Raw genomic sequence first — 232,122 nt, 5'->3', positions numbered from 1 at the left:
ATTTTAGATACCACTTTAGTAAAATATCAGATTGAGCTGCTAAATTTCTCCCACCCCTACGTCATTTTGTATTTTCTGAGCATCCTAGAGGATTGTGACTGTATGCACAGGAAAGAAACACCAAGACTCAAGGTACTCCTGCTAATTTCTGATGCAGGAGATTTTAAGGGCTAGATTAGCAGGATGGGAGTTTTTACCCTCTAAGTGAAATAAATCCCTCAATTGATTATCCCCATCCTAAAACAGATTTTTTTTTTTTGAGACAGAGTCTCGCTCTGTCGCCCTCGCTGGAATTCAGTGGTGGGATCACGGCTCCCTGTAATCTCTGCCTCCCGGGTCCAAGAGATTCTCCTGCTTCTGCCTCCTGAGTAGCTGGGATTACAGGCAAGCACCACCACACCCAGCTAATTTTTGTATTTTTAGTAGAGATGGGGTTTCACCATGTTGGCCAGGCTAGTCTTGAACCCTTGACCTCAGGTGATCCACTTGCCTTGGCCTCCCAAAGTGCTGGGATTACAGGTGTGAGCCACCGCACTCGACCGTAGAACAGATTCTTACTTGATTATTTCCAAGTTCCAAGGGGATATACAAAAGTCAGAGTTGAGTGAAAGTAAAAGTGGAGTAAGGATTCAGGAGGCTGTGGTGGGTGTTGGAGAAACACTGCTAGGGCATAAACTAGGAGTATAAAATCTGAGAAATCCCAGTGTTTATCTATAGGTGGAAATCATATTCCACATGTGGATGGAGTCAGGGATCCCTGTGTTTTAAAATCAGTGAGGGAATTGAATATCTGGACTTGTGCCAATTAACATACAAAACTCCGTGCTTTTGATGTTCTCATTCACAAGATATCTGTGTTCCTTCTTGGTTAGCAACCATAGTCATAGGCTCCCTAATTTTGACCACAGGAAAAGAGGAGAGGCCTCTGTGTGTTTGTGTCTGTTGGTTAGGCTGTGGTGCAGCTGGTGTCACACTTCAGTGAAAGTCTGGCTTTTCATCACAGGTTGATCTGAAAATTGTGCACAAGACTGGTGTCTCACATGTTCTTTCTCCAACCTCAGCTTTTCTTAGTGCCTAAAGTGTTTGCAAGTGGAAATCCAGAGGAAGACAGAGAGAAACTGAGTTCCTGACAATGCATTCACTAGTGAGTAGGGGATGCCTCTTTCTACTGAAATTATAACCATATTGCTGGCAAATGGGCAGTTTTCTCCAATTTGCATGGGTGTTTCAGTTTTATTATTTTTTTGTTTGTTTTTACTATGTAAAATCCACCCAGCCTGGGTGTTCCAAATGCAATCAGGAGGCTTTCAGGTATCTGGCCTCCAATTAAGTTTTCTCAGGACTCTAGGTTGGGTATCATGTGTCAAAGACTCCTAAATTATCAATATAATTTCTAACATTACACTACTTTATTCCAGCCCCTATTAAGGCTATTTACAAAAAAGATATGAGAGGTTTCATTTATATATTTCTTTTTCTTCTATCCATCCTATAATCTCATAGGGAAATAATTGACCCATTAACTGTACTGTTGGCTGAAATAGACTTAGGATTGTGATGAATGCAGGTGATAGAGATGAGTGAAGAGCAGAACATCACAGCCCAACAATGGGTCTGATGTTCTAGCAGCTGAGTTCAATAAATCCAGTGTGATAGGACTTGGGCAAGAGCTGTGCAGTGTTGAGGGAAAAGAAGAGTTTGATAAAATATATTTGAGCTTTTAAAAACGTTGTGAAAGGACAACTAAAGAAGTCATTATTATTCTTATCCCTATTCATTTTACCTTTTGGTAATTAACCTTTTTGCCTTCTGGTAACTGAAAGTAACATACAAGAAATATAATTATTTAATTATGGTTGCACATTCAGAAGAAGGAATATAGTAGATAAGAGTACAATTTAGGGTTCTGTGGAAATGCTTTATAAGGGCTAGTTAGAAAAAAAACAATGAAGAGGCTTTTTAAATCTTTGAACAAGTGAAGTGACAAGGTAAATTTAAAAGAGAAACAATGATAACTGATGTTTGGATTGCAGAGAGAAAGTTGAGAACAGGAGGCTTCATATCACAGGAATCATCAGACTAAGATTTCCTCAGTATAGCAGCCTCAGCGGTCTTGTCTTGTGCTGCTAGACTGTCTTTAAGCCTTGTCATGAACACCTGAATTATATAACATTAGGGAGACTATATGTATGAATTGAATCCTATATTCTGCATAAAGCTTGTTCAGTTCTGAAGAATGCTGGAGTCTGGGTCATTACTTTCTAACTTTTTAATGAATAAGGGACCAATGACTTATATTTAATAAATATTTGCTAGATAGGAAACATGTTTTCTATTAGTTCATTAGATTATTCAAAACACATCATAGGTCTTTTAAGCATTTGATTGGTGAGAAACCTGTGGTTCATCTAGAGAAATAATTTATTTCATCACAGTCATGCTTAAAAAGTAGTAAATCATGGTTATTTGCCTTGTGACAAATCTGTAATTTACTTGAAATTCATGGTAAGTTTCATTTTATTTATGAATGTTCAAGTGAAAATTCTATAATCAGTTATGTAGAGGTGATTAACACATTACTGAAAAATATCTGGGTTATATTATGCCACACCTCATGCGATATTTCTTTATAGTAAAGTTTAATGGATTCAGAGTGGGTATATCTCTGTGAGTGAATCTGAAATGCAGATACCAGCTTACTACTGAGAATGAACTGGCTGGAACTCAAAACACTGAGCATTCTGCATACCCAGCTTCTAGCTATGTCATCTCAGCCTTCCTCTTCCGGACATTGAAAGGGATTTCTCTGTCTAAACTAAAATGTCTGTGATGTTTTAGAAGAAAGTGACCTTTGAAGATGTAGCTATTGACTTCACCCAGGAAGAGTGGGCCATGATGGACACATCCAAGAGAAAGCTGTACAGAGATGTGATGCTGGAAAATATCAGTCACCTGCTGTCCCTCGGTGAGTCCCTCAACATTCACATACATATGTAGACACACATTCGCTCATTCATTCAATAAGTGTTAGAACAGCTTCCCCATATCTCACTCTAATCTCTTCTCTGCTTCTCTCACAGATCTCATCTGAAAAAAGTTTGAACTCTCTAAATCTATCTGAAATAAATATCTTTCTTTTTATTTTATTTTATTTAGTTTGTCACTCAATTAGAATGTAGTCTTGACAAGGATTTCATGGTTTCTTTGGTACTCAGTCTCTAATACTCATAACAGACCTGGGAACTTGATGAATATTTTCAATGTATTAAATTAAATATTTTCTAAATAACTCTTCTGCTTTAGTCTATGCTTAGGCTGAGACCAATTAGTGAAAACAATAGCAATATCTTTTCCATATAGAACACCAATTATTTTTGTAAATCAAATGATTTTTTTGTTGTGCATGAGAATAATAATAAACACACTGTGCAGAGATTTAATTACTCTCTTTCTGAAAAGATTGTGTATTATGCATTGTGTCTTGGAACTTAGGCATGGACTCAGCATTCATAGGTCCTGACTGTTTTGAATTTCCTTTTCCTGATGGACCTTTGGTTTGGATTTATTTTCTAGTCTCACGTTGGGTCAGAAAAATCCTGGGGAGTTTTCTGTGTTCTAGGTCTTGTGGCCTGAGCTGACCTTCACTGTTTTTATTCTTCCTTGATAGCCTGCCTTACACTTGGTGATAATGCACATTTATTGACAGTGAACTCAAAACACATGTATTCTTTCCACTAACAGGGTACCAGATAAGCAAATCCTATATAATTTTGCAGCTGGAGCAAGGAGAAGAGCTGTGGCGGGAAGGAAGAGAATTTCTTCAAGACCAGAATCCAGGTAAGCAACAGGGTCCTGTGCTCTAATAGGAGGAGGCGCTTTGTCAATGAATAATATCAGTTGAATATTAATTAGTGGTTTTATTAAATGAGTGATAATTTCTAAAATGTAGGTTAGGCTACTGGAGCAGAATTCCTTAGATGTTATTATCATTTTGTTCATGTGTCAGATGCTACTCTTGTGTCCTCTTTTTTTTCTTTTCTTTTAATTTTGGGAAAAGGATAATTCATGTACTTGGCTGGGGTTAAACTTTCATATGCTGACTCTTTTCCTGATACCCCTGTGAAGACTATCCCTCTATTTACCTGCCTGATATCTCATCTTCATTTTAACTCTTTTCACATTTTAATTTTAAAAATCTTTTCTAATTGCTGACACTGTACAATCTATTTCTTCTATTCAAGTAGTTTCTTCATTTGACACACTTGCTACATCTAAGTGTCAATTTTTGAAAAAAGTAAGTGGGCCTTGGGGCTTTTCAAACAATTTTATTACCATAATACCAATGTAACAATTTATTTTTCAATTATTTCAGACAGGGAAAGTGCCCTTAAGAAAACACACATGATATCCATGCATCCTATCACCAGAAAAGATGCATCCGCCAGTATGACAATGGTAAGTTTTATAGCTGTGTACACCACTCATCTAAGTTAAAGACATGGTAATGGGTTAAGTTAGTAATGAAGCACAATCACCTGAGTGTAATTAGGCTGGCATTAAGTGCTTTCTAAGCAAAAAAAAAAAAAATTGGATACTTTGAATTTAGTGAATACATTGACCTGTGTTCTAAACCATAACATGAGATCTCTAAAATAGAACAAGTGCATATACATTGCTCATGCCCAGACATTGAAAGATATTGATATCATCACAGTTATGCAATAACCCTGCAGTTGAGATGTTACAGAAGAGAACATATCTGTGTCTGCAGGAGATAATGTATATGCAAATGTCAATCGAGAAAAATGACAAGACAAGTCTCAATCATTTTAGGAGATTTATTTGCCAAAGTTAAGGACATGCACCCAGGGGACAGGTGTATGCCTTTCTCCAAAGATGATTTTGAAGGCTCTAAATTTAAAGGGGAAAGGGTGGGATATTGAGAAGTACACAATTTTCATGTAAAAGGTGGGTAGAATAAATAGTCATTCATGCATTTTTCTGGCTCAGTGAATCTGGATTTTTTTACATAAGATGACATAAACAAATGAGGCAGAGGAATAATGCAGGAAAGCTGCATTTTACATAAGACAACATAGGCAAAATGGGGCAGGGAAACAATCAGATATGCATTTGTGTCTGGTGAACTGGGGATGACTGCACCTGTAAAGACAAGTTATCAGTTTGCATTGCCATGGTGTAATTTTAACAGCTCATGAGGAATTTCCTCGTGGGCAAACTATGGGGGAGGCATGTAGCTTTTCATCTTGTAGCCATATTATTTAGGAACCAGAAGGGGGAGGCAGGTTTGTGTGACCCAGTTCCCAGCTTGATTTTTCCCTTTGGTTAAATGAGTTTGGGGTCCCAAAATTTAATTTCCTTTCACACAAGAAACATTGGAAAGATTTCAACTGGGGTCTACCACTGAATGTTTGGTCTAGGATTCAAAGGTAGTGAAATGAATATATAGATATATGTGGGTAAACCATTAAGAGCTTTTAATCTTTGTCCCAAAGGAGAACTCTCTCATTCTGGAGGATCCTTTTGAATGTAATGATTCGGGAGAAGATTGCACTCACAGTTCCACAATAATTCAGTGTTTGTTAACTCATAGTGGAAAGAAACCCTATGTCAGCAAACAGTGTGGAAAATCCCTTAGTAATCTTTTGTCCCCTAAACCACATAAACAAATTCATACTAAAGGTAAATCATATCAATGTAATCTATGTGAAAAGGCCTATACTAATTGCTTTCACCTTAGACGGCACAAGATGACTCACACTGGAGAGAGGCCATATGCATGTCATCTATGTAGAAAAGCCTTCACTCAGGGTTCTCACCTTAGAAGACATGAGAAAACTCACACGGGAGAGAGACCATATAAGTGTCATCAATGTGGGAAAGCCTTTATTCAATCCTTTAACCTTCGAAGACATGAGAGAACTCACCTTGGAGAAAAGTGTTATGAATGTGATAACAGTGGGAAAGCCTTTAGTCAAAGCTCTGGCTTTAGAGGAAACAAAATAATTCACACTGGAGAGAAACCACATGCTTGTCTTCTATGTGGGAAGGCCTTCAGTCTGTCTTCCGACCTTAGATGACATGAGAGAACACGCACTGGAGAAAAGCCATATGAATGCCATTTATGTGGGAAAGCCTTCAGTCAATGTACTAATCTTAAATAGCATCAGAAAATTCACCCTGGAGAGAAAATTATAAACTTCTTCAGAACATATTCTGACTTTAGATGACACGGTGTTAGGAATGACGAAGGTCAGGAATGTGGAAGAGACTTCAGCTGTAGTTGTAGCATCTGAACATGCCAAAGGACTAACATTTTGAAGAAATACTGTAATCAACATGGAAGATACTTCAGTTACCTTTATTCTTCAGTCCACGTCAATAAATTCATATGGAAGAGAAATTGTATGACATGTATGTACCAAAGACTTGTTAGTGATCTGAGCATAAATGACATGAGAGAGCTGAAACTGTCAACATAATCAACTAAAAGTCTTCAGCAACAGCTTTAACTTAAAACATGTGGGACTTTCAAGTAGAGAATCTCTAACTCTGCATTCAGTGTGAAAATGTTTTTCTTTGCAACTTATTGTCAAATAACATGAGAAAACTTTACTTGGATGAACCCTTTATTTGTATTTTCTGTGAATAAACATTCAGCCAAGCACCAGGCCTGATGTTCACAAGAAAACACAGTGATAAAATGCTGCTAAAATGGAAAATAAGAGAGGAAAGCCTTTATAAGCTAAATAAGAAGGGAAAGTCTTTCCAAGGGCAATGAATTCTCTTGGAATACCAAATACTTCTTACTGGAGAAGTTATGCAATGAAAAATCATGAGAAATCCTTTCTTCATAGAGCAACACTTGTGGCACATGTGAGATTTCTCACTGGACAAAACACGGTTAGCATCTTGAAAGGAGAAAATTCTTTAGTGGTAATTCATTTCTTAGTTGACATTAAGTTTCTCACATTGAGGAGCTATCAAACTTGAAAATCACTGTGGAGAAACCTGATAGATTTCTCATCAGAAAAGTGAGTCAAGAAGGTGGACCTCTAGAAAAAACTCTTAACACACACTTTAGCAAAATAATTCAGAAATTTGAGGAAATATCTATTCATAAAAATGTGGCATGTCAATGCATAATAGCAAAGTGATCAGGGAATAAATTGAATGCAGAATTATATAAGAAATCTCATTAAACTTTTCCAAAAGATCAATACTTACAAATATTGAAAGAATACAATCTGTTGTTGAAAAAAGTATGTTGGCAAAGTCCTTTTTTCATTTATGCAGTCCTAACAAATCGATTTGCATCTGCACTCCTTGGGTGAGATTCCTGGTTGAGATTCTACCCCAACTTCTGAGTCTCCCCAGTCTTCAACAGCTCTTTCCTCACAGCTCACCTCCCTTTACTTCAACGTCCACTAAAACCACTTGTTTCCATCCACCCCTCGAGTTGACACACTAGGGATCTTCAGCCCCACTTGCTAGATTTCTCAGTGTGTCATTGCATAGATTTAGCAGGGAAATGGAGGCTGTATCAAAGACACCTAGTATATATGCATTTGGGTGTCCCCAGCCCTTGCCTCTGTCTCTGAGCAGTTACCTGGGATCAGAGAATAAGGCAGCTCTTCTCTTCCATCCCTCAGAAGGCTCTTGAAATTTTGTCCCTGGAGCCTCTCTAATTGGAAGTAGCAGTTTATCTCATGACACCCCACATTTTATTCAGGTAAGTCCTGAGTTATTACATAGAGACAGACACAGCTGTGCTCCTTTTACTGCAGTCCAGAAGATAAAACACCAGCATGATAAAACAGCCGAACCTGTCAGCCACCTTGCAAGCCTTTTCTATATTTGATTCAATGTACTTTTCCCGAAGCAAAATGAAAGTTCTCACAGAGGGGCCCTCCTCTGCCTTGTCCTCAGAATTGGAAAATGTATTGTCCGTGAAGGAGCCTCAGTACTGAACCTAAAACTCAAGAGAAAATGTTTCCTGAATATCAAGTGGGATGACTTGAAATTTTGCCAAACAGGCACAATCTTAATACGGTAGGCCTTACTGAGGCTAAATGGCCTTATCCATGGTTGAAATTGACACATCATTATATTAAAAAATCTCCACAAGTGATTGATTTTACTCTGCAGCCAGGGTTTATGTCAAGTGTGAGGATAATGAGCAAGAAATTCAAGCCCTTGGCAAACTGGTTGGAGAGGCAAGGACTGTGTCCAGGCAGAGCTCATATCATTATTTATTGTTTAATCTATTTAATTAAATATGTAATTTACCCACAAACTGTGGCTGACATTATATGTACTCCTGAGCCACATTAAGATGTACTATTTGTGCTGTGAAATTCTATGGGATTTGACAAATGCATGGTGGCAGATCTCCAGCCATTATTAAAGCATAACACAGAATGCTTCTCTTATTCAAGCTCGTCTTCCCTCCACATAGAGGGAATCAATCGACTTTTGTATACTGATTTTTGAATTTTCTTCTTTATTTCCATCTTCTTTAATTAAAGCACAAGATATCGTACTCAATTTCCATTTGATCTTCCAAAAGAAAAGTACTGAATAATCCACACCTGAATTTCAGTGATTCAGACTCAGGTCCACCGCTAAGGCCAAACGTCCTGTGCTGCCACCTCATGGCCGGCAGAGGGCAATGAAACCCATCTTTCCGGCCATGCAGGGCGCATGCGCGGTCGGCCTCCCGCGGCGGGCCGGGTCTCCAGGGAGGACCTGAGTTTTCTTCACCCAAGGTCAGGGAGGCGCCATTGTCCTGGCTTTGGGGCTGGGGCCTCCGGGGAGGTTCCGGTAGGGGCGTTGGAGAGGCCGCTCTTTTTGCAAGGCCCGAGACAGCAGGCCCTGCGCAGGCCGCCCTATTCCGCGCCCTCAGGGCGTCAGTATCCGCCTGAGGCCGGATACCCCCTCTGGGCCCGGATGCCCCCGCTGGGCCCGGAGCATCCTCGGCGCTGCCTTCCCAGAGCCCCGCAGAGGCTGAGGTGGCGCGGAGGCGGACCCGGCTCCGCGAGAAGCGGTGGCAGCGAGGGCTGGAGGACGGGGGCTACGGGGCTCCGGGGCGTCTGGCCTGGGTGGGACTGAGTCCATCCAGGGACTGGGACTCCGGGGTTCTGGTGTAGGTGGATCCGGGCAGGCTCAGGACCAAGTCCCTCTCCTTCCACCAAGGAGCGTCCAGAGGCCGGCGGGAGCTCCAGGTTCACCTCCTCCTCCTCCAGGTGTTTACTTTTCCTTTATTTCTGTGAGGCCAGAAATTGTCGCCATCCTTCACATCGGTGAATCGGGACCCTAACACTCATTACCTCAGGTTTATTGTTATTGCCATTAACAGTGTTGGTGGCATTATCACTAAGATCATCATTGTTGTTATTATTGTCATTCATGATTATTAGCAGGTGTGTTCATCATTTTGTCTCACTATGCATTTTTTTTTTTGGGTGGGGGGATTGGTTTTGTATGACGTTGAATTGAGCTTCTTTAATCTTGACCAGTGTTGTCAGATTTCTGAAGAGCATTCCGGAGGACATCTCCTGCCTTTCAGCACAGCCACATAATTTCGTGGGCACAGGAGAGCACCTAGAATATTCCCCTTTCATTGCACAGCAGCTTTGGGAAACAGTGGCTGCCTGGCTCTGAGATGAGGTAGAAAAGACTGGATACTGGGGCAAGTGTTTGCACCTCCACTGGTGTTTTTATGAAGCTAAGCACACTGTCTCCCACGTAGACTTAGAATAAAATCTGATGGCTCTAAAGGGCCATGGCTGCCCTTCCTGGGACTTCCTGGGAACCTTTAAACCTTCTGTGGTTCCTGGAGTAGGTAGGTTGCCAAGTCTGTGCCTCATATGGTAGCACCAGTCTTTTCTGGGCCAACAAGGGCACTTAGAATGTTTCCAGAAGCTCAGGCATGCTGTCTCTGTTCCTCCCTTCTGGTCAATGGCAATTCACTGGGTCCCTGGCTGACATAGAACATCCTGCAGAAGGTTGGGCTTGGGTGACTTCCTGGCCAGCCTTCCCAGGCAGTCATCTTTGAAAACCTTGAAGAGACTCACAGAGGCCATTCACTGGTATTTCATGACTGCAAGTGGGGTTTCTGGATCCTTGAGTTTACTTAGAATATTTGAATGGCTCTGAATGGCCAAGAAACCCTCCCTGGTCTTAGAAGCTGCCAAAAGCTATTACTCGGCCTCTGAAGAGACTTTTAAATTTTTCCAAGTACATTTGGGCATAGGAAACTTTTCCAGGTCTAGCTGAGCCAGCTCAGGTCGAGTCCTGAAAAACTGGTGAGCATTGGGTGATCTCATCTTACAAAAGAGCAATTGGTGGCAAAGCTGGGTCTCCAGGAGAGCTGTGTGTGTATTTGTCTGTAGAACATGCCTTGTAGTCATCTTTGGTAACTGAACACCATTTGTGAATGGATAAACTATATTCATTGCTGTACAATAATGAAAAATCCATATTAACAATGGCAGTAATAAAAATATGGATATTAACAGGAATAATGATCATCATGATACTAGTACTAATGGTTTTAATACTGATAATAATACTAACCCTATGGACTTGGGACATATAAGGTTTCCATAAGTGGATAATAGGCATAAATATTTGGCTGTGTAGGGTTATTTCAAGTCCCAAAAAGCAAGGATGAACATCTAGAACGAGAAGAAAAACAATCTGGAGGTTAGTATGTGCACACCTGGGGACTCCTGTGTTAACTTCTGGTGTTTCAGCCTAAGAGAGAATGTTAATATAACCCTGGTCCTGGAACACCATGCTGACCAACACCTACCAGCTTTCAGGAGATAAGACAGCTGGCTGATGGGGCAGGGATCCAGAGAAGGCATGGGTCCACACCTGCACATGTTGCCCAGTGGCAGAGTTCATGACAAGCAATAAGCCCCAGGACAATGTCATTCCCAGCCACCTGGCTGTCATCTGCTCTTTCATGGCCCCTCTCTCCTGGTACCTCTAGGCACTGGCATGTCCTCCAGAGGCTGTAGGAGGGCATGATACTCAGTACTCTCCCACCTGCAGGAGGCAAGAAAGATGGAAACAGCTAAATACCATGGCTTCTGGATTTTTTTTGGTGGGCATGGCATATTTTGCATTTGCTTTAATAATGGTGGAACCCAGTCAGTGGCTTGCAATACAGATCTAGATGACTCTGGACACCTGTAGAGATTTTGACAATTTCCAGAAGGTCACAAGTTCTTGGAGGACTTTTTCATGAGTTCTTTGACTGAAAAGGTGGTTCAAAGAGCTTCTATACTGACTTAGAAAATGTTGCAGAGGCCAGGTGCGGTGGCTTATGCCTGTAATCCCAGCACTTTGGGAGGCCAAGGCAGGCGGATCATGAGGTCAGGAGTTTGAGACCAGTCTGACTAACATGGTGAAACCCCCTCTCTACTAAAAATACAAAAATTAGCCGGGCGTGGTGACACACACCTGTAATCCCAGCTACTCAGGAGGCTGAGGCAGGAGAATCGCTTGAACCTGGGAGTCAGAGGTTGCAGCGAGCCAAGATCGTGACACTGGACTCCAGCCTGAGCGACGGAGCGAGACTCTATCTCAAAAATAAAATAAAAATAAATAAATAAATAAATAAATAAAAAGGAAGACAAAAGAAAGTGTTGCAGACACTGGTGAACAGGTAGGCCCTCTCCTGCCACTCCAGGTAAAAGTTTCTTGGCCACAAACGTGATTTAGCAATATCCCTTCATCTTAGGTGGGTAACAGAAAGCTATTCATGACCTATCCAAGCATGGAGAGGAGATTTGACTTAGAAAACTGTTAGGTGGACTAGTTGCTGAAAGAAAGTGCATTCTAGGGCTCACAGGCCTACACATAGAGTTGCTATCACATAAAGCATATGTACGAATTCTTTCTGAGCCCATGGCAAGATGAGGGTGCACTTCATCAGTCTCCTATGCTGGTATGAATAGGTACTTGCCTGAAAAATAAAAGAATAATTCAGGAAGCCCATTCTTCTACAGGACACCAGGCAGTACAGTAGGAGTCCTGGGGTTGCTGTGGTATTTAGGTTTTAAGGTTGTCTTTTAATCATCTTCAGCAAATTCAACAGTCTTCAGGAACATAAAAAAATTATTCAACATTGCATAAAAATGACCACAAATGTATCCATGATAAAGAACTGTACCAATATAATAATAACATTAATAACAATCATAATGGTGATGATATAAATGTCAGTTTAATGAAGAGAGTAATAAAAAAGCAGATATTTAAGAACATATTCCTGTAAGCCTGTGACAATGTTCCCATACGAGCCCTCATGTTATTGATTAGATGGAGAAGCTTAGGGCTACATCTTGAAATATCTTCTGTGTTGGCAAAGAAGAGTGGCAGTAGGGAGAATAATTCTGAGCCACATGAGAGCATGGGCAAAAGTGGAGATATCTGTGCCATGTGGAAATACATTACAAATGGACTATGGCAAAGGGTCTGGCCAGAGTCTTGCCTGACACACGTCGTACAAAAGCCTTCAGTAGTTCACCTCAAGAAATAGCTGGTCCAGGCTGTAGATGAGAGGCACTGGGCAGACAGAACCACACCCACCTCCTGAGTCTCAGAAGTCTGGTGTGCATCGAACATTAAGCCCCTAGCCTACTGAGACTTCACCTCCCAGCTGGTCTTCTACCATCTGATTCTTGAGCCCCATCACGTTAGTGTCATCTCCATACTGGAATTGCCAATAATGTCTGACAGAGGGTTTTACCTTGGGTACTTGGTACCAGCAATGTATGAAATACCAGAAGGGAGGCTCTAGGGCTTCCATAGAAGACACATTCTAAAGTTACTCAGGTGATCAAATGGTCATCTCAGAGATTTTCAGTAGAACTGCAGCATTTTGTCGATACCTGAGTGAATGCAGAAAATATCCAGAGGCACGGGCATTCTAGGAAGCTCCCTGTGTAAATAAAATACAAGGAATATCTACTTCTGGGCTCAAAAGCTAACTCAGAGAAAAAAAAAGTGAGATGCTGGCAGAAGGCAAATAACTCCACTTCAGTTCCCAAGAGAAAAATGGTTCTGTAACCTCTGAGTTTATTTAGAAAAATTTTGGAGCCTCAGGAAGACCCAGTATATCATTCCTGATGTTTCCAGGACAGATTGGACTGCTTAGGCCTTTGGGAATATTCTAAGTCCTCTCAGGTTTCCATGGGAGACTGTAACTCTACTCCTAGAGCTCACACCACCCCCGAGCAAGCTCATTGTTTTCTAAATATTCCAAGAAAGCCCATCCAGGGTATGCCTGTATTGGTGAGTTTCACTTTGGACTGGCAGGAGAAGACTGAGAATGATACATCCTGAGTTCACTTGGTAAAGGTAAGGGAGCCAAGAAGTCCAGATCTGGAGAGCACCTGCAACACCAGATGGCAGAAGGACAGTAAGGAGGTAAAGTCAGCTATGGAGTTGGAGCTTCATGTTTACTGCATGTAGGATTCTGAGTTCCAGGACTGATGGGCTGGTGGGGATCAGAGACGTGTCTTCCTTGCAGGGAGCCAGGCCAAACCAGCCATCTGGTTGCATTACTGAAAGCTTTTGTGTGCCCAGTGGTGGGCAGGACACAAATCACAGTCCCTTCACCTCTGGCTGGTAGTTCTTGATGAGAGAGGTTTGCACACAAATGTTGATATTAGCCCATGGTCTCCTGCGGCTTGCTTTTCTTTCACCTGCTGTTTTTGATGTTTGCCATCATGGAACACATTTCATAGAGAAATTCTTTGACTCTGACTCCAAATTACACAAGGAGGACACAATTTGTGAAGTTTTCATATATTTAGGGGAAGCTCCACATTAATTTTTGTATCCTTATGTTTATATTGTCACCAGTATTAAAATTCATACTATTTAGGTCATTGAGTTCATTATCATGATTATTATTTTTCATTTATAATTTCTTTTTATTGATTAATTTTTGTGGCAGCTGTTATATAACAATCACTAGAGTTTCCCTATTCATGAAAGATATCCAAGTTAATGGAGGTAACTAGGAGTGTTACTTTACAGGTATGTAAATACAGATAATTGTGGCTGGACTGTGGCTATATTGTCTGGTGTCCCTTTGAGGGTGAAGCCTCTTGTATTATTCTAAGTGACCTCTGGAGAAAGCAACTGTCTCATAATTGCAGGGACGACTTGAGAAGGCATCCTGAGCCTATGCAGAAATGCAGAAACACTTCCATGATCTAAACAACCTATGTGAAGGCCTGAAAGCCAAAGCAAGATCCTCTTATTACAAAGCTGTCCAACAAAAAGTTTTCCAAGTAACACTGGAGGTCCATCAGTCACTCTTCCTGGTCTGGAAATGCCAGAAATGTCCTCCTTGGTCCTTCTGAGAGTCAAGATCTTTTCAAAATCACCTCAGGAGCCACAGAACCACTCCATCCTACCTGAAATTGCAGGATGACTCTTCTTTTGACCAGAATCTCAAAAATATATTCGTTGATAGTTTTGATTCCTGGGAGCCGCCATTGCTTGCAAAAGATGTGCCAGAGACTAGACATTTTCTGTCTCCTCACTTGTCTGGGGAAGACTGAAGTTTTACAGAAACACAGAGATGGGAATCTGACCCTCTGAGCAGCCTCAGGATTTTCTAAGTCTTCCAAGCAGAGTGGAAATACTGGTGAGGATCCATTGCACCCCCTAATGGTCTGGAATCACATAGGATGATGCTTTCAAACAACTGTAGGTGGAGATACATTTTCTGAGATATTCCAAGGAGGAGGGACACAATTGGACCAGATGTTAGAAGGACAGCTGAGCATTAAGTGCCTATGTAGTGTTTGCAGCTTAGTGTCCCATGCAGAAGGGGAATCTGGGCCCTGGTGTTAGAATTCAGTGTAATTCTGGGTTCCTGCTTTCCTTCCAGGAAATCCCACTTCCAACTGGATGTCTGGATGAACTACTGAAAGCTGCTGAGTGTCCTGCAGCAGGTGAGCTGTGGCCAGAGCCCAAGGATGAAGGGGGCTCCTTCACTCTGTGACTGTGAAGAGGGAGCCTGAGGTGTAGCAGGCCCAGGCCCCAGAAGTATGGAAAAAAATGAGGTAGGGAGGGAGGGGACCTCAGGAGAAGACTGAGGTCTACAGAATCCCAGGGTCAAGGGGATGGTGCAGTGTCCCGGCACTATCCTTGATGTTCCAAGAGGGGTGAGAATCCATCTCCTGAGTAAAAACTTCACATGGGATGAGGAGGGGAGAAGTGAACAGAGAGGAAGCAGGGAAGGCCAAGACAGCGACCAGCCTTACAGCAATTTTAACCAGAAAGGGACACAGACCCTGGACCCCATCACAGGAGTGCAGGCCTAGGACTGTCTCCAGGTGATGCATAGCTCCCTTGTCAGGTTAGTGGGTTCAGGGATTGTGACGTCTGCAGGGGTGTGGAAGGCTGGGCAACGGGAGCAGCTTACTGGGCTGGACCAGAAATACTGAACTTCTTTTCCATCAGTGAAATCCACTTCTGGGTCAGAAAAAACTGCAAGTTCTAGAGGGGCAGGGCCTAGGAGGAGGTCAGGTCCTGAGCCTTCCTGGTTTGACCCCCTCCCACCCCCTGTGTTTCTGGGTCTGTCCTCACTTCCACCCAGCGGATCCTGAGTCTCTTCCTTTGAGTCCCTGTGAGTGTGTTGTGTGCAGTGGGGCCGGGCTGCTTCATCCACTGCACATTAAATGTTTCCAATACATTCCGGCCAAAGCTTAGAGTTGTCAGACCACTGACTTTGAATGTTGACCTGGTTCCTTGTGGAACAGAGTAATAGCTATTGAAGTTTAAAGTCACTTTCCTGCGTGGATGGTGAAGAGGCAGCCTGTTCAGGCATAACTGCCCTCAGGCCTGGAGGGCTGTGGAGGTCACCGTTGGCGGTGGGTGGATCCGGAACCTCTGTGGCTCTAGACTTTCAACTATTTCATTTTTTCTTTTGTAGTTTTTGTTTGTTGCTTGCTTTTTTACAATGGGAACTAGAATGTAAGATGCCAAACTCAGCCTGTGGGGAACATGGATTTTCACAACAGCAACCACAGAACGTGGTTTCCATTTCTATTCCCTGTTCATGTGGGAGGCAGAGAAGGAAATCAGGTGCTCAGTTCCAGGGACATCGCAGGACTAGGACATGTGCAGTGAGGGTGGAAGGCAGAGGCATTGCTTTAGGAGAATAGAATTACTGCATGCACTCACATATGTATGTATATGGATGTATGTACACAAACATGCATATTTATAGATTCTGTTCTCCCTCTCTCTATATAATTTTCTTTATTTCACACTTGATATGATTTCTAAATTTAAATACCTTTGAGACAAACGTGAATTGTGAAGAGATTTAAAAATGTCAGTGAAAAATGGAATTAACAATAAAAATATAAATATAAACTTTATTTCTCAATATAAGCTCTACTGAGGTCCAGACACTCCATTAAGCGATGATCCCAGCCATTCATTCCATTGCTAAAGAACTGAGGTTAATGGGAATTTAACCGTGTCAATGCAGTCTTCTATTATTAACTAAAGAAAAATGGGTGCCCTTTACAGTTATTTTAAGATTAGGGAAAAAAGGTCAGAAGAAACCAAATCAGGACTGTAATGTTGATGCCTAATAGTTTCCCATGAAAACTCTTGCAAAATTACCCATGTTTGATGAGAGGAAGGAACAGAAGTGTTGTTGTGGTGCAGAGGGACTCTCTAGTGAAGCTTTACAGGGCGCTTTTCTGCAAAAGTATTTGCTGATTTTCTCTAAGAACTCTCCTAGTAAGCAGATGTTATGGTGCTTTGATCTTACAGAAAGTCAACCAGCAAAATGCCTTGAGCATCCCCAAAACCTCCATGGCTTTTGCTTTTGAGAAGTTTGCTTTTGCTTTGACTGGACCACTTCTACCTCTTGGTAGCCATTGCTTGAATTGTGCTTTGTCTTCAGGATCTTATTGATAAAGCCAGTTTCACTCCCTGTTATAATTCTTCAAAATAATGCTTCAGGATCTGATTCCGCTTGCTCAAAATAGTTACTAATAGCTCTGCTTTTGTCCACTGCTGATCTAGGCACAAGGGTATTTGGGACTCATCAAATGTAAAATTTCTCAACTTTCACGTTATAGTCAGTATTGTGTAAGCTGAACCAATTGAGATGCCTGTGGTGTTGGCTATAGTATCTCTTGTTAATTGTCAATCCTCCTCAATTAGGGCATAGAAACGATTTTTTTTCTCAAAAATTGGTATGGATGTCCCTCCTCTGTTGACTTCATCTTCAACATTGTATTATCTCTTCTTAGAATAAGGTATCCATTTGTAAATGACTGATTCTTCAGGTCATTTTTCCCATACACTTTTCATAAAGAATAATTTATTTCACCATTTTTTGTACCCCAGCTTCACCGTAAATTTGATGTTTGTTCTTGCTTCAGGTTTGACAGAATTCATGTTGCTGCCATAGAGGGGCTCTTTTCAAACTGATGTCTTAAATCTTGTTCAGATATGTTAAAACAGGGCCAGGCACGGTGGCTTATGCCTGTAATCCGTGCATTTTGGAAGTTTAGACAAAATCAAGTTGTTTAAAATTTTATTTTATTTCATTTTAAGTTCTGGGATACATGTGCAGGATGTGCAGGTTTGTTACATAGGTAAATGTGTGCCATGGTGGTTTGCTGTACCTATCAACCCATCACCTAGGTATTCAGCCCACATGCATTAGCTATTTATCCTGATGCATTCCCTCCCCACTCACACCCAGACAGGCTCCAGTGTGTGTTGTTCCCCTCCCTGTGTCTATGTTCTCTCATTTTTCATCTCTCACTTATTAAGTGAGAACATGTGTATTTGGTTTTCTGTTCCTGCATTAGTTTGCTGAGAATAATGACTTCCAGCTTCATCCATGTCCCTGCAAAAGACATGATCTAATTCCTTTTTATGGCTGCATAGTATTCCATGGTGTATATGTATCACAGTTTCTGTGCCCAGTCTATCATTGATGGGCATTTGGGTTGATTCTATGTCTTTGCTATTGTGAATAGTGCTGCAATGAACATACGCATGCATGTATCTTTATGATACAAGAATTTATATTCCTTTGAGTATATATCCAGTAATGGGATTGCTGGGTGAAATGGTATTTCTGATTCTAGGTCTTTGAAAAATCACTACAGTCTTCCACAGTGGTTGAACTAGCTTACATTCGCACCAACAGTGTAAAAGTGTTCCTATTTCCCCACAGTCTCACCAGCATCTGTTGCTTTTTGACTTTTTAATAATCACCATTCTGACCGGCATGAGATGGTATCTCACTGCGGTTTTGATTTGTATTTCTCTAATGATCAGTAATGTTGGGCTTTTTTTTCATGTTTGTTGGCTGCACAAATGTCTTCTTTTGAGAAGTGTCTGTTCATGTCCTTTGCCCACTTTTGAAATTTTTAAATTTTTATATTTTAAGACAGAGTCTTGCTCTGTCACTCAGGGTGGAGTTCAGTGGCACAATCTCGGGTCACTGCAACCTCTGCCTCCCAGATTCAGGCAATTCTTCTCTCTCAGGCTCTTGAGTAGTTAGGATTACAGGTCCGCACCACTACATCTGGCTAATTTATTGTATTTTCAGTAGAGACGTGGTTTCACCAGCTTGGCCAGGCTGATCTTGAATTCCTGGCCTCAAGTTATCTGCCCACTTCACCCTCCCAAACTGCTGGGATTACAGGCATGAGCCACTGTACCCAGCTTTTGCCCACTTTTATATGGGGTTGGATTTTTTACAGTTTTGGGTTTTACATTTAAGTCTTTAATCCATTTTCAGTTCATTTTTGTATAAGGTATAAGGAAGGGGTACAGCTTCAGTTTTCTGCATATGTCTAGCCAGTTTTTCAAGCACCATTTATTATTAAATAGGGAATCCTTTCCCCATTGCTTGTTTTCATCAAAAATAAAATGGTTGTAGATGTGCAGTCTTATTTCTGATATATCTATTCCATTCCATTGGTCTATGTGTCTGTTTTGTACCACTACCATGCTGTTGGGTTACTGTAGCCTTGTAATATAGTTTGAAGTTAGGTAGCATGATGCCTCTAACTTTGTTATTTTACCTTAGGATTGTCCTGGGTATATGGGCTCTTTTTTCATTCCATATGAATTTTGAAGTAGTTTTTTCTAATTTTGTAAAGAATGTCCATGGTAGTTTATGGGAATAGCATTGAATCTATGAATTACTTTGGGAAGTATGGCATTTTCATGATATTGATTCTTCTTACCCATGAGCATGGAATGTTTTTCCATTTGTTTGTGTCCTCTCTTATTTCCTTGAGTAGTGGTTTGTAGTTCTCCTTGAAGAGGTCCTTCACTTGCCTTGCTAGCTGTGTTCCTAGGTATTTTGTACTCCTTCCAGCAATTGTAAATGGGAACTCATTTGTGATTTGGCTCTCTTCTTGTCTATTGTTGGTGTATAAGAATGCTTGTGATTTTTGCACATTGATTTTGTATCTTGAGACTTTACTGAAGTGGCTTATAAGCTTAAGAATCTTTTGGGCTGAGATGATGGGATTTTATAGATGTAGGATCATGTCATCTGCAAACAAAGACAGTTCAACTTCCTCTTTTACTATTTGAATATGCTTTATTTCTTTCTCTTGCCTGATTGCCTTGGCCAGAACTTCCAGTACTATATTGAGTAGGAGTGGTGAGAGAGGGCATCCTTGCCTTGTGCCAAATTTCACACGGATTGCTTCCAGCTTTTGCCTATTCAATATGATATTGGCTGTGGGTTTGTCAAAAATGGCTCTTATTATTTTGAGATATGTTCCATCAATACCTACTTTCATGAGGTTTTTAACATAAAGGAATGTTGAATTTTATCAAAGATCTTTTCTGAGTCCACTGAAATAATCATGGGGTTTTTGTCTTTAGTTCGGTTTACATGGTGAATTACATTTATTGATTTGTGTATGTTGAACCAGCCTTGCACCAAAGGGATGAAGCTGACTTGATCTTGGTGGATAAGCTTTTCGATATGTTGCTGGATTTGGTTTGCCACTATTATATCGAGAATTTTTGCATCAAAGTTTATCAGAAATATTAAACTAAAGTCTAGTAAATACATTGAAAATAATAACAGACTGATTAAAAGACTAAATAATATGAATCATAAGTGTTCTCACAGCTGATTTATAGAGTAAATGCATTGTCAAACCAAATGAGCTTGGCCAGAAACTGTATAGAGTCTGAGATGTTGTCTGAACTTCCAGTTACTCATTGTGAGGTGGAACTGCAATAACTATATGTGGTGCAAAATTTCATGTTGATGGAAGCTGAGATGTCCTGCAGTCTCAGAGGGACAGAATTCTGATGTATCTCCCTTTGGCCTATGAGGAATGAAGATTTAGGCCCTGAGGGTTTTGTCAAAATTTATAAGATGTAAGAAATGGGGACGTCTTTAGGCCATGAGGCAAGGCCTAGAGGTGTAAAGAAAACAGCTTCTGACCCAGGGCTCATGAAGTCAGCATAGTGTCAGAGGCGATGGTGGAGTGAGCATAGTATGGTCTTTGGAACCATTCCTTCCCCATATTTCTTCATAGGCCAGGTATGCGCAACCAGGGGGCATCTCGGGCCTGATGAGCAGAGTCCTGAAGAGACAAAGGGGCAATCCTGAGGAAGAGACTTGACAGGGAGGAAGGAGCCACCATTTTCACTACTGAGAAAACTCCTCCTCCCTAGTAAACCATAGGATTTTCCTTGGTCTCAGTGAGAGTTTTCCCGAGTGAAGAGAAAAGAGAGAGAAAGGGACTGATGTGTTATCTGTTTCCACCACCTGAAGTGATTCTGAAACTTTGGGGGACAGGAGAATTATTTTCAGAATCATGAGCAATCCAGATGCCATGGTTACACATGAGAGACTGGAAGTTCTTATCTCTGGGGGGTAGGCACTAGGCATTGATATTCGTTAAAGCTCATTGACTGATTACAAAGTGAGACAAATAAATACTCTGCTGCAAGATTTATTCATGGCATTTTATTTCACACACAATTCACTTGTCTTCAGCACAAAGAGCTCTTGGTTCCCTGCCTATGGACACACTGTAACTGGGTGTTCCAAATTCATTCTTCTGGATGTAAAAGAGGACATAGGCCTGTTCACTCAAAGGAGAAGTGATACCAGAGGAGTGACCTTGGCATCATCCATTTTATACCACTGGCCTTCTTGAGTTTGACAGAGGAGAAGTAATGTCTGTTGTGACAACTCCACCCGGTGAAGACGAGAACAGCATACAGGACATAGACAAGAGGTCCTGTGTTCTGCTGAGACATGTATGGCTGCATGTCAAGGCACTCAGGATATTGCACATTCATGGCAAGTTTGTTGCCTGTGACATCAGAGAATCTCTTCAATACAAGGATGAGGACCTTGGCAGAAGTGTGTAAAGTTAACGTCTTGGAGGCAGGCGCCTTCTGGAGACAAAGACCACAATGATAGGCATTCTCTCCATTGAGTTCTTCGGGCTTCACCAACTGTTCCTAAGCTTGCTTGACACTCTGAGCTGCCTGGATATCCAGGGCGATATCCAGGTAAGGATCAAAGGTGTCTGAAATGCCATGGAAGTAGAGAAACTTGATTTGAGATCTCTAGTACCCTCCAAATATTTGGTGGATAAGGGTGGTGTCCTTGGAGTGATGATCTACCTGATTGTCCCCGGGAAGGCATGCCTTTCTCATGGCATCCACAGTGAACATGAGAAATTCATGGGCATCTTCCTGCTTGCCTCTATGGAAGCCAGCAGCCAATGCCTGTGAGGGCTGGATGACATGGCCAGGATGGTGGAGGTGCCCGTGTGATGTGAGCTTCCATAGTACAGAGCATGCAGCACTTGTGACGATGACACGTTTGAGAGAGCTCCCAGGACAGCATGTATTTGGCAAGGGGCAGTGTGTATGTCACGCACTGCAGGGAAGCATTCAAGTAGCAGGTATTTCCCATATTCTGGAGACCAGCTCCCACCGTAGAAGGTCTCCTGCTACTCAGAGGAATCTTCTCCCTGGGAGCAAGCTGTCTTGCCACAGGAGACAAATCGCCACAGAGGTCGACACGGGTCTCAGATGAGAGTGGTGACTTCTCAGGGAGAGAAGTCTGCTGGATTTCAGCAAAAGCTGCATCTGGCCGAGAAGATGTGAGTTTCGAAAAGTGGTTGCACTGCCACTCATCTCCCAAGTAGAGTGAGTCATCCTCCAAGTTGCCTGGAACAAGGATCACAAGGTTTTTCTGCTGGGACCGCAGGTTGCAGAAAGACACTACCTCTACCAAGAGAGTCTTCAAATAACGAGTTCTCTGGCCGAATCAGCCCTTACATAACTCACCCCCCACAACAGCGAACACCCCACCCACACATCAGGTGCACGATAAACCAACCAAATATCAGCACTCAAATAAGGAATGAGTCACACGGTGTGTCCCCTTGCATCGGTGGGAATTCAAAAGACACAACCCACATCATGACTTCTAGAACACCTGAATCAAATTACTCCTCAGGATGATAGGCACATATAATATGAGTGTAACCGGGTTGGGACAGTGGCCACACAGTTGCCTTATTTTAGGTAAAACAATGTCAGGGAAGATATCTTTACCTATGAAACCGTGTGAGTATGTGTGATTGTGTGCGTGTGTGTGTGTGTGTGTGTTTGTGCTGGGATGTACTTCCGAGTATGTGCTTTTGGCAGATACCATCATTCTTTCAGCAATGGAAGGAGAAGAAGTCGAAAGTGTACTTTCTGACCTGAGAATAGTCAATGAAGTATGGTAATTAGCACAGCGCATTTTTTCCCTCAATAAAAAAGGAGAGATCCTTGGAATCAAACAGACCTTCCAGCGATAACCTTTCCATGTTCAGCCTATTGATTCTATATCCAAGTGAAATTACCTTCCAGGGGAGAACAAGACAAGTCTTTGCATGAAATGCTCTTGTGGAAGCTAGATTGCCAAATAATAAAGCATCAAGTGGTAGAAACACGCACTGAAGTTTGAAGAGATACTCAGTGCACAAAGTAGAGTGTGAAAGACTTTGGGGAAATCATGCAATCACCGAGAGACTAATTGATGACATTCCGCAAATTTATGTTTGCCAGAAAAGAGAGATGGTCATGACATTGTATAGTGAGTGGTTTCAGACGTGCGACGGCAGTTTAAGAAAACATGAAACAAAAAACTTGAGAAATCAGAAGGTATCCCAACTATAACCTTTGGTTTATTAAAGAATTGATGAAAATAAAAACAACGTATCTCACAGCATGGGTGATAATATTTTCATACGTATGTGATAATGGATCAACATTTGATAGAGATGAAATGAAAAGTTCTAAATTTGAAAAAAGCAAACACCGAAAATTACACCGTAGAAAAGCCCGGGTGACGGGAGTGAGGCCCTATCTCAAGAAGAAAACATCGGAGAGATTTAAAAACAGGGAGTGAAACCGAGGATAGCATAACATTGTTATTACTGGCCCTTGTTTCAGTGGGAAAAGGCAAAAATAAGCCGTGTGTCTCCTGGATTCTCGCATCAATGGTTCAGGATCTGAGACGTTGCCTCCATTTCCAGTTACGCATTGTATGGTGGAATTGCAGTTAGCACATTTGGTGCAAAAATTTTAATGCTGACGAAAATGGACATGTTCCCTGAACTAAGAGGGACAGAATTTGGGTGTGTCTCCAGGCTCTCTGGCATACCAGGAATGAAGATCCTGGCTCCAGGGATTTTCCCAAAATGTCTTAGACAGTAAGCAACAGGGCAGAATTGAGGCCCGGCGCCAAGGCCTCGAGGTGTAAAGAAACAGCCGTGGCCTCAGGGCCCATGAAATTAGGATGATTTTAAGTAGGATGGTGGAATGAGAGGACTGTGACCTTTGGCCCCTTTCTTTCCCTTGTCTTTTCATGGGCCAGGTGTGCTCCATCAGAAGGCTTCCTGTGCCTGATGTAAAGTGTCCTGGGTGAAGAAAGGGCACTGCTTAGAAAGGTGCTCCACAGGGAGAAAGGAGCCACCATTTTCAGGAGAATGATCCCCAGAAGCATGAGCGATCCAGATGCCGAGGCTTCACAAAAGACGCTGGAGGGTCTTATTCCTGGAACCGGGACCTGGGCATAGGTGTCCTTTAATGCTCATAACTGATTTTGAGGGGAGCCCAATGGATAACCTGTCTGCGAGTCATGCTCATCACACTGTAGTTTTCACAGACGTCACACAGAGACCCTGTTCGTATGCACATTTGCGTGCTTGAGCAGGGTTGCGCCCAAGATTCTGTGGTTCTACGGAGCCCTGAGTTGTGCCCTGGACAGCTTTCCTCATGGGTTGGTCAACTTTGATCACTGCACCTAACAAGAAAGGGACCATGATATCTAATCAGCAAATACAGAAAAGGAAGGGGCCATTTCTCACAATAATTTCCACAGAAAAACCACGTCAGATAAATAAATCTGATTGCAGGACAGGGACTGTGCTTCAGAGATGTAGCTTTCGCAGCTGGACGAATGACCCGGAATCTTCCCGAATGCCATTTGTAAACACACCAAATGAGATTTATTTCAGGGCTTTCTGAATGTATTTTAGTTGAATACGCACACTCCAGTGTTTGATTTCCTTTATTATCAATACGACTTAGTTCCAAATGACTTACATGCCAGTGGGAAAATTTTCCCTTTCGACTCATCGGAAGTGGACACCGTGAAACAGGCAAGTCGGTCTGTCTGCTTCCGGCGTTATGTGGTTTCCAGCAAGAGCACAAGTCCCAGGGAGCCTGAGGTCCATTCAGAAACCAAATTAAAATGGGCGAGCCAGGGTAAGAAAGAAGAGCACCATTCCTATCTTCCAATTGCATTCCAGTTTCCACTATTCAAGGTGGCGAGAATGATCCACGGATGACCCACATGAGCAAAATTTCACCTTCTCTTGCCGACCAACAACTGACAAATGAAACACACCCAAGAGAAAATAGTAAACCCTGTCCCCTACAATAACCTCACACGCAAACCTACATGTCAATAGGTCATATTCAGAAATACACACTGAATGTCATCTACCATGAACACAAACACACAGACAGTCCCTCCAGAGGTTCGGAAGACTCACGACCCCAAAACTTGATGTTTCCCATGTGTTGGCTCATCCTGAGATGCAGCCATCACTATCCAGTTGTCCCTGTTGCACAGTCAGAAACTTGGGCTCCTCATTACTTTATGTAGGATTGACGGTGTTCGTGTTTTTGGGTGTGTGTGTGTTTGTGCTCTTGTGGGTGTATTTGTGTGTGTGTGTGTGCACCCCTACGTGTGGGTCGGCACTTCCACTGTGATCACTGGCACACAAGCACAGCCCTCTTGCAGTGTTTGTTCTTCCCTTTGGATCTCCTGGTCCTCCCTTGCAGAGAAGCGAGTGTGCCAGTGTTCATGGACTCCTGATGTGTCAGGTTCGTCGAAGAGAGGTTTAGCAGGGAGCTTTGCTGTTCAGGATGATAGTTTTTCATCCCACACTTGTATTTTGATTGATGAATCACAAGTACGTTGGGAGGCAGGGTACCTTCGACTTTTCTGACGTTGAACTCAGGCTTCGTTTTGCTTTGCTCTTGGAGGAATTTCCAGTGTTTTAAGGTGCATTCCTGAGTGGCTCTTTTGACCAAGTGCTCATCCAACTTGGGTACCTGGAGGCAGGGGTGGACTCTCTTGAGCTCTTCTTTCGTTGCTCGCCTGTCTGTGTCCTCAGCGCCAAGGGCTCTTTGTTTCCTGCCTCTTGACACACTCTCACTGTGTCTTTCCCATTCACTCTTCTGGATGTAAAAGAGGACATAGGCCTGTTGACTCAGGACAGAAGTGATGCCAGAGGCAGTGACGTCGGCCTCATCCATTTTATACCACTGGCCTTCTTGAGCTTTGACATAAGAGAAGTAATGTCCGTTGTGACAACTCCACCCAGCGTGGACCAGCACAGCATAGAGGACATAGACAAGAGGACATGTGCTCTGCTGAGACATGTATGGCTGCATGTAAAAGCACTCACGATATTGCACATTCCTGGCAAGTTTGTTGCATGTGACATTGGAGAATCTGTTCAATACAAGGATGAGAAACTTGGCAGAAGTGTGTAAAGTTAACGTCTTGGAGGCAGGCGCCTTCTGGAGACAAAGACCACAATGATAGGCATTCTCTCCATTGAGTTCTTCGGGCTTCACCAACTGTTCCAAAGCTTGCTTGACACTCTGAGCTGCCTGAATATCCAGGGTGATGTCCAGGTAAGGGTCAAAGGTGTCTGAAATGCCGTGGCAGTGGAGACACTTGATTTGAGATCTCCAGTACCCTCCAAATATTTGGTGGATGAGGGTGGTGTCCTTGGAGTGATGATCTACCTGCTTGTGCCCGGGAAGGCATGCGTTTTTCATGGCCTCCACAGTGAACATGAGAAATTCATGGGCATCTTCCTGCTTGCCTCTATGGAAGCCAGCAGCCAATGCCTGTGAGGGCTGGATGACATGGCCAGGACGGTAGAGGGCCCGTGTGATGTGAGCTTTCATAGTACAGAGCATGCAGCACTTGTGACGATGACACGTTTGAGAGTGCTCCCGGGACAGCATGTAGTTGGCAAGGGGCGGTGTGTATGTCAGGCACTGCAGGGAAGCGTTCACGTAGCAGGTATTTCCCATATTCTGGAGCCCAGCCCCCACCGCAGCAGGTCTCCTGCTACTCAGAGGAAGCTTCTCCTTGGGAGCAAGCTGTCTTGCAACAGGAGCCAAATCATCACAGAGGTCTACACTGGTCTCAGATGAGAGTGGTGACTTCTCAGGGAGAAAAGTCCACTGGATTTCAGCAAAAGCTGCATCTGGCCAAGAAGATGTGAGTTTTGAAAAGTGGTGGAACTGCCACTCACTTCCCAAGTAGAGTGAGTCCTCTTCCATGTCACGTGGAACAAGGATCACAAGGTTTTTCTGCTGGGACCGCAGGTTGCAGAAAGACTCTATCTCTTCCGAGAGAGTCTTCAAATGATGAGCTTTCTGGCCACATCAGCCCTTATATAACTCACCCCCACCAACAGCGAACACCCCACCCACCCATCAGGTGCGTGATAAACCAATCAATTATCAGCACTCAATTAAGGAATGAGTCACACGGTGTGTCCCCTTGCACCGGTGGGAATTCAACACACACAGCCCACATCATGACTTGTAGAACACCTGAATCAAATTACTCCTCAGGCTGATAGACACATGTAATATGTGTGTAACCTGGTTGGGACAGTGGCCACACAGTTGCCTTATTTTAGGTAAAACAATGTCAGGGAAGAAATCTTTACCTATGAAACCGTGTGTGTGTGTGTTTGTGTGTGTGTGTGTGCGCGCATGTGTGCATGTGTGTGTGTTTGTGCCAGGATGTACTTCCAAGTATGTGCTTTTGTCAGATACCATCATCCTGTCAGCGATGGAAGGACAAGAATTCGGAAGTGCGATTTCTGACCTGAGAATAGTCAATGAAGTATATTAATTACCACAGTGTATTTTTTTCCTTAGTAAGAAAAGAGAGATCCGTGGAATCAAACAGACCTTCCAGTGATAACCTTTCCACGTTCAGCTTATTGATTTTATATCCGAGTGAAATTACCTGCCAGTGGAGAACAAGACAAGTCTTTGCATGAAATGCTCTTGTGGAAGCTAGATTGCCAGATAATAAAGCATCAAGTGGTAGAAACACGCACTGAAGTTTGAAGAGATACTCAGTGCACAAAGTAGAGTGTGAAAGACTTTGGGGAAATCATGCAATCACCGAGAGACTAATTGATGACTTTCCGCAAATTTATGTTTGCCAGAAAAGAGAGATGGTCATGACATTGTATAGCGAGTGGTTTCAGACGTGCGACGGCAGTTTAAGAAAACATGAAACAAAAAACTTGAGAAATCAGAAGGTATCCCAACTATAACTTTTGGTTTATTAAAGAATTGATGAAAATAAAAACAACGTATCTCACAGCATGGGTGATAATATTTTCATACGTATGTGATAATGGATCAACATTTGATAGAGATGAAATGAAAAGTTCTAAATTTGAAAAAAGCAAACACCGAAAATTACACCGTAGAAAAGCCCGGGTGATGGGAATGAGGCCCTGTCTCAAGAAGAAAACATCGGAGAGATTTAAAAACAGGGAGTGAAACTGAGGATAGTATAACATTGTTAATACTGGCCCTTGTTTCAGTGGGAAAAGGCAAAAATAAGCCGTGTGTCTCCTGGATTCTCGCACCAGTGGTTCAGGATCTGAGACGTTGCCTCCATTTCCAGTTACGCATTGTATGGTGGAATTGCAGTTAGCACATTTGGTGCAAAAATTTTAATGCTGACGAAAATGGACATGTTCCCTGAACTAAGAGGGACAGAATTTGGGTGTGTCTCCAGGCTCTCTGGCTTACCAGAAATGAAGATCCTGGCTCCAGGGATTTTCCCAAAATGTCTTAGACAGTAAGCAACAGGGCAGAATTGAGGCCTGGCGCCAAGGCCTCGAGGTGTAAAGAAACAGCCGTGGCCTCAGGGCCCATGAAATTAGGATGATTTTAAGTAGGATGGTGGAATGAGAGGACTGTGACCTTTGGCCCCGTTTCTCTCCCTTGTCTTTTCAAGGTCCAGGTGTGCTCCATCAGAAGGCTTCCTGTGCCTGATGTAAAGTGTCCTGGGTGAAGAAAGGGCACTGCTTAGAAAGGTGCTCCACAGGGAGAAAGGAGCCACCATTTTCAGGAGAATGATCCCCAGAAGCATGAGCGATCCAGATGCCGAGGCTTCACAAAAGACGCTGGAGGGTCTTATTCCTGGAACCGGGACCTGGGCATAGGTGTCCTTTAATGCTCATAACTGATTTTGAGGGGAGCCCAATGGATAACCTGTCTGCGAGTCATGCTCATCACACTGTAGTTTTCACAGACGTCACACAGAGACCCTGTTCGTATGCACATTTGCGTGCTTGAGCAGGGTTGCGCCCAAGATTCTGTGGTTCTACGGAGCCCTGAGTTGTGCCCTGGACAGCTTTCCTCATGGGTTGGTCAACTTTGATCACTGCACCTAACAAGAAAGGGACCATGATATCTAATCAGCAAATACAGAAAAGGAAGGGGCCATTTCCCACAATAATTTCCACAGAAACACCACGTCGGATAAATAAGTCTGATTGCAGGACAGGGACTGTGCTTCAGAGATGCAGCTTTCGCAGCAGCACGAATGACCCGGAATCTCCCCAAATGCCATTTGTAAACACACCAAATGAGATTTATTCCAGGGCTTTCTGAATGTTTTTTAATTGAATACGCACACTCCAGTATTTGATTTCCTTTATTATCAATACGACTTAGTTCCAAATGACTTACATGCCAGTGGGAAAATTTTCCGTTTCAACTCATCGGAAGTGGACACCGTGAAACAGGCAAGTCGGTCTGTCTGCTTCTGGCGTTATGTGGTTTCCAGCAAGAGCACAAGTTCCAGGGCGCCTGAGGTCCATTCAGAAACCAAAGTAAAATGGGCGAGCCAGGGTAAGAAAGAAGAGCACTGTTGCTATCTTCCAATTGCATTCCAGTTTCCTCTATTCAAGGTGGCGAGAATGATCCACGGATGACCCACATGAGCAAAATTTCACCTTCTCTTGCCGACCAACAACTGACGAATGAAACACACCCCAAGAGAAAATAGTAAACCCTGTCCCCTGCAATAACCTCACACGCAAACCTACATGTCAATAGGTCATATTCAGAAATACACACTGAATGTCATCTACCATGAACACAAACACACAGACAGTCCTTCCAGAGGTTCGGAAGACTCACGACCCCAAAACTTGATGTTTCCCATGTGTGGGCTCATCCTGAGACGCAACCATCACTATCCAGTTGTCCCTGTTGCAGAGTCAGAAACTTGGGCTCCTCATTACTTTATGTAGCATTGACGGTGTTCGTGTTTGTGTGGGTGTGTGTGTGCTTCCGTGCGCGCTTGTGGGTGTATTTGTGTGTGTGTGTGTGTGTGTGTGCGCGCACCCCTACGTGTGGGTTGGCACTTCCACTGAGATCACTGGCACACAAGCAGAGCCCTCTTGCTGTGTTTGTTCTTCCCTTTGGATCTCCTGGTCCTCCCTTGCAGAGAAGCGAGTGTGCCAGTGTTCATGGCCGCCTGATCTGTCGGGTTTGTCGAAGAGAGGTTTAACAGGGAGCTTTGCTGTTCAGGATGATAGTTTTTCATCCCACACTTGTATTTTGATTGATGAATCACAAGTACGTTGGGAGGCAGGGTACCTTCGACTTTTCTGACGTTGAACTCAGGCTTCGTTTTGTTTTGCTCTTGGAGGAATTTCCAGTGTTTTAAGGTGCTTTCCTGAGTGGCTCTTTCCACCAAGTGCTCATCCAACTCGGGTACCTGGAGGCAGGGGTGGTCTCTCTTGAGCTCTCCTTGCGTTGCTCGCCTGTCTGTCTTCAGCGCCAAGGGCTCTTGGTTCCATGCCTCTTGACACACTCTCACTGTGTCTTTCCCATTCACTCTTCTGGATGTAAAAGAGGACATAGGCCTGTTGACTCAGGACAGAAGTGATGCCAGAGGCAGTGACGTCGGCCTCATCCATTTTATACCACTGGCCTTCTTGAGCTTTGACATAAGAGAAGTAATGTCCGTTGTGACAACTCCACCCAGCGTGGACCAGCACAGCATAGAGGACATAGACAAGAGGTCCTGTGTTCTGCTGAGACATGTATGGCTGCATGTCAAGGCACTCAGGATATTGCTCATTCTTGGCAAGTTTCTTGCCTGTGACATCAGAGAATGTCTTCAATACAAGGATGAGGACCTTGGCAGAAGTGTGTAAAGTTAACGTCTTGGAGGCAGGCGCCTTCTGGAGACAAAGACCACAATGATAGGCATTCTCTCCATTGAGTTCTTCGGGCTTCACCAACTGTTCCTAAGCTTGCTTGACACTCTGAGCTGCCTGGATATCCAGGGTGATGTCCAGGTAAGGGTCAAAGGTGTCTGAAATGCCGTGGCAGTGGAGACACTTGATTTGAGATCTCCAGTACCCTCCAAATATTTGGTGGATGAGGGTGGTGTCCTTGGAGTGATGATCTACCTGCTTGTGCCCGGGAAGGCATGCCTTTTTCATGGCCTCCACAGTGAACATGAGAAATTCATGGGCATCTTCCTGCTTGCCTCTATGGAAGCCAGCAGCCAATGCCTGTGAGGGCTGGATGACATGGCCAGGACGGTAGAGGGCCCGTGTGATGTGAGCTTTCATAGTACAGAGCATGCAGCACTTGTGACGATGACACGTTTGAGAGTGCTCCCGGGACAGCATGTAGTTGGCAAGGGGCGGTGTGTATGTCAGGCACTGCAGGGAAGCGTTCACGTAGCAGGTATTTCCCATATTCTGGAGCCCAGCCCCCACCGCAGCAGGTCTCCTGCTACTCAGAGGAAGCTTCTCCTTGGGAGCAAGCTGTCTTGCAACAGGAGCCAAATCATCACAGAGGTCTACACTGGTCTCAGATGAGAGTGGTGACTTCTCAGGGAGAAAAGTCCACTGGATTTCAGCAAAAGCTGCATCTGGCCAAGAAGATGTGAGTTTTGAAAAGTGGTGGAACTGCCACTCACTTCCCAAGTAGAGTGAGTCCTCTTCCATGTCACGTGGAACAAGGATCACAAGGTTTTTCTGCTGGGACCGCAGGTTGCAGAAAGACTCTATCTCTTCCGAGAGAGTCTTCAAATGATGAGCTTTCTGGCCACATCAGCCCTTATATAACTCACCCCCACCAACAGCGAACACCCCACCCACCCATCAGGTGCGTGATAAACCAATCAATTATCAGCACTCAATTAAGGAATGAGTCACACGGTGTGTCCCCTTGCACCGGTGGGAATTCAACACACACAGCCCACATCATGACTTGTAGAACACCTGAATCAAATTACTCCTCAGGCTGATAGACACATGTAATATGTGTGTAACCTGGTTGGGACAGTGGCCACACAGTTGCCTTATTTTAGGTAAAACAATGTCAGGGAAGAAATCTTTACCTATGAAACCGTGTGTGTGTGTGTTTGTGTGTGTGTGTGTGCGCGCATGTGTGCATGTGTGTGTGTTTGTGCCAGGATGTACTTCCAAGTATGTGCTTTTGTCAGATACCATCATCCTGTCAGCGATGGAAGGACAAGAATTCGGAAGTGCGATTTCTGACCTGAGAATAGTCAATGAAGTATATTAATTACCACAGTGTATTTTTTTCCTTAGTAAGAAAAGAGAGATCCGTGGAATCAAACAGACCTTCCAGTGATAACCTTTCCACGTTCAGCTTATTGATTTTATATCCGAGTGAAATTACCTGCCAGTGGAGAACAAGACAAGTCTTTGCATGAAATGCTCTTGTGGAAGCTAGATTGCCAGATAATAAAGCATCAAGTGGTAGAAACACGCACTGAAGTTTGAAGAGATACTCAGTGCACAAAGTAGAGTGTGAAAGACTTTGGGGAAATCATGCAATCACCGAGAGACTAATTGATGACTTTCCGCAAATTTATGTTTGCCAGAAAAGAGAGATGGTCATGACATTGTATAGCGAGTGGTTTCAGACGTGCGACGGCAGTTTAAGAAAACATGAAACAAAAAACTTGAGAAATCAGAAGGTATCCCAACTATAACTTTTGGTTTATTAAAGAATTGATGAAAATAAAAACAACGTATCTCACAGCATGGGTGATAATATTTTCATACGTATGTGATAATGGATCAACATTTGATAGAGATGAAATGAAAAGTTCTAAATTTGAAAAAAGCAAACACCGAAAATTACACCGTAGAAAAGCCCGGGTGATGGGAATGAGGCCCTGTCTCAAGAAGAAAACATCGGAGAGATTTAAAAACAGGGAGTGAAACTGAGGATAGTATAACATTGTTAATACTGGCCCTTGTTTCAGTGGGAAAAGGCAAAAATAAGCCGTGTGTCTCCTGGATTCTCGCACCAGTGGTTCAGGATCTGAGACGTTGCCTCCATTTCCAGTTACGCATTGTATGGTGGAATTGCAGTTAGCACATTTGGTGCAAAAATTTTAATGCTGACGAAAATGGACATGTTCCCTGAACTAAGAGGGACAGAATTTGGGTGTGTCTCCAGGCTCTCTGGCTTACCAGAAATGAAGATCCTGGCTCCAGGGATTTTCCCAAAATGTCTTAGACAGTAAGCAACAGGGCAGAATTGAGGCCTGGCGCCAAGGCCTCGAGGTGTAAAGAAACAGCCGTGGCCTCAGGGCCCATGAAATTAGGATGATTTTAAGTAGGATGGTGGAATGAGAGGACTGTGACCTTTGGCCCCGTTTCTCTCCCTTGTCTTTTCAAGGTCCAGGTGTGCTCCATCAGAAGGCTTCCTGTGCCTGATGTAAAGTGTCCTGGGTGAAGAAAGGGCACTGCTTAGAAAGGTGCTCCACAGGGAGAAAGGAGCCACCATTTTCAGGAGAATGATCCCCAGAAGCATGAGCGATCCAGATGCCGAGGCTTCACAAAAGACGCTGGAGGGTCTTATTCCTGGAACCGGGACCTGGGCATAGGTGTCCTTTAATGCTCATAACTGATTTTGAGGGGAGCCCAATGGATAACCTGTCTGCGAGTCATGCTCATCACACTGTAGTTTTCACAGACGTCACACAGAGACCCTGTTCGTATGCACATTTGCGTGCTTGAGCAGGGTTGCGCCCAAGATTCTGTGGTTCTACGGAGCCCTGAGTTGTGCCCTGGACAGCTTTCCTCATGGGTTGGTCAACTTTGATCACTGCACCTAACAAGAAAGGGACCATGATATCTAATCAGCAAATACAGAAAAGGAAGGGGCCATTTCCCACAATAATTTCCACAGAAACACCACGTCGGATAAATAAGTCTGATTGCAGGACAGGGACTGTGCTTCAGAGATGCAGCTTTCGCAGCAGCACGAATGACCCGGAATCTCCCCAAATGCCATTTGTAAACACACCAAATGAGATTTATTCCAGGGCTTTCTGAATGTTTTTTAATTGAATACGCACACTCCAGTATTTGATTTCCTTTATTATCAATACGACTTAGTTCCAAATGACTTACATGCCAGTGGGAAAATTTTCCGTTTCAACTCATCGGAAGTGGACACCGTGAAACAGGCAAGTCGGTCTGTCTGCTTCTGGCGTTATGTGGTTTCCAGCAAGAGCACAAGTTCCAGGGCGCCTGAGGTCCATTCAGAAACCAAAGTAAAATGGGCGAGCCAGGGTAAGAAAGAAGAGCACTGTTGCTATCTTCCAATTGCATTCCAGTTTCCTCTATTCAAGGTGGCGAGAATGATCCACGGATGACCCACATGAGCAAAATTTCACCTTCTCTTGCCGACCAACAACTGACGAATGAAACACACCCCAAGAGAAAATAGTAAACCCTGTCCCCTGCAATAACCTCACACGCAAACCTACATGTCAATAGGTCATATTCAGAAATACACACTGAATGTCATCTACCATGAACACAAACACACAGACAGTCCTTCCAGAGGTTCGGAAGACTCACGACCCCAAAACTTGATGTTTCCCATGTGTGGGCTCATCCTGAGACGCAACCATCACTATCCAGTTGTCCCTGTTGCAGAGTCAGAAACTTGGGCTCCTCATTACTTTATGTAGCATTGACGGTGTTCGTGTTTGTGTGGGTGTGTGTGTGCTTCCGTGCGCGCTTGTGGGTGTATTTGTGTGTGTGTGTGTGTGTGTGTGCGCGCACCCCTACGTGTGGGTTGGCACTTCCACTGAGATCACTGGCACACAAGCAGAGCCCTCTTGCTGTGTTTGTTCTTCCCTTTGGATCTCCTGGTCCTCCCTTGCAGAGAAGCGAGTGTGCCAGTGTTCATGGCCGCCTGATCTGTCGGGTTTGTCGAAGAGAGGTTTAACAGGGAGCTTTGCTGTTCAGGATGATAGTTTTTCATCCCACACTTGTATTTTGATTGATGAATCACAAGTACGTTGGGAGGCAGGGTACCTTCGACTTTTCTGACGTTGAACTCAGGCTTCGTTTTGTTTTGCTCTTGGAGGAATTTCCAGTGTTTTAAGGTGCTTTCCTGAGTGGCTCTTTCCACCAAGTGCTCATCCAACTCGGGTACCTGGAGGCAGGGGTGGTCTCTCTTGAGCTCTCCTTGCGTTGCTCGCCTGTCTGTCTTCAGCGCCAAGGGCTCTTGGTTCCATGCCTCTTGACACACTCTCACTGTGTCTTTCCCATTCACTCTTCTGGATGTAAAAGAGGACATAGGCCTGTTGACTCAGGACAGAAGTGATGCCAGAGGCAGTGACGTCGGCCTCATCCATTTTATACCACTGGCCTTCTTGAGCTTTGACATAAGAGAAGTAATGTCCGTTGTGACAACTCCACCCAGCGTGGACCAGCACAGCATAGAGGACATAGACAAGAGGTCCTGTGTTCTGCTGAGACATGTATGGCTGCATGTCAAGGCACTCAGGATATTGCTCATTCTTGGCAAGTTTCTTGCCTGTGACATCAGAGAATGTCTTCAATACAAGGATGAGGACCTTGGCAGAAGTGTGTAAAGTTAACGTCTTGGAGGCAGGCGCCTTCTGGAGACAAAGACCACAATGATAGGCATTCTCTCCATTGAGTTCTTCGGGCTTCACCAACTGTTCCTAAGCTTGCTTGACACTCTGAGCTGCCTGGATATCCAGGGTGATGTCCAGGTAAGGGTCAAAGGTGTCTGAAATGCCGTGGCAGTGGAGACACTTGATTTGAGATCTCCAGTACCCTCCAAATATTTGGTGGATGAGGGTGGTGTCCTTGGAGTGATGATCTACCTGCTTGTGCCCGGGAAGGCATGCCTTTTTCATGGCCTCCACAGTGAACATGAGAAATTCATGGGCATCTTCCTGCTTGCCTCTATGGAAGCCAGCAGCCAATGCCTGTGAGGGCTGGATGACATGGCCAGGACGGTAGAGGGCCCGTGTGATGTGAGCTTTCATAGTACAGAGCATGCAGCACTTGTGACGATGACACGTTTGAGAGTGCTCCCGGGACAGCATGTAGTTGGCAAGGGGCGGTGTGTATGTCAGGCACTGCAGGGAAGCGTTCACGTAGCAGGTATTTCCCATATTCTGGAGCCCAGCCCCCACCGCAGCAGGTCTCCTGCTACTCAGAGGAAGCTTCTCCTTGGGAGCAAGCTGTCTTGCAACAGGAGCCAAATCATCACAGAGGTCTACACTGGTCTCAGATGAGAGTGGTGACTTCTCAGGGAGAAAAGTCCACTGGATTTCAGCAAAAGCTGCATCTGGCCAAGAAGATGTGAGTTTTGAAAAGTGGTGGAACTGCCACTCACTTCCCAAGTAGAGTGAGTCCTCTTCCATGTCACGTGGAACAAGGATCACAAGGTTTTTCTGCTGGGACCGCAGGTTGCAGAAAGACTCTATCTCTTCCGAGAGAGTCTTCAAATGATGAGCTTTCTGGCCACATCAGCCCTTCTATAACTCACCTCCACCAACCTCGAACACCACACCCACCCATCAGGTGCGTGATAAACCAATCAATTATCAGCACTCAATTAAGGAATGAGTCACAGGGTGTGTCCCCTTGCATCGGTGGGAATTCAACACACACAGCCCACATCATGACTTCTAGAGCACCTGAATCAAATTACTCCTCAGGCTGATAGGCACATGTAATATGAGTGTAACCTGGTTGGGACAGTGGCCACACAGTTGCCTTATTTTAGGTAAAACAACGTCAGGGAAGAAATCTTTACCTATGAAACCCTGTGTCTGTGTGTGTGTGTGTGTGTGTGTGTGTGTGGGTTTGTGTGTGTGTTTGTGCCGGAATGTACTTCCAAGTATGTGCTTTTGGCAGATACCATCATCGTCTCAGCGATGGAAGGACAAGAAGTCGGAAGTGCGCTTTCTGACCTGAGAATAGTCAATGAAGTATGGTAATTAGCACAGTGTATTTTTTTCCTTAATAAGAAAGGAGAGATCCGTGGGATCAAACAGACCTTCTAGCGATAAGCTTTCCACGTTCAGCCTTTGATTCTATATCCGAGTGTAATTACATGCCAGTGGAGAGCAAGACAAGTCTTTGCATGAAATGCTCTTGTGGAAGATAGATTGCCAAATAATAAAGCATCAAGTGGTAGAAACATGCACTGAAGTTTGAAGAGATACTCAGTGCACAAAGTAGAGTGTGAAAGACTTTGGGGAAATCATGCACTCACCGAGAGACTGATGACATTCCGCAAATTTATGTTTGCCAGAAAAGAGAGATGGTCATGACATTGTATAGTGAGTGGTTTCGGACGTGCGATGGCAGTTTAAGAAAACCTGAAACAAAAGACTTGAGAAATCAGAAGGTATCCCAACTATAACCTTTGGTTTATTAAAGAATTGATGAAAATAAAAACAACGTATCTCACAGCATGGGTGATAATATTTTCATACGTATGTGATAATGGATCAACATTTGATAGAGATGAAATGAAAAGTTCTAAATTTGAAAAAAGCAAACACCGAAAATTACACCGTAGAGAAGCCCTGGTGACGGGAGTGAGGCCCTGTCTCAAGAAGAAAACATCGGAGAGATTTAAAAACAGGGAGTGAAACCGAGGATAGCATAACATTGTTAATACTGGCCCTTGTTTCAGTGGGAAAAGGCAAAAATAAGCCGTGTGTCTCCTGGATTCTCGCATCAGTGGTTCAGGATCTGAGACGTTGCCTCCATTTCCAGTTACGCATTGTATGGTGGAATTGCAGTTAGCACATTTGGTGCAAAAATTTTAATGCTGACGAAAATGGACATGTTCCCTGAACTAAGAGGGACAGAATTTGGGTGTGTCTCCAGGCTCTCTGGCTTACCAGGAATGAAGATCCTGGCTCCAGGGATTTTCCCAAAATGTCTTAGACAGTAAGCAACAGGGCAGAATTGAGGCCCGGCGCCAGGGCCTCGAGGTGTAAAGAAACAGCCGTGGCCTCAGGGCCCATGAAATTAGGATGATTTTAAGGAGGATGGTGGAATGAGAAGACTGTGACCTTTGGCCCTGTTTCTTTCCCTTGTCTTTTCATGGGCCAGGTGTGCTCCATCAGAAGGCTTCCTGTGCCTGATGTAAAGTGTCCTGGGGGAAGAAAGGAGCACTGCTTAGAAAGGTGCTCCACAGGGAGAAAGGAGCCACCATTTTCAGGAGAATGATCCCCTGAAGCATGAGCAATCCAGATGCCGTGGCTTCACACAGGGTGTTGGAGACACTTATCTCTTTAACCGGGACCTGGGCATTGGTGTCCTTTAATGCTCATAACTGCTTTTGAGGTGAGCCGAATTGATATCCTGCCTGCGTGTCATGTTCATTGCCCTGAGCAGTTCACTCACGTGTCACACAGAAACACTCTAAATAAGCACATTTTTGTTCTTTAGCAATGTTGCACCCAAGATTCTGTGATTCTACGGAGCCCTGAGTTCTGTCCTGGACATCTCTACTCTTGGGTAGGTCAACTTTGATCTCTGTATCTAATGAGAAATGGACTATGAAATCTAATCAGCAAATATACAAAAGTAAGGGGCCATTCTCCACAATTGTTTGTCTCCGGTAGGTCATCTTTGATAACTGTACCTAACAAGAAATGAATATGTGATGATTCCAAATCAAAGAGTCTCTTGGTTTTTCACCATTTTAATTAATTCTGTTAACGTTTAAATAGAGTTTAAAACCTGAGATTTGGCATGAAATCTAATCTTCAAATACACAAAAGTAAGGGGCCATTCTTCAAAATCTTTTCCACTGAAAGACCACCACTGATAAACAAGTATCGTTGCATTATAGGGATCCTGCTTCCAAGATGCAGCTTTCGCAGCTGGATGATTGACCCAGGATCTCCTCTAATGCCTTTTTTTACACCCAAAATGAGATTTATTTCAGGGCTTTCTGATTTTATTTTAGTTGAATACACCCACTCTTGTGTTTTAATTTGTTTCAAACACCTTTAAATAATTAAGTATCTTGCTGCATCAGCCCTTATATAACTACTGTCCACCCACCGAGACCATTACATTTATCCATCAATTACCCTATTTACTAATGAAATATCAGGATTCAATTAAGTTTTTTGTCTTAGGTTGTATCCTTTTGCATTCCTCAGAGAATTTAATGGACACAGCTTACATTGTGATTATGGAAGAGTTGAAGCAGATTTACTTGTCAGTATTATGGGCAAATATGATAGGAGTGGAACCGGGTTAGGATAGTGGCTAAACATTTGCCTTATATCATGTAAAACAATGCTAGTTAACAATTGTGTACATATTAAACAGTTTGTGTGTATGTGTGTATTTGTGTGTTTGTTTCTGGATGTGTGTGTATGCATTGAGAAGTACTTCCAAGCATGTGCATCTGTGAGATAAGATCATTCTTTCAGTGACTAAATGACAAGAAGTTATAACTACACTTTCTGACTTGAGAATTTGCAGCAATGTTTTGTAATTAACACAGCATATTCTTTGTCTTAATTAAGATGGAGAGATCAATGGAGTCAAATAGACATTCCAGAGATAACCTTCCCATTTTTGGCCAGTTGATTCCATATCATGTTGTAATGATCTGGCATTGGGGAGAAGACAAGTCTTTGCATGAAATGGTCTTGTGGAAGCAAGATATGCAAATAATAAAGCATCAAATGGGACTATTCCCTTCAATAGTGAGTGTAGAAACCTTCACTTAAGTTGGATGAAATTCTCAATGCTGAAAATAGATTGTGAATCACTTTCAAGAAAACATGCTATAACCCAGAGACTGATTGATGACATACACCGAAGTTATGACTGCAAGAAAAGAGAAATATTCATGGCATTTTTAATCCAAGGGTTTCTTGTATATGACAGCATTTTTAAAAAAGTCAAAATCAGAAAAGCTTCACAAATTGGAAGATATCTAAGCTAAAACCTTTTGTTTCTTAAAGGAACGATGAAAATAATTGCAATGTAACACACGGCATGTGAGATAATGTTTTAATACATATCTAAAAATGCCTTAAAATTCAATAGAAATAAAATAACAACTTCTAAAACTTGGCAAAAGGAAACAACAAAAATAACACACTGGAAAAGCCTGGCTGACTGGAGTGACATCCTGTCTCAAGAAGGAACAGACAAACACACAAACAAGCAAAGGATTCTAAAAGCAGGGAATCAAACAGATACTTGCACACCATTCTTCCTACTAGCACTCTTCATAGTAGGAAAAGGCAAAAGCAACCCAAATGTGTGGCGAATTACTTCATCAGTTTTTTAGGTTCTGAAATACTGCCTCAATTTTCAGTTACTCATTGTGGGGAGAACCCGCAGTTACCACATTTGTTCCAAAATTTTATGCTGATGAAGGTAAACCTGTCCCACATTCTCAGAGCGACAGAATTCTGGTGTTTCTCCAGGTTCCTTGGCTTACCAGGAATGAAGATCCAAGCTGTATAGACGTTTTTCAAAAGTATGTACATATGTATGTATGTATGTGTGCATGTATGTATGTATGTATTTCCTCTTTTTAAATTTAAAAAATACAGGATACATGTGCAGAACGAGCAGGTTTGTTATATAGGTATCCTTTGCTATGGTGGTTCGTTGCACCTATTGACTTATCCTGTAAGTTTCCTTCCCTCACCCCCAGCCCCCAAAGGGCGGTGTTGTGTGTTGTTCCTCTCACTGTGTCCTTGTTTCCTCAATGTTCAACTTTCACTTATTAGTGAGAACATGCGGTATTTGTTTTTTTGTTGTTGTTGTTCCTGTGTTAGTTTGCTCAGTATGATGGCTTCCAGCTTCATCCATGTGCCTGCAAAAGACATGATCTCATTCCTTTTTATGACTGCATAGTATTTTTTGGTGTATATGTACCACATTTTCTTTATCCAGTCTAGCACTGAAGGGCATTTGGGTTGGTTTCATGTCTTTCCTATTGTATATAGTGCTGCAATAAACATACGTGTGCATGTGTCTTTATAGTGGAATGATTTATATTCCTTTGGGTACATAGCCAGTAATGGGATTGCTGCGTCAAATGGTATTTCTGGTTCTAGATCCTTGAGGAATCGCCATACTGTCTTCCACAATGGTTGAACTAATTTACAGTTTCATCAACAGTGTAAAAGCGTTCCTCTTTCTTCTCAGCCTCACCAGCATCTATTGTTTCTTAATTTTTTAATAATCACCATTCTGATGGGTGTGAGATGGTATCTCACTGTAATTTTGATTTTCATTTCTCTGATGATCAGTGTTGTTGAGCTTTTTAAAAATATCTTTGTTGGTTGCATAAATGTCTTCTTTTGATAAGTTTCTGTTCATATCTTTTGCTCACTTTTGATGTGATTGTTTGTTTTTTTGCTTGTAAATATGTTTAAGTTCCTTGTCAACTTTGGTTATTAGACCTTTGTCAGATGGGCAGATTGCAACAATTTTCTCCCATTCTGTAGGTTGCTTTTTCATGCTGATGATAGTTTCTTTGCTGTGCAGAAGGTCTTTAGTTTAATTAGATCCAATTTGTCAATTTTCGCTTTTGTTGCAATTGCTTTTGGCATTTTTGTCATGAAGTCTTTGCCCATGCCTATGTCCTGAAAGGTATTGCTTAAGTTTTCTTCTAGGGTTTTTACGGTTTTGGATTTTACATTTAAGTCTTTAATCCATCTTGAGTTAATTTTTGTATAAGATGTAAGGAAGGGGTCCAGTTTTGGTTTTCTGCCTATGGCAAGCCAGTTTTCCCAGCAGCATTTACTGAATAGGAGATCCTTTCTCCCTTGCCTGTTTTTGTCAGGTTTGTCAAATATCAGATGGTCGTACATGTGTGGTGTTATTTCTGAGGTCTTTGTTCTGCTCCATTGGTCTATATGTCTGTTTTGGCAGCAGTAGCATGCTGTTTTGGTTACTGTAGCCTTCTAGTATGGTTTGAAGTTAGGTAGCGTAATGCCTCCAGCTTTGTTATTTTTGCTTACAATTGTCTTGGCTATACAGGGCATTCTTTGATTTCATATGAAATTTAAAATAGTTCTTTCTAATTCTGTGAAAAATGTCAATGGTAGCTTGATGGGTATAGCATTGAATCTATAAATTAGTTTGGGTAGTATGGCCATTTTCACAATATTGATTCTTCCTATTCATGAGGATGGAATGTTTTTCCATTCGTTTGTGTCCTCTCTTATTTCCTTGAGCAGTGGTTTGCAGTTGTCCTTGAAGAGGTCCTTCACATCCCTTGTACTCCTAGCTGTATCCCTAGGTATTTTATTCTCTTTGTAGCAATTGTGAATGGGAGTTCATTCTTGATTTGGCTCTCTGCTTGACTATTGTTGATGTAAAGGAATGCTTGTGATTTTTGCACAATGATTTAATATCTTGAGACCTTGGTGAAGTTGCTTATCAGTTCAAGAAGTTTTTGAATTGAGATGATGGGGTTTTCTAAATATAAAGTCATGTCATCTGCAAACAGAGACAACTTCACTTTCTCTCTTCCTATTTGAATACCTTTTATTTCTTTCTCTTGCCTGATAACCCTGGTGAGAACTTCCAATGCTATGTTGAATAGAAGTGGTTACAGAGGACATCCTTGTCTTGTACCAGTTTTCAAAGGGAATGCTTCCAGCTTTTGCCTATTCAATATGATGTTGGCTGTGGGTTTGTTATAAATAGCTCTTATTATTTTGCAATATGTTCCATCAGTACCTAGTTTATTGAGAGTTTTTAACATGAAGGGATGCTGAATTTTATCAAAGGCATTTTTGCATCTATTGAAATAATTGTCTGGTTTTTGTCTTTGGTTCTGTTTATGTGATCAATTACATTTATTCATTTGTGTATGTTGAACCAGCCTTTCATCCCAAAGATGCAGCCGACTTGATTGTGGTGGATAAGCTTTTTGATGTGCTGCTGGATTCTGTTTGTTAGTATTTTATTAAGAATTTTTGCATTCATGTTCATCAGGGATATTGGCCTGGATTGAGCAGGTATGTGTGTGTGTGTGTTTCTACCTTGGTTTTCCAGTAGGTTGATGTGTGAGTGTGTGTGACTTTGTGTGTGTGTGTGTGTGTGTGTGCGCACGTGCGATAGAGAGCCAAACTAGAGCAGAGGAGGTTCCCTGGCCTGCCATGACATTAAATGTTCTGAATTCAAGATACCAAGAGAGGCATGAGACCCACAGTTGAAACTTCATGATGTGGCCAGGTTTCAGGGGTTTCTGGGAGCTGCCAGTGGGCATGTCTCAGGCTTGCTCCCTCTGACAATCCATGTCTTCTCTCATCACAGTTTTCATTCCCATTGTAAATCTATAGACACAGGGGTCAGTTACCTGAAATATTAGCATAGCTAAAGTCCTCAGACCAAATTAGATGTCCTACCTTCTCATGTGGATCAGATCCTAAAAAAACAACTGCTTCCTGTGGTCATTATCTTTTATCACAGGCCATTTCCAATCCAGAGGAAGACCTTCTAGAAGAGGTGATGGGTGGGAGAGTGCTGACATACTATGTGAAGCTACTATTTGGAGTTGGACACGAGTGTATGTGACCTTGTGCCACAGCCGGAATGTGAGCTGGATGACAAATGGAGATTTGGACTTGTAATAATTGGCCTCTGTGTCATTGTGTGGAAGACTGACTGGTCCCTTTTTTCCTGTAGCTTGACTACCACACAGATGAATCCACTCAAATGTTGGCAAGTGGAGCAGAGTCCCAGGAAAGGTAAGGCACTTTCCCTGCTTGTCCTTAAGATCAATCCCCATGCCTAGAAATTAAAGTCACATCCCACACGATCATTAAAGTAGAGAGTGCATTCTGCAGGATGAGTGAAAAGGCATTTATGATTCTTGGGGGCAGATGTTCTACAGTTGCCTGTGCTAGTTCATGTCTTTCTGTAGATCACATTCTTAACCTCTAGAGAGTCTTGCAGGACCAGAGCCTTACATTTCCCAGTCTGCAATCTCTACAGGTACAGAAACACCCCCAGTTCAAGGATCTTCATACCTGGATTTAGGCCTACTCCTGCAACTACCCCAGGTAAGTTTCCTTGTTCTTCAGTGGCAAAGTTTGGACAATGCTGTTCAAACTCCAGGCAACAAGCAACATCTAGGGAATATGCTTCTAGGTAGGGTCAGCATAATATCCCACCCTGGGAGACATTTTTATTTTAAAGTTGTAGAGGGTGATGCTGCTGGTGGCTCCCTCCCAATCAGCACCATTTGCAGCCTCTTTTGAAGACAGAGAACTGAGGGCTGTCCTTCGAATGGAGCAGTGTGATTCCAAAAAGAGAGATGCTCCTTGTGGTCCTGGGACCAGGGGTATGACTCCAGCTGAGCCTGGTGGAAGAAGTCCTCGTCCTAGCCCAACAGAGAGCCATGCAGCTGAGCTTGGGTGATGTGGTCCACGTGGTTGTTTGAGTGTGTCCTGAAGTTGCTGGATGGCTTGCAGTTCCCTATGCAGATCCAATGCATCTTTTGCTTTTTTGCTTCTACAACCTGGAATTTATATGTTCAAGATGTAGCCATCTCAGCCATGACAACAGAGAATGTACCACTCTTATGTGAGGAAGAGTGGGTAGGCAGTGCTCCTGTATTACCAGCCCTTAATGAGACCCTGAGGAAACCACATCATGGAGATCAGCCCTTCTCTCCTGTAAGGAACTCATCCTATGAAAGAGCAATTGGTGGCTGCAAGAGCTGTCTCTGGGACAGCTGTTCATGTCTATATCTGCAGGGTAACCCTCATAGTCATATGCAGTCATATCCATAGTCATATCTGGAGTCAGACTCCAGTTTGACTGAGTGAATGGAGAAACTAAACATTTATTACTGAATAATATTAATAAACCATGTTAATGATAGTAATAATAAACATATTGATGAGTATTAACAGGAATGATGATGATTACTATGATACTAATATCCATAGTTAATAATTTCAATATTGATAATAATACTAACCCTGTGGACTTGGGACCTAAAGAGCAGTTTCCCCTGACAATTATCCCATATTTGGCCACAGGGGGTAATATTGAGTTCCAGAAGGCAAAGATTAACATTCAGAAAAATAGGAAAAACAACCTGCAGGTAGGCATGTGCACACAGGGGGACTCTATGGATAAATACTAAAGTGACTCTTGTTCTGGATCTCCATGCTAACAAACATGCACCAGATTTCAGGAGGTAGGACAGGTGGCTGATGGGGCAAGACTTCTTGAGGACATGGCAGGAGTCAGAAATCATACATGCTGCAGCAGCAGAGCTCATGACAAGCAGTAAACCCCAGCGAAAGGACCTGGCTGCCCTTCTGCCATCTGCTCTCCCATGGCCTCTCTTGACTGGTACATCTAGGCACTGGAATAACCTTCACTGGCTATAGGAGGGCATAATCCTCAGTATTCTCCCACCTGCAAGAAAGACATAAATTAACTGAATACCATGGCTTCTGGGTATCCTTAGTGGGCTTAGCGTATTTTGCATTTGCTTTAACAGGCCGGTTATCCAGGCAGTGACTTTCAGTGCAGCTACAGTCACCTCTGGACACCTGCGGAGACTTTAAAAATTTCCAGAAGGTCAGGAATTTTTGGAGACTTTTCTCATGGCTACGTTGCCTGCAAAGGTGAATCAATAAGCTTCTGAACTGACTTAGAAAATGTTGCAGAGGCTCTTGTGAACAGATAGACCCTCTCCTGCCACTCCAGATAGACGTATCTGGGTCACACACACCTGATTTAACAACATCTCATTATCTCAGGTGGGCAACAGACAGCAATTTAGGACCTTTCCCAGTGTGGAGGAAAGATATTGAGTTGGCTTAGAAAAATGTTAGATAGACTAGATGGGGCAAGAAAGCCCATTCTGGGGCTCAAAAGCCTGCACATAGAGTTGCTGGCACATAAAGGGTATGTATAAATTCTTTCTCAGCACATGAGATCAGGATGTACTTCATCAGAATACCATGCTGGTAAGAAGAGATTCTTGCCTCCAAAGGGACTCAGAATATTTCAGGGAACCTGTATTAGTCCATTTTTACACTGTTGTAAAGACACTACCCCACACTGGGTAATTTACAAAGGGAAGGTGTTTAATTAATTCACAGTTCTGCATCGCTGGGGAGGCCTCAGGAAACTTACAGTCATGGTGGAAGGCAAGACAGAAGCAGGCACTCTTTTCACAAGGTGGAAGGAGAGAGAAGTGAGTGCACAGAAAAAAAAACCTCCTACTTTTAAAACCATCAGATCTCCTAAGAATTCACTCACTATCATGAGGATAGCATGAAGTAAACTTCTTCGACACATGGCGATTACAGGTCCCTCTATCGATGTGTGGGGATAATAATTTGAGATGAGGTTTGGGTGGGGACACAGAGCCAAACCATATTATTCTGCTCCTGGCACCTCCCAAATCTCATGTCTTTTATATATATTTCAAAACCAATCATGCTTTCCCAACAGTCCCCCAAAGTTTTAACTGATTCCAACATAACTCAAAACTCCAAGTCCAAAGTCTTATTTGAGACAAGTCCCTTCTGCCTATCAGCCTATAAAATTTAAAAAAAAAAGTTAGTTACATCCACAATGGGGACCTCATGACCCTGATCAGTACCCTATCCCTACTGTGGCTCAACTGATATCCAAGATTCAAGACAAAGTCCTTTTTACTCTTTCCTCTAATCTCCTCTAGCAGAACGAAGCGGTCTTTTTTGGAGCTGCAAGCTGTGCTGCCTGGGGTTGGGGGAGTGGTAATGCAAGTACTCCTTTAGCTGTCCTGGCTGGTGTCTCAGTAGGTTTTATGGCCACTCACCTCAGTACACTGGCTCTGAGTACAGTACTATTGTGTCTGCCGTAGTGTATGAGATGGAAAATAAGTCTCCATTCTCCAAGACTCTTCTTGAGCATCAAGGCTGCCTGATTGTTGAGATATAGCTACAGACTTTCCTCGCTGAGCCTAGCATGCACATGTTCCTCTGCTGGAAAAAAAACAAAAACAAACCACCAAACAACTTCCCACAAGTGGAATGTTCTGGGACTCAAGGCCATCTAGATTATTTTGTCCCCAGGGTGCTCCCTTGATGTGGTGCGCTTCCTCTTTCCTCAGAGTAGGAGTCCCTGAAATTCAGATTACTGCATATGCTGCTGCTGCTTCTCTGGGTCTAGCTACCCAGTGGGGCTGCCGCACACGAGGCTGGTGCTCAAGAATGTCTGCAACGGATCCAGTGGTGTAATCTGTCCTCAAGTCTCACAGCAGTGTGTATCAGCAGCTGATCAGATGGGGATGGCAGGGGAGTGATGTAGACTCTGAAAGATTCCTTGGTTATAAATAGTCCTAGTGTGTTGTGTATTGGATTTCTCAAATGCCAGTTGTAGTAGTAATGAACTCATCACATGGACAGACTCAGGGCCTCCTGGTTAGCCAGAGTGATGCAAGCAATGGTAACAGTTGTGGTCACTCACAACTTTTCTCCTTCCTGCGTGCTATGTTATTCTACCTGCAGATGCTGTAAAAGACTGTCAGTAGGCCTTCAGCCAGGAGGTGGTGCTTCCAAAAACTGCCAGCTGTGGTGGTAGTGGTGAGATTTGGACTTGCCTTATGTTACCCAGGGGAGGCACTCTGGTGTCTCAGGAAATAGGTGGAGCCATAGAGCTTCTAAAAGTTTCTTCTGTTATTTGTGTTAATCTACCAGGGTAGGTGGTTGAGTAAAGCCAGGTGGGAACTAGGTCAGGTAAGGTGATGCTCTGGCTCTCTATGTGTGGGACAAGCAGTGGCTCCAATGGGAATTGGAAGGCAGTTCTTGGGCCACTGGAGTAATTTTCCAGAGAGAAGTGAAGCTGTCTCTGCCTCTGTACAAGGAGAGTCCATATGAAGAATGGGGAGTAGCAGCTTGGTAGTAAGCCCCATCCAGCTCCCACACACTTGGCAAGGCAGGTCTCACACCCACAGTGTTCCACTGGGAGTAGCTAGCTAAGTTTCAAGAAGTCTGAGCTCAGAACTCAAAACTGACCCATACCATAAGCCTCTCCTATGGAGACAGCAACTGCAACCTTCAGGCCACACCCTTCCTGATCCACCTGCAGAGCAGGGGCCCCCAGCTCCTGTGCTTGCTGCTGCAGCACACTTCCCACTCACCTCTCAGTTCTGGCCTGGGGAGTTTGTCCCCAGTCAAGATTATATCACACATTTCAGTTGGGAGGTTGTCTCAACCTGTGACCACCATCTGAGTTAGTTGGCAGACTTCCAGGAGGTCCTGTCTGAGGTAGAATCAGAAACGGCTTCCCTCCATTCTACCAGAAACTGGGAATGTGCTGGAGATTCAAAGCACATCCCAATGCCACTCATATACTCACCACTCTTCCTTAAATCAGCTCCAGCGCTGAGTAGGGTTAAGGCCTTCCCTCACGGCCTGGATTGATAGGTTTCCCAGTGGAAGTGTATATCTTAGAGTCAGTTTACCCTCCTGCCACACCCTGGAAACTTACAATTTTCTGCCTAGCTTATGATGTAAGCTGCATCCTGCCATTTCTTTCAAATGGTCTGTGGCTTATTTCAATTTTCCTGTTAAATTCCTGTGTTGCTTCTTGAAAGAAAGTTCACAATGTGAGTCTCTACACACCATTTTGTCTTTCCAAGTGCAAGAGGCAGACTAACAATGCCTTCAATCCACCATCTTGGAAAACGAAAGTAACAGTTTTCTTATTTTTAAAAGTTTTGTTAAGATCTGTTGACTCACAAAGAAATAGTACTTGGGTATATTTGAAATTAGTATTTATTCATTTATGTTGATAAGTGAAAATGCAAGATGGTTATCAAGATGGAAGTACTTAATATGTATATTTTAATATTCTTAGATGCAAATAACTTCACTTTCGATATATTTTTATTTTGTCTCAATTTCATTTCAAATTAGGTTTAAGGGGTTCTTGATAATCTGACATGATAAGTGGTGTTGGAATTGGCATTAAAATCCACCATGCTCTACAGCACTTCATCCTTCTTTGGCGGGCACCAGTTTGATCTACTACTTTGCAGACATCTGTTCTGCAAACACCAGACAAATTGAGACAATGACCTTCCACAGGACCCAAACCACCACTTACTGCAGGAAAGAAGATCCAGTGAGATAGTTAGTCCACAAATGGAATGTAAATCCATAAACACTCTTAAGTAACAGAATAAATTTAGTATGAGCATTTTTATGTGGGAGCTCTTGAAATGGTTGCTGCTCGTATGTCAGAGACACATGCAGTTTAAGAAAGGTAGCAGTTCCAATCCTGGTTTGGCCCAACAGCCACTGCATTTTTGGTGGGGAAAAGGGATGTGGGAGGAGATGGTACATCTTCATCTTTTTCTCTGGGTTTTCTGTCAGAAAGGGTTATTGCTTACTCCAGTGGCAAAAAATGCCAGTGTCTTCTGCCAGAGTGGGTTACTGAGGGCCATCGTGGTTCCACCTTGTGGCTGATACAGATAGTCCCTTTCTGCTTTTGTTTCTAGCCAAAAAAGTTGTTTCTGGCATCTCAGGTATGCTGATTTCAGCAGCTGTTTTTTCTATATGGCTATTTTTTTTTTCTTTCACTCTCTCTTTCTCTCTCTCTCTTTTTTTTTTTTTGGCTTCACTGTGTTGCCATAGTTCCTTAAATGGTCCCTTGAACCCTCCCAGGGCTATTTTGGTTTGTACATAACTATCTATATATTTTTTTCTTGGGGGGAGTGTATAGAGCTAAAGGCTGGTATATCTTGCTCCTGCTCCCCGAAAATGATGTTATTCCCCCAAGCTAATATTTCAGGCTTTCAATTTATTCATGCTTTCATCTGTTTAAACATAAGTAGAAATTACTTTTTCTCTCCACATTTAGATTTGATCTATCTACTTTAATTGCTAATAGTGTCTTAGTCATAGAATAGATTAGTTAGAAAAAAGTGTTTTTGACATTATAAATGATTATTTCAATTTGTGTCTAAAAGTGGAAAATACTAGAAAGCTTAACATTTATTATTGTATTCAGACCAGTATTTCCTCCAGATGACCTTTATTACAACACAGATAATTTAATGAAGATCTCTCTAACGGTAAAGTTGATGGCTTTGTGCTATTACAATATCCTTCAAATAAAGTGACGGTCTGGTGGAAAGAACAACTAAAGCAAGGATTAGGAAGAAAACAGTTAATACCTTCATTTTGGTCTCACTCTGCATTAAGAGATTTCATTGTGTTAAGGATTTATTATACATTAAGTAATTTAATGTTCATTTAATAATAAATGGATCCTATTAAATATGATTTTAAAAATTATAATCACATTACTTTTATTCACATCTGTCTACTGATGCCATTCCTAGATAAGAATGGTATAACATTATTTTATTTTTTTTCATTTTGTCACATCTTTACTTACTTAGGTTTATGCTGTATCAAACAATGTATGTGTGGGAGTAATGGATGATTCAGGAATGCATGAGGAGGAGGTTTAAGCTCTTTAACCTTGAACAATTAAAATTAGCAACATAATATTGAAATACATACATAACACTCTAGTGGCACTTTCAAAATAGTGTATATTTCCTCTGTTTATTTGTAGCTTTTAAACCCAGCTAGAAGCATTCTATTTCCTTTAGGCAACATAAGTCTGAAAGTCTGTAGTGAAAACTACAAGTAGTAAATGATGCTAATTCATGTGCTCCCACCTGTGGAAGAATTGAATGTCTTAGATAAAAAAAGATGGTGCAATTGGTGTACAAAGTATCTAGAATACAATTTGGTGGTGGTTTTTTCTGTTTCTATAGCAGAGTAACATATATAATATTCCCCTTTCATCAAGTTATTTAAATATGCCTTTGAACGGGGAGAATTGAAAATAATACTGTGAATCCTGGTAAACATTTAAAAATAATGAGAAGAATATTGCCTTTACAAAGTTAAATTTGTCTGAATACAACCCATATAGCAATTTCATAGCAAAACACTTCCTTCAATCCTATTAAAATCAGAAGGAAAAGAAGAATACCCACGGTCAATGTTGTATTAATATAGTTCTAAAAGTTTTGGACAATGAAATATGTTGTAAGAAGAGAAGTCAGGGGAGACTTGAGCCCATTGTTTTTCCTCTCCTTCTATACCTCCCAAAATACCATTGGAATGTTGTAACATTTTGAAGAATCTATAGCAGTGTCCCAAATCATAGAATAGTATGAATACATCTGAATCTGAGATATCTCCAAAAGATACAAAATAGGTGTGATTAGAATGAAAGAAAGATTTAGGCTTTTGGCCATGACTGCAAGTTAGCTGCTCTCAAATGACTGCTGCTATTGAACAAATACATTTTAGAGGATCTCTTTGAAACATTTCTATTCTTGAAAATGGTTAAGCAAGTTCTTAAAATATCTCCTCTTTCAAACACCAAGATAGTCTGTGAACTGGAGCTTGAGCACTGGGCACTTTGTATTGGCTAGCTGATGGAGGGGGGGTGAGGGTTTCCCAGATCTTCTGGGAAGATCTGCTATTATCAGCAATGCTAATGGTGGTACTACTGACTCTTGGGCCATCAGAAATTCCAGTTCGTTAATCCTGGAACTTCTATATTGAGATAAAGCATTGAGTCAGTTTCACAGAGGAAGTTTGGATAATAGCATTCTCATTTCAGACCATAGAATGATGGCAGATTAAGGAAGAGCAATGAGTTCAGTATTAAAAATGGTCAGGTAAGCAAGACACCATGAATAAAAGTTAATGAAATGAATAGCACATTTAAATCCTTGAAAACTAAATGTATTGAAATTGTCAGTGTGGAGAAATAATTAAGCAGCTGTGTATCGATTGTTTAAAGAAACAATCTACTATTACAAAGATGTAAAAACAGTAGTAAAACAATATAGATGATAGAAAAAATGGGCAGGTCTGGCTGGGCGTGGTGGCTTATGCCTGTAATCGCAGCAGTTTGGGAGGCCGAGGCGGGTGGATCATGAGGTCAGGAGTGCAAGAACAGCATGCCCAAGATGGTGAAAACTTGTCTCTACTAAAAAAAAAGTATATATATATAAATTAGCTGAACATGGTGGTGGGCACCTGTAGTCCCAGCTACTCAGGAGGCTGAGGCAGGAGAATCACTGGAACCCGGGAGGTGGAGGTTGCAGTGAGCCAAGATTGCACCACTGCATTCCAGCTTGGGCAACAGAGTGAGACTCTGTCTCCAAATAAACAAAACAAAACAAAAAGGCAGGTCTGAATAAAAAAAAATTTAAAAATAAATGCAAGTTATTAATGATATATTAGATATAGGTAACAGGGTAATTAGTAAAGAAAAAATGCTTAAATGATATACCCAGAATGTAGCATGGAAACACAAGGTCTAACATTTATTTAATTCAAATATGGGGGGAGAGAAGTGTAAGAGGATTCACCGTTTCAAAAGATTCTCAAAAAGAAATTAGGAAAAAGTATAAATCCATTGATTCAAAGAATGTATTTCTAACAGATGATATAAAAATAAATTCATGTTAGTTAAATTATAAATTATAAAACATTAAAAGCAAACACCAGACCATACAAACATTGAAAAAAGGACAATTTATAATGAAATAATGTTTATCTGATTATTATAGTAAAGCAAAAACTAAAAATGAGTAAACTAGTATCCATAAATGTTGAGAGAAAATAACTGTTAGTATAGAATTGGGTACTCAGTAATGCTGTTTTTCAAGAACAAAAATAACAATATGAAATTGACAGATAAAAACTAAAATTGTTCACTATCAAGAGATCTGCAGCAAATAAAATTTCAAAGGCTATATATCAGGAAGAAAGAATTTAACCCAAAAGCTGATCTCAGAGTCAACTTGGAATTCCATAAATATCACTAAACTGATGATAATAGTAATACTTTCTGACATGGGGGGATTCTGAAAAGAAGTGAAGTTTTACTTTTGTTTAGAATGTAGAAAGTTACAGAAAAATGCTCTTGCCCTGACAAAGAGAATAAGCTGGATAATCTATAGATCATAGATTTCATTTTAAAAGACAGAGCTGAGGTCTCAAAAAAAAGCTAATTAACTTAAATTCAGAGTAATAAAGCCCTACTGAAAAAAGAACGGATCCACAGATGATTTGTGTGTACCTGAGTTGCAGCAGCAGAAGCAGGGGGAAGCTGCCCTTGATGGAGATAAGAAGGAAACAAGTGAACCTCAAGCAAACGTTGAAAGGCTGAATGTGGGCTTGTGATAGTTTAGCATCAGTAGGGGCCCAAACACACTCACTCACTCACTAATGCTTTAATGCTTTTCTTTCTCTTTCTTTCTTTCTTTCTTTCTTTCTTTCTTTCTTTCTTTCTTTCTTTCTTTCTTTCTTTCTTCCCTCCTTTTTTTTTTTTTTTTTTGACGGAGTCTCACTCTGTCACCCAGGCTAGAGTGCAATGGCACGATCTCGGCTCACTGCAACCTCCGCTTCCAGGGTTCAAGCGATTGTCCTGCCTCAGCCTCCCGAGTAGCTGGAACTACAGGCGCGTGCAACCACACCCTGCTAATTTTTTGTATTAGTAGAGACAGGGTTTCACCGTGTTAGCCACTGACCTCGTGATCTCAAAGTGCTGGGATTACAGTGCCTCGGACTCCCAAAGTGCTGGGATTACAGGCGTGAGCCACTGCGCCCGGCCCCACTAATGGTTTTTTCATGACCTATCTTGTGTGCTCCTAGGTAAGATCAGATGGAGAGCAGGAGAACAACCTGAGACACTTTTGAGGGACAGGCATGTAGGAACTGCTGCAATTTGAGGTCAGAGAAAGGTAGAGGTCGCACTGTGAGAATCGGGGAAAATCCTCTGTTACTGGGGAGTGGGTTGGGGAGCTGAGAGAATCCCCCCTTCACTCTCTTTTCTCACAGGTGCATAAGAAGAGAGGCCTGATGAGGTCTGAAGGCAGGGGAGGGCAGGTAGCTGAGAGAAGTAGATTCTCTGGTCTTTCACTGAGTGTGAGGCAGCTACTGCCCGAAGTTGGGCAAGGGATGGGAGCCCTGAGAGATTCTTGAGGTGCAGAGATAGAGGCTTGCTGAGGATGAAAGTGGACAGGAAAGCTAAGAGAAGCTCCAATGCTGACCATGGCACTCTGCAAGAAGAGAAAATCTGTATGTAGAGGTTTCTGAGGGAAAATCGTGAGTTCAGTTTTGGATATATATTACTTTTGAAATCAAGTGTCCAAGTAGATATACCAGTTATGCAGTTGGATAATTTATTATAAGCCTGGAGTTCAAAAGGAGGTCCAAAAGGAGAATTTAAAGGGATGAGACTTGCTGAGCCCCTCCAAAGAGTGTGTGGTGAGGGAGAAGAGAAGAGGACCAGGAACAGAGCTCTGGAGCTCTCCAATAGGAGGTGTGATGCAAAAAGATGAGGAAGAAACAAAGGAAGCCGAAGTGGTAGCTCCAGTGAGACAGGCTGAGAATCAAGTGAATGTGCTGTCCTGGAAGCCAAGTGAAGAAAGTATACTGTGAAGAAGGAAGTGATTATTTGTGTCAAATGCTGCTAATAGGCCAATTAAAGTTGTAGTGAAAAATGATCATTGGATCTAGCAATGTGGAGATTATTCGTAACTTTGACAAAAGTGGTGTCAATATCATGATCGAAAAAGGGGGAGAGAGCCTGATTGGGATATATTTAAGAAACAATGAGAGGAGAGGAATTGAAGACAGAGAGTATGGACAACTATTTTAAGATGTTTTGCTGAAAAGTAGAGCAAAAAATGGGATGACAGCTGGCATCAGAAGAAAAGCAAGGACATTCTTTTTCTTAGATCAGAAAAACAACAGCATATTTGTTTGCTGATGATAATAATTTACTAGCATCAAAATTGATGACACAGTCATGATATAGTGAACTGCAATAGGAAAATCCCCAAGTACACAGTGAAGAGGGAATATAATACACAAATTTAAAAATTATTTGGATCTCTGAAACATCTGTTTTGATATTAACCTTTCATTCCTGCAATAGTTATTTTAAGCATGTTCTCATTTTCTCTTGTTCAGTGTTGCCAGGTTATTATAAAGCATATTAGACTTTTTGAAAAACATTTTTTAAAATACTAGTTTTTTCTCATTTGTTTCATTAATTTATATTTTGTATTTATAATTTTCTCTTTATCTTCTTTAGGGTTATTATGCTGTTTTTTTCCCAAAAGCCCCCAAAATGCATGCTTAGCCCATTAAATTTCAGCCATTTTTGTATCGAAAGTTATGTTACCCATTTCTGTATGGTTACCTGTAATATACCGTGAGCAGCACTTCTTGGTGTCTTTGCTCCTTATTAATTCACTTGTCTGAAGTTCCTTTAACTCTCCTTTCTACTCTTCAGTTTCACTTTGCAAATCATTTTTTATTCATAACCACATAAAACATAATTTATTTTGAAAAGTCATATAATTTTCACTTATTCTAGGATTATAATTTTTCTGTTTGTCTCTTCGAATAAAACCTTCAGATTTGTCAACACTCATTTAGCAGTAGCTCCTATTGATAGGATTCCATCCATCTCTTTTGACCTAGTAAGTGAATATAATAATAGATGCCACAGAAATTCAATCCTGTCAGATCTAACTGCCTGCATATAAATTTCCATGTCCCACAAAGGCATCTCATTGAGGTCACGTTCTGTTGTATCCTTACTTTGTATCTTGAGGTGCTTGGTGGAGCATGGAAATTTACATGTAGGCAGTTTCATCTGACAGGATTGGATTTCAGCAGCATCCATTATTATATCCACTCACTAGGTCAAAAGACATGGATGGAATCTTATCAACAGGAGCTACTGCTAAATGAGTCTCTTTTCTATTTTTCCCTATTATAATCCTAGTGAAGCTGTAAATATTAGGTTCTTGAACCCACAGAACTGATTCTAGGATCTTGTCTGGCCAGGGATATAACCTTCTCATCTGCAGAAACTTATAGTAATCAGCTACCAACTTACCTGGGGATAAGATAATTGAAAAAAGAAGGAGAATAAGGAGAAGCAAATGGAGTCTCATGGCTGAAGGGCCAGCCTCAATGTGGGTTGAGCCTGGAGTCTCTGGGCATCGTGGGTCTGGGCCTTTTTATGATGCTCTCTGAGTCTGTGATTTGTTCTTGGTCAGTAGAGCCTAACAAAAAGAGGATAACTAAATCTCCCACAGGAAACTTCCAGGGACACACAAGTACATAAATGTGTTGATATCTCAATGGATGAGAAAGCAGGTGAATGCTATTTATTTCCCAAAGATTCAGGATGTCTTTATTGTCACCTGCTTTCTTTATTATTTTCGACATGCACATGCAATAATCATTGATCTCACTTTATACATCTATTGTTTGCCAGGCAATATAGTAGGAACTGAAGTAAAATTGTTATACACAAACAGTACATAATTAATGGATATAGTTTGGCAAGTTTGCACATATATATTATCTTGTTACCACACCAATATCCAGGTAATCATATATCCATCACCTCCAAATGTTTCCTACGTCCCTTTGTTGTTGTTGTTGTTGTTGTCAGAACCCCTAAGATCAACCTTCTTAACAAATTGTTAAATACAAAATACCTCATTGTTAACTATAGGTACTGTGTTTTGGAGCTTATCTCTGTAATTGACTCATTTTGTATAGCTTTAACCCTTGAACAATAACTCCCCATATTGCTCTTTCCCCACTCAATAAAACACCAAACTCTTTTAAAGCACATTCTATATAATCCACTTTATGAAGCTTTTCCTAACACTCTTTTATCTGTTCCCCCCCAGTAAAGGGAACTACTAATATAACAATTACCTATTTTGGATTATTGTGTCTTTTACAAACATTCCTTCATGAACCCATTTAACACTTATCTCCCATTATCTTATTATGAAGTAAAATAAAACGACGTGATTTTAAAATGAAATCACAAAAGGGCTTTGTAAAATTACGATGTACTATTGCTTATTTGTAAGAATTCAAGTTACACTAGGGGTTTCTAAAAATCTTTTGTTTTTATTTGTTGCATATTGTAAGCACAGTGTCTTTTCCAGCTCTTTGCTTTGGGAAGAAAAGTTAGAGTTACAATGAACATCGTAGGCTATCTTGTCTAGTCACTTACATTACAGATGAGGAAATGAGCTGAGGGAAAGGAGGAAACTTGCCCAGGATCACCCAGTGATCTAGCGAGGAAGGCGATAGGGACAGCACTAAGGCTTGGTATTCTGAGCCTCATTCTATTTTCTCCTCTTGCCCCTTCTCTCTTTTCTCCTCTCTTCCCCAGCCTTCCAGAAAAACTTTACAGTTCTGCTGCAATGTCTACCGAAGGACATCCAGAGGAGACCTCACTTTTCATTAGACTGCTTTTTTAAGCACTGTCTTGCATTTTCTTCTTCAGTCTTGTTGTATCCCATTTTTGGCTATAAGTAGTGCCTCTGCTGTGCTGTTCTATCCAGTTAGTTTCTTCTATTTTCATTGAGAGAAAATTAAAACAAAAAAACCATTAGTTTATCTAAATTTGGAAGTTTTAAAACTTGATTAGAATTTCCTGGGATATGGATGTAAGACATATATTTTAAAATATTTTTCATTTTCAAAATTAAAAATCAAACCCATATATTTAGCCAGGATGACTACTTGATAACTACTAATCAGATGGGCCTTCAGCAATGCCACAAGGATAAAAATCTTGTAAATCAATTCCCTGGTGTTATGTGCTACTGAGTTAATACAATTTGATATGGTGTCACCTTTAACCAGGCATTATGGAGTCACACAAAGGAACAGCACAACAGAACCATAGGGTGGAATGGATAGGGAAAGCTGGGATGTAAAACCCAGCCTTGACTCTGACATTTACTCCACTGTTGGGAAAAGCACTTCAGTTCCCAGAGCCTTAATATTTTCCTCTATAAAACAGGAAAAATAGAGCCATATTTAAGGTTTTGTCAAATCTTGTTGCTGAGTGATTTTACAGTGTCTGCAGCTATCCTCTCTGCTAATCATAACAAGGCTAACGAACTGTTCTTTTGTTTAGTTAAATATATTTTTGCATTTGCTTACAAATTGTTATTCTTCCCTTCACAGAAAAGGAAACATTTTAAAGGTAATTTATAAAATGTTAAGAGTCTCTTACATATCAACTCTTCACAATGTGATAGAGTAGCTTAACCCCATCTCTAAGAGTATAGTTTCAGATCAGCCCCAAACATATGTGGAGTGTGGGATACAGAATATATTTCAAACACATGCAAAGGCACACACACGCACACACAAACACACACACACAGTATTACCTAAGGCAGAGGTGCAGATGACAATCTTGGATAGACAGCTCAAAACTCTTAGTACTAAAATAATCCTAATAATAATTTTCCTTCCAAAGTCACCACCAACAATCAGATCTCTTAAGGGTTGGTGCCTTAGGTTTTTGAGCCTTGTGTATCTTTTGGCTTTCTTTTTTGGTTGTGTGCTATTTATCTCATAGAAAGAAACCTCTTCTTCATCCTATGCCAGTGCTGTAATGTAGAGGCTTGTTGACGTCTTCCTGGTATGTAGCAATCCAGGTGACTGGCCTCTGGCTTCTTAGGAGCAAGGCCATCACATGCTTTTGTTCTTTGTCTGCTTGTTTCCTTGTAAGGGCCCCACATACAGTGGGCGCTTAACAAAAATTTGATCAACTGAACTCATTTTCCATCTCCGTTCTCTCCACTTCAGTCTTTCCCTTTTACTTCTTCCAGATTAGTTTTCCTACAGCAAAATGGGAATTGTCCAAAAACTGCCCTTCATCTTTATAACTTGAAGGATTCATTTACCATAAGCAGTCCTTTTAAGTTTACTATCACAGACTAGATAGAAAAGTCTGGGTTCACCAAGAATAGGCATGTGTGCCATCATATTTTCTGTTGAAAACTTTGGAAAGTGTCTTTTAGCAAACAATGTAAAGCATAGAATTTGACCATCCCTGACAATGTAAAAGGACCATCCACATTCTCACATGTCCATGGCTACTTTCCCACTCCTTCCCCAACCTTGAAATCCTGAATTCAAAAGAAAATATGAGAAGATAGTTAGCCTCATATAAGGTAACAGGTTGCTTAATCATTCTTGCCTATACACATTCAAGAGCTCCAGAAAATTTTCTGATCTACTTAGGATGTCTGATCATCTTCCTGGGTAAAAGCAGTAAGTCCTACACATAATCACCAAAACCATGTCTGTTCAAGGGGTCTTATACCTGTGATTCATGATTGCATGCTCAATGCAGAAGGGCATGCTCTGTTGCAGGGTCATATCTGCTCATTGTGTTTAAGTTCTAATTTAGAAGACTAGTTGCTGAGGAGGAAGAGGGAAGGATAATATTAGGAAATGGAATCAAACTTAAGGGGAAAAGTCAAGTACAGGGGACCAGCAGTACTGAGGGGCAATAGGTTGAAGATTTCTTAGATTATTGCAATATTTTCAAGGAGACCCCCACGAATCCTTCCTGGCTGACCCCACCAAAACTTTGGCATAGCCTTTATGCCAAATGTCTTAGACTAACTAACTTTTCCTAAAGAAAATAGAGGAGTTATGGAGACCAATATTTAGTAGAATAATGCCTGATTATTTTGCTTTAGAGGTCTAGTAACTGCTAGTAAACATGCCTAATTAATTCACATTTAGAAGTAGAGTAAAGAGGGTTTCAAGCACTTGAAACACCACTGACTTCATTTCATGTGAGAGTTGCTATGGAGAGCTAATGAACTATGAGGCTGCAGGTCTCTCAGCCAATAGGTCTTCTAGATTTCCTATGTGACTCCCTTTTCTGGTCCTAGGCAATTTTGCTTTTGCTTTGAGTATTATAGCACCATAAGGTGTCAGACACTCTACTCTTACCAAGTCTTACACAAAGTTTATCTTGTTATTTGGTGGAGCTTGGCTCATTAAAAAAAAAAAAAAAGAGAGAATGATAAAGAGGAGGACAGCAATCCTCACGGCTGAGGAAAGAAGAAAGCTTGACTTTATTTCCAGTAGGCAGAGAAAACTTCCATCTGTGGCTCTCTAGCACCAGAGGAATGTCTCTGTTTAGATAATAAGTGTCCTTCCATACCTCATTAGGCATATTCACAGAGATGTACTATGCACACAAAAAAACTTCCGTGGGACGACTGACAGTCCATGTTTTATTGGACACTAAATTCATTAGAATGATGTGGGTGCACAGTTTTGACCAGAAAACCTTGTTAAATGGGAACATAAGCTACAAATATTTTGGCAAAAGATTAAGGTTTATGAACAAACAACCATTTATATTAAGTTACAATTAATTAGGCCATGTTGAGAAACCATTTAGTTTAGTTAATGATTAGACATTTTGTTAGTGAACACTTCCCAGACTTTACTAGCCCTATTAATCCCCACTTTGCCCCTGGTCTGAACCCCTACAGTGCCTTGTTTATGGTACAGTGCCTACTGCCTTATATGTTAGATTAGTGAACGTATATTTGCCTCCTCTACTACTGCAGGAGCTTCTTGTTTGCCAGGACAGGGCTATATTCCTCAGAGCTGAGGAGGAGTTGAATCATGTAGTCATTTATTCTCAAATCCTCTTCATCAAGTGAAGCAAAACAGGACAGTGAAAGGTCACTGCACATGGAAGCAGGAGGTCTGGATTTCAGTTCTAAATCTCTAGATCTATTACTAATTGGAGGTATGGATAGAGTCAGGAAAATTTTCTTCCTTAAGTCTTGATAGCACCTATGTAGGCCCAGATCCGTTGGATCTAGATAAGGGGATTCTCAATAATTACTGTGCATAAAATCAACTGAAAGAGTTAGTTTGCAGTGCAGGTTCTTAGCCCCATTCTATGAAATTTTTACTGTTTTATAAATTGATAAATAATTTTTATTAGACGATGTAAATTTCCTTACTTGCGCCAGCATACAAAAATATTGAATAATATTAGCAGCAGAATCTTTCAACAAAATAACTATGTATAGCTATTAAACCACTTTGTTTCACTGCTTTTTATTTTCTTTTATTTATCACTATTGTCTTCATTATTATCATCATCACACATTATCGAACACCCATCATGGACCATATGGCGCAAACATTGTTTCTGCTCATAAGGAGTATGTATTCTCTACATAATGTATTTATAAAATTAATGCCTGAATAAATTTGCTTAAACAAGGCAGAAGTTGGTTTCTTTTTCACTTAAAATTAACCTGTAGTTATACCATTCAGGGCTAGTACAGATACTTTCTTATATCATTAGGAATGCAGGTCCCTTCCAGCTCTCTGCTCTGCCATACTTTAGAAAAGGTCCTAGTTTGGCTGCTAAATTCCCACCTATTATTTCTGAATTCTAGACAGCAGGGAGAAAAAAGGCATGAGAGAAGGGCAAAGGAATATCTACACTTCCTTTTTAAATTTTTTAACCAACCCCCCTTAAAAACACTTTGTTGAGACATGATTACATTCAAAAAGCTGTACCTATTTAATGTGTATATCTCAGTGAGTTTGAGAATAAGGATACATTGTGAAAGCATCACTGCCATCAAGATTACAAACATATTCATCACCTCCCAAAGTTCTCCCTCCCATTCTAATTATTATATTTATTGCTAAGAATAATTAACACAAAATTCACCCTCCTATTATATTTTAAGTATGCAATACAGTATTCATAGCTATAAGCACTATGCTGTAAATTAGACCTCCTGAACTTATTTATGTGGTATATCTAAAACTTTGTACTATAATCACACCTACACACTTACCTGCACCACAGCTCCTGGCCAGTCTACCCTCTGCTTCTGAGTTTGTTTTTTTGAGATTTCAAATACAAATGAAATCATACAGTATTTGTCATTCTGTGTTTGGTTTATTTCACATGACTTCATGCCCTTCAGATCCATCAATGTTGTCACAAATGACAGGGTTTCATTATTATACAATACTGAATAATATTCCATTATGCATATATATATAAAACATTAATTCAGCCGTCCATGAATGAATATGAAGAAACCTCTATGTCTTCTTCATAGATCTTGTCTATTGTGAACAGTGCTGAAAGGAACGTAGGAGCGCAGATATCTCTTTCACATACTGATTTCAATGACTTCATATATATATATATTATATATAAAATAAGTGGGATTGCTGGAACAAAATGGTATTTTTATTGTTAATTTTTTGAGAAACCTCCATACTATTTTCCAAGGTGGCCATACTAATTTACATTCCCACCACCAGTATACAAAGATTCCCTTTTCTCCACATCCTTACCAACACTTGTTATCATCCATCTTTTTGATAATAGCTATTCTAACAGGTGTGAGGTGATATTTCTTGGTAGTTTTCATTTGCATTCCCATGATGACTAGAGAGGGTAAGAATTGTTTATATATATGTTGTCCATTTGTATCTCCTTTTTCGAGAAATGCCTGCTCATATATCTTTGTTCATTTTTTACATTTTTAATTTTTATTTTAGACACAGAGGATACATGTGCAGGTTTGTTGCATGGATGTATTCTATGCTGCTGAGGTTTAGAGTATGAATGATCTCATCACACACGTAGTGAACATAATACCCAATAGGTAGTTTTTCAGGCCTTGCACCCAACCCTCCCTCCTCCCTCTAAGAATCTCCAGTGTCTGTTGTTTCCATATAAGTGAGAGCTAAACAGTGTATAACCCAATGTTTAGCTCTCACTTATACATGAGAATATGTAGTATTTGGTTTTTTGTTCCTGTGTACCACACCACACTGGGCTAATTTTTGTATTTTTGGTAAAGATGGGGTAGATTCAGCATGTTGGCCAGGCTGGTCTTGAACTCCTGAGTTCATGCGATCCACTCACCTCACAAAGTGCTGACATAACAGGCATGAGCCACTGCACCTGGCTTTTCTGAACTTTTTAAGCTTGTATTAGGTTTGTCTGTTCTAGAATTTTGTATACATTTATTTGTATTATAGAACACTTTTTAGCTTAGCTTTCCCCACTCGGTGTTAGAAAGATTATATTGATCCATGATCATGATGTGATTCATAGAGTTGATTATTCCCCTTTATTGCTAAATATTACTCTATAATATGCATATAATTTATCAGTTTCCTCTCAATAGACATTTGAGCTGTTCGCAGGCTTCAGCTATTGTTAATAGAACTCAAGGACACATTTTTAAAAGAAAAAATTTCAACCCAAAATGTCCTTTCCTTTTGGCTCTCCAATATTGTGTCAGGGTTATATTTTTGTTGTCTTGAAAATCCAATCACATTGAACAGGAGGTGTCTCTAGAATCAAGGTTCAGTATATGTGTGGTCTGGCTGTGTCCTGGAATGTAGCCCTTATTAGTTTTATTAAGCATTTTCCTATATAAATTGAAATCAAGTTGAAGACTCATTTTTCCACAGCAGGACAAATAGAACAGTTTGGGACTTTGGAGAGATAGCAACTTGCTGCTTGCCTGTGCAACCCACCTCAAAAGATACAACTCCTCCAACTTTTGATTTCTGGTGACTTGTCCAAACAATTAGATGTGAATTGACCTTATTCCCTTACATTACTACAAGTCGATCTTCTGCACCTGGCCAAATACAGTATAAAATTGATGAGCATACGTTTCTTTTGGTTTCATACTTTCTATTTAAAGCTATTCTCCTTGGCTGGGCACTATGGCTCATGCCTGTAATCCCAGCAGTTTGGAAGGCCAAGATAGGTGGATCACTTGAGGCCAGGGGTTTGAGACCTGCCTGGCCAACATGATGAAAGCTGTCTTTCCGAAAAATACAAAAATTTTCTGGGTGTGGTGGCACGTGCCTGTAATCCCAGCTACTCAGGAGGCTGAGGCAGGAGAATCACTTGAACCCAGGAGTCAGAAGGTGCAGTGAGCCAAGATCCCGCCTCTGCATTCCATCCTGGGTGACAGAATTAACCTCCATCTCAAAAAAATAAAAAGCTAATCTATACTTTTCTTTTGGTGCATTATTAGAACATAGAAGGCAATAAGGCAAAACTATTGTGGGTATATTAGTGCGTATCTGTAGCACCTAGCACAGTGCCTAGCCCATAACTTGTGTTGAAAATTAAGAGAACCTTCTTCATATCACTTTTCCCCACTCTAGTTCTGAATTTAAAGAAAGAAAAAGGTAGGTTAGCATATGTAGGTATCAGTTATTTCTATTGACAGATCATTTGGAGAACATGTTTTTGGGTGTGGGAGAAAAAAGATTCCTAACTCTCCACCCCAGAAATAATTTTGCTGATACAAAAATCAGCCAGACATGGTGGCACAGGCCTATAATCCCAGCTACTTAGGAGGATGAGTTTGAAGATAAGGATACATTGTGAAAAAGGTGGGAAAATCACTTGAACACAGGAGGCAGAGATTGCAGTGAGCCAAGAGTCCCCCACTGCACTCCAGCCTAGGCAACAGAGAAAGACTCTGTCTGAAAGAAAAAAAAAGTTGTGTTATATAGCACATAATTTTATTGTCATCTCATTTAAAATTGAATAGTACATTTGGGTTGAATTCTTATGCCTGCAGAGACATTTGCTTCTTGCTTAAAATCACTGGCTGTAGGAGGAAACTCCAGCAGAGGGCATCATAAGGATTTCATAGTGTCTATGGTCATCTTGGCAATTCCTCAGATAATTCCTGGCAATTCTGTTAGGTCTTGAACTTCACTTACTTCTTACATGTTTAATAAAAAGAAGTTCAAAACATTGCCATGGCTGTTGAATTCCCACAGGCTTGTCTTTCCTTTAAAATTTATCACATGGTTTGTGCTGTTTTGCAGATATAATACGTAAGTTTGGAGGTGGATGCTTTCAGCCATTAAGTTCAAAAGTACTGCCACAAGGGCCAGGCATGGTGGCTCACACCTGTAATCCCAACCCTTTGGGAGGCCAAAGCAGGCAGATCACGAGATCAGGAAACTGAGACCATCCTAGTCAACATGGTGAAATCCCATCTGTACTAAAAATACAAAAATTAGCTGAGTGTGGTAGTGTGTGCCTGTAGTCCCAGCTACTCGGGAGGCCAAGGCAGGAGGATTGCTTGAACCCGGGAGGCAGAGGTTGCAGTGAGCCGAGATTGCAGCATTGCAGCGCAGCCTGGTTACAGAGTGAGACTCCGTCTCCCCCCCACCAAAAAAAAAAAAAAAAAGTACTGCTACATGGACATCCATTGTCCCAGCATCTCTGCCATAATAGCTGAGGAATTATCGAGAATGTCTGTCAATTTCTTTAACTCCAAATTTGTGTTATATCCCTTGGTTTCCTGTCATACCATAAATTGCATTATTCATAAAATGCACACTTTGTCTATAGTTATTTCTTCTCAGTATGCTACATCCCTTTAGAATTTAAACATAGAGTGTCTCCCAACCTGAAATTTGAAGTTTTGAAAAACCAGAAAAATGTTTTCGGACACCTTTTATTTCCAGCTGTTTTTACATCCTCTCCTGTATCCAAGTTGAGGGTAAAGTCCATTCATCAGCATTTCTCCTCAACTCACAACAGCCTCATCCCACTCCAATATGATGTTTGTCCCCACAAATTGATACACATAATTCTTGCTGTCAGTGGTAATGTCCTAATAAAAAAATAATGAGATGGCATCAGACTTTACTTTATTTTCTAGCTCAGCAGAATTTGATTCCTGTCTGATAAGGAAACCCTATTTTCCCTAGAAACTTTTCACTTTTGTCACAGGTTTGGTTCCCAGGGAACTGGATATAGATGAAGTTTAGTGTGCAGGATGTTCATTAGGAAGTGATGTTCAGGATCCACATCTGTGGAAAGGATTGGAGGGAAGCCTTATGTGCAAAGGGACAAGTCTAATGGCAGTGCAGCCTGACATTGTCACCTGGCCACACGGACAGAGCTGTAGAGCTAAGAAGCCCTCCCTTATTTGTCCCAACTGAATCAAATGGCAAAGCCTATGTACCCCTTGCCTCCATTAATGATTGTGTGCTTGCCACTTGTGGAGGATGAGACTTCGAAGCAGGTGGCTTTCTGTGGCTGAAGAAAACCTTAAATGTGCTGACAAAGTTTTCCAAAGAGACAGAGAATGGCATCTGCCATGTATGTTGCCCCTTTCCAAAGAGGAAGCAACAAGGGTAATGGCCTCCAATGGCTCTGTATACAGATAGGTGGACAGTAATGTCTGTCCCTCCTGTGACCTAAGAAGAACAGATGGCAGACATGCAACCAGGCAGTTAGAGGTGACACAGTGTTAGGAGATAAACATCTGTCAGAAGCAGTGCTTCTTTGAATCAGGTGTGACACGAGCCTTGCATCCCTTGCATGAACCCCTTCCCCATTATCCTGCTGTCCTACCTCATGAAGGTGGGTGGGGGCTGGCTGGTGGGCAGTCCCAGTACCAGTTACACTTTGCCTGCAGTGTTTCCACATGAGTTCCAAGGTAGCCCATGTGGTCATCCATGAACTTTATGTTTTCCTTATGCTGCTTGTCCTTTGCCTTTGAGGAACACGTTTCATTGGACTCTGAGTCCAAACAACTCATGTGTCCCTATATCTGTACATTGTCCTTCACTTAGGGGAATCTCTAATCTCTAATGCCTTTGTTTTATTTTTACTATTAATATTATAATAATTAACATTGTCATTATTATCTTCATTGTTGATATTCAGTTATTTTCCTTAATAGAGTTACTATGAATTATTATATTGTGGCTACTTACACCAAGATGAAGATAATTTATTAGTTCAGGAAGAATCTGCATTCTGAAGGCAAATAGAAGTTCCAGCTACAGATGGGCAGATGCATGCTCTCTCAATTCCTGATGGACCTCCTAGTGCCTCCTGGACCTAAGGGGCCTCCCTCAATGTTTCAAGATCCACCAAGGCAGGGATCAGCTCGTGCATTCCTGAGAACATCCAGGATGAAGTGAGGCTCTGGAAAAATGCAAGAGTTTCCACATAATCCCAAAAAACCCTACAGGTGAACTGGATGCCACAGAAAGAGGAGTGGTCTTTGTCACAACAAAATCGACAAAATTATTTTGAAGTCAATTAGGAAACTAAGAAATCACTCTTGCTGCCATTAAGAGGAAGAACAGGAGCCTGTGAATGGCATCCCTGGCCTACCTGAGACTCCACAGATATTTCTATGTGGCTTCAGACACCAGAAATCTCTGTGATTTTCAGAAAGGCAGGGACAGCTCCTGCCAGCCCATCCCTCTGCAGAATGTGTCCCAGCAGATGAGTGGCATGGAACCATCATGGACAGCACAGAGGCTCAAGGGCAGCATCCCAGGCCGGCCTGTGACTCTAGATAAGTTCTGAGTCCCCATGGGGGCTCAGGAAAGGTTATTGATGACCTGGAAAGAAGGGACAGGCTGAAACCGCCCCTAAGCAATCTGCAGGATTCCAACTTCAGCAGGAAGCCAAGGACCAGCTTGTACCACACCTGTGCCCCCTGAAAACGCTGGATACAATCCCACTCTGCAGAAAGTTCCATATAGAAGTGGCTGGGAATTTTGCATTCTAGACTGCATTTTACAGTGCCTCTGGACATGTGATGAGAAATTTAACATTGGTGTATCTAACTCTGACATTTTTCACGAAGTGATTTTTTAAAATGTGGTAAAAAAGACAAAATATAATTCAAACATATGTATTATATGTCAAAGTATGCTTCGCTGGCATCAAGTAGACTCACCTTGAGATACAATCTTGGACAACCTCCATCTTCAGAATATCTACTTTTTCAAACCGAAACTCTCCAACCAAAAATCAATAACATCAAAAGTTTGCAACTACAAGCCAACGGAAAATAAATACATGAATTCTACCACAGTGAATTGGACCGCACTGGGAAACACAGATGAAGAAAGTCAACACCGCTTTGTCCTTCAGTGCCTGGCTCCCTTTTCAGCTCATCTTGAGACTCCAGGCATTATGCCTGAAAAGTCTCCCGGACGCCTGTGAGGCTCTAATTCCCTGGGTCCCATTGCCATTTTTCTGGATTTGCGAAGATCCACCGGACCTTCTGTGGAACCCTCATGTCGGTGAACTTTTGGGCCAAGTCCCCTAACTCTGCCCATGGTCATCTGCACCAGCACGAGTTAGGGTCCGTGTTCCTTGGACGGGAAGAGACAGGCAGGAGTAGGAATGATGAACCAGCACACTGGGGCGTTTTCTCACGTAGCCCAAGTGACCCCATGGTCTTCTTGAGCTTTGGAACCAGTCGCGTTCCCCTTGGCACTGCACCCGACTCCCAGTTTCTCAATCTTGTTGGCCCTCCGGCGATCTCCCGTTGGATGAATTGCACCTGCTGAAACTCCAGTCCCCTTTGATTTGCGCTTCATTAATTATTCATGATTCAGGTTGGAAGGCCTGCTGACGACCCCCTGTGGCCGTTCTCTGAGCATTCCGGTTACATCGTTTCCTTCCAGTCTCTTTGGTTCATTGTGGTCATGCTCCTTCTGCTGTCAGAGGAGCAGAGAGTTGATCTTATTGATTCTGGATAAGGATACTTTCTAGGTGATCTGGATAATCAAGATAACGACCCTCAACAGCGGCAGAAAGGGAGCAGCCATTTGGTGTGTCTCAGAAAATCCCGCTCAATTCCGAGGCCTCCTAGAGGTGGAATCCTGCTCAGAGTTGTTCCCAGGTCAGAGAATGGAGAGAGCCTGTGCATGATGGGATATCCCTGCCTAGATCTTTCAGTGAGTCTCTACCTAAGCTACTCTTAGGATCAGGGGGAGATCCATGGAAAGGCCCGGTGTCAGACATCCGGAAAGAAGACATGATGAATGTTTTACCTCTGAAGTACATCCCAAATCTGGGAGTTAACTTCAGCTTTGCTGGGGTCTATTTGGCCAGTGAAACTCTGCCTGGTTCATTCGCACATCCGGAAGCCACTTCACGGGAGGCCGTCGCAACCGGAACCACACACTTGGCATCAGCGGTTGAGCCAAATGGGGACTCGTGGTGCAAGCAACGCTCCCTACGTGTTAGTGTGCGTGAGATTCAGTTGGCGGAATTTTACTAGGTGAGTGTTGGTAGAGCGGGGCTGAGGTTTTCTTGCTCCTGTGGATGTATACAAAGTCAAAGTCCTGCCCAGCCCAGCGGTCCCCTCAGTCAAGTCTGTTTCGGAAACATAACGATTTGGATTGCTAACAAGTCAAGAAATTTTCAAGCCCTTGGATGTAGGGAAAAGAAAGAGAGATCAGACTGTCACTGTGTCTATGTAGAAAGGGAAGACAAAAGAGACTCCATTTTGAAAAAGACCTGTACTTTAAACAATTGCTTTGCTGAGATGTTGTTCATTTGTAGCTTTGCCCCAGCCACTTTGCCCCAGCCGCTTTGACCCAACTTGGAGCTCACAAAAACCTGTGTTGTATAAAATCAAGGTTTAAGGGATCTAGGGCTGTGCAGGACGTGCCTTGCTAACCAAATGTTTACAAGCAGTATACTTGGTAAAAGTCATTGCCATTCTCTAGTCTCAATAAACCAGGGGCACAATGCACCGTGGAAAGCCGCAGGGAACTCTGCCCTTGAAAGCAGGGTATTGTCCAAGGTTTCTCCCCATGCGATAGTCTGAAATATGGCCTCGTGGGATGAAAAAGACCTGACTGTCCCCTAGTCTGACACCCATAAAGCGTCTGTGCTGAGGTGGATTAGTAAAAGAGGAAAGCCTCTTGCAGTTGAGATGGAGGAAGGCCAGTGTCTCCTGCTCGCCCCTGGGAACTGAATGTCTCGGTGTAAAACCCGATCGTACATTTGTTCCACTCTGAGCTAGGAGAAAAGCTGCTCTGTGGTGGGAGGTAAGACATGTTGGCAGTAATGCTGCCTTGTTATTCTTTACTCCGCTGAGATGTTTGGGTGGAGAGAAACAGAAATCTGGCCTACGTGCACGTCCAGACATAGTACCTTCCCTTGAACTTAATTATGATATAGATTCTTTTGCTCACGTTTTTTTTGTTGACCTTCTCCTTATTATCACCCTGCTCTCCTACTACATTCCTTATTGCTGAAATAATGAAAATCATAATCAATTAAAACTGAGGGAACTCAGAGGCCGGTGCCGGTGTAGGTCCTTGGTGTGCTGAGTGCCGGTCCCCTGGACCCACTGTTGTTTCCCTATACTTTGTCTCTGTGTCTTATTTCTTTTCTCCATCTCTCATCCCACCCGACTAGAAACACCCACAGGTGTGGAGGGGCAGGCCACCCCTTCACTTGGAAAATCAGTTAAACACACACACGGAATGTGAGTCAAAAGACAATACGTCATCTTTTTGAGAATTTTATTCACTTCAAAACAAATTCAACACACCTATTTACAAAGGCATTCCAGAGCCCAGTTTTCGAGGCTGAGGACAGATCCCGAGAGCGCTTTGCACAGCACGCTTCCCAGCGTCCGAAACACTGCTCTCAGGGCGGGGCACAGCGGAAGGTCTGCACCTCTCAGGGTTCCCTAAGTTTTCCCTTATTCAGTCATCTAGAGAGAAAATACACAGTAATTCCCCCGTTTCCTATTGACATCCCAGTGGAAGTCTGACTCCTGCGCGTCACGCAGTTTCTGAGGCAACGAATCTCTGGCACGGAAACTTTTCCTGGCGCGTTTCCGGAGAACCATGCGAACTACAATGTCCCTCACCAGAATTCAATGAGGCAGAGTCCCTGCATCTGTTCCCTGCCTGGCTTGGGCTCCCACATCCACAGAAGCGCCACAGCCGGGGAGCTTCGTAGTCACCGCACAGAGTCTGCTCTCTGCTCTGCGCTCCTCAGTCCCACAGTCCCCTCCAAGTCACGGGAGCTGGAGGCCAAGGAGCCCCTGTCACCTGCCGTCTCACTCCACGTCAGAATCGCTGTCCTCTGAGGAGGAGGAAACCTGAAGGTCCTCATAGAGGACGCTCGGTGGGACACGAACACAGGGACCCTCAGACTTTTCTGACACATGAGGGCTCTGAGCGAGGAAGGCTCCCGGTTTCTCAGGAGAGTGAAATGAGGGGGCCGCCAGGAGGCTGGAGCTCCAGCGTCCGTTTTCCAGTCTCCAGAAGAGCACTCTGAGAGGCTGGGCCCCATCATGACTGGCCGCTGGGTGACGGGACATGGTGCAGGCCTGGGCGGTAGGCAGGCAAGGTCTGCTGTGTGGAGGCTGCCAATCGACGCTGGGCACCTGGGCGGGTGTCCTCCTGCCCATCTGGGGCGACGTACTTGGTCCAAGTTCGGTTGCGGCTGGCGGAGGTTGGAGATTCTCCGGGGCCCACAGCTCACCTCCCTGGATGGCACTTTCGGGGATCTGGAAGGGACCCAGTCTCGGTTTCTTGGGGAAGTTCAGGAAAGCCTGAATCGGAGCCTGGGCAGGTCTCTTGGCTCCTGGCTCGAAGCTGAGATTGGAGCCTAGGCCCAAGCTGTGTGTGGCGGCTGGTGGGCAGGGCTGTGAGGTCACCGCAGGACGTTTGTCTTGTGCCTGGGGGCTGACGGCCTGGAGCAGGCCGTGGGTTTTGGAGGCAGCCTGGGGAACTTCTTGGCAGCCACCCTCAGGGCTGCTGTGTGTCAGCTTCACCACGAGGAGAGGCTCGCGGCCCTGGTGCCTGACTGCAGGCTGAGGGATGTCGGCCGCAGCCCCTCTCTGTCTTTCCTTTGGTCCAAGACTTGAGGAGGAGCTCTGACTGGCTTTTCTGAGGGGAGACAGTGAAGCCAAGACGGAGCCCCTGTCAGACATTTCGGTAGCTGAGCGATCAGAGGGGACAGGGTCCACGCGCAGCCTCTTACTGGTTGTGTGGACCGGCATTGGCCCGCTTGCAACCTGAAAGAGAGGAAACAACACAGGTTAGAAGTTCCTCAGAATGGAGCCAACATGAAAATCAACCACATCCAAAGACAAGGTGCACACGCCATGAAATTCTTAGTACAGTATCGACAGGCGGTGCTTGGAAGTAGGGACAGACCCTCCACCTGAGTGCTGATCAGGACAAGACACATGAAAGATGCACTCTCGAGCTATGTGTAGCTGATCTAAGCACACCATTGTTCAAAAGATTGCGTCTTGGGCATTAACTGGATCAAAGCGCCTCCACTCAGCCTTCCATGAAGTGGAACGGATTAATGCCCTTCCGAAGGCAGGTTGGTGGCTCAAGGGTACTCAGGACGTCTTCTCTGAACACATGCGTGTTCCTGGGTTTAGCCTTCTCCATGTTTGGGGCCTCTGAGGGACTAATTTCCTCATGCCGCTAGAAACGTGTTGTTGGCAGGCTTGCCATAATTGGACAGAAAGAAAGCCACAGGAAATACGGCATCTTCAGATGCCTTCACCTGGAATCAAATTGACCTGGAAGGATCGTGGAGTCCCTGACCCCAAGAAGGCAAGAAAGAGGGGTTCCCCGATTCCCTCCCGCAGACGGGAAGCTGAAAGGAAATCAACCAGAGTGACCTAGAGGAGAAAAAGACCAGGGGCCCAGGGTGACACTCACCCTCAGATAATCAGAAGATTCCGTGGATCCTTTTCGATTTGGCAGCGGCTTCTCTGGAGGTTTCCCGGAAAATATGTGGAGGAGAGCCTTCCTCTGTGGGTCTTGTTGCCTGCAGAACAGAAAAAGGTCAGGCCGTGCCCCCTGGTTTTCCCCAGGAGACAGGGAGAACCCTGTCTGGGGCCCAGTCCCATTCCGTGTTTTGTGATACAGAAATGGACATCTGGTGCCCTTTCCGCCTCTGCACCTTCCCTCACGTGCCAACCTTCCCATCCTCCAGGTGGCCCTCTAGGCTTCCCAACTAAGGACTGTGATTTGGATTCCATCGCTTTTACCCCTGTCATGGGGAACCTGCATGAAGCGCCCCCGCCTCTCCCCGTCCCTGAATCTCCCAGAGCCAAAGGAGCTCCTGGGTGTGGAACGCCGGAGGACACGGAGCTCCGGTCTATTTCTCTGCAGCGTTCCTTCCCTGGCCGGAGACGGAAAGGCACACGGTGTGCAGGTGCAGAGACACCATGTCCTTAGGAGGCAGTACCCTAAGAGTGGTGAAAACCCCTCCCACTGCTCACCTTGGTCTCTCTTCCTTCACTCCCTTATCCTTGTTCAAGGGCCCCGGGTTCCCTTCAACCTGGGGCTTCCATGGTTTCAGGTTTTCCTTCCCTTCCTTTTTCCCCAAGGTCTGTGGAACCAGGGCTGCCTTCCAGCACTTCATGGGGCACCTGGTACTTCTGGCCGTGTGGCCAAAGGCCCCGCAGTTTTTGCACTTGAGCTGTGGGTGGAAAGGAAGTGATGTCAGTGAGTGAGCTGAAGCCACAGGCAGCGATCCCACGTCAACATTGAGACGGATTGTGAATTCAGAGCTGAATAAGGATTCCAAAGAGGGGACACCGGCATGGGGGCCGTTAAGTGCTGGGAGAGTTCGGATACGATGTTCCCTCCCAAAGCCCATGTGACGGAGGAACTCTAAAAGGAAGGACTCAAGGTTCTAAGGGGCACGATGGTGAACCCGATGTCAACAACACAGCCAAACATGGCTACGCAGGACTCTAAGTAGAAAGGGAGGTTGCCCCCAAGAGTCTCTCAAGGGGTCTATCCGGCCGGGGAGGAGGTCCCAAGCCACGCCCACCTTGGATGGGAAAAGCAACCTGGGTGGTGGTGACAGAACTCACTCACTGGGTTGGAATCCAACCCAGTCTCTGAGGACCGTGTGACACCGCCTCCCCCTGGCCCCACCCCCACCCCGATACCCAAGAAATCCAGGGCTAGACTTACCCTGGGATCTTCCTCATCGTGCGGGGGAGCCCTTGGCCCAACTGGGGCCCTCTGCTGCTTCTGGAGGGTCTGGGCTCTCACCAGTCTCTTTGCCCCAGGTTTGGGGTCACGACGTGCCATCATCTTTGTCTCCTGGGGGTTTTATGACCGCCTTTTTCAGGGGTTGATTGTTGGGTCACCTGAAACACACACAAACACACACGTCGATGGTTAAGCACATTGGATATTCACACACCCAAAGGAAGCCCCCCGCTAACTCCTTGCCGGTGTGGTCATGAGGAGAGCTCACCACCAGTCGGTCAAATCTGTGGAACACAATGTGCTGTGTGCATCCTCAGATATTGTGTGTTCCTGTGCCATGATTACCTAGTCTGAGAGTAAACCTCGCCTGCCACAGGGCCCGTGGCCTAGGTATGGGGAGTTGAGTTTTCAACCCCAAACAAACAACTGATTCTGGAGACCGGACTTAGGTCTATCACGATTCACTCCGGTAGAAGACACGATGATTCTGTCTCCCTTGACGGACAGAATGATCGAAGCCACAGGGCATGGCGTGTGTCACCCTTTGGCAGGTCTGTTTGAAATCAGGGATATGGGATGCTTCCTGTGACAACTTGAATTGCTACTCTTGCCATTTCATTAGGCAACTTCCAAACACAAATTCATAGAGAGAAGTTATCTTCCTCTCTACCACACTAGCAGGTGATGGTCTTTCCTGTTCTATCTTTTTGGCTTTAGCTCCAGCCCCTTTTTGTTTATTTTTCTGGTATTTTACACATGCCACATGAATTCATCTAAACAAACGGTGAACAAGTGCCATATCATATCGATGTCTTAAACAGCTGAAGGGCAAACTACCCTTTTTTCCAAAGTCCTTTTTCCATGTACCCACCAATTCAGCATGCTGCAGTACATTTCTTTTCGCATTCCCATCTTGGTCTTATCCCACACATGGAGACGGAAATGCTTTCTCATTTTCTGTTCCAGGAATTTCTAGTAACGAGAACACATCCTACCCCATCAGCAAGCCCCAGTATGATCGGTTTCTTTCGGCCTCCTTTGTCTCTTTCCCCCCACAACCCTCAGGGATTGTGTGAAACAAACAACTGTTCAGTGAAACTAACCTGAAATTATACGTCTACTTTCTTTCCCCGGCTGGCGCTGAGATGGGCAAGTGCTGGAGCAGCCCCGCTGGAAGCAATGCAGCATCCAGGAAGACGGAGGAAGGGGTGGAGAGGGACCTCTGCTTTCCAGGCTGCCTTTTATACTGCCTCTGGTCACCTGACGTGGAACGTACCCTAACCTAATCAGTTACATGTACGTTAATTACAATTAACTTAATCCAATTACATGACCTGGAAAGGTCTATCTGCACAGCCCACTCTAAGATCATGTCCACTGCTGACAGACATTCTAAAACCTACATGTACAGCTGTAAGCTTTGAAGAATAGATGTTCCCCGTCAGACATGTAACACTGGTGCCTGTACCCCTGTCTTCTTTTCCATCTTTTTTGTTTTTGTGTTTTGTTTTGTTTTTAAAAATGTGGTAAAATAGACACCTTTTAATTGGACCATATTTACTCTATCTCGACGTGGGCCTCAGCGTCATCAAGGAGATTCTCCTTGACATGCAGTCACGGCCATGATCCATCTTCAGAGCTTCTCTTTCTTCCCCACAGTAAGTCTGTCAGCAGAGATCCCTGACCACACCCTCATGTGTTTTCTCCTCCAGGAGGCGCTTGGAAACCACCGTGAATTGGACCGCACTGGAAACACAGATGAAGAAAGTCAACACCGCTTTGTCCTTCAGTGCCTGGCTCCTTTTTCAGCTTGTCTTGCGACTCCAGGCATTGGAGTCCAGGGAGGGGCACGCCGCCTTTACCCTGTGCTTCCCACGATCTTGTCTCCTTAATCCTCACTGCAGCTCTCTGCCATAGGGTCTTATACTGCTTTACATGTGGGTAACTGAGGCTCAGAGGGTTTCACAGCAGGGCAGGGAGCCCAGATGTGAATCTGTAGATACCAAGCTTTCTAATTTTTCAGTAGTTTCCAAGCATCTTTTTTTTTTCTTGTTTCGTCATTGGTGTCTTTTTTTTTTTTTTTGAGACAAAGTCTCTGTCGCCCAGGCTGCGGTGCAGTGGTGCGATCTCAGCTCACTGCAACCTCTGTGTCTCACATTCAAGCAATTCTCATGCCTCAGCCTCCCGAGTAGCTGGGACTACAGGTGCCCACCACACCCAGCTTATTTTTGTATTTTTAGTAGAAACAGGGTTTCACCATGTTGGCCAGGCTGGTCTTGAACTCCTGACCTCAAGTGATCCTCTCGCCTTGGCCTCCCTAAGTGCTGGGACTCCAGGCCTGACCCATCATGCCTGGCCCCAGCTAGTCTTTAGAAATGTTAAGCTATTTGGCTTTATTTTCACACTGACAGCTGGTTTGTGGTGGGTGTGATGTGGTTTATTATTATTATTATTATTATTATTTTGAGACAGAGTTTCGCTCTTGTAGCCCAGGCTGGAGTGCAATGGTGCGATCTTGGCTCACTGCATCCTCTGCCTTCCCGGGTTCAAGCGATTTTCCTGCCTCAGCCTCCTGAGTAGCTGGGATTACAGGCACCTGCCACGACGCTTCGCTAATTTTGTATTTTTTTTTAGTAGAGATGCGGTTTCACCATGTTGGCCAGGCTGGTCTTGAACTCCTGACCTCAGGTGATCCACCCGCCTTGGCCTCCCAAAATGCTGGGATTATAGGCAGGAGGTAAACCTCGGAGGTGGAGGTTGCAGGGAGCTGAGATTGTGCCACTGCACTCCAGCCTGGGTGACAGAGTGAGACTCTGTCTCAAAACAAAACAAAACAAAACAACAACAAAAAACAAATTGTGGTTATGTAGAAAAAGTGTCAACTTACATTTTCAGATGTCCCAGCCAGGCCGTGTGGCTGCTTGGCCAGCTTAAGCCACTTGTGCTTGGGGATGTCGGGGGCCTTATCCAATTTTCACTCCCCTTGGAGGATGTTGTCTCACTCTGCTGGGAGGATTTTTGTTCCCAGGGCAGAGACCAGCGCTCTAACCCACCCCTCTTGCCTAGCAGGGTCAGTGGACCTGGGTGTCTGTCTGGACACATCCTCCAGTGGCCTGGACCTGCCCATGAAGGTGGTGGACATGTTCAGGAGCTGTTTGCCTGCGTGTGCTGTGAACTTCAAGTGGTAGGAGCAGAACCCGAATCTTTCTGGGGATAGCTTCACAGATCCACCGCTGAGGGGGAAGCAGTGTAGAGTGAGCTGCCCACAGTGAGGCCTTGCCCCTCGGTCAGTCCAGCACACACTGGAGGCCATGAGGAGGAGCCCTGCGGTTACTGTGGCTGGGCTGAGCCTCACTGAAGTAGCTGCTTCCATTTAGAGCTCATGTTATATTTAGGTTGGTACAAAAGTAATCACGGTTTTTGCCATTAAAAATGGCAATAACTTTTGCACCAACCTAATGTGAAAAAAGAAAGCACCTTAAATACTAGAACTCCACTCAAGGCTTTTGCTCCTAGAGTAGAATTGGAGGGAATTGCCTGCAGGCTTACATGGTTTTCTTTGTTTTTCTCTCCCACCATGTCCCTTTTGGCCAAGCTCACATGGTGGGTTTGAATCAGTTAAATGAATGTCATGCTGTGGCCTCACTCCACCCAGCATAGACAGGTGTTTGGAAGGGTGGCGTTAGAGGAGATTCTAGAAGCAGTAGCCCCAGCACAAGTTGAGCCCTTGGCCCCTGCTCAGGAGCCGGCTCCTCGATGGGATTCAGGGGTGCGAGCCCCTCGTGTGAGCTGAGCTCAGGGAATGTCGGGATCAAATCTGGTGTCCTAGAAAAGTCATCTTTTATGTGCTGAGCCAGTCCCCAGGGGGTTGTGTTTACTTGTTCCATGGCCATGGAATTAAGAAAAACATGCAAAAATAATTCTTCAGTACTTGAAGAGCATCCAGCACAGAAGGTACAAACCTTCCTTAAGGCTCCCTCCTCAAATCGATTTGGCCATTTTGATGTGCACCCCCAGGCCTTTATACCCTTCAGATGCCAAATCTAAGAACCAGCTCCCAGAAACCACACATCCTGTTCCAACCCCCAGCCTGGCTTGAGCGTGGGTGGGTGGGAGCCAAGCTGGACACCCCAGGGGTCTGGTGTCTTCTCCAGGCAGCTCTCAGGCTCCCTTGGTTCTCTCTGCAGTTTACATGAGCTGGTGAAACATGAAGAAAATGGCCCGGTCTTTGAGGACTCAGAGGAACTGGCAGCTCAGCTGCAGGTAGCCATGTCTGCCACCACGCCAGGGTGGGCAGGGTTCTGGAGACTGGCACCGAGCCACAATCCCTGATCCCTGCTTCCCACAGCCAGGGTGGTACCATGGGGGGTCTGGTGGAAAAGCTAGTGAGGGAGCGGAAGTCACAGAGGCTGGCCTACTCTGCTGTCCCGTTTCAGTACAGTAGGCTCGGGAAAGTTAGGACACAACCCCACCTGCCCTCTGGATTTATGGAGCTGACACTCCACAAATGATGCTGGAGCCGGGTGGGCCAGGCTGCAGTTTAGGAAGTGATCAGGATCAGGTAGGTGTGTGGGCAAAGGGAACTTCTGGGACCAGCCTTGAAAGATGGGTGGAATTCTGCAAAGGTTACTTGTTTCTTATTGCAAAAAGTAATACATCATTCTTGTCAACAGAATGATTGGGAGGATTTTCAGTAAAGGTCCAGGTCAGAAGTCATTTAGACTGGGTCCCCCAGTCTCTGTCAGAACCATGGTACTCTGTTGTGGTGTGAAAGTAGCCACAGATCATCTGTAGATTAAGGGGTGTGGCTTTGTTCCAATAAAGATTTATTTAAAAACACAGGCTGTGGGCTGGATTTGGCCTGCAGGCTGTAGTTTGTGATCCTTGATTCAGACAGTTTAGCAAGGCTGAAAAGAACACCCATACCCCCTTGTTACCCACAGATGGGTGGGACTGTGTTGGCCAGAGGCCGAGAGGAGGGTGCTCACAGGGGAACGTACAGCATGTAGAGGCCGGAAGGTGCTCCAGCGCACCAAGTGTGGGAAAGTGGGACACACGGGGAAGTTTCCAGAAAGCATGATGTCAAGTTGGAGGCGGAGCGCTGCTGGGTTGTGAAGGGTCTCAAGTCCAAGTGAGGGAGTTAGGGACTTGGGAGGGGTTGTTGTTGGGTCGGGGACCTGGGGTCAGTCAGGTGGTGACCTGGGATGGGGTGGGGACAGGCAATGAAGAAAGCTCTGCTCTTTAGTATTTTGCAGATGCTTTTCTCAAACTTTCCTGATCCTGCAGGCAAGCTAAACCAGTTCTGGAAGAACCTGCGGGAGTCGCAGCAGCTCTGATGGGATGAGAGCTGGGTGCAGACTGTGCTCCCTTTGGTTATGGACACATAACTCCTGGGCCAGAGGCTAAAACCCCAGGGCCCCTGCTGTCCTTCCCGCAGCTTCTTCTTGGTGTCTCAGGGCAAACCCTTTCGAGCAGCGCCTCCCAGTGGCCGGAAGCTGAAATGAAGGCAGTGGTGCCACCTGGTGAATGACCCGGGAAGCTGTGGTTGGCCCCAATTTCTTCTTTGGAGTCTCTGAAACGCTTCCTGTCTTCTTCTGTTCTTCACGCCCCATGCCCCTGCTAGCGTATTACTGTTCTGTGACTTCCCTGTGACCTCTGCAGTACTCCTCATCCTGCACTTGGTCTCCAGGTGTCACCTTTCTGCCATGTTCCTAACACTTTGATTCCTGTCTTGAAAAAAGCACCTGCTGCATCATAAACCCAGGGATGTGGCAGCTGCAGCGGGCTTGGCTTTGTGAGGAACCAAGTGTGTCCAGGGATGTGGCAGCTGCAGCGGGCTTGGCTTTGTGAGGAAACGAGTGTGTCCAGGGATGTGGCAGCTGCAGCGGGCTTGGCTTTGTGAGGAAACGAGTGTGTCCAGGGATGTGGCAGCTGCAGCGGGCTTGGCTTTGTGAGGAACCAAGTGTGTCCACGTTGGGGGAATGTCATGCTTGATACACACGTTTTTATTTGCACAAAGAAAATGCTATTTTTGGAGCCAGAATTTTCATGTCTGATTTATGGTGATTTTCTTAAGAACCAGAACTGCTGGCAGAAAGGGGGAACCCACATGCTTAGATAGCCGATGTCTTATTAGAGGGCAGTTTGTGGTTCCTGATTTGGAATTTAACATTCTCCAAACATTCCAGTCCAATGAAAGTTTTATCCGCTTTCCCATATAAAAATTCTTCCCACGAGAGTGACTTAATTCTCACAATCCCGTTGGAGTCATGTGTGAGTCCTACAGTGTGAGGTTCAGCTTTGCCATCTCCAAGTGCTCTCTGTAGGGAAACAGTTTCTGGTCATGATGAGCTTCCACTTTCCATCTGATCCCAGTCCAGCCTGGAAACAGAGCACGTGTTTGAGGATGGCGGTGTTTGGGGACAGGACATGAGCGTATTGTGTGGGGCTGCTAGGACAGGCCTGGCGGGGTGGGGGGTGTCTAAGTCAGTATACTTTGTTCACAGGTTCCCAGGCCCACCCAGGTACCTAGAATTGGCCTCCAGGATGGGACCAGAAATCTGGTTTTGCATAGAAATGGCTAGCAGCAGGCACCATGCTGCTGTCCACTCTCTGCCTGTGTCTGCCCCAGCACTTGGCACAGCAGGACAGAAGCAGAGATCTGAACCCACATCTACCTGGCTGCTTAGTCAATCCACTCTTCACAAAGCTTAGAAAGTGGCCGGGCACAGTGGCTCATGCCTGTAATCCCAACACTTTGGGAGGCCAACGCCGGCGGATCACTTGAGGTCAGGTGTTCAAGACCAGCCTGGCCAACGTGGTGGAACTCCATCTCTACAAAAATACAAAAATTAGCCAGGCATGATGGCAGGTGCCTGTAATCCCAGCTACTTGGGAGGCTGAGGCAGGAGAATTGCTTGAACCCAGGAGGCGGAGGTTGCAGTGAGCTGAGATTCTGCCACTGCACTCCAGCCTGAGTGACAGAGTGAGACTCTATCTCAAAACACACACACACACACACACACACACACACACACACACACACACACACACACACACAGCTTAGAAGGGGCTGGTGTTCTCATAAGCACAGATGTCTGAAGAGCCATTATCCAGAATGATTCTTTTTTTTTTTTTTTTTTTGAGATACGATCTTGTTCTTTCACCCAGGCTGGAGTGCAGTGGCACAGTCATTGCTCACCACAGCCTCGACTCCTGGGCTCTAGCAATCCTCCCACTTCCTGAGTAGCTGGGATGACAGATGCATGCCACCATGCCAGTAATTTTTTTATTTTGTAGAGATGGGGTCCTGAACGCATGGCCTCAAGTGATGCTCCTGCCTTAGCCTCTTTTATTATTATTATTTAGATGGAGTTTTACTCTGTTCCCCAGCTGGAGTGCAGTGGCGCAATCTCAGCTCACTGCAACGCCTCCCAGGTTCAAGTGATTCTCCTGCCTCAGCCTCGCGAGTAGCTGGGATTATAGGCGTGCACCACCACGCCTGGCTAATTTTTGGGTTTTTAGTAGAGATGGGGTTTCACCGTGTTAGCCAGGCTGGTCTTGAACTCTTGACCTCAGGTGATCTGCTCACCTCAGCTTCCCAAAGCCTCAGCCTCTTACAGTGTTGGGATTACAGGCATGAGACACTGTGACCCGGGATGATTTTCAATCACGGTTTTTTGTTACGAGTGGAAAATGCGTATTTATAAAAATGAAGTAGTATACACATGAACGTGTAGCAATCTCTATAATCCTGCCATCCAAGGATGGCACCTGTTAACGTGTATATCAACGATGTCCAATCTTTTGGCCTACATGCGCCACATTGGAAGAAGAAGAATCGCCTTGGGCCACACATAAAATACACTAATGCTAGCAATAGCTGATGAGCTAAAAGAAAAAAAATCACAAAAAAATCTCATATTGTTTTAAGAAAGTTTACAGATTTGTGTAGGGCCACAGGTTGGACAAGCCTGCTATATATATGTTCTAGGTTTTCCCCTATAGGTATACTTATGTGAAAATGATTATTGTGATAATTTTTTTTGAGATGAAGTCTTGCTATGTTGCTCAAGGTGGCCACAAACTCCTGGGCTTAAGCCATCCTCCCACCTCAGCCTCCTGAGTAGTTGGAATATAGGTACTCATAACCACGTGTGGGTGATTATTATTAGTTTTTAAACAAAAATGGGGCTGGGCGCAGTAGCTCACGCCCGTATTCCTAACACTTTGGGAGGATGAGGCAGCAGATCACTTGAGGTCAGGAGTTCAAGGTCAGCCTGGCCAACATGGAGAAACCTCAACTCTAGAAACAATACAAAAATTAGCCAGGCGTGGTAGCACGCACCTGTAGTCCCAGCTACTCAGGAGGCTGAGATGAGAGAATAGCTTGAACCTGGGAGGTGGGAGGTTGCAGTGGGCCGAGATGGCACCACTGCACTCCAGCCTGGGCAATACAAGGCCAGACTCTGTCTCAAAAAAAAAAAAAAAAAGGTTGGTGGGGGCTTATACTATGTGTGCTGCTTGGCACTGTTTTTTTCACTTAAAAGATATTGCAGGTTTTTTTTCAAGTAAGTATCTGAAGAAAGACTTCCTTTTTTTTTTTTTTTTTTTTTTTTGGCTTTTTTGCTTTTTTGAGACAGGGTCTTGCTCTGTTGCCCACGCTGGAGTGCAGTGGTGAGATCAGGGCTCACTGCAGCCTCCACCTCGTGGGCTCAAGCCATCCTCCCACCTCAGCTTGCCGAGTAGCTGGGACTACAGGCGTGTGCAACCACATCTGGCTAGTTTCTGTAAGTTTTGTGAAGATGGGGTCCCACTATGTGGCCCAGGTTGGTCTTGAACACCTGGGGTCAAGTAGTCCTCCTACCTTAGCCACCTAAAGTGCTGGGATGACAGGCCTGAGCCCCGCGCCCAGCCAGCCTCCTGTGTGAGGTTGTGCGGGACTCTGTTGTGGAACCCAGTATGTCTTCGTGTCCTGGCTTGTTTGTTGGCTCTGTAGTTAACGGGCTGCCCCACGTGGACAGGCACTGGGTTGTCCGTGTCTCTGTGTGCAGGCAGAGGCTGCTGTGGGTGCATCTGTGCACATGGCTGCCAGGAGGGGCTGTGCTCAGGGGGAGCTGGGGCAAAGGCTGGTGGCAATGGGGGGCTTGGGAGTAGAGTGGAGGCACGAGAGCCAGGTGGCCGGGCTGCAGTCTATGGGAGCTCGGGGGTTACTTGTCCTCTGTGTGTCCTAGTGTCTTTGTCGGTGAGATGGGACAATGATATCACACTCTCACAGGTGCGGGGGCTGACAAATGTCAGGTCTGAGGACAGTGGCTGGCCCACTATGGGGCCAGTTCCCCTTCTCTATAGTCACCCTGCTCATCTTCCATCGACTGGGTGCTCAGGACAGTGGCGTGGTGGATCCGCCTGTACAGCCTGTGCTCCAGCGTCCTGCAGGCCACAGCTGTGTCCAGCCCTGACCCCGACTGCCCCTCCCGCCACCTCCATTTTATAGATGAGGAAACCGAGGCCCAAGGGCTTAGGGAACCCTGCTCTGAAGCACACAGTAGGGCTGCTGGGCTCAGATCCTCCCTCCCTGTGCTGAGCTGCCCTCCTCCTGCCACAAGCCCCCCACGCCCCGAGCCCACCCTGCTCACTGGCCTCTGCCCTAGTTCCCCGCATGGTGTGGGAGTGTGGGGCATCCTAGCTTTTCCCCGGCCCCCAGTTCTTTCACTTCCACTGGAGTCCCGCAGGGACAGCTTGGGGACCATGCAGGCCCGGGTGGGCGTGGGGGCTCACATAGCTCGGTGGTGAACAGCTGGCACGTCTCTGGGTTGCGGATGGTAAGGGCCATGTAGAATTGAGGAGCCCGCTGGTGCTCCCGGCAGGCAGCCAGCCTCTGCAGGACCCCGACCAGCGACAAGATGGCTTCTGGGCAATACAGCACGTCTACGGTGAAAGCTTCAGGTTACTGAAAGGGACCAGCGGACAGTTCCAGGTCATGCTGACCTCAGCAGAAGGGCGAGGCCAGAGAGGCAGCAGTCATATGAGACTAGTAGATGCCATTTGATCATTTGGGCCATTAGATGGAAAGGCAATTACTTGGGTGAAAAAGGAGAACCCTTAGTAGAGAAAGCTGCAAAAGACTGAAGCAAAAGAAAAAAATCTCCAGACTCACTGGTGTTCCTTAAAAAACGAGCTCTGGTTCTCGGCCTATCTAGAGGGCTGTGAATGACACAAAGCCTGACCCTGCGATGAACTTCGTGTTTCAGGTGTCTGCGGATTTGTCTGCTGGCTTGCAGGGGTGGGCCTGTGTCCCTGGCTACTGCTGGACCTGTGGTTTTGAGGGCAGGGACCCAGGACCACAGGGAGAGCTCTGTTCGACCAGAGAGGAGACTGAGTGTGCTGGCAGGGGTGAGGGGTTTTCCGTGGCCCAGCCAAACACCACCTTCTCTCAACGGCCCTGTCCTCATCCCAGAAGTGGTTGTTTTCCTCCTGTGGTCTCTGAAACACACAGGCATGGCTCTGGGACAGAGCCATGTGGTGATGACTGTAACGGGAGTATGCCTGTCTCCAACAAGAGGGCTGTGGCTTGAAGGTCAGCTTAAGAGGCACCCCTGTCCTTTGATGTCACCCTGGAGGCCCAGAGTAACTCTTCTGGAAGCCCCATCATGTCCATGCCCGACAGCGTCCATTGTTCCCTTTTCCCAGAGCCAAGAGCTGGTTAGAGCTGCAAGGACACCGCCTGCACAGGATGCCCGGGGCTGGGCATTACCTGCTGCAATGACAACATCTGGCTGGATGGCAGAGAGCTGACAGACCGTCGCGACCTCCCAGTCCAGCTGGGCCACTGTCACCCTGGGGCTGTCTAAGTTGGCAGTGATATCTGCCCCTAATGAGAGGCCATTGAGAAGGACATTCCCTCAGAGCTGCTGGAGGACCCGGCTGTGACAGTCGCTGAAGATGTATGCCCGGGGGCGGCACATCTTGCAGATGGCCAGGCCTGTGAGGCCGGCACCACTGCCAAGCTCTAGGACAGTCCTGGCGGGAGGAAAGGGGATCATGTCTGCGACTGCACCAGGGTAAGCCTGCCTCGGTGCCCTGCCCTGTGTCCTGAGGTCACCTATCAGTGAAGGCTGCTGGGTTCTTGATGGCCCATTCTGCAAGGTAGAGGGTGGCATCCCATGTGACCAGGACTGTGATGCCGTGGGAGATGATGGCTGTGCTCTTGGAGAGTGTGACTGAGCCTCCCGAGGGCAGCACCAAGAGAAGGCGAGAGAGTCAGTCCAGTGATCAGAAGGCAAGTGGCTTAGAAGACAAGCAGCCATCCACCACATGGCTGAATAAACCATGACAGGACCAATCGCCACTCAGCAATGAGAAGCAGCTAACTGTTGACATGCCAACAGCTTGCACAGGCCTCAAGGGTGTCACGTGGCATGAAAGACACTCATCTCAGGCCACACAGGATTCCATTCATTGAACATTCCTGAGACAATGGAATTCTGGCGATGGAGCACAGGTCATTTGTGGCCAGGGGCCGGGTGTGGCTATGAAGGGGTGGCTGCCTTGTGATGATTCAATATGCTATGTTTTTCCTTTGTGGTTTTCTGTATCTATGTTTTATCTTATTTTTTTTGAGCTCTGTTCCCCAGGCTGGAGTCAGTGGCACAATCTTGGCTCACTGCAACCTCTGCCTCCTGGGTTCAAGCAATTCTCCTGCCTTAGCTGCCCAAGTAGGTGTGACTACAGGCATGTGTCACCATGTCTGGCTAATTTTTCTACTTTTTTTTGAGACAGAGTTTCACTCTTGTTGCCCAGGTGGGAGTGCAATAGCGCGATCTTGGCTCACTACAACCTCCACCTCCCGGGTTCAAGAGATTCTCCTGCCTCATCCTCCCGAGTAGCTGGGATTATAGGCGCCCACTACCACACCAAGCTAATTTTTGTATTTTTAGTAAAGGCAGAGTTCCACCACGTTGGCCAGGCTGGTCTCAAACTCCTGATCTCAGGTGATCCACCTGCCTCAGCCTCCCAAAGTGCTGGGATTACAGGCATGAGCCACCACGCCCGGCCTAATTTTTGTATTTTTAGTAGAGACAGGGTTTCACCATATTGGCCAGGCTGGTCTTGAACTCCTGACCTCGGATCCACCCGCCTCAGCCTCCCAAAGTGCTGGGATTACAGGTGTGAGCCACCACACCCGGACCTGTCAACTATTCTTTGAGGACTGGGCACCAGGTCCTTGTGAAGCAGGTAGAGTGTGTCACCTATTGGACAAATGCCTCACAACCCTATAAGACATGCTGTTGTTGTTGAAGTGCTTGATTTACAGACAGGGAAACTGAGGCTAAAGAAGGTTGACGAACCTCATGTCTAAGACTGCAGAATGGGTGAGTCAGGATTTGAACCCACACCCACGTTTTCACTTTGTCTGTGCAGGAAGGGTATCTGGGCTGTGAGGGGGAGGAGGGTGCCCTTCTCATACCAGCAAATAGCTCCGGTGGCCCTGGGTGGACTCCTTGGCCATCAGGGTCTCCACCAGCGCCTCGTACAGCTCGTCCAAAGGCTCTGTGTGGACAGCCTCGTGCTGGGGGCAGAAAGAGTGAGAGCTTGTTTGCTTTCGTTCTAATCTGTAAAAATGGCCAGATGATTTTCACCAAGTTTGGAGGGGAGATATGGGATAGAATGGTGTAATACCGGCCAGCTGCCATATAAAATATTCACTTCGTTGGGTGTGGTGGTGTGTGCCGAATAGTCCCAGCTACTCTAGAGGATGACATGGGAGGACTGCTTGAGCCCAGAAGTTCGAGGACAGCCTGGGCAAGAGACCTTGTCTCTAAAAAAAAAATTCACTTGGTAGGGAAACCTGGATGGGAGGGCCTTCAAAGAGAGGTGTTGAAAGTGTAGGGTTGGGTGTAGTCTAGGGCAGGAGAAAAGGATTCCGTGAGAGCTGCCACATGACCATGACAAAGAGGAGGAAAACAAAAGGTGCTTTTAAGTGAGCCCAGGCAGAACTGTGAGGGCGGCCCATGCTGCAGGCTGTGGCTGTCAGCAGGCTGCTTCTCCATGGCTGGCCCCATCCTAAGATTCACAGGGCAGCAGCAGGGTACACTGGGTGACTGCTGCCCTCTCCTGGTGGCACAGGGCAGACCTACTGGTGACCACAGATGCACCCTTTTGGGGAGGACTAGGGAGAAAGAAGGTATTGGAGAAGCAGGGGATTGTTTATTTGCTAAAAGTGTGGCCCTTTCACTCAGCAGGTCTGCTTCTGCCTACTGAGGAACGGCCTCTCGACATCCTTATGTCAAACCCTGCATGTTCGGGCCCATCTTTAAAATCCATCCTAGGCCAGGTGCGGTGGCTCATGCCTGTAATCCCAGCCTATTGGGAGGCCGAGGCAGGCGGATCACCTGAGGTCAGGAGTTCGAGACCAGCCTGGCCAACATGGTGAAACTCTGTCTCTACTAAAAATACAAAAATTAGCCAGGCATGGTGGCGTGTGCCTGTAGTTCCAGCTTCTTAGGAGGCTAGGCACGAGACTTGCTGGGACCCATGAGGCAGGTTTCAGGGAGCCGAGACTGTGCCACGGTAATCCAGCCTGGGCAACACAGTGAGACTCTGTCTCAAAAAAATAAATAAGTAAAAAATAAAATCCATCCTGTATCAGTCAGGAAAGAGCTCATTCCAGCAGGATCAATGCAGAGAATTCACCAGCGGAACTAGTTCCAAAGGTATGGCAAGAGCTAAACCTTCCAACAGGGGCCCGTGGGGCAACCCAGAGATGGACAAGAGCAGGAAACTCCAAACCCTTCGGCGGGCAGGACAGAGGGTATGGGTGAGGGTTCCAGTGCTGTGGGCTGGGCCAGCCTGGTAGGAATGAGAATCCATATGCTAGGAGCTGGGGCCCCAGAGAAGCAGCTGCTGTGGAAACCCCAGGAGGCAGAGTGAGGGAGAGACGCTGGCCTTCCCTTCTTCCCGCCCTGCACTGTCTCCCATGGGTCACACGCGGCTGCAGCCAGTTGCCTGGGGAGGCCCCTGCCATGCTGGGGTTTGCAAAGCAGGCCCAGGGCCTGGGAAGGATGAGATCTGCAGCACGCAGGTGGCTATGCTGTCCGGCTACTGGGCGGACACTGCCCATAACTGACCTTTTTGATGAGTACTGAGAGAAAGCACCGTGCATACTTGACTGACGGCGTGTGCTTCACACACACAGGATGCTTCAGTCTACTGCAACGTTGGTTGCTCGAGAGCCCATCTTAAGTCACCTATGAGCTTCAAGCCAACACGGCGGAGGGCAAACTCCAGGCTACCGGATCCCTCAGCAAAGATGCAGATGGACACAGCGTTCTGGCCCCATGCATCTGAAGTTTGTCTTAAGCTATAAGCCGTTTCCTAAAAATGCTTCCACTGCAGTGGCACAGGCTATGGCAGCATTTCTAATGCCCATTCTGAGCAGGAACACAGGGCACGTGGGCCCAAACCACCTCCCTCCCAGGGGAGCCAGTGTGAACCAGGGTTTGCAGTAAAGACAATCGCCAACTGTCTGGCTCTATGGAAGAGGAGGGAAGGCCCACTCGGCAACTGCTCTCTTGGAGCGTGTGTACCTGGGGACAGGATGGAGGGGAGGGGACGCTCAGGGTGACACTCCAGCTAAAGCCGAGAGAAGTCAAGTGCAGGATGAGCAAGTTCCAGGCAGTGGCAACAGCTGGTGCAAGCTCTGAGGTGGCCACAGCCTGGCACTTGGAAAGGAGGGCAGAGGGACTGGTGCAGCAGGACAGGGGACGGTGGGAAAACAGGAGCCTGGAGGGAGAGGGAGGAGACAGTCTGCAGTGCCTGCTGGCTGGGAGGGATGCAGATTCTGCCCAAAGGCAGCAAAGTACCCCACGCAATACACAGGCTCTTCAGGCTGGTGCTGGTTTTTCATTTTTTCTGACAGAGTCTTGCTCTGTTGCCCAGGCTGGAGTGCAGTGGCCTGATCTTGGCTCACCGCAGCCTCTGCCTCCTGGGTTCAAGTGATTCTTCTGCCTCAGCCTCCTGAGTAGCTGGGACTATAGGCGTGCACCACCACGCCCAGCTAATTTTTGTTTTTTTAGTAGAGATGGGTTTTTGCCATGTTGGCCAGGCCGGTCTTGAACTCCTGACCTTAGGTGATCCATCCACCTCAGCTTCCCAAAGTCCTGGGATTACAGGTGTGAGCCAGTGCACCCAGCCTTGTGCTGGGTTTTAAAGCAGCTATCCCTACATTTCGTGCTTCACCACCTATGAGAGTGAGGCTCAGGGTGAAACTCAGAGCAGGGTGCGAGATAACTTCAGGTATCTCCATGCTCGAAGCCCTGACCTACTGTATTGCCCCAAAAGTCTTCCCTGCTGTGGCTGCATCTTTTCCACGTGGATAATCTTGGTTCACCTCTAGCACAGGAATTCTTCACTGGGGCTCCTAGGATGGGCTGGGTGGGTGGGGGTGGACGATGTCTGCCTCCAGAGTTTGTATGGAAAATGTATTCTTCTGGTGCACTTCTTTCTGGGAGGGAGTCTATTGCTTTGTCTTTTCAGAAGGGCTCATGGCCCTTCGAAGGTGAAGAACTAGGATGCAGGGTGATCTGCACTTGGCCCTTAAGGCCAAGGTCAGGCTGTGGCTGGGCCGGGTGGCGATCCTGCCTCTCACCTGCATGCAGACGCTCTTGAGTCCAAACCCCACCGTGGGCAAAGTAAGGGCCCATTTAGGTCTAGAAGAGACAGGAGTGGGCAGGACAGGCCTCAGGAATGCAAAAAAGAAAGTCTCTGAGCATCTACCAAATGCTAGAAGCTGTTTTGCACCTGTCATCTCTGTTTTTGCTGTGGGGGGTTTAAAAAACTTTCCCTAGATTCCCCCCTCTCATGCAGATTTTTGTATATTCTGATATCTTTGTCTAAGTCTTAGATAGAAAATGAAAGAGCTGGAGCTGTCGGAGGTGCTGACACCCACCTGCAGTGCTGACTCAATGGTTTTGTTCCTTGAACAGGGGTGTTTTTAAAGGGTACAAGCACACCTGTGGTTCTTCTCTCAGGTCTTCCGGAGAGATTCAGGAGGCAGGGTCATGAGTCCCAGGGACTCTGGGATTCTTACCTTCTGCAAAATATCCCACAGAAGCTCAGAATCTGATGAGTCTCTTAACTTTGCTTCTAAGCTCTGTGTGGACGGGAGAGAGAGAAATCTCAAGGGTGCATTCACAGGAACATTAAACACGCAATAGAATGTGTTGGCAAAGGGCTGTGTGATCTCTCCCTGGGGATGTGGAGCCAGTTGGAAGTGGAAGCCACAGCAGCTGAAAGCCTGACCTTCAGATGTCGCAGGGTGCACCTGGATGAGTCACAGGAAGAAGGCTAGAAGACTGACTCTTGGCCGCATTAGTCCTGGGTACTTAGCGGCCACCCGGGTCATGGGCCAGCTCCCTGGTTGCGCTGGTCAGCCAGGAATTACCAGGGCAGCCATGGCACCAAAGTTTGATGGGCTTGCCATCTGAGTTTAAGTGGAAATGCAGAATGTGCCCGTACCAGCCTGGGTTACATTGTCCTCTTACAGGGGCCTCAAGCCCAGCAGCGAACTTTGGCTCCAGAGTTAGCCAGACTGTCTCGGCTGGTATGTGACACAGGGCAAGGCACTTCATTGCTTCAGAGCTCCTTCCATGCCATAAAAGGCCCTACAAGACCTGGTCCTAATCCCTCTCTCTGGCCTGTTCTCCCTCGCCCCTGGCCCACCCTGCTCACTCCACTCCAGCCACACTGGCTGCCTTGCTGTTGTTCCTCAACCACAGCTGGCTTGTTTCCACCACAAGGCCTTTGCATATCCTGTTCCCCAGCCCTTCCCATGGCTGGCTGCTTCACCACTCAGGCCCCAGTTCAAATGCCACCTCTTTGGGGAAGGCTTCCCTGATTCCCCGACTTTGGTGACTCTTCTCCCCAGTTGCTCCATTCACCATTTCCCTGTTTTATTGGCTTTAAAGCCACTCTCATCTGGTCTTTTCTTGTTTATTCATTTATTTGTTAATTCTCTGGCTTTCCCATGCAAGCAGAGCCTCATCTGTCATGGGTACTGCTGATCCATGGTGGCTGGCTCACGGAAGGCATTTATTAAACATTTTGAGACTGAATAAAAACACTAGCTAACACCGACATGCATTTACCATGAGCCAGGCACTGATCCACAGGCTTTTGTACTCAACGCTGACAACAACCCTAAGAGGTAGGTATCATTATATCCCCCATTTTATTAATAAGAAAACAACAGCACAGAGAGATGCAGTCACTTGCCCAAGGTCACACAGGGCCAGGGCTTGGGCCAGGATTCGAAGCAGGCAGGCTGTCTCCTGGGTCTGAACTCTCAACTACTGCACCCTAATCAAACAATCCCTCTGGTTAAATGTGAGTGATAATAATAGTACCCACCTCGTGGGTGTTGAGGGTGAGCCCAAGTTAGCATGCAGCGTGGGCATGTGAACAATTATAGTCAATATTGAATGGAGACCTATGATGCTTTTATGAAGGTTTCTATTTTGGGTTAAAAACGCACAAATTTCTCCTGACCAGAAATGATCTCTGAGTGCTAAACATTTTATGTCAATGGAATAACGCAAATGATTAAGCAACACCCATAAAATGGGGCAGACCCAGGGAGAAATATATATCCAAACTGACTCATCCCAGTGAGCTCACTGCACATGAATTACAAATGCGGCCAGGTGCATTAAGCCCCTCTACTGGCAGAAGGGAGGCTGCTGCCTGCCATGCGCCTGTGCTGAGAATGGCAGGTCCCCAGGGAGAGGAGAGGCCACCCCCTTCTCTGTCTCTTCCAGCACAGGTGTGAAAGCCTCAGCGCATGAGCTAATTCTGTGCAGTGCTCGACATACAGATGAGAACACTGAGGCACGAGGGACAGCCTGTGACCTGGTCACCGCGCTCAGTAGGACGTGGTTACCCGCGGTCCTGAGGGCGCTGACTTTTTAGAATGAGCGAGGGCAGCTGTGTCCCAGTGACCAGAAGGATTACTGCCTTTAAAAAGTCGTGAAAATGATCGTGAACTGTACCCCACAACGAGTGCGCGTCTGCCTCCCAAGACGGTGGAGAGGCCCCCAGCTTACGCCGCCAGCCCGCGGGGCAAGAAGGGTGCGAGCGACTCTGGCCAGGCCCCAGGGACGGGGACCGGGTCGCGCGGACCTGACCGGCGACAGCCCAGGCACTCACGTGGCGGGAGCGCCGGGGGCTTCAGCACGGAGACCCATCCCGTCTGCCCCTGGACTCCCGCGAGCCCCGCGGACCTCTCCACTAGCCCCGCCGCCCACCTGCCAGGGGAAGGAGCGCAGGGCGCGCGCCGCCAGGAAGCGGCGCTTGAAACTCTGCAGCAAGAGTTCGCTCCCCGCGTTCTCCTCGGGCGCCATGACGGGGGCGGGGCCGCAGCGTTGCCGGGAGACTGGGCGGAAGCCGGGCCTGGACTGAAGAGGGGGCGGGCCCACGGCAGTGCGCCGGGGCAGAGAGGGGGCGGGGCCTGGGGGTAGGGTCAGGAGGAGAGTCGTGGGGGTGGCTCTAGGGCGGGGCCAGGATGAGAGTTATGAGGCCGGGGCCTGGGGTGGGGCCAGGATGAGCATCATGAGTACGAGGCCTGGGGTAGGGCCAGGATAAGCGTCGTTGGGGCAGGTCCTCGGGAGAGTTCAGGTTGGTGGGTCCTGGGGTGGGGCCAGGATAGGGCGATCCTGGAAGTGGGGCTTCGGAAGCGTCCAGGTTGGAGGCGCCCTGGAGGCGGGGCCTTGCGTGGGGGCAGGATAAGAGTCCCGGAGGCGGGCGTTAGGGTGGGGGTAAACGATGATTGGGTTCAGGAGGCGAGACTCGGAGCAGAGTCCAGGAGACAGGTCTTGGGGCGGGGCTAAGACCAGACCCGGAGAAGTGCTCAGGAGGCGGGGCCAGGGCCGGGCGTTGACTATGTCGTAGCACGTGGCCAGGCGCTGCTCGGACTCTGGGAGGCGGAGCTTAGGACGGGCTGACGTTGGGAGGGGCCCAGGGTCCGGGAGGCGGGGCCGAGTCCGGGCTGCGGGCTGCGCTCAGGAGGCGGGCCCTGGGAGGCGGAGCTTAGGGAGGGGCCGGTGTCGGGAGGGACCAAGAGACTGGGAGGCGGGTCAGGGCTGGGCTCAGGGGCCGAGAGGGAGCTGGGCTTGGGGCTGGGCCGAGACGGAGCGAGGGGTCCAAGGTGTGAGAAACGGGGAGGGGTTTGAGGAGGGGATTGGAGTGTGGCTCAAGTTCGGGAGGCGTTACCTGCGGAGGGTTTGAGGCAGGCCCAAGAGCGAGCCCACGGTCTGCCGACTCGGGGCCATGGTCGGGCCCCACGATCCGGAGCTTCGGGCGGGGCCGAATCCGGGTTTGGGGCCCAGGAGGCGGGGCCGTTAGGGCTAGGGTCCCGGGGATCGTCGGGTCAGGCCTTGGGCCAACGTAGGCACTCTCACAGTTCCTCCGCCTTCAGGAAGGTCTTTTTGGCAGGGGCCTTACGGGTGCGCGCTTCGGTCCTGGAGGCGTTATCCTCGCCTCCTCTCCATCAGCGCCACCCGTCTGGGGCCCGATAGGAGGGAGCTTTCCCTCTGTCCCCCAGCCTTTGGACTGTCACCAAACAAGCCATTCGTTCACCAAATACTTATTAAGCGCCTACCATGTGTCTGGCAAGGGATATGTAACAGTGAGAAAAACTAGGTGTGGTCCAGGCCCTCCAGGGGCTCAGGGGCTCGTGGAAGAAGTAGACATTGAAGTACTTATCACACAAATGAGTATAAAAGTACAATAGTGATATCTGCCACGAAGGCGAGCAGACAGAGCTAGCGGGGCTTCCAGGAGGAGTTTTGATCTTGCAGGGACAGGAAGGAGGAGTTAGCTCCTGGGGGGCGGGATTGGGGGTGGTGGTGATATAGACGTGGGGTCAGAGTGGAAAACAACAAAAATATAATTATTTTAGTTCAAAGTTATTGTGTCTTCAGTTGAAAGGCAGGGCAGTTAGCAACACAGTTCAGATTTCAGTACTGCCCCTGAAATCTGAACTGTGTTCAAAGTCTAAAAGGTTTACCTTAGCAAATCCCTCATAAAACTCCATTTGGAAGAGTCCGAGAGCTAATTTGTTAAGTATACTTGAAGAAGGTAGATGAGGAGACAGATTAAATCTTATTACCTCTTTCAGATGAGAGGCACTTGAGCCCTGCTCAGCTGTGAGAATAAGAGACGGGAATTAATTCTAATTGAATACACGTGTTCTCTAACAGCTGTTGTTCCCCACCAGAACCAAATGAGTGCAAGAGCTGACAAAGAAAAAAAAAAAGGTTCATCTTTTATTCCCCCAAACACTTTCATTTAAATCAAGAGGGTGGGATGTGGTTATTGCTGTGTTTTTAGACAGAATCAACAGTTTCTGGGTCTGAGATATTGCATACATCCTCTTGGTCCCTGTATCCTGAGATGGAGTCACCTGAGAATCCACAGCAAGTCCTAACCAGAGATGGGTCTGGGTGGTTGAGGAAGGTTGGCTTCAGAACTGGGCCAGAGGCACTGCTTTGCTTTTGCTGTTTTGATCAGCTCTCTGCCTGCAGGAGACAAGGAAAACCAACGGGAACAGGTTAGTTATGCTCATAAATCCTGGGCTTATTTTATTAACTCACATAATAGCTATTAATTGCCTTTCCTCCAAGGAGCAAAAGGACATATACGGTCAATGCTATAAAAAGTAACACTGTATTATGTTATACTAAAATATTAATAAATCTAGGTTGGTTGAGTGTTTCCTGATTCCATAGATTGGAAGCGGATTGAGGAAGGACCCTAGCGGACCACAGAGCTGAGCCATGCACACAGAAGAAATCTTTTCTTCTTTTGTATTTTTTTGAGACGGAGTTTCGTTCTCTTTTTGCCCAGGCTGGAGTGCAATGGCGCGATCTCGGCTCACTGCAACCTCCACCTCCTGGGTTCAAGCGATTCTCCTGCCTCAGCCTCCCGAGTAGCTGGGATTACAGGCGTGAGCCACCATGCAGGGACATTTTTGTATTTTTAGTGGAGACAGGGTTTGAACACGTTGGCCAGGCTGGTCTCAAATTCCTGACCTCAGGTGATCCGCCCGCCTCTGCCTCCCAAAGTGCTGGGATTACAGGCGTGAACCACCGCGCCCGGCCAGAAGAAATCTTTATCTTGGTGTGCGGGCTCCGATGAGGGACAAATGTCATCTATCTTGGATCTGAATCTGGAAGGATCAAGGCACTGAAGGGATTTTTTTGTTTCAGACAGTCTCCCTCTGTTGCCAGGCTGGAGTGCAGTGGCATGATCTCGGCTCCTGCAACTTGTGCCTCCCGGGCTCAAGCGATTCTCCTGCCTCAACCTCCCGAGTACATGTCACCACGCCCAGCTAATTTTTGTATTTTTAGTAGAGACAGGGTTTCACCATGTTGGCCAGGATGGTCTCGATCTCTTGACCTCATGATCCATCTGCCTTGGCCTCCCAAAGGTCTGGGATTACAGGCGTGAGCCACCATGCCCGGCCTCACTGAAGGGATTTTTTTAATGTTACGTGGCTCTCACAGGTGCGGTGTGTTCGAGTGCAAGTGAAGATTAGGACTGATGCTTAAAACCAAACGTAAAATTCCAGGTGATGTTGCTATGGGGAACAGCATTAGGACAATCTGAGTGGTTTCAGTTGCAAGAGTGTGCGTGTACGTGCAAGAACTACAGTCAAGGTTCAACTTCTGGCTTTGAGGGTCTCTTTAATAACAGTAATAACAACCTAAGGCAGTTTAACAGTATGGAATGGTTACCTTTTAGAAATTAAGCTATGGGCATGGAAGTTCAATCAGTACATTGAAGTTTTTCCTTTATCTCTCCTATGGTTAATGGTTTCTGCAGAAAGGACCAATTGATTTCTTTCTAAAACGTTGCTTCAGGGTGTAGAGACATTTATGGGTCATGTTCCAACTTACAGAAAATTTTATAGTTCAAATATAAATTACGTTCAATGTGGACTTTGTAATAGAATTTAAGGTTAAGTAAAATTTCCACTTTCCTTAGGCTGTTTGCAGTGCCCAGCAGGCCCCATGATATCGAGATGGAAGTTATGTTAAAGGAGGAGATTGGTCACGGATGGGCAGAATAAGGAATATGGGCAGCTCAGGCTAATGACACAATGATTGAGGTGTAGAAAGAGGGCCAGGCATGGGATAACGCCTGTAATCTCCGTGCTTTGGGAGGCCAAGGCAAGAGGATCACTTGAGGTCAGGAGAGCAGCCTGGTCAACAGAGTGAGACCTAATCTGTACCAAAAAAAAAAAAAAAAAAAAAAAAAAAAAATTAGTTGGGCATGGTGGTGTGCGCCTGTAGTCTCAGCCACTTGGAAGGCTGAGGTCAGGGGATCCCTTGAGCCCAGGAGTTTGAGGCTGCAGTGAGTTACAATCACATAACTGTACTCCAGCCTGGGTGATAGGGTGAGGCCCTGACTCAAAAAAAATCGAGTCAGGGAAAAAATTGGAAATCTTAATCCTCCATACCCAGGAATGTGACCTTATTTGGAAATAGGGTATTTGTAGATGTAATCAAGTAATGATGAGTCATACTGGATTGGGGGCTGCTGGTGAGGAGGCAGATGCAATGACTGGTGTCCTTATAAAAGGAGAGAATGAGGGCCAGGCATGGTGGCTCATGCCTGTAATCTCAGCACACTTTGGGAGGGTGAGGTGGGCGGATCACTTGAGGTCAGGAGTTCGAGACCAGCCTGGCCAACATGGTGAAACTCCATCTCTACTAACAACACAAAATTAGCACTGCGTGGTGGCGGGCACCTGTAATCCCAGCTACCCAGGAGTCTGAGGTGGAAGAATCACAGGAACCTAGGAGGCGGAGGTTGCAGTGAGCCAAGATTGTGCCACTGCACTTCAGCCTGGGTGACAGAGGGAAACTCCATCTCAAAAAAATAATAGAGGAGAATGTCAGGTGAAGACAGAGACACAGGGAGAAGGCAGCCATGTGATGAGGGAGGAGAGATTGGAGCGGTGCATCTACAAGGAACACCAAGCATTACCAGCGGCCACCGGAAGCCAGAAGAGGCAAGGAAGTTTCTCTCTTACATGTTTCAGAGGAAGCGAAGCCCGGCCGACACCTTGATTTTGGGCTTCTAGCATCCAGGCCTGCGAGACAATACATTTCTGTTGTTTTCAGCCACATGTGGGGCCCTCGTTGTTGTTGTGTTTTTTTTTTTTTTTTTTTTTGGAGATGGAGTTTCACTCCTGTGCCCCAGGCCAGAGTACAATGGCGCGACCTTGGCTCTCTGCAACCTCGTCCTCCCAGGTTCAAGCTATTCTCCTGCCTCAGCCTCCTGAGTAGCTGGGATTACAGGCATGCACCACCTTGTCCAGCTAATTTTTATATTTTTAGTAGAGATGGGGTTTCACCATGTTGGCTGGGCTGGTCTCAAAATCCTGACCTCAAGTGATCCGCCTGCCTAAACCCCACAAAGTGCTGGGATTACAGGCATGAGCCACCGTGCCCGGTCTTGTGGTTATTTTTTTAGACAAGATCCTGCTGTGTCATCCTGGCTGTAGTGCAGTGGTACAATCTCAGCTCCTGCAGCCTCGACCTCCCTGGGGTCAGGTAATTTTCCCATCTCAGCCTCCAAGTAGCTGGGACTACACGCTTGGCTAATTTTTGTATTTTCTGTAGAGATGGGGTCTCGCTATGTGACCCAGGCTGGTCTCAAACTCCTTGGGCTCAAGCCATCTGCCTGCCTTGGCCTCCCAAAGTGCTAGGATTACAGGCATGAGCCACTATCCCTGGCCACCCTTGTTAAAAAATAAAGAATTTCAAGATGGTGATGGCAGATCAGTAAACCACAGTGGGGACTCTTCTGTGTCCCTGTGGGACTGTTCAGGTTGCAAGCCCATGAAGCCGGCCCTGGCTGCTGGGTTCTTGGAGTGCTGGACCTCCCATGGCATGTGGCAAGGAGTTGTCATGGTTTATCACGACTTATGATGATCAACTACGGGAGACCCAAAGACCACTCAGTCCTTTTTCCAACGAATGGCTGTGTATGTCACACTAGCAACAAACAGAACCGCAAGAGCTCCAGTGACAATGCTGAGCCCGATCACTGTGCCTTGCAGAGCAGATGCCCTGTGTACCTCCGCTCCTGTTAAGAAACCAGAGGGTTTGTAATTGCCTGATTATTAAGAGGTTGTTCTGGCTGCTCCTGGTTCCCTAGGAAGTTTCCCATCTAGCCGCTAGTGAGTATTCATTATGGAAATTAAGTGTACATTTAACCCAAGAAAATGCTCACTCTAGAGAAATCTCATAGGGCAAGTCGTTGAAAGCCAATTTACTAAATGACCTCTTCGCCAAATGACCCATTTGCCTAATGACCACTTTGCCAAATGATCAATTTGCTGAAAGCCAATTCGCTGAAAATCTGTTTGTGGGATGTCCTGCTTATCAGTAACTGACAGTTAGACGCAGCTTATCCCAGGCTCCCAGTGGGATGTGGGACAGGGGAGGGGCTACAAAATAGTTGTAGCAAAACTCCAAAACATAAAAAGAAGAAAAATTCTCCATAATTTGGTGAATTGGTCATTCATTTAATTAGTTTTCTACAAAAGGGACTGCTTTCTGTATGTTCACAAGGAGATCATGGGCAGTGGCTTACAAGAAGAGAAAGGATGTATATCACCCCTGCCCTCCCCTCTTTTCCTTTTTTTTTTTTTTTAAAGGCAGGAATCAGAGTGCCGTAGTACAATCACAGCTCACTGCAGCCTCAAACTCCTGGGTTCCAGCAATCCTCCCGCCTCAGCCTCCCCAGTAGCTGGGACTACAGGCATGTGATGCTACATCCAGCTAATTTATTGTAGAGACAGTCTCACTATGTTGCCCAGGCTGGTCTCAAGCTCCTGGCCCCAAGTGATCCTCCTGCCTTGTCCTCCCAAAGTCTGAAGTATGAGCCACTGTGCCCAGCCCATTACTCCTTTTTGCATGTAATTGTTTTAAGTGCTCGTTAGATCACTGGACAGTATCCAAGTCTCTCCTGGCAAAAGGAAAGATAGCCAGTGTTTGTAAACAACCCACAAAAGAAGGCAACAGCAAATTCTGAGATGATTTTATTCTTCCTTTGTATGACCCAGATTGAAGGGGTTTGAAGTCTTGAGAATCTGCAGTCTCGTTTCAGACTCTCCCCTCTCCTTTTTTCAGCATCGAGGGAACAGCAGGGTTTTGCTCCTCCCCTATGAAGAGCTTTTTGTTCCTAGGGCTCCAAAGCTGCTGGGAAACAGGATTGTTCTGCTTGAATTCCCTCCTCCCCACCATGAGACCACTTTTTGATTCTTTTCTATCTCAGGACAGAGCAGACTCTGCTGACAGATTTCTGGCAGCTGCTTTTGTGTCTCACCTGGCTGCTAGTCATAAGAGTTCACGAGCATTTCCTGGGTGACTGCCAGGGAGCCGTTGTGGGTTTGGGGGTGACTCCCAGGAGCTTACAGAGGAATGGGTAGATGTGGATGCTGTTAAAAGGCGCGGCCAGGCGATTCCTCTTGAAATCTGGCCCGAAATCTCTGAATATGGTCTTCATATCCATGAGGACATTATCAAAGCCATGGCTGCCTTTGTTGAAACACATTATAATTCTCTGAAAAATAATAACAATAAAAAAGCCATTTTAGATTCCAATCCACTGAAAGAAAACTGTCCCTTAGTTAATGTCATGCTTATTGGATCCATGAAGTCTTTGAAAATTTAAACTACAAGGACACTGCTCTCTGTGGTGGTGGAGAGAATACCAAGGATTTAAAGGTCTTTAAGAAAGAGAATGTAGAAAGTGTACCCATTGGAAACAGCAAGATGATTATAATCGTACTGACAGTAATAATAAGCTCAAATATATAGAGCTTAATATGTATCATGAATTGTTCTGAATGCTTTATAAATATATGTTACCTCCTTTACCCTCATGGCAGCCCAGTAAAGGCGCCATTCCCCATTTTGAAACTGAGTTACAGAGCTTTTCTGCACTGAGTCATCAGGAGCAAATGCTAGATCAGGTAATTGAACCCAAGCAATCTGGTTCCAGAGCCAAATAGATGTATTTTTTATGACATAAAAACATATACATATATTTTTAGGGGAAGGGTGGGGGTAGGATGGGATGAGGATTCTGGATAATTGCTTGGTAAATGCCAAATACCTTTCTTGTCTGTCCCTCTTTTCAAATGATAAAGTAATGTCAATTGCAACACTTTTTTTTTTTTTTTGAGACAAGGTCTAGCTGGAGTACAGTGATGCAGTCATAACCCACTGAAGCCTCAAATTCCTGGGCTCAAGCGATCCACCCACATCAGCTTCCCAAGTAGTTGGGATTACAGGCCCACACTACTGTGCCCAGCTAATTATTTTAATTTTTGCAGAGGTGGTAGGTGGCGGTGGCGGAGTGTCTTGCTATGTTGCCCAGGCTGGTCTCGAACTTTTGACCTCAAGTGAACCTCCTGCCTCAGCCCCACAAAGCTCTGCAATTATAGGTTGAGCCACTGTGGCTGGCTACAATACTATTTATTTATATTTTAGACCAACAGATATTCTAGCATATAAGAAATGTGATGCTTTCTCTACATTGAAGAGTTGGTCTAATATTTGTCCTGGTGGATACAGAAATTGCCTGTCTGCTCCGCTCTGGTTGAAGAAACCAGTCCGACTGTCTCTGAGGCTATGGAGCAGTCCATCAAGAATGAAAGCCCTCGGCCAGGCACATTGGCTCACATCTGTAATACCAGGAATTTGGGAGGCCGAGGCAGGTGGATCACTTGAAGTCAGGAGTTCGACACCAGCATGGCCAACATGGTGAAACCCTGTTTCTACAAAAAATAGAAAAATTAGCTGGGCCTGGTGTAACGTGCCTGTAATCCCAGCTACTCAGGAGGCTGAGGCAGGAGAATCACTTGAACTTGGGAGGCAGAGGTTGCAGTGGGGAGCTGAGATCACACCACTGCATTCCAGCCTGGGCGACAGAGCGAGACTCTCTCAAGAAAAAAAAAAGAGAATGAATGTCCTCATGATGGCCTCAAGCACATTGGTCCCTGAAGAGAGTCAAGGAAGGCCCACTTTACTCTGCACTGCAAAGCAGGCAGGTGGACAGGATGAGAAGTGGATTCAGTGAGGGGCATTGACCCAAAGGATTTTCTGCCTAATGGTCGGTTCAGCAGAAGATTAAACTGAGCACAGCATCCTGTTCCCTCAAACTATCTGGTTGGTCAGTGGGGAATGTTCTTGTCTCGTTAAACGTCCTCATTCTACTGTCAAGATGTCCTGTTACAAAACGTCATAAACCAGGTTTACAAATAGGCGAGGTGACTGTGGAATTTCTCCTTGGCAAGGCCTTAGCTACGGGCGTGCGATTGGTGTGCAATAATCACAGTGTTCCGGGCCACTTGAGGGATAAAATATACCTTAGGTGATACACTGTTGTATTTTAATGTGAATATTTCCACCAACATTAAACAGTAACCCCATGAGTTTTCTCATACCTGTTACACTCTGGAGTTGCAACAAGCTGACATGAAGCAAGTTGCAAACAGAATTATTGCATTTGGCTCCTATTCACAGCAAGGGTTCTTCAAGCTCTACCTGGGGCAGTCTTCCCTCACATGAGGTTTATAGCATCATTTATTTAATTATTTATTTATTTTTTGAGACGGAGTTTCGCTCTGTCGTCCAGGCTGGAGTGCAATGGTGCGATCTTGGCTCACTGCAACCTCTGACCCCCCGGGGTTCAAGCGATTCTCCTGCCTCAGCCTCCCGAGTAGCTGGGATTATAGGCATCGGCCACCACGCCCGGCTAATTTTTGTATTTTTAGTAGAGACGGAGTTTCACCATGTTGACCGGGCTGGTCTCAAACTCCTGACTTCAGGTGATCCACCCGCCTCAGCCTCCCAAAGTGTTGGGATTACTGGTGTGAGCCACAGTGCCCAGCTATAGCATCATTTAAACTGTGTTTCTGCCATAAATTGTTAGTTGGTAGTTAACAAAAAATAGACCACCTCATTTATGTCTTACAGTTAGCATTGGTTTTCGTGTTTTCTTTAGGCTGTTTTTTAATTGTTTTTAAAATTGTGCAACAGGGTCTTGTTCTGTTGCTGAGGCCAGAGTGCAGTGACACAATTTTGGCTCACTGCAGCCTCAACCTCCTGGGCTCAAGCAATCCTCCCACTTTAGCCTCCTGAGTAGCTGGGACTGCAAACATGAGCCACCACGGCTGGCTAATTTTTAATTCTTAATTTTTTTTTTTTTGAAATGGAGTTTCGCTCTGTCGCCCAGCAGGTTGGAGTACAGTGGGGTAATCTCGGCTTACTGCAACCTCCACCTCTCGGGTTCAAACCATTCTGCCTCAGCCTCGGCACCCACCACCATGCCTGGCTAATTTTTAAAAAATACTTTTAGTAGCGACAGGGTTTCACCATGTTGGCCAGTCTGGTCTTGAACTCCTGACCTCAAGTGATCCACCTACCTCAGCCTCGCAAAGTGCTGGGATTACAGGCGTGAACCACCACGCCAAGCCTAATTTTTAAATTTTTTTAGAGACCAGGTTTTCCCATGTTGTCTAGGCTGGTCTTGAACTCCTGGGCTCAAGTGATCCTCCTGCCTTGGCCTCTCAAAATTCTGGGATTACAGACATGGCCCTTATGTCTGGCCCTTAAAGCTGCTTTTTAATAACAGCTTTATTGAAAGATAATTCACATACCATACAATTTGCCCATTTAAAGTGTATCATTTGGCAGGGCATGGTGGCTCGCACTTGTAATCCCAGCACTTTGGGAGGCTGAGTTGGGAGGATCGCTTGAACCCAAGAGTTTGAGACGAGCCCGAGCAACATGGCAAAACCCTGCCTCGACCAAAAATACAAAAAAATTAGCTGGGCATGGTGGTGTGTGTCTGTAGTCCCAGCTACTCAGGAGGCTGAAGTGGGAGGATGGTTTGAGCCTGGGAGGTGGAGAGTGCAGTGAGTTGAGATTGCACCACTGCACTCCAGCCTGGGCAACAGAGCCAGACCCTGTCTCTAAATAAAGTGCATAATTCAATGGTTTTTAATATATTCACAGAGTTGTGCAGCCATCATCACCATCAATTTTAGAAATTTTACCCCAGAAGAAACCCTGTATCCATTAGTAGTCACCCCTTATTTCCCCCTGACTGTCCCCACCCCTGGTTCCTGGCAACCATTAATCTACTTTCTGTTTCTTTGGCTTTTCATATTCTGGGCATATATATATATATTCAGAATCATCTAATATTTGTCTGGCTTCTTTCACTTAGCCTAATGGTTTCAAGGTGCATACCGGTTGTAACATGAATCAGCCCTTCATTCCATATTTTGGCTGATTAATGTTCCATCACATGGGTGGACTGTACTTGTTTGTCCATTCATCTGTTGTTGATAGGCATTTGCATTGTTGACACCTTTTGACAATTATGAATAATTTTGCTACGAACATCTGTGTGTGTCTTTGTATGAACAGGCTTGCATATTTTTTGATATGGGCAAATGAGAACCAGCGGCGGGGGGCCTCTGTGGTGGCGTTTTTGGTGATCTTCGTGTACTCTGTATAATGATCAGCCACTCAGGCTTGAGGGCAGCACTTAACCTTACATTTCTTTCTTTTTTTTAAGATAGGGTTTCTCTCTCTGCCACCCAGGCCAGAGTGCAGTTGATGCAGAGCAGGGGAGCCCCAAAGTGGAGCATAGTGTGTCCGGAACTGGTGGGTTCTTGGTCTCACTGACTTCAAGAATGAAGCCGCGGACCCTCGCGGTGAGCGTCACAGTTCTTAAAGGCGGCGTGTCCAGAGTTTTTTCCTTCTGATGCTCGGATGTGTTCAGAGTTTCTTCCTTCTGGTGGGTTTGTGGTCTCGCTGGCTTCAGGAGTGAAGCTGCAGACCTTCAAGGTGAGTGTTACAGCTCTTAAGGTGTCGCGTCTGGAGTTGTTTGTTCCTCCCAGTGGGTTCATAGTCTCGCTGGCTTCAGGAGTGAAGCTGCAGACCTTCGAGTTGAGTGTTACAGCTCATAAAGGTAGTGTGGGCCCAAAGAGTGAGCAGCAGCAAGATTTATTGCAAAGAGCAAAAGAACAAAGCTTCCACAGTGTGGAAACGGACCCCAGTGGGTTGCCACCGCTGGCTGGGGCAGGCTGCTTTTACTCCCCTATCTGGCCCCACCCAAATCCTGCTGATTTGTCCATTTTACAGAGAGCCAATTGGTCTGTTTTACAGAGAGCTGATTGGTCTGTTTTGACAGAGTGCTGATTGGTGCGTTTACAATCCCTGAGCTAGACACAAAAGTTCTCCAAGTCCCTACTAGATTAGCTAGACAGAGTGTCGATTGGTGCATTCACAAACCCAGAGCTAGACACAGGGTGCTGATTGGTGTGTTTACAAACCTTGAGCTAGATATAGAGTGCCAATTGGTGTATTTACAATCCCTTAGCTAGACATAAAGGTTCTCAAAGTCCCCACCAGACTCAGGAGCCCAGCTGGCTTCGCCAAGTGGATCCCACACGGGGGCCGCAGGTGGAGCTGCCTGCCAGTCCTGTGCCCTGTGCTGGCACTCCTCAGCCCTTGGGTGGTCGATGGGTCTGGGTGCCCTGGAGCAGGGGGCGGTGCTCATCGGGGAGGCTCAGGTCGCTCAGGAGCCCACGGCGGGTTGGAGGGAGGCTCAGGCATGGCAGGCTGCATGTCCCGAGCCCTGCCCTGCAGGGAAGCAGCTAAGGCCCAGTGAGAAATTGAGCAAAGCAGCTGCTGGCCCAGGTGCTAAGCCCCTCACTGCCCGGGTCCAGCGGGGCTGGCGGGCCACTCCGAGTGCGGGGCCCAGTGAGCCCATGCCCACCTGGAACTCGCACTGGCCCGCAAGCGCCATGCGCAGCCCCTGTTCCTGCCTGTTCCTCTCCCTCCACACCTCCCCGCAAGCTGAGGGAGCCGGCTCCAACCTTGGCCAGCCCAGGAAGGGGCTCCCACAGTGCAGCGGTGGGCTGAAGGGCTCCTCAAGTGCCACCAAAGTGGGAGCCCAGGCAGAGGAGGCGCCGAGAGTGAACTCGAGGGCTGCTAGCATGCTGTCACCTCTCAATAGCACGTGAGGGTTCTTGTCTTTACCCAGGAAAGAATTCAAGGGCAAGCTGGAGGTTTAGAAGAAAACAGCTTTATTGAAGAGGCAGCGTTACAGCCCTGTGACTGCTCCTGTAGGGCAGGGTTACCCTGGAGGCAGAGAGTAGCGGCAGAGAGTCTGCAATCACATTTATACTCACTTTTAATTGCATGCAGATTAAAGGGCAGTTTATGCAGGAATTTCTAGAAAATGGGTAGTAACTTTTGAGTCATTGGGTCATTGCCATGGAAAGGGGCAGTAACACCCTGGTGTTGCCTTGGCAATAGTAAACTCACATGGCACACTGGTGGGCATGTCTGATGGAAAGCTGCTTCTGCACCAGCCCTGTTTTAGCTAGTCCTCAATTAGGTCTGGTGTCCAAGCCCTGCCTGTGGAGTCAAGTCCTGCCTCCTATCTCACAGTGGCGTGATCATGGCTCACTGCAGACTCAACACCCCCGGGCTCAAGCAGTTCTCCCACCTCAGCCTCCTGAGTTGCTAGGACCACAGGCACATGCCACTATGCCCAGCTACATTTTTTGCATTTTTTGTAGAGATGGTGTTTCACCATGTTGCCTAGGCTTGTCTCAAACTCCTGGGCTCAAGCAATATACCTACGTTAGCCTTCTAAAGTGCTGGGATTACAGGTGTGAGTCACTGCACCCAGCCCAACCTTACATTTTTAATCTCAAGTCACTTCTCTCTAGGTTTTGATTTCTTCTTTAAAATGGCGGAACTAAGAGCATCTATTTTATAGGGTTGTTGGGAAGACAAAAATGAAAGAACTGCTATTCAATGTTTAGTGAAGCGCTGTGCACAATTTTGAATAATGAAGTTGGTGTTTTTTTTTTTATTATTTGTTCATTTATTTTTTAGAGACGGGGTCTTGCTCTGTTGCTCAAGCTGGAGTGCAGTAGTGCAATCACAGCTTAGTGCAGCCTTGACCTCCTGGGCTCAAGAAATCCTGCCACCTCAGCCTCTTGAGTAGCTGGGACTACAGGCATGCCTCGCCATGTCTGGCTATTTATTTACTTGTTTGTTTTTTGTAGAGATGGCGTCTCCCTATGTTGCCCGGGCTGGTCTTGAACTCCTGGCCTTAAGCAATGCTCCTGTCTTGGCCTCCCAAAACACTGAGATTACAGGTGTGAACCACCATGGCCAGCCTTATTTTTATTTTTAAATCAGCCTTGTCAAGTTGAATTGGTCATTAATCTTGTATAATGGTAATTTGGGGCAGCATTGGTTGGGCGGGGGTTGGGGAACATTTAGGACCCTGTGGGCTACAACTCGTAGTGTGTGCACTTATTTTATTTTATTTTGTTTTGTTATATTATATTATATTATATTATATCATATTATATATTTTTTTGAGACAGGGGTCTCACTCTGTTGCCCAGACTGGAGTGCAGTAGCATGATCTTGGCTCACTGCAACCTCTGCCTCCCAGCTTCAAGCGATTCTCCTGCCTCAGCCTCCAGAGTAGCTGGAACTACAGATGTGCGCCACCACGCGCGGCTAATTTTTGTATTTTTAGTAGAGCTCGGGTTTCACCATGTTGGCCAGGCTGGTCTCAAACTCCTGACCTCAGGTGATACACCTGCCTCAGCCTCCCAAAGTGCTGGGATTTTAGGCGTGAGCCACCGTGCCTGGCTGTGCACTTATGTTTGATTTTTGCAGAACCACCCTTCCCTAATGGTTGTCTCCTAGATCCAAGGTGACTTTATTCATTTTAGAATGAACTTACCCCATTGATACTGTAACCAGAGTTGGCATACATCACGATTGGCAGAACCCGGTCATGTTTAGCGAGATGGAAGTGTTCTGGAAACTCCTCCTTCTTGTAGACGTGGAGGTGAGGGTACGCATTTTTCAGTGCCTGGTAAAGGGTTTCCTCTTGCCCCAATTTGGGCAGGGGCATCCCAAAGCCACCGTAGCCCACAATATCAAACTTGACCAAGTTCCTGAACTTGATGTAGTTGGACAAGGGATCTTGTTGACATTGGGTCTCTTCTTCATGGTGGTCACCCCATGGTCTCATGTGATGATGACGCTGAGGTGCTCTGCAGGCTGTGCTTCTCAATGGCTCCCACCAGATACCCGATGGCCCTGTCGAGTTGCTGAATCATCAACTTCCTGTTCTCTGCCTCTGGCCCGAATCGATGTCCCACGTTATCTGGCTCTCTGTAGCACAGAGTCACAAAGTCAAAGTCTTCCTTGGTGTACCAGTTCATGACGGTATCGATGTTCTCCCTCCGCTCTGTCTCGCTGCTGTTTGGGTGAGTGTAGGACTCCACCAGGGACCGCTTGACAGCCTCACCCTCGTATTTAGCACCTCCCCTGGAATAGTGGAATGATGCCGCTTTGTTCCCCTGCAAGTACAAGAAGAAAATTCCATCAGGGCCATTTCTCATACCTTTCTCACAATCAGCAAAGCTCGAGTTGTCTACATCTGTGCCCCAGTCCAAAGGCATAGAAAATATGTGGTCTTTGAAGTCAGACAGGGTGGAGTTAGATTCTGGGATTCCCCAGGATCTCATAGCATCTACAACACTGTTAATTACAAGATGTGCTATTATTTTTTGGGCTACTAAGCAGAAAAATGCTGCCAGTGAGACCGTGACATTCCAGTGATTGTAAGGTGTATTCCAACTTCAGAGATGGCAAAATGAAAAATAATTCCTTAGAATAGAGGGAGACGGTAATTTCTGAGTTGGTGGTGGTGAATTTGTGCATGTGTGTTTTTTATATATATACACACACATATATATACACACACATATATACACATATACATGTATATATATGTGTATATATATACAGATATATATATATATATGTATATATAGTGGTGCAGTGGTACAATCATAGCTCATTGCACCCTTGAACTCCTGGGCTTAAGTGATCCTGCCATCTCAGCCTCTTGAGTAGCTGGGGCCACAGGCATGTGCCACCATACCTTTTTTTTTTTTTTTTGAGACACGGTCTCACTCTGTCACCTAGGTTGGAGTGCCATGGCACAATCTCAGCTCACTGCAACCTCTGACTCCTGGGTTCAAGCAATTCTCGTGCCTCAGCCTCCCAAGTAGCTGGGATTATAGACATGTGCCACTATACCCAGCTAAGTTGTATTTTTAGTTGAGATAGAGTCTTGTCGTGTTGGCCAGGCTGGTTTCGAATCCCTGGGCTGAAGTGATCCACTTGCCTTGGCCTCCCAAAGTGCTGGGATTACATGTGTGAGCCACCGTGCCTAGCCCTAATTTTTTAAAAAAAATATTTGTAGGCATGAGGTCTCACTAATTTGCCCAGTCTGGTCCTGAACTCCTGGGTTCAAGTAATTCTCCTGCCTCAGCCTCTCAAAGTGCTGGGATTACAGGCATGAGACACCGTGCCCGGCTGGTGGTGAGTTTTAAAATCTCCCAGTGTCTCAGTGTTTCTACCTGTAGAATGCAAAGAGTAGATGGCATCTTTGTGAGGATTAAGCAGGCTAGCTTTTTATTTTTTTTATTTTTATTTTTATTTTTGAGACAGAATTTCTCTCTTGTCACCCAGGCTGGAGTGCAATGTCATGATCTTGGCTCACTGCAACCTCCGCCTCCTGGATTCAAGTGGCTCTCCTGCCTCAGCCCCCCAAGTAGCTGGGATTACAAAGCCAGTTAGCTTTAAGATACAGTGTTGGGCATCACATTTTGGCACGGAGCAGGCACTCTTTTCTTTGCCTCCAGGTGGGACTAAGCCACCACAAGCCTTCCCTGGTGTGTGCAGTGGGTGATGAATGCTTGCCTGCTCAGCACCCACTTCCTGGTGGGCTTGGTCACATTACTCTGACTCCCCCTTGAGCTTCAGTCCGCACCTGGTTCAAGATGTATTGACTCAACTCGAGGATCCAGAGGTGGGATGTAGCTCTGGCCTGGCCAGAGGACCGAGGATGCTGCAGGCCATGATTACAGCAACTGGTTCAGCTTTGGGCTCATGTCCTAGTCAGAGCCAATGAGATGTAATCTTGGGATATCTGCTGGGCTGTTGGGAAGGGGACAGGCTGCCCTGCTCATCCCTATGCCTGATGCTGAGGGATCTGAGAAAATCACTTGTAAAATTTGGGGGTGTTTGGAAGAAGGGGAGACTGATGTCTCTTTCTCTCTACAGACATCTGATCAGCTACAGAGCTTGAGTAACCTACCCAGAGGCAGAATGATATGGTGGTTAAAAGTGTGCTCTGGGCCGAGATTTTGCCACTGTACTCCAGCCTGGGTGACAGAGTGAGACTCCATCTGAAAAAAAAAAAAAAAAAGTGTGCTTTGGGCTGAGTGCAGAGGCTTATGACTGTAATCCCAGCACTTTGGGAGGCTGAGGCAGGAGGATCGCTTGAAGTCAGGAGTTTGGGATCAGACCCCATATCTAGAAAAATGTTTTTTAAAAATTAGCTGTGTTGGTGTGAATGCCTCTAGTCCCAGCTACTCTGGAGGCTGAGGCGGGAAGATTGCTGGAGCTTGGGAGTTCAAGGCTGCAGTGAGCTATGATCAGGCCACTGCACTCCAGTTTGAGGGACAGAGAGAGACCCCATCTCTCTGAACAACAAAAATGTGTGCTCTGGTGCCGCACTGCCTGGTTAGATCCTTTGTCCACCACTTAGATGCATGTTATATAAATGCTCTTCTCAGTTTCCTCATCTGTAACTTGGGGATGGTAATGCTGCCCCAAGAAGTGGTTATGGGGACTAAATGCATGTGGCATATTGGTAAGTATTCAACAAGCTTGATTTTTCCTGGAGAGGGAGAAAGAGCTTGCAGTGAGGTGGCATGGTCAGGGGCATTGGGACAAGGATTATTTCCTCTGGCTTCTGCCTCCTGGGAGGTACTAAGGAGGGATCTGAAATGTGTCTGCAGGCCCCAGAGTTGGGGACTGCAGAGGGAAATTGAGATCAGGGACCCTAGTCTGGCAGAAATGAGTGCAGTATGGGGCATTGGGTTCTTTCATCAGAGGCATGGGGTGTGTTGCAGACAGTCATGAAATGTGGCTGAATCTTGCAAGGGACCCTCAGTCCTAGGGTTGCTGCTTGAGACAAAGACCCCTGTCAGTGGAACCTGGTGACCTTCACCCTTCTGTGTCAGGCTGCAGACAGCAAGAGATGGCAGCAGATTACACCCAACAGGAAAAGGGCCATTGCCATCCCACAGGTTGCCATAGGAGGAGATGACATCTCTCCCTCTCCTCCTCCAGCAGTGTCAGCTGGGGAAGAGGTGGGTGGGTTTGCACAAAAGAGTAGACCACAGACCATGCTCCTTCTCCTCCAGTCTGCTGGGGCCCCAAGAGAGTCTGCAGCCCTTGGCCAGGGACCAGCTGACACAGGAGAACAAAAGACCTTAGGCTGGGATAATATGGTAGTGCAGTTCATCCTCTGGAGCTCCCTGTGAGATCAGACTGGAGCTGGTGTCCAGCTGAGACCATATCTCACTCAGCTCCTTCCCTGCCATATCCTGTTTTCCTTGCTCCTATCTCCTGAGAGTTCTTCCTGAATGAATTACATGCACTCAATCCCTGCCTCAGGCTCTGCTTTTAGGGAACTTGACCTAAGACAGAAATCTTAGTACTAAATACTTTGCAAGGCCTCAGAAGCTCTGCTATCCACAAGCAAGTGAGATGTTACCTTCCCTACCACCTGGCAGTCATAGTCTATGATGCGAATCAGCTTTATGGAAGTGCTTCTCTAAAGAACTTCCCCAAATTTAAGATGATCTTAATTTGCTTACTTGTTTATTGTCCATTTAGCTGCTCTAAAATGTGAGCTCCAAATCGGGGGCCATGTCTGGTTGGTTACCCATTTCCTGGGACCTAGAACGGGCCTAGCTCAGAGCAGGTGCTCACTATTGATGGAATGCATGTTCAAAGAATGCATGAATCTCCTTTTGTGGGTGAAAAACTCATCCTATTCTCATCCTGACTAACTTTCTTTCTTTCTTTCTTTTTTTTCAAATTGGAGTCGTGATCTGTTACCCAGGCTGGGGTGCAATGGTGTGATCTCAGCTAGCTGCAACCTCTGCCTTCTGGATTAAAGCAATTCTCCTGCCTCAGCCTCTTATGTAGCTGGTATTACAGGTGTATACCACCACGCCCGGCTAATTTTTTGTATTTTTAATAGAGACAGGGTTTCACCATGTTGGCCAGGCTGGTCTCGAACTCCTGACCTCGTGATCCACCCGCTTTGGCCTCCCAGAGTCCTGGGATTACAGGCATGAGCCACTGTACCCAGCCACTCTTGATTAACTTAATGGAAATATTTACAGAGATTCTTTCTCTTCTGGGTTCTAGTGTCTTATCTGTAACCTCTGCAGGTAATACATTTTCCTTCCTGATGATAGCATTTCTATGGTTGCTTTCACTTGCAAATCCTCTAATACTTATTTATTCCATTTCTGATTGGCATTAGACATAATTCTCAATTTTTAGTGACAGCACTTCGTTTAACTTACATGTAAATCGACTTTGCCTTGAAATGTGACATTGACTAGAAGGATGAAACTTCTAACATGCTGTAGAACATAGTTTGACTGGCTAATTTATTATTTAGAAGAAACTAATATTGCCATTATGAGAGACTTAGGTGGCTCTGAAGAACCAGTTGTATTTCTAATGTTTGCAATGTTAAATCACAGATATTGCCAACGTGAAATAGTTTCCATATGCTGTGTTCTCAATACACAACTTTTCCAAAGATATCCCAAGCTGTAGTCTTAGGAAATTGTGATTTTTCTTATTTGGTCTCATAGGAATTTGGGGAGCTATGCGGGATCTCCATAAAATGAGCTCCAGAAAGACACATGTGTGCACACACACACACACACTCACACATGTACCACACCACACTTGACTCTGTTTATTTGGGACCCATGATTATCAGAAGTGCTATTTTCAACAAATACTTCTGAGAAATAATCTGAAGACTTAATTGGATGCAAAAGAGTGGCTATTTACTCTTCTACCCTTTAGTTAGCATAATCAGTGTTTCCAGCAGCAAAAGCAATTGGAAAATTGCTAGTTTTATTAGGTTCATTATTATCCCTTAGCGTAGTGTGACATCAGCATGGCTATTATTCTTAAAGTGCCTCTTTAAAACAAGAGCTGGTACTTCTTACAGGCAATTCCTAACTCTTGGGTTTTGTAGAGGGTCCAAAACTCTTTAGAACCTATAATTCAAGGAAAGGCTTCACTTTGGTTTTACATTTTGTCTGGTCTCTTTGGCTGACAGAATTTATCTCACAAGGTGCACATGTTTGGGGGAGGCTCATGGACAGCCCATCGTGCTTGGGAAGTACGTGCCATTAAGGGGAAGGAGTTAGTTACTGATTCTAGGGAACAACTGGGTAGAAAGAGATGGACTCCCTGTGTTTGAAATTCAGAACTCAAGCTTGGCTCTAAGTGTTTCCTTGCTTTGCTGTGCTCCAGGGGAGACACTGAGCAGAAGGAAGCGAGTTGCCTGAGATTCCTCAAAGCCCGCAGCCCTTTTGGAGGTTACATTGTTATTCTCAGAGCCTTTATGATGCATAATAAAGACCCAGCTTGGACCAATATTAGGATGAGTTATCTTGCTATTAACATTCTTTTAGGTAGAAGTTGCTGGTCCCATCTTGCTCACAATCCTCCAAAGTTTGAAAGTGATTTTCCAGAAGACTTGGCTTGCACTGAGAGCTGCCCTCCCACCCTCTCTCCAAATTTCCTCTTGGGGGTAGCCTAACAAGGTGCTGTCACAGACCCTTGCCGGCCACGATGACCCCACCCAGACCATCCCTCTGTTGTTTCACTCTTTGATACTCTCTGGAGCTCTCTGGGGAGGGGCGAGACCTGCCGTCTGGTTTATATGCTTTGCCCAGGTCTTACAGTCATGGCTGGCTGCCTCTCTCTGAGAACTGGGACTCCTGAACTTGGTGAAATACCTCAGCCATCGATCATGTTGAATTATCGGGGACACTCATTTAAAATCCGAGCCTGTTCCAGATAGACTCTCTCTCTTTCTGTCCTGACCGTGAGAGAAGCCCTGCTGGACGGTGGAGACACTCGTGGGCTGTAAGCAAGGGATGCAAAGGCTGCCAGGAATCCCATCTTTCCAGCATCATCTGCCAAGGCACATCAGTTCCTGGGTGTCTTGATGGATTCTGGCAGCATTACTGTCATTGAAGGAAAACATTTTAGCCATATTAAAGGTGAATGCAGCAATCTCCACACAGGCTGCCTGGAAGGGATGCAGGACAAGGGTAGGTTTTCCTTGTGATGGACAGGAGGCAGGCGGCCCTCCCACAGCCCTGCCTGGCAATGCAGATGTGTCCCCATAAGGCACTGGGGGCCAGCTGGAGTGCTGTACCGAGGCGGGCTGACCCGGGCCGTGGGTTCGCTCTGATTGCAGCGGTTTCCCGCCAGCTCCTTGGAGAGCTGGCAGATGACCCAGCCCCACAGCAGGAGCCGCGAATGGCAGAACGAGATACAACAATTTGATATCCACTTGCCAGACGAGCCTGGCTCTGTGCCCAACCTCTTTTTGCATAAACACTTATGAATTCAGCCAAGAGGAAAAGCACTCTGATTAAGAATTGAGCAGAAGGAAACAAAGTTCTGCAGATAAACACCAATGAGACAAAAAACCACGAATAAGAAAAATGGCAGAAAAGGAGAACCTTCCCAGAAGCCTCCTGCCAGTGAACGGCCACCAGATTGAGAGCATGGAGAGGCCCTGGGTTTTGAACTGTGAGATAAGGAAGATGATGAAAACCTCCCTAGCAGCCAGGCAAGCACAAGATTCCTGTGAAATCCAGGTCTAAGTGTTTTGACCACAGAAGTAATATTATGTCATAGGTGAGAGCTGTGAGTTGCTGAACCCAAAGTGAGTTCAAATCCGAGTTCTGCCTCCTGAAACCTGTGTGACTTTGAGAAGTTCCAGCACCACTTTGTGCCTCAGTTTTCTCATCTGTTAAACGGGCATAACCACAGCTCCTGCCTCAGAGTTGTTGTAAATTAATACATGTAAAGCACTGAAATCAGCCTGGTATACAGTAAGTGTTATGAACGTTATTTTCTTGGAAGGACAGAACTTATTTTCATGGTCTAAGCCTGAAAATCTAAAAAATGTGAGAGAAGAGGAAAGAATCTAGAGTGTCACCATGAGGGGGAAAAGTCAACTTGAAGCAGGACAGGGTCATTGACTATTTCCTGTGATTCTACAGCTGCCTTGTACACTATGGTAGCTCCTAGCCACTTGTTGTTTAGATTTCGTGATTTAGAAATGAATTAAGGCCAGGCGTGGTGGCTCATGCCTGTAATCCCAGCACTTTGGGAGGCCAAGGTGGGCAGATCACCTGAGGTCAGGAGTTCAAGATCAGCCTGGCCAACATGGTGAAATCCTGTCTCTACAAAAATACAAAAATTAGCCGGGCATGAAGGCACGTTCCTGTAATCCCAGGTACTCAGGAGGCTGAGGAAGGAGAATTGCTTGAACCTGGGAGATGGAGGTTGCAGTGAGACGAGATTGTGCCACTGCACTCCAGCCTGGGGAATAGAGTGAGACTCTGTCTCAAAAAAAAAAAAAAAAAGTTAAAATAAGAGAAAATTGAAAATTCAGCTCTTCATTCTCACCAGCCACATTTCAAGGGCTCAACGGCCCATGTGGGTGGCTAGCAGCTCCCATGTTGGACAGTGCAGAGTAGAGCAAGTCCACCATTGCAGAATGTTTGATTGGACCGTGACTGAATAGTCTATTGCAGTGGTCCCCAATTTTTTTTTAGCACCAGTGAGCAGTTTCCATGGATTTTTGGGGGGGAAGTTTTGGGATGATTCAAGTGCATTACATTTATTGTGTACTTTATTTCTATTGTTATGAACATTATAATATATAATGAAATCATTATACAACTCACCATAATGTAGAATCAGTGGGAGCCCTGAGCTTGTCTTCCTGCAACTAGATAATCCCATCTCAGGGTGGTGGGAGACAGTGACAGATCATCAGGCATTAGGTTCTCATAAGGAGCACACAACCTAGATCCCTTCCCCATGCAGTTCACAATAGGGTTGGTGCTCCTATGAGAATCTAATGCCACTGCTGATCTGACAGGAGACAGTGCTCAGCCAGGGGGATCAGCTGTAAATACAGATGAAGCTTCACTCGCTAGCCTGCTGCTCACCTCCTTCTGTGCAACCCAGTTCCTAACAGGCCACAGACCACTACTGGTCCATGGTCTGGGGGCTGGGGACCTCTGGTCTATTGGATAACACTGGCTTGGAGCATACTGATCAGCCAAAGAAGCACTGAGATGATTTGGCCTCCATTAGTAAGAATGATGGACTTTTTGGCTTTTTTTGAGACAGAGTTTCACTCTTGTTGCCCAGGCTGGAGTGCAGTGGCACCATCTCGGCTCACTGCAACCTCTGCCTCCCAGGTTCAAGTGATTCTCATGCCTCAGCCTCCCAAGTAGCTGGAATTACAGGTGCCTGCTACCATGCCTGGCTAATTTTTGTATTTTTAGTAGAATCGGGGTTTTGCCATGTTAACCAGGCTGGTCTTGAATTCCTGACCTCAAGTGATCCGCCTGCCTTGGTCTCCCGAAGTGCTGGGATTACAGGCGTGAGACACTGCACCTGGCCAGATGGACTTTTTTTGAGCATTTAGTTCCAAGCACCTTCCCTGCACTTTCTCAGTTAATCCTCCCAGTGACTCTTTGAAGCAGGGACTATGACAATCTTCATTTCCCAGATGGAGCAACTCAGGCACAGAGGGCAAGTCATTGGCCACGGTCGCCCAGCTGAGGAAGGATGGAGCCGGCTGAGATCGTGTTCTGGGGATCTAACTCTGCAGCCTGCATTCTGGGCTGTTGTGTTCTCCCATGTTGCTATCTGACGAGCACAGCATGGGCTCAGAGTACAGAGAGGAGGAACCAGGTAATAAGGATAGGTCTGGGAGAAGGCTGGTGCCTTGGGGAGGAAGAGAGAGGCCCCATTCTAAAGGGATGCCATTGGAAGCTCATAGTGATAAAGCAAAGCCAACAGGTTTTGGGGCTGGGAGTTAAACACACAGCTCTGGTTTCTGCCTTTTCACAGTGGTGATGAATGGGCACTGAGACCCTCTCAAGCTAAAGTTGTCATCACTGCTCTTCATAGTCTGAAGGTGCATGAAATGGTCAACTTTCTTCCAAAGGGCTTTTATGCCTAAGTCTGTGGTTAGTGTATAAACAGATATTTACTGAAGTCCTGCTGGGTGCAGACACTGTGGCCAGCCCTGAGGCTACAGTCGAGATGAAGCCAGTCTCTGTCCTCATGGAGACCTGTCTATTGATAAGAAAAGAGAAAGCTCACTGAGCATTGACCCTGTGCCCACTGCTTTTGATGCATCTCTCATTTAATCCTTCTATCAAATCTGTGAAATAAACACATCACCATCATCCCTATTTCACATTTAGGGAAACATATGCTTAGAGAGCGTAAGTAACTTGGTCAAGGTCGCACAGCTTCGAACTCTCATCCCACAGGCGCAGGAATGAGAGGCAGCAGCCGGGGAAGCCAGGGTCTCTGGAAGTCCTTGTCTCTGGGCGGTGATCCAGAGAGAGAGAGAACACGATTGTCTCAGCAATGGGTCTTCTTCTGCATCTTGAAGGAGCACTTCCAGAGCCTCTCGGTGTTAAACATCATGTTGTGAATGACTCCATGAGCTCTGACCCAGTGACCTTGGGGATAAAGGAGGGGAGTACGGATAAGCTCTTTGAATGGATGTTGCCGGGTTGTCAGTGTTCTTTGAGGGCACAGACTATGTGTCACCAAAGAAAGAGCCCAGTGCCTTTTCTCATTGCTCAAGAGATTGAAGGGGTAGGAAGAAAAGATGTTAAGTTATAAACGCGTTTCCGTTTTGGTACCAGTTGAAGCAATTTACGTTTTGAAGAGGAAAGAGTCTTGCCTACAAAGTCAGCCCCTGGGTTTTCATTCTGCTTATGGAATCCAGGCAATGGGCAAAGAGAAAAAGAAAACTAAGCAATCAGCCAGGTGCAGTGGCTCATGCTTGTAATCTTGGCACTTTGGGAAGCTGAGGCCGGTGGACTTCTTGAGTCCAGGAGTTCAAACCAGCCTGGCCAACATAGTGAGACCCCGTTTCTACAAAAAACACAAAAAGTTGCTGAGCATGGTGGCATGCACCTGTAGTCCCAGTTACTTGGGAGGCTGAGGTGGGAGAACTACTTCATCCAAGGAGGTTGAGGCTGCAGTGAGCCATGATCGTGCCACTATATTCCAGCTGGGTGGCAGAGTGAGGCCCTGTCTCAAAAGAAAACAAAAAGGATAAGAAAAAGAAAACTAGGGAATCTAGACAATAAGTTTATATATATAATAAAGAACTGAGATAGAACTGGGTCGACTGAGTAATTATTTGAATTGCTTTTGACTGAATTTTTCTTATTGGAGTCTACCATTGTTTTTGTGTGTGTGTGTGGTTTTTTTTTTTTTTTTTTGGTTTAGTTTTGTCTTTGTGTTTTTTTGAGACTGGGCCTTGTTCTGTTGCCTAGGCTGCTGGAGTGCGGTGGCGCGATCTCAGCTCTCTGCAACCTCTGCCTCCTGGGTTCCAGCAATTCTTCTGCGTCAGCCTCCCCAGTAGCTGGGACTACTGGGCACGTACCACCAAGCCCAGCTAATTTTTGTGTTTTTAGTAGAGATGGGGTTTCACCATGTTGGCCAGGCCTGGTCTTGAACTGCTGGGCTCAAGTGATCCACCTGCTTTGGCCTCCCAAAGTGCTGGGATTACAGATGTGAGTCCCTGCACCCAGCTAGAGTCTACCTTTCTTTGAATTCACTGCAGTGCAAAGACTGGGACATGTGGAACTCCAGGTGTGTATGGGTTACATAGAGATGCTAGGGGCTGATTAAGGAAGGAAAGATATGAGAAGCCTGCAGAGCATGCGTTCCCAGACTGTATGGGCCCTGGGAAAGGAGAAGTGGACAGAAAGGGAACACTGGATGCCCTGGAAGAGAAGATTCATCCAAGTCATCAGGGAAGTTACTAATGCAAGGGAAGAAATGCAGAGACAGGGCCAAACACGCTTCTTCCAAGTCCTTTCTGTCCGCTCAGTCACCTCTATGCTTATTTTTCTTCTTTCCTGTAAGTAGTGTCATGCGTTTTCTTCCCATTCCTAGTCACTCCTAGTCAACTAACTCCCCTCTACCATCTTTTCATCAGAACTTGAAATCTCTTCTCCTTCATGTATTAGTGATCATGTTTCTCCATAATACTGCTAGAACCAAGAATTGAAACCTGGAAAACCTGCATTTGAGTACCAGATCTGCCTCTACTAGCTATTTGAGAAGCTATTTTGTTCCATTCTTTTTGTTGTTGTTGAAACAGGGTGTCATTCTGTCGCCCAGGCTGGAGTGCAGTGGTTCAATCTTGGCTCACTGCAGCCTCAACCTCCTGGGCTCAAGCAGTCCTTCCACATCAGCCTCCTGAGTAGCTGGGACTACAGGTGTGTGCCACCACATCTGGCTAATTTTTAATGTTTATTTTTTTTTTTGGTTTACTTATTTGTTTTTGTAGAGATGCGGTCTTGCTATGTTGAGCAGGCTGGTCTCAAACTTGTGGGCTCAAGTGAACCTCCTGCCTTGGCCTCTCAGATAAAATGGGAAAAGTTCCCTTGTCCCCCTCGAAGGGCATGCGATGGGGGTGTGGTTCATTTCATCAGTGCCCCACTGCTCAAACCTCTAGGGGAGCATACAGACAGGCAGGGAGCCCCGTGGCAGTGTCTAGGGGTGAATGTTTATAGTTGAAGCCCCAGTGGGCGTGTGTTACAGGGTGCTCTTTTAGTTTAGCCGTCCGTAAGTAGCTTGTGTTAGTCAGCTCAATTAGACCCCCGCCCTATTGCAAAGACAGAGGGCTCTCTTTGTCCCGGGGTTCTTGCCTTGGTGTACCGGAAGTGGTGTGATCTCAGCTCACAGCAAGCTCCGCCTCCAGGGTTCACGCCATTCTCCTGCTTAGCCTCCTGAGTGGCTGGGACTACAGGTGCCCGCCACCACACCCAGCTAATTTGTTTGTATTTTTAGTAGAGATGGGGTTTCACCGTGTTAGCCAGGATGGTCTCAATCTCCTGACCTCGTGATCTGCCCGCCTTGGCCTCCCAAAGTGCTGGGATTACAGGCGTGAGAGTGCAAGGATTTATTGAGTGGAAGTAGCTCTCAGCAGATGGGGAGCCAGAAGGAAGATGGTTTTCCCCTGGAGTCAGGCGAGTGGCCCGACTCTTCTCTGACTGTCCCAGCCAAACTCTGCTTGTTGTGCCAGTAAGTGGCCTGCGGTGTGCCTGTGTCCATTGGTGCGTTCCTCTTGACCTGCAGCACCCATGTGTTCCTCCACTGATGTGCTCCTCTCGTAGTCCAGCTGCCTGTGTGTCTGCCTGCTAGGGTCTCAGGGTTTTTATAGGCACAGAATGGGGGTGTGGCAGCCAGGGTTGTCTTGGGAAATGCAACATTTGGGCAGGAAAACAAAAACCCCTGTCCTCACCTAGGTCCGTGATCACAGGCCCTGGGGTGGAGCACTAGACAGCGACCACACCCTCCTGTACCCTGTACTTCCCTTCCTTACTTCCATATCATTTAAAGGGACCACATTCTTCCCTTCCGAGCACTTCCCTTCTGTATCACAAAGTGCTGGGATTATAGGCATGAGCCACTGGTCCCAGCCAATTCCGTTCTTTTAATGCAAACTAGAAAATAGGTGTTCAGAAAGGCCTGCCCTATCCACCTCAGGGAGTTGCTATGAAGATCAAATTAGATCATGTGCAACAGAAGTTTAGAAAAGATTCCAAAAGCACTGCACAATAGGAATGTATTTTTAAACGCCACTGAGTGGACTTAAAACTATGTTTTTTTACTTTCTTTTTTTTGGTTGAGACAGAGTTTCACTCTTGTTGCCTAGGCTGGAGTGCAATGATGCCATCTTGGCTCACTGCAACCTCCGCCTCCCAGGTTCAAGTAATTCTCTGCCTCAGCCTCCCGAGTAGCTGGGATTACAGGCGCCCACCACCATGCCTGGTTAATTGCTTTCTTTCTTTTCTTTTTTGTCTTTTTAGTAGAGATGGGGCTTCACAGTGTTGGCCAGGCTGGTCTCGAACTCCTGACTTTAGGTGATCCACCCACCTTGGCCTCCCAGAGTGCTGGGATTAAGGCTTGAGCCACCGCACCCAACCTGTGTTTCTTTTTTAAGCAAGAAAACAAATGCCTCTCCCCAGCACTCACTAAACCAATCCCTCTTTTTTTTTTTCCATAGGATTCTTATCCTTCTTGCCCCAGTGCAGTCTATTTTCTTTTGGCCCTTCTGTCCATCTGTGAAAGGGTCAGTCTTTCTAGCTAACCCTTAATCAAATATTTTTGATGACCACAGTCAAGACAGTACTTATTATTTTTTTTGAGATGGAGTTTCACTCTTGTTGCCCAGGCTGGAGTGCAATGGCGCAATCTCAGCTCACTGCAACCTCTGCCTCCAGGGTTCAAGTGATTCTCTTGCCTCAGCCTTCCAAGTAGCTGGGATTACAGGTGTGCAACACCACGCCCAGCTAATTTTTCTATTTTTAGTAGAGATGGGGTCTCTCCATGTTGGTCAGGCTGATCTCGAGCTCCTGACCTCAGGTGATCTACCTACCTCAGCCTCCCAAAGTGCTGGGATTACAGGGGTGAGCCACCCTGCCTGGCCAAGACAGTGCTTATTAATGCCTGAAATGCATTCAGGAGTACATGAGCTGGCTGTGGCTGTTCTAAGTTCCCCAAATGGGTGGCTCAGGACAACAGAAAGTCATTCTCTCCAGTTCTGGAAGCTTGATGTCTGAAACGGGCAGGGCCGTGCTCCCTCTAAAGGCTCTAGGGATGAATCCTTCCTTGCCTCTTCTGGCTTCTGGTGGTTGCTGGCAATCCTTGGCTTGTGGCCACATCATTCCATTCTCTTCCTTCATTCTCATGTAGCCTTCTCTCCTGTGTGTCTCTGTCTCTTCTTCTCTTCCCATGAGGATGCCGTTATTACTCCATTTAAGGTCCATGCTATTCCAATATGACTTCTTTGTAATTAGATCTGCAGTGACCCTAATTTCTTTTCTTTTTTTGAGATGGAGTCTTGCTCTGTTGCCCAGGCTGGAGTTCAGTTGCACAATCTCAGCTTGCTGCAACTCTGCCTCCTGGTTCAAGTGATTCTTCAGCCTCAGCCTCCGAAGTAGCTAGGATTACAGGTGCATGCCACCATGCCTAGCTAATTTTTGTGTTTTTAGTAGAGACAGGGTTTTGCCATGCTAGCCAGGCTGGTCTCGAACTCCTGACCTCAAGTGATCCTTCTGCCTCAGCCTCCCAAAGTGCTAAGATTACAGGCATGAGCCACCATGCCCCGCCCCTATTTTCTAATAAGGTCACATTTTGGGATTCCTGGTGAATGTGAGTTTTTGGAGGACAGTATTCAGTCTAGCAAAAGGCAGGGCATCCTCATTTTCTTCCCTACTTCAGAAATATGGAAGTTAACTTCAACCCCTCGGAGAGAGAGAGGCTTCCTGAGCTTCCAACAATCAATTATCCAAATATTAGTCACAGAAGAGCACTAAGGGTTGTGCACAGCACGTGGCCAGCCCGTTCTCAGAGTCTGTTAAGTTTAAGGTGAACGCTAATCCTGAATGAGTTTTAAAATGTATTTGGAATTTCCTCATCATTGTAAAATGTTCTCACATCGTGATGGCTGGGGCTTCCCTCTCAGGTGTAATCTGCGAAGTCAGATGTGACACAGCCTGGGTGAGGTGGGCCAAGCTGGGAACTGGGTTAGGAGGGAAGCTGGGGAATGAGCGCCAAGGTCTCAGATCCCAAACTGGCTTTAGCCTGATTCACCCAGAGGGACCTGGTAAAAAATACACATTCCAGGGCCCACCCCAGACCTAATGAATCAGAATTACCTGGGAAGGAGCCTGGGGAGCTCTGTTTTCAGAAGCAGCCCAGCAGAATCCTACCGTCAGACGGGGCTAGGAGACGGAGCTCAGTCTAGGGCAGTAGTTCCCAAACTCGTCTGTGCTTCAAAAGATACAGATGCTGATGGCCAGGCAAGGTGGCTCACGCCTGTGATCCCAGCAATTTGGGAGGCTGAGGCGGGAGGATCACTAAAGCCCAGGAATTTGAGACCAGCCTGGAGAACATAGGGAGATACTGTCTCTATAAAAAATTAAAAAATTAGCCAGGCATAGTGGTGCCCGCCTGTGATCCCAGCTACCCTGGAGGTTGAAGTGGGAGGGTTGCTTGAGCCCAGGAGTTGGAGGCTGTAGTGAGCTATGATTGTGCCACTGCACTCCAGCCTGGGTAAGAGAGTGAGGCTCTGTCTCAAAAACCAAAGAAAACAAAAAACAAAAAACAGATGCTATGTCCCATTCCAGAGGTTGAGGTTTAATTATTCTGGGGTGGGGTGTGGCCTGGGTTTTGGAACACTTAAAAAATCCCAGGTGATCCTAAAGTGTAGATGAGTTTGGAAACCACACACTTAAGGCACACTTGAATGGGGGAGCAGTGAGGTGGTGTGGGCTAGCCGGCCAGAACCCAGGGGTGGGGCGGTAGGAACCAGCATTGCAGAGGCCATGAAGGCTGGGAAGCATAGTGTCTGGGGCCCATAACAATGCTTGGACATGAATGCTTTAGACCTAAGACAATTGGCTCCTAAATGTGAAAACTGCAAGGCTGAAATGAATGCATGTTTAATGCTTTGCAACATTGTCAAGTGGTCAGCTGCAGCTCCGTTCTGAGGGCATGATGCCTGAGAGATGCCTGTCATGGGGGTTGATTTTAATGAATTTAATATGGTGTGGAGTGGGGCCTTCAAAAGTAAAAACGTCAGTTCTAAGTTGGTTGCGGGGGTCTGGGCAAAGGCCTTAAAACCCCGTGTTAAACACCCCGATTTTAAAACAGGGCCTTTTTCCCAAGAGACTTTTTGAAAATAGCTCCTATTTTGAGGGGAGGAACCCTGGCGGGAGAGAGCCAGAGTTAAGCCCAGCTGAGAGGGGGTTAGCAGGTAGGGGTCTGCCTGGTCCTCACTGAAACTTGCTACTCAGGGTGAGCTTCCTAAACCAATGCAGATTTGCTGGCCCACTGAGCCTCCCAGCTGAGAACCTGCATTTCGACAAGGTCCTCAGTGCAGCAAAGTTTGAGATATACTGGGCTAGAACACCCAGGGGACCTAAAGGTTCCTTGAAAACTAAGGAAAATAGGCAGGGTGTGGTGGCTCATGCCTGTAATCCTTGTATTTTGGGAGGCCAAGGTGGGTGGATCACTTGAGGTCAGGAGTTCGAGACCAGTCTGTACAAACATGGTGAAACACCATCTCTACAAAAGATATAAAAATTAGCCAGGTGCAGTGGCAGGTACCTGTAGTCCCAGCTACATGGGGAGCTGAGACAGGAGAATCGATTGAACCTGGGAGGCGGAAGTTGAAGTGGCCCGAGATCGCACCACTGCACTCCAGTCTGGTGACAGAGTGAGACTCCATCTAAAAAAATAAAAAATGAAAAAATAAATATAAATACTGGGCTAGAAGACCCAGGAGACCCGAAGATTCTCTCAAAACTAAGGAAAATAATCTAGGTCACAAATATATTCTCTTTCTCCTTCTCCCCATTGCCCCCCTCCATCAGTAATCTTTATAGACTCAAATAGAGTTGATGTTCTATAATCAATTCTAGTCACTTTTATTTGTATTTATTTATTTTAGAAATGGGGTCTCACTATGTTGCTCAGGCTGGTCTCAAATTCCTGGGCTCAAGTGATCCACCTACCTCGGTCTCCCAAAGCGCTGGGATTAAAGGCATCAGCTACTGCACCTGGCTGTCACTTTTATTTTTGATGTTCAAATTATAAGCTAATGTCTGTGAGACCATAGATTCTTTTTATGCACTCAATACATTTTTGTGCTTACCTTACATTTTTATTATGGAAAAGATTCTGTTTCTTCCGCTTGTTTCTATTTGATAATGAAGCCCCCTGTGCCTATCACCAGCCTCAGCCGCCATCATCTCATTACCAAGCTGGGTTATTTGGAAGCAAATATCTTCAATATTTAGCCGGTGTTCAAATTTCCCCAACCATCCTAAATGAGTGTTTAGAATAGTTGTTTCATTGGAAACAAGGTCAAAACAAGTACATTTTACATTTTTAGGCCAGTCTTGAAAGTAAGTGTAAAACCATGTGTGAGGTAGGAGGTGGGACTAGCCTCTGAAGGCGGGGCCTGGATACCAGACCCAATTGAGGACTAGCTAAGACAGATTCCACAATGAATAACACCAGGAGGTGGGAATATTAAGGTCCATTGCAAAGGCTGGCTACCACAATTATTTGATCAACTAGTTATCAACCGTGACTGCAGCTGAGAGAGATTTGTTTTCTTTTTTTTTTTTTTAGAGACAGGGTCTTGCTATGTTGCCCAGGCTGGACTCAAACTCCTGAGCTCAAGTGATTCTTCTGCCTCAGTCTCCCGAGTAGCTGAGACTACAGGTGTGTGCCACTTTGCCCGGCAAGTTATTAAAAAATAAGTATGCCCGGACACCACTCTAAACCAACTAAATCAGAATCAGATATAGCGAAGTCATTAATCATTTTGCTCCTGGGTTTTTATGACAGTTTTGCTCCTGGGAAACTGCTGGGAATGTGGTAGAGAGAGAGAAAGAGATGGGAAAATAAGATTTTAAGAAGTGTTGCTATGCATTTTGAAAATAATTTTTCTTTGGTGTTTGTCTTGAGGGACGGCGGTAAACATTTCAATTGCCTTTAAGTATGCTTGCATGCTGGAATGATGGTTCTTTGAATGCAGCATTGAACTGGGATTGGGCCACATGGCAGCCAGCATGAGCCTTTATGCCACATTTACAAAACATGAATGTCATGAGCCCACTCTTAGGGACCTTACAATTTGGAGGGTTAGGTCGGATCCACAAATCTCCTCTATCTCATGGTAAAGGAAACCTGGCGTGTAGCAGGAGATGGTGTGATAACAATATCATATTGCATGATCAATATTTATATTCTTCTTAGCAATATTAAACTTTTGGACCCCCTCCATTGTGTCATCAATCTGTTTAATACAGTTTCTGCTTCAGCGTCTGTTTTTAAGCCTGGCATAAGCTATTTGAAACCCAGGCACGTACCCTGCCCATCATCTTTGGCCTAGTTAACACCTCCCCTCCCTGCGTGGTGGTTTGGAGAACCTGCTTGTTCCTCATCCCACTGATCCCAAAACCAGGACACCCTACAGCTGCTGACCATGATTAAACCTAACAGAGATTTAATGCCTTTCTTCTGATTCTCAGGGACTGACATTCATTCACTTAAATACTTGCAGAGTCAGCCAGGCGTGGTGGCTCATACCTGTAATCCCAGCACTTTGGGAGGCTGAGGTGGGTGGATCACGAGGTCAAGAGTTCGAGACCAGCCTGGCCAACATGGTGAAACCCCCATCTCTACTAAAAATACAAAAATTAACTGGTGTAGCAGTGCGTGCCTGTAATCCCAGCTACTCAGGAGGGTGAGGCAGGGGATTTGCTTGAACCTAGGAGGTGGAGGTTGCAGTGAGCCAAGATTATGCCATTGCACTCCAGCCTGGGCAGCAGAGCAAGACTCTCTCTCAAAAAACAAAAAACCCAAAAACTTGCAGAGTGAATTTAGGAAACCATGAAGTCCAGAGTTTGATCCAATCCCTTCCTTTTTCTCTTTCTCAAATATTTTGAGCCAGGTACTATTCTAGATTGTCTTGTGATATTTACAATCTAGGAGAAGGCAGGAGAGAGAACTAAGAACAGAGAGCATGTTCTGAGATGTCTGCTGTGTTTGCAGGTACCTTCCCTCAATTTCCCTACTCACTGGCCATGCTGGAAAGCAGGTCTTGGCGCTATATTTGTACCATGGTACTTCCCCTCCCTATACTCAATTGGTTGGCCAGAAGCCCAATTGTCATTCTCTCTCTCTCTCCCTCTCCCTCTCTCCCTCCCTGTCCAAGATATCCAGTAACTGACTGATCAGCTGGTGGTGGGCTCTGCTGGCTGCCATGATGGACCACGAGCAAAAAGGGAAAATTGGTTGTCAGTGAGAGAAGCAGAGATAAGAAAGTCCACAGGGCTGATAAGAAAGACCATGGGCTGCCGGGCGCGGTGGCTGACACCTGTAATCCCAGCACTTTGGGAGGCCAAGATGGGCGGATCACGAGGTCAGGAGATCGAGACTATCCTGGCTCACACGGTGAAACCCCATCTCTACTAAAAATACAAAAAATTAGCCAGGTGTGGTGGTGGGTGCCTGTAGTCCCTGCTAATTGGGAGGCTGAGGTGGGAGAATGGCGTGAACACCGGGAGGTGGAGCTTGCAGTGAGCTGAGATCGCACAACTGCACTCCAGCCTGGGCGACAGAGCAAGACTGCATCTCAAAAAAAAAAAAAAAAAAAAAAAGAGACCACGGGCTTCTGAGAGCCAGGAAGATGCATTTTGGTTTCTGTAACTGCAGTTTCCATTCTCTCATGGCCTCTCATTTTTTTCTCGTGCCCATGAGTTTGCCTGTTAGAGATAAGGTGTGCTCCTTTCCCTCCAGCTCATACAAATGGGTTTCTGTTTCTTACAATCATTGTTTCCAGATACGGATGGTGACTGATGCTCTATTAAATGCTGAAAAAATGCAGAGTGGAAGCACAGAAAAGCGGGTTTCTCTGAGGAGGTGACGTTGGAGCCCAGTTGGAAGGCAGGAGTAAATGTGCACCATGATTTTTTAGAATTAAAACCAAGTATCTCACTGCTTGGGCACACGTAGATAGAAGTGATTTAACCGTAAACTGTCCCAGTTGTACCCATTGTCAGTTACCTCACCACAGGGATTATGTAGCCCTGAGTTTGCTTTGTGCTTATTTATTTTAGGTTGTTGTTTATCCAAACCTCTTAAATGATATGCGTTTGGAACAAGTGACAGCATCGTTCATTGATGTTGTGGACAAACAACTATTTTATTACTCAAGACTGGGTAATTTATAAAGAAAAAGAGGTTTAATGGACTCACAGTTCCATGTGGCTGAAGAAGCCTCAAAATCATGGTGGAAGGCAAAAGGCACATCTTACATGGTGGCAGACAAGAGTGATGGGAGCTATTTTGGTCATTGTTCACTGGCCATAGAATATACTTCTATATTTTGAACTAAGACAAGAGCCAGGTACACAAGACGGTTACAGGTCTGTCTTTTGTTTTTGATGATGATGATGATGATGATGATGATGAAGATGATGAAATGGCTGACATGGTTCATGACTTGCTTTTTCTCATCATCTCAGACCTAGATTTTTGGCTGGACTATTGGCTTGGGATAGATGAAAATCATTCCTTGTATCCCCTGATCTTAAAGTCAAGACTGAACCAGTCTCCAGACGCAAGCTTTCATGGGGCTTCAGATACCATGAGGAATGGGCATCCCTGCAATATTGTCATGGCTGTCAAAAGTGTTATTGGAGCTGGGCAAGTGGGCACTCTCCTGCCATTCCATCCTGCTTAGATTTCCCATTCAACATCAATCTTATTTCCTTTTTTTTTTTTTTTGACAGAGTCTCACTCTGTCTCCTAGGCTGGAGTGCAGTGGAGGGATTTCAGCTCACTACATTTCGGCTCACACTCCCAGGTTTAAGTGATTCTTGTGCCTCAGCCTCCCAAGTAGCTGGGATTGTGGGTGCACAACATCAAGCCTGGCTCATTTTTTTTTTTTTTTGTATTTTTAGTAGAGACAGGGTTTCGCCATGTTGGCCAGGCTGGCCTTGAACTCCTGACCTCAAGTGATCCACCTACCTTGGCCTCCCAAAGTGCTAGGATTACAGGTGTGAGTCACTGTACCTGGCCCCATTTCCTCTTATACCATAAGTCATTGCCTGCAAATGTGTTTTCTCCATTAGTTTGCAAAAGCTTCCTGAGAGTAGGTCTGTGCCTCATTTATTCTGGAATCTTCCTGGCACAAAGCACAGGGCTTTATCCTCAGTAGGCATTCAACAAATGTTTAATTTCATTCAACAGCTCCTCTTACCACTGCCCCCACCTTATTTGCAGGTGGCTAAGTACAATCAGAACAAGTAGGTATCATAAGATTTAGTCCAGAGTCAATTTGGGAAGAAATTACTTCAGTGATATGAGAAGAAACCAAGCTATTTAGTCAGAATACTTCTGAGAGTATCCCTTGTCCAAGCATTTGCTGAATTTCGATCTACTAATTTTCAGGTGGAAGAGTATGGTTGCAGAGAGTCCATTTGGACATAGATACACTTTCATGCATTCATGTCTTTAACAATAATTTGTGGCCCTACTGTGTTTGTTCACTAACTCCTTCGAACCTACCATATAAGCTATATCTTTATTTTCCTTGTAATTTGGGAGGTCCAATGCTTCATTAAGCTCACATGCCTGAAACTAATGAATAAAATAGCTCGCTAACCAGCTAGTATAAAAGTAGCCACCAAAACAAGTCAATCACCTGCCTTAAATCAGCCCAGCACTCCCATCTTGAGCAGAGAAGCCCATTCTGAATCACAGTCAAGACACTGATGGAAAAACAGCTCTCTCTGGGTATCAAAACCACGCTCACCACAAATCCTCCTCCCCAGAGTTCTACTCATTGCTCACCCACTGAACCCAGAACAAACCAGAAGTGCTTGAAATGAGGACGGGTAGCTCCGTGTACCAATCGGAATTTAAAACTGTATCAATTCCTGTTATAGAAATGAGGCTTCTCCCCAGGACCAGCATTCCATGAAGGCAGCCCTTTTCTAGATGGAGAAAACAGAACCTGAAGGCACCCGTTTCCCTAAACTGCTCTTGCTCACGTGTAAGTACAAATGAAAAATGCTGATGTGCTTCTGTTGGCATTGCTTTATAATTACGGCCGTCAATAAATCATTTTATCCTTGAACAAGACTTGAGAATGGCCCGAAGGCAGAGGCACGATTCCTTAGGAATTAGGCCAACAGAGAATGGGCTATCTCTCTTCCCACCCCTTCTCTTACTCTGCTGTCAGAAACAGAAACGTTCTCTGTGAGTAGCTGGGAGCAGACGGCCGCACTTGAGTTCCATCTGGGGGTTCTGTTGACACAGTTTTACCCCAGCCTGCCTTGATGGCCACTGCCACACAAGCTGCATCTGTTCTTTCTTCTGCGCCTTTTGTTACTTCGTTGTTTTTCTTATTTCTAGTGTAGTGAGCTGAATGGTGGCTTTGCACAAGATATATCCAGATCCTTGTGCCTGGAATCTGTGGAGGTGGCATTATTTGGAAAAAGGGTCTTTGCAGATGTAACTAAGTTAAGGATCTTGAGATTCTCCTGGAGTATTTTAGGTAGGCTGTACATCTAAAGACAAGTGTCCTTATTAGAGGACACTTTTGTCCGGGCGCAGTGGCTCATGCCTGTAGTCCCAGCACTTTGTTAGGCCGAGGCGGGTGGATCACCTGAGGTCAGGACTTCGAGACCAGCCTGACCAACATGGAGAAACCCCATCTCTACTAAAAATACAAAATTAGCCGGGCATGGTGGCACGTGCCTGCAATCCCAGCTACTGGGGAGGCTGAGGCAGGAGAGTTGCTTGAACCCAGGAGGAAGAGGTGGCAGTGAGCTGAGGTCATGCCATTGCACTCCAGCCTGGGCAAAAAGAGTGAAACTCCATTTCAAAAAAAAAAAAAAAAAGAAGGACGCTCTTTTTCACGCGCATCCGTGTGAAGAGACCACCAAACAGGCTTTGTGTGAGCAATAAAGCTGTGTATTTCACCTGGGTGCAGGCACGCTGAGTCCAAAAAGAGAGTCAGTGAAAGGAGAGAGGGGTGGGGCTGTTTTATAGGATTTGGGTAGGTAAAGGAAAAAGGGGTTGTTCTCTGGCAGGCAGGAGTGGGGATCACAAGGTACTCTGTAGGGGAGCTTTTGAGCCAGGATGAGCCAGGAGAAGGAATTTCACAAGATAATGTCATCAGTTAAGGCAGAAACAGGCCATTTTCATTTATTTTGTGGTGGAATGTCATCAGTTAAGGCAGGAACCGGCCATCTGGATGTGTACTTGCAGGTCACAGGGGATATGATGGCTTAGCTTGGGCTCAGAGGCCTGACGTTCCTGTCTTCTTATATTAATAAGAAAAATAAAATGAAACAGTGGTAAAGTGTTGGGACGGCGAAAATTTTGGGGGATGGTATGGAGAGATAATGGGTGATGTTTCTCACGGCTGCTTCGAGCGGGATTAGGGGCAGCGTGGGAACCTAGAGTGGGAGAGATTAAGCTGAAGGAAGATTTTGTGGTAAGGGGTGATATTGTGGGGTTGTTAGAAGAAACATTTGTCATTTAGAATTATTGGTGATGACTTGGATACAGTTTTGTATGAATTGAAAAACTAAACAGAATAAGAGAAGGAGAAAAACAGGTATTAAAGGACTAAGAATTGGGAGGACCTAGGACATCTAATTAGAGAGTGCCTAAGGAGGTTCAGCATAGCCTTGCCAGCAAAGATTATTTATTTAAGAGTTAAGAGTGGCGGTTTGGGGATAGCACCAGGAGATATCAGCTGTGATGGCTTGGAGAAACAGTGTAAACCGGCAGTGTAAACAAGAGCAGGGCATTTATGAGTAGTTGAGAACGGTGAATAGGAGTATGACTAGAGAGAAGATAGTAGGGATGACAAGTTTTTTGGGGCACAGTCCAAGTTGGTCTGGTTCCTGGAATGAGACTGGGGCCTAATAAAAATGAGCATCTATACAGGAACTCAAATGGGCTGTACCTTGTAGCATTCCAAGGACAGGCCTGAATTCTGAGAAGGGAAAGTGGTAAAAGTATTGTCCAGTCCTTTTTAAGTTGGTGGCTGAGCTTGGTGAGGTGTGTTTTTAAAAGACCATTAGTCTGTTCTACCTTTCCTGAAGACTGAGGACTGTAAGGGATATAAAGGTTTCACTGAATACTAAGAGCCTGAAAAAATGCTTGGCTGATTTGACTAATAAAGGCCTGTCTACTATTGGGCTATATAGAGGTGGGAAGGCCAAACTGAGAAATTATGCTGACAGAAGGGAAGAAATGACCGTGTTGGCTTTCTTAGACCCTGTGGGAAAGGCCTCTACCTATCCAGTGAAAGTGTCTACCTAGACCAAGAGGTATTTTAGTTTCCTGACTCGGGGCACGTTGAGTAAAGCTAATTTGTCAGTCCTGGGTGGGGGCAAATCCCTGAGCTTGATGTGTAGGGAAGGGAGGGGGCCTGAATAATCCCTGAGGAGCAGTAGAATAGCAGATGGAACACTAAGAAGTCATTTCTATGAGGATAGATTTCCACGCTGGAAAGGAAATGAGAGGTTCTAAGGGGTGGGCTAGTGGCTTGTACTATAGGATAGCCTGCCTTTTCTGTTGTGTGGCGATTAGGCCTGGTGGAACTGCGATCAATAAACTAAGTGTGATCAGGGTGAGAAACAGGAAAGAAGGAAATGTGGGGAAATGGGGTGAACGTCAGGTGGATCAGAGAGATACAGTCATGAGGGTCAGGTGTGGTATCAGGAATAATGTGGGGGCCGGATTGAAGTCCGGGCCAGGAACAATGGTAATTGTGGGAGACTCAACAAAGAGTGAGTACAGCTGAAGGAGCCGGGGAACAGAAAGTATATGCATCAGGTGTGAGGAAGAAAATAGATTTTGGAAATTATGAGAGCTGTAGAGAGTGAGTTGAGCACAGTTTGTGATTTTAAGGGCCTCTAAAAGTATTAGGGCAGCAGCAGCCACTGCACAGAGATATAATGGCGAGCCTAAAACAGTGAGGTCAAGTTGTTTGGACAAAGAGGCTACAGGACACAATCCTGGTCCTTGGGTAAGAATTTCGACTGCAGAGCGCTGCACTTTGGCTGTGTGTAATGAAAAGGGCTGGGATGAGTCAGGGAGAGCCTGGGTGGTGGCAGTCTTTAAAGCTGTCTTCGAGGAACAGAAAGAGGAGTGGGAAAAGGATTTAGGATCTATGGGGTCAGCTAGGTTAACTTTTTTGAGTTTATATAATGGTTTTGTTAGGATGGCAAAACCAGGTATCTAAAGGCAAAAGTATCCAACCATGCCCAGGAAGGAAAGGAGTTGTTGTTTTGTAGCTGGGGTTGGGGTTTGAGAGATTAGTCAGACATGATCGACAGGGAGAGCACGTGTGTTTTTATGAGAATTATGCTGAGATAGGTAACAGACAAGAAATTTGGGCTTGACTGAAGTAATGGGGGCTGTCTGTGAAGCTTTGCAGCAGTACAGCCCAGGTAATTTTCTGAGCCTGATGGGTGTCAGGCTCAGTCCAAGTGAAAGTGAAGAGAGGCTGGGATGAAGGGTGCAAAGGAATAGTAAAGAAAGCATGTTTGAGATCCAGAACAGAATAATGGGTTATGGAGGGAGGAATTGAGGATAGGAGAGTATATGCGTTTGGCACCATGGGGTGGATAGGCAAAACAATTTCGTTGATAAGGCATAGATCCTGAACTAACTTGTAAGGCTTGTCTGGTTTTAGGACAGGTAAAATGGGGGAATTGTAAGGAGAGTTTATGGGCTTTAAAAGGCCATGCTGTAGCAGGCAAGTCATAACAGGCTTTAATCCTTTCAAAGCATGTGTTGGGATGGGATATTGGCATTGAGCGGGATAAGGGTGATTAGGTTTTACTGAGATGGTAAGGGGTGCATGATTGGTCACCAAGGAGGGAGTAGAGGTATCTCCTACTTGTGGGTTAAGGTGGGTGGCAATGAGATGTAGCTATAGTCCAGGAATAGTCAGGGAAGGAGACAATTTAGTTAAAATGTCTCGGCCTAATGAGGGAACTGGGCAGGTGGGGACAACTAAAAAGGAGTGCTTAAAAGAGTGTTGTCTAAGTTGACACCAGAGTTGGGGAGTTTTAAGAAGTTTAGAAGCCTAGCCGTCAATACCCACAACAGTTATGGAGGCAAGGGAAACAGGCTCTTGAAAAAAGGTAATGTGGAGTGGGTAGCCTCCGTATTGATTAAGAAGGGGACAGACTTACCCTCCACTGTGAGATTTACCTAGAGCATCTGTGACGGTCCTGTAGGCTTCCGAAGTGATTGATCAGGCAGTGTCAGTCTTCAGCTGCTAAGCCAAGAGGATCTGCGAAGGGGTCAGTCAGAGAGGCTTGGGCCAGAGTTCCAGGGGCTCTGGGAGTGGCTGCCAGGTGAGTTGAACAGTCCAATTTCTAGTGGGGTCCTGCACAGATGGGACATGGCTTAGGAGGAATCCCGAGCTGTGGGCATTCCTTGGCCTGGTGGACAGATTTATGGCACTCGTAGCAAGCTCCTGGGGGAGGTGGTTCTGGAGGAACACCTGGCCACTGCGCTTTAGGCGTTTCGAAGTTCTTGTGTGCTGGAGATGTGGCTGGGGTTTGTCTCACAGTGGAAGCAAGGAATTACAACTCAGAAATATGTTGCTACTTGGCTGCCTCTACTCTATTATTGTATACCTTGAAGGCGAGGTTAATTAAGTCCTGTTGTGGGGTTTGAGGGCCAGAATTTAATTTTCAGAGTTTTATTTAATGTCAGGAACAGATTGGGTAATTCAATGTATATTGAGAATAAGATGGCCTTTTGACCTTTTAGGGTTTAGGGCTGTAAAGCATCTCAGGGTTGCTGCCAAATGAGCCATGAACTGGGCTGGATTTTTATATTTGATGAAAAAGAGCCTAAACCCTATCTGATTTGGGATAAAGAAAAAGGAGCATTAACCTTGACTATGCCTTTAGCTCCAGCCACCTTTTTCAGAGGAAATTGCTGGGTAGGTCGGGGAGGGCTAGTCATGGAACGAAACTGTAAGCCGGACCCGGTGTGAGGAGGGGAGGTGATAAAAGGATTATAGGATGGAGGAGCAGAGGCTGAGGAAGAATTGGGGCCTAGCTCGGCCTGGCAAGGAGGGGAGAGGTCAGATGGGTCTGTAGAAAAGGAAGATTAGAAAGACTCAGTGATGCTTGCGGTTGGGACTGAGGGGACAGGTGGGAGGGAAAGAAGGAAGATTTGGGATGAGTTGCACTGGGAACAGACTAGGGAGGGACTGATGTGTAAAAGAGTGCCTGGATGTCAGTTGCCTCAGACCGTTTGCCTATTTTACGACAAGAATTATCTAGATCTTGTAGGATGGAAAAATTGAAAGTGCCATTTTCTGGCTATTTGGAACTACTGTCGAGTTTATATTCAGGTCAAGCAGCATTGTGGAAGAAAATAAGGCATTTAGGTTTTAGGTCAGGTGTGAGTTAAAGAGGTTTTAGGTTTTTAAGAACACAGGCTAAGGGAGAAGAAGGGGGAATGGAGGGCAGAATCTTGCCCATAGTGAAGGAGGCAAGCCTAGAGAAAAGAGAGAGTAGAGACACAGAGAGAAGGTATGGGGGGTTCTTGCCTTCCAGAAAAGCAGGAAAGGGGTAAGGGTGCAGAAATAAATGGTTGTGATGCAGAGATAAGAGGTCAGGGCACAGAAATAAGGGGTTGGGGTGCAGAGATAAGAGGTCAGGTCACAGAAATAAGGGATCAGGTGACAGAGATAAGAAGTTGGGGCATGGAAATAAGGGATCAGGGCACAGAGATAAGAGGTGGGGGCACGGAAATAAGGGATCGGGGCACAGAGATAAGAGGGGGTTCCTGCCCCCCCCAGAAAAGGGGGACTTGCTGCTAAGGGTGAAGGAGAAGGGGTTGAGGGGTTCTTGCCCCTTCCCCAGAAAAGCAGGACTTGACACTAAGGGTGAAGGACCAAGGCAGGCATTCCTGCGTGATCTGACACCTCTGAAACCTGTGTGAATAATCATAGAGGCATCCCTGCAATGATTAAACACCAAGGAAAGGCTGCCTTCCCTAGTCCGTGACAGGCACCAGAGTTTTGGGTCCATGGATAAAACACGTCTCCTTTGTCTCTACCAGAAAATGAAAGGAATTGAAATTAAGAGAAGGGAGAGATTGAAGTGTGGCACCAAGATTGAAAGGAGAAAGAGGTTGAGGGATAGTGAGGGAAGTTGGAGAAGAGAGTAAAAAGAGCCACTTACCGGATTTGAAATTGGTGAGATGTTTCTTGGGCTGGTCAGTCTGAGGACCTGAGGTCGTAAGTGGATCTTTCTCAGAGAGCAAAGAGCAGTAGGACAGGGGATTGATCTCCCAAGGGAGGTACCCCGATCCGAGTTATGGCACCACATTTCACATGGGTGTGTGGGAAGAGACCACCAAACAGGCTTTGTGTGAACAATAAAGCTGTTTATTTCACCGGGGTGCAGGTAGGCTGAGTCCAAAAAGAGTGAGTGAAGGGAGATAGGGGTGGGGGCATTTTATAGGATTTGGGTAGGTAAAGGAAAAAGGGGGTTTGCTCTCTGGCAAGCAGGAGTGGGGGTCACAAGGTGCTCAGTAGGGGAGCTTTTGAGCCAAGATGAGCAAGGAGAAGGAATTTCACAAGATAATGTCATCAGTTAAGGCAGGAACTGGCCATCTGGATGTGTACGTGCAGGTCACAGGGGACACGATGGCTTAGCTTGGGCTCAGAGGCCTGACACTCTTCCTCCAGAGGAGGAGACCCAGACAGAAGAGGAGAAGAGAAAGAGGCAAGGTGATCACAGGCAGAGATTGGATCATGCAGCCACAAGTTGAGGAATTCTAGTAGCCTCTACAAGCTGGAAGAGGCAAGGAATGGATTCTCCCCTAGAACCTCTGAAGGAGCATGGTCCTGCTGACATTTGATTGATTTTGGACTTCTGGCTTCCAGACTTTTTTTTTTTTTTTTTTTTTTTTTTAGACAGAGCCTTGCTCTATTGCCCAGTCTGGAGTGCAGTTGCACGATCTCGGTTCACTGCAACCTCCACCTCCTAGGCTCAAGCCATTCTCTTGCCTCGGCCTCCCAAGTAGCTGGGCTACAGGTGCCTCCCACCATGCATGGCTAATTTTTGTATTTTTAGTAGAGATGAGGTTTTGCCATATTGGCCAGGCTGGTCTCGAATTCCTGGCCTCAAGTGATCCACCCACCTCAGCCTCCCAAAGTGCTGAGATTATTTAGGTGTGAGCCACGGCACCAGGCTCAGACATTGTTTGAAGCCACCCATTTCATGGTTCTTTGCTGCAGTGGTTGTGGAATATGAATGCACTCGTGCTGTTGGTTGGACTTTGCTGACCTTGAGTCTGTTATTCCCTGGCAGTTCTACAGGGCCTGGAGCTGATACGACAAACCTCCCTTCTTTCCCAAATGGTCCCCAGCTTCCCCGTTCACTGAAGGCCCTGCAGTCGGGAACAGTCAGGACTTTGCACCCAGTTGTTGTGGGTGTTTGGCCGACCCTTCCTCTTGTGTGATTCATGGACCCGCAGCATTGCATCACCTGTGAGCTTTTGGAATTGAAGACTCTCAGGGCTCACCCGGGAGGACCTGCTGGGCCAGAATCTGCATTTTAACAAGATGCCTGGGTGATTTGCGCACACGTTCAGATCTGAGAAGCGCTGGTAGGAGAGGCCTTAAAAATCCTTACATCAAGAATGCACCCTGGTGTGTTATGGATGTGGGTGAAATGAAATATCTGGAACTTGCTTTAAAATATTGTAAAATAGCAAGAAGGAAAAGAAAAGCGGGAACTGGAATGAGATTGGCGAACTGTTGGCAAGTTTTTGCAGTGGGACGATGGGTGCATGGGGGTTCATGGTGCAATTCTCTCCCCGCTTTTTGTGCATATGGGAAATTTCCATAATGAAAAGTTAGAGGTTGGGCACGGTGGCTCATGCCTGTAATCTGAGCATTTTGGGAGGCTGAGGTGGGTAGATTGCTTGAACCTAGGAGTTCAAGACCATCCTGGACAACATGACGAAACCCTATCTCTACCAAAAATGCAAAAATTAGCCAGGCATGGTGGCAACATGCCTGTAGTCATGTTGAGGCATGAGGTTGAGGCATGAGAATCACTTGAACCCAGGAGGCGGAGGTTGCAGTGAGCCGAGATCGCACCATTACACTCCAGCCTGGGTGACACAGTGAGACCTGCTTTCAAAAATTTTTTTAATTTTCTTTTTTTTTTGAGATGGAGTCTTGCTCTTTTGCCCAGGCTGGAGTGCAGTGGCATGATCTTGGCTCACTGCAAGCCCCACCTCCCGAGTTCACTCCATTCTTCTGCCTCAGCCTCCAGAGTAGCTGGGTCTATAGGCACCCACCACCATGTCCGGATAATTGTTTGTATTTTTAGTAGAGATGGGGTTTCACTGTGTTAGTCAGGATGGTCTCGATCTCCTGACCTCGTGATCTGCCCACGTTGGCCTCCCAAAGTGCTGGCATTACAGGCATAAGCCATCGTGCCTGGCCTTAATTTTGTTCAATTTTTTTCTTTTTTGAGACAGGATCTCACTCTGTAGCCCAAGCTGGAGTGCAGTGGTGTGATCCCGGCTCACTGCAGCCTCTAACTCCTGGGTTCAAGCGATCCTCCCACCTCAGCTTCCAGAGTAGCTGAGACCACAGGCATGTATCACCACACCTGGCTAATTTTTTCCCTTTTTTTAGAGTCTATGTTGCCCAGGCTGGTCTTGAACTCCTGACCTCAGCAATCTTCCCGTCTCAGCCTGGGAGTAATCCCAAAGTGCTGGGATCACAGGTGTGAGTCACTCTATCCAGCCTCAACTGTTTTTCATGCCTCCACTTTTTCTCCTCTCTTGGAAATGAGTAGTCTTTGAGGGATGTCTTTTTTGTCTCAATCTCTGGTTTCTTTGCTCAGTGCACCTGTGTTTGGTACTTTGTTGATCTCCAGGCCTTTTTCAGCAGCGTTGTCCCTGGAGAGCAGGGTGGGAGCTGATGGCTTCTCAGCATCTTTTAACTCAGTTTAAAGATGACTATCAACAACATCTAGTCAGCATCTGTTGCTCTCGGCAGCTGGGACTTCATTTCCTTTCTCTTTCTCCACCTCTCCAACCTCTTTAAGACTCTGTCTTTGTCATGGGTACAGCATCACCTGTGTGGCCCTTAGGCTCTCTTACTTACATGTGATCTGCATATTATGTCTTTATTTCAGGGCTTCTCAACCAGGGGGCGATTTTGCCCCCCAGAGAACATGTGGCCATGTCTAAAGACAATTTTGGTTGTTGCAGCTGGAGGAGGGGGTGCTACTGGCATCTAATGGGTAGAGGCCAGGGATGCTGCTAAACATCCTCCAATGCCCCGGGCAAATCCCACTAAGACAAAATAATGATCCAGCCCCAAATGTCAATAGTGCTGAAAGTGAGAGACCCTGATTCCATCTTAGAGATCATCCAAGCACACTTGGCCAAATTGTTTTTGCTACTGTCCCATGAAGAAAAGGCAGACTCATGACTGATGGCAACATCGATGGGAATTTTGTTTACCTCTTCTTGGTGGACTTTGGGATACGATGACTTACCATTTCTGCAAGTTGTGCATTGCACACCTCCAGGGGGTGACACCCACATATTTATGAAAATGCCACCCCAGGAATTGCACAGTACATAGTCTACATGGCTATAAGCAGTTGCTCTGGCTTTGGTGTTGCCCTGAGGTGCTCTGGAACTGGGAGGAAGTTTATTTCTGGCCATTAGAGGCCCTCAGCATGACATTGAGTATCCTTTCAAGAAAGGAGAAATGTTGAACAGAGAGGACCTCATTTTTTAAAAATTGTATTGTTATTATACTTTAAGTTTTAGGGTACATGTGCACAACATGCAGGTTTGTTACATATGAATACATGTGCCATGTTGGTGTGCTGCACCCATTAACTGGTCATTTAGTATTAGGTATATCTCCTAATGCTATCCCTTCCCCCGGCCCCCACCCCACAACAGTCCCCGGTGTGTGCTGTTACCCTTCCTGTGAGAGGACCTCATTTTTATAACTCTTGACCATCGTCTAGTTACGGAGCCTCCACTTTTCACCCCGGGCCATATCCATTTGACAGATGTAAAATCATCAAATTATAATATCATGACTTACACTTTTGATAGCTTCTGCCCAGAACATGGTGGTAAGAGCTTCTCGTTTTCAATTGATTCATTGGGGGAGGAAATATACACGGCTGCCGTAAGACTTTCTATTACACACCATTTGCTTGATGGGATTCCTTTAGTTTCTGTAGCATAACTTATTCTAACTGGTCCTCAATCACTTTGCAATAAAAACTGAGATTGTGAAAATGTTCATTGTCATTACCAGTGACGGAGCAGTAAGTACAGAGTTCTGCAGAGGGAAGGAACTGAGAGATTTAAACTAGCAGAATGAGCCGCTTACCCTCAGAATTGCTTTTAATCTTGGTGAGAACTGAGGGGAATTTCGACAGAGTTCGGGGGACTGCGGGGAGTGGGGCTGGGAGGTGGCTGTTTGCACGTGTGGTCAGCAAATCCAGTGGGGGGCGGGGTCCATGTACTGTGGGCAGCCCCACAGATGGAGTTGGCATTGCCCTGGACTGAGTACTGGCTCATCAGACTGCAAACCACCATTCTCAAGATATCGAGGCCCAGGCTGGTGCAGGAGATACATTGCAGTGTGTCAGCCTTTCTTCCATCGCTCCTCTCCAGTGACAGCCCCCGATTTTCCACCGGGGAGTCACTAGTCCCCCATAGCATGTGTGCGACTGGCCACTCCCCACCCTGATCTGGGGCTGGGGCATGTGGTTCCAGCCTGGATGTCAGTATCCTTCCACCACCCTGGCCACAGTGATTGGGTCTGAGAAGCAGATTAGCCAAAGGAGAGACAATCTTGGAAATTTCATGTTCATGCGTAAGAAACTAAAATGGAAAGTAGGGGGAGGGGGAGGGGTCATTCTAATGATATAGTTTGAGGACCTGGATGTAGCCACACCTGTAACTGTCAACTCTGTGCCACAGTACTGCTTTTTTTTTTTTCCTTCAAATTTAAATACTTTCTAGAGGCAAGGTCTTTCTATGTTGCTTGGGCTGGTTTTGAAAAGTCTCTTTTTGGGGGATGCTTTCACTGCTTCACTTCCTTTCTATGACAGCTCAGGGAATCAGAAGACAAGGGAGATGACTTTTTTTTTTCTTTTTGAGACAGGGCTTGCTCTATTGCCCATGCTGGAGTGCAGTGGTGCAATCACAGCTAGCCACAGCCTTGATCTTCTGGAATCAAGCTACCCTCCTGCCTCAGCCTCCTGAGTAGCTGGGTCTATAGGCGTGTGCCACCATGCCCAGCTAATTAATTTTTTTTTTTTTTTTTTTAGAAATGAGATCTCCCTATGTCACCCAGGCTGGCCTCAAAGTCCTGGGCTCAAGTGATCGTCCTGCCTTAGCTTGCCAAACTTACAGGTGTGAGCCCCCAACACCAGTCAACACTGTGGTCTTATGCACCTGGTGTCCCCCTAGGCCCTGAGCAATGATCCTCCTGCTTCAACCTCCCAAAGTGCTGGGATAACAGATGTGAAGCACCATGTGTGGCCCACATAGTATTCTTATGGGTTAAATTGAGTCCTCCTCAAAAGATGTTGAAATAAGGCTCTGAATGTGACCTTATTTAGAAATAGAGTTTATGCGGGCTGGGCGTGGTGGCTCACGCCTCTAATCCCAGCACTTTGGGAAGCCGAGGTGGGTGGATCACCTGAGGTCAGGAGTTTGAGACCAGCCTGACCAACATGGAGAAACCCCATCTCTACTAAAAATACAAAAGTAGCTTGGTGTGGTGGTGCATACCTGTAATCCCAGCTACTCGGGTGGCTGAGGCAGGAGAATTGCTTGAACCCAGGAGGCAGAGGTTGCATTGAGCTGAGATCGTGCCATTGCACTCCAGCCTGGGCAACAAGAGTGAAACTCCATCTCAAAAAAAAAAAAAAAAAAAAAGAAAGAAAGAAATCGGGTTATTGCAGATGCTATTGATTAGGATGAAATTATCCTGCAGTAGGGAGGGCCCAAAGTCAATGACTGGTGTCCTTATAAAAGAGGAGAGGACACGCTGAGTCACAGAGACACAGGGAAGAAGGCCATGGATCGGACGGAAGATTGGACTGATGTGTCAGCAAACCAAGGAACACCGAAGACTGCCAGGAGACCACAGGAAGCTAGGACGAGGCAAGGCAGGACTCCCCGACAAGTGCAGGAGGGAGTGTGGGCCTGCTGGCACCTCCATTTCAGACTGCTGGCCACCAGAACCACAAGACAATTTCTCTTGTTTCAAGTCACCCAGCTTGTGGTACTTGGTTGTGGGAGCCCTAGGGAATGAATATAAGTACTTTCTTTTTTTGAGACGGAGTCTCACTCTGTCGCCCAGGCTGGAGTGCAGTGGCGCGATCTCGGCTCACTGCAAGCTCCGCCTCCCAGGTTCATGCCATTCTCCTGCCTCAGCCTCCCGACTAGCTGGCACTACAGGCGCCTGCGACCACGTCCAGCTAATTTTTTGTATTTTTAATAGACACGGAGTTTCACCGTGTTAGCCAGGATGGTCTCCATCTCCTGACCTCTTGATGCAACTGCCTCAGCCTCCCAAAGTGCTGGGATTATAGGCATGAGCCACTGGGCCCGGCCGAATATAAGTACTTTTAAATTAACTCTCCTCTTCTCTCCGTCTTCTTCTAAATCATCATTTTTGCCTAAGCAACAGCTAGGGTCCAATATGGATGTGATGACTCACTTCAAAGTGGGGGAAGCCAGCCCCTATGTGCGTCCAAAGCTCCTGCTGCCTTGACCCTGGGCTCAGAGACTGGACCATCATTCTGGGGGCTTGCTGGAGATCTGAGCCAGGGCACCATTCTCTGTTGCCTTTAAACAAAGGCTGGTGCTTTCCCAGGCATGTGAGTTCCACCGAGGATCTATTTGGAAGGCAGAATTCTGAGATGACCCCTTAGGTTCTTGCCCTGGATAAATGCCAGGTATAATCTCCTCTCCCCTGGAGTGTAGGCAGGACCCATGGCTTGCTTCTAATCTATACCTATGGAAAAGTTGAAGGGATTTTGCAGATGTAACTAAGCCCCTAATCCGTTCGCTTTGAGTTAATCAAAAGGGAGATTATTCAGAGTGGGTCTGACATCTTCAGGTGAGATCTTCAATGAGGGTCTGGAGGAGAGAGACTCCTTCCTCCTGGTTTTTGGTTTTTGGTTTTTGTTTGTTTGTTTTTGAGATGGAGTTTCACTCTGTTGCTCAGGCTGGAGTGCAGTGGCACGATCTCGGCTTACAGCAACCTCTGCCTCCCGGGTTCAAGTGATTCTCCTGCCTCAGCCTCCCAAGTCGCTGGGATTAGAGGCATGCTCCATCATGCCCGGCCAAGTTTTGTATTTTTAGTAGAGACGGGGTTTCACCATATTGGCCAGGCTGGTCTCGAACTCCTGACCTCAGGTGATCCACCAGCCTCGACCTCCGAAAGTGCTGGGATTACAGGTGTGAACCACCACGCCCAGCTGGTTTTGAAGAAGCCAGCCACATGAGTTCCATAGTTGCATGGAAATAAATTCTGCCAACAACCATGTGAGATTGGGAGAAGACCCCAAGCCTCATATGAGACACTAATTCCAGCCAACTCCTTGATCACAACCTTGTAAGGACCTGAGCAGAGGACCCAGCTAAAGCTGCACCCCCAGACTCATGACCCACAGGAAAGGAGAGGTAATAGATGGGTGTTTTAAGCTGCTAAATTTGTGTTGATTTGTTATGCAGCTTAGAAAATGAATACATCATTCCATTTTTAAAAAATCATAAGCTAATCACACCATTCGATTTTTTTTTTTTTTGAGACAGAGTCTCACTCTATCACCCAGGCTGGAGGGCAATGATGCAATCTCGGCTCACTGTAACCTCTGCCTTTGGGGTTCAAGTGATTCCCTTGCCTCAGCGCCCCAAGTAGCTGGGACTACAGGCATGCATCACCACACCCAGCTAATTTTTGTATTTTTAGTAGAGATGGAGTTTCACCATGTTGGCCAGTTTGGTCTCGATCTCCTGACCTCAAGTGACCTGCCTGCCTCAGCCTTCCAAAGTGCTGGGGTTACCGGCATGAGCCACCGCACCCGGCCCGACACACCATTCAATTTTAAGGAACTTCCAGGTGCTGTGGTCAAGCCCCTCTTTTGTGGCATGGAGGTGGGGAGAGATGGGTTGGAAGATGACTGGATGGGGGCATGGAGCCAGGTGGGAAGAGGAAAAGTGTCTTGAAGGAAGTAAGTCCCTTCAGATAAGGGAGGGAGAAGCTTGATTAATATGCAGACTTGCACAGTCCTTCAGTCCTGGGGATACTAGATGAGAGACAGGTCTTGCCTTGTATTTGAGAGTTGCCATCCCAGGCAGAGGCCCTACTTCCACCTTCTTGCAGGTGGGGCTGGGGGGCAAATACTTGGAGGAGAAACGAACACCCTTTGTAAGCATGTGAAAAGTTTCCGGAGTGGAGGGATGATGAAGCAGGATATATGGAGTCAGCAGCCAATGTTTTTATTTTATTTTATATTTTTTATTACACTTTAAGTTTTAGGGTACATGTGCACAACGTGCAGGTTTGTTACATATGTATACATGTGCCATGTTGGTGTGCTGCACCCATTAACTCATCATTTAACATTCGGTATATCTCCTAATGCTATCCCTCCCCCCTCCCCCCACCCCACAAAAGGCCCCTGTGTGTGATGTTCCCCTTCCTGTGTCCATGGGTTCTCATTGTTTAATTCCCAGCTATTGAGTGAGAACATGTGGTGTTTGGTTTTTGTGATACATTGCTGAGAATGATGGTTTCCAGCTTCATCCATGTCCCTACAAAGGACATGAACTCATCATCTCTTGTGGCTGCATAGTATTCCATGGTGTGTATGTGCCAAATTTTGTTGATCCAGTCTATCATTGTTGGACATTAGGGTTGGTTCCAAGTCTTTGCTATTGTGAATAGTGCTGCAATAAACATACGTGTGCACGTGTCTTTATAGCAGCATGATTTGTAATCTTTGGGTATATACCCAGTAATGGGATGGCTAGGTCAAATGGTATTTCTAGTTCTAGATCCCTGAGGAATCACCACCCTGACTTCCACAATGGTTGAACTAGTTTACAGTCCCACCAACGGTGTAAAATTTTCCCTATTTCTCCACATCCTCTCCAGCATCTGTTGTTTCCTGACTTTTTAATGATCGCCATTCTAACTGGTGTGAGATGGTATCTCATTGTGGTTTTGATTTGCATTTCTCTGATGACCACTGATGATGAGCATTTTTTCATGTGTGTTTTGGCTGCATAAATGTCTTCTTTTGAGAGGTGTTCGTTCATATCCTTCACCCACATGTTGATGGGGTTGTTTTTTTCTTGTAAATTTGTTTGAGTTCATTGTAGATTCTGGATATCAGCCCTTTGTCAGATGAATAGATTGCAGAAATTTTCTCCCATTCTGTAGGTTGCCTGTTCACTCTGATGGTAGTTTCTTTTGCTGTGCAGAAGCTCTTGAGTTGAATTAGATCCCATTTGCCAATTTTGGCTTTTGTTGCCATTGCTTTTGGTGTTTTAGACATGAAGTCCTTGCCCATGCCTATGTCCTGAATGGTATTGCCTAGGTTTCTTCTAGGGTTTTTATGGTTTTAGGTCTAACATTGAAGTCTTTAATCCATCTTAAATTAATTTTAGCATAAAGTGCAAGGAAGGGATCCAGTTTCAGCTTTCTCCATATGGCTAGCCAGTTTTCCCAGCACCATTTATTAAATAGGGAATCCTTTCCCCATTGCTTGTTTTTGTCAGGTTTGTCAAAGATCAGATAGTTGTAGATGTGTGGCATTATTTCTGAGGGCTCTGTTCTGTTCCATTGGTCTATATCTCTGTTTTGGTACCAGTACCATGCTGTTTTGGTTACTGTAGCCTTGTAGTAGAGTTTGAAGTCAGGTAGTGTGATGCTTCCAGCTTTGTTCTTTTGGCTTAGGATTGACTTGGCAATGTGGGCTCTTTTTTGGTTCCATATGAACTTTAAAGTAGTTTTTTCCAATTCTGTGAAGAAAGGCATTGGTAGCTTGATGGGGACGGCATTGAATCTATAAATTACCTTGGACAGTATGGCCATTTTCACGATATTGATTCTTCCTACCCATGAGCATGGAATGCTCTTCCATTTCTTTGTATCCTCTTTTATTTTGTTGAGCAGTTGTTTGTAGTTCTCCTTGAATAGGTCCTTCACATCCCTTGTAAGTTGGATTCCTAGGTATTTTATTCTCTTTGAAGCAATTGTGAATGGGAGTTCACTCATGATTTGGCTCTCTGTTTATCTGTTATTGATGTATAAGAATGCTTCTGATTTTTGCACATTGATTTTGTATCCTGAGACTTCGCTGATGTTGCCTATCAGCTTAAGAAGATTTTGGGCTGAGACAATGGGGTTTTCTAGATATACAATCATGTCATCTGCAAACAGGGACAATTTGACTTCCTCTTTTCCTAATTGAATACCCTTTATTTCCTTCTCCTGCCTGATTGCCCTGGCCAGAACTTCCAACACTATGTTGAATAGGAGTGGTGAGAGAGGGCATCCCTGTCTTGTGCCAGTTTTCAAAGGGAATGCTTCCAGTTTTTGCCCATTCAGTATGATATTGGCTGTGGGTTTGTCATAGATAGCTCTTATTATTTTGAGATGCGTCCCATCAAGACCTACTTTATTGAGAGTTTTTAGCAGGAAGGTTGTTGAATTTTGTCACAGGCCTTTTCTGCATCTAATGAGATCATCATATGGTTTTTGTCATTGGTTCTGTTTATATGCTGGATTTTGTCTATTGATTTGTGTATGTTGAAGCAGCCTTGCATCCTAGGGATGAAGCCCACTTGATTATGGTTGATAAGCTTTTTGATGTGGTGCTGTATTCCGTTTGCCAGTATTTTATTGAGGATTTTTGCATCGATGTTCATCAGGGATATTGGTCTAAAATTCTCTTTTTTTTTTTGTTTTGTCTCTGCCAGGCTTTGGTATCAGCATGATGCTGGCCTCATAAAATGAGTTAGGGAGGATTCCCTCTTTTTTTATTGTTTGGAATAGTTTCAGAAGGAATGGTACCAGCTCCTCCTTGTACCTCTGGTAGAATTCAGCTGTGAATCCATCTGGTCCTGGACTTTTTTTGGTTGGTAAGCTATTAATTATTGCCTCAATTTCAGAGCCTGTTATTGGTCTATTCAGAGATTCAATTTCTTCCTGGTTTAGTCTTGAGAGGGTGTATGTATCAAGGAATTTATCCATTTCTTTAGATTTTCTAGTTTATTTGCATAGGGGTGTTTATAGTATTCTCTGATGGTAGTTTGTATTTCTGTGGGATCAGTGGTGATATCCCTTATATCATTTTTTATTGTGTCTATATGATTCTTCTCTCTTTTCTTCTTTATTAGTCTTGCTAGTGGTCTGTCAATTTTGTTGATCTTTCAAAAAAACAGCTCTTGGATTCATTGATTTTTTTTTGAAGGGTTTTTTGTTTCTCTATTTCCTTCAGTTCTGCTCTGATCTTAGTTATTTCTTGCCTTCTGCTAGCTTTTGAATGTGTTTGCTCTTGCGTCTCTAGTTCTTTTAACTGTGATGTTAGGGTGTCAATTTTAGATCTTTCCTGCTTTCTCTTGTGGGCATTTAGTGCTATAAATTTCCCTCTACACACTGCTTTGAATGTGTCCCAGAGATTCTGGTAAGTTGTGTCTTTGTTCTTGTTGGTTTCAAAGAACATCTTTATTTCTGCCTTTGTTTCGTTATGTACCCAGTAGTCATTCAGGAGCAGGTTGTTCAGTTTCCATGTAGTTGAGTGGTTTTGAGTGAGTTTCTTAATCCTGAGTTCTAGTTTGATTGCACTGTGGTCTGAGAGACAGTTTGTTATAATTTCTGTTGTTTCACATTTGCTCTGAGGAGTGCTTCACTTCCAAATATGTGGTCAATTTTGGAATAAGTGTGTTGTGGTGCTGAGAAGAATGTATATTCTGTTGATTTGGGGTGGAGAGTTCTGTAGATGTCTATTAGGTCCGCTTGGTGCAGAGCTGAGTTCAATTCCTGGATATCCTTGGTAACTTTCTGTCTTGTTTATCTGTCTAATGTTGAGAGTGGGGTGTTAAGATCTCCCATTATTATCGTGTGGGAGTCTGAGTCTCTTTGTAGGTCTCTAAGGACTTGCTTTATGAATCTGGGTGCTCCTGTATTGGGTGCATATATATTTAGGATAGTTAGCTCTTCTTGTTGAATTGATCCCTTTACCATTATGTAATGGCCTTCTTTGTCTCTTTTGATCTTTGTTGGTTTAAAGTCTGTTTTATCAGAGACTAGGATTGCAACACCTGCCTTTTTTTTTGTTTTCCATTTGCTTGGTAGATCTTCCTCCATCCCTTTATTTTGAGCCTATGTGTGTCTCTGCACATGAGATGGGTTTCCTGAATACAGCACACTGATGGTTCTTGACTCTTTATCCAATTTGCCAGTCTGTACCTTTTAATCAGAGAATTTAGTCCATTGACATTTAAGGTTAGTATTGTTATGTGTGAATTTGATCCTGTCATTATGATGTTAGCTGGTTATTTCCCTCGTTCGTTGATGCAGTTTCTTCCTAGCCTCAAGGGTCTTTACAATTTGGCATGTTTTTGCAGTGGCTGGTACCAGTTGTTCCTTTCCATGTTTAGTGCTTCCTTCAGGAGCTCTTTTAGGGCAGGCCTGGTGGTGACAAAATCTCTCAGCATTTGCTTGTCTGTAAGGATTTTATTTCTCCTTCACTTATGAAGCTTATTTTGGCTGGATATGAGATTCTGGGTTGAAAATTCTTTAAGAATGTTGAATATTGGCCCCCACTCTCTTCTGGCTTGTAGAGTTTCTGCTGAGAGACCAGCTGTTAGTCTGATGGGCTTCCCTTTGTGGGTAACCCGACCTTTCTCTCTGGCTGCCCTTAGCATTTTTTCCTTCATTTTAACTTTGGTGAATCTGACAATTATGTGTCTTGGAGTTGCTCTTCTCAAGGAGTATCTTTGTGGCATTCTCTGTATTTCCTGACTTTGAATGTTGTCCTGCCTTGCTAGATTGGGGAAGTTCTCCTGCATAATATCCTGCAGAGTGTTTTCCAACTTGGTTCCATTCTCCCTGTCACTTTCAGGTACACCAATCAGATGTAGATTTGGTCTTTTCACATAGTCCCATATTTCTTGGAGGGTTTGTGCATTTCTTTTTATTCTTTTTTCTCTAAATTTCTCTTCTCACTTCATTTCATTCATTTCATCTTCCATCACTGATACCCTTCCTTCCAGTTGATCGAATCAGCTACTGAGGCTTGTGCATTTGTCAGGTAGTTCTCTTGCCTTGGTTTTCAGCTCCATCAGGTCCTTTAAGGACTTCTCTGCATTGGTTATTCTAGTTAGCCATTCATCCATTCTAGTTAGCCATTCATCTAATCTTTTTTCAAGGTTTTTAACTTCTTTGCCATGGGTTTGAACTTCCTCCTTTAGCTCGGAGTAGTTTGATCATCTGAAGTCTTCTTCTCTCAACTTGTCAAAGTCATTCTCTGTCCAGCTTTGTTCCATTGCTGGTGAGGAGCTGCATTCCTATGGAGGAGGAGAGGCACTCTGATTTTTAGAGTTTCCAGTTTTTCTGCTCTGTTTTTTCCCCATCTTTGTGGTTTTATCTACCTTTGGTCTTTGATGATGGTGATGTACAGATGGGGTTTTGGTGTGGATGTCCTTTCCGTTTGTTAGTTTTCCTTCTAACAGTCAGGACCCTCAGCTGCAGGTCTGTTGGAGTTTGCTGGAGGCCCATTCCAGACCCTGTTTGCCTGGGTATCAGCAGCAGAGGCTGCAGAACAGTGGATTTTGGTGAGCAGCAAATGTTGCTGCCTGATCGTTCCTCTGGAAGTTTTGTCTCAGAGGAGTACCCAGCCATGTGAGGTGTCAGTCTGCCCCTACTGGGGGGTGCCTCCCAGTTAGGCTACTCGGGGGTCAGGGACCCACCTGAGGAGGCAGTCTGTCCATTCTCAGATCTCCAGCTGCATGCAGGGAGAACCACTCCTCTCTTCAAAGCTGTCAGACAGGGACATTTAAGTCTGCAGAGGATTCTGCTGCCTTTTGTTTGGCTATGCCCTGCCCCCAGAGGTGGAGTCTACAGAGGCAGGCAGGCCTCCTTAAGCTGCAGTGGGCTCCACCCAGTTCGAGCTTCCCAGCAGGTTTGCTTACATACTGAAGCCTAGGCAATGGCGGGCGCCCCTCCCCAGCCTTGCTGCTGCCTTGCAGTTTGATCTCGGACTGCTGTGCTAGCAATGAGCAAGGCTCTGTGGACGTAGGACCCTCCAAACCAAGTGCGGGATATAATCTCCTGGTGTGCCATTTGCTAAGACTGTTGGAAAAGCACAGTATTAGGGTGGGAGTGACCCGATTTTCCAGGTGCCATCTGTAACCCCTTTCTTTGACTAGGAAAGGGAATTCTCTGACCCCTTGTGCTTCCAGGGTGAGGCAATGCCTCACCCTGCTTGGGCTCATGCTCAGTGCACTGCACCCACTGTCCTGTACCCACTTTCTGACACTCCCCACTGAGATGAACCCAGTACCTCATTTGGAAATGCAGAAATCACCTGTCTTCTGCATCACTCGTGCTGGGAGTTGTAGACTGGAGCTCTTCCTATTTGGCCATCTTGGCTCCACCCCCACTATTATGATTCCTACACAGAGTCCTTTCCTTTCCAGCAGCCTCCTCTCCCTCCTTTTTAGGTCAGAATCCCTCTATTTTAGTGGCCACTGAGATTCTGAAATGACCAGGTCTTTGTCCCAGAGACCTCACACATGCTGTTCCCTCTGCCTGGAACACTTTTCCTTGCTCTGGTCCCCTGAGATCTCTTTCAGCTCAACTGCCCCATGCTCTGAGAGCCCTTTTCTCCCTTTCTAGTTTGAAGGCAGTTTACCCCTGTAGTCTGTGCCTGGAAAACTCGTTTTCCTCCTTGGTGCCCCCTGAGTTGTCATGGGATGTATGTGCCTGTTAGGGTGTCTGGTGTCTGTCTCCCCGACTGGACTGCATGCTCCTGGTGAGCTGGAGGGACTGGACTAACACAGGCCAAGGCTCTGGGGCTGGAGGGAGCAGGGCAGAAGGCACAGGCAAAAGGCCTTTGTGATCTGGGGGGAGGTGAAGGAGAGGGAGAAAGATGAGAGAGGCTGGCAGAAGATGGGCCAGGGGCCAGGCTGCATGGGATCTTTTGGGCCACAGAAAGACATTTGAATTCTCATGTAAGAGAACCAGGACTCCATTGGAGGGTATGAGTCACCTCAACTAACTGAGCTCTGTAAATGTCAATGTTGTATTATTTTTATACAATTCTTTAAAGTGATTTTAATTATTTACCTTTTTTTATTACTTTTATTTGTTTTTCTGAGACAAAATCTTGCACTGTTGCCCAAACTGGAGTGCAATGGCATGATCTCAGCTCACTTCAACTTCCACCTCCTGGGTTCAAGTGATTCTCCTGTATCAGACTCCCGAGTAGCTGGGGTTACAGGCATCTGCCACCACACCCAGCTTATTTTTGTATTTTTAGGAGATATGATGTTTCACCATGTTGGCCAGGCTGGTCTTGAACTCCTGACCTCAGGTGATCCACCAGCCTCAGCCCCCCAAAATGCTGGGATTACAGGGGTGAGCCACCATGCCCGGCCTTATTTACTTTTTAAAAAAAGATCAGGCCTGGCATGGTAGCTCATGTCTCTAATCTCAGCAATTTGGGAGGCTGAGGCGGGATGATCACTTAAGGCCAGGAGTTCAAAACCAGCCTTGGCAACATAGTGAGACATGCCCTGCCCCAATCTCTAAAAAAATGAGAAAATTTGGCATGGTGGTTGGTCTGTATCCCCAGCTACTGGGGAGCCTGAGGTAGGAAGGACTGCTTGAGACCAGGAGTTTGAGGCTCCACTGAGCTGTGACTATGCCATTGAGCTACAGCCTGGGCAACAGAGTGAGACCCCAGAGCCACCTCTGTCTCCCTAGAGCTGACCGAGCTCTGCTTCTTATTCCGGGAATGACGGGAACTGGGGCTTTGATGGGCATTGGGTGAAATGGGCAGAGTGGGGCTTACCCAGGATGGTGGTGAAGTGGGATGGGGAGGTCATCGTGACAAAGGGCAGCATGAAGTACTTGGCCATGACACCCTCCCTGGCCAGACGGTCCAGGTTGGAGGTGTCCACATCCTGATCCTAGTCCCAGCGGAAGCCCTGGAAGGAGATCAGCAGCAGCTGTGAATGCTCTTCCTCCCTGGGACGGGGTGGCTACACAGCAGGACAGGTGGCAGCAGCAGCAGCAGCAACAGCTGGAGGGCCCCGAGCCCTGTCATCCCACGAGCACCTGTCATGCACTCCACGCAGAGTTCATGGGCTTCTCCCTCTTTAGTCCGTTGTTGAACAAAGTCCACATTAATAATTCAGCCCAGCTCTGTTGTGGGACAAACAACCCGGAGTGTAGAAAGGTGCCGCATATTTGCAGGACAGGATGAAAGCGTTCTGGAGATGGATGGGGGACATGGCTGTACAATGTGGTGGATGCACTTAACGCCACTGAATTTTTCCTTTGAAAATGACTAAAATAATAGACTTTGTATGTATTTTACCACAATAAAAAATTAAACTGGCTGGGCATGGTGGCTTACACCTGTAATCCTAGCACTTTGGGAGGCCGAGGCGGGTAGATCATTTGAGGTCAGGAGTTCGAGACCAGCCTGGCCAACATGGAGAAACCCCATTTCTACTAAAAATGCAAAAATTAGCAGGGCGTGGTGGTACATGTCTGTAATCCCAGCTACTTGGGAGGCTGAGGCAGGAGAATTGCTAGAACCTGGGAGGCGGAGGTTGCAGTGAGCCAAGATTGTGCCACTGCACTCCAACCTGGACGATGGAATGAGACTCCGTCTCCAAAAAAAAAAAAAAAAAACAAACCATGTGAAATATTTTGGACTCTTATACTAATTCCAACATTTTGAAGATCTGGGGAGAACAAACTAGATTGGTGCTTTCCTTGGCTTAGTATGTCCTGTTTTTATAGGGAGAGCAAATTATTATTCACCAGCACTATTAAAATAGCTACAACAGGATGGGCATGGTGGCTCACACCTGCAATCCCAGCACTTTGGGAAGCTGAGGTGGGAGGATCGCTTGAGCCCAGGAGTTCAAGATGTCAGCCTGGGCAACATGGTGAGACCCTGTCACTACCAAAAATACAACAACAACAACAAAAATAGCTGGGTACTGTTGCGTGCACCTGTAGTCCCACTTACTTGAGAGGCTGAGGTAGGAGGATCACTTTTGCCCAGGAGGTTGAGGCTGCCGTAAGCTGTGATTATGCCACTGTACTCAGCCTGGGTGACAGAGTGAGACCCTGTCTCAAAAAAAAAAAAAAAAAAAAAAAAAAAGCTGCAGTGGACTCAGTGATCATGAGCCAGGCACTGTACATATATACATCATCTCATTTAATTTTTTCTGTTTAAAATTATTTTTTCCTCTAATCCCCATGTTGATCAACATTTTCTTAATCCTAGGAATTTATTATTTGAAAATTTCGCATAAGAATTAAAAAGTGCCTGGCGTGATGGCTTACACCTATTATCCCAGCACTTTGGGAGGCTGAGATGAGAGAATCGCTTCAAGCCAGGAGTTTGGGCCAGTCTGGGCAATATACTGAGAATGCAACTCTATAAAAAAATTAAAAATCCTGGGTGTGGTAGCGTTCACCTGCAGTCTCAGCTACTTGGAAGACTAGGTGGGAGGATTGCTTGAGCCCAGGCGGTAAAGGCAGCAGAGTGAGCTATGATTGTGCCATTGCACTGCAGCCTGGGTGACGGAGTGAGACTCTATCTCTACAATAAATGAATAAAATTGTGGTATAATATATGCAATATTTACCATTTTGTGCATCTGAAAGTGTACAATTCAGTGACATTTTGTACATTTATCATGTTGTGCAATTATCACCACTACCTAGTTTCAGAGCTTTTTGAACACTTCAATTGGAAGCCTCATATCCATTAAGCAGTCACTCTGCATACCCCCCCTGCAGCCCCTGGAAAACTCTCATCTACTTTCTATCTCTGTCAATTGGCTTAGTCTGAACATTGCATATAAATGGAATTGTACAATATATGACCTTTCATGTCTGCTTCTTTCACTGAGCATGTTTTTAATGTTCACCCATATCACAGCATGGATAAGTTTTATTTTCTTTTTAGACCCTATCTAAAAGGAAAAAAAAATTGTAAAACAAAAACAAAAAAATATATAGGATGGAGATCAGATGTATCCTGCAAAGCTGATAATATTTACTATCTAGCACTTTACATAGAAGCTTGCCTACCTCTGTATGACATGCAGGTACAGGGATGACATTTATCTTGGCCCTTATAGAAAGACCTGGAAGTTGTATAAAGGCGTCATCATTGGATTTCCAGTAACAAGCAGTGGCAAGACATGACGGTGTGTCCAGGTGTTCAGGTGAAGTTTAGGGAAGGTCTTGTCTTGACGAGGTCGGATGTGAGACCCAGATGAGATAACCCCATTTCCCCTGCTGAAATTGCCTGAGAATTTCGTTCCAGTTATTTGCGTGGGTTGATTCTTTCGGTGGGGGGTGGCGTGGGTGAGGAGGTGAAGTGTCAGTGGAGTTCTATTGTGTGTTTGCACAACTTGGCTTTCTTTTCACTTGGTATGGTGTTTTGCTGTCTGAGGAACTTCATAGAATTTTGTGATGAGTATGCAGCGTAGTGGTTTGAATCCTGCCAGGCCGAGGGTCATATCTCAGCTCTGCAACTCATTATCTGTGATGCCTTGGGGCAGGTCCCATAACTCTCCAAGCCTCTGTTATATACTCCATGGGGTTGTGAGGTTCAGATAAAATAATGCATGCTGGCAGGAATGGTTACTGCTCATGGGATTTCCATGTGCTCCCCGTATTCCCCAGACCCCCAGTAGTTAGATGGATCCATGCCAAGGTCCAATGCTCTATAAGTGGAAGTCACTGACATCACCTCTAGTCTACAGCTTTTGAGGGCTTGGGAATAACTATCTCATCCTCTCATCTCCTGGTGCAGTAACTATGCAAGAATTCCTGCATTAAGATGGTAGAATTTCCATTATTCTAGGTCTTTGAGTGGCCACATGGAGCACACCATACCCAGCCAACCCATTGTGGACATGGAATGTAAGAAATCAACCTTGGTTGCTAAGCTGCTGAGACTCTGGGGTTAATTTGTTACTGCAGCATAACCTAGTCCATCCTGACACATGCAGCATGCAAACCACTTACGTTGACCCTTAGCCATGGTAAGTGCTCCACAGATGTTACTTTTGGTAGGAAGATAGATTGCCTCTGAAAGTTTTGTTAGCTGATCTCATGATGCCAATGTTGCTATTTTGTAATTGGATAAATTGGACTTGGCTCTCTTTCCAGCATGTGGGAGAGACAGATGACTGAGAGACAATAAAGCACTATTATCTTCAGTTTATGTCCTTGGATACCCTTAGTGGCAATGAACAATGTATGCTCCTCTGAGAAAACTGGACCTAAAGGAGAATGGGAGGTGATACCAGAATTGGGAATGTCCAAGGCCCCAGGCATTCCCTGGTCTGGAGACCACTTTGAGTCCTTGGTTGGGAATATTCTCCAAGGGAATATAAATTATTTTACTATCTAGTTTGTCTATTAGAGAATTAAAACTTTTTTTTTTTTCATTTCAGTAGCTTTTGGGGTAGAGTTTGGCTCTTTGAGAATTGCATACTAATTAATTTTAGGGGTCATCCGTACACATCTCTATATTCCTGAAACACAGTAGAAACAGCCAGCAGTCAGGCAACCATCTAGCATGACCACTAAAACATCCCCAAAGTGAAACACCAGACGTGATCTGCTAGGTTTAGTGGAGGTGGCTGGCTCGAGAGTTGATTATATTCATTATCGTCACTGTGGTGATTATGGCCACAACATTGTGATGTGTCTTGGTGAGTCTACTTCTTCTGGTGAGTTGTAGTTTGGAAGGAATAAATCCATTATTCTTTTTTCTTTCTTTTCTTTTCTTTTCTTTTTTTTTTTTTGAGTCTTGCTCTGTCGCCCAGGCTGGAGTGCAGTGGTACCATGTCAGCTTACTGTAAACTCTGCTCCCAGGTTCAAGTGCTTCTCCTGCCTCAGCCTCCCAAGCAGCTGGGATTACAGGCGCCCACAACCACACCTGGCTAATTTTTATATTTTTAGTAGAGACGGGGTTTCGCCATGTTGGCCAGGCTGGTCTTGAACTCCTGACCTCAGGTGATCCACCTGCCTCAGTCTCCCAAAGTGCTGGGATTACAGGTGTGAGCCAGCACTCCCGGCCCCATTATTCATTTAACCAATATCTATTGAGCACGTTGGGTATGGTGGAGGATGAACTGCAGGGGAGGGAGGAAGCCTCCTCCTGCCGCCACTATGTTTTCAAGTTGTGCTAATACTCCACCATGGGACACCCAGGCCTGTGGGTCCCAGAGCTCCAGAAGCATCTCCCAACCACACCATCCTGGCCCAGGTTCTACTGAAAAATACATGAGTCTAGCAGAGCCATCTCTGACACTCCCTTCTTTTGAACGGCTGATCTGTCAGTCATGGGGATCCCTTATGAAAGTGTAGTGTGCTTTGGGAAACTTGAGGTTGATCAAAGAATACCATTAAACTTTATTAAGAAATCTGCATATTGATGACATACGCAGTGGGGTGGAGGTGGGGAAATTCCCAAATACATTTTAGAAATTATCTCAGAAGGAGATAATAGTCAGACTCTTGGTTGCCAGTGACAGAAACTCATCTTACTAGTGTGGAGTGGAAAAGGGATCATGTTTTGGTCTGCACTCCCCAACCCCAACCCCAAGCAGATCCTGAAAGAGGGACAGGATTGCAAGTGGATTATTTAGGAGATGATTCCAGGGAACACCAATAGGGGAATGAGGAACTGATTCATGAAAAGGCAGGAGGCCACACAGGGGGCTTCAGTAAGCAGCTTACCACTCCAGGCAACTAGGATTTGACCCCACTGGGAACCTCTGGGAGGTGATGTGGAATACATTTCAAAGTTGTTCCATCCAGGGGGCGAAGATATTGAAGCATTTACAGCCTGGCTCCCATCCGTCACTGGCTGAGGACTGGTCCCAGGGCATCAACTCTCTGGCTTTTCTTTTTTCTTTTCTTTCTTTTTTTTTTTTTTTGAGATATAGTCTTGCTCTGTCACCCAGGCTGGACTGCAATGGCATGATCTCGGCTCACTGCAACATCTGCCTCCCAGGTTCAAACGATTCTCTTGCCTCAGCTTCCTGAGTAGCTGGGATTACAGGCTCCTTCCACCATGTCCTGCTAAATTTTTTATTTTTTGTAGAGACGGCGTTTTGCCATGTTGGTCAGGCTGGTCTCGAACTCCTGACCTCGTGATCCACCTGTCTTGGCCTCCGAGTGTTGGGATTACGGGTGTGAGTCACTGCACCCGGCTTCTGTGGCTTTTCTGACATATTCCATGCCTGACTTTGAAAAAACTCTCAGGTGAAAGTCTTGGTTGTATGCAGTAGCAAGCATGGACTAGATTGATAAATACCAAGGGGCTTACCACAAGATCTCTCTCTCCATCTCTGGATGGAGATACCATCAGATCTCTCTCTCCATCTCTGTCTCTAGCTTTGTCTGCATACTGGCTTAATTTCTTCTTGCTCAAGCCTTTTCTCCATAAGGCGAGATACGTGGCCACAAAAGCTCCTGTATTTCTCACTACACACAGTTCCTGTCATCACAGAGAATGATTAACTTGGTCTGGTTCCAGTTTGGAAAAATATTCAAGGGAAGAATTCTGATTGGCCAATTTAGGCCAGATGTTCATCCCTGGACAAATCAACTGAGGCCAGAGGGGTGGAGTCACGTAAGAACATGGCAGCCCCCATGAGAGCCACGTGACTGGAGTAGGAAATGTGAGTCTCCATAGAGGGGAGGGCTGCTAGGCTGAAAAGGCAATAGATGTCTGCAGTGAAAGGAATAGATTAGGAGATATATTCTGTTAAACCTGTTAATTATTAAAAAAAGAAACTTTCAATATACAGTTACAGTATACGTGAGCCGGTGGCTCACGCCTATAATCTCAGCACTTTGGGAGGCCGAGGTGGGCAGATCAGAGGTCAGGAGTAAGAGACCAACCTGACCAACATGGTGAAACCCCATCTTGCGCACCTATAATCCCAGGTACTCAGGAGGCTGAGGCAGGAGAATCGCTTGAACCCGGGAGGTGGAGGTTGCAGTGAGCTGAGATCACGCCACTGCACTCCAGCCTGGGCAACAGAGTGAGACTCCCTCTCAAAAAAAAAAAAAAAGTTACATTGTGGTTCCTTCAGCATGATTTATCAGAAAGGAAAAACTTACCATATGTATATTTCCTATGCACTGGCTACTGCTGTGAATTCAAATTCTTAAATTCCAAAGATTAATTACAATGTTTCTCAAGACACATAAACTGTTAGAATCTGCTTATAATGAGGCTGAAGTTGAGTAAGAAGAGAACTGGCATTTAGTACACTACTTTTCTTCTGTCGCGTACTGTCAAGTTTAGGTTCTGCCTGGAAGTAGATGCACCTCAAGGGAGGGTTACATGTAAAGGTGTGTGTGTGTGTGTGTGTGTGTGGTAGTTTCCAAAGATGGGTACAACTTTCTGCAAATGCTCGTGCAGTGTAGTTGAACCAATCTTTCCTTTAAGAGGTAGAGTTTATATTCCTCTACATGAATCTGGGCTGCCTATGACTTGCTTTGGCCAGTGGAATGCTGCCAAAGTGATGGTGACCAACTTCTAGCCTTGAAAGGAAAATAAACCTTGGGGTCCCAAGATCACTAAGCTAGGCCGGGCTCAGTGGCTCACGCCTGTAATCCCAGCACTTTGGGAAGCTGAGGCAGGCGGATCACCTGAGGTCAGGAGTTCCCAGCACTTTGGGAAGCTGAGGCGGGCAGATCACCTGAGGTCAGGAGTTCAAGACCAGCCTGGCCAACATGATGAAACCCCGTCTCTATTAAAAAATATGAAAATTATCCAGGTGTGGTTGCAGGCGCCTGTAATCCCAGCTACTCGGGAGGCTGAGGCAGGGAAAATTGCTTGAACCCTGGAGTTGGAGGTTGCAGTGAACCGAGATCGCACCACTGCACTCCAGCCTGGGCAACAGAGTGAGACTCTGTCCCAAAAAAAAAAAAAAAAAAAAAAAGTTACTAAGCTAAAGAGAAAAGTCAAGCTGGGAACTGCTTAGGGCAAACCTGCCTCCCATTCTATTCAAAGTCACCCCTTTGTTCAATGAGATAAATGTATATCTGATTGTCTCATTTGGAGAGGCTTATCAGGAACTCAAAAGAATGCAACCATTTGTCTCTTAACTACCTATGACCTGGAAGCCCCCTCCCCGCTTGGAGTTGTCTCACCTTCACCTTCACCTGGAGTTGTCCCGCCTTTCCAGACTGGACCAATGTACATCTTGCACATATTGATTGATGTCTCATGTCTCTCTAAAATGTATGAAACCAAGCTGTGTCCCTACCACCTTAGGCACATGTTGTCAGGACCTCCTGAGGCTCTATCACAGGCTTGCATCCTTCGACCTTGGCAAAATAACCTTTCTGAATTAACTGAGACCTCAGATTTTTGGGGTGCATATAGTCTTAGGCCTTGAGAGCCTTCTAGTCGTTTCCATATTTTTGCCCTCTTGGATGCTGGCACCAAGCAAGCCTTGGCTATCCTGCTTAAAGGGCCATTTGGAGAGGGGCTCTGGAGGGCGAGGGGCCACATGGAGGAAAACAAGGTTCCCCGGCTGACAGTCAGCACCAACTGCCAGGCACATGCGTGAGGCTGTCCTGGATGTTCTGCCCAGCTGGCCCTCCAGCTGCAGGCAGCCACACAAATGAGCCCAGGTTAAACCAGACAGGAAGTCCCCATGCAACTCACAGGGTCATGAGCAATAATGACTTGTGGTGGTTTAAAGTTTCTAATTTTAGGGTGCAATAGGTAACTGAAATAGCCCACAAGGAGGTGAGCCTGTGGAGGGTGCATTTCCCACTTGTTGAAGCTTCTCAATTCCCAGGATCCAATCCGAATAAGACTCTTGTTCTCAGTGTCCTTGATGGAAATGGCAATGAACTTTTTGCAGATTGGACCATCTCAAGGGAATCCCAAAGATCGGAAACTATTTTCTTTCTTAGAAACTTCCACACAGCACTGAGCCTTAGGAATTTCTAAGAAGGACCTGAAATGAAAAAAAACTTTTGAAAAGGTATTTGTATAGCTTCACTTCAGCAAGATTCATGGTGGGTATTAGACTAAGTGCTGGTGTTAAGCCAAACCATATTTTTCAAAGACTCATCTGGCCTCAAGGTTAGCAGGATCAGAGTGGCCTCCCAGGATCTATCACATCCTCAGAAGAGTTGGTTCAACTGGCATGTACCCAGATCTCTTTGAGCTAGTATGATACTCCCTTGAGTCAAAGGCTGTCACATCCCATCTCCTTTAAGTCCCCCTAAGTAGGACCCCAGAAGCATTGACAAAGTGTGCTATTACTGAAGATTTCAAGAGGACATAAATGAAGAGATTAAACTGCAAGGCACCAAAACTTCCATCTTTGCTAAAGACCCTCATCCAGCCTGGGTGCAGTGGTTCCTGCCTGTAATCCCAGCACTTTGGGAGGCCAAGGCGGGCGAATCACCTGAGGTCGGGAGTTCAAGACCAGCCTGATCAACATGGAGAAACCCCGTCTCTACTAAAAATACAAAATTAGCCAGGTGTGGTGGCACATGCCTGTAATTCCAGCTACTAGGGAGGCTGAGGCAGGAGAATCGCTTGAATCTGGGAGGTGTAGGTTGCGGTGAGCTGAGATTGTGCCATTGCACTCCAGCCTGGGCAACAAGAGCAAAACTCCATCTCAAAAACAAACAAACAAACAGAAAGCCCTTATCCAATCGTCATGGCACTCTATCTGGCCATGTAATTTCTCCTCCTGGCTTTCTGTAGCAACAGCCTTCTGAAGACCCTCACTCTGCCTTTCAAAACCCCTTCAACTTGTACCCTTCATCAGCAAAGTATTTAGCTCAACATGTATGCCTCTGGGGGAACTCATCCACAGGCCATTTAAGGATATTTCCAGCAATATCATCTTCACTACCCCAGGACAGCATTTTAGAGTGGATGACGTGCCTGCCGGATGTGGTGTTCTTGAGCGAGTTAGAGAAAACGCTACACTTTGAGATGAATTAAGAGTCTGTTTATTTAGCCGGTGGCTAAGAAATGGCTAGCGTTTAAAGTTCTCTTGGCTTCGAAGAAGGGGCTAAGATTTTCTTTTATACTTTGGTTTAGAAAGAGGAGGGGGGTCTAGTTAAAACAATTTTACATAAGTGAAGTAGGCAAAAGAAGTTAAAAGGATAAATTGTTACAGGAAAGTAAACAGTTCTAGGTCTAGGGCCTTTAAAACTATTATAAGGTGATAGAAGCGGGGCTTTGGGCATTATCAAGCGGATGAATTCCTGGGAACTGCGGATATTGCTCGCCACAGTATCGTATCAGTTAATTGCATTCTTCGATGTGCTGGGAGTCAGCTTGCACAAGTTAAGTCCTTGAGGAAGGGGCTGCCAGTGAAAGAGCCAAGATGGAGTCTGTCTGGCTCTCTTAGCTAAGGGAGAGACAATTCAGGTGGAAACAAGGCTAGGTCATTAAAAGAAAGGGAGAGTCTAAAAACAGGGTTAGTAAAAACAAGGTTGGGCATTACATTCCTCACTTGTGTTTTTGGGGAATCAAATCGTTGATTCTTCAGTTATAACAAGGGGTTATATTGAGTCTTCAGATACATAAGTTTGACAGAAGCTATGCGTTGTTTTACAAAATTAAGAAACGAATTTAATATACAAGGCCCAAATTAGACTTATTAACAGGATGGGGAGGGGTCCGGCTAACTTAGTAATTAGAGTGGTTAGCTATGGGTTCTAGTTGAACATGTTTTGATACTAGGGGATGTTATTTTCTTGTTCTTGTTGGCGCTTGTCTAGATTTTCTTGCACTTTTTGGGGTGTATCTTTTATGACTAAGAAAGGTGGAGGAACAGTTAAATCAACTTTGTCAGGGTGTTTCTGGAACATAGGGTTACTTAGATCAGTTAAAGGCCTGATTGGCTTGGGTGGGCTTTATGAGACTAGGGTTTTTTTGGATGGTGAACATAGACTTAACATTAAATCCTGGGATACAAAATCTTAATCTTCATGACATGCCATGATGCTATTGAGTTGAATTAAGGTCATGGACAGTTATAGTAAGAGGATTACAATTTTTTCTAGTACATAATTTAGGATGAGAAGCACGACTTATGGAAAGAGTTGAAGAGCTGGTTGATCTTTTAGAGTAGGTGGCTAAAGTTATACATGTCTAACCAGGGAAGAAAAACTGATAAGCATCTTGACAGCTAGCGTCAGGGTGATTTCTAGGACAGAGGTAAAAGTCAATATTTTGGAGTCTTTTTTCTGCACTTTTGGAGCTTCTACATTTAGTTTGGCTCTTGGAGTATCTGAATCTTGCTGCAATGTCGACACTTCCTGCTCCCGGGACTGGCAGATTGTGTTGCTTTTCGTGGGTATGGGCTGGCTTTGGGAACAGTACAAATAAATCAACTGCAAAGGAGACTTCCTTGGAGGTACTGGCCTTCTAAGTGGTGTTTGCAAATACACGTCCTGTTGTGAAAGAGGTGAGGAGAAAGGAGTAGGAAGGCACAGAGGACGTAACTGGCAAAAACAAATAAGTGAAGTAGATAAAAAGAATGAATCTAATGGCTTCACCTGACTTAGGTGCAGTTTTAAGGGGCCTGACTTAGGCCTGGGGACTTATGTTTTTAGCTGGGCTCTGTTGGCCTTTTTGATGCGGGAGTGATGAATGTAAGCAGGAATGCCGTCTACTTTCAGAGCAGTTGGTGTCGTGAGGATGACGGTGTGAGGTCTTTTCTAAGCAGGAGTGAGTCTTTCTTTTTGGAACTTTTTAACAAACACTAGGTCTCTTGGCTGGAATGAATGGCAGGACTTTGTCTGGTCAGGAATTGGATTGGGATGGTCTCCTCGAACAAGTGACAGGATGATCTCTTGTACCAGTTGGAGAGACTATAGGTACTGTAATAAATTAGATTGTGATATTTCTGCTAATTTGGCATCTCTTAGCTTAAGCAAGATAGGCAGCGCCTTCTTATACATGATTTCAAAGGGTGAGAACTTAGCCTGTTAAGGGGTGCACCTTAGTTTAAGTAGGGCTAAAGGAAGGAGACTTACTTAGTTTACACTGGTTTTTAAGATTAATTTTGTAGGAGTGTTTTTTAGGGTGTGGTTCATGTGTTCTACTTGCCTGGAGCTCTGGGGTTGATAGGCACAATGGAGCTTCTATCGAATGTTTAACGCCTTACTGACTGACTGAGCTATAGGCGAGGTGAAGGCTGTTCTATTATCAGACTTTATGGCAGCAGGCAGCCTATATCGAGGGATGATTTCATTGCGTAAAAACTTAACTACTGTGTTGGTGGTTTCGTTTTCGGTAGCAAATGCCTTAGTCTATCTGGAGAAGGTGTCTTCTAGTACTAGAAGGTATTTGTACTTAGCCTGGTGTGGTTTTACTTCTGTAAAGTCAATTTCTTACTTTTTTCTCTGCGAGTTTTTTCAGAGACGGTGGCCTGGGCTGGGTTTAGGACTTTGTTTGGCATATATGTGGGCACAGATTGTGCACTGGAGAGCTGCTCAATCTGTTAGGCTTTGAAGACGGGGTATCTTAAAATGGCTCCGGTGGAGCTGAGGTAGCTTTGCTCTTTTTAAGTGGGTGGTAGACTGCAGGTGACTGATTAAAGTTTAAGAGTTCAGGATATGAAGATTCTAGAGTCAGGAAGAATCTACTAACTTTCCTGATTTTTATTGGTTCTGAGATCTGAAGCCAGTTTTTTGTTGTTGTTGAGTATACAGGATTGTCAGGCAGATCTGGCTGTGGAAAGGAGACTGTGGGCAGCAAGTTTAGAGGCGTGACTGAAAGTTGTGCTGCGACCTGAGCTGCTGAATCAGCTTTCTGGTTACTATGGGCAACGGCCGTGTTTTCTTTTCGATGTCCTTTGCAGTGGATCACAGCTACCTGCTGAGGCGAGTAGCCTGCCTTCCTGGTAGATGGCTTTATGTACATGCACTGTAGCAAAGGCGTACTTGCTGTCAGTGTAAATGTTAATACGTTTATTCTTACTTTATCGGAGAGCCTGAGTGAGGGCGATCAATTCAGCCTTTTGTGCTGAGGTGTTCTCTGGTAAAGCTTGAGCTTACAACACATCTGTCTCCGTGGTAACAGCTGCACTGGCTTTTCATACTTCCTGCTTGAGGAAGCTGCTCCTGTCTGTGAACACGGCGGCATCTGCCTTTTCCAGGGGCACATCTTGAAGATCAGATGGGCCAGTTTCGATAGTTTCTAACAGTTCTTGACAGTCATGAGAAGGAATAGTGCAGTCTGTGTCAGGATGTAGTGTAGCTGGATTGAAACAATTTGTGGGAGAGAAAGTCCAATGAGGCTGATCCAACAGTAAACTTCGATACTGCAAGATGCGAGCATTTGACATCTATTTGCCAGAAGCACTTCGTAGTAAGGTCTTTACAGCATGAGGAGCTGTAAGGGTTAAATTTTGGCTTAGAGTTAACTTATCATCTTCTTGGACTAGGCTTGCTGTAGCCTCTACGGTTCGCAGACAACTTGGCCATCTAGAGGCCACAGGATCTAGCCTCTTAGATAAATAGGCCACTGGGCATCTTTAGGGTCTTAGAGCCTGAGTCAGCACCTCTTTAGCAACTCCTTGGCTTTTATGGAGATATTAGGGAGGGCTAAAGCAGGGGCTTCAGTTAATGCTAAATTAATGGGCTATTTCATTCTGCACTTCTTGGATAGCCGCCACTAAGATTTTTGTTTGTCTTTTGAATGCTTTTCAGCTGCCTGTGTTGCTTGTTTTTGTTTTTTAACCTTTTGATGGTCAAAAGCTTTTTGGGCTATTTCTAAAAGCTGACTGATATTTATTCTAGCAAATCTTTCTAGTTTTTGGAGTTTCTTTTTAATATCCGGGGCTGCCTGAGCCACAAATGCTAAACTAAGAGCACGGCTATTTTCGGGAACTGCCGGGTCAAAAAGGGTGTGAATCCGATAAGCCTCCTGGAGGCGCTCTAAAAACGTTCTTGGTGACTTATCGGGCCTTTGGACAACTTCAGTGGTCTTAGACAAGTTTATGGGTTTCTGAGCGGCTCTTTTAATACCTGCGAGGAGATACCGGTGAAAATCGTCTAAAGCTCCCTTTCTACTTGAGGAATTTGGGTCCCAGTTAGGCCGGGTAGAGGGAAAGACCACCTCAAGGAGGTCTCTAGCTTCTTCTTCCGGTCTATTGGCTGATGTGAGGAAGTACTTTTTGGCTTCTTTTCGAATACGTTCTTTCTTTTCAGAGGTGAAAAGGGTTAAAAGGAGCTGTTGGCAATCATCTTACGTGGGCGGGTGAGTCCGGAGTATGGACTCTATCAGAGAGGTCAAAGCCTGGGGCTTTTCAGAGAAGGGAGGATTATGGGTTTTCTAATTATATAAGTCAGAAGTAGAAAAAGGGACATAAACTAAGAAGGGTGCTGAGCGCTCGTCACCTGGAGGGACTTGTGCCTCTCTCAGTGGTATTAGAGGGGCTACTTCTTCCTGCCACAGTCGCGATTGAGAGGCAATGGGTGGCGAGCCTACAGGGGACGTCGTTGAGGAGACATGGGATAACTTTAAGGGAGCAGGCTGGTTGTAAGGCGGTGGGACTGAGTGAGGGAGACTCTCCTCTTCTTCAGAGGGAGGCAGTACAGGGGAAGCCAAACCGGCTGAGGGTCGAGGTGAAAACGTGGTCTGGCTTAGGAGGACCTTGGAGGTAGAATTATGGATGGCGCATGAGTGGAGCCATGGAGGGGGCTTCTGACTAAACTTAGCTATTGATCAATGTAGGGAAACTGATCAGGCTGGCTAGGAGTTTCAGTAAGAACCTGCCACACAGCTTGAACAATTGTGAGGTTCAATGACCCTTCAGGGGGCCACTTGACTTTAAACTTTGGCCATTTTTATTTTACAGAGTGTCTGGAGCTTGCCTCTTTTAAGGCGGACTTTATAATCCTCTGAGAAACTGAGAGGAAAATTCTGCAGCACACATTGGAGAGGGCTTTAACTTTTACAAGGCTGGGAGGAAGGGCTTCTTATTTTTTTTGAAGGCAATTTAATAAGATTTGAGCATAAATATTAAACTTAGCTTGGACAGGGAAACTTATTTCTTGGGGGACTGGAGTGTTGAAAGAACAGAATCAACATGACTAGAAAGAGCAGAAAAACTACAACAGCTAATACTACTTGCTACATTACTGTAGCTTTAAGATTGAGGGAGGAGGACTAGAGCCAGCCTGAGATCTTCTGGGTCAGTTTGATCTAGGCGTTCTTCTTCTAGATCTGTACTTTAAATACTTTTCGTGTCTTTATGACTTAAAGGCAAACAGCTTAAACTTAGCTTTTTCTTTTAAGGGTTTAAGGAGTGAGAGCAGAGCCAAGTCCTGGAGAGGCTGAACTTGCTGTCGCACCGGAAAATGAGATGTGCAGGGTAGGCGGCAGGGACGACGCGAAAAGGACTACTCAGATCATTTTTAAGATGGGAGAGTAGCCACAGAGGAACAGAGTAACAATCTAAACGAAGTAAAGTAGTACGGGCGTACTTTCTATTTCAGGGCACAGGAAAAGTTACAGAATGACAAAAGAGGTGAGCAAGGAAATCTGCAGGGTGGCTGTTTTGAACTTACTACTGGTTTAGTTTAAAGGGGGTCTAATCACTTGGACGTGGGGTATGACAATCTAAATACTTACAACTTTCATGGTGCTAGAAATCTTAATCAGGCAAATGTTTTTCACACTTGTTCTTGTAACAACACTTGACTTGCTTCTGGCAGAAAAGACAGGACTGTGGTGGCCAGCCTAAACGATTGTGAGAAATTTAACCTCCTGTGACAAAAAATCAGCACGAAGGACTTTGAAGAAGTTTTTACTTAGACGTCTTGGGCAATATCAACGTCTTTACATGAAAACTTTCACAACTACTAACAAGACAATAGACACTGAACAGAACAATCAACATAAACAATTGACTTTAAGGCATGTAAACAGTTATGACAGTTTCTTCTTCTTTTTTTTTTTTTTTAGACAGACAAGGGGAGGGGTTCCTGTGATGGGATCAGTCAGATGCCTTCCTGGCCGCTCCCCCTGAGGGGACTTGGGCTCCTCTTAGCATTGGCAGGCCGGTATAAACTTCCGGGTCAGATCGAGCTATGCCTGATGCTGCCTTAAGCCTTATGAGGTCGCCACGGAACCGCAGGTGAGGGCCCACTTGAACTCTGTAGCTTTTGCCGTGGAGCTACAAACTGGAGGACAAGTGCAAGCCCTTGTCCTCCCTCATTCATTCATTATTCACACAGAGTTTATAACAGTGTTTTTTTTTTTCTTTCTTGGAGATTCTTCAAGAAACTTGAACAAGAGAAAGATGAGAGATAGAAAAAGAGAGAGAGAGAGTGACCGGTCTGCCAGAAACCAGGACTCTGTCCTCCAGCATCCTGGGATGTGGACTGAGTCAAGGGAGGGCCCCTGTCAGGGCCACTTCCCTCCTAGACAGAGACACAGAGGTGCCCAACAGTAAACCAGGGCTCTACCTTCTAGCGTCCTAGAGAAATGGGCAGAGTCAAAAGAGGGACGCCCTCATAAGGGCCACTTCCCTCTTACTAGAACTGAAGTCAAATCTGACCTACCTGAACTCGGGGTCAGAAGTGGAGGACTCAGAGGTGGAATTTTTGTGGTAACCCACATGGTAGTCGATCCGCTCTCCTCTGGAAGATGGTCACCTTTTGGGGACGTGAAAATTTTTTTTCAGGTGGTGCCCCCACTACAAGCCAGCCATCCTTCCGGGGGGGGGGGGGGTGCCTGGAGCAAGCCCTGCTCTCGCCTGGTGACGTTTCTCACTGGGGCCTCCAAATGTTGTACATGAGCGAGTTAGAGAAAATGCCACACTTTGAGACGAATTATAAGTCTATTTATTTAGCCGGTGGCCAAGATACGGCTAATGCTTAAAGTTCTCTCGGCCCTGAAGAAGGGGCTAGATTTTCTTTCATACTTTAGTTTAGAAAGGGGAAAGGGGTCTAGTTAAAACAATTTTACAGAAGTAGGCCAAGAAGTTAAAAGGATAAATTGCTACAGGAAAGTAAACAGTTCTAGGTCTAAGGGCTTTAAGACTATTTACAAAGTGATAGACGCGGGGCTTTGGGCGTTATCAATCAGACGAATTCCTGGGAACTGCGGATATTGCTCGCCCCACAGTATCTTATCAGTTAATTGCATTCTTAGCTGTGCTAAGAGTCAGCTTGCACAAGTTAAGTCCTTGATGAAGGGGCTGCCAGTGAAAAAGCCAAGACATAGTCTGTCTAGCTTTCTTAGCTAAAAGAAAGTCAATTCCGGTAGAAACAAGGCTAAGTGATTAAAAGAAAGGAAAGTCTATGAACACAGTTAATAAAATCAAGGTTAGGCATTACAGATGGGGTCATCCTTATATTCAGCACAGTGTTTGTTCTGAAACTTCAACGGGGTGCTCCTAGTTTGATAACTTGGGCCATGCCAAATAAATTGAATTTCTCTTTCTTAACAACAGATGTTTGAATACAGCCCCGTGTCCCTCTCTGCTCCTTCCTGCCTTCCTCTTCTCCTCTTCCTTCCCTTCTTTTTCAAGAGCAGGCTTTGCAAACTTTCTTGAAAGCATCAGATAGTAAATATTTTAGAATTCGTGGGCCATACAGTCTCTTGTAGTAGTTACTCAACTCTGCCACCCATAGCATGAAAGCAGCTGATATAGGGTGAATATGTGTCCCTGCCCAAATCTCATGGTGCAATGTAATACCCAGTGTTAGAGGTGTGGCCTGGTGGGAAGAGATTTATTCATGGGGGTAGATTTCTCATGAATGATTTAGCATCATTCCTTTGGTCCTGTCCTTGCAATAGTGAGTTCTTGCAAGATCTGGTTGTTTACGAGTGTGTAGCACCTCCCTCCTCACTCTCTTGCTCCCACTTCACCTTCTGCCATGATTGTAAGTTTCCTGAGGCCTCCACAGAAGCTCAGCAGATGTCAGTGTCATGCTCCCTCTACAGCCTACAAAACTGTGAGCCAATTAAACCTCTTTTCTCTATACATTACCCAGTCTCAGGTATTTCTTTATAGCATGAGAGAACAGCCTAATCCAGCAGCCATAGACAATATGTAGCAAATGGGCATGGCTGTGTTTCAATAAAACTTTATTGAGAAAAACATGTGTAGGCAAGTCAGATTTGGCCCATGGGCCATAGTATCCCAACCCCTGCTCTGGAATATTCTCTTCAGCCTGGATGGACATTTCTAGGTTTTTTTGTTTTTTGTTTTTTTTTTTTTTGAGACAAAGTCTCACTGTTGCCCAGGCTGGAGTGCCGTGGTACAATCTTTGCTCACTGCAACCTCTGCCTCTTGGGTTCAAGCAATTCTCCTGCCTCAGCCTCCCAAGTAGCTGGGATTACGGGCACCTGCCACCATACCTGGCTAATTTTTGTATTTTTTAATAGAAATAGGGTTTTACCATGTTGGCCAGGCTGGTCTCAAACTACTGACATCAGGTGATCCACCCACCTCAGCCTCACAAAATGCTGAGGTTACAAGGGCCCACCAACACACCTGGCTAATTTTTGTATTTTTAGTAGAGATGTGATTTCACTATGTTGCCCAGGCTGGTCTCGAACTCCTGATCTCAAGTGATTCACCTGCCTTGGCCTTCCAAAGTGCTGGGATTACAGGTGTGAGCCACTGCAGCTGCTCTCTAGATTTTTTTATTTGACCATTGCTTATTTGGTTTGACTTTCATTTTCTTCCCCATTGTGGTAGCCATTTTCTGAATGCCTGTTAGTTTGTCTGTCTCTCTCCTCTGTAGTCCCTAGAGTCAGATGAACTCCTCTGCAGGTGCAATGGTGTAACACTCTCTAGTGCTGAAATTTGAGCAGGAGAAAGAGAGCAAGAGTGACCAGCACTCTTGGAAACTCTGGCCTCCTGAGAATTTGGTGTCGTCTCTGCAAAGGCTGCAAACCTGTTAACCCACAGGCCAGAGAGAGAGAGAAGCCAGAAGCGTGATCTGTTAAGCTTGAGTTTAATATTTGATGCACAGAGATCACTGTGTTTTCTGATGAGAATTAGAGGGGGAGACACGGCCACAGAGAACAATTTCTATCCCCAGGTGAGGATTCAGGAGATAATTGTGTGAACAGAACTTCCTGAGAACTGAGATGGGGGGAAATCGCTGGTGTTAGAAGGGTGAAAAGGTCACTAATTAAGGCTACGACTATGCTCTGAGAGGCGAAAGAAGAAAATGAGACTGCCAGGCATGAATAATGAGAAATCTTTGATGGAATTAGCCATGCAGAACAGATACTAAATGCATCCTCATTCCTCTCATAGTCAAAAGTTTTTGCTTAAGCTGGATGGGAAAAAGACAATCCCATATCACTAAGTATAAAAGAGGGGATTTTAGAGACGGTCTCAGAAGAAAGAGATGTGGGGGTTTGGTGAAACTCACCAGAGGCTGAACCCTTTCCAGCATAACACAGGGATTGGGAGGAGTGGGGTGGCATTAGGCCAGATGCATGGCCCCATGCTGCTCTCTCTGGACTTTCTGCTCTCTCTGGACTTGTTTGCTAGCTGAGCTCATCCATTTGCATAATTTTCAGTGCCATTCCTCAGCTGATGAGTTCTGAACTTTTGTCTTGAGGCTAGACTTCTCCTTCAAACAGCAGTCTTAAACACTCAACTTCTTCTTGTTTTTTCCACTTGTCAACTCATGAACACCTCAATCTTGTTACATCCAAAGCCAAACTGATGGCATGGAGTGGTAGGTGATGGCTGTAATCCCAGTGCTATGGGAGGCCGAGGTGGGAGGATTACTTGAGGCCAGGAGTTTGAAGCCAGCCTCGAAAACACAGTGAGACTCCCTATCTACCAAAAAAAAAAAAAAAAAAAAGAAAAATAGGCATGGAGAAGTGCATCTGTAGGATCTGTAATCCTGCTACTTGGGAGGCTGAGGCAGGAGGATCACTTGAGCCCAGGAGTTTGAGGCTGCAAAGAGCTATGATCACACCAATGCACTCCAGCCTGGGTGACAGAGCCAGAGACCCTGTCTTAAAAAAAACCCAAAGCCAAACTCTCTTTTTCCTCCTCCTTCTCCGTGGGCTCTGTCCATGCTATCTCTGTTCTGTAAATGGCACCACCCCCTGCTGAGCTGCTCAAGGTGGTCATAACTCATGTGTTGTGCTAACTCTGCTTTTGCCCTCTTCTCCAGTCAGAAGTCCTGTGATTCTAAACTTTATCCAACTTGTCCACTCTCTCTATCTTCACTGTCGTTATCTTTGCCTAGGGCACTGCTATCCCAGCTGGGCTACAGCAGCAGCCTCCTAACTGGTCTTAACTGGTCCTCTGCAACTGCTCTCGATGCTCAGCAATCCATTTCCCACCTGGCAGCTTCAGTGATCTTAAGGTGTCCATTGAGTCTCATCCCTGCCTTTCCTGCCCATGGCACATAGCATAGAATCAAGACCCCGAGTCTTCTGCCTGTTCCTGCCACCTCTCCAGCCCTCTCCTATCTCCTCCCCTTGGCCTACTCTATTTCAGCCACTCTGGCCTCCTTTTGTTTTGTTGGACTTTCAAACCTTTTTCCACAACAGGGCCTTTGCACTTGCTGCTTCAGCCTGGAATGATTTTCCTCTGCACCTCCCCAAATTAGACCATCCTTTAGGTCTCAGCTAAAATGGTGCTTTCACAGAGAGCTCTTTCCTGACCCCTTTATAAAGTGGAGTTCCCTGCTCTTCTCCACCTTAACCTCTTATTATTTCTTGTTGTGGGAAGTCAGGGACCCCAAATGGAGGGACTGGCTGTAGCTGTGGCAGAGGAACATAAATTGTGAAGATTTCATGGACATTTATCAGTTCCCAAATAATACTTTTATAATTTCTTATGCCTGTCTTTAATCTCTTAATCCTGTTATATTCGTAAGCTAAGGATGTACATCACCTCAGGACAACTGTGATAATTGTGTTAACTGTACAAATTGATTTTAAAACATGTGTGTTTCAACAATATGAAACCAGTGCACCTTGAAAAAGAAGAGAATAACAGCGATTTTTAGGGAACAAGGGAGGACAATCATAAGGTCTGACTGCCTGCAGGGTCAGGCAAAAAGAGGCATATGTTTCTTCTTGCAGAGAGTCTATAAGTGGATGTGCAAGTAGGAGGGATATCACTAAATTCTTTTCCTAGTAAAGAATATTAATACCCTGGGAAAGCAATGCACTCCTGGGGGGAGGTCTATAAATGGCCGATTTGGGAATGTCTGTCTTATGTGGTTGAGATAAGGACTGAGATAGGCCCTGGTCTCCTGCAGTACCCAAAGGCTTACTAGGGTGGAGAAAAACTCCGCCCTGGTAAATCTGTGGTCAGACTGGTTCTCTTGTTTTCTGTTTTCTGTTGTTTAAGATGTTTATCAAGACAATACATGTGCCAATGAACACAGACCCTTATCAGTGGTTCTGCTTTTGTCCTTTGTTTGTGATCTTTGCTGGACCCTTATCAGTAGTTCTGCTTTTGCCCTTTGCCCTGTTCCCTCAGAAGCATGCGATCTTTGTTAGACCCTTAGTAGTACTTCTGCTTTTTGCCCTTTGAAGCCTGTGATCTTTGTACCTACTCCCTGTTCTTACACCCCCTCCCCTTTTGAAACCCTTAATTAAGAACTTGCTGGTCTGAGGCTCAGGGGGCATCACAGTCCTACTGATATGTAATGTCACCCCCAGAGGCCCAGCTGTAAAATTCCTCTTTTTGTAGTGTCTCTCTTTATTTCTCAGTCAGCTGACACTTATGGAAAACAGAACCTATGTTGAAATATTGGGGGCAGCTTCCACCAATACTTCTTTCATGGATTTTCTTATTTTTTGTTTGTCTCCCTCTGTATCCTAGAAACTCCTGGAGGGCAGAGCTGTGCCTGCCATTTTCATCATTGCATTACCACCACCCAGCACAGTGCCTGGCACAAAAGAGTTGCTCAATAAATAAATCAGGATGAATGGATAAATACACGGATAGGCACTTTGAACTACAGATGAGCTTAAATACTTTGTGTTTTTCTTAGTCAAACATGTGCAATTAAGCATGTGATAAATTATATGATGACCACACCTGTGTCTTGCCTGATATTCTTTGCAGTCACTAAACAAAGTCAATTTTGCCTGTTTTGACAGTTCTGTTTTCAACCTAATGATCTGTTTCTTTTAACTTCTGGCTGTCGGCTTTGTTTAGGTTTGTTAGCCTGACAAAGTGGCAGATATTGGTATTTGCTCTTTTGTTTAAATGTCACAAACTTTAAAACTGCCTTTGCTTTTGGTAAGAAACCCTAGTTAGGAGAGTCTAGTGGTCAGGATGATTTGGGTTCTGGTGCAGTAAAAACAATCCCTAAATCTCAGTGGCTCCATGCAGTGAGGTATTTGTTTGTTTTTGAGACAGGGTCTCACTCTGTCACCCAGACTAGAGTGCAGTGGTGCAATCTCAGTTCACTGCAACCTCTGCCTCCCAGACTCAAGCAATTCTCTGCCTCTTGAGTAGCTGGGATTGCAGGCCCATGCCACGACTGTCTGGCTAATTTTTGTACTTAGTAGAGACAGGATTTCACCATGTTAGCCAGGCTGGTCTTGAACTCCTGACCTCAAATGATCTGCCTGCCTTGGCCTCCCAAAGTGCTGGGATGACAGGTGTGAGCCACCATGTCTGGCCACAGTGAGGCTTATTCTTGGTCATGTTGCATGTCTGGGTTGTGTTAGGGCATTGTGGGTGGTCTGTTCATGTGTTCACTCAGGGATCCAGGCTGACAAAAGCCCAATCTCTGCATGTGTCCTTGATCACCACTTCAGGGGAAAGGGAATGTGGTGGATCACAGAGCCTCTTAACAATTCCACCTGGAGGTGACTCAAGTTGCCCCTGCTCATGGTTCATTGGACAAAACGGATCACAGAGTCATGGGCAAGATCTCTGTGCCTGGAAGGGGAACCAAAATATGAATAGCTACATTGATTTTTCCCTAGCTATTACACAGAAAGCCTCATTTAAACACAGTTACTTATTTGTGTTTTGAAGCTAATTGTAGTCCATCAACCTTCACAGAAGATATGTGCACTTCCAAGCTATTATTAAGCACAGTTTTTTTTTTCTTTTGAGACCGAGTCTCACTCTCTTGTGCAGGCTGGACTGCAGTGGCATGATCATGGATCACTGCAACTTCTGCCTCCTGGGTTCAAGTGATGTTCGTGCCTCAGCCTCCCAAAGTGCTGGGATTACAGACACCCACCACTGCACCTGGCTAAGTTTTGTATTTTTAGTAGAGATGGGGTTTCACCATGTTGGCCTGGCTGGTCTGGAACTCCTGACTTCAGGTGATCCACCTGCCTTGGCCTCCCAAAGTGCTGAGATGACAGGCATGAGCTGCCGTGCCCAACCTTGAGTATGATTTTTGACTGGGAACATCAGAGTTAGGGTTTTAGTCTGAGGACAGTATGATGTGAAGGTAAAAAGCAGAGATTGGCTGTGAGTTTGCTGGGATTCCTGTGCTACTTCTACAGTTCTTTGGCTGTGTGACCATCACCTTTGGCAAGTTCCTTTACCTTTCTATGTGTTTATTTCCACATCACTAAAATGGAAAAAATAATCATAATCATAATATCTATTGGTGTTGGGATAGCCCAGTGGTTGACACATAAGGACTCAAAAATAGTTTTTTTTTTTTTTTTTTTAAGATGGAGTCTTGCTCTGTTGCCAGGCTGGAGTGCAGTGGTGCAATCTCGACTCACTGCAAACTCTGCCTCCTGGGTTCAAGCGATTTTCCTGCCTCAGCCTCCTGAGTAGCTGGGATTACAGACGCCTGCCACCACTCCCAGCTAATTTTTGTATTTTTAGTAGAGATGGGGTTTCACCATGTTGTCCAGGATGCTCTCGATCTCTTGACCTCATGATCCACCCACCTCAGCCTCCCAAAGTGTTGGGATTACAGGCATGAAACACAGTGCCCGGCTCAAAAATACGATTATCAATTTTGTGGGGTAGTTACTATATTTTGTGAAAATCAGAGTTCAGTACCATGTAACACTGGGTTGGGATCTGTCCCTGAAGGAACAGGCTTCTAAAGAGGAAGGCATGGACAGAGGGGCAAAATTTTAGTGGATGCTGTAATGACTTTAGGTATATGGACCTGGGGTTGAGTTCTAGCTGGGGCCACCAGGTAGCAAGGTGGACTTTGCTAAATTCTGTCACTTTCCTGGGCCTCAGACTCACTTGTTACAAACGAGGTTAAAGCATCCCTCTTTCAGGGCTAAGATAAAGACGATTAAGTAAGAGGGAATGAAAGCAACTTCCATCAATGCTCAAAAGTATTCGTTTAACTTTTTTTTTTTTTGAGATGGAGTCTCTCTCTGTTGGCCAGGTTGGAGTGCAGTGGCATGGTCCCGGGTCACTGCAACCTCCACCTCCTGGGTTCAAGTGATTCTCCTGCCTCAGCCTCCTGAATAGCTGGGACTACATGTGTGTGCCACCACAGCTGGCTAATTTTTGTATTTTTAGTAGAGATGGGGTTTCACCATGTTGGCCAGGGCGGTCTCAATCTCTTGACATTGTGATCCACCCACCTTAGCCTCCCAAAGTGTTGGGATTACAGTCAAGAGCCACCGCACCCAGCCCACTTAACTTCTATATTACTTTCCTGTTGGTGGATTTACCAGTGCAAACTGAGGAGCTTAAACATCACCCAGTTATTATCTGTTTTCATGAGCCAAGGGTCTGGGCAGGGTTTAACTGGGTCCTCTATTCAGGGTCACAATACTGCAACCAGAGTGTCAGCTGGAGCTGGGGTCTCATCAGATGCTCAGGGTCCTGTTCCAAGCTTATTCAGTTTGTGGACTGAATTCAATTTCTTGCAATTGTTGAACGAAGGCCCTCAGCTCCTAGAGCTGCCACCTCCAAAGACAGCTCACAGCATGGCCATTTGTGTCTCCTTGGAGGCTAAGTGTTGAATCTCTGAAACTTCACCTTTAAAAGGCTCACCTGATTAGGTCTGGCCCACCTAAGATCATCCTGCTTTGGATGAACTTAAAGTCAGCTGAGCAAATGTGCTTAACAAAGCAGGTGTGACCATAATCTCATTTGCAAAATTCCTTCCCCTTGGCCAAATCACAAGCTCTGGACACACTCAAGAAGAGGAGATGATACAGGGAGCAGATATAAGGGAGTGGGTCTCTTGGGGGCTGTCCTAGAATTCTGCCCATTACAACTTCGTTTCTCAAGGAACAGCAGGCCTGGGGAGAGATGATCATGGATGAGCACAGCCCACATGTGGTGAGCACCTGGTGTTGGGCTAGGATGCAGGAGCCTGTGAAGCAAGTATGAAAAGCCTTTTCTGGGCTGGGTGCAGTGGCTTACGCCTGTAATCCCAGCACTTTGGGAGGCCAAGGTGGGCAGATCACGAGGTCAAGAGATGGAGACTATGCTGGGCAACCAACATGGTGAAACCCCGTCTCTACTAAAAATACAAAAATTAGCTGGGCATGGTGGTACATGGCTCTAACAATCCAGCTCCCCAAGTGAGCAATTCCTGTCCCTTTTAAGGGCTCACAGCTCTAAGGGGTCCACGTGAGAGGGTCGTGATCGATTGACCAAGCAGGGGGTATGTGACTGGGGGCTGCATTCAGCAAACCCCATCTCTACTAAAAATACCAAAATTCAGCAAAGTCTCAGATACAAAATCAATGTGCAAAAATCACAAGCATTCTTATACACCAATAACAGACAGACAGCTAAATCATGAGTGAACTTCCATTCACAATTGCTTCAAAGAGAATAAAATACCTAGGAATCCAACTTACAAGGGACGTAAAGGACCTCTTCAAGGAGAACTACAAACCACTGCTCAAGGAAATAAAAGAGGATACAAACAAATGGAAGAACATTCCATGCTCATGGGTAGGAAGAATCAATATCATGAAAATGGCCATACTGCCCAAGGTAATTTATAGATTCAGTGCCATCCCCATCAAGTTACCAATGACTTTCTTCACAGAATTGGAAAAAACTGCTTTAAAGTTCATATGGAACCAAAAAAAGAGCCTGCATTGCCAAGTCAATCCTAAGCCAAAAGAACAAAGCTGGAGCCATCATGCTACCTGACTTCAAACTCTACTACAAGGCTACAGTAACCAAAACAGCATGGTACTGGTACCAAAACAGAGATATAGACAAATGGAACAGAACAGAGCCCTCAGAAATAATGCCACACATCTACAACTATCTGATCTTTGACAAACCTGACAAAAACAAGCAATGGGGAAAGGATTCCCTGTTTAATAAATGGTGCTGGGAAAACTGGCTAGCCATATGGAGAAAGCTGAAACTGGATCCCTTCCTTACACCTTATACTAAAATTAATTCAAGATGGATTAAAGACTTAAATGTTAGGCCTAAAACCATAAAAGCCCTAGAAGAAAACCTAGGCAATACCATTCAGGACATAGGCATGGGCAAGGACTTCATGTCTAAAACACCAAAAGCAATGGCAACAGAAGCAAAAATTGACTAATGGGATCTAATTAAACTCAAGAACTTCTGCACAGCAAGAGAAACTACCATCAGAGTGAACAGGCAACCTACAGAATGGGAGAACATTTTTGCAATCTACTCATCTGACAAAGGGACCTATGACTTTCTTATAACCAAGAGAATATGGCAGAGGTGATGGGATGTAGTGATTGTGTTAGATAGGATGTTAAGTTGTCTTGCTAGGAGGCTGTCTGTCTTGCTGGCTTTGAAGATGCGAGCTACCATGTCATGAGCGGGCAGATGGAGAGGCCCATGTGGTAAGAAGCTGAGGGCAGCAAGAAACTGGGGCCCAGAGTCCAGCAGCCTGCAAGGAACTGAGTTCTGCCAACAACCAGATGAGCCGGGAAGCAGATCAATCACCAGTCAAGCCTCTAGATGAAAACCAAGCCCTGGCTGACACTATGGCTGCAGCCTGCACTGAACCCAGCTGAGTCACACCTGGATTCCTGATGCACAGAAACCATGCAGTGATAACTGTATGCTGTCTCAGGCCACAAAGTTTGCAGTAATATTGTTGCACAACAATAGATAACTAATATAAAAACTGTCTTGCATCATGTACATTACTGAGGAAAATGTAGAAGCTGGATTTGAGCTCTGATTTCAGAGCTGTGGTCTCAGTCTCCCCAGGGAGACCTGTCCTGGGAGACAGTTATGCCAGGCTGTGATGCTGTGATGATTGTTCTCTTCCTACCCAGAAGCTTTCAATAGGCATGTCAAGCATGTGACCCCAGCTACATATACCAAATGTATTTCTGAAAAATGCCAGGACATCATGAACTTTCTTGTTTTACTGAGAGCTCCATAAAGGAAGGACCATCTCTGTCTTTTTGTTTTTTTTTAAGAGACTCACTCTGTTACCCAGGCTGGAGTGCAATGATGCGATCTCGGCACACTGCAGTCTCTCCCTCCTGGGCACAAGAGATTCTCCAGCCTTAGCCTCCTGAGTAGCTGGGATCAAAGACCTGCATCACCACACCCAGCTAATTTCGTATTTTTGGTAGAGACAGGGTTTTGTCATGTTGTCCAGGCAGAACTTGAACTCCTGGCCTCAAGTGATCTGCCTACCTCAGCCTCCCAAAGTGCTGGGATTACAGGCGTGAGCCACTGCACCTGGCCTGTCTTTTTAATGCTATGTCCACGTGCAACAGCCCAGTGGTCAGCACACAAAGGGGTCCAAATGTGAAAGGAAAGAGCAAACACAGGGGAATCATAGGGGTGTTCAGAAATAGTTCCCAGGTCACTGCCTGTTTCAATATGTACAGTCCTCAGCCCCATCCACAAGATTCTTCCTTGGCAGGTCAGAGTTGGAGATGGGGAGCTACTTGGTTATGAGGGATCCCAGTGCATTTTGAGGCAGCTGGTTTTTAGACTGCATTGTAAAAATTACCCCCCAAAGATGTGAAGGGAAACAGAAAGGCAAAGGCAGTCTAGAAAACAACACAAGTAAAACATGAACAAGTTCATTCCAGAAGGAGATTATCAACCACAGCTGCACGTCAGAATCAGCTGGGGAGATTTTAAAAACCCAGTGCCCAGGCTCTGCAACCCAGATCAATTACTACAGAATCTCTTGGGGATGAAACATGGGCATCAGTATTTTTGTGTGTGTGTGTCTTTTTTTTTTTTTTTTTTTTTTGATATGGAATCTTGTTCTGTCACCCAGGCTGGAATGCAGTGATGCGATCTCAGCTCACTGCAACCTCTGCCTCCTGGGTTCAACCCATTTTTCTACCTCAGCCTTCTGAGTAGCTGGGATTATAGGCATGCACTGCCACACCTGGCTAATTTTTGTATTTTTAATAGAGATAGGGTTTCACCATGTTGGCCAGGCAGGTCTCGAACTCCCATCCTCACATGATCCTCCCGCCTTGGCCTCCCAAAGTGCTGGGATTACAGGCATGAGCCATTGCTCTTAGCAGTATTTTTTTAATGAGGCAAAATTCACATAACATACAAGTTCCTGTATGAAGCCATACACTTCAGTATCATTAAATACATTCACAATGTTAAGCAATCATCATCTCTGTCTAGCTCCAAAACATTTTCATTAACACCCCCCGCCCCCCACAAAAAATAACCCTGCATCCATCAAGCACTCTCCATCCCCTCCCCTTTCCCCCAGCTCCTGGCAACCACTTACCTGCTTTCTGCCTCTATAGATTTGCCTATTCGGGACCTTTCACATAAATGGAATCATGTAATATATATAATAACCAAAAGGTAGCAACAATCAAGCTGGCCATTTGGTTGATGAATGAATAAACAAAATGTGCTGTATCCATACAGTGGAAGTATTGGTGCCTACTACATGTGGATGGACCTTGGAAACATCATGCTAAGTGAGAGAGAGCCTTGGTATTGTCTCATCTCCCCAGGAGATTCCAAGGTGCAGCCAAGGTTGAGGCCCACTGACAAGCAATGGATATGGTTGGGTGCAGATGAAATAAGGCAGCCAGGGGCAGGAGGGACGTCTCATTGAAGATGACTACTTGTGGATGTCTAGCAGGGGTGGGGATGAGGTATGATAACAGCAACCCCAATCTCAACACAGCGTGACCGAATTTATCTTCAGTCAGCTGCTACACCTCATGGGGTGTGGACGCAGGACACCTCTGCCTCCCAGGTTCAAGCGATAACTCCTGCCTCAGCCTCCTAAGTAGCTGGGATTACAGGCATGTACCACCACGCCTAGCTAATTTTTGTACTTTTAGTAGAAACGTGGTCTCGTCATGTTGCCCAGGTTGGTCTCAAACTTCTGGCCTCAAATGATCCACCCACCTCAGCCTCCCAAAGTACTGGGATTACAGGCATGAGCCACAGTGCCCAGCCCCCAAATTCTATTTGAAGTTTGACTTTCCACCTCCAGAAAATCGAAACCTTTGCCCAAGTCACAGTGGGACACCCTGGAGTTAATTTGAGAGAAATGTGCTTTTAAAAACAACTCCAGACCAGGCGCAGTGGCTCACACCTGTAATCCTAGCACTTTGGGAGGCCAAGGTGGATGGATCACGAGGTCAGGAGATCCTGGCTAACACGGTGAAACCCCGTCTCTACTAAAAATATGAAAAATTAGCCGGGCATGGTGGCACATGCCTGTAAGCCCAGCTACTCGGGAGGCTGAGGCAGGAGAATCACTTGAACCAGGGATTCAGAGGTTGCAGTGAGTCGAGATCACGCCACTGCACTCCAGCCTGGTGACAGAGACAGATTCCGTCTCAAAATAAATAAACAAATAAAACCCTCCAATATGAACACCAAACTAGAATCACTCCATTGACTTCCCTCTGCCAAGCAGGGGGAGTGATGGTGATGGTGCACGAGTGTCTATTTGCATTGAGTCTTAATGGAAAATGAGGTTGTGTCACTCAAAGGAAAAACAAATCACAGCCCAGACTGGAGCTGTGGATGAATAACATGGCTGAGTGTTGGTACAGGCTTTCCACAGCAATATTAAAACTGAAAAAATCAGCAATGAAGCTCCCAGCCACATTTCTGCCAAAGGATTTGGGGGAAAACAATAGAGGCACTCCTCAACTTTTCCTTCGCTGCACAAAGTGGGTTTGGCTGGAAATGCCAAATGTGCTTGTTGCTGGGATCTTTCAAATGAAAGCAAGCTGGGAGTCAACCTCCTGCAGCTGCAGGCCAGAAATGGGTTGAGACCAAACTATTATAGTAACACTGGTGCACATCTAAACAGATTTAACTCCCTCACAGCAATCTAGATTAATTTAATATGCTTTCTTAATGGCATTCCGCATTGCTCATTAAAGCAAATGAACGTCCATCTTTCTGTGATAAATTAGGGCAAAAAAATTCATATGTTTAGGGCATAGGGAAGGAGGAGTTGTTGGCTGGTAAAAAAAAAAAAATACTGCAAATGGCCTTTCAAAGTCTAGACATCTTCATCATCAACACAAACATTCCTCTTCACAAAGGGACCTCAAGTAACCTTAGGCTGGAGGGCCCACCTGCGTATGTTTTTCTTCTCATTCTTTCTTACCTTCCCTCCAGCCCACCCAATCCACATTCAGTGACCAAGTCACGTGGGTTTTACCTCTTAAATCTTTCTCAGATCCGTTCACTGCTCAGCCAGTCTCCTGACACCACCATAAACCAAGCCACCATCACCTCCAGCTGTCTGACTGCAAATGCATCCTGACTGGCCTGTTTTCCCCTGGTCCTGTGACAATCTGCACTCCTCACAGGAACCAAAGCAATCACTTCATAAGGTGCATCCGAATGGATCACTTTCAATGGCTCCCACTGCTCTGTGGGTTAACAATGATAAAAGCTCTGCCAGGCGCAGTGGCACATGCCTGTAATCCCAGCACTTTGGGAGGCCAAGGCGGGTGGATCACGACATTAGGAGATCCAGACCATTCTCGCTAACATGGTGAAGCCCATCTCTACTAAAAATACAAAAAAATTAGCCGGGCGTGGTGGCGGGCGCCTGTAGTCCCAGCTACTCGGGATTCTGAGGCAGGAGAATGGCGTGAACCCGGGAGGCGGAGGCTGCAGTGAGCTGAGATCGCGCCACTGCACTCCAGCCTGGGCGACAGAGTGAGACTCCGTCTAAAAAAAAAAAAAAAAACCCATGATAAAAGGTCACCTTTACTGAGCACACACTATCTCAGTCCATCCGTACATCAGCCCTTTATTTCACCAGTGGGGAAGCTGGGACACAGAGTAGTTACGTGGGATGCCCAAGGTGGGACCACTCCTATGATGTTTCAACACCCTAATGTGAGACCCTCCATGACCTAGCCCCTCTCTTTCTCCAGCCTCATTTCCTGATTCTCTCGATTGCCCTGCAGGCTTCAGCCACACAAACTTCTTGAAAGTCCCTTAAATCTGGCTGAGCGCAGTGGCTCATACCTGTAATCCCAGAACTTTGGGAAGCTGAGGCGGGTGCATCACCTGAGATCAGGAGTTCGAGACCAGCCTGGTCAACATGGTGAAACCCTATCTCTACTAAATATCCAAAAATTAGCTAGGTGTGGTGGAGGGCACCTGTAATCCCAGCTACTCGGGAGACTGAGACAGGAAAATCGCTTGAACTCAGGAGGCAGAGGTTGCAGTGAGCCAAGATCACACCACTCCACTCCAGCCTGGGGGTCAAGAGCGAAACTCCATCTCAAAAAAAAAAAAAAAAAAGTCCCTTAAATCTGCTCCATGCCTATTAACCTCAGGGAGTTCACTATGTTGTTTCTCACCCTGAAATGCTGTTCCGCATTTTCTACCTAGTGAACTCATCCCACCCCCTATGCCTCTCCTTAAGTGTCATCTCTTCAGGGAAGATTTTACTTTTTTAATATAACTTAAAATATAATTCGGGTACCGTATGATTTGCCTATTTAAAGTGAACAAATCAATGATTTCAGTGCATTCACAGAGCTCGACAACCACCATTATGATCAATTTTAAAACATTTTCATCACCCCAAAAAGAAACCCTGTATCCATTAGCAGGTACCTGCCATTTCCTCCTCCCACTAAGCCCTGATAATCTACTTTTTTTGAGATAGAGTCTCTGTCACAGGCTGGAGTGCAGTGGCACAATCTCGGCTCACTGCAACCTCTGCCTCCCAGGTTCAAGCAATTCTCCTGCCTCCTGAGTAGCTGGGATTACAGGCATGTGCCACCACGCCCATCTAATTTTATATTTTTAGTAGAGACAGGGTTTCTGTCTTCATAGATTTGCGTGTGCTGGACATTTCATATAAATGAAATCTTATAATATGTGACCTTTTGTGACTGGTTTCTTCCACTTAGCATAATATTCTCATGGTTCATCCGTGTTGTAGCACGTGTTGGTACTTCATTCCTTTTGATGACTGAATAATATTCCATTGCATGGTCAAACCCTGTTCTATTTCTCCACTCATCAGTAGACAAGCATTTGTGTTGTTTTCACTTTGGCGTTATTGTGAATAATGCTGCTATGAGCATTTGTGTACAGGTTTCTGCATAGACATATATTTTCATTTCTTTCATAAACTGGAGTGGAAGTGCTGGGTCATAGAACTCTGTGTTTAAGCTTTTGAAGAAATGCCAGACTGTAAGAAAGAAAGCCTTTCCTAACCCTGTGAGACTGAGCTCCCTCTCTCCATTTATACGTTCTCTTTATGCCCTTTGCTTCTCTTTCAGAGCAATTCACGTTGACCTGGGTCACCCTCAACTTAAGGCTCATAACTCCCCTAGACCCTCAGGGCCCACACTAAATGTGATGAAATACGATGCAAGCCACATATTTACTTTTGCATTTTGTAGTAACCAAAAAGTAAAACAAAAGAAGTGAAGGTAATTGGAATAGTATCACAGATTTAAATAAATCTATCCAAAATACCAGATCTACAGGTATAAAATATTTTATTATTAACAAAATAATTTGCTTTCTTTTTATATGAAGGCTTCACAATCTAATGTGTATTTGACACTTCTCACACAGTATGATGGCAGCACCCTATATGGGAGGCCCTCCCATGATGCCAGTGATGGGCCCCCCTCCTCCTGGGATGATGCCAGTGGGACCTGCTCCTGGAATGAGGCTGCCCATGGGAGGCCACATGCCCATGATGCCTGGATGCCCAATGATGAGACCTCCTTCCCGTCTCATGATGGTGCCCAGTCAGCCCAGAATGACTCGACCAAACAGATAAGGATAGAGGGGAGGCCTCATTACATCAGTGTTGTTTTGTTGTTGTTGTTGTTGTGTGCTTTTTTGTTTTGTTTTGTTTTTGAGACAGAGACTTCCGCTGTCATCCAGGCTGGAGGGCAGTGGCACGATCTCAGCTCACTGCAACCTCCACTTCCTGGGTTCAAGTGATTCTCTTGCCTCAGCCTCCTGAGTAGCTGGGACTACAGGTGTGCGCACCATGCCTGGCTATTTTTTTTTTATTTCTGTAGAGACAGGGTTTCAAGTTGTTGGCCAGGATGGTCTCACTCTCCTGACCTTGTGACCCACTTGCCTCAGCCTCCTAAAGTGCTGGGATTACAGGCATCAGCCACTGCGCCCGGCCTATATGAGTTTATATTTACCTGCTCCCTTCACCAGGAGATCATGCGCTGTGATGCTGGGTTTTCTTAACAGCATAAGGAAGACTTGCCCCCTTGCCCTATCAAAGAGAATAGTTTTGGAGGGGAGAAGTGGGACCAAAAAAGACGCAGTTTTCATTTGTATTGGGAAATGAGAAAATAAAATTTTCAACTCTTTTAGTTAAAAACAAAAAAAAGAAAAGGAAACAAGATGTGGGGCTGCCATATGCAATACTGTGGATTCCAAAGATCTTCTACTCTGGAGGCAAAGATTATCTTTGCTGAAGCCACACCAACCTGACAAAGAACTTTTGTTTTTTTAATGTGACTATGTTTTGTTTTACCATGTGTAATTCACTTTCGAAGGGCAAAGTACTTGTCTGGGGAAGACTATTTAATTTCCTGCATTTATTTAGAATGTTGGCTGATGTTATTATGAAGGGAAACAGCTCTAACAAGTGAGTGCCCCCACATAGACATAGCTCATGAGTTCATGGGGCAAAGGAATTGAAGAGCAGCTTCCTAATATCTGGCCTTCTTTGTGGTATGGAAATAATTATCAGCATGTAAAAGACTATATATATATTCAACAATTCTGACCCCCTGCAAAATTCAAATCTACAACTGATTTGCTTCCTGGGCTCCTGAAAACAACTTTGTCAAAATTGTTCAGAAATAAAATCAGCCAATCGTTGCCACTTGGGGAGGCAGGACAAAGCAAGTCAGCCATGACCAATGTGGAGTTGGCCATACACAATGACATGCAGACATGCAGGACATCGAGTCCCTGCTATGGCCCCTCCCCAGTCAGGCCCCCATTGCCTGGGCTGCAGCCAGAAGGATTCAGGCACAAGTGCATTCAACAAATACTTATTTAATTGTATTGGTGGTTAGAGGGTTGCAGTTGATTAAGGTACATTAATGGATCCATGTCCTCCCTGTATCCAAGACTCTGCCATTTGTCTCTGCAGTTCCTCCCACTGAAGAATCGGAGTATATTTCTCCAGCCCCTAATGTTGCGTTTAGTCATGTGTCTAGCTTTGGCCAGTGGAATATTAATCTGCATGACCAAAAACTTGGACAGTGTGCATTCATTTGTGCTCGCTCACTCCTGCTATCACCATGAGAACAAGCCCAGGCCAGACTGCTGCTTCCAGCAGAAGATAAGAGACACCAAGAGCAAAGTCGAGCTTCCCAGACATGCTCATGCCAGATTAACCAATCCTCAGCTGACCCATAGATCCATGAAAATAAACGATTGTTGTATTTAAGCCACTGAGATTTGGAGTGACTTGTTATGCAGCATTTTGTGAAAACAACTATCTGATACAAGGGTCACCGTCCTTTATCTCTGTAGATGTTAACCAATTTTTTATAGCTAGATGGAGATCTTCTAGTTGCCTTTATTTATAATGAATATGACTGTAGAGCTAGTTTGACCTGACACTACCAGTAACCTACCCAGAGATTCAGAAATACATTCTTCTCCCACCTGCCCCAACCAACCTTTTTTTGTTTGTTTGTTTGTTTTTGGGTTCTCCCTCTTTGCCTAGGCTAGAGTACAAGTGGTACAGTCAGAGCTCACTGTAACCTCAAAATCCTGGGCTCAAGTGATCTTCCCCTTCAGCCTCCTGTCTAGCTAAGACTACAGACATGTGCCACCATGCCTGGCTAATTTTTTTATTCTTTGCAGAGACAGGGTCTCACTATATTGCCCAAGTTGGTTTCAAACTCCTGGCCTCAAGCAGTCCTCCTGCCTCATCCTCCCAAAGTGCTAGGATTATAGGCATGAGCCACCACACCCAGCCTCTTCTTCTTTTTAAATAGAAACCCTATTTTATTCTGACAGTGGGTTGCTTTCTTTTTTTTTCTTTTAAGAAAAAGTTGGCCCAGCCCCAGGGAATAAATTGTGACTGTTCTAAACAGGGTTGGCAAACTATAGACCAAGGGCCAAATCTGGCCCTCTGACTGTTTATATAAATTAAGTTTTACTGGAATAAATCCAGGTCCATTAATTTATGCATTGTCTACATATGCTTTTAGGCTACGATGTCACAACTGCATCACTGCAACAGAGGTTATCTAGACCAAAAGCATAAAATATTACCATTTGCATCTTTATGGAAAAAGTTTGCCATTCTCTAGTCTAAGGTTTAGATTCTGAGCTTATCATATTAGCTTAATCCCCCTTACCAGTGACTGGCTCAAAACAAGACTGTGATTCCATTCTGACTGTTCTGCTGAGGGAATTCCCCCTTCTTCTCATGCAGAGCTGATGAGGGTAAGTTGTATTAATAGGACATATGTTCAGGTTTTCTGAAAAATACTTTTATCTAGAAATGCATAGGAATATGCTGGTGCCTGAATGTACCATCTGGGGGCCTGGAGATTGACTCACCTGCCTCCAGAGCTAGTACTCACACTTACTACTGAGAGGCCTGAGGGAATGCCTGCCTACCCACCACCAGAACCTGCACACATCACCTGGAGAACTAGAGATCAGACTGCCACACATACCACCCAGGAGCCCAGAGATGCACCTGCCCAAATGACCCAGTGGTGCCACTGCCAGCAACCAAAGAAGTTACCTGGGGGCCCAGGGATTGGCCCACACAGACAGGCTATCATCAGTGCCCATATACACTGCCCATGGTCCCTAGTATTGACAAACCTTGTCCACCACCACTGCCACTGATGCTGAAGGACAAGACTTCCTGGCATCCCCATCCTCAGCAAAGCCTCACCACAGCCTCCAATAACAACTGCAGTCTGGCCAGGTGTGGTGGCTCATGCCTGTAATCCCAGCACTTTGAGAGGCCGAGGCGAGTAGATCATGAGGTCAGGAGTTCAAGACCAGCCTGGCCAACATGGTGAAACCCCGCCTCTACTAAAAATACAAAAATTAGCTGGGCATGGTTGCACGTGCCTGTAGTCCCAGCTACTCAGGAGGCTGAGGCAGGAGAATCACTTGAACCCAGGAGGCAGAGGTGGCAGTGAGCTAAGATTGTGTCACTGAACTCCAGCCTGGTGACAGAGCTAGACTCCATCTCAACAGCCACAAAAAACAAAAAAGAAAACAATTTAAAAACCTGCAGTCTAAGCCACTGAATGACTCACAGACACCACTCATGCCAATTACAGCTGAAGAAATCATATGCAGACTATACCACTGTACCCACTCAGAAACAAAGCCAAAGTATGATATCCAATGAACATTGTAGATACAGCTATAAGAAAAGGTCTTTCCCATATAAAAGCCAATCCATAAAATTGGAAGAAGTGACTGTTATGTCATGGGCACAGATAGTCACATAAGGATGCAAGAAATATGAAAAAAGAAACATAACATCTCCAAAGAAGCACAATAATTCTCCAGCAACAGATTCCAATGAAAAGAAAGTCTATGAAATGTCTGAAAAAAACTCAGAATAATGTTATTAAAGAAACTCAGGGAGATACAAGAGAACACAGATAATGAATACAAAAAAATCAGGAAAACAATTCATGATCTGAATGAGAAATTCAACAGGGATAGACAGCATAACAAAGAACCAAACACAAATCGTGGAAGAGAATAAATCATTGAAAGAAATACACAAGATAATTGACAGCTTTAACAATAGATTAGATCAAGCAAAACAAAGAATTTCTGAACCTGAAGACTAGTCTTTTAAAATAATCCAGTCAGACAAAAAGAAAGAAAAAAGAATGAAGCAAGGCTACATGACATATGGGACACATATGTGACCAAAAACTGAAATTCTGGGAGTTCTGGATGGAGATGAGATGGGAAAAGGCATAGAAAACCTATTTAATAAAATAATAACTGAAAACTTCCTGAAAGCTTCCAAATACAGGAAGCTCAAAGATTACCAAATAAATACAACTCAAAAAGGTCTTCTCCAAGGCACATTACAGTAAAATTGTCAAAAGACAAAGAGAAAATGCTAAAAACAGCAAGAGAAAATCATCAAGTCACTTATAAGAGAATCTCCATCAGGCTAACGGGATTTCTCAGCAGAAACCTTACAGGCTAGGAGAAAAGGGGATGTATACTACATGTAAAAAAAAGAAAAAAAAAAGTAAGCCAAAAATACTATACCCAGCAAAGCTATCCTTCACAAATGAAGGAGCCTGGCACAGTGGCTCACATCTGCAATTCCAGAGACTCAGAAGGCTGAGGCAGGAGGATCATTTGAGCCCAGGAGTTCAAGGCTGCAGTGAGCTATGATCACGCCACTGTACTCCAGCCTGGGTGACGGAGTGAGACTCCATTGCTAAAAAAAAAAAAAAAAAAAAAAAAAATACATAAATAAAAGAGAAAAAAGTATTTCCCAGATAAGAAAAAGACTGTTTGTTTGTGTCTTGTTTGTTGTGGTCCTAGAAGAAATGCTTAAGGGAGTCCTACATTGGGAAGCAAAAGAACAATATCTATCATCATGAAAATACATGAAAGTATAAAACTCACTGGCAGAGCAGACACACAAAGAAGAAAGGATTCAAACAACACTACTAAAGAAAACCACCGAACTGCAGCCATAAATAATGAGAGAAAAAAGGAACAAAGGTGTATTAGTCTGTTTTCACACTGCTGATAAAGACATACCTGACTGAGACTGGGCAATTTACAAAACAACGAGGTTTAATGGACTTACACTTCCACATAGCTGAGGAAACCTCACAATCACTTTGGAAGGCTAGAAGAAGCAAGTCATGTCTCACATGGATGGCAGCAGGCAAAGAGAGAGCTTCTGCAGGGAAACTACCCTTTTTAAAACCATCAGACCTTGTGAGACATATTCACTATCATGAGAACAGCATGGGAAAGACCTGCCCCCATGACTCCATTGCTTCCCACCAGTTCCCTCCCACAACATATGGGAATTCAAGATGAGATTTGGGTGGGGACACAACCAAACCATATCATTCTGCCCCTGGCCCTTCCCAAATCTCATATCCTCACATTTCAAAACCAATCATGCCTTCCCAACAGTCCCCCAAACTCTTAACTAAGTTCAGCATTAACTCAAAAGTCCACCATCCAAACTCTCATGTGAGACAAGGCAAATCCCTTCCGCCTATGAGCATGTAAAATCAAAAACAAGTTAGTTACTTCCTAGATACAATGGGGGAATAAGTATTGGGTAAACACAGTCATTCCAAATGGGAGAAAATTGCCAAAACAAAGGGGCTACAGGCCCCATGCAAGCCCAAAATTCAGTGGGGCAGTCAAATCTCAAAGCTCCAAAATGATCTCCTTTGACTCCATGTCTCAAATGCAGGTCATGCTGATGTAAGAGGTGGGCTCCCATGGCCTTGGGAGAAGAAAGGCCACAGCCCCACTCCTGTAGCTTTGTAGGGTATAAACCCCCTCCTGGCTCCTTTCATGGGTTGGCATTGAGTGTCTGCAGCTTTTCCAGGCACACAGTGCAAGCTGTCAGTGAATCCACCATTCTGGGGTCTGGAGGATGGTGGCCCTCTTCTCACAGCTCCACTAGGTGGCGCTGCAGTAGGGACTCTATGTGGGGGCTCTGACCCCACATTTCCCTTCTGCACTGCCCTAGTAGAGGTTCTCCATGAGTGCCCTGTCCCTGCAGCAAACTCCTGCCTGGACATCGAGGCATTTCCATACATCTTCTGATATCTAGGCAGTGGTTCCCAAACCTCAATTTTTGACTTCTGTGCACCCATAGGCTCAATACTATGTGGAAGCTGCTAAGGCTTGGGGCTTACACCCTCTGAAGCCACAGCTCACGTTGTACCTTGGCTCCTTTTAGCTGCAGCTGGAGTGGCCAGGACTCAGGCACCCTAGGCTGCTCACAGCAGGTGGGCCCTGGATTCAGCCCACAAAACCATCTTTTCTTTCTAGGCCTCTGGGCCTTTGATGGGAGGGGCTGCCATGAAGATCTGTGACATGCCCTGGAGACATTTTCCCCATTGTCTTGGAGATTCACATTTGACTCCTCGTTACTTAAACAAATTTCTGCAGCCAGATCGAATTTTTCTTGAGAAAATGGGCTTTTCTTTTCTATTGCATTTTCAGGCTGCAAATTTTCCAAACTTTCATGCTCTGCTTCCCTTATAAAACTGAGGGCCTTTAACAGCACCCAAGTCATCTCTTGAATGCTTTGCTGCTTAGAAATTTCTTCTACCAGATACCCTAAATCATCTCTCTCAAGTTCAAAATTCCACAAATCTCTACAGCAGGGGCAAAAAGCCACCAGTCTCTGCTAAAACATAACAGGAGTCACCTTTGTGCCAGTTCTTGACAGTTTCCTCATTTCCATCTGAGACAACCTCAGCGTAGACTTTATTGCCCATATAACCATCAGCATTTTGGGCAAGTCTCTAGGAAATCTCTTCCAAATTTTCCCACATTTTCCTGTCTCCTTCTGAGCCCTCCAAACTGTTCCAACCTCTGCCTGTTTCCCAGTTCCAAAGTCACTTCCACATATTCAGGTATCTTTTAGCAACACCCCACTTCTGGTACTAATTTACTGTATTAGTCCATTTTCACACAGCTGATAAAGACACATTCAAGACTGGGAAATTTACAAAAGAAAGAGGTTTAATGGACTTACAGTTCTACACTGCTGGGGAGGCTTCAAAATCATTGCAGAAGTCAAGGAGAGGCAAGTCACATCTTACAGGGATGGCAGCAGGCAAAGAGAGAGCTTGAGCAGGGAAACTCCTCCTTTTAAAACCATCAGATCTCACGAGACTTATTCACTATCAAAAGAATAGCATGGGAAATACCTGCCTCCATGATTCAACTACTTCCCACTGGGTCCCTCCCACAACACATGGGAATTCAAGAAGAGATCTGAGTGGGGACACAGCCAAACCATATCAAAAGGATATACAAAATAACCAGAAAACAATGAACAGAATGATAGGAATAAGTCCTCACCTATCAATAATAACTTCGAATATGGGTTAAATTACCTACGTAAAACATAGAGACAGGCTTAATGGATAAAAAATGACCCAACAACGTCTACAAGAAACTCACTTCACTTGTAAAGACACACATAGACTGAAAGTGAAGGGATTGAAAAAGATATACCACACAAACAAATCAAAAGTAACCAGGAGTAGCTAAACTTACATCAGATAAAACAGATTTAAGTCAAAGATCGTAAAAAGGACAAAGAAGGTCATTATATGGTAATAAAGGGATCAATTCAGCAACAACGTATAACAATTGTAAATATGCATGCAACCAACACAAGCACATCCAGACACACATAGCAAATATTATTAAATCTACAGGGAAAGATGGAGTCCAATACAATGATACTTGAGAACTTCAATATCCTACTGTCAGCATTGGACAGTTCATCTAGACATAAAATCAACAAGGAAACATTAGATTTAAGCTGCACTTTAGACCAAATGGACCTAACAGATATTTTCAGAATATTTCATCCAGCAGCAGCAGAATATGCAATCACCTCATCAACACATGGAACATTCTCCAGGATAGACCATAAGTTAGGACACAAAACAAGGCTCCATGAAATTTTAAAAATTAAAATCATATCAAGTATCTTCTCAGACCACAATGGAATAAAACTTGAAATCAATGAGAAATTTGGAAACTGTACAAATACATGGACATTAAACATGCTATTGAATGATCATTGGATCAATGAAGAAATTAAGATGGACATCAAAATATTTTTTTAAACATAAAATGGAAACACATCATGCAAAACCTATGGGATATAGCAAAAGCAGTACTAGGAGGAAAGTTTATAGCAATAAATGCCTACACCAAAAAAGTAGAAAGATTTCAAATAACCTAAAAATGAACCTCAAGGAACTCAAAAAGCAAGAACAAACCAAACACACAATTAGTAGAAAGAAAAAATAATAAATAACATAGCAGAACAAAATTCAACAGAGACAAAAAAGAAATGCAAAGAATCAACAAGATAAAAGTTGGTTTTTTGAAAAGTTAAACAAAATTGATAAACCACTAGTGAGGCTAACCAAAAACAAACAAACAAACAAACAAACAAAACAAAAAAGGAGACCCAAATAAATACAATCAGAAATGAAAAAGGAGACATTACAACTCTTACCAAAGAAATAAAAAGGATCATTAGAGGCTATTATGAACAACCATATGCTAACAAATTGGAAAACCTAGAAGAAAGGGATAAATTCCCAGACATACATAGCTTACCAAGATTGAACTAGGAAGAAACAGAAAACCTGAACTGACCCAAAATGAATAGCAGGTTTGAATCAGTAACAAAACATCTCCCAAAAGAGAAAAGCCCTAGACTAGGCCTTTATGCTGATTTCTAACCAATTTATAAAGAAAAAACAACACCAATTCTTCTCAAACTATTCCCAAAAATTGAAGAGGAGGGAATTCTTCCTAACTCATTGTATAAGGCCAGCATTACCCTGATATCCAATCAAGACAAGGACACAACAAAAAGAGAAAACTGCAGGCCAATATTCCTAATGAACACAGATGGAAAAATTCTCAGCATAATACTACCAAGCCAAATCTAATGATGAATGAAAAGGATAATATACCATGATCAAGTGGGATTTATCCCAGGAATGCAAAGATGGCTCAACATACACAAATCAATACATGTGATACATCATATCAACAATATGAAAGGCAATAACCATCTGATCATCTCAGCAGCTGCAGAAAAATCACTGAGTAAAACTTACCATTCCTTCATGATGAAAACTCTCAACAAATTATGCATAGAAGGAACACTTCAACATAAGAAAAGGCATATATGACAAATCTACAGCTAACATCCTACTCACTGGGAAAAACTGAAAAGCCTTTCCTCTAAGAACTGGAACAAGACAAGGATGCCCACTTTCACCACTCTTATTCAACACAGTATGGGACATCCAAGCCAGAGTGATCAGACAAGATAAAGAAATAAAAGGCATCCAAAATGGACAAGAGGAAGTCAAATTGTCTCACTTTGCAGATGACATAATCTTATACTTGTAAACAGAAAAACCTAAAGACTCCACCAAAAAACTCTTAAAATGGGTAAATTGGGCTGGGCATGGTAGCTCATGCCTGTAATCCCAGCACTTTGGGAGGCCAAGGTGGGCGGATCACCTGAGGTTGGGAGTTTGAGACCAGCCTGGCCAACATGATGAAACTCTGTCTCTACTAAAAATACAATTAGCCAGGCATGGTGGTAGGTGCTTGTAATCCCAGCTACTTGGGAGGCTGAAGCAGGATAATCGCTTGAACCTGAGAGGTGGAGGTTGCAGTGAGCCAAGATTGCACCACTGCACTCCAGCCTGGGCAACAGAGTGAGACTCTATCTCAGAAAATAAAAAATAAAAAATAAAAAAAATTTTAAAAAACGGATGTATAATTCAGTAAAGCTTCAGGACAGAAAATCAACATACAAAAATAAGTAATGTTTCTATATACCAGTAACAAACTAGCTAAAATAGAAATCAAGGAAGAAGTTCTATTTACAATAGCTACGAAAATAAAATACCTAGGAATAAACTTAACCAAGGATGGGGGGAAAAAAAACCAAAATACCTCTACAATGAAAACCACAAAACGCTGATAAAATAAATTGAGAAGGACAGGAAGAATTGGAAAGGCATCTCATGCTCGTGGGTTGTAATAACTAATACTGTTAAAATGATCATGCTACCCGAAGCAATCCAGAGATCCGGTATAATCCCTATCAATTATATTCTTCACAGAAACAGGAAAAAAAAAACCCTGAAATTCATATGGAACCACAGAAGACCCCAAATAGCCAAAGCAATACTGAGCAAAAAGAACAAAGCTAGAAACCTCACACTACCTGATTTAAAAATATGCTGGAAAGCGGCCAGGCGCGGTGGCTCATGCCTGTAATACCAGCACTTTGGGAGCCCAAGGCAGGTGGATCACAAGGTCAGGAGATCGAGACCATCCTGGCTAACACGGTGAAACCCCCGTCTCTACTTAAAAAAAAAAAAAAAAAAAAATTAGCCAGGTGTGGTGGTGGGCACCTGTAGTCCCAGCTACTCGTTAGGCTGAGGCAGGAGAATGGCGTGAACCTGGGAGGCAGTGCTTAAAGTGAGCCAAGATTGCACCACTGCACTGCAGCTTGGGCAACAGAGCAAGACTCTGTCTCAAAAAGAAAAAAAAATTGTGTATATATATATATATATATATATATATATATATATATATATATATACATACATACATACACACATACTGCAAAGCTATAGTAACCAAAACAGCGTGTATTGGCATTAAAATAGACACAAAAACAAAGGAAACAGATTAAAGAATCCAGAAATGAATCCACATATTTACAGCTAACTGATTTTCAAGAAAGCAGTCAAGAACATACATTGAATAAAGGACACCCTCTTCATTAAATGGTGCCAGGAAAACTAGATATCCAAACACAGAAGAATAAAACTAGACCCTTATCTCTCATCACTTACAAAAATAAACTCAAAATCAATTAAAGACTTAAATGTGACAGCCACAACTATAAAACTACTAGAAGTAAACACAGGAGAAACGCTTGAGAACAAAGATTGTATGGCTAACACTTAAAAAGTACAAGCAACAAAAACAGACAAATGGGATTTTATTAGACTAAATACCTTCTGCATATCAAAGAAAGCAATCAACAGAGTGAAAAGACAACACCCCTCCCTTACACCATAAACAAAAGTTAACTCAAGATGGCTGAAAGACTTAACTGTGAAAGCCATAACTATAAAAACGCTGGAAGAAAACCTAGGCAATACCATCCGGTACATAGTGATGGGCAAAGAGTTCATGGTGAAGATGCCAAAAGCAATTGCCACAAAAGCAAAACTTGACAAATGGGATCTAATTAAATGAAAGAGCTTCTGCACAGCAAAAGAAACTATCAAAAAATAAACAGACATTTCTCAAAAGAAGATATACAAATCACCAAGTTTATGAAAAAATATTCAACATCACTAATCATCACGGAAATGCAAATCAAAACCAAAATGAGATATCACCTCACACTTGTTAGAATGGCTATTATGAAAAAGACAAAGCACAACAAATGCTGGCAAGCATGTGAAGAAAAGAAAATTATTGTATATTGTTGGTGGGAATGTAAATTAGTACAGCCATTATGAAAAAGGTACAGAGGTTTCTCAAAAAACTAAGAACAGATCTACCATATGATCCAGCAATCCCACTCCTGGGTATATATCCAAAAAAACATGTCAGTGTATCAACGGGATATCTGTACCCCCATATTTACTGCAGCACTATTTACAAAAGCCAAGATATGGAATCAATCTAAGTGTCAATAAATGGATGAATGGATAAAGAAAATGGGAATATACACACAATAGAATAGTATTCAGCCATAAAGAAGAATGAAATCCTGTCATTTTCAGCTAAATGGATGGAATTAAAGGTCATAATGTCAGGTGAACTAGGCTATGCACAGAAAGAAAACTACTGCATGCTCTCACTTATATGAGCAGCTTATGCTCCTGGAAATCAAAGCGGGGGCCATGTTTCAGGTCAGTAGGGTCAGGGATAGAGACCACAGTTATGGACTTGTGTGCCCTGGAGCTATATAAAATTGATATCATGGAGATAAAGAGTAGAATGATAATTACCAGAGGCTGGGAATAGGAGGGTTTTGAAAAGAGGTTGATTAATGTGTATAAAAATATATAATAGAAGGAATAAGATCTAGTGTTTATTATCACAGAAAGTGACTATAACAATTTATTGTATATTTCTTTTTTTAATTTCAATAGTTTTTAGGGAACAGGTGGTATTTGGTTACATGGATAAGTTCCTTAGTGGTGATCTCTGAAATTTTGGCATACCCATCACCAAAGCAGTTTACCCAATGTATAGTCTTTTATCTCTCACCCCCTCCCACCTTCCGCCTGAGCCCCCAAAGTCCACTGTTTCATTCTTGTGCCTTTGCATCATCATAGCTTAGCTCCCACTTACGAGTGAGAACATGCAATGTTTGGTTTTCCATTCCTGAGTTACTTCATTTAGAATAATGGTCTCCAACTCCATCCAGGTTGCTATGAATGCCATTATTTCATTCCTCTTTAAGGCTAAGTAGTATTCTATGGTATATATATATATAACACATTTTCTTTATCCACTGTTTATATATATATAAAACACTATTTTATATATTTATATATATAATATATATATTATCCACTAATTGAATATATATATATATATATATATAACACATTTTCTTTATCCACTAATTGATTGATGGGCATTTGGGCTGGTTCTATAGTTTTGCAACTGTGAATTTTGCTGCTGTAAACATGTGTGCAAAAGTATCTTTTTCATATAATGACTTCTTTCCCTCTGGGTAGATACCTAGCAGTGTGATTGCTGGATCAAATGGTAGATGTACTTTTAGTTCTTTAAGGAATCTCCATACTGCTTTCCATAGTGGTGGTAGTAGCTTACATTCCCACCATCAGTGTTAAAGCGTTGTCTTTCACCACGTCCATGCCAACATCAATTTTTGCTTTGTTTTTGTTTTGTTTTGTTTTGTTTTTGAGATGGAGTCTCGCTCTGTTGCCCAGGCTGGAGTACAGTGGTATCATATCAGCTCACTGCAACCTCTGCCTCCCGGGTCCAAGCAATTCTGCCTCAGCCTCCTGAGTAGCTGGGATTACAGGCAAACGCCACCATGCCCAGCTAATTTTTGTATTTCCAGTAGAGACCGGGTTTCACCATGTTGGTCAGGCTGGTCTCACACTACTGATCTCGTGATCCTCCCACCTTGGCCTCCCAAAGTGCTGGGATTACAGGCATGAGCCACTGCGCCCGGCCCTCTTTTTGTTTATTTTACACGTGGTATTGCATTTTGGTTTTCATTTGCATTTCCCTGGTAATTAGTGATGTTGAACATTTTTTCATATGTTTGTTGGCCATTTGTATATCTTCTTTTGAGAATTGTCTATTCATGTCCTTGGCACACTTTTTGATGGGATTATTTTTTTCTTGCTGAGTAGAGTTCCCTGTAGATTCTGGACATTAGTCCTTTGTCAGATGCAGTTTGTGAAAATTTTCTCCCACTCTGTGGGTGATCTGCTTACTCTGCTGATTATTTCCTATGCTGTGCAGGAGGCTTTTAGTTTAATTAAGTCCCAGCTATTTATCTTTGTTTCTGTTGCATTTGCTTTTGGGTTCTTGGTCATGAACTGTTTGCCTAAGCCAATGTGTAGAAGCATTTTCCAATGTTATCTTCTAGAATTTTTATGGTTTCAGACCTTAGATTTAAGTCTTTGATCCATCTTGTGTTGATTTTTGTATAAGGTGAGAGATAAGGATCCAGTTTCATTCTTTTACATGTGGCTTGCCAATTATCCCAGCACTATTTGTTGTATAGGGTGTACTTTCCCTACTTTGTTTTTGTTTACTTTGTCGAAGATCAGTTGGCTGTTAAGTATGCGGCTTTATTTCTAGGTTCTCTACTCTGTCCCATCGGTCATGTGCCTAGATTTATACCAGCACCATGCTGTTTTGGTGACTATAGCCTGGTAATACAGTTTGAAGTTGGGTAAAGTGATGCCTCTAGATTGGTTCTTTTTGCTTAGTTTTGCTTTGGCTATGCAGACTCTTTTTTAGTTCCAAATGAATTTTGGCATTGTTTTTTCTAGTTCTATAAAGAATGATGATGGTACATTGATAGGAATTGCATTGAATTTGTAGACTGCTTTTGGCAGTATGGTCATTTTCACAATATTGAATCTACCCATCCATGAGCATGGAATGTGTTTCCATTTGTTTTTGTCATCTATGATTTCTTTCAACAGTGTTTTGTAGTTTCCCTTGTAGGGGTCTTTCACCTCCTTGGTTAGGTATATTCCTAAGTATTTTATTTTTACAGCTATTATAAAAGGGTTTGATTTGATTCTCAGTCTGGTAGATGTTGGTGTATAGCACTGCTACTGATTTGTGTACATAGATTTTGTATCCTGATAAATGGATTTATTGTATATTTCTAAATAGCAATAAGATTTGAAATATTCCCAGCACAAAGAAATGATCAATGTTTGAGGTGATTAATATCCTAAAGACCCTGATTTGATCATTACACATTGCATGCATGTACCAGAATCTCACATGGACCCCATAAATGTGTACAATTATTCTCTATCGAAAACATTTTTTTAAGAAACATGCAGGAATACACTGTACCTCTTCCTTGCTGTCTCTGGATATTGTCACATGAGGACTTGACATGCGGATTGTGGCAGCCTCTGTGACCAAAAGCAGAAGACAATAGCAGCATAGAAACCTCAAATGAAAAACCTAACATCTCAAGCTACTAATTTAGCCAACCTTGGCATCAGCTATCTCTGGTCTTAGTACATGAGGTGATAAGCCCCCACTGTTCAAGTTGGGTGGCCATCAATTGCTGCAGAATAGAAGTTAATGAGGCTTCCTCCTCTTGGATCCCCTACTAGACCCTGACATGCCCATTCAGTCACATGCAGAAAGGGAATCAGAGGGTAAGGAGACCTGGCTGGCAGTGCCAGACACAGATCTTACCTGTCCTGCTTAGAACACTCAAAGCTCAATTGGTTAAACAAAAAAAGGAAAAAGACAGTAAGGAGTATATCACTCCCCAGATGCAACTTAATCTAACACTCTATACTTTAAATTTTCTAAACATACATAGAAATCAGACCACTACTTCTGCAGAACATTTTACTGGTAAAAAGAACAGCCCACATGAGGGAAAACTGATTTGGTAGAAAGACAACAAAAACAAAACATGGGAAATAGGTAAGGTGATAACATGGGGGAGAGGTATTGCTTGTGTTTCACCAGGAGAAAATCAGCTTCCTGTTTGGATACCCATTAGACATTTGAAGTTGTACAATGAACCCATCAGAGATGCAAATGAAAGTGCCTCCGCAGAGACAGAAAACCCGCAATCGAGCATCATCGACTCGCAGGGTGAACAAAATGGTGATATCAGAAGAACAGATGAAGTTGCCATCCACCAAGAAAATGACACACGTGGAGAGCCAGGGAGAGGAAGAGAAAGAAAAAGAGACAGAGATCAGAGACAGACACAGAAAGTGAGACTGGGGAGAGAGATAGTATAAAAGAGAGAGAGAGAGAGAGACTGTAAGAGAAGGGAGACAAAGAGATAAAAGGTGCGAGTGAACAGGTGAGGAGAAATACCGAAAACTATGAGAAACAGCAACTAAGACACAAAGGAGGTGGGAGACTGCCTGGGTGCCACAGCACCCACACCGTCCTCTTGCTCCCTGTCACCTGGGTTAAAACCACTGGAAATTCCACTGTTGCAAATTTTGTATTAATCCTTGTATGTCTGTCCTTTCTATTGTTAGTCTACAGGTGTATCCAGCAGCTCCAGAGAGACAGCGACCAGCGAGAAGGGGCCATAATGATGGTGGCGGTTTTGTCAAAAAGAAAAGGGGGATATGCAGGGAAAAGAAAGAGAGCAGACTGCTACTGTGTCTACATAGAAAACGAAGACATAAGAGACTCCATTTTGAAAAAGGCCTGTACTTTAAACAATTGCTTTGCTGAGATGTTGTTAATCTGTAGCTTTACCCCAGCCAGTTTGACCCAACCACTTTGACCCAACTTGGAGCTCACAAAAACATGTGTTGTATGAAATCAAGGTTTAAGGGATGTAGGGCTGTGCAGGACGTGCCTTGTTAACAAAATATTTGCAAGCAGTATACTTGGTAAAAGTCATCGCCATTCTCTAGTCTCAATAAACCAGGGGCACAATGCACTGCGGACAGCTGCAAGGACCTCTGCCCTTGAATGCTGGGTATTGTCCAGGGTTTCTCCCCATGTGATAGTCTGAAATATGGCCTCATGGGATGAGAAAGACCTGACGGTCCCCCAGCCTGACACCCGTAAAGGGTCTGTGCTGAGGTGGATTATTCAAAGAGGAAAGCCTCTTGCAGTTGAGAGAGAGGAAGGCCACTGTCTCCTGCCTGTCCCTGGGAACTGAATGTCTCGGTATAAAACCCGATTGTACATTTGTTCAATTCTGAGATGGCAGAAGAACCGCCCTATGGTGGGAGGCGAGACATGTTTACAGCAATGCTGCCTTGTTATTCTTTACTCCACTGAGATGTTTGGGTGGAGAGAAACATAAATCTGGCTTACGTGCATGTCCAGTGATAGTACCTTCCCTTAAACTTCATTATGACAGAGATTCTATTGCTCACATGTTTGTTGCTGACCTTTTCCTTATTATCACCCTGCCCTCCTACTACATTCCTTTTTGCTGAAATAATGAAGATAATAATCAATAAAAACTGAGGGAACTCAGAGACCGGTGCCAGGGCAGGTCCTTGGTATGCTATGCGCCGGTCCCCTGGGCCCACTGTTGTTTCGCTATACTTTGTCTCTGTGTCTTATTTCTTTTCTGTCTCTCATCCCACCTGGCTAGAAATACCCACAGGTGTGGAGCAGCAGGCCACCCCTTCATTATGAGATTACAGGCATGAATAACCCCACCTGGCCACCTAACTCACACTTGAGAGGCCAGAAGTGATTTTGGAACTTTCTTCCTCTGTGGGTTAAAAAGGGAAAATTAGGGAGAACACAAGTCTTGAGAGATGCAGCGATGGATATGTCTATATGGAGCTTCTGTCTGCATCCAGTAGAAAATGCATTTCTAGGCACCAGGTTTAAGAGCGAAAACCTGGAGTCTTGTCTGTTAGCATTCTCCTTCCCCACAAACCTGAGAGGGAATACATTTTGCTCCAGCACACCCGGACGTAGGAAATGTCACATTCCCATTTCTGTAACTTCAGTTAAATCTGCTCTGAGTCCCTGGATGCCTGGCAGGTGGAGAATTCAATCTTGTCATTACCAGCATTCCTTTCCCTTCTCCATGGGCTTATGTAAGAATTCTGGGCTTACACACTGTTGGAAAGCCAGGTAGGAACTACATCCCCCGAACTCTCCATTCTTCCAGCTGCTCATGATCCATCAGCCTTTTTTGGGCCATCTGCTATAACAAGACCCTCCTCACAGCATCATTCCACTGACCCACAGGCTCAGCCCCAGGGACCCTCACTAGAACAGGTCTCCACTATGCACAGGAACTCACAAAAACCTTCTCTTAATCTTGGCCTCCTCTGATATCCAGCCACTCCCCCGCTTCTCACCTTAAACACAGATGGCTCTCCTTCCCATCATTCCAAACCTTGGGGATTGTCCAGCCAAATTCTCTTCAGACACCAAAGCTTCACCCGCCCTCTTCAGGGAGGTGATGCAAGGGCATCTGAGATCTTTGGAAGCCCAATTCTGGCCTCTCTTTGGGGTGGGCTGAGAGTGGGAACTAGACTCTCTTTTCCAAGTGCCATGTTTATCTTGTTCATCATTATATTATCTCCAATGCCTGGCACATAGTAGGCATTACAGACTGACACATAGTAGGTGCTATTAGTGTTTGTATAATGGGACTCTTGAGGTTGAAGCTATTAGCAGAAACCTGCCAAGCAAAAGGCTGGAAAACCGACAACCAAAAAAAATAAAATAAAATAAAAAGTAAAATTAAAAAAAAATGAAAACAATCGTGGCTTTGAGCTCTAAACACACAAGGCACCAGCCCAAGTTTGGGCAATTTTAATACAACAGCCATTTTGCCTCCAAACAAACTGGCACTGGAAACCTCCCTCTGCCTTTTAAAGAGAACCAGTTTCTCTTTCTCTAAGTGGGCAGCATTTGTCCCTGCTGGCAGTACCCAGCCCACTGCCACCAGCAAAGGACTGCAGCCAGGAGCCAAGAGCTTGATAGTATAAAGAATAGATTTTAAAGGGAAAAACAAAGTAACATCCACATAAATCTGGAACTATCACCACTTTCCAGCGGCCGAATCCCATTTGTGGAGTCTCTTGCGTGTCAAGCACCTTGCGGTCAGCTCAACTACACACTTTTGGGATTCGTTGCAGAGAAGAGTGAAGGTTATCTGCAAAATAAAGGAACCAGGGCTCAGAATTCCCAGAGCAATCCATGACAGAGGAGGTGAGTAGAAAATGGAAGGGTGAAGTCAAAGGAGAGAAGTCAATGAATTGGCCAACACCAAGCAAGGATCATGAGACCCTCTCCATGGCCCCACATCTCAGATGAAGTCAACAAAACCCATCAATGCTTGGTGTAATTGTTGTATGCTCCTGGAAATGAAAGCAGGGGCCACATTTCAAGTCAGTAGGGTCGGGGGTAGAGGCAGCGGTCATGGACAGGATGGGATGATTCTGAGACATTGAATCCCTACACTGATCTCAGTAGAAATCTCAGGTAGGGTTTCAACATTCGTGGACCAAGGACTCTGCGGGCCTGAGAGCAACAGCCTTGGTGCATGTCCCAGCTCCATCAACCCCAACTGCGGCTTTGAACAAGTTACTTATTTTTTTAACTAACGTTATTTTAATTGACAAATCATAATTGTACACATTTATGTGATGTTTTGATATGTGTATACAATGTGGAATGATTAGATCAAACTAATTAACATGTCCATCCCCTAATTTACTGACAATTTTTATGATGAGACATTTGAAATGTACCCAGTTAGTTATTTTGAAAGATACATTATTATTGACTGTAGCCACGCTGCTGTGCTATAGATTTCAAAGCATATAATTCAGCAACCCAACTTCTGGGTATAGACCAAGAAAAAAATTGAAGTCAATATGTCGAAGGGATCTCTACATTCCTATGTTCACTGCAGCACTATTCACGATACCCAAGATATAGAATCAACCTAAGTGTCCATCAGTGGATGAAAGGATAAAGAAAATGTACTATATACACACAACGGAATACTATTAACCCTTAAAAAAGGAAGAAATCCTGTCATTTTCAACAACATAGATGAACTTGAAAGACATTTGTGTTAAGTGAAATATGCCAGGCACAGAAAGACAAATACTGCTTGATTTTACTTAGATGTGGAATCTAAAGAAGTTGAACTCGCAGAAATAGAGAGTAGGACAGTGGTTATCAGGGGCTGGGGTGGAGGAAAGGTAGGGGATAGGAGACATTGGTCAAAGGGTACAAAGTTTCCAATAGGAAGAATAAGTTTTGAACAAGCTAAACTCCTCTGAAAACTCAGTTCCTCATCTGTAGAGCAGGGACACATCATTAACCTTCTAAGGATGTTGCTGTGAGAGTAAGAGATGATGTTCAGCACAATACCTAACGCACAGTCAGGTCTCCTTAAGCTTGAACCTGCATCGCCATGACCTCTACATCTCAGGAAAGAAAGGCTCACAGCCAGTTTCTCAGTTCCCAGTGAAAAGTGGATCCCAGACCAGGCTGAACAGCAGGATCCCTAGGGGATACCACACCCTACTGAGTCAGAATCACCAGAGGTAGAGCCTGGGTATGTATGTATGTGTGTGTGTGTGTGTGTGTGTGTATGTGTGTATGTATGTATGTATGTATGTATGTATGTATGTATAAGAGACAGGGTCTTGCTCTGCAGTCCAGGCTGGAGTGCAATGTCACAATCATAGTTCACTGTAGCCTCAAATTACTCCTGGCCTCAAGCTATCCTCCCACCTCAGCCTTCAGAGTAGCTGAGACTACAGGCGCATGCCACCAAGCCCAGATACTTTTTTTTCTTCTTTCTTTTTGGAGAGAGTCTCACTCTGTTGCCCAGACTGGAGTGCAATTGTGCAATCTTGGCTCACTGCAACCTCTGTCTCCCAGGTTCAAGTGATTCTCGTGCCTCAGCCTCCTGAGTAGCTAGGATTACAGGCATGCACCACCACACCAGGCTAATTTTGCTTTTTTCATTGTTGTTTCTTGTTTGTTTTTCACAAATAGGACTTCTTATTTGCCACTGTTTTAAGTCTGAACTTTAAAAAGATTCTTGGACTGGTGGTTCATATCCATCAGCTCATTCAACTTTAGCATGTGTCTCATCCCTAGTGGGCTTTCCAGAACTACTACCGTCACCACGAAGCTCCATGCCTTCCAAACCCAGGGTTCTCCAGCATTTTTACTTTTCTAATGAAGATATCGTGGAGAGGATAAATTGGCCAGCCTTTTCTACATCTTTTCCAATGTTGTCTGGAATCAATTTATTGACCACTTCTTTCAAGTCATTTGTCTGCACCTCTCAGGTCATGATTTCCATCATCTTCTTCTGGATTTGGCAGACGGTTGGTGCTGAGCATAAGAGGTCTTCAGTATCTGATTGTTGTGTTTTTTAGTAAAACCAACACAAAACAGATGAAAGAAGTAACCATCGGTAGTCTTGACATCAACATGAGCTTCAATCATTGTTGAACATTTTTCAAACATGGAACATATTTTGTCACAGGTAAGACCCATGCCATAGAAGTTAGTCAGGCAGTTTTTGTCCTGAACATCTTCAGTAATCAGCTTGAATTTTCTAAATGCAACTTCATCATTCTGCACATCAGCAAGACTCACTTCAAACACAAGACCCTTGAGACCATCAGATGCAATTTGGGTTCTTGAGTCCTGGTGACCAAGTCTTTCCAATATTTCTTATATTGAACATAGCAGGTGCTTTCACATCATACTGATCTTTCTTAGAAAATGGATCATCTATTTTCTTCCTAACTCCCTTTTTGCCACCTTTCATAAGGCACTTGTTCTTAACAACCGCCATGGTGCTGCTCAGAGTACCAAAAGGCTAAATTTTATATTTTTGGTAGAGACGGGGTTTCACCATGTTGGCCAAGCTGGTCTTGAACTCCTGATGTCAGGTGATCTGCCCGCCTCAGCCTCCCAAAGTGCTGGGATTACAGGTGTGAGCAACTGCATCCAGCTGATATTTATTTTTTCTTTTTTTGTAGAGACAGGGTCTTGCCATGTTGCCAAGGCTGGCCTGGAAATCCTGGCCTCAAGCAATCCTCCCACTGCAGCCTCCCAAAGCACTGGGATTTCAGGTGTGAGCCACCATGCCCAGCCTGGAATCTATTTTTAAAGCCAATCAAGTGTTAAATAAAATTGCAATTTGGGCTGTTTTTTCTTTGCATTTTTTACATTTCAATGGTTTTTAATATATTCAGAGATATACACAAACATTACCAGTCAATTTTAGAACATTTCATGACCTCAAAAAGAAACCTCATACCCTTTAGCTAACACCCCCTATCCTCCCATGCCCCTACCAGCCCTAAGTAACCACTAATCGACTTCCTATTTCTATAGATTTCCATCTGAATGAAATCATGTAGAATGTGATCTTTCATCTGTTTTGAAGTTTCATCCACACTCTAACGTATGTAGTTTCCTCCTTTTTGTGACCAAATAATATTCCACCATGTGGGTAGACAACAATTGGTGTATCTCTTCATCTGGTGATGGGCATTTGGATTAATTCCCTCTTTGGGTTATTAGGAGTGATGTTACTGTAATTATTCATGTAAAAATTTTTGTGTGGACCTATGCTTTCATTTTTGAATATGAAAATATGGCACATCTCCAAGGAAGACATACAAGTGGCCAATAAGCACATGAAAAGATGCTCAATGAAATTCATCATCAGGGAAACAGAAATCAAAACCACAATGCGATACCACGTCATACTCATAAGCATGGCTAGAATCAAAGGTAGAGAAAATTGGCCTGGTGCTGTGGCTAATGCCTGTAATCCCAGCACTTTGGGAGACCGAGGCAGGCAGATCACCTGAGGCCAGGAGTTTGAGACCAGCTGGGCCAACATGGTGAAAGCCTGTCTGTGCTAAAAAAATACAAAAATTAGCCAGGCATGGTGGCAGGTGCCTATAATCCCAGCTACTTGGGAGGCTGAGGCAGGAGAGTAACTTGAATCTGGGAGGCAGAGGTTGCAGTGAGCTGAGATTGTGCCACTGCACTCCAGCCTGGGTGACAGAGCAAGACTTTGTCTCAAAAAAAAAAAAACAGAAAATAACAAGTGTTGGTGAGGATGCAGAGAAACTAGAACCTTCATACACTGCTGGTAGGAATTAAAATGGTGTAGCCACTGTGAGAAACACTTTAACAACTTCCCAAACAATTCTACATAGAGTTACTAAATGACCCAGCAATTGTACTCCTAGGTATAGGCCCAAATTGGGCTCTTTTAATCTATGGAAAAAGAACTGTGGGTACTTGGCAAGAACAAAGAGGGAGAGAGGCAGAAATGGTGCTATGAGGGCACATTGATTGGTCTCTAGTACACAGGGCTCCTACTGCAAATGGTCTCTAAATGACTTCATCAGTTGCTCATTAAAAAAAAATCACCCTCTGCTCCAATCGTGGAGGAAGAAGTATGGATTGGACCTGGTGAGCCACGGTAAGACTGACTGCTAAACTGTATGAATGATGAGGGGATTTGCACATATAATCTTGACTGTACTAGATTTTTTATTTTATCCACTGTCTTTGAAAACCTAACTCTTGACTAAGAACTGACTTTCCTGTACTTGTTGTTGGCTTTAAGTAAATTTCCAATTCCACATAATCCAAAGATGATATGCTGAGAAATCTCTCAAAGGAAAAATGCTAAGAATACAGGCACAGTTATATTGCAAGTTTTGCAGAATTAACACAAATTGCACTTGTAGTTACGAAGCACAAAACATTTTCATGGGTAAAGAAAAATGTGTTCTTCATTCTAGTAGATGCTGCAGGATGAGGCCGATCAAGGTGCTTGGCCAGCCAGACCTTGGGCTCTTACCAAATTTGTGTTAGAGTCAACTCTGATGGAGTCTGTATCCCAGTCATTTTTTTTTTTTTTTTTTTGACACGAAATCTCGCTCTGTCTCCCAGGCTGGAATGCAGCAGTGTGATCTCAGCTCACTGCAACATCTGCCTCCTGGGTTCAAGCAATTTTCCTGCCTCAGCTTCCCAAGTAGCTGGGACTACATATGCATGCCACCATGCCTGGCTAAGTTTTGTATTTTTAGTAGAGCCGTTTCATCATGTTGGCCAGGCTGTGCTCAAACTCCTGCCCTCAAGTAATCTGCCTGCCTTGGCCTCCCAAAGTGATGGGATTACAGGCATGAGCCACCATGCCAGACCTCAGTCATCTTTTTATCCTCCACAGCTGGCCAGTTCTAGACACACTGTGGTTCCATACAAGTTTGTTGAATAAACAGGAGACAGATAGAAAGTGGGAACTCTGGAAGTAGAGAAGATTCCAGAAATTGTGCATATTTCCCAGAGACTGTGGCCAAATTACTCAGTCCTGTCAGAGTTTCCCTATCTCAACTCAAACCTTACGTGTGGGCCCAGGCGCAGTGGCTCACACTTGTAATCCCAACACTATAGGAGGCTGAGGTGGGCAGATCACTTGAGGCCAGGAGTTTGAGACCAGCCTGGCCAACATGGTGAAACCCTGTCTCTACTAAAAATACAAAAATTAGCCAGGCATGGTGGTGTGCACCTGTAGTCCCAGCTACTCAGGGGGCTGAGGCACAAGCATTGCTTGAACCCAGGAGGTGGAAGTTGCAGTGAGTCACAATTATGCAACTGTACTCCAGCCTGGGCAATAAAGCAAGACTGTCTCAAAAGAAAAAAAAAACCCTTATGTGTGGGGCTTGTTACAGAATTAATGTTTATATGGACAATATGTACATGGGTGTATGTTAAGAGCATGAGTCATCCACGAGATTTTAGCAAAGTCCATTTAGAAAGCTCAATGCTTTGGGCTTCCACTTGCTTTGCTGCCTCTGTCCTCAGAAGGAGGCTTCATCCTTCCATGTAACCAGCAAATCCTTTATGCAGAGATGTACACAATACACTCCTCTCCTTGGCTATGATACCTTGAAAGGCTCCTCTTGGTGGCACCTGGTGCTCATTTCAGAGTAGTTCAAATTAGGGTGATCAGCTTTCATGCCAATCACTCTACAAATCACTCCTATTATGACCAATTTTTCTAAATGCTTTATTGAATTACTAAAGAAATGTGCACATAGAAGAGGTCAACACAGTACTTTTCTTACAAACTGAACATACTGGCCAGGTGCAGTGGCTCATGCCTGTCATCCCAGCACTTTAGGAGGCTGAGGTGAGCAGATTGCTAGAGCCCAGGAGCTCGAGACCAGCCTGGGCAACATAGTGAGACCCCCCCCCACAAAAAATAAATGAATACAAAAATTAGGCAGCAGTGGTGGCACATGCTTGTAGTTCCAGCTACTCAGGAGGGCTGACGTGGGAGGACTGCTTGAGCCCAGGAGGCAGAGGCTGCAGTGAGCCATGACGGTGCCACTGTGCTCCAGCCTGGGTGACAGAGAAAGATCCTGCCTCAAAAAAAAAAAAAAAAAAAAAAATCTCCATATTACCGACAACCACTTCAAGAAACAAAATATTACAGCCCCTTCCAGGATATTCCTGGGATCTCTTCCATCTCTACAAACCCCTGACTACAAACAGCCTCCACCTATTTCACCTGACATTGTACTTTATGAAAGCAGCAGTTCTCTGATGGGGGCTATTCTGCCCCCTGGGGACATTAGGCAATATCTGGAGACACTGAGGGTTGTCTCTACTTGGGGGGAGTTGTGTTACTGCATCCAGTGAGTCCAGGGATCCAGGGATGCCGCTCAACATCCTAAAATGCACAGGGAACCCCCCCACATACAACAGAGAAATTGCTGAGCCGAAATGTCAGCAGCGTGACATACCTGACATACACAGAATCACACAGTATCTGCTCTTTCGTGCTCAGGATCTCTTTCATTCTAATCATTTCATAGGAAACAGAAATGTAATTTGGAGGCAGGTAGAGTCCAAAACAAAGAAAATCCAGAGTTTTTTTTTTTTTTTTAATCAGCCGGGTGCCTTTAGATCTAGGATTTGGTTTCCATTCTTTCTGTCTCATTTTCAAGTGATTTTTCTTCAAATGGCATCTGCTGGGCTCAAGACCCGGAGATCCCCACAAAGCTGAGATTCACATGGGAATTTTGTACACACCCACACAGGTATACACTGCCATTTACATGCAGATATCCACCCACAGATACACACATCCAGAGACCAAGACAGAAAGTAAACTCCACCATAAAAGCACAGTCCCCTGAACAGAAGAAATGCACCATTCACTCCAGGGAGGTACCTATTGGTTTAATTCAGCCTCTGATAGGCTGTTGCCAAGCCCAGCTCTGAAAGTCTTCCCCTCTAGGAAAGAGAGATGGATTTTTTCTTTACTCAAGAATATAGATCTAAAAAAATACAAACACTTCTGCATCTCAAAGCAGGCTCTGCCTCCTGAGCTACACATATTGATCAGCATTTGATTGTCAATTTTCTTTTATTTGAACCGGAGAAAAATATAATCTAATTATGTTCTTACTGACAGTTGGGAATCAGTCACACTAAATCCAATTCTCTGGGTTCTCATGATTAAGGTGTTTAAATTGGGGGACAACAAAGCAAAAGCATTGGTCGTGTTTTAATATAATTAGTACAGGATATATCTAAGGGATTCAAGTATCACTGTAGCAAGGAGCTCATTCTGCAGTAAAAGGGGGATTCTGCCATTTGGATTGAGTTAGGGTGGTTCATGGATGCACCGTTTTATCAATGTCTCCTCAAGAGTCCATGGAATGTGGAAGGGGAAAGATTGAAATAGTCCAAGTCTTGGCTAAGCTTCTATCAAGGGGTGCTAGGAGCTGATAAAATAACCTGGTCTTTACAGAGATCCCACACTGTAGGTCTCTAAGCTACAGATTCTCAGATTTTTCTATTTTATAAACCAGTAAAAATATATTTTTTTAATTTGAGAACCAACCTAAGGTTGCTATTTTTTTTTTTTTTGGTAAGAAGGAACTTTTTTAAACTACCAGTTTTATACAAACACACACACAAACACAGACACACACATACACACAGAAATTCCACCATGATTGGTCAGAATAGGTTAGGTTTTGCTGCAATAACAAACAACTCCTAAATCTTTGTAACTTCAAACATCAGAAGTTGATTTTCTCACTCATGCTACATCTGCAGGGAGGTGTGGGGTGCTCTGTTTTCCATCAAACTTGCCCTAAGACTAAGGCTAATGGGGGTTGCATTACCTCGAGTATCACCAAGCATGGAACAGAGGGAGAAGAATGCTAGAGAGCCCTGTACTAAGAATTAAATGCTCCAGGCTAGAAGTCTCACACTGCACCTCTACCCCCTGCCAGTTGGCCAGTACTTGCCACATCCCCTCCCCCACCACAGGGCAATGCATGAAGACAGGAGAATTGGATACATTACAAATTTCTACCCCATGGCATTTCATAAAAGAGAAAAAATGCAAATACAAAAATGTTTTAATAGAATAGAATATATACATTTTTAGAATAAAGAACAATCCTCCAAAAAGGACAGCTGGTGGTCTCCCACCAATGGGCACATTTCTGTGACATCTTCTCTGTTTTTCCATTTTATCCATGACCTATGAATATTTTATACAGATGGTCCAAAGAACACCATGTGGGGGCCACTGCTCTAATCAGGTGATGAAAATGGCCCCAAGAACAGAGCACAGTCTCTTTAGCAAAGACCCAGCAGGGCCAGGGTGACCATGTTCTCACCATCAATGTACAGACATCCACCTGCAGCATCCTCACATCCCAACATCAAACAGTGGCTCTTTATAGCTTGATTCTAATGCCCCTTGATCTTCATCATCACTGTAAAGCTCTCTGGCCCCAAGATCTAACATTGCCACTCTAGCTACATCCTGCAACTGTTCACCTCTCCTGCCTCCTCATCCCTCTAAACTTCTCTTCACAACCTCATGTTTCCTTCTTGCTTTACCTTCCTGCTCAGCCTGGACCTTACAGTCACCTTCTTCTTGTAATGTGCTTCTGAACTCGTTCTTCCCTGCCTTCAACCACACCCACCTGGAAAATCTCCATATCCCATTGATGACTTGCCTCGCAACTGCCCAAGGGCTGCTGAATGATACTGGAAAGAATCACAACATGGATCTGGTAGTTCCACTAAATAATCTCACCATCCAACTCTAGGATAGACTTCACTTCTGTTCAGCAATATCTTTAAGCATCACAAATAAATTCCAAACCATATTTGCTAGAACAGCTGATTTTAAACCTCTTCCATATCTCAAAGCCCCCCAAACCTAGGGGTTTCAGAGCCCAGAGTTGAGTTCTCTCAACTCACTTCCATCTCACCCCTAGATCACTGTATCTTGACCCTCTTCCTCTGCCTTTCCCATCTTATAAGGAGAAGCATCCTTCTCCTTTCCCAAGCTACCTTCTCCACTTGTGCCTCATTTGAGACCTCCCTTTATCACCCGTTCCCTTGGAACTCCCATGACTCACCACCTTCACTTGTCATTTCACTCATAAATATTTTGCACCATGTATGTGCCAGGCGTTTAACATATAATCATGCTTAAGTCTCCACATGCTAACAAGAAAAATCTTGATTATCCCTGCTATGCCCTCAAGTCATTACCCTCCCTGCTCCTTTCCTGTGTTCCCAAACTTTGTTGATCTTCATCAATCCCTCTGATGCAGATGGCTCCGAAGTTTGCACCTATTAGGTTGGTGCAAAAGTAATTACGGATTTTCCCATTAAAAGTAATGGCAAAAATAGCAATTATTTTTGTACCAGCCTAGTATCTTTTCTCCTTCCACCAAACTTTGTCCCTGAGCCATCTCATCACCTATAACTACCTCCTCCATGCAGTTGATTCCCAGATCTGTATTATTCTACTGAAAGTCCATTCCCCAACTTTCTCAGCTAGAATAACAGAAGCCCAATTAGAATTCATGATACCAGTTTCCCACCACCACAACCACCACCACCGTCGCCCTGCCATTGTTAGCAAAACTATCTCTTGAGTGGAGCTCAAAGATTTGTAATCGCCCACTCCCCAGAAAGATAACTTCAGACTCAGCCTAGAAGTAAAGATCCTCCAGATATGGCCTCAACTACCCTCCAACCCATGTCCCCAGTGCATACCTTTGATGCCCCCTTCAGTGGAGTTAAAATGGAGTGAGCGTTTTTCTTTTCACACACTCCTGGTGTTCTTCCACAAATACAATTTTCACCTCTTGAATATTTTCAAGGATTCTCCATGCTACACACAGTGAAATCCAAACTCCCCATCAGGACCCCAGTCTTCCCAAACCCTCTTTGCACTTTTCTGCCTCCATGCTTTTCCTTGGGTCATCCTCTTCTCTAATATAACCTTGTGTATTACTCTAGGTTCTCCAGCGAAAGAGCAGAGAGATAGAGGTAGAGCTATAAACATAGAGAGAGACAGATTGATTTGTTGTAAGGGATGGCTCACATGGTTATGGAGGCTAAGGAGTCCTGGAGTCTGCAGCCAGCAAGCTGGAGACCCAGGACAGCCAATGATGTAGTTCCAACTCGAGTCCACATCTAAAGTCAGGAGAAGATTGATGTCCCAGCTCAAATATAATCAGGTAAAAAGAGCAAATTCTCTGTGACTCTACCTTTTTGTTTTGTTCAGGCCTTCAGTGGATTGGATGAGGCTCACCCATATTGGGGAGGACAATCTGCTTTATTCAGTCCACCAATTAAATGTTATCCTCATCCAGAATACCTCAGAGACACACCCAGAATAATGTGTAGCCAAGTATCTGGGCACCCCACAACCCAGTCAAATTGATACATAATCTTAACCATCATGTCTTGCTTCTACTCTCTCCCCATTACTGCATGGCCAAATCCTTCCCTTATTTCAAGGCTTAGTTCAAATGTTACCTCTTAACTAAGCCTTCCCTGCTAACCCCAAATATTAATAGAATTGGTTTCTCCCTTCTCTGATGTCTCAAAATATGTTGTGTGTTTCTCTTTTACTGTATTTATTACAAACTCCCTTATAAATCAAGACAGTGATTCCCAGACAAATTATCAAGAGTACAAAAGAAGTCTTCTTTGAGTGTGAAATATCTCATGGAATATAGCACATGGCCTCTTCATGAAGAAACTACTCGGAGAGAAGAAGACAAGCTGGAAGAGGCCAGGGAAAGGGGGTTTGTACGAAGCACAATGAGGCTGGGCTCATACAGTGGCTCATACCTGTAATCCTAGCACTTTGGGAGGCCAAGTCCGGCGGATCATGAGGTCAGGAGATCGAGACCATCCTGGCTAACATAGTGAAACTCCGTCTCTACTAAAAATACAAAAAAGTTAGCCAGGCATGGAGGCAGGCACCTGTAGTCCCAGATACTCGGGAGGCTGAGGCAGGAGAATGGTGTGAACCCGGGAGGCAGAGCTCACAGTGAGCCGAGATCGCACCACTGCACTCAAGCCTGGGTGACAGAGCAAGACTCCATCTCAAAAAAAAAAAAAAAAAAAAAAAAAAGCACAATGAAATGTCAGTGGATGGGTGCCTATAATTTCTAAGGGAAATAGAGTATAATCCAAGAATTTTATAGCCAGCTAAATTATTGCCCAATCAAAATAGGCAAAAGACACTATCACATGTTCAAGAACTTAAAGAATACAGTATTTCTGAGCTCTTTAAAAAAAAAAGTCTTCATAATAAAATTTAGTCAGCCAAGAAATTAAAAAATAAGCAACTTGTGAATTGAATGACCATGACAAAAGGCTAGTGATGAGAGGTGAATCCATTTAAAAATAGGACTATGATTGCAGAACAGAAAGAAAAGGTGGTCAACCTTAACAACATAAAACAACCTAGAAATAACTAGTTTCCAGAGGTAAAGTGAGGGACTGTAGGAAATAGAAGTGCTAATGCCCTTTATTAAGTCAATTAATCAGGTCTAAAATTGAAACGTGGTTTTAAATATACAACTTCTTGTTTATTTTCCTCCCTAACTACCTGAGGATCAACCACCATGATGAATGACACAGTAACTATCTGGACCAGGAAGTTCATGACCAATCGACCGCTCCAGAGGAAACAAATGGTCACCAACGTCCTTCACCCCAGGAAGGCAACAAAATGTACAAGACCACAATGGGTGTCGTCTTCATATTAATAATTGGACTCAGAACCCATTTTGGTGGTGGCTAAACAATGGGCTTTGGCATGCTATCTGTTTCTTTGAATTATGCAAAGAAAAATGAACTCAAACATAGACTTGCAAGACACGGCTGGCATGAGAAGAAGATGACCTCAAGAAAACAGCAAAAGGAATGCAAGGGCAGAATGAAGTCAAGAGACTGCAAAGGCCAATGTCAGTGCTGGCAAAAAGCAAAAGGAGTAAAGATTTTGCAATGATTTATTTTCAGTGACTGTACAAATTTTTCATGAGATGATCAGTCAACTGTAAAGACTTCTACATATATATAAAACATCTTAATATTTTTCATCATCTTTCATTTCTTAGATGTTCTAGAAACTGATTTCTAGTGAGGAAAAACTACATTTATCTGAGTTGACCAGTTCGTTCAGTTTCACTTCCATTTCTTTTTCTTCTGATAAATTTACACAGCATTCAATTTGCTACTTCTTGTTTTTAAAATCTCATTTTGTGTGATCGGAAGTATCTGTTCATGTCTCTAGCCATCTTTGTGCATAGCAAGAAATGCTGTTCACTTAATATTAAGGAGGTTTATTTCTTGGGGTCATGAGATTTGGGGTGATTTCTCTCCCTTTTTGTACTTTTCGGTATTAATTTTTTTGAGACAATGTCACCAATATCCTTCATATTAATATTTGGACTCAGAACCCATTTTGGTGGTGGTTAAACAATTGTCACCCACATTGGAGTGCAGTGGTACGATCTCAGCTCACCAAACCTCTGCCTTCCAGGCTTAAGCAATTCTCCTTCCTCAGCCTCCCCCGTAGCTGGGATTACAGGCACGCAGCACCACTACTGCCTGGCTAATTTTTATATTTTTAGTAGAGATGGGGTTTCACCTTGTTGACCAGGCTGGTCTTGAACTCCTGACCTCAAATGATCCACCCGCCTTGGCCTCCCAAAGTGCTAGGATTACAGGTGTGAGCCACCACGCCCAGCCTTTCCTGTATTAAATTTTTTAAAACACAACATTTAAAATAATCAAATCATTCTTTTTGAATCTACTTTGTATTATAGGTATCCAAATACTCACCTATTCTCTCTCACATGATGACAAATTGTTGAAATGTCATTTCATTTTGTGGCTCCAGCCCCAGGGATTCTGACTCTGATTCTAAAGGATCTGCATGCAGAGCGAGCAAGCCGCCTGGATGATTCTCTTACAGGTGTTTTAAGGGCAGGAGTTTGAGACACCCTGATGCAAAAGAACGAACCCTCAAGGAAGTTGGCTGCACATGTATTTTCCTTCCTAGCACAGGAAACGACAGAAAGATTATCCAATCAGTACTACCCATAGCACCTGATTATATGTGTATTAGGAATTCAGAAATGGTTTGATCAAGGTTGAAGACCTAAAAAGAGGCTTTTCTCTTGGACACCAAGTACCCATCTCATGCGTGGTTGAGTTAGTAGAAACTGAGGATGATGCTTCTTCCTCCAGCATTGGTATCCCATGCTTTTTGTTCAGTAGATGAAGTACCTCCATCCCCCAACATCCCCAAGCTCAATCCCAGTTTCCTCACATACACTTTTTTTTTTTTTTTTTGAGACAGAGTCTCGCTCTGTCACACAGGCTGGAATGCAGTGCGGTGGTGCAACCTCAGCTCACTGCAACCTCCACCTCCCAGGTTCAAGCGATTCTCCTGCCTCAGCCTCCTGAGTAGCTGGGATTACAGGCATGCACCATCATGCCTGGCTTATTTTTGTATTTTTAGTAGAGATGAGGTTTCATCATGTCGTCCAGGCTTGTCTCAAACTCTCGGCCTCAAGTGATCCGCTCACCTCAGCCTCCCAAGTGCTAAGATTACAGGTGTCAGCCACCGTGCCCAGCCTCCTCACTTACACTTTTACAGAAGATTTGATCATACCCACTCCACAGAAGTCAGAATGGCCCCCACGTGGTGTTAAAAGGGAGTGAAAACTTGAGTTCAATCAACTGAGGGTGACACAGAAACATTTCCCCCAAAATGCTTTTGGCAGCTCTGCTGATCCATAACCTGGCTCCATTTCAGGGCAAGACCTCCACTTAAGCTGCACTGGCTTCCACTAGAGTAAATCACATTATCTCATGGCAAACACAACTGAAGGGCAAAAAGATTCTTTTAAAAATGACTTTTGTCTCTCACTTACCAACACACGCTGGCCTCCCTAGAGCCTGACTCCATTCAGCACCTGTTCCACTGAGCACCCACTGAAAGCTCAGCTCATGAGCTGAGATGACCCAGACATCAAGGAGTTTACAATCCAGGGGAAGAACAGACCCGAATACAAGTGATGACAATACAAGACGGAGTCAAAGAGCCCAAATTGAAGTTTCAGCAGAATAGCACCAAAGACTAGTTCCCAACCCAGCTCCCAGAGCCAGAGCCAGAGCCAGGCTGGCTGCATGTGATCAGCTGGGAGTTTTTGCAAACATAGGTCCTAGCTGAACCCCTAATCATCAGACTGGGAGTCACTGGGAGTGAACTCCAGGAACTGGTTTATTTAATAAGCACCCACACACACATGATTCTGATGTTCCTAAGGGTTGTAGAAACATGGAACTATAGAAAACACTAAAAAAAAGGCACTAAAAGAAACCTATAAATATTAACTACCATCCCAGGCATCATGAGGACGCTCCACCTGCACTTTTTACAATACTTAGAATAACCTGCAAGGGAAGCATTCATTCATGACGATGGGCTTTGTCGGGATCAGAGCCAGCCTTGGGAATGCTTGAACCTGTGCTGAAGGTCACCCCCTCCTCCCCACAGGAGGGGGCTAACATTAAGGAGCAGGGGCCAGATGGGAAACGGAGTGTCCTTTTATTATGAGACCACAGTGAGAGATTTTTTTTTTTTCCCAGAGTCCCGTTCTTGCCACCCAGGCTGGTGTGCAGTGGTTCAATCTCAGCTCACTGCAACTTCCACCTCCTGGGTTCAAGCAATTCTCCTGCCTCAGCCTCCTGAGTAGCTGCAACTACAGGCGCCCGCCACCATGCCTGGCTAATTTTTGTATTTTTAATAGAGACAGGGTTTCACCATGTTGGTCAGGATGTTCTTGATCTCTTGACCTCATGATCCACCTACCTTGGCTTCCCAAAGTGCTGGGATTACAGGTGTGAGCCACCACGCCTAGCCTGAGACTTTCAAGTAAAGCCACAATGGACCACAGAGCTTAGACATCAGGGCTAACATGAAATCTCTGTCATTAAATCTTGAGATCTTATTATCTTTGCTCAAAGAAAAAAATAATCACAATTGACATTTTGAGGACAAGACATCTGAATGTAAACTTGATCTTAGAGGATATTAAGGAATTACTCATAATTTGATTAGGTATGACAATGATCATATAAAAAATGCCCTCATGTTTTTAGAGGGAAAGTAATTTACGTAGGGGTGAATATCATGATGCAATTACATAACTACTGTAAACTATTTTTAAATACTTCAGAAAAACAAATGGAGTAAATATTGCAAACGTTAATAGTTTTTAAACCTATGTGATGGGTATATGATAGCTCATTAAACTAGTCTCTCTACTTTTATGTATATTGAAAATTTTTCATAATAATAATAAAAAAACCTTGGCCAGCCACAGCAGCTCATGCCTGTAATTCCGGCACTTTGGGAGGCCGAGGTGGATGGAGGACTGCTTGAGCCCAGGAGTTTGAGACCAGCCTAGGCAACATGGTGAAACCTCATCTCTACAAAAAATAGACAAATTAGTCAGGCATGTTGGTGTGCACCTGCAGTCCCAGCTACTCAGGAGGCTGAGGTGGGAGGATCACCTGAGCCCAGAAGGTCAAGGCTGCAGTGAGCCAAGTTCATGCCACTGCACTCCAGCCTGGGTGACAGACCCTGTCTCAAACAAACAAACAAGCAAACAAAAACCCTCTTGATCCCATTTCCCAAAAAAATGATTTTTTTGAGATCTTACCATCTCCTGGCTTGGTGCAGAGTACAGGAAATCAAGACAAAGCATAGCACACAAGGAATAAGGAGGGAGGGAAGTGTGGGGGAGGCTGACACTATGGACTCTCCCAGCTCAGTCGACCCATGCGCCTTGCTTCATGGAAGAAAAGAATGGAAGATGAAGCATGCCTTTCACACACAGTGACCTTCCTCACTAGTAAATGCGCCTCCAGAAGTGTCCAAGAGCTCAGTGCCACAGCCAGGCTGGCTGCATGAGAATCACCTGCGAGCTTTTGCAAACACAGGCCCCTACTGGGTCCAAATGTATTCATCTCTTGGAGAGGAGGAGAGAGGCACAACAAGGAAAAGGATGGGAAGAAACCAGCCTTGTGCACAGGAGGATGCTGGGATTCATCCTGCAAGTTTAGCGCAATGCAGCCTATTTTACAAGGTCACAGAAGCTCAGAGAGGTAAACCTGCCCAGGTTCTCGTAGTTTGTAACTGGCAAAACCTGCCCAAATCTCTGTCTCTAGAGATATTTCCACTTGCTTCAACTCTGGAGCTGTCTTAGTTGTAAAGACGACAGATTCAACTCATCTCTCACTTCTGTTTGCAGATATTGTCTAAGGTCCCTTGTGAATATGTAGGTCAGGGCTGTGTTTTTGAGTTTTTTGTTTGTTTGTTTCTTGGTTTTTTTACAAAGCAATCTTGTGGAAAGAACCCAAAGTGGCTCCCCCATTTAAGACCCTGTAAACAGGGAGACCAGAGTCTGGAGTCCTGGTCTGGTTTACACACCTTCCTTAGATTTCCCTGTGTGTAAAATCCAACAACAATCTTTGACAAATTGCCTCCCCTAGGGGAGAGATGGAGGAAGTGTTAACTTTGCTTTTTTTTTTTTTTTTTTCTGTTTTCAGACAGAGCCTCGCTCTGTCACCCAGGCTGGAGTGCAGTGGCGCCATCTCAGCTCACTGCAACCTCTGCCTCCTGAGCTCAAATGATTCTTGTGCCTCAGCCTCCTGAGTAGCTGGGACTACAGGCAGATGTCACCACACCTGGCTAATTTTTGTATTTTTAGTAGAGATGGGGTTTCACATATTGGCCAGGCTGGTATCGAACTCCTGGTCTCAAGTGATCAGCCCCGCCTCAGCCTCTCAAAGTGCTAGGACTACAGGCATGAGACACCCTGCACAGCCGCTTTGCTATTTTTTTTTAATAGACAGCTTCGAGGTCCAGTATGAGTTCACAGATTAGGAAACATCACAGGCAAAGAAGAACACCTTGCATTCAAATAGCAGAATGTTTTCGTTATCAAAGTGCTCTCACCTGCCATCTAATGTTGTCTTCCCAGCAGTCCTGGGAAAGAAGCAGATGTGGTTTCCAATCCCACTTTCCAGAAGAGGAGACTGAGGCAGAGGCTTTGCAGATACACAGAGGACATGTGAGGACAGGCGAAGGTCATGATCATTGTCAGCCACTCCCCCAACTTGACATTCCCAAATCTGGTGGACTTCCAGCCAGAGGAGACAGAAGGACTGGATCACTCGACTCTGCCATGGGTGCCAGGACCAAATTTTTCCCTGGCTAACTCAGTCACATCCTCTCTGGGATCTCCAACTACTACCGATCCCACAAGTCTCAGCTAAAACAGCAATTCAATGAGGAACTTTTTTCTGAGGCTCCAGGATTGGGCCAGGCCCTCTCCATGGCTGTCTGCCCTTCCCCTACTGCAGAACTTAGCACCCGTATGTCACTATTGGTTCAAACATGTGTCTTTCGTATGCTCTTCACGTTATCTGCAGCATCTGCCAAGAATAATAATGAATGGTAAAACCTAATCTCTATTGAGTGTCGATGATGCACTTTTAACGTGACATCTTATTTAATCCTCACTATATCTGCAAGAGTAGAAGCTATTAATAGCCAATTTTCAGATAAGAAAATCAAAGCACAGTTTCTATAACTTACCCAAGCAGCTAGCTAGGAGGCAGCTCAGTTTGAGCCCAGGGAATCATATTCTAGAGACCGTGTTCTCAATTACTAGAGCAGGTACCTCCCCAGAATCTAGCAGGTGGTTAACGAGTCTTTGTGGAATAAATGAACAGAAGGAGAAGCAGATGGATGGATACATAGGTGGGTGGGTGGATAGATGGGTGGATGGAAAGATGGGTGGGCGGGCAGGTGGATGAATGAATGGATAGTTGAGTCGGTGAAGGGATGGCTGAGTGGGGGGAGAAATGGATGAGTGGGTGAGGGGGTGGAGGGATAGATAAATGGATGGACGGGTGGGTGGATAGATGGGTAGATGAGTGAATGGGTGGATAGATGCATGGGTGAGTGGATGGATAGATGGGTTGGTGGGTGGGTAGGTGGATGATAGTTGGGTGCATAAGAGAGTGGGTTGGATAGATAGATGGGTGGGTGGGTGGATAGATGGGTAGGTGGGTGGATGGATGTATGCATGCCTGGATGGATGGATGGATGGATGGATGGATGGATGGATGGTTGGATGGATGGAAGGAAGGGTGGATGGATGGACGGACAGATGAACAGATGGACTTGAGCATTTATTCAGGGTCCTCCAAAGAATTGAGTGATATCCTAGGGTGTCTCATCACCTGCAGGTGGGTGGGCAAGGGGGCTTGCCTCTGTAATACTCATGATTATGGGTAGTGCTCAGCGTTAGTCACTACTCTCAGAACACTTTATTGACTAGGAAAGTCAAAACTGGCATTGACAACTAATGCAAATTACAGCTATAACTAACAGAAGATGTTGAGCTGATGACAGCTGGGCAACCAATAATCAATAACTTGGCTGGGTCATGTTACTGCCATGCTGGGCAGGTAGAGCCAAGGGTTCCTTAATCCCCCCATCACATTGAGGATGCTTATCACGACTTCCCCAACCATGGGGACAGGGATCTTATCAAATACTTGCAGTTCACCCCAAAAGGCTCACCCTCTTCCTTCCACCTGCACATGACCTTCAGCACAAAGACATTTGCAGTCCTCCAGGTCAGCCCTTCTTCCAGCCTTTGAATTAACCCTGATGACTGCCTGCCCATTAGGTATCTTCACCTTTCATCACACAGCCTTTTCCAAGGCTTTCCTTCACTCCAGCCCTCACTAAACACTGGAACTGTTGTTGACAAAATCCAGAACAAGCTGGCTGGGGGATACAGGTGGGAAGCAGGCTGTAGTAACGGGGAAAAATTCTAAGCAATCTCAAACACAGAAAAGAAACTGAACAGGTAAGAGAGAGGCAGTCAAGAGAAGAAGTGTTAATTTTGCATAACTGAAGCTGAAGAAGATCAGGGGGGCATGGCAGACCACAAGATAAATATGATATAGACTCCTTTTAAAAAAAGTATAAACACCCACCCTTTCCTATTGACAACTGTGCTTCAAATATTGCTAAGGTCTTTACTAAAGGCGAGTCAGAAAAACTGAGTATTTTATGCAATACAGTAAGAAGGCCCATAGGCAAGCATGTTCCTGACACCACCTTCTAGGATAACCCCTGGGATTCTGGTTACACCTGTCCTAAAGTTGTCTCTCACTCCTGCTGTTGGAGAGCTACCATGAGAGAAGAACCACAGTAAATTGGTTAGGAGTGTGCACCCAGCGAACAGCCAGATGGCTTCAAACCATCACTACCTAATACTGATCAAGTTACATAATGTTCCTGAGCCTCAACTTTCTCATCTGTAAAATGGGTATGACATCATTCATTAATCAAATTCTAGGTGAGCATATACTAAACACCAGAGACACAAATGAGAATCAGGAACAGGCATGGCCCTGGTCCTCATGGTGACCACAGTCTTGAAGGGGAAGGATGACATGCACAGAAATAGGAATCCATAGCTGAGCTAGTGTCTACCACAGAGAGGCACCTGGCGTCATGAAAGCAGATAACAGTGGGTTGCTGTGACTGAGTCAGTGTGGCCAGGCGTCCCTGAGGATGTAGTGACTCCACTGTCAGATGAGACTGTGACCAGGTGAAGAGGCAGGGAGAGGGAAAATCTTTCCAGGCAGAAAGAGCAGGATGTGCAAAGGCCCTGTGGCAGGAAAAGAGCAAAGGAAGTGCAAGAGCCTGAAAGAGGCCAGAGAGAACAAGTGAACATGTGGATAATCACAGCACCCGCCTCACACAGGACTTGCAAGAAATTGAGACCCTGTCTGTAACAGATTCAGCAATGACTAAATAGAAACTATCTCCTAAAAGCACAGGATGAGGCTCCTTGGTGGTATTTCCCATGTGAGGCTGCCATGGACTCAGAGGCCAAGTTCAACCTGCCTGTAGACAACCTCCAAGCCAGCTGGACACACATACACCCTCAGGCTCAGGATACCCAGGACAGAGTCCTGGATGCTTGAAGTCATGATAAGTATCCAGAAGGACACAGAATTCCAGCCAGGCATGGTGGCTCACACCTGTAATCCCAGCACTTTGGGAGGCCGAGGTGGATCACCTGAGGTCAGGAGTTCGAGACCAGCCTGGCCAACAGGGTGAAACTCCCTGTCTACTAAAAATACAAAAAAATTAGCCGGGTATGGTTGTGGGTGCCTGTAGTCCCAGCTACTCAGGAGGCTGAGGCAGGAGAATCGCTTGAACCCGGGAGGCAGAGACTGCAGTGAACCGAGATTGCACCATAGCACTCCAGCCTGGGCAACAAAAGTGAAACTCTGTCTCAAAAAAAGAAAGAAAAAAAAAGAATGACACAGAATTTGCTAAAGGGGGGGAAAGGGCTTTCTTACAAAGCTGGGCCTGGTTTCTACAGAGAGTCTTCCAGATGAAAATTAAGCAGCTCTTTGCAAGCACCTCAGAGGAGAACCCCTCACGCCTGTGTGAATCAGGCACACAGGCGGATCCAAGACAATTGGCTGCGTGCATGTGAACAAGCCTATGGTGGAAATGCAGTGCTTTATTTGTTTGGGGTGGTTTAATCACCAGGAGGGAGAAGCTTCTAAAGCAGCATTCAGAGGTGGCTGTTGCCTGGGTTTTCTGGAAGGGGGAGGCGGTGAGGATGAGGGCTTCCATTTCATCTGCAGGCCCCTTGCAAGGAGCTGGGGAAAGCTTTGCAGCCATCTGCACACTGTTTGCCCTCTTGTCTGGCTGGGCAGCTGAGCTCCAGATGGGGGCAGATGGGATAGCTCTTGCTACCATATTTGGAGAGAGATGGCAGGGAAGTCAGCCCCCGTGAAGAAGACAGGAGCAGGCAGGTGCTGGACAGTGCTGCCCAGGCCCCTGGGGCTGAAGTGTCCAACGCCACAGCCTCTAGGTACCACTAAAGCAGCCCAAGAGGATCTTCTCTGTCCATCTCCATCCTGGCACCTACAGACACTTGGAGAGAGTCCTTCACATGGGAACTCACAAATGCACACTGATAACCCCCACACGGAACTCTTATACGTAGCAAGTGAAAAGACAGGATGCCAGTTAAACTTGAATTTCAGATAAACAACAAATCATTTTTTAGGGTAAGAAGGTCCCAAATATTGCATGGGATACATTTGCACCAAAAAAAAAAAAAAAAAAAAAAAAAAGTTAATGAGAAACTCAGGTTTAATTGGACCTCCTGTATTTTACCTGGCAAGCCTAACCCTGCATAAACACAACCTCGAGCTTGAAACTCAGAGAAGCCACGGCCGTGCTCACACACGTGCACAAACCCATATGCCTTACAGAGTCAAGGGCTGTGATGAGGGGGTCCCCACCCTTGCACACTTCCCTGTCCTCTGTCTGGGCTCAGAGTAAACAGGGGGTCACCTGGCATCCACGTCTAAGCTGGGCTTGGAGGTGTCCTAATGAAGCAGGATGCTGACCTGCACTTCCCCAGCTCAGCCGGGGCTGCAGCCAGGCCTAGCTTCCAGTCTCGGGCCTAGAACACACAGCACAGCCCCAGACCTTGGCAAGAAGCCTTCATCTCAAGGGCCACTGGTTCAGGACCTATTAGAAGCCCCACTTCTTTCCTCTGTTTCTGCTGCCATTGCCCCAGTCTCTGACCCTGCCGCTCAATCACTCTATAAGCACAGAAGGTACTAGGGATGGCTCTGGGCTCAGCACTAAAGACAATGTCCCTGGTAAAGCCACAGTCTAGCAATGACAGTCAACAACGTATCAGCAACAGCCCTGCCCCACACGTGCTGACTGCACACAAGGCCGGCGCTGTGAACGTGCTCTCAACAGTGATCTCACTGAACCCTCATGGCAGCTCTAGGATGCAGACAGTAGCATCACATTATCCCCATTTTACTTATGAGAAAACTGAGGCCCGAAGAAGGCAAACACAGGCCTCGGGATTTGCAGTAACATTGCCAGGAATGTTTGAGAAAGCAAACTTCTCCAGAGTGAAGCAGTCTGCCAAAGCTCAGAAGCCAGAGTCCCTGTTAGCAGGGGCTGGGGGGACTGGGGGCAGACAAGCGGGTAGGGGCTGGACCCCCCCAGGACACCAGGGTGCAGACTGGTGTGAGTAAAAGAAAGAGAGTCGGTCGTGCCATCATCTGCAGAAGATGATGTCTACAGAGGACAGTACCATGTGAGCCCTTGGGGAGCCGGATGACTGGATGGAATTTTGCACAGGATGCAAATTAAGCACAGATTCCCCTCTGACCTAGAGAGCCCACCTCCAGGAACATCTCACAGAAATGCACACACAGAGCACCAAGTGATGTGTGCGAGGAAATTCATCAGAACACCGTCTGTGATTGGGAAAAGGCGGAAACCATCCAAAGACGTATCGGTGCAGGGCTGGTTAAACGAAGCGTGGTGCATCCACACGTCAGAATAACTGCTGGGAGAAGAAGGTGGTACCCAGGTTCCAACATGAGACAATGTCAAAGACATGCTGCCTGAAAAGCAGGCTTTCCAAAGAATAAATATAGCATTATTCCATTTTTATTTTTTTAAAAAGGTTACAATAAACACTTATGTGTAAATACATGTGCTGGCGTGCACAGAGGGAAAAGTTGTGGACAGGAACAGAAAACCAAACTCTGCGTGTTCTCACTCATAAGTGGGAGTTGAACAATGAGAACACATGGACACAGGGAGGGGAATATCACACACCAGGGCCCATCGGGGGTGGGGGACAAGGGGAGGGAGAGCATTAGGACAAACACCTAATGCATGCGGGGCTAAAAACCTAGATGACGGGTTGATAGGTGCAGTAAACCACCGTGGCACATGTACACCTATGTAACACACCTGCACGTTCAGCACATGTATCTCAGAACGTAGAATAAAAAATAAAAAGAAATCAAAGAAAAAGGTGTGGAGAGGTATACCCCAACCCTTCCCAGTGTTACCTCTGAGAAGCAAGATCAAGAAAATCAAATCAAGAGGAAGTTTTATGTTTTGTTTTCTATATAAATTTTTTATTTTTTTATTTTTTTATTTTTTTGGAAACAGTCTCACTCTATTGCACAGGCTGGAGTCCAGGGACACAATCTCGGCTCACTGCAACCTCCTCCTCACTGCAACCTCCTCCTCACTGCAACCTCCTCCTCACTGCAACCTCCTCCTCACTGCAACCTGCTCCTCACTGCAACCTCCTCCTCACTGCAACCTCCTCCTCACTGCAACCTCCTCCTCACTGCAACCTGCTCCTCACTGCAACCTCCTCACTGCAACCTCCTCCTCACTGCAACCTGCTCCTCACTGCAACCTCCTCCTCACTGCAACCTCCTCCTCACTGCAACCTGCTCCTCACTGCAACCTCCTCCTCACTGCAACCTCCTCACTGCAACCTCCTCCTCACTGCAACCTGCTCCTCACTGCAACCTCCTCCTCACTGCAACCTGCTCCTCACTGCAACCTGCTCCTCACTGCAACCTCCTCCTCACTGCAACCTGCTCCTCACTGCAACCTGCTCCTTCTGTGTTCAAGTGATTCTCTTGCCTCAGCCTCCCAAATAACTAGGATTACAGGCACGCACCACCAAGCCTAGCTAACTTTTGTATTTTTTGTAGAGACAGGGTTTCACTATTTTGGCCACCTGGTCTCGAACTCCTAGCCCGCCCGCCTTGGCCTCCAGAAGTGCTGGGATTACAGGTGTGAGCCACCATGCCTGGCCTGCATTGCTTGAATTCTCAGACCACATGGACCTTCTCATCTGACCCAGTTGCAAGAGTCCAAGGCAGGAAAGGCAGAAGGCAGGGGCTTACCCCTCCATCAGGACAACATAGAACAGAGTCAAAAAAGAAAATCATGAATGGATCAGTCAAGAGGGCCGTGCACGTGCCCTCCCGGGCACCTACACCTTGCAACTTAAGCCGACAGGCTTTCAAGCCACAGAGTCTTCCTCTCCAGAGACTAGCAAGGACACAAGCCCTGGCCAGGCCCCTCCAGGAGGATGGTCTGAGGGACAAGGTGGGGAGCACAGTCAGGGGTGGCAGGAAGAAAGGTGGACACGAAGCCAAGGAAACCAGGGCACCCCATGCTTCCTGAAGGCCACCAGGACAGGGCGCCACACAGAACCCCTGCGCACCTGTTTCTACAACAGCCTGAACACAAGGAAAAGGAAAACAAGGAAAATACACAAAGCCCCGCCTCACCTGGAGCAGGTTAAATAAAGGTGTGTGACTTTGTCTTCATGTCCTTTGGAATTGGAAATCCAAGCTTCCTCTCCTGTGCCTTTAAGGCCCTGGCTGCTGCCCTGCAGCTCCCTCTCTTCCCTCCTCCTCCTGTCCTTTTTTTTTTTTTTGAGGTGTAATCTTGCCCTGTTGCCCAGGCTGGAGTACAGTGGCACAATCTCAGCTCACTGCCACCTCCACCTTCCAGGTTCAAGCAATTCTCGTGGCTCAGCTTCCCGAGTAGCTGGGATTATAGGTGTCACCAAGTCTGGATAATTATTGTATTTTTAGTAGAGACAGGTTTTCACCATGTTGGCCAGTCTGGTCTCAAACTCCTGGACTCAGGTGATCCACCCACCTAGGCCTCCCAAAGTGCTGGGATTACAGGTGTGAGCCACCATGCCCGGACCTCTTGTCCTAACTCTGCCATCTCTTTGCAGTCTTCCCCAAGCAGCTTTTCCTTGGCCCACCCTGCCCCTCTCCAGAGCTGCACTCTCAAACCACCCCCCAATGCCCCCTGGCCCTGGCTCCTGCCCTGGGGCTCTGATCCTCAACTGGTGAGGTCTAGAGGGTCAGAGGGAGCCAGACTCCCTAGAGAAGCTAAGGCAGGAGCCCTGTGCTTAGGCAGGAGCTTAGCTAAGCTCAGGCAGCTTAAGCTAAGCTAAGGTAAGGCAGGAGCCCTGTAGGTAAACTGCCCCCTTCCAGCTGGGGCTGAATAGAAAGGGGAAAGTCTGCCCCCAGAATACAGGGCTCTCAGAGGCCCTGGGGATCTGTGCTGGCAGTCAGGAGGACTGTCACCTCAGCGCACTTCCCTGCAAGGAGGGCTGTGCAGGAAGCTGCATGTTGCTTAGAGAACAAAAAAAGGAAATTAAATGCACCATCTGGTTATTAGGATGAGATTTTGAGGCAGACACTTAAATATGCATGCCTAGACATTATAAAACTTGGGGGAAATGTTAATTTCAATAACGCCAGTTCTTGTACTCGCAGAAACTATTTTTTTTTTATCTCTCTTTCTAGTCATTTGGGGGCTCCATCCCTCAGAGTGGCAGCACCAAGACAGCTGGCCTCACTGGGTTTTGTACGCTGTGCAAGGTGAGATCCCAAGCTCTTGCCTGGAGACCCATCTTAGGAAAATGTTAGAACAGGGCAACAAGTTGCCATTTCCTCCCTCCTTTCTCTTCCCCATACAAAAATCAGAAAGCACGCTAGCTCAGACCTGTGTACATTTCAAGGGTGGCTGGACTCATGGCCGCCTGGGACATCAGGGTGGTACAAAGTCCTCTTAACCTAAGACTGTCGGGGTACAAGGATCAGCATTTTTTTTTCCTTTTTCTTGAGGGCCAGATGGTAAATAGCTCAGCTTTGCAGGCCATAGGTCTCTGTCCCAACTATTCAACTCTCCATTGTAGCAGGAAAGCAGCCACAAGACAATATGCACTGAAATGGGTGTGGCTGTGTTCCAATAAAACTTTATTTGTATGAACAGGCAGGGGGCTGGTTCTGGCCTGTGGGCTACAGCCTGCCTCCTCTGCTACAGCATGATCTCCAAGGACCCATCCATCTCGTAGACCAGCAGCTGGCACACAGGAGCTGCTCAGATACTTGAAGGAGGAATGGAGAAGGCAAGCATCCCCCAGGGCACAGACCTGAGGGTCTCCCAGCAGCACCATCCTTTGCCATCTCATGCCGAGGGACAAAGTCAGAGGAGGGCTCTCCACCAAGGCTGGGTTCTCCTCCAAGGAAATGTGATAACAGGACAGAAAGCATCGTGGAAGGATAGGGGCTTTGGAGTCCCACAAACCACAGTTTGCAAGACCAGGAGCAACCTGCACTTCCTTGCACACACCCTGGGTGGGTGCTGGAGCATCTAGACTTAGAGTGAATCTTTTCTCCCTCCTCCCCCAACTGGCCTCCATTACACTTCCAGCAACAATGTGGGGTATGTACACGATGGAGTACTATTCAGCCTTCAAAAAGAAGGAAATGCTGCCATTTGAGACAACATGGAGGAGCCTGGAGGATATTATGTTAAGTGAAATAAGCCAAGCACAGAACGACAAATACCACATGATCTCACTTATATGTGGAATCTAAAAAAGTTAAACTCCGCCAGGCATGGTGGCTCATGCCTGTAATCCCAGCATTTTGGGAGGCTGAGGCTGGCAGATTGCTTGAGCCCAGGAGTTCGAGACCAGCCTGCATAACATAGCAAGACCCCAACTCTACAAAAAAATACAAAAATCAGTGGAGCGTGGTGGTGCATGCCTGTACTCCCAGATACTCAGGAGGCCGAGTTGGGAGGATTGACTGAGCTTGGGAGGTCAAGGCTGCAGTAAGCCAAGATCACAACCCTGCACTACAGCCTGGGCAATAGAATGAGATTGTCTCAAAAAAAAAGAAAGAAAAAGAAAAGAAAAAAGTTGAATTCACAGAAGCAGAGTAGAATGATGGTTGCCAGGGTGGGGAAGTGGACAGATGCCAAAGGACACAGAATGTCATTTTTAGAGAAGAAGAATAAGTTCAGGATATCCATGGGACAACATGGTACCTATAGTTAATAACAACATATCATACACTTGGAAATCACTAAGAGAGTAGATTTTTAAGTGTTCTCACCACAAAAAAATAAGTCTGGGAGGTGGTATGTTATTTAGCTTGATTTAGCCATGTCATAATGTATACATACTTCAATCACATCATATTGTATACCCTCTTGTACATAATTTTTGTCAATTCAATAAATTCAACAACTCCAAAAAACAAGACATCTTCTTTACAAAAATAATTATTAAAAATAAAATTCAGAATTCTATTTTATTTATTATTTTTGAAACAGTCTCGCTCTGTCACCCAGGCTGGCTGAAGGGCAGTGGTGCGATCTCGGCTGACTGCAACCTCTGTCTCCCAGGTTCAAACAATTCTCCTGCCTCAGCCTCCCAAGTAGCTGGGATTACAGGTGTGTGCAATCACACCTGGCTAATTTCTGTATTTTTGGTAGAGACAGTTTCGCCACGTTGGCCAGGCTGGTCTCGAACTCCTGACCTTAGGTGATCTGCCAGCCTCGGCCTCCCAAAGTGCTGGGATTACAGGTGTGAGCCTCTGTGCCTGGACAGAATATAAAAGATTGTTTAATTCAACTAAAACATTAAAACATAGATTATTTCTATAAGTGGTCATTGTTCTAATATGTTTTGGTCAAAACAGTCTCCTTATCCATCCACAATTAAATGGTTAATTGACATTTGATTGGATTTTGATAAAGTTTTCAAATCATGATTGACTTTTCCAATGTACAGTAAAATGTGTGTGAAAATATTTCAGAAAAATTAATATTTAAAAATGGTCAGGCATGGTGGCTTTTGCCTATAATCCCGCACTTTGGAGGCCAAGGTGGGCCAATCACTTGAGGTCAGGAGTTTGAGACCAGCCTGGCCAAACCTCATCTCTACTAAAAGTCCAAAAGTTAGTCAGGTATGATGGCATGCACCTGCATTCCCAGCTACTTGGGAGGCTGAGGCAGGAGAATCCCTTGAACCTGGGAGGCGGGTTCCCCAGGCTTAGAGCAAAACCCCCATCTTGTCTGTCTCCACTCTCATCCCAGGCAATCGCAGTCATTTCCACAGCCTCAACCACTGTCTACCTGGGATGCCTCCCAAGCCCGAGTCTCCCGCCCAAACCTGCCTTCCTAGCCCCAGACCCATCTGTCCTGGCACACATTGCCCCCTGGGTCCCAAGCAACCTCAGCCAATGAGTCCAACATCAACTTCCTGTCCTTGCCTGACACTGCCAGCCCTGAGATCAGACTTGACCATTCACCTCCAGTACCTGATAGGTCCATCAGTGCTCTGTAACATATCCCACAAACATTCCCCAAACCAGGCACCAGACTCCACACATCAACACCCTCATGTGAGTCACCAGCATCCCTGGCAGGGACCCCTGTCCAAGCCTCCAACTCGTCTCCTTCCTGTCCCTTGAGTTCTGTGTCACATTCCAGAGGCCACAAGAAGAAAAATGACCACCTTAATGAAATTAAAAGAATTGAGAAGACATTTCCCTATGGTCCAAAGTCTTTCCAACTGAGAAACACATATCAAGATCCAGCCTGCCAGCCCTGCGGTTAAATGTTCCTGAAATAATTAAAGCCCAAGGCAACACAGCCCCCACTCCACAAGTACTCCCAGCACAGTAAGACTTCCTTCTCTGCAGGGGCTTGAAATGTCCAGTGTGTACCCTGCCCCTCTCTGTCATAGCTAACAGGAATGTACTCCGTGTCTTCTTCCTGCTCAAAGGACCATCCACAAACCTGCGCTGGCAGCACTTTTGGCCAGGGGGGGATGCGAGAACTTCCACCATTTCCCACTTATGCACTGCATTCCTCAGGAGCCTGCCTCACAAATTACAAGAGCGCCGCAGCAGACACACCACGTTCCAGCACGTGGTCATGTCTTCATGTCAGCTTCAAAGATCATCGCCAGGGAAATATCTATATCTCGGCAGAGAGAGCTTCAGCCTGTGTAGTCCAGCTGTGCTCAAATGGAAATCCAGAAACCCGGATGCTGGTCAAAACACCCTGTCTTGAAGAGCCGGCTCTGCAGGACCCCAGCGTGGGAGTGAACTGGGTGGGCCACCTGCACTGCCTGCCCACATCCCTGCCTCCTGGAATCCTGGACCCTGAGAACCAGGGGGATGTGGTGGGGAACAGGCAAGTCTTGTGCAGAAAGCCAAGATGCCACCCAAATCCACTCTGCAGTCTAGGTGGGTGATATTCTGGTCTGCACCGCACCAGCGCATGAGGGGATGGAGGATGGAGTCTAGACAAGCCAAATGTAAAAAGATATTGCCCAAGTATTTTGTGCTTTGTCTGTGTTACAATGCTATGCCCAGCCCAGCATGGTGGCTCACACCTGTGATCTCAGCACCTTGGGAGGCCGAGGCAGGCGGATCACCTTAGGTCAGGAGTTTGAGACCAGCCTGGCCAACGTGGTGAAACCCCATCTCTACTAAAAATACAAAGATTAGCCTGGTGTGGTGGTGGGCACCTGTAATCCCAGCTACTCGGGAGGCTGAGGCAAGAGAATCACTTGAGCCCAGGAGGTGGAGGTTGCAGTGAGCGGAGATCATACCACTGCACTCCAGCCTGGGCAACAGAGTAAGACTCCGTCTTAAAAAATAAATAAATAAATAAATTCTATGCCCAGCATTTTCCATGTACTGTCTTATTATCTCAGTAAATCCCATATAACCTTCCTATGAAAGTGTATCTCATTTATCTCCATTTTATAGATGAGAAAACTGAGGCTTCTGGAGTAGTATTAATTTTCCAAGACTGCATTACTCATAAAGGGTACAGCAGGGACCCAAGCTCGACACTCTCACCCTCAAACATTTCCTCAAGTGTAGACCAATGGCTCTTAACTGGGGTGGTTTTGCTCACGTACCACTCCCTTGCTCCATGATATTTGAAACCGTCTGGAGACATCTGGGGTAGCCATAGCTGGGAGGGTAGAATGGCACCTAGAGGATGGAGACCAGAGATGCTGCTAACCATCCTACAATACACGGGATGGCCCCCCCACCAGCACCATGAATGGTCTCACCCCAAGTGTTGTGACTGTGGCAAAGCTGAGACATCCAGGTTTCTCCTCAGCAAGAAGGAAAATACCTGCAACGCGGATGCACCTCTGCAGGAGCCCCAGGCTGACAATAACCTTCCTCATCTGGTTTCAACCCTGGATGCTTTCACCTGGCGCGTCCATCAGGGATTTCAGGGACCCCAACGAGTTATTACCCTTGAATGCTCGGTTCCGCCTGACAACCCTGAAATCTTGCCGAGGTGCCTGGTCTTGAGGAAGGCTCAGCAAGTGGTTGAGGTTGATAACCAAATACCTAGGAGAGACTTTTCTTTCCCTCCAGGAGGAGCTGTGGGTCAGACACACCCTGGGATCATTCACAAGCAGTCAATAAAGGCTTGGGAAGGGCCAGGTTTTCTAGTCCTTCTCAATGGGGTGGGTGTTTGTGGATACACAAGAAGCCTGTGAAACCTCTGATATTGGCAGGAAATCAATGCCCCCCATGCTCCACCCTCCACCCCCCCACCTCCCCACCATA

At 45.0% G+C, this 232,122-nt stretch overlaps 7 protein-coding genes, 2 long non-coding RNA genes and 2 pseudogenes across 9 annotated transcripts; 5 read left to right on the top strand and 6 right to left on the bottom strand.

Moving 5' to 3' along the window:
• Positions 1-985: 985 nt before the first annotated feature.
• LOC129393288 (putative zinc finger protein 705EP) lies at positions 986-8,568 on the top strand. Its single transcript, XM_055093741.2, has 5 exons — positions 986-1,144; positions 2,839-2,965; positions 3,742-3,837; positions 4,373-4,455; positions 5,517-8,568. The coding sequence occupies exons 1-5, from the start codon at positions 1,133-1,135 to the stop codon at positions 6,099-6,101; spliced, it is 903 nt and encodes a 300-aa protein (XP_054949716.1). The 5' UTR covers positions 986-1,132; the 3' UTR covers positions 6,102-8,568.
• On the top strand, positions 7,830-199,946 carry LOC130540629 (uncharacterized). The gene is made up of 8 exons (XM_057299300.2): positions 7,830-7,984; positions 8,720-8,789; positions 9,171-9,266; positions 14,942-15,005; positions 43,479-43,603; positions 43,695-43,756; positions 44,004-44,071; positions 198,915-199,946. The coding sequence occupies exons 1-8, from the start codon at positions 7,830-7,832 to the stop codon at positions 199,166-199,168; spliced, it is 894 nt and encodes a 297-aa protein (XP_057155283.1). The 3' UTR covers positions 199,169-199,946.
• LOC130540577 (ubiquitin carboxyl-terminal hydrolase 17-like protein 6) lies at positions 21,057-22,907 on the bottom strand (annotated as a pseudogene).
• Positions 24,012-28,204, bottom strand: LOC112437414 (ubiquitin carboxyl-terminal hydrolase 17-like protein 22). The gene has a single exon (XM_024925794.4). The coding sequence runs from the start codon at positions 26,953-26,955 to the stop codon at positions 25,363-25,365; it is 1,593 nt and encodes a 530-aa protein (XP_024781562.4). The 5' UTR covers positions 26,956-28,204; the 3' UTR covers positions 24,012-25,362.
• LOC100969991 (ubiquitin carboxyl-terminal hydrolase 17-like protein 22) lies at positions 29,982-31,762 on the bottom strand. Its single transcript, XM_055093724.1, is given in 2 exon segments — positions 29,982-30,491; positions 30,493-31,762. Coding segments are annotated over 2 exon segments (1,590 nt in total). The 5' UTR covers positions 31,686-31,762; the 3' UTR covers positions 29,982-30,094.
• On the bottom strand, positions 34,712-36,471 carry LOC129393285 (ubiquitin carboxyl-terminal hydrolase 17-like protein 22). The gene is given in 2 exon segments (XM_055093725.1): positions 34,712-35,221; positions 35,223-36,471. Coding segments are annotated over 2 exon segments (1,590 nt in total). The 5' UTR covers positions 36,416-36,471; the 3' UTR covers positions 34,712-34,824.
• On the top strand, positions 38,120-40,460 carry LOC129393286 (uncharacterized). Its single transcript, XR_008620114.2, has 3 exons — positions 38,120-38,357; positions 38,463-38,531; positions 39,557-40,460. It is a non-coding gene; the product is annotated as an uncharacterized LOC129393286 (long non-coding RNA).
• On the bottom strand, positions 66,946-74,643 carry LOC117978577 (protein FAM90A3). Its single transcript, XM_034951326.3, has 4 exons — positions 73,712-74,643; positions 73,009-73,208; positions 72,443-72,551; positions 66,946-71,778 (listed from the first exon to the last, which is right to left on the bottom strand). Exons 1-4 carry the CDS (start codon positions 73,832-73,834, stop codon positions 70,816-70,818), a joined length of 1,395 nt encoding a protein of 464 aa, XP_034807217.2. The 5' UTR covers positions 73,835-74,643; the 3' UTR covers positions 66,946-70,815.
• Positions 78,542-92,794, bottom strand: FAM86C1P (family with sequence similarity 86 member C1). Its single transcript, XM_055093726.2, has 5 exons — positions 92,035-92,794; positions 89,823-89,885; positions 86,202-86,303; positions 83,513-83,662; positions 78,542-80,113 (listed from the first exon to the last, which is right to left on the bottom strand). Exons 1-5 carry the CDS (start codon positions 92,128-92,130, stop codon positions 80,027-80,029), a joined length of 498 nt encoding a protein of 165 aa, XP_054949701.1. The 5' UTR covers positions 92,131-92,794; the 3' UTR covers positions 78,542-80,026.
• On the top strand, positions 92,810-198,660 carry LOC129393287 (uncharacterized). Its single transcript, XR_010113472.1, has 6 exons — positions 92,810-94,337; positions 103,394-103,665; positions 112,455-126,093; positions 128,592-128,698; positions 165,300-165,531; positions 165,719-198,660. It is a non-coding gene; the product is annotated as an uncharacterized LOC129393287 (long non-coding RNA).
• A 12,231-nt stretch (positions 199,947-212,177) lies between the features above and the next one.
• On the top strand, positions 212,178-213,797 carry LOC129393284 (small ribosomal subunit protein eS24-like; annotated as a pseudogene).
• The last annotated feature ends 18,325 nt before the right edge of the window (positions 213,798-232,122 follow it).

Source organism: Pan paniscus, chromosome 9 (genome assembly GCF_029289425.2).
Source record: "Pan paniscus chromosome 9, NHGRI_mPanPan1-v2.0_pri, whole genome shotgun sequence".
Taxonomy (NCBI): domain Eukaryota; kingdom Metazoa; phylum Chordata; class Mammalia; order Primates; family Hominidae; genus Pan; species Pan paniscus.
The sequence above is the reverse complement of the archived record's forward strand: the minus strand, read 5'-3'. Positions and strand labels throughout refer to the sequence as shown.

What these genes read in the sequence shown, in the direction of transcription:
- LOC129393288 (XM_055093741.2), top strand. An exon ending in CAGTCACCTGCTGTCCCTCG is followed by an intron (nt 2,966 to 3,741) that starts GTGAGTCCCTCA and finishes TTCCACTAACAG; the next exon opens with GGTACCAGATAAGCAAATCC. An exon ending in TCTTCAAGACCAGAATCCAG is followed by an intron (nt 3,838 to 4,372) that starts GTAAGCAACAGG and finishes CAATTATTTCAG; the next exon opens with ACAGGGAAAGTGCCCTTAAG.
- LOC130540629 (XM_057299300.2), top strand. Translation starts at nt 7,830, where the DNA reads ATGATAAAACAGCCGAACCTGTCAGCCACCTTGCAAGCCTTTTCTATA. An exon ending in TTGTCCGTGAAGGAGCCTCA is followed by an intron (nt 7,985 to 8,719) that starts GTACTGAACCTA and finishes CCGGCCATGCAG; the next exon opens with GGCGCATGCGCGGTCGGCCT. An exon ending in CTGAGTTTTCTTCACCCAAG is followed by an intron (nt 8,790 to 9,170) that starts GTCAGGGAGGCG and finishes GTTCTGGTGTAG; the next exon opens with GTGGATCCGGGCAGGCTCAG.
- LOC112437414 (XM_024925794.4), bottom strand. Translation starts at nt 26,955, where the DNA reads ATGGAAGAGGACTCACTCTACTTGGGAAGTGAGTGGCAGTTCCACCAC.
- LOC117978577 (XM_034951326.3), bottom strand. Translation starts at nt 73,834, where the DNA reads ATGATGGCACGTCGTGACCCCAAACCTGGGGCAAAGAGACTGGTGAGA. An exon ending in ACGATGAGGAAGATCCCAGG is followed by an intron (nt 73,209 to 73,711) that starts GTAAGTCTAGCC and finishes TTCCACCCACAG; the next exon opens with CTCAAGTGCAAAAACTGCGG. An exon ending in AATCTTCTGATTATCTGAGG is followed by an intron (nt 71,779 to 72,442) that starts GTGAGTGTCACC and finishes CCTCTCTTTCAG; the next exon opens with GTTGCAAGCGGGCCAATGCC.
- FAM86C1P (XM_055093726.2), bottom strand. Translation starts at nt 92,130, where the DNA reads ATGGCGCCCGAGGAGAACGCGGGGAGCGAACTCTTGCTGCAGAGTTTC. An exon ending in TGTGGGATATTTTGCAGAAG is followed by an intron (nt 86,304 to 89,822) that starts GTAAGAATCCCA and finishes TTCTGCCCCCAG; the next exon opens with CACGAGGCTGTCCACACAGA. An exon ending in GCCACCGGAGCTATTTGCTG is followed by an intron (nt 83,663 to 86,201) that starts GTATGAGAAGGG and finishes CTTTCACCGTAG; the next exon opens with ACGTGCTGTATTGCCCAGAA.